This window comes from Cervus canadensis, chromosome 31, assembly GCF_019320065.1.
Source record: "Cervus canadensis isolate Bull #8, Minnesota chromosome 31, ASM1932006v1, whole genome shotgun sequence".
NCBI classification, from domain to species: domain Eukaryota; kingdom Metazoa; phylum Chordata; class Mammalia; order Artiodactyla; family Cervidae; genus Cervus; species Cervus canadensis.
The window spans coordinates 32,793,537-33,081,894 of NC_057416.1; the positions used below are offsets into that span (position 1 = coordinate 32,793,537).

Consider the following 288,358-nt stretch of genomic DNA (forward strand, 5'->3'; position numbering starts at 1 on the left):
AGATCTGACCAGTCCATCTTAAAGGAGACCAGTCCTGGATGTTCATTGGAAGGACTTATGTTGAAACAGAAACTCCAGTACTTTGGCCACCTGATGCAAAGAGCTGACTCGTTGGGAAAGACCCTGATGCTGGGAAAGATTGAGGGCAGGAGGAGAAGGGGACGACAGAGGATGAGATGGATGGATGGCATCACTGACTCAATGGACATGGGTTTGGTTGGACTCCAGGTGCTGGTGATGGACAAGGAGGCCTGGCGCGCTGCAGTTCATGGTGTCACAAAGAGTCGGCCACGACTGAGCGACTGAACTGAACTTCATGAAAACAAGCTAATGAAATAAGCATGAATTTTTTTGTTATTTATCAATCATACCTACTTATTAGCAGATTATAACAAAAGGATATATGCCATGAGATATATTGATGGTTGAATCCATATTAAAAAATTTGCTGTGGTAATCTGGAAGTTTTGGATTTTATTAGACATCAGTCTGTGTCATTACAGTGCCCACACTTGTATATGGTCATTCTGGTTCTTGTTTTCACTTATATACATAATATGCTATCAGAAAGAAAGGTAGACAATGGGGAAATGAACCCATTTAGTTTTTATATGTTTAAGCTTATAAAGTAGAAGGTTAAGTTTTTTAATTTCATAACTCTGGAAGTTGCTTTTATTAATGCTGTTATTAAAACAAAGTGTTTTTATTTTGGTTGAATTAGGTCATTTTTAGATTCTCATTTCCTGGTGTATTCATACAGCAAGTCAGGGATGTTGCTTTCAGATTCTTCATTTATACAGGTGAGTTTTGCTTTATGTTTTGTAGATTTTTATATTTATGTGGTAATGGTACCATTAATGGGAAGAAGAAGCCTGCTTTATACTCAGCCTAATTGTTGGGCAAATAAATTGATCCCAAACCTAAATATAATGTGGCAATTGCTATGAAAGCATATTGAATAGAATGAGTATTTTAAAATTTGGAACTCAGGAATCACTTTCCTGAAAAGGTCATTTAGATTCTCTGGAAGTAGCAGTAGTCTGTGAGGAGAGAAAAATGGGAAATGGAACTGAGAAGCTACTAAACACAAGGAGAAATTTTGATGGAGGTGTCATAGCACCTGAGCAGTGGAGGGAATAATGGAAAACCACTTCATAGAAGGAGCACAGAAAAGTGCATTTGCAAAAGCATGTTGGGTATAGAATCTGAATATGTTTACATGAAAGCCATAGGAAGTTGAATTCTAGTCTCAAATGCAGATACAATTCAAGAAATGTTTAAAATTATATAAGGAAGTTAGCATTAGTTTAAGATATGTACTTTGCCAGAATAGATGATGGGGAAGAAACAAATGCAAGTGATTGGTCAGATTCTGTTGCTGTGCTGCAATTCAGAGAGAATGAAATTTAAAATGGGATAACTGGTACATCATTTGTCTTTCTCACCATCTAGGAGTAGATAAAGCAGGACAGAAACCATGAGAAACTTTGTTTCAGACATTTGACAATTAAAAAAAAAAACAAAAAACTCAGGGATTCTTCCTCTGACACAAAGAAAGCACAGATGGTGAGCCTCAGATTGAACTTGGTCCTCTGACTGGGAATAATGTCTTAACTCTAGTACAAGAGTTGAATCAACTAAGACTCCTTACAAGTTTGGGTTTTAAGAGTTTGTAACGGTTAGGGTTGCTGAAGCAGCTGGAACTTGAAGAACACAGGGCCAGAGATAAAGAAGGGCTATGTATCTATGTGCATTTTTTTAGGAGAAGGGAGTTGTCCTTTTTTCCCTGAATATTAGACAGTATACCTGGTGGGCAAGACTCTATTGTAAAGAGTAGAGAGTAAATTGGAGACAATGCTACTGATAAAAGAGTGTTGGAAGATGTTGTATTTTCATCCAGGCAGTGCAGAGTGATATTGCTAAAACCCTAGGCGTTCAGCTGAGGCAGAAAGTCTAAGTCTTTGGAGGAAGGATCAAGCTCTAGACTAAGAGACACTATCACTTACACACTCCACACCTCATAGCCTAGAATCCAGAAGTAAGGTTCCATTACATTCATTGCCTTCAGATACAAACTGTGATACCCTATAGAGGATTGAAACATAATAGACTAAGGAAATAATGCAAGAAGTTCAGAAATCAATGATAGAGATAAGGGGAAAGTATGGAAAAATTACAGCTCTGAATTTAGTTATTGAAAATGAGTAATAAAATTACTAACCCTCAGTAAGACTTATCTAGATCAGAAACAAATTCCACAAATTAAGGGTGAAAGGAGATATTACTAGTCATGAAGAAAGTAAAATGATAGCTTGGAGTATTACCAGAGATTTATACCAATAAATTTGATTATTTAGATGAAATGGACAACTTCCTTGAAAAATACAACCTATCCAAATTGAAAGAAGTAATAGAAAAATCTGTCACGTGAAGTCTATTTAAAAAAAAATTGAATTCCTCAACAGTCTCATTCCTACAAAGAAACACCAGGTTTTGTGATTCTCACACACTTCAGCAGTTGAGAGGTATTTTGGTGCTTTCCCATCTTTAAGCGATTGAAAAGAATTCTGTGAATGTTGATGTAAAGTTTGTTGAGTGAGTGTGAATCTTTATTTCTCTGGAATACATATCCAGGAATAACATTGCCAGATTATATGTTGAGTATATATTTATTTTTGACAGAAATCACCAATCTTTTTTGAAGAATGGCTGTACCATTTTAACTCTCTTCTGGCAATGAATGAGAGAGAGGGGAGTGTCTGCCTTCTTGCAATTTTTTGCTATTTAAACTTAGCCATTGTGACAGGTGTATAATTTACCTCATATAATTTTGACTCATGTTTCTCTGATGAGTAATAATGTTGACTGTAGTTTCCTGTACCTGTCTATCACCTTTTGTGAAATATCTGTTAATGTCTGTTGCCCATTTTTTAGTTGGATGGGTTGCTTTTTCACTATTGACCTTTGAAGAGTTTATGTATTATAAATCCTTTGCCAGGTATGTGGTTTGCAGATATTTGTTCCCAGTCTGTAGTTCGTCCTTTCATCCTCATAGTAATTTCTGTGATTGATGACATATTTCCCTTTTAATAAGAATTAATTTATCAGTGTTTCCTTTCATGAATGGTAGCTTGGCTGTCAAACTTAAGAAATCTGTGTAGCCCTAGAGTTCCTGAAGATTCTATGTGTTGTTTTTTTCCCTAAAAATGTTATAGTTTCATTTACATTTAAAAGTGTATTCAGTTGAGATGATTTTGTATGAAGTGTGAGATTTACATCAGTGTTCACTCACTTGACTTGGGATGTAGAATTATTCTGACAACACTTCTGGAAAGCGCTGTTCTTCTGCACTGAGTTGCTCTTGCACCTTTGTAAAAAAAAAAAAAAAAGTCAGGAAAGGAAAGCTTATTTATGTGGAAATTTTCCTGGGATCTTTATTCTGTGCAGTTCCCTTCTACCGAATTACTTGAACAGTTTTAAGATTACATTATGATTCATTTATTGTGTTTTAGTATATTTTCCTTGTTATACTTTTCTTAGTGTCAGGTGAGTGTGTGATTTCCTCGGTTCTGTCTCACCACAGCAAAAATTTGAAACAGTGGACCGGTGTTACAGCTCAGTTTTATTTTGCAAGCAAAGGAAAACACATCCTCAAGTCTTGAGGGTGGGCCAACCCAAAAGAGAGGGGGGTTCAATTTTGGCTTCTCTTTTTATATGTTTTTTTCTCCTCCTCCTGAGCCTGCCCTGTGTAAATTGGACTAGCCATGAGGGCTGTTTGTTTCACCTGAGGTCCTCACTCAAGTCCTCAGACCTTCCTTTGTTCCATTTTTGCAGGCTTCTCCCTTCTTTGTCTTTTAGCCACCTCCATTTTGGACTCCTTTTTCCTATTGTAACTACCTAACATTCCGCCCTCAAGAGACAGGAGGCCCAATTCTTTGGGAGTAGGGGTGTCTAGGTCTCTCTGGCTACTTTCTGCTGAGTTGGGATGATGAGGGGCATTGGGCCTCCCCCTCTTGCCGGTATCAAGCCTCAGAGTCCTTATAGCAGTGTCCATCTAAGGGTGAGTGATTTTTTCTGTGGTCAGGTGTAGTTTTATATATCCTTGGTGAACTGGCACTGCATGTTGTAGCTTTTGACAGGTGTACTGAGTGTCCTCTTATATTTTCTTCCGTGGCTTGACTCATGAGTAGTGAATCCAGCACTTGTGTCCTGGTACCTCCACTGCTGTGGGGTAGAGAGTATTACAGGGTAGGGGCCGTTCCATGTGGGCTGGAGTTGAACCTTTGGGGAGCCACCTTTCCAGACTTAATTAGAACTTGAGTCCTTGGAGCATATAGTGGTGACTCTTTAGAATCTTTTGGGTCCTGGTTGACACCTCACAAGCGTATATCCTGTTGAAATTGCCCAATGGCCATGGTATAGGACCAGAGATTCTGAGTCTCTGGATCTAGGAAGAGATCATTGGCATAAACTAAAGGTCTCCCATAGAGGATCTCAGAAGGACTAAGACCAACCTGTTCCTTTAGGGGCAATACGGGTGCAGAGGAGAGCTATTGGTAAAGCCTCCTTCCATCCCAGGGAGGTCTCCTGGGTTATCATTTTTATTGCTGATTTTAAGAATTGGTTGGTTTTTTCTGCTTTTCCTGAAGACTGAGGCCTCCAGGCACAATGGAGATGATAAGTAATGCCCAATGCTTTAGAGACCCCTTGGGTGACCTTAGAAATAAATGATGTCCCATTGTCACTTTGTAATGACCTGGACAGACCAAATCTCAGAATGAGTTCATGAAGCATTTATTTATTTATTTATTTATTTTTACCACCTCCTCAGCCTTCTCAGTCTGGGTGGGAAAGCCTTCCATCCATCCTGTGAATGTATCTATCATTACTAGTAGGTATATATACCCTTGAGAAACTGGCATCTGGGTGAAGTCCATCTGCCAGTTCTCTCCTAGGTAGGTCCCATGTCACTGGACGGGCTGGGCCAGCTGGGGTCTTTGCACTCCTTGGGGGTTGTTTAATTGGCAAGTGGGCAAGAGGAGACCACTTACCTTACAGTCATTTAGAGTTATGTTTCTCTGGAGGACCTTTCAGAGGAGGGTCCTTCAAAGTAATCTTTGGAGGGCCTTCTCCCCTAAATGAGTGGTGGCGTGTAAGGAGTTAACCAACTTCCATTGGAGGTTCCCAGGTAGAAAAACGAGTCCCTCCTTTTGGAACCACCCCATGTGATCTTCTGGAAAGCCCTCACTGTTAGCTTTAAGAGTCTCACCTTCAATATATGAAGGAGTTTCAGGCAAGTTAATCTGTGGAACTAAGGTGGCAACCCCTATTAGGTTATTGTTCTGTAATGTTGCTCTCTTAGCTGCCTGATCAGCTGCTTGGTTCCCTTGTGCCACTTCTGTGCTCCCTTTTGGTGTCCTTTACAATGGGAGACTGAAACCTGAGTGGGAATGTTGACTGCCTCTAAGAGCCTAAGGATTTGATCACCATATTTGATTGGGGACCCTCGGGTGGTCAAGGGGCCTCTTTCTTTCCAATAGCAACATGTGCATGTAGCACCAGAAAGGCATACTTTGAGTCAGTGTAAATAGCTACTCTTTTTCCTTTTCCCAGCTCTAAAGCTTGAGTCAGGGCTATGAGCTCAGCTCATTGGGCTGAAGTACCTGGTAGCTAAGGTTTGGCCTCAAAATTGGAGACTACTGCATATCCGGCTCTTCTTTTTCCATCCAAGACAAAGCTGCTTCCATCAGTGTACCAGATTTCCTCAGGATTGGTCAGAGGATCTTCTGACAATCCCTCTCAGAGTTTTGTCCAATGGTCCAAAGTTTCTAGGCAAAGATGAAAGGTGAGAGAGCCCTCGGGCGTAGGAAGGAGGGTAGCTGGGTTAAGAACCTCACAAGGGGAAGTCAGGTCTGGATTTTCCATCAGCACTACTTGATTTCTGAGGATCCTTGGATCAGACATCCACAAATGTCCTCTCCCTTTCAGGAGTTGTTTCACTGGGTGGCTGGTAAAAATAGTTACTTTGTCTCCAAAAAAAGAGTTTTAAAGCATCTTCTACCAGGATTGCAGTAGCTGCAAGATTCCAAAGGCACAGAGGCCAGCCTTGGGCAGTTTTGTCGAGCCTCTTGGATAAGTAACCTACAGGCTGGGGCTCAGGTCCCAATCTTTGAGTTAACACTCAAAGGCTTCCTTCCTTTTCAGGGACATAAAGTTGGAGTGCTTTTTCTGGGTCTGGCAACCTCAAGGTGGGTGCTTGAATTAAGGTAAGCACCTTTTGGTATAGCCTCTGCCTTCTTTTAAGAAGTTCCCCACATTAATGGGATTGAAGCATCCCATGCCTTCAAGGTTTCATATGAGGGTTGGTCAAGTAGACCATACTTGGGTATCCAGATTCTACAATACCCAGTTAGCCCCAGGAAAGCTCGCAATTGTTTTCAAGTCATGGGAATGGGCAACTGGAGGAGTCCTTGTACTCAATCAGAAGACAGCCTTCTGGACCCGTGTGTAATCTGAACTCCCAGGTGAGTGACCTTTGTCTCGACCATCTGTGCCTTAGCATGGGAGACTTTATATCCCCTCTCTGCCAAAAAGTTTAGAACCTGAATTGCATGTTGTTGGGCATTTTTCTCATCTGGATAGCCCCTCAACCTTCAACATAAGGGATCTCTGTCCATTTCCCTTGTCTTTTGCAGAATAAGTCTAGATGCAGGATGGTATTGTAATTTAGACTCCCATCCTCAGGTCATTGTTCCTTATCCCCCAGAGGACACCATGGCCATGCAGTGGCATAAAAGAATTTTAAGCGACTTCTCCTTAGAATTAGAGGATCAAACAGCTTCTAGTTATCAAGGATGCATCTCAAGGGCGTCTGTCGAGAAGTGGATTGGTTATTTCCCATCTGAAAGACAGTGATGAAAATAAAAAAGAAAAATACTAATAGGCCTCCTTCTATTTTTACAGGTGGACTTCCTTAGGGGTGAATCTTATTCTACCCAGTACTGTTGGAACTGAGAGTTGGGCATCTCCAGGTCAGGGTGCAGATCCCCAGGCAGGCTGAGGCATGACAGCCTCCTGAAGATCGAATCCCCAGGCAGGTAGAGGCAGGTAGCCCTCCCAAGAATTGGGTCCCTGGGCAGGTCAAGTGATGTTGACCTCCTGGGATCCCTGGACTGGTGGATCCCTAAGCAGGTTGAGGAGTGACAACCTCCTGAGGACCAGATCCCTAGGCAAGTCGAAGCAGGTCAACATCCTGGGACCCCTGGCTAGAGTTGGGTTTCCCCAAGGTCTCCAGTGTGTCCGGTGCTGGGTAGGATTAAGGGTTTGTAATCTTAACTCTTTGCTGGTTTGTCCACCACAGATGGGAGTAGATACCATGATGTAAAGCAATCCAAGACCTGTACCCTGAGACTGGGAACCTGGTGAAACAGCCATAAGCCTTATTCTCTTATTACTCTGAGAGAATATAATTCATTGATTTCCTCCCCTAGTACTCCATAAGAACAGCTTAGGGTGTTTCCAGTGGTAAACATTTCATTGTCATAGACCCCCTTTAATAACAGAAATAATGACAAAGGAGTGGGTTATCTGCTTCTGTTGGGGGCATTAAGAGTATTTTAATAATAAGCTGGGTGGAGTGATGTTGCCTACAAGGGGGCAGGGTCCTGTTGTAACAGTTAGTAAGTGGCTTAAGAACACGTTGATAAGAGGTAACAGACTAGATGATCCATAAAAGTGGAGTGGAGATTTGATCCTGGGGTATGTTAGTAACTTTAGGAGAAGGGTGGTAAGGGTTTGGGCCCAAACGGCTTGTAAGGCTAACTCCCAAAGTGGCAAACATTATCCCTGGAAGCCCAACTGTCCTTGAAGGGATGCCACCAACGGATGATTTCTAGCAGGCATTGTGTGCCTATCACCCATCCTAGCAGGTTTGCTGAGTGATGCTGTTGTTGCACATGTTGTAGGAAACATGAAAGATGAAGGCCTGAATGTCTAGAGGGATTGGATCTTAAACAGTATTTCCCTCCCAAGGACCAGCTATTTTCTGGTTTTCCTTCCAGAAGATTGTAGAGGCAACATTGTGGGCCTGGAAGCGGCTCAGGAAAAGAGCATGAAACAGAAGGGTAGGGAGCAGGACACAACTTTTGAAAGAATGACGTAGCCCAGGAGCATAACATAAACTGATTAAAATTAAATGGGTCCAGGATGACAGACAAGTCAAATTCAACTAAACCTTGATCCTCAGTCTGCAGGCTAAATGACACACTCAGAGGCACCATGACAGTTCCAAGGTAATATCAAAAGGCTAAGGAGTGTGTGGTTCCCCAATTTTTGGAATGATCCTCCCACTCATTAGCATATGAAATCACGCAGCTCACAAAAGCTAACCGCACCAAGTTCCATGGCCACTGCATACACCCTCTGTGAGGGCACACACTCTGTGGACTGTGCTTCTCTCTGAATCTGAGCAAATCTACCTCTTACCTATTGCTGTGTCTCTCACTGAATTTTATGCAATGAGACATCAAGAACCTGAGTTTCAGTAGGTCCTAAAACCATGGACTGTGGGTTTTGGCCGGGCTCAAGTCCCAGTTGGATACAACTGGATGACTAAGCATAGCACAGAGTCCCTGCTACGTGGGTTTGAGTTCCAATCTTAGGCAAACAGTTTCAAACACAGCAGCAGTGGCATAGATGGAGAGAGGAGCTGAAGGACGGGAGGAAAAAGCAATGGGGAAAATATGCCGAGGAATCACCTTCATAATCTGCTGGAAAATCTGCTAAATACCTGACCTGTGTTTACAGTTTTCATTGGCCTGATCCTTGGTACAAAGAAGATTAAGGACAGAAGAACCCTTACCTGCTTGGGCAATAGCTACTAAGGTGCAGCAGATAGTAGAGCCTTAGGGACACACTGCAGAGTAGCCCCTGCCAGAGTCCCTCAGTTGCACCCGCTGCCATTCGCCTGTTCACAGGGGGTTCGAGGAAATAAGAAACAAGAGATTGTAAAGGAATTAATATTTTCTTAGCCATATGTCCTTCCAACCATAGGGGCGAGGACCTCCTACCTTAACTGGAGGTCTTCTGGAATCTGAGACTGAGCCACATGAGCTCTCTGCCGAGTTTGATTTTGCTGTATCAGTTTCCAGCACACTGGGCTTCTTGTCACTTCCACTGCACTGGATTTTCTTTGTGTTCAGCTTCCACTGTGTGAGCTTTTGCTGAGTTGGGCTTCTGCTGTGCTTGGCCTCTGCCTTGCAGGGGCCAGGCCAAGGTTGTTTCAGCCAAGTTAAATCCAAGAAATGGCACAGATATGTCAGAGGGAGTTTGCAATTTCCCCAGTTCTGTCTCGCCTCAGCAAAAATCTGAAATGGTGGACCAGTGTGACAACTCGGTTACAGCTCAGTTTTATTTGACAGACTAGAATTACAGCTTGGTTACAGCTCAATTTTATTTGGCAAGCAAAAGAAACTATATCCTCGAGACGTGAGGGTGGGCTGACCCAAAAGAAGAGAGGGGCTCAATTTTGACTCCTCTTTTTATGTTTTCCCCCCTCCCCCCGAGCCTGCCCTATGAAAAGTGGGCTAGCCATGAGGGCTGTTTGTTTCACCTGAGGCTCTCCCTCTAGTCTTCAGACCTTCCTTTGTTCCATTTTCACAGGCTTCTCCCCTCTTTGTCTTCTAGCCACTGCCATTTTGAACTCCTTTTTCCTCTTAACTACCTAATATTAGTGCTTGTTTGAGGCTATACAGTATTGTTACGGACATTAAATAGTCTTGTTTAGGCTTCAGAGACAAAGCAGAACAGGCTTCTGGCCTTGCTTCTAACCTGCCTGGACACTACCCTGGCTGTGACTAGCTGCTGCGAATGCAAGACTTAGGCACCATAGATAAAAGTGAAAAAGTGAAAGTTAGTCACTCAGTTGTGTTCAACTCTTTGTGGCCCCATGAGCTGTAGCCCACCAGGCTCCTCTGTCCATGGAATTCTCCAGGCAAGAATGCTGGAGTGGATTGCCATTTCCTTCTCCAGGGGATTTTCCCAACCCAGGGATCAAACCCAGGTATCCCGCATTACAGCCAGACTCTTTACCATCCGAGCCACAAGGGAAGCCATATGCCATAGATAAGATAGGAGACAAATCTTGAAATTGTTGATCCGTTGGAGGCCAACCAAGCCTGGCCAACCAAGCCCCAGGCTTAACAACATTTCAAGTTTCATAAGACAAAACAAACAGCATTAAAATGAAACCAGGTCTATTTGCCACAGATTGATGATACCAGTTTGTGTCCTGGGATTATAAAGGGGAACCCCTAACTGCAATCTTTGAAGCCTCACCCATAGAACAGATGAGCTGCATGGGATCTTTTCCCAGTTGGGACTCCAGATGTGCTGTTATATGGGACTTCCCAGTGCTGTCTGAGTCTGGATGTTGGTCAAAACATAATTTTGTGATGTATCCTCTGCTATTTCTATATCTCTTCTCTTTTATACTGATAGTAAACTAGATAGTTCTCTAATAAATATTGGTATTATTTATTTGTATATAATGAGTGGCTTATTCTGTTAACAAATCTTTTGAACCTTCTGAGAACTTTCGGCAAAACAAATATATATATAGAACGTAGTCTGCTAAGTTTACTTATTCAAGTGAAACACTGACACCCTACTCTGTTTAGGAACTTTAATTCTCTGTACTTTATAACTACTCAAATATTCCTCTCCATACATTAAGCATCACATGAAATTATGTGATTATTGTTTCAAGTACTAAATATGATTAAAGAAACTCATGAGGGAAAAGAAAGATATAATCCTTTATATTTACCCATATTTAAACCATTTTATTTGTCCTAATTCCTTAAGACTACCCAGGCCTTTTTGTGATTACCTATGTTTCTTGGAGTTTCATTTTGCCATTATTTTAGGATATGTGTGCTGTAGGCTAAGTCTGTTAGCTTCTCTCTGCTGAGAAAGCCTCTTTTTTTCACTTCATTCTTAAAGGATAAATTTACCAGATGTAGAATTCATGTTTTTCAATACTAGTCAACATTTGAAAATGTCTCTGTATTTCCTTTGAAACTTCATGACTTCTATGAGAAATCTACTGTCATTCAAACTACTGCTCTTCTATAGGTTATGTGATGTTACTGTCTGGGTTCTTTGAAGGTATTTTTATTGTTTTGAATTATGATGTTTTTGTTGTGGATGACTTTCAACCCATTCTATTTGCAGTTTGATCAGTTTCCAGAATCTAAACATTGATTTCATTCCTCAATTTTGTAAGGATTTAAGTCAATTTTTTTTTCTGAATTTATATACATATACTTACTTGCTTAGTTAACGTTATATAAATATTTAACATGAGTGCTACTCTATTAACACATTTTAAGTGTTTATTATACTATTGTTAACATGTGAGTGTGTTAGTCGCTCCAGCCATGTCTGACTCTTTGCAACAGCATGGGCTGTAGCCTTCCAGGCTACTCTGTCCATGAGATTCTCCAAGCAAGAATACTGGAGCAGGTGGCCTTTTCTTTCTCCAGGGGATCTTCCCCACCCAGGGATTGAATCCCAGTCTCCGACACTGCAGGCATATTCTTTACTGTTTGAGCCTCCAGGGAAACCCCATTGTTTACATAGATGTGTTTTATAGAAAATCCTGGATCTTACTCATTTTGCTTAACTGAAACTTTATACCTATTAAATAGTACTCACTCCCTGCTGCCCCAGCCACTAACAAACACCATTCCACCATTGAGTATTATACATTTGACTATCTTAGATACCTCATTTAAATGGAGTCTTGCTGTTTTTGTCTTTCTGGGATGGGTCTCTTTTACTTATCGTAATGTCCTTAATGTGAATTGTGCTGTCAAGTATTCTATAATTTAAGTCTTTTTTTAAGACTATATTGTATTCTACAGGATGTATATACCATATTTTTTAATACACTCTTCTGTAGATGGCCACTTAGCTCTTATTCACTTCTTGTCTATTCGGATGGTGCTGCAGTAAGCATAGCAGTGTCAATGTCTCCTTGATTTCAGCTCTTTGGCATAACCGCCCAGAAGTGGCATTGCTACATCACAGGGACATTCATTTTCAGTTTTTGCTGTATTCTCTAGCAGCTGTTCCATAGTCTACTCCCAGTGACAGTGTACGACTGTTCCAGTTTCTCCACATCCTCAACAGCACTCATTGTCATTTGTTTCTATGATCATAGCCATATACAACATAGCCATCCTAGCAGATGTGAGGTGATATCTCATTTTGGTGTTCATTTGCATATTTCTGATAGTGGCCATGTGTATATTTTCTTTGATTGTGTCTTTTCTGATTTCTTTCATCAATACTTTGTAGTTTTCAGAGTACAAGTTTATTACCTCTTTGGTTAAATATGTTTGTAGGTATTTTGTGTGTGTGTGATCTTTGTAAATGAAATTGTTGCCTTAATTTCTCTTTTCTTGAAAATAGTTTTCTGTACATAGAGCATTACATCTAATTTTTGAATGTTGATTGTATATTCTGCAATATTATGGAACTTGTTAGTCTTAAATATTTGAAGTTTTTTGAAGTCTATGAGTTTTGCTGTCTATGAGATCATGTCATCTGCAAAGACATGTTTATTTGTTTCATTCCAATTTGGATACCATTTTATTTTTTACCCCTCTCTTTATCTAATTGCTCTCAGTATAACTTCCTGTCCTAGATTTAAATAGAAATCTATTTAAAGGAGAGGGTGGACCTCCTTGCTTTTTTCCTGATCTTAGAGGAAAAAATGTTCATGTTTCACTGTTGAATATTATGTTAACTGTGAGCTCCTCCTATATGGCCTTTACTATGTTGTTCTTATTTCTTTCTATCTTTAGTGTGGTGTGAGTTTTTCTTACGATAGCTGCTGAACTTTGACCAATTCTTTCTCTGGATATATTGAGATGATTGTGTGATTTTGACTCTCTGTCCTGCTAATGTGCTTCTACACATTTACTTTTGAATATTGAACTATTCTTGCATTGCAAGAATAATTTAACTTGGTCATGGTGTATGACCATTTTAACGTGCTAGATTATATTGGATTTGGTTTACTAGTATTTTTTTTGAGAATTTTGCCATCTACTTTTATAAGGGATGTTAGCTCATATATTTCTTTTTATGTGGCTTTTGTAACAGAGTAATTCTGGCTTCCTAAAGTGAGTTTGAAAGTGTTCCCTACTCTTTTATTTTTTGGAAGAGTCTGAGAAGGCTTGCTATTAGTTCTTTTTTAAATATTCTATAAAATTCACCAGTGAAGAGATTTGGTTTTGGGCTTTTCCTTGTTAGGAGGTTTTTGATTACTTATCAAAAAGTTGCAGGTCTGTTCAGAGTTTCCTTTTTTCCATGAGTCTATGCTGTGAGATTTCCTGACAGTAAAAATGTAACCATTCTATATAGCATCCAGTTGTTGATATATAATGTTCATTTTATTTTCTTTGGATTCTTCTAATATTTGTGACATCAGCTTTAATTTGTCTGATTTCATTTCTGATTTTATTTTTGAAGCTTCCCTTTTTTCATAATCTCAGTAGAGGTTTGTCAATTTTATTTATCATTTAAAAAATCTTAGTTTTATAATATTTTCTCTTGTTTTTCTAATCATTGTCACTTTATTCCTGCTCTATCCTTGGTTGTGTTCTTTTTGTCACTTTTAGCTTAGTTTGTTCTTCTTTTAGCTCTTCAAGGTGTGAAGTTATTTTGTTAGTTTGAGATCTCTTTTTATTCTATTTGTTTGTGGTTATACATTTAACTCTTTACTTTCACTGAATTCCATATATTTTGGTATGTTGTGTTTTGTGTTTTATTTTTATCAAGATATTCAAGTTTCCTTTTGGATTTTAGTCTTTGATTCAACTGTTGATCAAATGTATTTTGTTAATTTCCACATATCTGTATTTTTACTTATCCTCCACTATTTCTTTCCAGTTTCATTCCAAAATGTGTTCAGAAAAGACACATGATGTATTTAAATATTCTTAAAGTTGTTAAGACTTGCTTTGTAACTAAACATGTAATATATTGTGTGGAAAGCTTGTGGACACTTGAGAAGAATGTATGTTCTGCTGCTGTTGAGGTGAATGTTCTGTATATAACTGCTAGGTAGATTTTGGCTATGATGTTTTTCAAGTCCTCCATTTTTCTTATTGATCGTCTGTCTGCTCCCTCTACCCATTATGAAAGTGTGGTACTGAAGTCTACTTCTTTTAGTATATTGCTGATTATATCTCTCTTCAAATTCTTTCACTGCTTGCTTTCAGTATATTTAGATGCTCTAATACTGAGGATGTATTTATTTATAATTGTTATATTTTCCTGGTAAATTAGCCCTTTAATCAGTTTAAAATCTCCTTCTTTGACTCCTGTGACTGTCTTGATTTTGTTTCTATTTTGTCTGGTGTAAGTATAGCTACACCTGGACCCGACACACAGTAAGACACACAATACCAAAACCTTGGAGTTTGGAGCAGAGAAAGGTTTATTGCAGGGCCATGTAAGGAGATGGGTGGCTCATGCCTTAAAGAGCCCAGATTTCCCAAAGACTGTAAGCAAATCCCTTTTACTTTTAAAAGTTATTTATTTATTTTATTTTTAGCTGTGGTGGGTCTCTGTTGTTGCACGTGGGCTTTCTCTAGTTGCAGTGAACAGGAGTTACTCTTCATTTTGGTGTGAGAACTTCTCATTGGGTACTCTTGTTGCAGAGCATGAGCTCTAGCCTACACAGATTTCAGTATTTGCGATTCATGGGCTCAGTACTTGTGGCTCAAAGGCTTAGCTGCCCTTCAGCATGTGGAATCTTCCTGGCACAGGAATCAAACCCATTTCCCCTGCATTGGCAGGTGAATTCTTAACCGCTGGACCACCAGAGAAGTCCACCAAGGCACTTTTAAAGGCAAGGTGAAGGAGGGGTGTAGTTATTTGTTGCTCACTTCTTGGTGTTGCATCCTTTGTTTTTGTAGCTGTCCATAAAGGTCAGGTCACGACCATGTCATAATGTAACCCTCCAACAAGACAAATGTTATTCTCTGTTTAGGTCAGGTCAGGATCAAGCTATCCTGAACATTTCAAGTTGTAGGCAACATACTTTTACAAAAGGTGCAGGATCAGCATAACTAAGCAGGCAATGGACCATAAAGGTTAAAGTAAAAGGAACAGATCCAATATGAAGTCACATGTTTTCTTCCAAATTATACACCTGCAGTCTTCTGGTTGCCATTTGTTTGGAATATATATTTTCCATCCCCTCACATTCAGCATCTATATGTCCTTCAATTTAAAGTGAGATTCTTGTATAGAGTTGAACTCCTCCCCACCTTTTCAGCCACTCAGTAATTTTTGTTTGCGGAGTCTAAACATTTAAATTTAAAGTTATTATTGATAGGGAAGTTAGTTACTATTGCCTTTTCTTCCTAGTTGTTTTGTCTGTCTTGTCCTCTGTTACTGTCTTTTGTTGTTGTTGTTGTTTGATGTGTTTTGATTTTTTTTTTGGCTTTTTCTGTTATGTAAGTTTTATTGATATATTCCTTTTGGTTTCCTTAAGGCTTACATGGGGCTTCCCTGGTAGCTCAGATGATAAACAATCTGCCTGCAATGCAGGAGACCCAGGTTCAGTCCCTGGGTCAGGAAGATCCCTTGGAGAAGGGAATGGCAACCCACTCCAGTATTCTGGCCTGTAGAATTCCATGGACAGAGGAGCCTGGCAGGCTACAGTCCATGGTGTCGAAAAGAATCAGACACAATTGAGCAACTAACATATACACACACAAGGCTTACATGAAATACAACACAACTATAACAGTGTACCTTTAGCTGATAAATATCTCAGTAACATACAAACTGCTACAATTTTACTACTTCCCCATATACATTTTATGTTATTGATGTCACAGATTACATTATTTCATGATTTGCATGTTTTAACATATTTTATTTATAGTTATTTTTATATAATATTGCCACTTCACTTTCATTTTAGAATTATAAGTGACTTTTTTACTGCCAATACAGTCATATAGTATTTGAAAAGTCTTATACATTTATCTTTACAAATGACTTTAATTCTTTCTTTTCCTGTCATGTTGCTGTTTATCACCCTTTCATTTCAACTTGAAGAATTCTCTTTTGTACAAAAACACTTCAGCTTTTGTCTCAGGAATTCTTTGTCTTTCCATTTCTCAAGATTTATTTTTGGAGCAGATTTAGATTCCCAGCAATATTAAGACAATGGTACAGAGTTTCCCAAATATCCTCTGGACACATATATGCATAGTTTAGTATCCTCCCAAAGCACAGAGGTAGATTTGCTATAACTGAGGAACTCAATGTGGGCACATATAATCACTCAAAGTGCATGGTGGACATTTTGGTTCACTTTTGGTCTTATACATTGTATGGGCCTGAACAAACATAATATCATGTATCCATCACTATAATGTCATATCATAGAGAGTATTTTAAGTGTGCTAAAAATCCTATGTGTCCAACCTTTTCATCATGGTTTGCCACTATAACTCTAGGCAACTTTTAATTTTCTCCATAGTTTTGCCTTTTCCAAAATATTATGTCATTCAGATCATACAATATATAGCTGTTCAGACTGGTTTCTTTTGCTTATTAATATGCATTCAAGGTTCCTCCATGTAGTGTCATGGCTTGATAGCTAATTTATCTCTACCACTGAAGAATAATTCAATGTTTGGATGCATCATGATTTATTAATCTCTTCACCTACTGAAGGATATTTTTGTTGTTTCCAGGTTTTGACAATATTTAATATGTCACTATAAAACATACATTTGCAGGGCTTTTGTTAGGATTAAAGCTTTCTAATATTTTATGTAGTTACCAGGGAGTGTGATTGCTGGATTGTATTATGAGTTTAGATTTGTGAAATGTCCCCGAATTGTCTTCAAAGTGTCTACTTCTACTATTTTGCATTTCTCCCAGCAGTGAGTATTTTGCTGCTTGATAAACTTGCCAACATCTGTTGTTAGTATCCTAGATTTTTACCATTCTAATAATCATACAGTTGCATCTCATTGATGCATTTTTTTTAATTTTAAAAATTTATTTAGTTTTCATATGTCTACAGTACAATATGATTAATTCTCGCACTTATTCTCTGTAAAATGATTGCTACAATCATGTTTATACATTAATGCATGTTTTGCCTCACAGGGTTACCTTTCTTTGTGGTAAGAACACTTAAGGTTTACTCTCTGAGCAAATATCAAGTGTATCACACAACACATAACTATACTGACTGTAGTCACCATGCTGTATGTTAGATTCACAGAGTTTATTCATCTTATGAATGAAGGCTTGTGCCCTTGACAGAATCTCATTATGTCCCCAAACTTCCAGTTCCTGCTAACTATCATTCTATTCTATTTCTAAGGACTTGCCTCTTTAAGATTCTATACATACATGGCATCATAAAGTTTCTAGTTCTCTGTCTGGGTAATTTCACTTTGAAAAAGCAAAAGAATTCCAGAAAAACATCTACTTTTGCTTCATTGACTATGCCAAAGCCTTTGACTGTGTGGCTCACAACAAACTGTGGAAAATTCTTCAAGAGATGGGAATACCAGACCACCTTACCTGCCTCCTGAGAGACCTGTATGCAGGTCAACACGCAACAGTTAGAACTGGAAATGGAACAATGGACTGGTTCCAAATTGGAAAAGGAGTACATCAAGGCTGTATATTGTCACCTTGCTTATTTAACTTATATGCAGAATACATCATGCAAAAATGCCAGTCTGGATGAAGCACAAGCTGGAATCAAGATTTCCGGGAGAAGTATCAATAACCTCAGATATGCAGATGACACCACCCTTATGGCAGAAAATGAAGAGGAACTAAAGAGCCTCTTGATGAAAGTGAAAAAGGAGAGTGAAAAAGTTGACTTAAAACTCAGCACTCAAGAAACAAATATTATGGCATCTGGTCCCGTCATTTCATGGCAAATAGAGAGGGAAACAAATGGTGACAGCCTTTATTTTCTTGGGCTCCAAAATCATTGCAGATGGTGACTGCATCCATGAAATTAAAAGATGCTTGTTTCTTGGAAGAAAAGCTATGACAAACCTAGACAGCATATTAGAAAGCAAAGACATTACTTTGCCAACAAAGGTCCATATAATTAAAGCTATGGTTTTTCCAGTAATCATGTATGGATGTGAGAGTTGGGCCATACAGAAAACTGAGCTCTAAAGAATTGATGCTTTTGAAATGTCATGCTGGAGAAGACTCTTGAGAGTCTCTTGGACAGCAGGGAAATCAAACCAGTCAATCCTAAAGGAAATCAGTCCTGAGTATTCATTGGAAGGTCTGATGCTGAAGCTGAAGCTCCAGTACTTTGGCCATCTAATGTGAAGAGCTGACTCCTTAGAAAAGACCCTGATGCTGGGAAAGATTGAAAGCAGGAGAATGAGATGGTTGAATGGCATCATTGACTCAATGGACATGAATTTGAGCAAGCTCGTTTAGATGGTAAAGGACAGGGAAACCTGGCATGCTGCAGTCCATGGGGTCACAAAGAGTTGGACAGACTGACCGACTTAACAACAACAACAAATGATGTTCTCTAGACTAATCCTTCTCAACATGGGTGAATAATATATATGAGTGACATATGATACATCATTGATTATCTCATATATAGGATATTATATATATATATATATATATATATATACATATATATATATATAGGTATACACACACACACACATATATATATATATATTGCATTTTCTTTATCCACTCATTCATTCTATATCTAGGGCATTGTAAATAAACCTGCAATGAACATGGGTGTGTAGGTGTCACTTGCAGAGTGATTTCTGTTCTTTTAGTTATATATACTATAGTGGGATTACAATATCATTTGGATATTCCATTTTTAAATGTTTCAGAAACTTTTGTATCATTTTCGATAATATACTGACTTACATTCCCACCAACAAAGTACATAAAAAACAACACAAGGGTTGCTTTTTCTCCACATTCTTCCCAAAGTTTGTTGTTGTTCCACGTTTTAATAAAACATATCCCAGTAGGTGTGAGGTGAGATTGCATTGCCATTTGATCTGTGTTTCTGCTGATTTTGATGTTGAGAACATTTTCATAGACTTGTTGGCAATTTGTTTATCTTCTTTTGGAAAGTCAACTTTCCAGGTCCTTTGCCCATTGTGTAATTTGATTATTTGTTTTTCTGCTGTTATACAAGTTCCTTATATAGTTTTGATCCTCCCTTTATCAGATACATATTGTTTATATATTTTCTCCCATTCCATAGGTTTCCTCTCCTTTGTGGTGCAGAAACATTTTATTTTGATTCAGATCCATCAAATTTTTTGCTTTTGTTACCTATGCAAATTGTTTTTGGATTTCATATCCAAAACAAAAATCATCAGTTCAGTTCAGTTCAGTTGCTCAGTCATGTCTGACTCTTTGCGACCCCATGGACTGCAGCACGCCAGACCTCACTGTCTGTCACCAACTCCCGGAGTTTATTCAAACTCATGTCCATCGAGTCGATGATGCCACCCAGCCATCTCATCTTCTGTCGTCCCCTTCTCCTCCCGCCTTCAATCTTTCCAAGCATCAGGGTCTTTTCAAATGAGTCAGCTCTTTGCTTCAGGTGGCCAAAGTGTTGAAGTTTCAGCTTCAACATCAGTCCTTCCAATGAACACCCAGGACTGATCTCCTTTAGGATGGACAGATTGGATTTCTTTGAAGTCCAAAGGATTCTCAAGAGTTTTCTTTTTTGAACCACAGTTCAAAAGCATCAATTTTTTAGTGCTTAGCTTTCTTTATAGTCCAACTCTACAATCCATACATGACTACCAGAAAAACCATAGGCTTGACTCGACAGACATTTGTTGGCAAAGTAATGTCTCTGCTTTTTAATATGCTGTGTAGGTTGGTCATAACTTTTCTTCCAAGGAGTAAGTGTCTTTTAATTTCATGGCTGCAGTCACCATCTGCAGTGATTTTGGAGCCCCCCAAAATAAAGTCTACCACTGTTTCCACTGTTTCCCATCTATTTGCATGCAGTGATGGGACCAGATGCCATGATCTTAGTTGCTGTATCTGGTTGTGATGGGTATTCTCTTTCTTGGAATCCTGTTTTGGTTTTTTTTTTTCCAACTTCTTGGTATTCTTGTAATTTTTTCTTGATACTTGGGAGATAATGTGTTGTGTGAAAGGAACTGCAGTAAATGTGCCTTTATAATAAATGTGATGGTGAGTGAGGTGTGAGGGGAGAGAAAGTATTTTATAGTCCTATGTTTAAGTCTCAGTTTTTTAGTAAGCCTAAATCTCAGGACTATGAAAAGCATCAATGTTTCTTGGCTTTTTTCTTCCTTCCTCAAGTGTAACAAAATGGCTAGAGTGGCCTGGAATAGGGTGTTTCCCTTCTTGAGGTCAGACTCTGGTAATACCCCAGCAAGTTAGTCTCTATCTTGGTAGTTTCCCCTGAAGGCAGATCCTGAAGAGAACTGAGCACACTGGTGCATTTCAGAATGGGTCCTTTCTTCCTTCCCTTGCTGGAGGCATGAGGACTTTTTCTCTGATACTAGTTGTGACACTGTGGTTAAACTCTGGGCAATTTGACAGTATTTGCAGGATCCATTTATGGGTTCCCTGGAGTTTTCATTTCTCAGAATTATCCCTACTGGTCTCCCATCATTTCATCAGTCATAATCAGACTTTCCTACCCTGACACTGGTTCCAGCAGCACTTTGTAGTACTAATTCTCTGCTCCAGTGAGCTGTGCCTGCCTGTGTTCCCTCTCTGCCTCTCCAATCTTGGAGTCTTCACTTTGTACTGTGTCCTTACTTCTCTCAGAAATGGAAGAAGAGTTGTTGATTTTTCAACCTGTTAGCTTTCCCTTGCTGTCAGGATGGAATGGAAGCTTTCAACCTTCTTACATGGAGAACCAGAAACCAGAAATCTGCTTTTCATTTGTGCAGTTTTGCAGTGCATAGTACATTTAGTTGACTTTTTCTCTCGGAGCACATAGAATATATTATCCTCTCTTCTGGCTTTAAAGCTTTCTGCTAAAAAATTCACTGAGTGTCTATAAGTGTGTTTCATTACACATAAATCACTTCTATTCTGTTGTTCTCAAAATTCCCTGTTTTTGAATTTTGACATTTTATTAATTATTGCAATATATCTCAGTGTAGTTTCTTTAGGGACATTTTACTTGATGTTTTTTAATTCTCACATGGATATCAGTTTCCTTCTATAAGTTTTGAAAATTTTTAAGCCATTATGTATTGAAAATCCTTTCTGTTTTTTAAACTGAAATACAATTGACATATGAGTGTATAAGTTGAAGGTGTAGAAGGTGTTGATTTGATCCATTTATATATTACAATGTCCAGTTCTAAAGTCCAGTTAGAACTGTATGTTGTCAAGGCTGTCTATTGTCACCATGCTTATTTAACTTATATGCAGAATACATCACATGCAAAATGCTGGGCTGGGTGGAGCACAAGTTGGAATCAAGATTGCCAGGAGAAATGTCAATAACCTCAGATACGCAGATGACACCACCCTTATGGCAGAAAATGAAGAAGAACTAAAGAGCCTCCTGATGAAAGTGAAAGAGGAGAATGAAAAAGTTGGCTTAAAACTCAGCACTCAAAAAACTATAGACTGCTTTGGGTAGAATAGCCATTTTGACAATATTGATTCTTCCAATCCATGAACACGGTATGTTTCTCCATCTGTTTGTGTCCTCTTTGATTTCTTTCATCAGTGTTTTATAGTTTTCTATGTATAGGTCTTTTGTTTCTTTAGGTAGATCTACTCCTAAGTATTTTATTCTTTTTGTTGCAATGGTGAATGGTATTGTTTCCTTAATTTCTCTTTCTGTTTTTTCATTGTTAGTATATAGGAATGCAAGGATTTCTGTGTGTTAATTTTATATCCTGCAACTTTAACTATATCATTGATTAGCTCTAGTAATTTTCTGAAGAGTCTTTAGGGTTTTCTATGTAGAGGATCATGTCATCTGCAAACAGTGAGAGTTTCACTTCTTCTTTTCCTATCTGGATTCCTTTTACTTTTTTTTCTGCTCTGATTGCTGTGGCCAAAACTTCCAACACTATGTTGAATAGTAGTGGTGAGAGTGGGCACCCTTGTCTTGTTCCTGATTTCAGGGGAAATGCTTTCAATTTTTCACCATTGAGGGTGATGCTTGCTGTGGGTTTGTCATATATAGCTTTTATTATGTTGAGGTATGTTCCTTCTATTCCTGCTTTTTGGAGAGTTTTAATCATAAATGAGTGTTGAATTTTGTCAAAGGCTTTCTCTGCATCTATTGAGATAATCATATGGTTTTTATCTTTCAATTTGTTAATGTGGTGTATTACATTGATTGATTTGCAGATATTAAAGAATCCTTGCATTCCTGGGATAAAGCCCACTTGGTCATGGTGTATGATTTTTTTTAATATGTTGTTGGATTCTGTTTGCTAGAATTTTGTTAAGGATTTTTGCATCTATGTTCATCAGTGATATTGGCCTGTAGTTTTCTTTTTTTGTGGCATCTTTGTCTGGTTTTGGAATTAGGGTGATGGTGGCCTCATAGAATGAGTTTGGAAGTTTACCTTCTGCAATTTTCTGGAAGAGTTTGAGTAAGATAGGTGTTAGCTCTTCTCTAAATTTTTGGTAGAATTCAGCTGTGAAGCCATCTGGTCCTGGGCTTTTGTTTGCTGGAAGATTTTGATGACAGTTTCGATTTCCTGCTTGTGATGGGTCTGTTAAGATCTTCTATTTCTTCCTGGTTCAGTTTTGGAAAGTTATACTTTTCTAAGAATTTGTCCATTTCATCCAAGTTGTCCATTTTATTGGCATAGAGCTGCTGGTAGTAGTCTCTTATGATCCTTTGTATTTCAGTGTTGTCTGTTGTGATCTCTCCATTTTCATTTCTAATTTTGTTAATTTGGTTCTTCTCTCTTTGTTTCTTAATGAGTCTTGCTAATGGTTTGTCGATTTTGTTTATTTTTTCAAAAAACCAGCTTTTAGCTTTGTTGATTTTTGCTATGGTCTCTTTAGTTTCTATTGCATTTATTTCTGCCCTGATTTTTAAGATTTCTTTCCTTCTGCTAACTCTGGGGTTCTTCATTTCTTCCTTCTCTAATTGCTTTAGGTGTAGAGTTAGGTTATTTATTTGGCTTTTTTCTTGTTTCTTGATGTAAGCCTGTAATGCTATGAACCTTCCCCTTAGCACTGCTTTTACAGTGTCTCATAGGTTTTGGGTTGTTGTGTTTTCATTTTCATTCATTTCTATACATATTTTGATTTCTTTTTTGATTTCTTCTATGATTTGTTGGTTATTCAGAAGCGTGTTATTTAGCCTCCATATGTTTGAATTTTTAACAATTTTTTTTCCTGTAATTGAGATCTAATCTTACTGCACTGTGGTCAGAAAAGATGACTGGAATGATTTCAATTTTTTTGAATTTTCCAAGACCAGATTTATGGCCCAGGATGTGATCTATTCTGGAGAAGGTTCCGTGTGCACTTGAGAAAAGGGTGAAGTTGATTGTTTTGGGGTGAAATGTCCTATAGATATCAATTAGGTCTAGCTGGTCCATTGTGTCATTTAAGGTTTGTGTTTCCTTGTTAATTTTCTGTTTAGTTGATCTATCCATAGTTGTGAGTGGGGTATTAAAGTCTCCCACTATTATTGTGTTACTATTAATTTCCTCTTTCATACTCGTTAGCGTTTGCCGCACATATTGCGGTGCTCCTATGTTGGGTGCATATATATTTATAATTGTTATATCTTCTTCTTTGATTGATCCTTTGATCATTATGTAGTGTCCTTCTTTGTCTCTTTTCACATCCTTTATTTGAAAGTCTATTTTATTTAATATCATGGCATCTGGTCCTATCACTTCATGGCAAATAGAAGGGCAAAAAAGTGAAAACAGTGACAGACTTTATTTTTGGGGGTTCCAAAATCACTGCAGATGGTGACTGAAGCCCTGTAATTAAAAGACGCTTGCTCCTTGGAAGAAACACTATGACCAACCTAGATAGCATATTAGAAAGCAGGGGCATTACTTTGCCAACAAAAGGCCCATCTAGGCAAAGCTATATGGTTTTTCCAGTAGTCATGTACGGATGTGAGAGTTGGAATATAAATAAATCTGAGCACTGAAGAATTGATGATTTTGAACTGTGGTGTTGGAGAAACCTTTGAGAGTCCCATGGACTTCAAGAAGATCAAATCAGTCAATCCCTAAAGGAAAAAGTTCCTGAATATTCTTTGGAAGGACTCATGCTGAAGCTTAAGCTACAATACTTTGGCCACCTGATGCGAAGAACTGACTCACTGGAAAAGACCCTGATGCCAGGAAAGATTGAAGGCAGGAGGAGAAGGGGATGACAGAGGATGAGATGGTTGGATGGCATCACTGACTCAGAGGACATGAATGTGAGTAAGCTCTGGGTGTTCATGATGGACAGGGAGGCCTGGCATGCTGCAGCTCAGGGGGTCACAAAGAGTCAGAAACAACTGAGTGACTGAATTGAACTGAGGTGATATATTACAATATGATTACTGTCATGGTGTTAGCTAACATCTCTACCACTTCTCATAATTATTCTTTTATTCTCTCTCTTTTCTGAGACTCCCATACTGTGTATATTGTTCCTTTTGTTAGTGTTCCATCAATCTTATAAGATTTTATATTTTTCATTGTTCTCCCTTTGTACTTTTGACGTCTCTTGAAGATAAGTGTTTCTTCTACTTGATGTAATCTGCTGTTGAATACTTACAGTGAATTCTTCCAATTTGGTTATTATTCTACAACTCCATGATTTCTGTTTGAACTTTTAATATTTTGTATCTTTTGTTTTTTAAATTATCACTTGCTTCATCCATTGTTCTCCTGACCTCAATGAGCATCTTTATGGGAGTTATTTTAAATTTATTACTAGGTACATTATTTAATTTCATTTCATTTGTGTCAGTTTTGGTTTACATCTTGTTTCTTTTGTTTGAAATATATTTTCCTTATTGTTTATTTTACTTGACACTCTATTTTGGTGTCTGCTCATTAGACAAAGCCTGTTTTTGTTGGCCAGGAGGAATGATCTTTGTTGTCTGTCATCCCAAGTTATGGCCTCTGTTCTCCCTCAGACTGCACCTGATGGATGCATCAGTGCTCCAAGATTGAAGAGACAATTGCTGGTTCTTGGGGCAATATAGGTGAAGTGGGAGCATTGCATTTGGTTGATCAACGTTTGCCTTCTCCACTGAAAGCAGACAGGTGGGATTTTTTATCCACTCACTCCGTGATGAGAGTTGGCAAGCAAGGGGAGAAAGACGTGGGTGCTTCTTTTGCCCAGCATGGAGCAAGGTGTGCTCTGCCACTGTCAGTGGGTTGGAGACAGAAGCTAAACATAGTATTGAGATGAATGAATGCTTACCGATGGATCAGTATGTCTCAGCACTGATGACATATAATCACATCCATTTGAGAGAATGTGATGATACTAATGTATTCATAGACCAGGATTATCAGAGGAACAGGACTGATTCTAGATATCACTGGACTTCTTAGGGAAGAGAAGAAAATACTCAGTGAAAGAAAGTATTAGCAAAGAACATGGGAAGGCTAATGTTTTGAAAGTGCATTGAGAGGAGAATTCCACTAAGCATGATCAACATGGTGAAGTATTGGAGAGAAAATAGTGGAGAAATGTCAGTTAAGGTATTTTGGACTTACTTAGGAAAAAACAATGAAATGTTCACAGTGGAAGTCAAATCAATGCTGGTAATTACCTTGAGGTAGCATTTATAAACTATACATTCAAGAAATGGGGCTGAGGAAGACAAAATGTAGATCAGAATGTTACTTATCAACAACTTGTAATTATAACAAAAACTCCTTTGAGGAATGATAAGAATTGTGATTATTTATAGACAGAAGAATTTCAAGTGGAAAATATTGCAGGTAGATGACAAGGAAGTGGAATATCTGTTAAATCATATAATGGAATACTTAAATCTGAATGTTTGATGATGTCTAAGGAAGTAAAGATAAAACCACTTTGTTTGCTAATCATTACCTGTGTATCTTTATATTACTCCTGTGTAGGACCATTGCTTTTATCAAGGACATGCTGCAGAGATTCCAAATTCAGTTGTGACACTTAGTACCTGCTCTGGACTCAGGTAATGGCATATTTCAGAGATATACATAATTGAAATCCTATGGACTCTTTTACTTTTAGAAACTTCTTAAAGGATAGATGGAAGACAAAGAAAATGGACACATATTGTCTTTCTTCTCATCTACTTTCTGCACCTGTTAGTCTTATCATTTTCTCTTTTCTCTTTGTGCCTCTCCAAGGCTTGTAGTTATAAAATTTATTCCAAAAAAGCTGTCACTAGTATGAGAAATACCCCAGTTACTAAGCCACATGAGAACTGTAAAGATTCCTAAATAGATAGAAGGTAGAAAATTGGATTTAAAGGTTAATTCAAGTGAAATAGGATGATTCTTAGATTTTAGACAACAAAGGTAATTAGCAATTTGTACATATTGTTTTCATTAATTTTGATTTATATTTATCATTGCAAAAATCTATATTTTAATTTTTATGTATTTAAATATTCAGGGGATTATTACAGTTGGAGAATGTCAGTTATGGAATTGAACCATTGGTATCTTCAGCTACATATGAGCACATTGTTTATCAGATAAAGGATAATAAAATTGACTTTTCCCCCATAGCAGAAAATTATTCTACAACCCAATTGACAGATAAGTCCTACAAAATTTTTGTGAAATCAGAAGTAAGTAGTAACTCCTTTTATGGGATATTCATTTATGCAACTGGTGGTAATCATATTCTCACTGAAATTTATTTAATTTGGAAAACTAATTTAAACTGACACTGATTATAATAAAATATTCTCTTGTAAGTTATTTACTTAAAATATATTTTTGTTTAGTCATTTTATTGTTTTCTTGTTTAGTCACTAATCATATCTGACTCTTTGCCATCCCATGGACTGTAACCCACCAGGCTTCTCTGTTCATGGGATTTCCTGGACAAGAATACTGGAGTAGGTTGCATTTCTTTCTCCAGGGGATCTCCCCAACACACATAAACTTATAATATTTATTTTATAAAATTATAGTGTATTTTGCATATTTATATTTTTACTTTAATCAAGTAATGGACTGTAAAAATGTACCAAATTTTTGAGTATTCACTTTTCTTATAGTTATATTTAAGAATAGGTCTATTTCCAAGTTTTTTAGATATATATATCCTAATCTCCTTAAGAGAATGTTCACAACTTTACATTTGCCATCCATGGTTAAGGAAATGAATCCCTGCTCATGTATTCTTATCAAAACTGGATATCCTGTTTAGAGGAGCGAAACAAAATCTTATCAGATGAAACATGAATTTAATTTTTGATGGTCTCCATCTCACTGTTGCTTTAATATGCTTTCATTTATTTTGCCAAAGATATTGGTATAAATGTGGATTAATAAAATTATCCTTTCAGAAAGTCATAAAAATAGTAACATATAATCATATATAGAAATGAAAATTTGTAAAAGAGAGCAGCTGACAGAGACAGAGGTAACACCACGTCAGCTATCTTAGCTTGAAGTTCCAGTTGATTAGGCTGTAGCCACAAGAATTTAACCAAGTAATATCATATTTCTGTTTAAATTTTCTCCTCTGTAAAAATCCAATAATAAAAATAATGCCTAATATTTTAAAAATTTTATTTTTAAGATTTTAAAATATTTTAAAGATTCAGTAAATTTATAATTGAAAATTACTTAGCACAGTATGTGTGAAATATGTGATCAATAAATATCAGTAAATATGGCTATTACTACTATTGATATTTGCTGTCTATAGTTTCTAATGTAGTGAAGCAAGATCAGTGGAACTAATTATGGAAAGTTTAGATACAAAACAAAATGCATTGATGAAACAAAAGACACTAAAATTTCAGAACCAGGAAGCCAGATGTGTCAATGCAGGAATGAAGGGAAATAAGTGGGTATTGATACATTTGTGAATTAAATAATTCCTTTCACCCTGAATTCAGCAGTCTTAAATCTAGGTCTGTGCAGTCAAAGCTATGGTTTTTCCAGTAGTCATGTATGGATGTGAGAGTTGGACTATACAGAAAGCTGAGCACCGAAGAATTGATGCTCTTGAACTGTGGTGTTGGAGAAGACTCTTGAGAGTCCCTTGGATTGCAAGGAGATCAAACTAGTCAATCCTAAAGGAAATCAGTCCTGAATATTCATTGGAAGGACTAGTGCTGAGGCTGAAGCTCCAGTATTTTGACCATCTGATACAAAGAACCAACTTATTTGAAAAGACCCTGATGCTGGGAAAGATTGAAGGCAGGAGGAGAAGGGGATGACAGAGGATGAGATGGTTGGATGGCATCACCGACTCAATGGACATGAGTTAGAGTAGGCTCAGAGGGTTGGTGATGGACAGGAAAACCTGGCATGCTGCTGTTCATGGGGATGCAAAGAGTCTGACACGACTGAGTGACTGAACTGAACTGAACTGAAATCTATAGCTGTAGTTAAGCATGTTTTCACAAGCACTAGAATTTTTGAAAGCACAAATATACAAGTGAATATCTTCAATAGAACAGATATTTTAAAGAAAGTGAGAATAGTAAAATAAAATGTTATATTTTAGGCATGTTTTTACATTTATGAAAGGAAGCACAAGTAAATTCATAATCAAGGCAAATGCCACATTATAACCATAGTGAAAAGTAGAACAAATAAAATACACAAACAGCTTACCTACTAAAAACATATTGGACACATACAGTTACTCTGCTGCTTCCTTAAACCCCACTAAAGTAAAAAGTAGTTTTTGACATGCATGACATTAACATACACACAAAAACAGAGAAATAACAATGGAAGTTCCTTAGCAGGTAGATAACTGATTAGCTACTAAAACCTGAATTCTTTCCTGACAATTGAAATAGGATATAAGACCCAGAGGAATCGGGTGGAGAGGGAGGTGGGAGGGGGGATCGGGATGGGGAATACATGTAAATCCATGGCTGATTCATGTCAATGTATGACAAAAACCACTACAATATTGTAAAGTAATTAGCCTCCAACTAATAAAAATAAATGGGGGGAAAAAAAAGAAATAGGATATAGGAAACTTGATATACACGATTACTCAAATGTTTTGGAATTGCATATCCAAATACATAAGGACATGATATTAAGGGTGGACCTAGGAAGAGAAGTGGTTGACAATAAGCTGTACAAATATACATAAAACCTGATTTCTTCTCCTAACCAATCATTTTTGTTGTAAACTCACAGATAGTTTAAGGCTTTTTTTTTTTTTTTTTGGTGGAATCTGTGAAGTGGGATCACTAGGCACAGATGTCTTTGTAAATCACAATAGGAGCTGGTTATGTAGAATTGATGTTTTTGAACTGTGGTGCTGGAGAAGACTCTTGAGAGTCCCTTGGACAGCAAGAAGAGAAAACCAGTCAATAAAGGAAATCAACCCTGGGGGCGGGGGGTGGGGAGGTGGGAAGACGGGACACATGAATACCTATGGCTGATTCATGTTGATGTATGGCAAAAACATCACAATATTGTAAAGTAATTATCCTTCAGTTAAAATTAATTAATTAACTTAAAAAATTCACAGGAAGACTGATGCTTAAGCTGAAGCTCCAATGCTTTGGCCATCTGACTTGAAGAGCTGACTCATTGGAAAAGACCCTGATACTGGGAAAGATTAAGGGCAGGAAGAGAAGGGGGCGACAGAGGATGAGATGGTTCGATGGCATCACCAATTCAATGGACATGAGTTTGAGCAAACTCTGGGAGACAATGAAGGACAGAGAAGCCTGGCGTGCTACAATCTATGGGGTCACAGAGTTGGACATGGCTGAGCGACTGAAGTGAACTGAGATGATGATACTGTAATTTGTGTGATTAAGTTAAACTTGGCACACTAGATACTGGGAAACAGGTTTACACACGTTAAAATGTTCATTAGAATCCAGGAGGGAATCTAACCCCACCACAGAAGAGTCAAAATTAAGCATGTTGACAGCAGGGTTTTCCCAGCAAACATGCCAGTTAATTTACCCTCTGTGAAGACAGCAGGCCGTAAGCTCCTTAGGTGGTCTTAGATGTTGGAATAAGCTGTCAATGCCTAACATGAAGAAGCACTAAACATATGATAAAACAATTCATTATGGCAGACAGAGACATGGAAAAAGTCAAAGTGTTTAAGCTTGAGGCACCAAAGAATAGAGAGTGAAGAAAGCAAAATAACAATATCCTCAGAGAGGTAGGAGAAAATATTTCATCCACAAAATAAGACTTGACTGCAGTTTAAAAAATAAGACTCAGCAGATAACAGTTAAAATTAAAAGCATGCTAGACATATGTAAAAACTGAAAGTTCATCAGGTAGAATTCCAGAAATCACACAAAAACTAAAATGTGAAAACATGGAAATTTGAGAGATAAGGTTCAGTTAAAATAACAATATGGACGATGCAATATAAGGCTAGTGCAAATAAGCATAGAAAATTGAGAATCAGAATGATTTAAGCAGAGGTTCCAGACCAACATTAAAAAAACCTGGTTACTTATATAAAAAAGCAGTGCAGAATAGCACCTACCTAGCAGTAATATTGGTTATTCAAAGGTAATACAAGAGTTATTTAAAGTGAGGCAAAATTTCAGCCTAATTTTATTCCCAGTCAGAACTACATATTTGAGATTTTTTGTTGAAACCATTTCTTTCCTCCCTATTGTGAATGTTCATGCTAACATGTAAAACAAACCACACACACACAAAAAAAAGAGAGAGAGAGAGAGACTCTAATCTCACTGGGAATGGAAAGAGTAGCAGCCACAACATACAACTGTCTTTGAGACAGTATTATTTAAATCACTACAGTAAAGCAGAAATTGAATCAGTTTAAGAGATTTAGCTAGAAAACCACAAGAGTTATAGCAGGGCTTTCAGAAACATCATTTGGGAATATTCACTCTGCCTTTGTAGCTTGAAATTAGCATTGACAAACTATAAACAATTAGGTGTGGCTCTGTTCCATAAAATGTTTTTTTGCAAGCAGGTGGGTATATCACGGGCCATAGCCAACTCCTGCTGTGGAGATTCATATTGTAGTATTGGTATAATTGTAGAACAGTGGAACACAATGAAGGAGAAGTAAACCCATGTGCTCTGGCCCAAATGAATACCCCAAAAAGATGCCAAGGCCTTTGAAAAGTAAAGAATGATCTATTGATCAGATGATGCAAGATTGGATTTTTGTGTAGAATAAAAAGAATCTTGACTCTTACTCCAAAATATTGAGTTAGCATACAGACTTTAAGTGTCGAGTGAAAGTGAAAGTTGCTCAGTTGTGTCAGACTCTTTGCGACCCCATGGACTGTAGCCTGCCAGGCTCCTCTGTCCATGGATTCCTCCAGGCAAGAGTACTGGAGTCGGTATCCGATCCCTTCTCCAGGGGATCTTCCCAACCCAGGAATCGAACTCAGGTCTCTCGCATCAGAGGCGGAGTCTTTACCATGTGAGCCACCAGGGAAGGCCATTAAGTGTCAAAGTTCAACTTTCTAGGAGGAGACTTAGAAGAAACCAAATCAATGGACCACCGAATTCAAATCAGTCATCAACATCAATCTTAATCAGCATCAATCATCCAGGAACTGCAAATCAAAACCTCAGTGTGATCTCAATACAGACTGACAAGAATGGATATGATGCAAAAGAAAGACAATACAAAACAGAGGCAAGTATGTGGAGCAATTGATGTTAGTTCTTGGAAAAAAATGCAAAATGATCAAATTGTTGGATTTGCAAAATCCTCATTTAGATTTTTACATATGATGTAGTAGAAAGACCTGAATGAACCTTTTGGCCAACCCAACACTTTATAAAGCAATCAAGCTTTGTACTGCTTTATACATATTGAAACATGCAAATCAGGTTTTCCAATTCTAAGCATTTATCCTTAAATCCAACCAGTCCATCCTAAAGGAGATCAGTCCTGGGTGGTCATTGGAAGGACTGATGCTGAAGCTGAAACTCCAATATTTTGGGCACCTGATGCAAAGAGCTGACTCATTTGAAAAGACCCTAATGCTGGGAAAGATTGAAGGCAGAAGGAGAAGGGGATGACAGAAGATGAGATGGTTGGATGGCATCACCGACTCAATGGACATGAGTTTGGGTAAACTCCAGGAGCTGGTGATGGGCAGGGAGGCCTGGCATGCTTGCAGTCCATAGGGTCGCAAAGAGTCAGACACTATGAGTGACTGAACCGAACTGAACTGAAGCATTTATCAAAAAAAAAAAAAAAAAAAATGAAAGACTATAACTTCCCAAAGACCTGTACATGGATATTCATAGCTGTTTCATTTACAATAGCTATGGTATTTAAATAATCCAAATGATCATCAATAATATAAACAAATTATTTTATATTTATAAAATATCACACTTTATAGCAATAAAAACAAATGAGTTACCAATAATCACAGCAACATGGTTGAGTGCTGAGTGAAAGAAACCAGATATACAAAAAGCATACTATATGATTCCAGTTATGCAAAATTCTAGGATAAATTGTAACCTATAGTAAGAACTTTCCCAATGATGAGGGTTTCCCTGATGGCTCAGTGGGTAAACAATCTACCTGCAATAAGGGAGATGCAGGAGATGCAGATTCAATCCCTGGGTTGGGAAGATCTCCTTGAGGAGGAAGTGCAACCCACTCCAGCTCCAGTACTTTTACTTGAAAAATCCTATGGACAGAATGGACAGAGGAGCCTGACAGGTTACATACAGTTCAAAGGGTTGCAAAGAGTCAGACATGGCTGAGCACAAGCCTAAGACAAGACAGTGGTGAGAGAAATCAGATTACTGGTTGCCTTGAGCCCTGTAAGGTATTAACCTGGAAGAGGGGGATGGAAATATTGTTTTACTGATGGTAATGTTTGCACGGGTGTATGCATTGCTACCAGTTTGTGTAACTGTGTTCTTGAAATAGATGCATGTTATTGAAGGTAAGCCACAGTAAATTTAGTACAAATAATTACAAGTACAAGAATGATGATAAAATAGAGGCGACATTTGGGGGAAAGTTAATGGGAATTTGATTAACTTGGAAGAATGGATGAGGGACCTAGAAGGTTTTGAGAGGAAGGAAACAAGAATTCTCCCTCAATTCAGTAACTTTTTTGAAGATTCTAATTATCAAGATTATAAGGCAAAAGTTTCTTATTTGTTACTAAAATTTTTATACAGAATCTCACCAGCTTATTTACTCTGTTGGGCATAGATCCTATTATTTTCCTATTTATATCTTGACATATTTGTGTCTGTAGCTATCATCTACCAATATATCTATTAATATATCTATCTATACCTCTGTATGTGTGTGTATATATGTAGTCATATAATGTACATAATTACAAACAATATAAAGAATTTTAAAATATTTTATGTAATCTATGTTCTCTGTTTTGCAGAAAAACTCAGATGTGCTGCTGAAAAGAGGTCTGAAAATACAAATTATTATGGATAAAGCCTTGGTATGCACTATTGATACATTTCCTTATATCATTTTTGTATTTAAATTGGAAGGAAATGTGAAAAGCATCTTTATTTGCAATGCAGATATATGGTACTCTTTTCAAAATGTGTATCTCAGTGTAACAGGACATAAAGACATGTTGTCAGTTGCCATTCCATTGGCAAAGGGGGGTCAATACCGGTATTTATTAGAAATCATGTAAAACTTCATATGTAAGGGAAGAGTCTACTTTCTGTAATTTATTGGATTATAACTAGCTGTGTATACTTCTGAAACCACCCAAAATTGTTGCGAAACTCTTGTTAAATCAATTTCCATTTTATTAAATATTGTCTGTTGTTAAATATTGTCTTTTATAAGATTATTTTGTGCATTGTAATTGCTTAAGTCCTCCAGGGAAACTTCATTTTTAAAAATAGAAGAATAATTCATAGGAACACATTTGATTATGGAAGTTTTTAATTTTTGCAATTTATTTTAGCAAACACAGGCAGCAAGTTAAAAAGAACCTACTTTAGTAAGTGTCATGATGTTCTAAATTTTTGCATAAAAGGAAATATTTAGATCTTTAAATAATTTTTTAAAAAGTAATAGCAGGAAATAATATGACACTAGCTTTGAGGTCCCTAACCCTGCAACTCGACTCAAGGACTCAACTCTGCCTACCAGTAGATAGTTAAAAATGAAAGGCTTACAGACAGGAATACTCTATTCAGCAAGTCTCTTCTTCAAATTTGATGTGGAGATAAAATAGAACTTAAAAGAATTCAGCAACATGAAAGCAGCATTGAAAACAGCATTACAAGAAATTACAAGAAATGGTAATTTCAATATTACAAATTGCAAAATTATAAGAAATGTTAAAGCAATTTTACTAAAGAAAAGTCCAAAACTGGAAATAAAAATTATGAAAGGAAAAGCTCATTAGTAAAAGCAAACATAGAGTAAAGGCAGGAACTCATCTCACACACAAAGCTAGAAGGCCGAAAGAATTTTGTTTTTTAAAAAAAATCACCTATATCCGCAATAAGGAGTTAGGAGATACATAAAGAAATTAGATGTAAAACAAGATATTAAAAGCAGTCATTGTTAGGGGAGGAGAGTACACATGCATATTGCTACAATGTATTTGAAATTAAGAGATCAGCAACTTAAAACAGTCATATAGGTAGGTAGGTAGATAGATAAAAACTTCATGGTAACTTCAAAAGAAAAACCTATAGGAGAATCTCACACAACAAAATGAAAATGTGAACACACATATCAATATTTTAAATGTAAATGAACTAAGTGCTCCAATAAAAAAGAAATGGAACAGTTGAGTGGATACATGAAAAAACTCATGCACTGCTGAGAAACAGTGTCCTCTCCAGAAAGGGAACATAACCTGAACATAATATAGCTTATATATGAGAAACCCACAACTAATATCATTCTTAATGGTGAAAAGCTAAAAGCACTTTCTCTGAGACCAGGAAAAATATAAGCATGTCCTTGTTCAAAACTTTTATTCAACATAGTGCTCAAAGTATTTGCCACAGCATTCAGTAAAGAAAAATAAAATCCAAATTGAAAAGGAAGAAGTAAAATAGTCACTATTTTCAGATGATATGATACTAAGAAAATCTAAAGACACCACCAAAAACTATTAGAGCTCATCCATGTATTTGGTAAAGTTGCTTGATGCAAAATTAATATACAGAAATCTGCTATATTTCTATAGATTAATAATGGAGTATCAGAAGAAGAAATTAAGAAAACTATCTTACTTACCATTGCATCAAAAAGAATAATACCTAGGAAAAAATTTAACTAAACAGTCAAAAAACCTGTATACATACATGTGGAAAGATATACTGTTTTCATAGATTGGAAGAATCACTAGTTTTAAAATGCCCATACTCTCTTAGGCAGTCTACAGATTCGGTCTAATTCCTATGAAAATACCAGTGGCATTTTTCACAAAACTAGATCAAATAATTCTAAAATTTGTATGGAAATGCAAAAAATCTCAAATAGCTAAAGCAGTCTTGAGGAAGAACAGAGGAAGGTGTCACACTCTCTGACTTCAGACTATACTACTTAGCTGCAGTAACCAAAATAGTATGCTACAGGAACAAAACAGACACATAGGTCAATGGAACAGAATGAGGAGTGCATAAATAAATGTATGCATTTATAGTCAGTCTACTACAAGGAGGCAAGAGTATACACTGAGAAAAAAAGCAGTCTTTTCAGTAAGTGATGATGGCAAGACAGGGCACCTACATGTATAAGACTGAAATTATAACATTATCTCATAGCGTACAGAAAAATAAACTCAAAATGGAGTAAAGACTTAATGTAAGACAAGAAACCATATTACTCCTAGAAGAAAATATAGGGAGAACACTCTTTGTCTTAAGTCATAGCAATGTTATTTTTTATGTCTCCTCTGGCAAATAAAATGAAAGAAAAATAAACAAATGGTACATAATTAAACTTAAAAGCTTTTTCACACCAAAAAAAAAAAAAACCAGAAACAGATGAAAAAACAACCTACAAAATGGGAGAAAATAGTTCCAAATTATATGACTGATAAAGGGTTAACACTGGAAATGTGCAAACAGTTCATGCAATTAAATATCTAAAAACAAGTAACCCAACTGAAAAATGAGCAAAATAATTGAATAGACTTTAGTCAAGGAAGAGCTACAAATGGCCATTAGGCACATGAAATGGTGCTCAACATCATTGAAATTCTAATCAAAACTACAAAAAGATATCACCTCACACCTATCAGAATGACTATCATGAAAATGCACACAAATAACAGATGTTGGCAAGGATGTGGAAAAAAGGAGAAATCTTTTCACACTGTTGGTGGGAATGTAAATTGAGGTAGCCACTATGGGAATCAAAAATTAAAAATAGAACTAACATGATGGGGGTTCAGTCACTAAGTCATGTCCAACTCTTGCGACCCCATGGCCTGTAGCCCGCCAGGCTCCTCTGTCCATGGGATTCTCCAGGCAAGAATACTGGAGTGGGTTGCCATTTCCTTCTCCAGGGGATCTTCCTGAACCGGGAATTGAACCCGAGTCTCCTGCATTGCAGGCAGATTCTTTAGACTGAGCTGTGAGGGAACTAACATATGATTCAACAATTATACTCCTGGATATATATTTGAAGAAAATAAAAACACTAATTAAAAATACACAGGCACCGCAATGTTATTTACAATAGATAAGAGCTACCTAAGCACCCATCAAGAGATGAGTGTATAGGGAAACAATAAACAAAAGAAGACAACCCATGGATTGAGAGAAAATATTGGAAAATGATGTGGCCAATAAAGGATTCGTCTCTAAAATTTACAAACAGGTCATGACACTTAACAGCATCAAAACAAACAACCCACTCAAAAAATGCGAAGACCTAAATAGGCACTTCTCTAAAGAAGACATACAGGTGGCTAATAAGCACATGAAAAGATGTTCAACATTGCTAATTATTAGAGAAATGTGAATCAGAAATACAATGAGATACTATCTCACACCAATCAGAATGGCTATCATCAAAAAAATCCATGAACAAGAAATATGAGAAAGGGTGCAGAGAGAAGGAAACCCTCCTACCCTGTTGGTGAGAATGGAAATTGGTGCAGCCCCTATGGAGAACAGTATGGAGGTTCCTTACAAGTAAAACTAGAGCTACCATATGATCCCGCAATCCCAATCCTAGGCATATCCAGAGAAAAACATGGTCCAAAAGGATACATACACCCCCGTGTTCATTGCAGCACTGTTTACAATTGCCAAGACTTGGAAGCAACCTAAATGTCCATTGACAGCAGAACGGATAAAGAAGGTATGTGTTTTATATATATATATATATATATATATACACACATACATACACAAACACACACACATGCACAATGGAATATTAGTCATTAAAAAGAATGAAATAATGCCATTTGCAGCAACATGAATGGACCTAGAGAGTGTCATTCTGAGTGAAGTCAGACAGAGGAGAAGTAGCATATGGCATGCCTTATATGAGGAATCTGAAAATAAATGATACAACGAACTTACAAAACAGAAAGATACTCACAGACTCAAAGAGAATGAACTTATAAACTAGTGAACATAACAAAATAGAAGAAATTTGTTAGAAGAAATGATATTGAAATACCTGTTCACAGGTATAGAGAACAAAGCAGTTTTTAACCAGTGGGAAAAAGGAAGGGGCAAGGGGCACAGTAGAGGTAGGGATTCAGAGGTACTATTATGTAATGTAATGTAATGGTACTATAATGTAAATGAGCTACAAAGATATATTGTACAAAACAGGGAATATTTAATAACAACTATAAATGAAGTATAACTTTTAAAAAATGTGAATCACTGTGATGTACAGCTGTACCTTATAAATTAATATTGTACATAAACTGCACTTCAATAAATTTTTAAAATATAAGCATGTTTTCCCAGTAAAATTTCACTTTACCCCTTTATGTTATTGTAATATATCCTATTTACCCATGTGATATAAACCACAAAATAAATTATTTTACTTTAAGTATACAATTATTATTTAAATAAATTGAGGAAAGGTTAAAAGTAGTTCATATAAACTTTTCAAATTCTATGTTTCTTCTGCTTCTTACAGTTTGATTTTTCTGATATTTCAGTTTATGTTAATTCATTTGAATTCACTTTTATTCATCTGAAATTATTTTGTCTCTTAAATTATTCTGTTTGGAAACATTTTCAGACTTCAAAAAAGATGTAATAGGAATAATACAATGAACTCCTATATTCTCTCTACTCAGATTCATTGATATTGTTTCCCTTTATCACTTGTGCCCTTTCTATGAGAAAGTAAGTTGTAGGTTGAGTTTGTAGCTTTTATTTCAGTGTGCATTTACATTGAATAAGATCTTATGTATCCAAAATAAGTGTATCCATCTAAGTAAAAATAATCTCAATCTAGATTACTTGATAGCCCTGTGGTTGGACAATGTGAGCTAAGTGATACTATGTTTTTATAGTCAAATGTTTTATGGTCTAATATGAGGCAATTTATATAAAACTTTAAAGTTTGCTTTAAAAATATGCCTCTCATTTTGTATATGTGCTTATATATATATGCATATTATATCCAAAACTTCCTAGAGTTTCTAAAATCTTTTATATTTTTGTTGTAAATTTCCTGCTTGCTGTCAATTTGTCTGTTTGATTTATTAATTATTATGAGCCCTATATAAAAGTCCCTCCCTAAGATCATCATTTTCTATGTCTAAGTTATATATGAGTGTCTCTCTCTCTCTCTCTGTGTCTATATATATATATGTATGTATATATATATATATAGTTGCTATACTATTAGTTGTAGATAAGTTTAGACCTGTGGGCACACACAATAGAAATACTTCAGAGAAAATGCTATGATCTTTTCTCCTTGAATGAAGACATGTTCTAGAAATTGTTCACTATGCAGTACTCAGAGCTCTGTGTTTAGAAAGTTCAGTTTTTCTCTGGGATATATTAATATTGTCATTTTGTCTTATTGGAAAGCAGGCCAAAGATGACAGCATACTTGTGCCGACAAAAAAGACTTAGGAGTTTAGTCAGAGATTTGAGTACTGGTTCTTACCCTTATTAATTATGGAATCTTGGAACCTTAACTTTTGATCCTAAATAACATCCTACATAACTGCATGTGTAAAGAGGAAGATAATCATCACCATCGCATTTTAATATTGGTTAATATATAATGTCCCTTGGTTTAAGTCTGAAACTTACTAAGTGCTTGATAAATTGTAATTGTACTTTTATACCTTTTGCGAGAGTGCTGCATTACTTTAACATTTTTATATCAATTGAAATGTGGGAGTTTAGTCATTTTCACTAGTGATTAAGAAATAAAATTTGTCTTTCAGTATGATTATATGGGTTCTGAAGTGACACTTGCATCTGAGAAAGTTGTATATATCTTATCAACACTGTGAGTATTTACATTTCATTTAAATAAGAAACATTCTTATAAACATGGTGAAAAAAGAAAGTGAAAGTCACTTAGTTGTCACTCTTTGTGACCCCACAGTGCATGGAATTCTCCAGGCCAGAATACTGGAGTGGGTAGCCGTTCCCTTCTCCAGGAGATCTTCCCAACCCAGGGATCAAACCCAGTTCTCCCACATTGCAGGTAAATTCTTTACCAGCTCAACCACAAATACGGTAGCATTGTTTGAATAAATAGAATGTGCAGTTTTTAAAAAAATATTTCTTTGGCTGCATTGGGTCTCGGTTGAGGCACACAGGATCTTTCACTGTGGCCCATGAGCTCAGTAGTTATGGAAGTGGGTTTAGTTACCCTGCAGCTTGAAACCTTATCTGATGGAACCCACATTCCCTGCAGGGCAGAGCAGATTCTTCCCTGACTGGCCAGGGAAGTGTCACATGTGCAATTTTATAAAACGTATACTAGTTTCTGCCATCAGTGAATTTCACCTCCAAAAAATACTAAATCAAATATATTAGCATTGTGTATAAATGTACAGTATCATATTTATGATTACCTATAACCATATATCATGAATCTTCTGCTTTCAGATGTATTCTCAGCTTAAAGTGTCTGTTATGTTAACTTCTCTGGAGATCTGGTCAGATCTAAATAAGATTTCAACTGATGGGGATGCACATGAAGTACTACAAAGATTTGTGTCCTGGAGAGAAAAATTTTTATTTCAAAAGTCTCATGATATGGCATACTTACTAATGTAAGTAATTTATTTTCATCGGTAGATATATTTTATCAAACTATTTGTAAGTTATCCCAATTACATATAAAATTTATTTTTATAATGACAAAAAATGACTAGTCAAAAAATGACTGCGTGAGTACTGTTTTGGCTGAAAGCAAGCTATAAAAATGTGACGATACACTGTAAGACACCAAAGTAGGGTAGGCCGTTATCCTCAGAGTGGTCTGTTTACCTATGTAAGTTTAAAGAACTGAAAACGTGGAAATCCTTGGGAAAACTAGGGCCTCTATAGTTTTAAAGATTTTCTCAGAGGTAAATCACTGAAACCAGCATTTTAACATTAAACAAAGCATAGCTTAGTTAACAGAATGCAATAATTGCATATAAAGCTGGTTACATTAGAAAATGTATGATAATGTGGAGACTTTATGTTACTTCTGCCTTCCTGACCCAAATGCATGAGTTCAATCCCTGGGCCAGGAAGATCCCTTGGAAAAGGATATGGCAACCACTCCAATATTCTTGCCTGGGAAATCCATGAACAGACGAGCATGGCGGGTTACAGTCCATGGGGTCGCAACAAGTTGGACATGACTTAGCAACTAAACAGCAAATAGAAGCATCCTGACCTAAAGTGTAGCTATTTAGCTGCTTGCACTGTAACTGTCAAGAGTCTGTCTGTATGCTATTTTGATTAATTTGGATGGAAAAAACAAAAGCACCATTCTGAAAGGTCTTAAGTAATATGGAATACATTTGTAAATCCCTGGTGTCTCTGTGGAATTTAAGGTCAGGTTTGGGGATTCAGGAACAACATTAACTAAGGACTGAAGTGTGTGTGGACACTTAATGCATCCCATCTCTGTTTTTCCTGATGACTGTGCTGCATACTGTCTTTCTCTTTCTGTCCTCCAATCCAACACTTTTTATGCCATCTGAGGTTTTGTTATATGCAAATCATGGCAGTAATCTATCCTGACTTTTATGTCTTAGAACTTTGTCCATCCAGCATTGACAGCAGTGGTGATTAATTTATGGAAGGATGAGGCACTGCTGAATTTTAAGCTGTGCATCATATAATGTTAAAGCTGACTTTTGGACTTAATTTTTTAGACACTGTAGGAGACTCCCAAATAGAAAATGATTGAGAGCATTAGACGTGATACACAATATTCATGTTCTAAAGAAAGCAGCAGCTTTATTGAGGAATCTAATTCTTAAAGGTCATTAAGTTATTAATAATTTAAAGTGCATTTATCCACAAGAAAAATTTTATTATTTAGTTACAGGGACAATCCTAATTATGTAGGAGCAACATATCATGGAATGGCATGTGATCCAAAGTTTGCTGCAGGACTTGCTTTGGTATGCATTTTCTTTCCTTCTCGTCAGGAATTATATCACATTTTGAAATTTAACATCCACTTTCAGAAACAAAAGTACATAAGATGTGTGCTGCTACTGCTGCTAAGTCGCTTCAGTCATGTCCAACTCTGAGACCCCATAGGCGGCAGCCCACCAGACTCCCCCGTCCCTGGAATTCTCTAGGCAAGAACACTGGAGTGGGTTGCCATTTCCTTCTCCAATGCATGACAGTGAAAAGGGAAAGTGAAGTTGCTCATAGTGTCTGACTCTTAGCGACCCCATGGACCACCACCTACCAGGCTCCTTCATTCATGGGGCCTTCCAGGCAAGAACACTGGAGTCGGTTGCCATTGCCTTCTCTGTAAAGTATGTCTACCATATTATTATTTTATTTCATATCATTATTTATATTTTATAGAGTATATTATTTGTATAATATTTGTATAACTTTCATATTTATGCAGCATATATATTATATACAGTATACTATATATTTATAATATATAAATAATTGCATTGTATTATATTATTATAATATAATATATAATATATATTATTGTATTATATGCAACATGTTAAATGTGTATATACTACATATATTACAATGTATATACAACATATACAATATAATATATACAATAATACAATATATAATAAATATGATATTTGTATAATATGAAATATTTGTATAATATTCTTATATGATATTTTATATTTTAAACCTCACATGTTATAATTTTTAAACTGCTTTTTATTATGATGAAATAAACAGTATGCAAAGTTAACCATCTTAATTATTATGAGTGCAGTAGTGTTAGGTCTGTCCACATTGTTGGAAACAGATATTTAGAACTTTTATCTTGCTTAAATGAAACTTTGTACACTTTGACCAAGGCCTCCAATTTTTCACACCTCTGCTCCCTGGCAGCCATGATTCTTCTCTATGCTTCTGTGAGTATATTTTTTAGATCCCACATATATGATAGACCATACAATATTTGTCTTCCATATCTGGCTTATTTCTTTTCAAATAATACATTCAGGTTCATTCAGATTTTTGAAAATCACAGGGTTTCGTTCTTTTTTATGGCTGAATAATATTTCATGTTTTCTATACACATGCATGTATATAAATAGGATTAGACAGTAAAGAATGTGTCTGAAATGCAGGAGACCTGGGTTCAATCCCTGGGTTGGGACAATCCCCTGGAGGAGGGCATTGCAACCCACTCTAGTATTCTTGCCTGGAGAATCCCCATGGACAAAGAGCCTAAAGAGCTATTGTCCATGGGGTTGCAAAAAGTCAGACATGACTAAGTAAGCACAGTGCATTGATATAAATTACATATATATATATATAAAAATCATGTCATGTTATACATTTATATATATATAGATATTTTCTTTATGTGTTCATATAGTAATGACCACTTAGTTTGGTTCCATATCTTGGTGATTGTGAATAATGCTACAACTAACATGGGAGATGGGAATGCAGATATCTCTTTGAGATAGTGATTTCAGTCATTTTGGAGATACACCTAGAAGTGGGTTTGCTGGATCATAGGGCATTTCTGGGCTTCCCAGGTGGCTAAGTGGTAAAGAATTCACCTGCCAGTGAAAGATGCCGGGGACATGGGTTTGATCCCTGGGTTGGAAAGCTCCTCTGGAGGAGGAAATGGCAACCCACTCCAGTATTCCTGCTTGGAGAATCCCATGAACAGAATAATCTGGCAGGCTGCAGTCCATGGAGTCTCAAAGAGTTGGACGTGACTGTGCAACTGAGCACATGCCCACAGGCAGACTGCCTTTACATTCTGTTGATTGTGTCTTTTGAAGCACAAAGAGATTTAAGTTTGATGTAGTCCTATTTGTCTATTTCTCCTCTTTTTGCTTGTGATTTTTGCATAATATTCGTGAAATCTTTGTCAAATCCAACATTGGGAAGTCTTCCCAATATTTTCCTTGAGGAGTTTTACAGTTTGCAGTTCTTACATTTAGATCTTTATACAATTTTTAGTTAATTTTTATATATGGTATAAGGGTCCTTATCTTCTTTTTTGGTTGTGGACATTTAATTTTCCCATCACTATTTCCTGAAGAGAGAATCTTTTCTCCACTGAATATTCTTGTTGAAGAAACTGTCCTTTTCCCATTTTGTTTTCTTGGTACCCTGTCATTTGACCATATGCGATGTTTTATTTATAGGCTCTTTTTTGTATTCAATTTATATAATGTTATTTAAAAGGAGAGACATTACTTTGTCAACAAAGGTCCATCTAGTCAAGGCTATGGTTTTTCCAGTGCTCATGTATGGATGTGAGAGTTGGACTATAAAGAAAGCTGAATGCTGAAGAATTGATGTTTTTAAACTGTGGTGTTGGAGAAGACTCTTGAGAGTCCCTTGGACTGCAAGGAGATCCAACCAGTCCATCCTAAAGGAGATCAGTCCTGGGTATTCATTGGAAGGACTGATGTTGAAGCTGAAACTCCAGTACTTTGGCCACCTGATGCGAAGAGCTGACTCATTTGAAAAGACCCTGATCCTGGGAAAGATTGAGGGCAGGAGGAGAAGGGGACGACAGAGGATGAGATGGCTGGATGGCATCACCAACTCAATGGACATGGGTTTGGGTGAACTCCGGGAGCTGGTGATGGACGGGGAGGCCTGGTGTGCTGCGGTTCATGGGGTCGCAAAGAGTTTGACACGACTGAGTGACTGAACTGAACTGAACTATTTTCGTAGTTTTGTGGACCGACTTTCTTGGATAATTCCACATTTATCCACACTTTCTAGTCTCACCCTTTCAGCTCTTTCTGTTTTTCTTTCATCCTCTGAGGCTGCATCTCCTCTGGAGCATTGTGTCTGGGTGCATGCTAAGTAACTTCAATCATGTCCAACTCTGCATCTCCACAGACTGTCGCACTCCAGGCTCCTTTGTCCATGGGATTTTCCAGGCAGGAATACTGGAGTGGGTTACTGTTTCTTCCTCTGGGGGATGTTCTCAACGCAGGGACCAAACCCACGTACCTATGTCTCCTGCATTGCTGGTGGATTTTTTACCACAGGTGCCCCCTGGGAAGCTGATCAAGTAGGCTCTCTCCTTTGCCACTGTGTTCCTGTGGTTGCTTTCTCACTTCATTTCATCAAACAATGACTTTCATTTTCTTTCAAAATCCCAGGAAGTCTTTTAATCTCTTATCTTCTACTTGTTTTCTTTCTGACTTTACTCTTATTTATTGGAAAAATGGGGGCTCTTTTGGGTGCATGTCTATGAGTTTGAGTTGGAATCACACTATGTTTATTTTAAAAATTCATCAAGGATATACTTTTTTTTTCATTTGTTATTCTACAGTGTTCACTTGTTTACAGAGAGGTTAAAAAATAAAGGCTTCTTTACCACATGCTCATCAAATGTGGGTCCTTTGTAAAAATCAGTCAATCAATAGATAAGAAAAAAGCAAGAAAAAGATTTTATTTCTTATCTATCAACATGAAGAAGCGCATGTCTTCCTTGTCAATTGTAATAAAAACTAAATTTTATACTTCTAAATTTAACACAGTATATATATTAATACTATATATCCTATATTGCTCACTATGTACTAAGTGAACAATATATTACATGAATATAGGCATTATTCCAGCAATGTAAGTTGCTCAGTATTGGTTGTGATAGAAGGCATCCTTGAATTCTCTATTTATAAGGCAGAACAGGAGTTTATCAAACTGACTGTAGTTCCTGTAAGTAGGTGAGAGGTGTTCAGAACATCTTATTCATTTTAACTGAAAAATAAAAAATGTCTGAGGTGTGTAATAGTCCAAAAATAGACAAATTAAGCAATGACTAAATAAATAAAATTAGCTGCCTTTTCCTTATCCATTCTTAAACATGGAACTGTATGAAAATACGTTTACATAATCCAAGGTTTTCTTCTCAGGGAATTTTTTTTTTTTAGTTATATCAAGGATTTTTTTTTTTTTTAACATGATACGATTTCTTCTGGGACACTATTAGTGTCTCTTTCTTTAAAGAGAGAAATCTTATGTGTTTGTTAATATTCAAAACACCATCCCAACCACTGACCAAAGCTAAGTGTTTTCATAGTGTCCTTTGCTTTTCCTGTCCTTGCAAAAGAGCCAGCTACAAATTGATCTGTTTATTTGAAAGAAATTATATCAGGAACATGATTCTTAACATTTCCTGACTTGTTTTTTTCCTACAAACAACCTAGGGACGTAGGACTGATTTATTATTTCCTCAGTACTAGAATGAAAATTGTTTTGTGGGCAGGTAATGCTGGTTTATCCAACATTTTGTTATCCTTGCTGGCTTCTTCAGAGCACTTTCAGTTTATGAACAAGCTACTATTTGTTCTTTCTGGTGATAGAAAATATTGATATTTCTATAGTACTCATCAAATAGTATTCTATCAGATACTCAAGAAAATCTATCAGATAGTTTTAGTTGATTCTCCCAAAGATGTTCAAATTAAATTGAAATTTGGATAAACATATATTAGCATAGAGTCTACAGAAAAATCAGGGTAAATCCATAAATAATTAAAATAATATATTTAGTGAGCACTTAGTATGTACCAGACACCACTTTTGTTCCTTTATGAGTAACAAGCAATTTCATCTTCATAACCTATGTATTCATTTGCTCAGTCATATCCAACTCTTTGCAGCCCTATGAACAGTAGCCCACCAGGTTCCTCCTTCCATGGAATTTTCCAGGCAAGAATACTGGAGCGGGATCCTATTTCCTACTCTAAGGGATCTTTCTGACCCAGGGATCAAATCCAAGCCTCTTGCATCTCCTATATTGTCAGGCAGAGCCTTTACCACTAGCACAATTGCAAATTCAAAGATGGATAAACTGAGGTATGGAGGGATTAAATAACTTTCTCAAGGTTACCTTTGCTAATGAAAAAGAGAAGAGATATAGACATTAAAACTGGGAAAAAATGGAAAAGTGACAAGAACACTGGTTTTGAGCATTTATCATTGGGCTCTTTGAGTCAAGTAGTTCTTACACTGAATATTGGCTCTGTCAGTCAGTGGAGGCATGACCTTAAAAGTGTATGTTTAATTCTCATCAGTTATAATATGAGGATTAAAATATCTCCTTCACATGTATATATGTATATATATCATAAAAATGCATCAGTTTAGTTCAGTCACTCAGTCATGTCCAACTCTTTGTGACCCCATGGACTGCAGGGCTTCCCTGTGACCCCATGGACTGCCAGGCTTCCCTGTCCTTCACCAACTCCTGTAGCTTACTCAAACACATGTCCATCGAGTCAGTGATGCCATCCAACCATCTCATCCTCTGTCGTCCCCTTCTCCTCCAACCTTTAATCTTTCTCAGCATCAGGGTCTTTTCAAATGAGTCAGTTCTTCACTTCAGGTGGCCAGTTATATGTATATACATACACACACACACACATCTTGTGAATTTAATTTTCATACTAAGTATAATTGTTCAACTCTTGACAGCATTTAAAATTCTTGTTGCTAATGGTTCTTTTAATGTTTTAGTATTGCAATTCTGGAAATTGCACAGATGTCCCTGGAGTAAGATGAGGCTCAACTTGTGACTCCCGGGTGATGTGCAATGGACATGGGGTATGTATAATTATTTTTAGGTATTGGTATTTTGATCTGTGTGGATAACATTTTAAAGGCTAATAATGCATAAAATTATTTGAGGTGTAGAAATTTATTTGGAAAACAAATTGACTATGGAAACCAGACTCCATTATTTGTACATATGTATGTGATTTATGGCATACATAAATATGAGGGCTTCCCTCATAGCTCAGTCTATAAAGAATCTGCCTGCAATGCAGGAAACCTGGGTTCGATTCCTGGGTCGGGAAGATCCCCTGGAGAAGGAAATGGCAATCCACTCCAGTATTCTTGCTGGAAAATCCCATGGACAGAGGAGACTGGCAGGCTACAGTCCATGGGGTCGCAAGAGTCAGACATGACTTAGCGGCTATACCACCACCACCATGTGATTTATGTGTTCAACTAGGTCATTTAAGACTCCCGAGCAAATAATTTGCTTTGAACTTTGTATGAATTCAGTATGAAACAATCTATTATTATAACAGTAGATTAAGGTTATGAAATTTTAAATTAAGAGTTCTTGTTGTTGTTTATTTGATAAGTCCTGTCTGAACTTTGAGACCCCAATGTACTGTAGTATACCAGCCTCCTCTGTTCTCCACTATCTCAGAAGTTTGTTCAAATTCATGTCCATTGAATCAGTGATGCTATCTAGCCATCTTATACTCTGTCTTTGCCTTCTCATTTGCATTCAGTCATTCCCAACATCAGGGTCTTTTCCAATGAGTTGCCTCTTCTCATCAAGTGGCCCAAGTATTAGAGCTTGAGCTTCAGCATCAGTCCTTCCAATGAATGTTCAGGGCTGATTTCCTTTAGGATGGACTGGTCTGATCTCTGTGCAGTCCAAGTGACTCTCATGAGTGTTCTCCAACATCACAGTTCAAAAGCATCAAATTTTCAGCATTCAGCCTTCTTTATGTACCAACTCTCACATCTTTACATGACTATTGGGAAAACCACAGCTTTGACTTTGCAGACCTTTGTCAGCAAAGTGATGTCTCGGCTTTCTAATATGCTATCCAGGTTTGTCATGGATTTCCTTCTGAGGAGCAAGTGCCTTTGAATTTCATGGCTGAAGTCACCATCCACAGTGATTTTGGGGCTCAAGAAAATAAAGTCTGTCACTGCTTCCACTTTTCCCCCTTCTTTATGCCATGGAGTGATGGGAGCAGATGCCATGATCTTAGTTTTTTGAATTTAGGGTTTCAAGCCAGCTTTTTTACTCTCCTCTTTCACCCTCATCAAGAGATTTTTTTTTGTTCCTCTTACTTTCTGCCATTAGAGTGGCATCATTGGCATATCTGAGGTTGTTGATATTTCTGCCCACGATCTTGATTCCAGCTTGTGATTCATCCCATCTGGCACATACCCAAGAAAAAGAAATGCAACAAGGCAAAATGAATGTTTGAAGAGGCCTTACAAATAACTGAGAAAAGAAGAGAAGTCAAAGGCAAAGGAGAAAAGGAAACATATACTGATCTATATACAGAGTTCCAAAGAATATCAAGGAGAGATTTTAAAAAGCCTTCTTAAGTGAACAATGCAAAGAAATAGAAGAAAACAATAGAATGGGAAAGACTAGAGATTTCTTCAAAGGGAACATTTCATGCAAAGATGGACACAAAAAGGACAGAAACAGTAAGGACCTAGCAGAAGAGATTAAGAAGAGGTGGCAAGAATACACAGAAGAACTATACAAAGAAATCTGAATGACCTGAATAAGTACAATGGTGTGGTCACTCAACTAAATCCAGACATCCTGGAGTGTGAGGTCAAGTAGGCCTTGAGAAGTGAAACTATGAACAAAGCTAGTGGAGGTGATGGAATTCCAGCTGAGCTATTTCAAATCCTGAAAGATGATGCTGTTAAATTGCTGCATTCAATATGCGAGCAAATTTGGAAAACTCAGCAGTGGCCACAGGACTGGAAAAGGTCAGTTTTCATTCCAATCTCAAAGAAGGGCAATACTAAAGAATGTTCAAACTACCTTACATTGTGATCATTTCACATGCTAGCAAGGTGCTCAAAATCCTTCAACTAGGCTACAGAGGTATGTGAACCAAGAATTTCCAGATATTCAGGCTGGATTTAGAAAAGGCAGAGGAACCAGAGATCAAATTGCCAACTTCCTCTGGATTATAGAAAAAGCAAGGGAATTCCAGAAAAACATCTACTTCTGCTTTATTCACTATGCTAAAGTCTTTGATGATCACAAACTGGAAATTTCTTCAAGAGATGGGAACAACAGACCACCTTACCTGACTCCTTGAGAAACCTGTATGTAGGTCAAGCAAAAGTTAGTACTGGACATTGAACAATAGACTGATTCAAAATTAGGAAAGAAGTACTTCAGGGCTGTATATTGTCACCCTGCTTATTCAATTTCTATGCAGAGTACCTCATGCAAAGTGCTGGACTGGATGAAGCACAAGGTGGAATCAAGTTTTCCAAGAGAAATATCAATAATCTAAGACATGCAGATGACACTTCCCTGATGGCAGAAAGCAAAAAGGAACTAAAGAGCCTCTTGATGAAGGTGAAAGAGGAGAGTGAAAAAACTGGCTTAAAATTCAACATTAAAAATAATAATAATAATAAGATCATGGCATCTGGTCCCATCCCTTCCTAGAAAATAGATGGGGAAAATAAATAGGGACAAAATAGGGACAGACTTTTTTCCCCCCCTTGGGCTCTAAAATTACTGTGGACAGGGACTGCAGCCATGAAATTAAAGTATCCTTCCCCTTGGAAGAAAAGCTATGACAAACCTAGACAGCATATTAAAAACCAGAGACATTACTTTGCCAACAAAGGTCTGTCTAGTCAAAGCTTTGGTTTTTCCAATAGTCATGTATGGATGTGAGAGTTGGACCATAAAGAAAGCTGAGCACAGAAGAATTGATGCTTTTGAATTGTACTGTAGAAGACTCTTGAGAGTCCCTTGGACAGCAAGGAGAGCAAACCAGTCAACCTTAAACGAAATCAACCCTGAATATACATTGGAAGGGCTGATGCTGAAGCTGAAGCTCTAATACTTTGGCCACTTGGTGTGAAGAGCTGTCTCATTAGAAAAGCCCCTGATGCTGGCAAAGACTGAGGGTAGGAGAAGGGGGAGACAGAGGGTGAGATGGTTGGATGGCATCACCAACTGAATGGACATGAGTTTGAGCAAACTCCAGGAGTTGGTGATGGATAGGGAAGTTTGGCATGCTGCAGTCCTTAGGGTTGCAAGTCAGAGACATTTGAGCAACTGTAGAACAATAATTCTGCATGTAAGTCAGCTAAACAGGGTGACAATATACAGCTATGTCTTACTCCTTTCCCAATTGGGAACCATTCAGTTGTTGCACGTCCTCTTCTAACTGTTACTTCTTGCCTGCATACAGGTTTCTCAGGGGACAGGTAAGGTGGTCTGGTACTCTGATCTCCTTTAGAATTTTTCACAGTTTGTTGTGGTCCGCTCAAAGGCTTTATCATAGTTAATGAAGCAGAAATAGATGCTTTTCTGGAACTCCCATGTTTTCTCCATGACCCAATGAATGGTTGCAATTTTATCTCTGGTTCCTCTGCCTCTTCAAAACCCAGCTTGTACATCTGTAATTTCTCTGTTCATGTGCTGCTTAAGCCTAGTTTGAAGGATTTTGAGCATAACCTTAATAGCTTGTGGGCTTCCCAAGTGGCACAGTTGGTTATTAATCTGCTTGCAATGCTGGAGATGTAAGAGTTGAGGGTTCAATTCCTGGGTCAGGAAGATTTCCTGGAGAAGGAAATGGCAACCCACTCTAGTATTCTTGCCTGGAAACTTTCTTGGACAGGGGAGCCTGGCAGGCTTCAGTCCACGTGGTCACAAAGAGTCGGACATGGTTGAGTACACATGCATGCACCTTATTAGCATTTGAAATGAGCACAATTGTTTGATTGTCTGAACATTCTTTGGCATTGCCATTCTTTGGGATTGGAAAGAAAAGTGACATTTTTCCACCCTGTGGCCACTGCTGAGTTTTCTAATTTTGCTGATTTTGAGTGCAACACTTTAGCAGCAGCATCTTTTAGGATTTGAAATAGTTCCCAGGTAGAATTCTATCACCTCCACTAGCTTTGTTCATAGTAATGATTCCTAAGGCCCATTTGACTTCACACTCTAGATTGTTCAACTCTGGGTGAGTGACCACACCGTGGTGGTTCACTGGGTCATTAAGACCTCTCTTTCATAGTCTTTTTGTGTATTCTTGTAACTTCTTAATCTCTTCTGCTTCTGTTATGTCCTTACCATGTCTGTCCTTTATCATGCCCATCCTTCAGTGAAATGTTCCTTGATATCACCACTTTTCTTGAAGAGATCTCTAGTCCTTCTTATTCTAAGGCCTTCTTATCTCATGTGCTATTCTCTGCATTGAGTTGAGTATATCTTTGTCGTTTCCCTTGCCCTTCACTTCTCTTCTTTCCTCAGCTATTTGGAAAGCCTCCATAGACAACCACTTTGCCTCCTGTGATGAAAAGGAGTTTGTTTTTTGTGTTTTTTTTTGTTTGTTTTTTGTATTAATTCTAGAAGGTCTTCATGGAACTGGTCTACTTCAGCTTTTTTGGCATCAGTGGTTGAGGTGCAGACTTGGATTACTGTGATGTTGAATGGTTTGCTTTGTAAGTGAACCAAGATCATTCTGTTATTTCTGAGACTGCACCCAAGTACTGCATTTTGGTCTCTTTTGTTGGCTATGAGGGCCACTCCATTTCTTCTAAGGGATTCTTGCCCACAGTGATAAATACCATGGCCGTCTGAATTGAATTTGCCCATTCTTGTCCATTTTAGTTCACTGATTCGTAAGATGTTGATTTTTCACTCTTGCCAGCTCATGCTTGATTCATGTCCATGTCATGAAACTAACATTCCAGATTCTATGCAGTATTATTCCTTACAGCACTGGGCTTTACTTTCATCACGAGACGCATTCACTACTGTCATTTCTGCTTTGGCCCAGCCACTTCATTCTTTCTGGAGCTATTAGTAATTGCCTTCCACTCTTCTGCAGTAGCATATTGACACCTTCCGACCTGGGGGGCTCACTTTCCAGTGTCGTATCTTTTCACCTTTTTGTACTGTCCATGACATCCTCTGGCAAGAATACTAGAGTGGGTTGCCATTTCCTCCTCCAGTGGAGCACAATTTGTCAGAACTCTTCACTGTGACCCACCCATCTTGGGTGGCCCTACACAGCACGGCTCATAGCTTCATTGAGTTATGGAAACACTTTCACCACAACAAGGCTGTGATCCATGAAGGGATATTTAGGGATTACACATATATATTTATACATACTATAAATGTTGCTTATAATTGAGTGTATGTGTACGGATAAATATTTGGGCACTCACATAACATATTTATATTACACATATTACTTTTAATCTAATAGTTTATGGGAGCAGAGCTTCCTGTTCATTCTGATCTGCATCTGTGAACAGTTTCAAAGTGTTTCCCTGCTTGTCTCTTCCATAGTGTATTTGAAAAGTTTTCTGTTGATACACTTTTGGATAATGTTAAATTTTTACTTACATGAACCAAGAAACTTCCAGATATTCAAGCTGGCTTTAGAAAATGCAGAGAAACCAGATAATAAATTGCCAACATCCACTGGATCAGAGAATAAGCAAGGAATTCCAGAAAAGCATCTACTTCTGCTTCATTGACAATGCTAAAGCCTTTGACAGTGTTCTTAAAGAGATGGAAATACCAGACCACCTTACCTGCCTCCTGAGAAACTTGTATGCAGGTCAATAAGCAACAGTGAGAACCGGACATGGAACAACGGACTGGTACAAAATTGGGAAAGGAGTGCATCAAGACTGTATATTGTCACCCTGCTTATTTAACTTACATGCAGAGTCAGACATGACTGAGTTACTGAACAACAAAACTGTAAATAGTGGTACAGTGGAGGCTGTTCACTTATCTTTGCACATTTATCTGATTTTTTAAAATTGCTAGCAGTTAAGGCTGATGAGACAAATATATGTAAAATTTAAATTTTCATTAGTATTATATTGCCTTCAAGAAATAGTATATCAATTTTTGCTCCCACCTATCATGTATAAAAATATATATTTCCTCATATTCTGACCAGACTACTTTCTCTGTCTTTTTAATCTCTCCAAATATGCGAAATACATTGTTAACTTGCTTTTATTTAATAATTAATTATACAGTTTTTAAGCATGTATGGTCATATTTTCTACTTGCTTTTCTATTTGTCCATCCATTGTGAAAGTATACCAGATTATAGGAATATTTTAAACTTTGTAAGTTTTTCCAACCATGCATTTGGTTCTACCTTTGTGGCTAGTATCTCCTGCTGTAGTGATGCTACATATTTTACATAGTAATACAGGAAATAAGTGACTTCTCTGGTGTCTTTTTCCCCCAAATCACTTACATGTCCTAATATTTACAGTTTCTTTTCTCTTTCTTTCCTCTTCTATTTAGTTTTAATCAATTTCTTGATTTTCACGAACCTGTTGCTAGATTCTCTGTTCTGTTTCTGGCTCTTCTTTCAATTCACCCACCAGATCACATTTATAGATATTTTCTAGCCTTCCCATTTCTAACCAAATTTTGCTATCTACATCTCATTAAGAAAACTTGTTTCTTTAGAGTTTCCCCATTTTGGGGGGGGGGGGCTGTTGAAATTTGGGTCTTATGACAGCTAATTTTTTAAATTAGCACAATTCATAGTGTATTTAATATTATACTCTTTTGTAATTTCTAGCTTCATAATTCATATGCCTATCTAGAATAAGACATTTCAGTTGTATCAGAATATTAATTGTATGCATGCATATATACTAAGTCACTTCAGTTTTGTCCGACTCTTTGTGACCCTTTGGACTATAGCTCTCCAGGCTCCCCTGTCCATGGACTTCTCCAGGCAAGAATACTAGAGTGGGTTGGCATGCACTCTTCCAGGGGATCTTTCTGATCCAGAAATGGAACCCACATCTCTTATGGCTCCTGCATTGGCAGGTGGTTTCTTTACAACTAGTGTCACCTGAGAAGCCCTCGGAATATATACTTTTTTTTTTTTTTTAAAAGGAGATAAATAAGAGAAAATCTCTATGACATTTGAAAAGATATTGTGTGAAAATTATTATATTAATTTTTATTTTTAAAATTGCTCCCACATTAATATAATATACTAAATTACAGTGCTTTAATAATTTGTGTTGATTAAATATAATAAATAATGTGTTTAATTTCTATCTTGTACATAAAATGCACTTTTTAAATTTGGTTCTGGTTTTAGGTTTGCAATACTCTCGAACACTGCCATTGTGATGTTGGATATGCTCCTCCACATTGTGAGACATCAGATTCATCACCAGGAGGAAGTATCGATAATGGATTTTGGCTTTTAGAAGGTTCGTACCTAAATCACCATACTCCAACAAAGCCTTCTGCACTTAGAGAAATACATCTCCATGGTCTGTGTGGTACATACATGTGGATAGTGAGCACCTGACATGTGGATAGTGCAACTAAGGAACTAAAGTTTCCATTTTATTTCATTTAAATTTAAATAGCCACATGTGGCAGGTCACTACTGTACTTGACAGCACAGCTCTAGATCATATTGTCAATCGAAATTTTGCAAGTGCTTTTAATTCAAATGTTGGCATGAACATTTTAATAAGTCTCCCTAAATTTTAACCACAGTTCCCCAAACATTTCTATTGATACATCAGTGTTCTAGGTAGGTATAGTTAAATGATAGTGTAGGTGATTGTTTTATTAAACAGCCTTCCATTCCAAGGATCTTAACAACAGAGTTACCTCTTTCAAGTTAACTATTGAAAAGTGAAAGTGATATTCACTCAGTCTTATCAGACTCTTTGCAACCCAATGGACTGTAACCTGCCAACCTCCTTTGTCGATGGAATTCTCCAGGCAAGAATACTGGAGTGGGTAGCCATTCCCTTCTCCAAGGGATCTTCCTTATCCAGGAATTAAACCTGGATCTCTTGCAATGAAGGCAGATTCTTTACCATCTGTGCCACTGGAGAAGACCAATGCTAAGATCATGGCATCCAGTTCCATCCCTTCATGGCAAAAAGAAGGGGGGACAGTGGAAGCAGTGACAGACTTTATTTTCTTGAGCTCCAGAATCACTGTTGATAGTGACTTTAGCCATGAAATTCAAAGACACTTGCTCCTTGAAAGGAAAACCATGAAAAACCTGGATAGCATATTAGAAAGCAGAGACATCACTTTGCTGGTAAAGATCTGCATAGTCAAAGCTGCAGTTTTTCCAATTGTCATGTAAGGATGTGAGAGTTGGTGCATAAAGAAGGCTGAGTGCTGAAAAATTGATGCTTTTGAACTGTGATGCTGGAGAAGACTTTTGAGAGTCCCTTGGACTGCAAGCTCAAATCAGTCAATCCTATAGTATCAGTCCTGAGTATTCATTGGAAGGACTAATGCTGAAGCTGAAACTCCAAAACTTGGGTCAGGTATAAGAGGAGCCGACTCATTGGAAAACACCCTGATGCTGGGAAAGATTGAAGACAAGTGAAAAGGGAATGACAGAGTATGAGATGGTTGATAGCATCACTGATTCAATGGACATGAATTTGAGTGAACTTCAAGAGATGTTGTAAGACAGAGGAGCCTGGCGTGCAAGAGGTCTGGCATCCATGGGGAGCCTGGCATCCATGGGGTCAAAAAGTTCAGATAGGACTTAGCAAATGAACAATAGGTATGAATTAATATCTAGTTGGAGTTTTTCCCTGCAATAACCTAATAATTAGTGATGTTGCACAACTTTCATGTGTTTCTTGGCCATCCATGTATCTTTTTTCAAGAAATGCCTTTTTAAATCTGCCCATTTTTTAACTGAGTTATATGTTTCTTTGTAGTTGAGTTGTAGGAGTATTTTATATATTCTACATATTAATTCTTCATCAGATACATGATTTGTCAACATTTTCCTATTTTGTGGTTAACTTTTTGCTTTATTTTTGTCCTTTGATGCACAATAATTTTTAATTATGATAAATTCTAATTTACCTAGTTTTTCTTTTGTTGCCTGTGCTGTCAGTGTCATATTCAAGAAACTATTCCAAAATCCAGTGTTGTGAATGCTGCCCCCTTGTTTTCTTCTAAGAATGCTATGGTTTTAACTCTTGGTGTGCAAATCCTTGATTCATTTGGAGGTAATTTTTATATTGTGTAAGTAAGGGTCCATCTTTGTTCTTTTGCCTGTTGATATCCAGTTATCCCAATATAATTTGTTGGAAAGTCTGTCTTTCCTTTCCTTGAGTGGTCACAGCATCCTAACTGCAGTCTAATCATTAGACTGCCTATGTGAGAGTTTATTTCTGAACTCTTTGTTTTTTCCATTGGCAAATTTCAGTTTTCTAATTTTTTGCCCAAGTAATATATCAACTTTCAGGGAAGTTTAAACTTTGTGACAGCGAAGTTGAAATTGATCATACAAATGAAATCTCATATTGCAAACCATCAGACAATGGTATCATAATTTTTCTCCAAATGAAGAATCAGTGAATGAAAAAAATATTTCTAATAACAAAAAGGAAATATGATATTCTCACCCAGTTAGTCTTACTTCAGCATGCAATACTTTGTCACAAATTTCTAGAATATTCTGTATTTTAAAGAAGATATAAGACAGTATCTTTTCACCTTTTACTATATTTGGACATGAACATTTATTTGATATGATTCAAAAGTGGACAAATGTGCATGCAAAGTTGACTGAAAGGAGCTAGATGATGTAGGAGTGATAAATGGAAAGGCATAAACACAACAGTTTCACTCTAGCCCATCCTTCTCTCAAAATTAAACATTTATTTTTATGCAGAATCTTCCAAACAAATCTTCATTGCACAGCTATTCAGAATCACTAAAAACTGGCACACATACATTGTCATTCAATGGGTAAACAAAATATGACAGACATACAAAAGAATACTAGTCATTAATACAAAGGAATGCAGTGTTCATAGATGCCATGACTTGTATGAACTATATGGGAATTATATGAGCAAAAAAGATAATCTTGAGACATAAACTACATGACTCTATTTATGTAACATTCACGAAATGACATAACTAGAAAGATGGCAAGCTAAAGTTTAGTGGTTGCCAAGAGTTTAGGAAGCAGGTAAGAGGGAATCAGTATAGTTATATAAAGGAGTAACAGTATTAGGGGCCATGCTACAGTTCTCTGTCTTGATTGTGATGGTGGTTATACAAATGTGACATGTCATAAAATTGCATAAAACTAGATATACATACATGTAAATGCATATACACATGTATACCCAAATAAGTACATGTATACTGGTGAAACGTGAATAAGGTCTATGTATTTCATCAATGTTCATTTCCTTGTTTTGATATTTTCCTGTAGTACTGAAATGCATTAACAGTGTTTGAAAGTTTAGTAAAGCAAACACAAGATTCCCTCTATAAATATTTTTGCAACTCTTTATGAGTCTATGGCTTCACCAGTGGCTCAGGGGTAAAGAACCTACCTGCCAATGCAGGAGACTCAGATTCAATCCCTGAGTCAGGAAGATCCCCTGGAGAAGAAAATGGCAACCCACTCCAGTATTCTTGCCTGGTGAATCCCATGGACAGAGGAGCCTGGTGGGCTACAGCCCTTGGGGTTTCAAAGAGTCAGATAGGACTGAAGTTACTGAGCATGCATGAGTCTATGATTCAACATCAGTTCAGTTGCTCAGTCATGTCCGATTCTCTGTGACTCCAGGGACTACAGCAAGCCAGGTCTCCCTGTCCATCACCAGCTCTCAGAGCTTACTCAAACTCATGTCCATCAAGTTGGTGATGCTATCCAACCATCTCATCCTCTGTTGTTCCCTTCTCCTGCCTTCAATCTTTCCCAACATCAGGGTCTTTTCCAATAAGTCAGTTCTTCGTATCAGGTAGCCAAAGTATTGAAACTTCAACTTCAGCATGAGTTTTCAGCAGCAGTATTCCAGTGAATACTTAGGACTTATTTCCTTTAGGACTGACTGGTTTGAGCTCCTTGCAGTCCAAGGGCCTCTCAAGAGTCTTCTCCAATGCTACAGTTCAAAAGCATCAATTTTTCAGTGCTCAGCTTTCTTTGTGGTCCAAGTCTCACACCCACACATGACTACTGGAAAAATCATAGCTTTGACTAGATGGACCTTTGTTGGCAAAGTAATATCATAGCTTTTCTTCTGAGAAGAAAGCATCTTTTAATTTTGTGGCTGCAGTCACCTTCTGTAGTGATTTTGGAACCCAAGAAAATAAAGTTATATAATTTAACATAAGCTAACTAAAAATAACAATGGCATATCATTACACACCTAAAGTTAACAAAATGAAATCAAGCAAAAACACCAAAAATGACAATACCAAGTGCTTGTGAAGTATGGATCATCGGTGCAGAGTAACTCAGAGATGAGTGGAGAGAAGCAAATGGTAAAACCACTTCGGAAAATAATTTAGTTGTTTTTTGAAAAGTTAAAAATACACTCATTTAAAAATATGCTTAGCAAATGATTCAGCAATCTAGCTTATAGGTATTATAATGAGAACTTACATGTAGACAAAAACTTATGTATATAAAGTAGCAGTTTTATTCATAATTGCCAAAATCTAGAAAAACCCAAATTATCCTTCAATGGGTGAATGGATAAGAAAACTATAGCACACATTTCAATAGAGTCTACTTAGCAGTAAAGAAGAATGAACTACTAAAATATGTGACAACAGGTATAAATCTCAAATGCATATATACTGTACGGGACCTTCTGGAAACGGCAGTCCGTAGCGACAGAGAACAGCTCACCAGATGCAAGGAATTGGCAGTGGGCGATAAACACAAAGGGCAGCCACAGCGGGGTGTTGAGATGATGGATGTGTTGTGTATCATGACTATGGTGATGGGAACAGAAAATGTGCGTTTTTCAATATGCATAGAACTGTATAGCACAGAGCAGCATTACCATGTGTAAATTGTTTTAAGTCAAATCTATTTAATAAAAATAAGTGTTTAAAAAGAGATAATTACTAGTAAGTTTTTTCTAAAATTTCCAAAAATACAACTTATCAATTCAAGATCTCAGCCCACCAAAGAGAATAAACTGAAAGCGCACCTTGGCAAACCGCAGTGAAACTATGGAAAATCAGTCACATAAAGAAAGCCCGACACTCAGACAAGGAGGGGAAGGAGCGTTATATTGTTGGGATGAATAATAAGAATGACGACCGAACGTTCATCACAAAATGGAAGCCAGGATACAATGGGATGACATTTTTGAACTGCTGAAAGAAAATTCTACATCTAAGTGAGAATACCATTCACATATTAAGACATTATAAAAACATTTTAAAGACAAAAACTGAGACAACTGGTCACTACAAAGTGCACGCCAAAAGAAATACGAAAGAAAGCTCTACAGGTTAAAAGGAAATGACCCGCATGGAAATTTGAATGTGCTGGAGCAACTGAGAAGCCTAGAAAACAGAAAATAGGTGGAAGTAAATGTAAATTTGCATTAAAACTCTTTAGCATTCAATTGATTATTTAAATGCAATGATGTATTGTCTAGATTTACAATACATAGATAATTAAAATGTATAAACTTAGAAGCAAAAATGATGAAAAGACATGAATGAAATTGTACTCTTCTTAGAGTTGTACATTATGCTACAACTGTTCCTTAATGTTCCCCAAATAAATTTAAAAAAATGTTTTGTGCCATCTACTATGCGTACACATTGGATGTGGAAGACTATCATTTTTACCTTTTAGCTTGTACATCTGGAAATTATCAGTTCACATATTGCTGAAGCCTAGCCTGAGGGATTTTGAGCATAACCTTGCTAGCATGTGAAATGAGCACAATTGTACAGTAGTCTGAACATTCTTTAGCATTGTCCTTTTTTAGGATTGGAATTATTGAAAAAAATCAGAAAATATCAAGTGCTAATGAGAATGTGAATAAATTGGAATACTATGCATGGCTTGGAAATGTAAAAGTGCTGCAGCCCATTTGGATAACTATATGGTGGTTCCTCAAAAAAAAAAAATAGAATACCCCATATTATCCAGAAATTCTACATATAGATATATACTCCAAGGGATTGGAAGCACAGACTCAGATATTTGTACACCCATGTTCTTAGAATTGTTCACAAATAGCCAAAACCTGGAAACACTGGAATGTCCATCAATAGGATACAAATACAATTATATATATATATACATACACACACCATATACCATGGAAAATTATGTAGCTTTTAAAAGAAATGAATTTCTGACACATGGTACAATATGGATAAAACTTGAAAACCTTATGTTAACTAGAATGAGCTAGTCATAAAGGACAAGTATTGGATGTTTCTGCTTTTATGAGGTACCTATAGACTTCAATTCATAGGCACATAGTAGAAACATTGTCAGGGTCTGGAGGGACAGGGAATGGTCAGTTAATGTTTAAAGGATAATTTCAGTTTGGGAGTGTATTACTGATCTTGTTCACACTGTCCGCACTGTTTGCTGAACCCCGGGGTAAGCATAGTGAAAGTGAAAATCGCTTAGTCATGTCCAACTGTGTGACCCCATGGACTATACAGTCCATGGAATTCTCCAGGCCAGAATACTGGAGTGGGTAGCCTTTCCCTTCTCAGGGGATCTTCCCAGACCAGGGATTGAATCCAGGTCTCCTGCATTGCAGGCGGATTCTTTACCAGCTGAGCCACAAGGGAAACCCAGGGGTAAGCAAGGCTTTAGCTAAGAGGCTGGGAGAAGACGCGAGGAGCCGTAGGAACTGCAGACACATTTATGCTCTCCTGGTGGGCATGGTGGCCGTAACACAGCCTCTCTCCTGGCTGATGCAGCAACCATAGGGCAGTCACAACATAACCGTAATGTAGCCATAACATAACCTCACACAACATAAGTATGATGCTGCCCCAGTGTAGCCCCGATCCAGCAGTAAAGCCTTTCCAGATGGTGCCCATAGAGGCATACTGCACAAAGTAGCCCGTGGTCAAGTGAGTACCTAGAGACATACATGTGCAGTGCTACAAGTAATTTAGCTGTTACATAACCATGCAACGTCATTGTTTGCAGAACATGGGGAGAGAGGACAAGAGACCATGGGGCAAGAGAGCCTGACTGGCTCCATCTTCTTAATTTTCCCACAGAGAGTATGAAAAACTTCTAGAGTTTGATGATGATGATAAATGCACAAAGATGCAAATGTACTTAATACCACTGTTCACTCAAAAATGTTTAACAAATTTTATGTGTTGATTTTTTTTACTACAATAAAGCACAATTGTCAGGCAAAAATTCCATTTTATGACATCACCAAAAATAAAACAATGTGTAAACATAATTTTACATAAAGGAGTGTAAGATATACACTGAGTGCTAAAACTGTATTATTGAGAGACTGATATGCATAAATGTAAAGGCATCTCTTGTTAATGTATTGGAAGATTCAATGTTGTTAATCAGGAATAGTCTCTAAATTGATCTGCAAACTCAACACAATCTTTAACAAATCTAAGCTGTCTTTTTTGCAGAAATGGACAAGCTGATCTTAAAAGTCTTACAGAAATTCAAGCAACACAGAATAGTAAAAACAATCTTGAAAACATAGTTTTCAAGAAAACTTGAAACTGAAAACATAATTCCAAAATGATTTACAATGCTAAAATAATCAAGGCAGTTTAGTACTGTCCCAGAAATAAGAATAGACATTTAGTTCAATGGAATAGAAGAAAGAGTGATAAACAAATCTTCATGCTTATAGTCATTGGTTTTTGACAAAGATACCAAATAATCCAAAGGAGAAAGGATGATCTTTTGAAACAATTGTGTTGGGGCAAGTAGATCTCTACATGGAAATGAAATTAGATGACTGTATCGCAACATTCACAAAAATTAACTGAAATTGGGTCATAGATCTAAATGTAGAACTAAAGTGATAAAACATTTAGCATACTTATTAGTTAAATATTTGTGACCTTGGCGTAGGCTGTGCTATCAAAGACAACAAAGCACAAGTAAAGAAAGAAATAGCACACTGAATTTCATCAAAATTAAAAGCTTTTGTGCTGTAAATGATACAACCAAGAAAGTGAAAGACAAACTACAGAGCAGAAAAAAGTATTTGCAAATATTATATCAAATATGTTACTTGTATCCAGAATAAAGTACACTTAAAAGTCCATCATAAAAAGACAAATAACCCAATTAAAAGTGGGAAGGGGATTTAAATAAACTCATTTCCATAGAAGATATATCAATGGCCAAGAAGCCCATGAAACGATGTTCAATTATCTTAGGAAAATGCAAATCAAAACCCCAATAAGAGAGGACTTCACATTCACTAGGATGACCACTGTAATAAAGACACAGGCAACAAGTACTAGTGAGTGCTATGCGTGCTAGGTCACTTCAGTCATGTCCGACTCTTTGCGACTATGGACTGTAGCCCGCCAGGCTCCTCTGTCCATGGGATTCTCCAGGCAAGAATCCTGGAGTAGCCATGCCCTCCTCCAGGGGATCTTCCCAGCCCAGGGATCGGACCTACATGTCCCGCATCTCCTCCATTGCAGGCCGATTCTCTACCACATTTATGGGGATTTGTGGAGAAATTGGGATCTTCCTGGTGCTCTTTATACCAACACTGCTCAAACTCTAGTATTTCTTTTCCATTCTCCCTCCAGTTGGAGCTGCTGGAATTTTGGAAAACATTTTCAAACTTAAGTCTATTTGTTGCATGATTGTGTTATTTGAATCCCAAATTCTTATGATTCAAGTTACTAAAATGCTTTGAATATCATATTTGAAAGAGTTAAAAGGTACTGTTATGTTTTCAGGACAGATTGCACACTCCTTGATAAAACAACATGGTGCTTCTCGAAAAAACGGCCTCAGGATCAGTTTCTATGTTTTCCTACCTTTCCTCGTTTTGCTTGCCATTATCGCTTTTAAGCAGAATAAATTGACGATATTTCAGAATAAAGAGGATACAGTAAGTGAAGAGTAAGTAAACTCATTCTTTTTATATTTAATATTAAAGGTGATCTATGGGAAAGTTCAAATATTATTCAGAATATTATGAGTGGGGACTCTTGGATGGATTGGGTTAATGTTTAGATATCTACCAAATGTTTGTAAATGTACCAGATTTTTTCCAGATTTCAGACAGGTGAATGTCCCTCATGTCCATATAGGCCAAAGAACAACTGAGGTTACTTAGTAAAAGCTCAGTGCTTTCCAAATAGAAAGCTATGTTGGTTGTAATTGCTTTAGAAGGTTGTCTACTTCCCAAGCAACCCTATCGTCTTGCTTTGACATTCACTTGTGCCAAGATTAATAGAGACAAGGAAGCACAGGATAAAGAGCAGATGATGATGAACAGAGATGGAGCAGCATAGAATATGGAGCAGATGGGAAAATATAAGATGGTTACACATGTAGGACTCGGTCCCTGCCACAGAGAATAGTATCACTCATGTGTCTCTAAAATTAGAATTAAAGCATTTACTCAGCACTTCCTTTTTTTCCAGTAGATTAGAGTTTATTTAGATCTTTTTTTTAAAAAAATAAGGTATGGTTGCAACTCCTGAGCCACAAGCCACAACTACTGATGCCAGTGAGCCCTAAAGCCCAGGCTCCACAACAAGAGACGCCACCTCAATGAGAGGCTAAGCACCACAGCTAGAGAGCAGCCCCTACTCACCATGAGAAAGCCCGAGCAGCAACGAAGACCCAGCACAGCCATAATAAATAAATATTGAAAAAAAAAAAAAATAAGGTATAATTTACGTAAGACATTTTGTTAGAATCTTGTGCACAGAATAATACTTTCACATTTGTATATATTGCAAAATGCTCGCCATAGTAAGTCTAGTTAAACTTTGATACATAGCTACTAAAATTAGATTTTCTCCTGATGAGGACTTTTTTTTCCCATTTATTTTTATTAGTAGGAGGCTAATTACTTTACAATATTGTAGTGGTTTTTGCCATACATTGACATGAATCAGCCATGAGGACTTTTAAGATCTACTGTTTCAGCAAGTTTCAAATATAAAATTTATTATTATTGACTGTAATCAGCAGCTGTACATTACATCCCCATGACATAATTATTTTTTAACTGGAAGTTTGTACCTTTTGGCCCTCTTTACCTATTTTGCTCACCAACCCCCCTACTTATTAATCTGACAACCACCAGTCTGGTCTCTGTATCTATGAGGGTGTTTTTTTTACTGTTATTTTTACATTCCACGTGTAAGTGGGATCATACTTGTCTCTGTGACTTATTTCACTTTCACACAGCTTTTTTCTTCACTGTAACACCAATAAAAGCCACAATTTGCTTAGTGACTATTTAGGAAAATGAGAATGCAGAGGTAAGGGTAAAGTGGGTCTTGTTTCTTCACTGTAAAGGAAATTATTTTTGTTTCTCATTTGTTTATCAGAGGTAAAATAATGTTATAAAGTTGCTATCAGCATCTCTACTTTCCAAGTTACTTAATTTTACTTATGGACCAATAAATTCAGGGTAGTATTTAGCATGATTCACATGGACATTTACATAATCATTCAATTGAATGATACCTGGCATATGTCTTCCTGGGATCTTACTTAAGAAACCTTGGAAAAATCTGAATAGTTGCAAGAACTCAACCAGACTTTTGAAAGAGATGGTATTGTAAGGTATCATTGATCATAAATAACAAAATCTGCTCATGACAGCCTGAATTTTAGAGCATCAGTCTATGGTTTCAGGGCTGGAAGGGCAAGAAATGATGTAGAGGTGAAACACAAAAGGGTGGTGAATAACTGGATGGCTGTGAACTCGGTCATTCTCTCCATCACCCAAAGGCTTTTATGATTGACATCATCTCTTCTTGTCTATGTCCATTCTCTCCAAAATAAGTGCTTGGCTTACACATGGCCCAGAGTACCTCTCTCAACTCTTTCTAGTTTCATTTTCAAGTAAAAAAATCCCAACAATCTCTCAAAACCAGTATCTGTTAGTTCGTTTCATTAAGAGACAGAAGGAAATAGCTGTGCAAGTGTATCTAATTTAATCAAGTGCTCTGTCAGGATTTATAATCCCAAATTAGATCTTCAAACCTGATTTTATCATCTGTAGCCAAAGAATTACAGTCCTTAGAAGGAAACTACACCATGACATTCTTCTTCAATAGAAGCTGAGTGTATATAGGAGCCAAAAGAAAAAAGGAAGCTGTGTGACTACCACAAAGTATAAACAGACATAACTAAAAGAGAGACCTCATTAAGGGCCTCATTAACAAAAGTGAGATAATAGCTGTTCACATAGTCATTTGATAGAAATAATATAATTGAAGATATGATAATATAAGAATTCACAGGTAAATTATCTGTTTAACTTTGGAGAAGCATTATCATAAGTATATTAATATTTCATCCTGTATTCCATGTAGGCAAAATAGAGAAAAGTAATAGACAAATTTTAAGTTTGAAATTTTATAAAAGCTTAACACATTTAAAAGTTAGGCTAACGTTAGGGAAAAAAAAACAAACACTAGTGTATATGATCCCTGAGTGGGATGTAGGAAGCAAAGTGGTACATATTGGTACTTAATAATTGAGTAATCAGTACAAATCCAGCTCTTTGACTTTTCTTGACTTAAACATTAGAGTGTTTCCTACCCCTTAAAAGGGGCTTCCCTGGTAGCTCAGCTGGTAAAAAAAAAAATCTGCCTGCAATACAGGAGACCCTGGTTTGATTCCTGGGTAGGGACGATCCCCTAGAGAAAGGGATAGGCTACCCACTCCAGTATTCTACCCACCAGTATCCTGGTGGTTCAGCTGGTAAAGAATCTGCCTGCATTGTGGGATACCTGGTTTCCATCCCTGGGTTGGAACAATCCCCTGGAGGAGGGAATGCTACCAACTCCAGTATTCTGGCCTGGGAACTTCATGAGCATATAGTCCATGGACTTACAAAGAGTCGGACACAACTGAGCTACTTTCACTTTCTTACTTAACCCTTAAAAATAATTCTGTTTCTTTCATACAGATCTCTATCAGAAGACAGCAGTAGTAAGAGCAATCAGTCTTACAGTTAAAGGTAAAGTAAAAGAATCAAATTTTTGACAAAATGATATAATTCATTAAATATTTTAAAAAATATTTTTAACACAGTACCTCAGTATAAGAAAGATATTATTTCCATATTTCATCATTTATATTTGTTATTGTCATACATTAAAACAAAGACCAAAACAAAACATTTGATGTTAATTTTATTTTGTACTTATCTGGAAACATTTAATGTTAGCTCACACTGCATGCGTGTATGCTAAGTCATTTCAATCATGTATGACTCTTTGCGACCCCAAGGACTGTAGCCTGCCAGGCTCCTCTCTCCATGGGGATTCCCCAGGCAAAAATACTGATGTGGGTTTTCATGCCCTCCTCCAGGGAATCTTTCTGACCCAGGGATTGAACCTGAATCTCTTAACATCTCCTGCACTGGCAGGCAGGTTCCTTACCACTAGTGCCCCTGGGAAGCCCGTTAACTCACACTAGCCACAGATTTATAAACCAACAATTTTTGTGAAAAGAAATGACTTAAAAGAGATTTCACATGTGTTCTTAAAATATTTATGGGTATTCATGCATTTGATTGGTAGATTTAAGAGGTTTACACGAATTGAATGAGAGGTTTACACAGCTTGTCTCCCAACACATGCATTTCTTCCTCATTAACTACCTGGCTGTTGTTCTCTGTATTTTGTGTGTGTGCTTAGTCGTGTCTGACTCTTTGCAACCCCATCAACTGTAGCCCACCAGGCTCCTCTGTCCATTGGATTCTCCAGAGAAGAATGCTGGAGTGAGTTGCCATTTCCTTCTCCAGAGGATCTTCCTGATGCAGGGATCAAAATAGCATCTCTTGTGTCTCCTGCATTGGCAGGTGGATTCTTTACTACTGGTGCCATCTGGGAAGCCCCTTGTTTTAGAAATAAGGAAACAGACATAAAGAATGTAAATTATCCCCCACATCTTTAGAATGTTAGAAAGTTTTTGAGTCCCAAATTTAAGATAATCAGACTCCAGGGTTCAAACTCTTAAGAACTCCACAGTTTTCCCACATATTTTCTGATTTAAGACTGGGGATTAGGAATGAAATTTACATTTATTGAGGACCTAGTAGATACCAGGCAAATGCTTAACTGTACTCACCCTCCAAGGCAGGAAAACAAGTCTTTACTACAGGGTAGGATAATGAAGGCTTCTGTATTTATTGTTCAAATTTCTAACTCAAATGTGTAAAGAAATCATATTTTTCACGTATTAGACTTATCACCGGGAGTAACGGAAAAAATCAGAAACTCATCCAAGAATGAGATCAAGAGTCTTCTATTTACTTACCTGCCATGTCTGACTGTGATGGAGAATAAAGTCAGTGGATTCTGTTTCCTTTTCTGCTACCAAATTAGACATTTATAATTTGCATCCTCAATATAAAGTAGTATTATTTATACTTAGACCACTCTTCCTCTGCCTCTTCTCTGATCACTTTTATTAAAAGTCCGCATCTTAAGGTGAACATTTTGGCCCTTGTCTGACAATCGTAGTCTCATCATCATGCTGAGTGCCTTCACCTGCACACCTCACCTCCACACAACTTCAGTCATTTTCTCCTAGAGTGATACACTGAGCTCTCCATCTCCCTGTTTTTTCCCCCCAGCTCTGAAGTCATAATTTCAATCTCATGCTTTCATTTACATTTTTTTTTTCTATTTCTCACAGCCTTCTACTGCCAGCAGTACTTTATAGTTATATTAAGGACTTACCTCCAGAATTTGACACATTCATTCCATAAGCATATTTTATAAGTTGGTTGGAAAGTGTATTGAACTTTCCGATCTGGAGCTCGCTCAATATGTATTGAATGAGTTACGATACAATGGCAACTCATTATATGGAAAAGATGAGAGAAGGAGGAACTGGGGAGCAATTTTAAATATGGAGGACTGAGTAGGCCTCTTTGAGCAAGTGATACATCAGCGAAGACTTGGAGGAGGTACAATTACCCAGTTTAGACATCCGAAAGAGTCACCTGACATCACAGAGCCAACTCACAGAAGGCTTTTGTTTAAATGCAAAGGATGCAGGGCAGCAAGAGAGGAATGCGGGCGTGCACTGGGGGCCAGAGAGACGCCTCAGGCACGAGGTCAGAGGTTCTTTATTTTAAATTGTAAACAGCCCGTCATAAATCCCACTGCCCTTCTCTCAGCAAAAAGAGAAACCGGGTATTCAGGCTTTCCCACAGGTAAAGAGAGAGCTTCCCACAAGTAAAGACTCACAGCTCCACTGCAGCTGGAAACCACCTCTCTCTCACCCAGGCATCGGGCTGGCAGGGCTATCCATGCGTGCACCCGGGTAGGAGATTTACAAGCATGTGAACGATTTAATGAAAAAAAACCTCAGGACTGATCCAGGAGAGAAAGGATGCTACCTCAGACCAGGGAGAGTAAAGATGGTCTTAGGAATACATATTGAATGTGAACCAACAGAGTGAGTTGACAGTTTGGATGTAGAGCATAAGAAACAGTGCTTAAGTGATGTTCATTGCTTTTAGAGCAGGAAGACAGCGAGGCTACAAAGTTAACCCAGAGCTCTCTGTTAATGTGTGCTCTTAATATATTAAGCAATTTATTTTACAATTTATGGATTATGAAAGAGAAGATCTTGGCATGAGCCAAGACAGGTGTCTGATATGCCATGATAGAAAGGTTAATTTTTCTCATATATGAATACAAACATTATTGAAGTATTTTTGAAGTGGTAAGGTAGAGATTTAACATGACACAGTCCACTTTTTTATCAATTTCCCAGGGATAAAGTAAGAGAAAATGCAGTCATTTCAGGCAGAACTGGAAACGAATGAAATGGAATGCACAGTAAAAGTGCAATGAGGACAGGATTGGATGATAAGGAAAGAGTAAAAAGTTTTAGAGACCTAACAGAGATAGCCTTGGTTGAAGTGCTGACTGGATGGTTGTATTTGGGTTAAAATAAAAGAGAACTGCAAAGACTTAAAATTTTTTTAAAAATGCCTGTTCCTTGGAAGGAAAGCTATGAGAAACCTACCCAATGTGCTAAAAAGCAAAAACATCTCTTTGCCGACAAAGGTCCATATAGTCAACGTTATGGTTTCTTTGGTAGTTTCACGTGCAGATGTGAGAGTTGGACCGTAAAAAAGGCGAGTGCCATTTCAGGAGACCGTGAAGGACTGGGAAGCCTTGCATACTGCAGTCCATGAGGCGGCAATGTGTCGGACACGACTTAGTGTCTGAACAGCAACAACAAAAGACATAAGCATTCTGACACAATGGATAATGATACATTTTACTATTGACATACTATACAGCAGTTGACAACCAGTTTGATTTTGGAGTGCTGAAGTGGAAGGGGGTGAAGAAGGAGTTTGTTTTGAACATGTATATGTAGAACCCTATCAGAAATGCACAGAGGACTGTTGGAATTTCTCTTTCTCTGTAGATAAAAATAGAGAAAGTAGTAATTATTTCCTTCGTCACAAAAATCATTGCTCTTTTCCTCTGTTTCCTTGTACATGACTTTCTTTGACCCATGTAAAACACATGTAAATGAGACACATATGTATACCCTTTTACAGCGTTGCCTTTTAATGTGGCTATCACCAATGATTCAGGAAAAAGTTAAATCAAACAAACAACAAAAAAAAAACTTGGGTTTAGAAACTGTGGAGCACAGGCATAGATTGTGACAATATAAGCTGTCTTATTATACTAACTTATTAAAATACCTGTAGCAGTGTAGTAAAATTACACAGCTTTTATTAACAATTAAAATGTAGCATTTCAATTTTCCTGTGTTTCTTTTAGAATTGTGGCTATGCAAAATTGTCAAAAGCCATTCCGTGGAGAAAAGATAATACCAAGAAACTCACCATTAACTGACCTGATTCAAGAAAGAAAAAATCTGCTTTTCTCCCCTTTTGTGATGGCTTAAAACTTCAGTCTCACAAAGCAAAAATAAGTCCTGTGAGTGCAAGTATGTAGGCTTGTGTCTATTGATTCTGTTTTCAAACCCAATTTCATATGCCCAATGCACAGTGAGGCCAAGCAAACCAAAACATCAGAGGAGTTTCGATCAGAGAAAGGTTTATTGCAGGGTTATGCAAGGAGAAGGGTGGCTCCTGACCCAAAAAACTCTGAACTACTCAAAAGGTGTCAGCAAAGCACTTTTAAAGGCAAGGTGAGAGAGGCTGATGAAAACTTTTTGGCATTGGAACCTTTTATTCTTGCAGCTACCCACCTAAGTCAGGTGAGGATGTTCCTGTAAATCTTCACCAAGACGCTGGCAGGTCCCTGGCCCCAAGATGGCGGCGCCCAGCGCAGTGGCTGCTGCTGCCTCCAGCGAGAGAGATGGAGGGGGCAGCGGCTTTGAATCGTGGCTAGATGGACGGTTGGAGGCGCTGGGAGTGGACCGAGCCGTTTATGGCGCCTACATCTTGGGTGTCCTGCAGGAGGAGGAGGAAGAAGAGAAGCTGGATGCTCTGCAGGGTATTCTCTCTGCTTTCCTGGAAGAAGATTCCCTCCTTAATATCTGCAAGGAGATTGTGGAACGATGGTCAGAAACTCAGAATGTTGTCACCAAAGTGAAAAAAGAAGATGAGGTCCAGGCCATTGCCACCCTCATTGAGAAGCAGGCACAAATCGTGGTGAAGCCCAGAATGGTGTCAGAAGAGGAGAAGCAGAGGAAAGCTGCCCTTCTGGCCCAGTATGCTGATGTGACAGATGAAGAGGACGAAGCGGATGAGAAGGATGACTCGGGCGCCACCACGATGAGCATTGGTTCTGACAAATCTCTGTTCCGAAACACCAATGTGGAAGATGTCCTCAATGCCCGAAAACTGGAGCGAGACACGCTTCGGGATGAGTCCCAGAGGAAGAAGGAACAGGACAAGCTGCAGAGGGAGAGAGACAAACTAGCCAAGCAGGAACGCAAGGAAAAGGAAAAGAAAAGGACACAAAGAGGGGAGCGAAAGCGATAACCTTGGTCCACTCTATTTCTCCTAATGAACTTGGTCAAAGGGAGACCTGGTTGTGCATTTGTGTATTTAAGAGAAATGAGAGAACATTGCCAGGTAGTTTCCCAAGGCATTTCCCCTTTTGTTTACATGGTCACAAGGAAAATCACAATTCTAGCTAATTACGAAATGTGCCATGTCTCTGTGTGGTGTGGGTAATCATGTTATTGTAGCTGATGTCTGAACCAAAGATCTGGGATGGGGACAGCCTCTGTATTTTAATACTGAAGTCCTGTACTCCTTTTGACCACTTTAAAAAGTCTTCCCTTACCTTGGATAAACAGCAGGAATATTCAGAAAGCTGAGTTTTTGTCCTGAAAGAGCTGAATCATGACCACTCCTTCCCTGAGATGAATTGTAGGAGTGTCAATTGCTTCAGAAGTATTATTCACATCTAAATAAATGGTTTTATGGCTGAAATAGGAAGCTAATGAAGAGCCCTGCCCGGATCGACTTTTATGTTACGTGGCAACAAAATAGGAAAATAAGAAAAGGTTATTTGGTGGATGTTCTGCATATGAGATTTTTTTTTTAAGTTTCAGCCTATGATAGGAAACAAAGTTTCTTTTAGTAAGAGATAGTTACATATTTTTCCTCATCTAGGCTGTGATTTTAAGAAGGATGTGTCAGTATTGAGTGCAGGGAATCATCATTAGCTAGATTCATTTTTTTATAATCATGAATCCTCTTGAGTGCTAGTAGAGATTTTAACCCTGATCTGCCCTAATACAAGGACCTGATAATTACAGGTTTAGAGAAACCCTTTGAAGGAAAAACACTGAAAATCTCTGCTAACACAAAGATATTTAAGAGTGTACATAGTAGGTGCTCAACAAAATGTATTGAATGACTGAGTGAATGGAAAAACTGCTTGGGAGAGTTGAAAGTGAGTAGGAACTCTCCTCCATTTCTACTTTTGTCACAAACCACATTTGGTTGTAAGTAGCCCTTTCTCTACTTCAGGAAGCAGACTGTCAAGAAGCCTGAAGAGAGCAATTTCTCTGTCAAGACAGAAAGTCGATACATTATACCAGGGGTGGGCAAACTACTGCCAAATTTGGTCGTTTGTTTTTGTATGGTTTGAGCACATTGGATCGCACATTTTTAAAGGGTTGTAAAAGAAACAACATGCGACAGAGACCTTATGTGACCTATAAAGTATAAAATACTTACTACCTGGCCCTTCAGAGAAAATGTCTGCTGACCTCTGTTTTATACCATTAACTATGAGATTAACAAAAATTTTTAATGTTCCACAGAAGGTAAAAAACATGGTTAAGGAAATGACGTGTCACCTCTATACACTCCTATAACCGTGTCATTGTAAAATTTTTAAAAAAAATAACCAGCTTTTTAAAAAATAAACTATTTAAATCAGTAAAAAAAAAAAAAAAAAAATCTCCACCAAGACAAATGTTGTTGTTTGTTCTGCAAATTTTTATCCATATATGAATGGACTCTTAAAGGTCGGAGACTTGAGAATAAACTATTATGTATATTTCAGGCTATAGGCTACAGAACATGAAGTTTAAAGTAAAAGCAACAGGTCTAACCCGCAGTCAGATGTATTCCTCCCTATTAAAATTTTACATACAAATTCTTAGAATTAATTAGAAAATTTAAAAGATAACTGGGCCCTGAAAAATGGGTTAGTATGTGTAATAATCGAAAAGCTGAAATGTGTTGAGCAAGGTGATGCTCCCAAGTCTCCATTACTTACTAGCCCTGTACCAAAATAAATCTAAGTTCTTTAGTTTCCTTAACTATAAAATGAGCAAAATAGAACTATATCTAGTTTATAAGTATATTATGAGACTTTGAGGTAATTTAAAGAGCATTTAGCCATAATGCAAAGAACATATTTTTCACATTTTATTTTTACCAGTACCAATAAGGTACAGGTATATTTTGTAGTTGAAAAAGATTTCTGCCTCAAATAATGGCATATGGTGGTACCATCACATGATGTGCAGGATGTGGAAGGCAAAGTATACACTTTAAAAAAATATTATTTATTTTAATTGGAGGATAATTACAATATTGTGATGGTTTTTGTCATACATCAACATGAATCAGCCATAGGTACACATGTGCCCCCCACCTCATCCTGCACCTTCCTCCCCACCCTATCCCTCTGGGATGTCCCAGAGCACCGGCTTTGGGCACCCTGATTCATGCATCGAACTTGCACTGGTCTTCTATTTTACACATGATAATGTACATGTTTCAGTGCTGTTCTCTCAAGCCATCCCACCCTCGCCTTCTCCCACTGGGTACAAAAGTCTGTTCTGTATGTCTGTGTCTCTTTTGTTGCCCTGCATGTAGGATCATTGGTACCATCTTTCTAAATTCCACATATGTGCGTTAATGTATAGTATTTGTCTTTCTCTTTCTTACTTCACTCTGTATAATAGACGCCAGATTCATCCATCCACCTCGTTAGAAACTGTCCGTTTTCGTTTGCAAACAATAGGATAAATGAAGGGATGGGTACTAAAAGAAATACATTATTGGTTTGTTTCCTGTAGAGTTTGTAGCAAATATAAAGGCCCTCATGGAGTTTAACACACAAAAGCAACCAATATGGTACAACACATTAATGGAATGAAGGAAAAGAATCACGTGATCATCTCAACAATGCAAAAAAGACATTTGACAAAATGTGACATACTTTCATGACACAATTATACTGCCTTATTTCCAAAAATGCAATTTTCCTGGTTAAAAGGATAAATTGTTGTTGTCATACTATCATGTAGCTACTAATAAAAAGAAATAGATGCTTGAAAATATGTACCAATCACTAAGTCACACCAATAAACTGAGGTCCATCTGTTATTTTCATTTCCAGCTCAGAGGAGTGTTTTGACTATGTGCAGATATGAGGCAACTTGTACACTCAACTGTTGGTTATTTTTTATTAAGGTGAAATTCACAGAGAATAAGATTAATCATTTCTAAGTAACAAATTCTGTGGCCCCTAGGACATTCACAGTGTTGTACAACTGCTACTTCTATGAAGTTCCAAAACATTTCCATCATTCCAAAACAAGATCCCAAACCTGTTAAACAATCTCACCCCATTTTGTCCTCCTACTATTAATCGCACCTGGCAAACACTAATCTGCATTCTGTTTCTATGAATAAACTTATTATAGATACATAATAAAAATAGAATTAAAAATATCTTTTGTGTCTGGTTTCTTTCACTTAGCATAATGTTTTAGAGGTTCGCCCACTTCAGAGCATGTATCAGAATTTTCATTTATTTTTATGACTGATTAATGCTCCCCTTATACCACATATATATGCCATAATTAGTTTATGGATTTGTACTCTGATAGGCGTTTGAATGGCTTCCATCTTCTAGCTGTTGTGAGCGGTGCTGCTGTGAATGTGGGTTTATGTGTATATGTTTGAGCGCGTCCTAGTTTGCCGTGCTCGGTAGCTCAGGCGTGTCTAACTCTCTGTGACCCCATGGACTGTAGCCTACCAGGATTCTCTGTCCATGGGATTTTCCAAGCAAGAACACTGGAGTGAGTTGCCGTTTCCTCCTCCAGGAGATCTTCCTGACCCAGGGATCAAACCCACATCTCCTGCATTGGCAGGTGGATTCTTTACCACTGAGGCACCTAGGAAGCCATATGTCTGAGTACCTGTTTTTGATTCTTTTGAGGTTATACTTGGAATTGTTGGGTTGCATGGTAATTCCATATTTAACTTTTTGAGAAACACCCATATACTTTTCCACTTTTCCACTGTGACTGAACCATTTTACATCCCCAACGGCACTGTATGAGGGTCTCAAGCTAGCCAACACATGCTCCTTTTTATTTTTTTTTCTTTTGTTATAGCTATTCTGGTGGATGTAGATTGGCACCTCATATGGTTCTGATTGGGCTCCCCTGCAAGAATCCATCTGCAACGCAAGAGACCCCAGTTCGAGTCCTGGGCTGGGAAGATCCCCTGGAGAAGGGATAGGCTACCCATTCCAAGATTCTTGGGCTTCCCTGGTGCTTTAGATGGTAAAGAATCTGACTGCAATGCAGGAGACTTGAGTTTGATCCCTTGGGAAGATCCCCTGGAGGAGGACAAGGCTACCCACTCCAGTATTCTTGCTGGGAGAATCCCCATGGACAGAGGTGCCTGGCCAGCTACAGTCCATGGGATTGCAAAGAGCCGGACTTGACTGAGCAACTAAGCACAGAACATGGTTCTGATTAGCATTTCCCTAATGAGTAAATGCTGAGCACCTATTCATGTGCATAGTTAGGCATTTTTCTATCTTCTCTGTAAAATTATTCATTCCTTTAAGCATTTTTAGTAGGATTGTTTCATTGTTACAGGCTTTTTAAATATTCTGTATATTAAAAAATATTGTATACATATTTTTTCTACCATTCTATGGATATCTTTTCATATTCTTGATGATAAAGATATTTATATAAAAGCAAAAACCTCACGGACAAAAAAAAATGAAGACAAAAGGACCAAAATTTGAAAGCTGGAAAATTGATAAATGATTTAGTAAATATAAAAATTTGGATCAGGAGTCTGTAGAAGCAGTCAAAAAACTCGGAGAACCATGAAATGTTCAAGGATTTGCCACTTTATTACATTGGTAACAGTAGTAAATGTGGATCTAATAGACATCTGTTTAAAAACCTGTTTCTTCCCCTCTTACTTCTCAAACTGAGAATGCCCCTTCTTTGCTCTAAATGAACACTTGGAGAACCATTCTCTGGGAAGGGAAAATGAGAATTCTCAGGACTCAGCACTCAGGGACCCATGAAGTATCGTATCTGAAACACAGAAATTAAGTTTTAAAATGTCTTATTCCCCAATACTACATCCAATTCTACTTTTCAAGCCAGGTACAAGAATGCTCTTCTGAAAACCTTACAACCCAAGAGAAAATATGTTAAGATATTGACATCTGAGGTCATCCAATGAAAGAATGCAGAAAAATGACTCCACAGTGAAGCATCAAATTAGGAAGCTTCAACCACGTGCATTTAAAATGAATGTTTGTAATGCCTCATTTTAAGTGATTGAAATAATTTTATTTCTATACAGTAGCAATGAATGACCTGAAAATGAAGTTAAGAAAACAATTCCAATCTAAAAATGAAATTAAGGAAACATTTCCAATTATAAAATACTTTAGGAGGAGTTTAACAAAACATATACACTGAATAATCTGAAATATACAAAATACATACATTGAAAACTAGACAATATTTGTTTTTAACATAAAAATGTATACATTCTATTGAGGAAAACACAACTAAAGGTTACCAAAGAAATGACAAATTGGGAGAACTAACAGCTCTTACAAACTCAAGAATGGGCAAGAAGAGTAATGGTGATTGATCAAAGCAATAATACAAATGGTGTAATAACTCATTTTTAGTCACAAGCAGATAATTAGGAATTATAAGACATCTGAGGAAAGCACTGACTTTGACAAAAAGAGATGAAGATAAAAAAGAAACTTAAGTGAAAGACAAATCTGCAGAGCTGAAGAAAGAAAGGAGGGAACAAAATTACCCACCGGTCTTCAAAGAAACAAAGTATTGCACCTGGTGATATGATCGGGCTCCCCTTTTTTTAAGTTCTGTAAATACACTCTAGATTTTTGCTCTGTGGTTACCTTGAGGCTTACACAAAACACCTCATAGACAAGACAGTCCATTTTACCCTGATAGCAACATATCTTTGTTCACTCATAAAGACTCCACCATTTTACTCCTTTCCTTTTATATTTTCAATGTCACTATTCTTTTTATGCTACAAGTTTATAAACTATAGTAGCTATAGCTACTTTAAATACTTTTTTCTTTAACCCTTATACTACAGTTAAGGGACTGACAAACCATTTAATAAAGAATAACAATTTCTAATTCTTTTTTCTTTTTACCTTTACCAGAGTGGTATCTATTTGGCATATTTTTGTTGTTGCTGTTTTTCCTGAGTAGCATCTTTTTGTTTAAGCTTGAAGAACTTCTTTTAGCATTTCTTATAAGATCAGTCTAATGGTGATGAACTTTGTTAGGTTTTATTTGTCTGGAAAAACCTTTATTTATTCATATCTGAGGAATAAATCTGCTGAATACATTGGCTGGCAAATTTCATATTTCATCCCTTTGAGTAAGTCATTCCACTCTCTCCTGCTCTATAGTTTCCACTGGGACATCTGCTTATAGCCTGATTAGGGTTTCATTGTAAGTTACTTAATTTTTTTCTGCATTTCAGATTATTTATTTTTGAAGGTTTCATACAATGAGTCTTTGTGCATTGATCGGCCCTGTTGTCTGTGCTTTCTATTGCGTTCTTCATCTTATTTCTTGAATTCTTCAGCTTGATTATTTTTGTTTGGTCCTTTTTAATAATTTTAATTTTTGGTAAATAACTCTTTCTGTTCAATAATTTTATTCCTGAATTCAATGAACCATCTTTCTGGATTTTCTTGTGACTCATTGAATTTCTTCATGACAACTATTTTTGATTCTTTAAGAGTTAGGTCAGCAATCCCCAACCTTTTGAGCATCAAGGACCAGTTTTCTGGAAGAAAACCACTCACCTCCTGCCATGCGGCTGAGTTCCTAACAGGCCAGGAACAGTACTGGTCCATCCATGGCCAGGGATTTGGTCCCCCTGAGTTAGGTCACAATATTCCATGTCTTTGAGTTCAGTTTCTGGTGAATTATTATTTTGTTTTAGTGATACCGTATTTGTTTGATTTTTCATAATGTTTGATGATTTGAGATTCTGTTTTCTCACTTGATATAGCCTAACACCCTGCTTAATTAAGAATTTATGTTCACTTTTGCTATCAGGTGGCTCAGTGGGAAAGAAATGGCAGGAGACACAGGTTCTATCCCTGGATCAGGAAGATCCCCTGGAGAAGAAAATAGCAACCCCATTCCAGTATTCTTTCCGGGATGATCCCATGGACAGAGGAGCCTGGTGGGCTATAGTCCATGCGGTCGCAAAGAGTTGGATACAAGTGAACACCTTATTTCTGATGGTTCAACAACGGCATTTAGAACTTTTTTCTTATTCCAGGAGGTGGCACCAAAGTTCAAGTTTGTAGCTTCTCCTGCAGGAGATGGCTCTTGGGGAAGTGTTGGAGTGTGCATGAGGAGCTGGCATCAGAGTGGGAGGTTTGGGCTAGAACCTCAGACTCTGGAGATGCTCATGGCTTGGTAGAAAGAAGTTCACCTGGAGGTAGTTTGTGGATGTGCTCCCTGCTGAAATCCCATAGCAGATGGCAGGAAAGCTGTTTCTTCAATGCCCATCAATATTCCTGTCTGCCTTCTCCTCTTCCTTCTCTCTCCCACCAGTCACAGAGGTCCCTAATCAGAAATCCGGATGCTGCTAGAGAGAAATAGTTCCCTCCAACTGCAGTTCACATTACTGAGAAGCAGAGTGGTCCCTCACTATTTTCATCTTACACCTCTTCTGCCAAAAGAGGCACCGCTGATGCTCCCCAAAACCCACACTTTGGGCATCAGTCTGGAGCAGAGACACGCTAGAAGAGCTCCTCCACCTTATTGGCCTTAATACTCATTTCTAGCCCACTCTGATGGAGTTCCATACCCCACTGTCCAGTCAACGTAGACATAAAAACAGAAATCGACTGTATATTCCATTGTATTGATCTACAAGTCTGTCTTTATGTTAGGATCATACTGTTTTAATTATTATATCTTTGTAATATGGGGTCACAAAGAGTCGGACATGACTGAGTGACTGAACTGAACTGAACTGAATATGTTTTAAAATCAGGAACTCTGAGGCTTCCAGCATTGTTTTTCTTTCTCAAGACCATTTTTGAATATTCCTTTGTGGTTCCATAAAATTGTTAGCATTGTTTTATTTTCTCTAAAATCTGCTATTGAAAATCTTATAGTAATTGCTATGGATCTGTAGATTGATTTGGGTATTATAGACATTTTAGCAGCAGTAAGTCTTCTAATCCATGAAAACAAGTCAGCATTCCATTTGTGTCTTTTAAAAATCTTTTCAGTAATATTTATAGTTTTTAATGTATAAGACTTTCACTTCTGTAGTTAAGTTCATTTCTATGTATTTTATTCTTAAATTTCATATTTAGATTGTTCTCTATGAATATATAGAAGTTAAACTGACCTTTGTACACTGATTTTGTATTCTGAAACTTTGGTCAATTCATTTATTGTGACAGATTTTTGTGAAACCTGTAGGGTTTTCTATGCATAAGATCATGTCACCAGTGAACAAAAATAATTTTGTTTTCTTATGTTCTATTTGGATGCCTTTTAAAAAATTAATTTATTTATTTTAACTGGGGGCTAATTACTTTACAATATTGTAGTGGTTTTTGCCATTCATTGACATGAATCAACCGTGGGTGTACATGTGTTCCCCATCCTGAACCCCCCTCCTGCCTCCCTCCACATCCCATCCCTCAGGGTCATCCCAGTGCACTGGCCCCAAGCGCCCTGTCTCATGCATCGAACCTGGACTGGAGATCTACTTCACATTTGGTAATATACATATTTCAACGTACTTTCTCAAATCACCCCACTTTCACCTTCTCCCAGAGTCCAAAAGTCTGCTCTTTATCTCTGTGTCTCTTTTGCTGTCTCACATATAGGGTCATCATTACCATCTTTCTAAATTCCATATATATGCATTAATACACTGTATTGGTGTTTTTCTTTCTGACTTACTTCACTCTGTATAATCAGCATCAGTTTCATCCACCTCATTAGAACTGATTCAAATGCATTCTTTTTTATGGCTGAATAATATCCCATTGTGTATATGTACCACAGCTTTCTTATCCATTTGTCTGCTGATGGACTTCTAGGTTGCTTCCATGTCCTGGCTATTATAAATAGTGCTGTGATGAACACTGGGGTACACGTCTCTTTCAATTCTGGTTTCTTCAGTGTGTATGCCCAGCAGTGGGATTGATGGGTCGTTAGGCAGTTCTATTTCCAGTTTTTTAAGGAACCTCCACACTTTTCTCCATTGTGGCTGTACTAGTTTGCATTCCCATCAACAGTGTAAGAGGGTTCCCTTTTCTCTGCACCCTTTCCAGCATTTATTGTTTGTAGACTTTTTGGTGGCAACCATTCTGACGGGCGTGAGACGGTACCTCATTGTGGCTTTGATTTGCATTTCTCTGATAATGACTGATGTTGAGCATACTTTCATGTGTTTGTTAGCCATCTGTATGTCTTCTTTGGAGAAATGTCTGTTTAGTTCTTTGGCCCATTTTTTGATTGGGCTGTTTATTTTTCTTGTATTCAGCTGCAGTAGCTGCTTGTATATTTTTGACATTAATTCTTTGTCAGTTGCTTTGTTTGCTATTATTTTCTCCCATTCTGAAGGCTGTCTTTTCACCTTGCTTATAGTTTCCTTCATTGTGCAAAAGCTTTTAAGTTTAATTAGGTCCTATTTGTTTATTTTTTCTTTTATTTCCATTACTCTGGGAGGTGGGTCATAGAGAATCCTGCTGTGATTTATGTCAGAGTGTTTTGCCTATGTTTTCCTCTAGGAGTTTTATAGTTTCTGGTCTTATATTTAGATCTCTAATCCATTTTGAGTTTATTTTTGTGTATGGTGTTAGAAAGTGTTCTAGTTTCATTGTTTTACAAGGAGTTCACCAGTTTCCCCGGCACCACATGTTAAAAGATTGTCTTTTCTCCATTGTATATTCTTGCCTCCTTTGTTGAAGATAAGGAGTCCATAGGTGCATGGATTTATCTCTGGGCTTTCTATTGGTGATGGCATCCAACCATCTCATGCTCTGTCGTCCCCCTCTCCCCCTGCCCTCAATCTTTCCCAGTATCAGGGTCTTTTCAAATGAGTCAGCTCTTCACATCAGGTGGCCAAAGTATTGGAGTTTCAACTTCAACATCAGTCCTTCCAATGAACACCCAGGACTGATCTCCTTTAGGATGGACTGGTTGGATTTCTTTGCTGTCCAAGGGACTCTCAACAGTCTTCTCAAACACCACAGTTCAAAAGCATCAATTCTTCGGTGCTCAGCTTTCTTTATAGTCCAACTCTCACACCCATACATGACCACTGAAAAAACCATAGCCTTGACTAGATGGACCTTTGTTGACAAATTAATTATCTCAGCTTTTTAATATGCTCTCTAGGTTGGTCATAACTTTCCTTCCAAGGAGTATGCATCTTTTAATTTCATGGCTGCAATCACCATCTGCAGTGATTTTGGAGCCCCCCAAAATAAAGGCAGCCACTGTTTCCATTGTTTCCCCATCTATTTGTCATGAAGTGATGGGACCAGATGCCGTGATCTTAGTTTTCTGAATTTGAGTCTTAAGCCAATTTTTTCACTCTCCTCTTTCACTTTCATCAAGAGGCTCTTTAGTAGTTCTTCACTTTCTGCCATAAGGGTGCTGTCATCTGCATATCTGAGGTTATTGATATTTCTCCCGGCAATCTTGATTCCAGCTTATGTTTCCTCCAGCCCAGCGTTTCTCATGATGTACTCTGCATATAAGTTAAATAAGCAGGGTGACAATATACTGCCTTGACGTACTCCTTTTCCTATTTGGAACCAGTCTGTTGTCCCATGTCCAGTTCTAACTGTTGCTTCCTGATCAGGTTACTCAAGAGGCAGGTCAGTTGGTCTGGTATTCCCACCTCTTTCAGAATTGTCCACAATTTATTGTGATCCACATAGTCAAAGGCTTTGGCATAGTCAATAAAGCAGAAATAGATGTTTTTCTTGAACCCTCTTGCTTTATCGATGATCCAACGGATGTTGGCAATTTGACCTCTGTTTCCTCTGCCTTTTCTAAAACCAGCTTGAACATCTGGAAGTTCATGGTTCACGTATTGCTGAAGTCCAGCTTGGAGAATTTTAAGCATTACTTTGCTAGTGTGTGAGATGAGTGCAATTGTGTGGTAGCTTAAGCATTATTTGTCATTGCTTTTCTTTGGGATTGGAATGATAACTGACCTTTTCCAGTCCTGTGGCCACTGCTGAGTTTTCCAAATTTGCTGACATATTGAGTGCAGCACTTTCACAGTATCATCTTTCAGGATTTCAGTAGCTCAACTGGAATTCCATCACCTCCACTAGCTTTGTTTGTAGTGGTGTTTCCTAAGGCCCTCTTGACTTCACATTCCAGGATGTCTAGAATCACAGACACAGAGTCACACCATCATGATTATCTGGGTTGTGAAAATCTATTTTGTACATTTCTTCTGTGTATTCTTGCCACCTCTTCTTAATACCTTCTGCTTCTGTTAGGTCCATACCATTTCCGTCCTTTATTGAGCCCATCTTTGCATGAAATGTTCCCTTGGTATCTCTAATTTTCTTGACGAGATCTCTAGTCTTTCCCACTCTATTGTTTTCCTCTATTTCTTTGCATTGATCGCTGAGGAAGACTTTCTTATCTTTCCTTGCTACATCACTTCATGGCAAATAGATGGGGAAACAGTGGAAACAGTGTCAGACTTTATTTTTCTGGGCTCCAAAATCACTGCAGATGGTGACTGCAGCCACGGAATGAAAAGATGCATACTCCTTGGAAGGAAAGTTACGACCAACGTAGACAGCATATTAAAAAATAGAGAGATTACTATGCCAACAAAGGTCTGTCTAGTCAAGGCTATGGTTTTTCCAGTGGTCATGTATCAATGTGAGAGTTGGACTGTAAAGAAAGCTGAGCACCGAAGAATTGATTCTTTTGAACTGTGGTGTTGGAAAAGACTCTTGAGAGTCCCTTGGACTGCAAGGAGATCCAGTCCATCCTAAAGGATATCAGTCCTGAGTGTTCATTACAAGGACTGATGTTGAAGTTGAAACTCCAATACTTTGGCCATCTGATGTGAAGAGCTGACTCATTGGAAAAGACCTTGATGCTGGGAAAGGTTGAAGGCTTGAGGAAAAGGGGATGACAGAGGATGAGATGGTTGGATGGCATCACCGACTTGATGAACATGAGTTTGGGTAAACTCCAGGAGTTGTTGATGGACAGGGAAGCCTGGCATGCTGTGGTCCATGGGGTCACAGCAAGTCAGACACGACTGAGTGAGTGAACTGAACTGAACTGAACTGAACTGAATTTTCTGTTGGAGTCTTTAGGGTTTTCTATGTAGAAGATCATGTCATCTGCAAACAGTGAGAGTTTTACTTCTTTTCCAATCTGGATTCCTTTTATTTCTTTTTCTTCTCTGATTGCTGTGGCTAAAACTTCCAAAACTCTGTTGAATATTAGTGGTGAGAGTAGGCAACCATGCCTTGTTCCTGACATTAGGGGAAATGCTTTCAATTTTTCACCATTGAAGATTATGTTTACTGTGGGTTTATCATATATGGCTTTTGTTATGTTGAGGTATGTTCCTTCTATACCTGCTTTCTGGAGTGTTTTTTTTTTTTTTATATATCATAAATGGATTTTGAATTTTGCCAAAGGGTTTCTCTGCAACTATTGAAATAATCATATGGTTTTTATCTTTCAATTTGTTAATGTGGTATATCACTTTGATTTGCAAATATTGAAGAATCCTTGCATCCCTGGGATAAAGCCCACTTGGTCATGATGTCAGATCTTTTTAATATGTTGTTGGACTATGTTTGCTAGAACATAGTTGTTGAGGATGTAAAAACCTATGTTCATCAGTGATATTGGCCTGTAGTTTTCTTTTTTTGAGGCATCTGGTCCTGGCATTAGGGTGATGGTGTCCTCATAGAATGAGTTTGGCAGTTTTGCAATTTTCTGGAAGAATTTTAATACTATAGGTGTTAGCTCTTCTCTAAATTTTTGGTAGAATTCAACTATGAAACCATCTGGCCCTAGGCTTTTGTTTGTTGGAAGATTTTTGATTACAGTTTTTATTTCTGTGCTTGCGATGGGTCTGTTAAAATTTTCTATTTCTTCCTGGTTCAGTTTTGGAAGGTTATACTTTTCTAAGAACTCATCCATTTCTTCCAAGTTGTCCATTTTATTGTCATATAGTTGCTGCTAGTAGTCTCTTATGATCCTTTGCATTTCTGTGTTGTCTGTTGTGATTTCTCCATTTTCATTTCCAATTTTGTTGATTTGATTCTTCTCCCTTTTTTCTTGATGAGTCTGGCTAATGGTTTGTCTATTTTATTTATCTTCTCAAAGAACCAGCTTTTAGTTTTGTTGATTTTTGCTATAGTCTCTTTTGTTTCTTTTTCATTTATTTCAGCCCTAATTTTTATGATTTCTTTCCTTCTACTAACCCTACGGTTCTTCATTTCTTCTTTTTCTAGTTGCTTTAGGTATAAAGTTAGGTTACTTATTTTATTTTTCTCTTGTTTCTTGAGGTAAGCTTGTATTGCTATGAACCTTCCTCTTAACACTGCTTTTACTGAATCCCATAGGTTTGGGGTTGTTGTGTTTTCATTTTAATTTTTTCTATGCATATTTTGATTTCTTTTTTTATTTCTTTTGTGATTTGTTGGTTATTCAGGAGTGTGTTGTTTAGCTTCCATATGTTTGTACTTTTTTTCTGTAGTTGACGTCTAATCTTACCACAAAGTAATCAGAAAAGATGCTTGAAATGGTTTAAATTATTTTGAATTTGCCAAGACTAGTTTTATGGCCCAGGATGTGATCTACCCTGGAGAGTGTTCCATGTGCACTTGAGAAAAAGCTGAAGTTCACTGTGTTGGGGTCAAATGTCCCATGGATATCAATTATTCAGATGCCTTTTATCTTTTTCTTATTTGGTTGCTGTGACTCAGACTTCCCACATTATGTTGAGTAGACGTGGCAGTTGTAGGCAACTTTGCCTTGTTCTTGATCTTAAAGGGAATACTTTCAGTTTTATAGCATTGACTATGTTGTCATCAGTGAGTTTTTCACCAGTGCCTTTTTTTATTAAGATGATTTCCTGCTATTCCTAATTTGTCATGTCATTTTATAATAAAATGCATGTTGAAATTTTTCAAATTATTTTTCTGCATCAGTTGAGACAATCATTTGATTTTTATTTTTCATTCTTTTAATGTGGTATATCATGTTGGCTTACTTCATGTATTAAATCATCCTTGTATTCCTGGGATAAATCTTACTTGGTCATAGTTTATGATATTTTTAATGTGCTGGTGAATTTGATTTACCTCTATTTTGCTGAGGATTTCTGCACCCATACTCAATCAATAATTGAATTCAACCAATTCAATCTTTCCCTGTTTTGTTTTTATTGCACGTTGTTCTGCACCTTTCCTTTTACTGCTTAATATGTTGAGATTTCTAAGTACAGTTATGTTGGGTTCTCTGACTAAAAATCTATTTTCTGAATTTGAAAGTTCGCTGTAGAGTGTGGACTATTTGAGCTATTAGCAAATAATGACATACTAGCATAACATTCACAGAACTGCCACAATGTGTAACTAGTTTGTAGAAATACTCTTCTGGAAACTCATGTTCCTTGTTAAAACCAAGAACAAAAGAATTTTTTTAAAAAAAGCAATGCTTTTTTATCTCTTCTCTTTAGAAAGGTTGCATGTCATAATGGTCTTAAGATCATGGGTTCTTTTTTATTGTATTTTATTTTATTTGCTTTATTTTTTAACTAAAACTTTAACTAGAGGATAATAGCTTTACAATATTGTGTTGGTTTCTTCCATACAACAACACAAATTGGTCATAATTATGCATGTACCCCTTTCCTGTTCAGCTTTCCTCCCCACTCCCATCACATCTTCCTGCATCATCAGAGATTAATCTATTTGCAAGATCATGATTCTTGAGTCAGACTGCTTAGACTAAAATCCTGTCTTTCTACTTACTAGCTTTGAGACTGGACAATTACTTAAATTCTACATGTGTTATATTTATCATCAAGAAAATAAGGATAACATAGGTACCCTTTAAGATATGTGCAAGAATGGAATGGGTAAATATTTGTAAATTGTTTAGAAAAATGCTATCTAAGTGTTTGATAATTAAAATGTTCGTAATTATTTGATTTTCATAGCATTCTTTCAAAGACAGATTAGGGAAATGTAGTCATTAAGAGAAATACTTACTCTATCTTGCATTTCTTTTTGGTTAACGCTTACAACAACAAAAGTGTGACTCAGACTCTCACCAGAATATTAATCTATTGCAATTACTGTAGCATTGTAGTGATGTTCCCTTTTTAGTTCTTGACATTAGGTACTGTGCCTCTGTTTCTTCTCTATTAGTCTTATCAGGTGCTTACAATTTTTTTTCAAATATAAGTATATACTTTTCTATTCCATTAATGCCTTCACTTATTTACTTCTTTTTTCATTATTTTTTTCCCTTTTACATTCTTTGAGCTTAATGTGGTGCTTATTTTCCAAAGTCATGAGATAGAAGCATAGCCTTTGTTTTAAACCATCTATGCTGTTTAGATAATATAAAGTTTCCTTGAAGTGTGCCATGAGGTGTTTCCTAGACATTTTGTTATTTTAAACCATTATTCAAGTCAAAATTAGTTTCTAGGCTCTGTTACGTTAGGAATTTTTGACCTGTAAGTTATATAAAAATATGTTTCTTCATTTCAAACATATGGGGATTTTCAGTTAATCTTTGCTATTTATCGCCATCATATTTGTCTTGGTTAAAAATATATCCTGTATGATTCAATCTTATGAAATTTTTGAGATTTATTTATGAACCTGCATATATAGGGTCAATTTTTTTTAAATGTTCCAGCGTACTTGAATATAACATGTATCTTGAAATTGTTGAGTTTGATATTATCTGTATTTTAAGTAAACCAATTTCATCAATTCTGTTTCCAAAACTGCACACATATTCAGTGATTTATGGCTAGCTTGTTTCACCTGCATCGAGTTTACTTTACATATTTTGAGATTATGTTATTGAATGTACAGAAATTTTTAATTTGCATACCCTGGTAAATTGAATGATTTATGTTATAAAATACTCTCCTTTGATCACTGTGATGATTAGTTTTATGTAAAGTTGCCTAGGCTATAGTGCCCATTGCTTAAATTAAACATAAACACTAATCTAGGTTGCTGTGAAGGTGTTTTGTAGGTGTGACTAAATGTATGTGTGTGCGTGTGTGTGTGTGCACGTGCATACCCATGGACTGTAGCCCACCAGACTCCTCTGTCCATAGAATTTTCCAGGCCAGAATACTGGAAAGGGTTGCCATTTCCTACTCCAGGGGATCTACCTGACTCAGGGATTGATCATGGGTTTCTTGAGTCTCCTACATTGGCAAGTGGATTATTGACCACTGTGCCACCTGAGAAGCTCCACATCTATCAGTTCAGTTCAGTTCAGTCACTCAGTCGTGTCTGACTCTTTGCAACCCCATGAATCGCAGCACACCAGGCCTCCCTGTCCATCACCAACTCCTGGAGTTTACTCAAACTCATGTCCATCGAGTCGGTGATGCCATCCAGCCATCTCATCCTCTGTCCTCCTGCCCTCAATCCCTCCCAGCATCAGGGTCTTTTCCAGTGAGTCAACTCTTCACATGAGGTGGCCAAAGGATTGGAGTTTCAGCTTCAGCATCAGTCCTTCCAATGAACACACATGACTGATCTCCTTTAGGATGGACTGGTTGGATCTCCTTGCAGTCCAAGGGACCCTCAACAGTCTTCTCCAACAATACAGTTCAAAAATATCAATTCTTCGGTGCTCAGCTTTCTTTATAGTCCAACTCTCACATCTATACATGACTACTGGAAAAACCATAGCCTTGACTAGACAGACCTTTGTTGGCAAAGTAATGTCTCTGTTTTTTAATATGCTGTCTAGTTTGGTCATAACTTCCCTTCCAAGGAGTAAGTGTCTTTTAATTTCATGGCAGCAATCACCATCTGCAGTGATTTTGGAGCCCAAAAAAATAGTCTGACACTGTTTCCACTGCTTCCCCATCTATTTCCCATGAAGTGATGTGACCAGATGCCACATCTATAGTTAGCTTTAAATAAAGGAGATTAGGCCTAGTAATTTGAATGGGGCTTATCCAATCAGTTGAAAGGTCTTGAGAACAAAAACATAGGAGAAATTCTGCATATGGACTGCAGCATTAGATTCTATCAGAGATTTTCCACTATCCTGTCTCTCCCTCTGGATTTCAGGCTTCCTAGTGCCCACAGTCATATCATACATCAATACCTTGATTATGTATCTATCTATAATCTGGTTATATCTATCTAAAATATTTCCTGCTTACTGGTTCTGTTTCTCTGGAGAATCCTGACTGATACGACTGTTAATGATACTTTTAGCCTTTAATGCTTAATTGCTCAGTCATGTTGATTCTTTCTGACCCTATGGACTGTAGCCCTCCAGGCTCCTCTGTCCATGGGGATTCTCCAGGCAAAAATACTGGAGTGAGCTGCCATGCTCTCCTCCAGGGAAACTTCCCAAGCCAAGAATCGAACCAGGATCTCCCACACTGCAGGCGGATTCTTTGCCATCTGAGCTACCAGGGAAGCCCTTTTGCCTTTAAGTCTTCACTAAATATTCACATAACTGTGCTAGTCATTTTCATTAGTTTTCTATGACTGTCTGTATCACAACAAGCTGTGGAAAATTCTTCAAGAGATGGGAATACCAGACCACCTTACCTGTCTCCTGAGAAACCTGTATGCAGGTCAAGAAGTAACAGTTAGAACCTTACATGGAAAAACTGCCTGGTTCAAAATTGGGAAAGGAGTACATCAAAGCTCTATATTATTCCCCTACTTACTTAGCTTATATGCAGAGTGAAATGTGAAATGTCAGGTTGGATGACTCACAAGCTGAAATTAAGATTCCTGGGAGAAATATCAACAATCTTAGATATGCAAATAATACCACTCTAATGGCAGAAAGTGAAGAGGAACTAAAGAGCCTCCTGATGAGGATGGAAGAAGAGAATGAAAAAGCTGGCCTAAAACTCAACATTCAAAAAACTAAGATCATGGTGTCTGATCCCATCACTCCATGGCAAATAGATGGGGAAACAATGGAAACAGTGACAGACCTTGTTTTCTTGGGCTCCAAATTCACTGTGGGTGGTGACTGCAGCCATGAAATTAAAAGACAGTTACTCTTTGGAAGGAAAGCTATGACAAACCTAGAGAGCATATTCAAAAGCAAAGACATCGTTTTGCCAACAAAAGTCCACATAATCAAAACTATGGTTTTTCCAGTAGTCATGTACGGATATAAGAGTTGGGCCATAAAGAAGGCTGAGAGCCAAAGAATTGAAAAAGAGTCAACTTGTGGTGCTGGAGAAGACTTTTGAGAGTCCCCTGGACCGCAAGGAGATCCAACCAGTCAATCCTAAAAGAAATCGACCCTGAATATTCATTGGAAGAACTGGTGCTGAAGCTTAAGCTCCAATACTTTGGCGACTTTGTGAAAAGCTGACTCATTGGAAAAGACCCTAATGCTGGGAAAGATTGAACACAAAAGGAGAAGCGGGCAGCAGAGGATGAGATGGTTAGATAGCATCACTGACTCAGTGCACGTGAATCTGAGCAAACTCCAGGAGAGAGTGAAGGACAGGAAAGCCTCACATGCTGCAGTCCATGCAGACCACAAAGAGTCAGACACAGCATAGTGACTGACCAACAGCAAATGACATATATTTTTATCATTTTATTTTTCAACCTTTCTGCAGCCTTATATTTTGGATTTTAAATAAATACAAATGTGATTTTTTTTAAAAGCCTTGCCTGATAACCTTTGTAGTTTTAAATTGCAATGCTTAGTCAATTTACACATATTTATTGATATATATGATTACAGATTTACCATGGAACTATTAGTATTCTTTGTGAAAGTTGTGTTGGCATCTTTTTTTCCCCTTTTTATGTCTTCTCTTATATTGATTAAGATTTAATCAATTTTTTTATTAACCAGTTTTTTCCATCTATTGACTTATTCCTCATGACTGTAATAGCATTTATCTACTGCTTACCCTAATGAGTAGAACAAACATCAGTAACTTTTCAAAACCCTTATTTATAAACAGTTGTCATTTATTGTTCCAGAAAAATGCAAGAATTTTAACAATATTTATATCCATTCTCATATTCATGCTATCATTGTGATATATTCTATCATGTATCTATATAAATAAATAAATAAAAATTTGCTGGTATTTTTGGCCTTTATATGAATATGATAGGTGAACTTCCCTGGCAGCTCAGTCATTAAAGAATCTGCCTGCAGTGCAGGAGACCTAGGTTCGATCCCAGGGTTGGGAAGATCCCTTGGAGAAGGAAATGGCAACCCACTTGAGCATTCTTACTTAGGAAATCCTTTGGCTAGAGGAGTCTGGTGGTCTACAGTCTATGGGGCCACAAGACTAGGACACAGCTTAGCCACTAAACCACCACCATGAATATGATAGGCTAGTATCATATTTTTTTGTTTGTAATTGTTTTCTTCCCTTGGATCTGATTTCGGCAGTCTTAGTCTCATGAACCGTTCATTTTTATTTTTATTTTCTATTGAAGTATAGTTGGCTTACAATGTTGTGTTAATTTCTGTTGTACAGAATTAGCAGCATTCTTCTTTAGAAAATATTGTTATGGTTTACCAAAGTAAATTGACTGTAATTTCCTGTGCTATACAGTAGAACGTTGTTGCTTAGCCATTATCTCTGCAAAAGCTTACATGTGCTAACCCTAATCTCCACTCCATCCCTCCCCCAACCACCTCGCCCCTCTACTTTGGCAATCAAAAGTCGGTTCTCTATGTCTGTGAGTCTGTTTCTGTCTCATAGACAGGTTCATTTGTGTCATATTTTAGATCACACATATAAGTGATATCATATGATATTTGTCTTTCTCTTTCTAAATTCACTTCGTGTGATAACCCCAAGATGCATGCATGTTGCTGCAAATGGCATTATTTTGCTCTTTATTTTGTCTGAGTAGTATTCCATTGTACCATGTCATCTTTATCCATTCATCTGTCAATGAACATTTAGGTTGTTGTTTCCATGTCTTGGCTATTGTGAATAGCACTGCCACGAACATAAGGGTACATGTATCTTTTTTGAATTAGAGTTTTGTCTGGAAATAGGCCCAGAAGTGGGATTGTTGGATTATATGGCAACTCTATTTTTAGTTTACTGAGGAACCTGCGTACTGTTTTGCACATTAACTGTCCCAATTTACATTCCTACCAGCAGTGTAGGAGGACGAATTTTAAAGAAGCATAGCCATTTGTGGTCTCTTGGCTGTGTAATTTTAGTTTCAATTTCCTTTACCTTTACAATAAAGGAAACCTATTCTCGCAAAACTACATCTTTATCAAAAGTCATTATGTAATTAGGAAGAATAATGTTTATCAAAAGCCATCACGTGATTAGGAAGAATACTGTGAGAACCATTCTAGAATGAAGTCAATCCAATGCAATGTATTGTTAAAATCTATTGTAAGTACTGAAACCTGGATGACAACATTGCATTGTCTGTTAATGTACGGAGCACTCACTTCTTTTTTCTCCTTTTGACCATCATAATGAACAGGATGGCTTCTTCTCTTGCTTCAGCTTTGTGTATAAGATCGTTTGATCTTATACACAAGTGACCACAGACCTCCAGACACCCTGAAAACCTTTACTAAATGCAACCTTAATTCGCATTTTGAAAGAACTGTTTTCAAGATAGATTTTTATAATTTATTTCAACTTTAAGCATATTCTAAAGTCTCCAAATGTGGACTATTGCCTTATAGTCCCTTAGAGATCATATACAGTAGAGATGCAAGAAAATTTTCCACAGTTGGGGAGGGAGAGGGTGGAAAAAATTGAGACAGTAGCATTGAAATTTTAACATATACACTACCGGGGTAAAATAAATAGCTAGTGGGAAGCAGATGTATAGCACAGGGAGCTCAAGCCAGTGTTCTGTGATGACCGAGAGGGATGAGATGGAGGTGGGTTGGGAAGGAGGCTGAAGAGGGAGGAGATATATGTATACACGTAGCTGATGCACATTGTTGTACGGCAGAAACCAACACGACATTGTAAAGCAACTATCCTCCAGTCAAAAATTTAAAAAAAAAATCACTCATTAGGAATAGAAAGAACAGATTGAGAACTCTTATGGAATCTGGGTAAGAAAAACGGGACTAGCGGGGTGAAGAGACGCTATGCTTCTAAATTCATGTGCTTGCATTTTTATTTTTTTATTTATTTACTTTCCTATTTCAGAGGCACTAATTCTGGCTACCAAAAAATGTTTTTCATGGTTGCTGAAACAAGACACTAATATGTTCAAAGAACCCTGAGAGTTTAAAAGAAAACCAGTGACTACAATAATTAAAAGTTGGTTTAAACCATTCAGTCAGTCAGTTCAGTCGCTCAGTCAGGTCTGACTCAGCAACCCCATGAATCGCAGCACGCCAGGCCTCCCTGTCCATCACCAACTCCTGGAGTTTACTCAAACTCATGTCCATCGAGTCGGTGATGCCATCCAGCCATCTCATCCTCTGTCCTCCTGCCCTCAATCCCTCCCAGCATCAGGGTCTTTTCCAATGAGTCAACTCTTCACATGAGGTGGCCAAAGGATTGGAGTTTCAGCTTCAGCATCAGTCCTTCCAATGAACACGCATGACTGGTCTCCTTTAGGATGGACTGGTTGGATCTCCTTGCAGTCCAAGGGACTCTCAAGAGTCTTCTCCAACACCACAGTTCAAAAGCATCGATTCTTCGGTGCTCAGCTTTCTTTATAGTCCAACTCTCACATCTATACATGACTACTGGAAAAACCATAGCCTTGACTAGACAGACCTTTGTTGGCAAAGTAATGTCTCTGTTTTTTAATATGCTGTCTAGTTTGGTCATAACTTCCCTTCCAAGGAGTAAGTGTCTTTTAATTTCATGGCAGCAATCACCATCTGCAGTGATTTTGGAGCCCAAAAAAATAGTCTGACCCTGTTTCCACTGCTTCCCCATCTATTTCCCATGAAGTGATGTGACCAGATGCCACATCTGGTTAGCTTTAAATAAAGGAGATTAGGCCTAGTAATTTGAATGGGGCTTATCCAATCAGTTGAAAGGTCTTGAGAACAAAAACATAGGAGAAATTCTGCATATGGACTGCAGCATTAGATTCTATCAGAGATTTTCCACTATCCTGTCTTTCCCTCTGGATTTCAGGCTTCCTAGTGCCCACAGTCATATCATACATCAATACCTTGATTATGTATCTATCTATAATCTAGTTATATCTATCTAAAATATTTCCTGCTTACTGGTTCTGTTTCTCTGGAGAATCCTGACTGATATGATTGTTAATGATACTTTTAGCCTTTAATGCTTAATTGCTCAGTCATGTTGATTCTTTCTGATCCTATGGACTGTAGCCCTCCAGGCTCCTCTGTCCATGGGGATTCTCCAGGCAAAAATACTGGAGTGGGCTGCCATGCCCTCCTCCAGGGAAACTCCCCAAGCCAAGAATCGAACCAGGATCTCCCACACTGCAGGCGGATTCTTTGCCATCTGAGCTACCAGGGAAGCCCTTTTGCCTTTAAGTCTTCACTAAATATTCACATAACTGTGCTAGTCATTTTCATTAGTTTTCTATGACTGTCTGTATCACAACAAGCTGTGGAAAATTCTTCAAGAGATGGGAATACCAGACCACCTTACCTGTCTCCTGAGAAACCTGTATGCAGGTCAAGAAGTAACAGTTAGAACCTTACATGGAAAAACTGCCTGGTTCAAAATTGGGAAAGGAGTACATCAAAGCTCTATATTATTCCCCTACTTATTTAGCTTATATGCAGAGTGAAATGTGAAATGTCAGGTTGGATGACTCACAAGCTGAAATTAAGATTCCTGGGAGAAATATCAACAATCTTAGATATGCAAATAATACCACTCTAATGGCAGAAAGTGAAGAGGAACTAAAGAGCCTCCTGATGAGGATGGAAGAAGAGAATGAAAAAGCTGGCCTAAAACTCAACATTCAAAAAACTAAGATCATGGTGTCTGATCCCATCACTCCATGGCAAATAGATGGGGAAACAATGGAAACAGTGACAGACCTTGTTTTCTTGGGCTCCAAAATCACTGTGGGTGGTGACTGCAGCCATGAAATTAAAAGACAGTTGCTCTTTGGAAGGAAAGCTATGACAAACCTAGAGAGCATATTCAAAAGCAGAGACATCGTTTTGCCAACAAAAGTCCACATAATCAAAACTATGGTTTTTCCAGTAGTCATGTACGGATATAAGAGTTGGGCCATAAAGAAGGCTGAGAGCCAAAGAATTGAAAAAGAGTCAACTTGTGGTGCTGGAGAAGACTTTTGAGAGTCCCCTGGACCGCAAGGAGATCCAACCAGTCAATCCTAAAAGAAATCGACCCTGAATATTCATTGGAAGAACTGGTGCTGAAGCTTAAGCTCCAATACTTTGGCGACTTTGTGAAAAGCTGACTCATTGGAAAAGACCCTAATGCTGGGAAAGATTGAACACAAAAGGAGAAGCGGGCAGCAGAGGATGAGATGGTTAGATAGCATCACTGACTCAGTGCACGTGAATCTGAGCAAACTCCAGGAGAGAGTGAAGGACAGGAAAGCCTCACATGCTGCAGTCCATGCAGACCACAAAGAGTCAGACACAGCATAGTGACTGACCAACAGCAAATGACATATATTTTTATCATTTTATTTTTCAACCTTTCTGCAGCCTTATATTTTGGATTTTAAATAAATACAAATGTGATTTTTTTAAAAAGCCTTGCCTGATAACCTTTGTAGTTTTAAATTGCAATGCTTAGTCAATTTACACATATTTATTGATATATATGATTACAGATTTACCATGGAACTATTAGTATTCTTTGTGAAAGTTGTGTTGGCATCTTTTTTTCCCCTTTTTATGTCTTCTCTTATATTGATTAAGATTTAATCAATTTTTTTATTAACCAGTTTTTTCCATCTATTGACTTATTCCTCATGATTGTAATAGCATTTATCTACTGCTTACCCTAATGAGTAGAACAAACATCAGTAACTTTTCAAAACCCTTATTTATAAACAGTTGTCATTTATTGTTCCAGAAAAATGCAAGAATTTTAACAATATTTATATCCATTCTCATATTCATGCTATCATTGTGATATATTCTATCATGTATCTATATAAATAAATAAATTAAAATTTGCTGGTATTTTTGGCCTTTATATGAATATGATAGGTGAACTTCCCTGGCAGCTCAGTCATTAAAGAATCTGCCTGCAGTGCAGGAGACCTAGGTTCGATCCCAGGGTTGGGAAGATCCCTTGGAGAAGGAAATGGCAACCCACTTGAGCATTCTTACTTAGGAAATCCTTTGGCTAGAGGAGTCTGGTGGTCTACAGTCTATGGGGCCACAAGACTAGGACACAGCTTAGCCACTAAACCACCACCATGAATATGATAGGCTAGTATCATATTTTTTTGTTTGTAATTGTTTTCTTCCCTTGGATCTGATTTCGGCAGTCTTAGTCTCATGAACCGTTCATTTTTATTTTTATTTTCTATTGAAGTATAGTTGGCTTACAATGTTGTGTTAATTTCTGTTGTACAGAATTAGCAGCATTCTTCTTTAGAAAATATTGTTATGGTTTACCAAAGTAAATTGACTGTAATTTCCTGTGCTATACAGTAGAACGTTGTTGCTTAGCCATTATCTCTGCAAAAGCTTACATGTGCTAACCCTAATCTCCACTCCATCCCTCCCCCAACCACCTCGCCCCTCTACTTTGGCAATCAAAAGTCGGTTCTCTATGTCTGTGAGTCTGTTTCTGTCTCATAGACAGGTTCATTTGTGTCATATTTTAGATCACACATATAAGTGATATCATATGATATTTGTCTTTCTCTTTCTAAATTCACTTCGTGTGATAACCCCAAGATGCATGCATGTTGCTGCAAATGGCATTATTTTGCTCTTTATTTTGTCTGAGTAGTATTCCATTGTACCATGTCATCTTTATCCATTCATCTGTCAATGAACATTTAGGTTGTTGTTTCCATGTCTTGGCTATTGTGAATAGCACTGCCACGAACATAAGGGTACATGTATCTTTTTTGAATTAGAGTTTTGTCTGGAAATAGGCCCAGAAGTGGGATTGTTGGATTATATGGCAACTCTATTTTTAGTTTACTGAGGAACCTGCGTACTGTTTTGCACATTAACTGTCCCAATTTACATTCCTACCAGCAGTGTAGGAGGACGAATTTTAAAGAAGCATAGCCATTTGTGGTCTCTTGGCTGTGTAATTTAGGTTTCAATTTCCTTTACCTTTACAATAAAGGAAACCTATTCTCGCAAAACTACATCTTTATCAAAAGTCATTATGTAATTAAGAAGAATAATGTTTATCAAAAGCCATCACGTGATTAGGAAGAATACTGTGAGAACCATTCTAGAATGAAGTCAATCCAATGCAATGTATTGTTAAAATCTATTGTAAGTACTGAAACCTGGATGACAACATTGCATTGTCTGTTAATGTACGGAGCACTCACTTCTTTTTTCTCCTTTTGACCATCATAATGAACAGGATGGCTTCTTCTCTTGCTTCAGCTTTGTGTATAAGATCGTTTGATCTTATACACAAGTGACCACAGACCTCCAGACACCCTGAAAACCTTTACTAAATGCAACCTTAATTCGCATTTTGAAAGAACTGTTTTCAAGATAGATTTTTATAATTTATTTCAACTTTAAGCATATTCTAAAGTCTCCAAATGTGGACTATTGCCTTATAGTCCCTTAGAGATCATATACAGTAGAGATGCAAGAAAATTTTCCACAGTTGGGGAGGGAGAGGGTGGAAAAAATTGAGACAGTAGCATTGAAATTTTAACATATACACTACCGGGGTAAAATAAATAGCTAGTGGGAAGCAGATGTATAGCACAGGGAGCTCAAGCCAGTGTTCTGTGATGACCGAGAGGGATGAGATGGAGGTGGGTATACAAGTAGCTGATGCACATTGTTGTACGGCAGAAACCAACACGACATTGTAAAGCAACTATCCTCCAGTCAAAAATTTAAAAGAAAATCACTCATTAGGAATAGAAAGAACAGATTGAGAACTCTTATGGAATCTGGGTAAGAAAAACGGGACTAGCGGGGTGAAGAGACGCTATGCTTCTAAATTCATGTGCTTGCATTTTTATTTTTTTATTTATTTACTTTCCTATTTCAGAGGCACTAATTCTGGCTACCAAAAAATGTTTTTCATGGTTGCTGAAACAAGACACTAATATGTTCAAAGAACCCTGAGAGTTTAAAAGAAAACCAGTGACTACAATAATTAAAAGTTGGTTTAAACCATTCAGTCAGCCAGTCAGTTCAGTCGCTCCGTCAGGTCTGACTCAGCGACCCCATGAATTGCAGCACGCCAGGCCTCCCTATCCGTCACCAACTTCCGGAATTTACTCAAACTCATGTCCATCGAGTCACTGATGCCATCCAGCCATCTCATCCTCTGTCGTCCCCTTCTCCTCCTGCCCCCAATCCCTCCCAGCAAACCATTAGGCTTGGTTAATTTAAAGTTTTAATAGTTCCCATAAAATAAAAATGTTCTTTCTGGCCACCTATTTTTATGTTTTTTGCTATTTCAATCAGGCCTTTTCCAACTTCCCTTAGGCAGTAAGCAAATGATGTTCCCAGAAATGTTCGATATGGAATATACACTTTCAGTTTCTTCATGTGATAAACAGTCATGCTTTTGTAGTTTTATTTTTCATGAAACTACAAATACAAAAAGTGGAAAATGAAACTATTCCAAAAGTGAAAGTCATTTCTTACTGCCTACGTGGTGAGTTGTGGTTGTTGGCTATGATAACCTCTGTAATAAATAGATGCTCTGAAAGCATCTAGCCTGAGAAGGACCAGAGTAGGCTGCAAGAACGACAGTTGACATGTCATCTCCTATGGAGCACTCTTGGACCATCTTTGAGGAATACCACATAGATGAAGATGTGGGCTTTGCTCTGCCACTTCCACTGGTAAGAGGGGACACTGGAATATGGGCAAAATTATTTTCTTATCTTGACTTACCTGGGCAAGTTAACTTCTACTGAATAAATGTGGTTCAGTAATTTCTACTGAACAAATAACTTTCTTAAAATTTTCTTCCTAGAAACTTAGCCTTAGAGGCACTTCTTACTCATCTTATACAGGTACAGGGAGTGATGAGATAAGGTAACTATAGAGGTATTTTATTTTAAGACAATCACATTTCAGGGGGTATTTTGAAAAATTTTTTAAAAAAGTAATTAATGACCCGTGAGTCAAAGGAACCTCCTTTTCCAGCTGATAAACCTTAGATTGCACAAAGCATGTGTTCCTGCTTTGATAATGTTTTTGAGGTGGGGCATCAAGCAACTTCATGTTGTATTAATATTATTTGGCATTTACTAAGCCTAAGTTTCAGGCTTAGAGAGAGTTAGACCTGCTAGATCTGTATGCTTTTTCCACAGGTCTTGCTACAAGGGGCAAGGCATTAGAATAAATGTGTGTCTTAAGACTATAGTTTCCTACATTATCTTCCCAAGAATGCCATGAAAAGCATCTTCTCTTTAATATCTTAATCATCACACACTTTTATCTCATTTTTAGCAATTTACAAATATTAACTTACTCCATCTTTACTACCATCCTGAAAGGTATGTATGTTATTAATTTCATTTTCCTGATGAGAAGGTAAGCCATGCAGAAGTTAAGTAATTATCCAAACTCACACAGCTAGTAATAACAGGGATAGGAAGTGAGTCTAATCAGTCTGGTTCCAGAATCCATGGTCTGAAAACCATTATCTATTACGCTACACTGCCTAACTCAAGAGAAGGAGAGGACACAGGACATTATTTTGGTGTTTGGTTATCGTTTGTTTTCCTACTCTTGGTTTTAATGAAGTTCGTGAGATTCCAGGAGAGGATTTCTAGGAGCCAGTAACATGTTGTGGCAGTGCTGTATATACCAGGATGTATCTGTTTGCTTGTGACCGGAGCAGAATCCAGACTCTAGAGGCAACCTTTAAGTGTGATAAATACATATTTTAGTCAGAATCTAACTATACTTAGAAATCACATCTAGTAAATACCTTGGTTAATATAGGTAAATCTAAAGCAAATTCTTTGTCCCAATCTAATTTTCCTCTTCACATGATTAATTGAAGAAAATGAAGCAGATGTTTTAATTTTATTGCTAAAAGCAACTGGCTTACTTTATATGTTCAAATCAATAATATTCAGACTTACTCTCTCTTCACTAAAGTGCACAGGTGCCAAGATTGGATGCTTTGAGGAAATATTTATCAATGGTACCAAAAAAAAAAAAAAAAAACTTTTTCAGAAACTGCAAAGTCTCATATCAAATTTATTCTTTATTTCCCTATAAGGTTGGTTCTCATATAAAAGAAAACAATCAAAATAATTATGTGAATAAGTAAGTGAAAATCTTTCAGTTGTGTCCGACTCTTTTCTACTCCATGGACTATAGCCCGCCATACTCCTCTGTCCATGGAATTCTACAGGCAAGAATACTGGAGTGGGTTGCCATTCCCTTCTCCAGGGAATCTTCCCTACCCAGGGATTGAACCTGAGTCTCCTACATTGCAGGCAGATTCTTTACCGCTTAGCCACCAAGGAAGACACAAGTAATTATGTAGACCTCTAAAACAGATTCCAAGGGGTAAACTCCAAAACTAAAGCAAAATAAAACTCTTCCTGAGCTATTTAAAAAATAATGCTGCTACTTGAGATACCTATGAAATTAGACTTAGTATCCTGAAACAGGATGAAAACAAAATTAGAAGTTACTTTTATTTCCTCACTGAAGATCTTTCCTGGAAATTAGAGATTCAAAAATGTCCATTTCATCTCTTATAATCTATCACCTTCCAGTTGTAAAGCAAAATAATTTGTCTTCTGATTTCATGTAGATGCAAAATGCATTCTCTCATCTAGCAGGAGTTAAATGGCTCTCTGTTACCCTTTACTAATTTATAATATATCATTTAAGCATCTTTTGAACCAGAAGATATTAGTGGTTGAATTTTACATTTGTTGAAAGTTCTGTCCAATAAGACACTAATCTGGACGCATAATAAAGTTATGCGTCTGTTATTTGGGGAAAGTAGCCCCAATAAAAATTTCAGATGTGCTACACGTGAAACACAGAATAAAGAAAATATGTATGTATTACTAAAATCATCAGAGCAGAGTAGTTTTGTGGTTAGGGAGAAAAAATTCAGAGCAAACACAAGAAAGGTGATTATCTAATGAATACACTGCTTGGATCTTTCATTCCTAAAAATTTGCCCTGACTAAGTCTAGCCAATTCTCTGCAGCCTCTGAACAGGTTTGAAGTTTTTATTACATTTGTCTTCATATTTTATAGCTTCCTTATAATATTAACTTGGTTTTGAAGCTTAAAACCTCACTCACCTTGGTTTCAATTCAGGATCGGTGCCCCCAAGAAGCTTAATGAAGGAGTTTTCAGGACTCTGAATCTCATTTCAGGCTGTGACCTAGTTCTTTGGTTTTTATATTTTCCTTTGAGACATGATTAGAAATAATACCCAGGGAGGCACTTATTAAAAACAAAACCCAATTGAGTAAAATTTAAAACGTCATTGGCTTCCTTCAGAGACTCATGAAATGGGTATCATCCCAACTCTCAGGAAGAAAAGTACTCTCAGGAGCTGTACAAAAATGAAAGACTTTTATAAGCAGAAGAGAGCAGAAAGAAGGCAGTCATCCCTGCAGAGAGTGGATTAGCTGTATTGAGGTCACATTTCTTTAGAGAAAAGCAGGGCTATATGAGCAGATCAGTTCACTACTGCTGGCCAGGGGATTCTGGATTGACTGGTTTAGGACTCCACTCTGGGAGAGGCAGAAACTGTATGTAATTAAGCATTATCTCCATTTAGTGACATGGGACTTAAGTTATTCCATGCTGGGTTTTGGGGTCTTTTTTTTTAAACTTTTTATTTTGTATTGGAGTATAGCCAATTAACATTGTTGTAACAGTTTCAGTCGGTCAGTTCCGTCACTCAGTCGTGTCTGATTCTTTGTGATCCCATGGATGGCAGCACACCAGGCTTCCCTATCCATCACCAACTCCCGGAGCTTGCTCAAACTCATGTCCATCATGTCCGTGATACCATCTAACCGTCTCATCCTCTGTCGTCCCCTTCTCCTGCATTCAGTCTTTCCCAGCATCAGAGTCATTCTTCAGAATCAGATGGGCAAAGTATTGGAGTTTCAGCTTCAGCATCAGTGAATATTCAGGACTGATTTCCTTTAGTTTAAAGCAGACAGCAAAGGGATTTAGCCATACATACACATTTATCCATTCTCCCCCAAACTCCCCTCTCATCCAGGCTGCCACATAACACAGAGCAGTCTTATTTATAACACACTTTTATTTGGATTTCAGCTTTACATACTTGACCAAAAATTTGCCTGTTGTATGAAAGGAAGCAATCAACAAGAATACATATATATACATATATACAAACATATATATACACATATATACATGCATATATATATATGCACATACATATACATATATATACAACATATATACAGCATCTCCTGCATGTCTAGTACTGTGCTAAGAAATACAGAATTAAAAATATGATAAAATCCTTGCCTTCAGATAGTGAGATATAAAAAAAGAAAATATCTTTTAGAAGTTGGAAATCCTTATGTTTGAATCACAATGAACTATGTGCACAAAACAAGCCATAAATCTGCCTGAGTCTTGCTTATTTATGACATGGAGAAAACTTTGGGGGCCATTATAATAATTAAACAATAAATAAATGAAAAATTGAAGCAAAACTGTCTCATTACTGACATTTAATAAATCTCATTTTCTATCTATTCAAAAAAAACTTAACATCTAGCTGAGAAGGTAAAAATATAGCAGACGGCAGTAAATTACTTAGGGCTTCCCTGGTGGCTCAGCGATAAAGAATCTGCCCGCCAATGCAGAAGACTTGGGTTCGATCCCTGCGTTGGGAAGACCCCCTGGAGATGGAAATGGTAACCCACTGCAGTATTCTTGCCTGGGAAATCCCATGGACAGGGAAACCTGGCAGGCTAAGTCCATGGGGTCTTAAAGAGTTGGACACAACTAAGTGACTAAACAACAACAATAACAAATCACTTAACGTGAAAGGGTATAGTTCATAGGATTCCTCACTGGAGGCATACCTATAGAATGGAATAGTCAGGAAGAGTTCAATGAAATGTTTCAAGGGATCTTTGCAAAGGAGGCAGTTGAGAAGAAGAGGAGGAGCACAGAGAAGGTCCTGAGCGCTGAGTGTGCAGGTGACAAGGCATGGCCTGGTGGCCTTAGACGGGTTAAGTGTGTTTCAGCATTCCACGGCATCGATACAGAGGCCACATGGACCATCAGTGGAGGCACCACTATTGGACAATACCTTCCACTGGTCAATCAAAGCCCTGTTTCTTCTTTTCAAGGAGGAGCTACCTCATCCTTATGATGCCTGGATCTCTATTGCTAGAAATCTGCCTGAACTGATCAAGAACAACCAACTACGTATGGAAGTTGAGAAGGTTTGGAAAAAATATCACACATCTTCTATTTCAGCTTCTTAAAAGCATTGACTTGGTTTTGTGGCAGTCACATCACGCATTTTGAGTTGAGTCCATCTCTCTATTTGTTCTCAGTTAGCAATGCTCAGCATCGATGGCCTCCGAGGCCACAGGGCACAGCGCCTGGGACACTTGGTTCTGGGATACATCACCATGGCGTACGTGTGGGGTCAAGGCGGTGGAGACATCCGAAAGGTTTGGAGATTTTCTTATATTCTTTTATGCTAACACAACAGACTGACATCCTGTTGACATTTAATGCAAATGAACTCTAAGAGTATTGTTACGGCATTTGTGAAGCTTGAGGGTCTTATGCAGAGGAGTTGCCTAACAAATATTTGGGGAATGGATGGATGCTTGAGCGAATGGTTGCAAATGATTCATAGGCCATTAGAAAGTCAAGAATACAGCCTGGATTTCCCCTGGCTCTCTAGTTAGCCTTTGTTCTCTCTATGCCCAGATTATGTCCACACCATCACAAATCTCAAATGTAAGGGCTTTTACATTTACAAGTACAAGGGCATTTACAAGTACTGGGCTTAAGTTACAAAATGAGGAAGAGGCAATGACACATTGGTTTGGTTTCACAGGGCCATTATGTAGAACAGTTAATCTTTTGACACCCAGAAGCAAAGGTGAGACATTTCAAAGGTTAATACTAAAAGTCGTGTTTTCATTAGGTCTTGCCAAGCAATATCGCTGTTCCTTACTGCAAGCTATCTGAGAAGCTGGGACTGCCTCCTATTCTGCTTTATGCAGATTGTGTCTTGGCAAACTGGAAGAAAAAGGACCCCAGTGGGTACGTAAACAGTGATTATAACAGGAATTAAAGGTGTGCACAGTATTTTAATCAAAAGGGAATTGGTCATTTGTTTAATCTTTGGCAGCATGGCTTTCTTCTCTGTTGTTAAGATGTAAAAGATACATGCATGTGAGAGAGAGAGGCGTCTTGTCAACATACAATGAAATGTACATATCTTAAGTGTTCAGTTTGATCAGTTTGACTGGCTTCTTTTGATACTGGCTTCTTTTGAGATTCTACAAGTTTCAATTTTAACTATTGAGTGGAATTAACACATCTTTGGTAGTAAATGTGGCAACCTCTGGACTTTCAAAAGAGTCTGCTTAGAATCCCGGCCCTTCCTAAGCACTGAGTAATGGATCTGCTACGATGAAGTGTCAGAGGCTCTGGGTGGGTATTCACCACACATGTATTCACGCTCAGAGGCATGTTCTAGATGTGGGAGTACCGCAAAATGAAATAATTTGATCTTGAAAGTTTCTTATTAGTAACAAGGTTTCCGATTGGTTTTGACAATCCACATGTGTTCCTTGCATATTTAATTGTTTCTTTCACTTGTAAAGTCCTAAATTAAATGTTTGTGACACCTACTTGACAAATATTGAAAAAAACACACCTTTACATTTTTATGTATTTTTTTACCTTTGCTAGATCAGTAGTATTAAATGAAATAACTCAAAACCATTTAATTTTTACATTGGTTTCCTTTCCATCTTCCAACTGATCCATGGCTTCGTGGCTGCTCTCCTAAGGCCCATGACTTATGAGTAAGTACTCCATCTGTTTTATTTGAAGAATTACTGTTATTCAAAGTAAATAAGGATGTATCACTACCCTCCAAGTGAATTCTTTTAAAAGACTAATTGATTTTAGGCAAAAAATACAAAAATCTTACTTGTATATGCAGATGATACCTGACTTAAGGGTGGCTCAACTTATGATTTTTTGACCTTAGGATGGTGCAAAAGTGATATACATTCACTATAAACTCAGTTTGAATTTTGAATTTTGATCTTTCCCTAATTAGATGTGCAGTACATACTCTCCTGTGATCCTTGGGCAGGGCAGTGCAGCTTCCAGGCAGCTTCACTGTCAAGAGGGTAAACAACTAATACACTTACAACCATCATGCACCCAGACAATCATTCTGTCTTTCGCTTTTAGTATTCAATAAATCATGAGATATTCCACACTTTAGTATAAAATAGACTTTGTGTTAGATGATTTTGCCCAACTCTAGGCTAATGCAAATATTCTAAGCACATTTACGGTAGGCTAGGCTAAACTCTGGGGCACCCAGCTGGGTCAGTGGTAAAGAATCCGCCTGCCAATGCAGGGGACACAGGAGACGTGGGTTGAGCCCTGGGACAGGAAGATCCTCTGGAGGAGGAAATGGCAATCCACTACAGTATTCTTGCCTGGAAAACCCCATGGACAGAGGAGCCTAGCGGGCTAGAGTCCTTGGGATCACAATGACTGTGACCCCAAGGTCATAGTGAGACAGACACAACTTGAGTCAGGCACAACTTAGCAGGACCACAAGGCTAATATAGGCTAATATCTGATATTTGGTAGGTTAGGTATATTGAATAAATTTGCAACTTATCTTCAACTGAAGATGGCTTTATTGAGATATAACACCATTGTAAGTTTAGGAAGATCTGCCAATAAATATAATTAACATGCATACATACAAGATGCACATACATCTGTGTATCCATGACCCCATGACCTCAGTGGCTAGAAGTAATGAAACTATTCTTTTTGACCCAATTCTTACTATTTTTGGCCTAGGTACTTAACAGAAGCTAAGAGCTAGGGAAGCTAAAGTAAATATAGGAATAAGCTTACCCTCATGAAACTGGATTAATTTGGAGGAAAGAAGATACATGAAAATTATGTAAATTGCTACAAGATCAAGAGAAGAATTAAGGAATTAAAGGACTATGAGTTCAAGTCAAACAAAAGGCACAAGGAAAGAATCCTACAGCAAGGAATTTAAGTTGGGTTTGGAAGAGTGACTAGGCATAGATTAGAAGAAGGAAAAGCTGGGACTTCTCTGGTGGTCCAGTGGTTAAGATTCTGTACTTCCATTGCACAGCGTGTTCCCTATCCCTGGTTGGGAACTAAGATCCCATGTGTCATGTGGCCAGAAAAAAGTAAAGGAAGAAGAAAGAAAAGCTGAGCATGTTCACAGTGGAGGAAACAGCAAGAATGAGGACTTTGAAATGACAAAAATCTTGGTGCATTTTCAGAATTGAAGGAAGGCTAGTGTCACTGATACATCATAAATAAGGAAGGTAACAGTATAGGAAGGGGATGAAGAAATAAACTATAGAATTATTACATAGGACTTTGGGCTCTGATAAGGGGTTAAAACAGTATCTTACAGGGGAAGCAATGGAAGATTTTTAAATGGGAGAATGATGTCACCAGCCCCATTTGAGGCTGAAACCAATGAAATATCTTATTCAATGAGCCCCAGGAAGTTAGGTGTAGAAATGGTTTGAGACCATACATTTAACTGCCATGAAACTCAGAGGTGTACTGATACTGAGACCATATTTGCACCAACACAAAACTTCAGTGCAAAAGAAAATAAGGTGTAATAAATTATTTGAATTTCCCAATCAATTCCTTTGTAAGGCAGGATATCTCACTGAGAAATTGAGTCAGGCTCACAGATAAAAATATGGATATGAATATGTTTATTTAAGTCAAAAATCTACTTTTGTAAACCATACCTCACAGATACCTCTATAAACCTTGAGTTTACAAATTTGTGAAAAATTGATGGGCTAATAGAAAAAGAAATGCTCTTGAAGATTCTAGTTTCAAGTTCTAGAATGGAATTTTAAGTTCCAGCTTAAAGTACTGTTAATTTTATGACTTTAGACAATAGACCTAACATTAGTATTCCTAACTACATAGTGGATATAGTAAACCTGCCATACTTATCTCACAAGATTATTTTGAAAATGGAGGGTAAATGAAAGTCTTGAAAATGAATAAGGATCCAACAAATAGATCAATATTGTTATCAAATTATTTTTTCTTCTTTTTAGCTTTCTTTCTTTTATTTTTACTAAATTTTTGACTTCCTGGATTAATTTTCTCAGGAACATGGACATTCTATTCTCATTTCCTGGTGGGGACTGCGGCAAAGGCTTCTTTCTGGTTTCTCTGTTGGTGGAAATAGCAGCTGCCTCTGCAATCAAAGTATGTCAGTCCAGAAAAATGTGCATTTTGATTCACTTAAGCAGAACAATTACTTAGCAACAGAACGTTATTATGCATAAAGTAACTTGATCCTGACTGAATAGAGGATTTGCTGATTGAATTGGAGATAAGGGATCGCCTGGTACAAATAAATACTTTATTTTATTTTTTTTTTTGTCTCTTCTAAAATATAAAATGTAAGAGCCATATAATTAGAATCAAATTTGAAGCCCTAATAAGAGAGAAGTATTTTCAATGCAACTTGCCATGGGAACTCTGTTTCACAGTGACAAAAAGCTAATGATTTTTTGCCTTAGAGATAGAAATACATAAAACTATATAAACTTATCTCTAAGTGATAAATTAATAAAGACAAACCCAAGTTTAATTAAACATATGAAAATTAGTCAAACAATCCAACGGTATTCAATCCAAGAAAGAAATGGAAATACCAAATTTAACTTGAGCATTAAGATTTAGAAGAACTTAATTCTATGCAAATATTTAGTGTTATGAAATCTCAAGTGTTTGTTTTCTTTTTTTTTTAAAGGTGATCCCCATTATATTTGATGCAGTAAAACGTGAAGACTCAGATACTTTGCAGAGGGCACTGCTTGACGTATCTTCCAGCCTGCACAAAGCCCTGGACGTGTTTTCCCAAATTCATAGCAAGTATTGTGTGTCTTGCAAATGCTAGACCATGCTCAGATGTTTCTGGTTATCTAGATGTAGACTTGCAGAGAAAACGGACGCAAAACCAGCTCTCACATAGTAGTTGTGTTTGCGGTTTCCTTTATCTCACTGAATCATTATATGTACTTTCCATGTGGTGGGTTTTATTATGTTCATCTTACAGAGAAAAGAATCTAAATTTTGAGAGAGAAGATAAATGACCCAAGATGATGTAAGTAATAAATAGGGAAGCCAGAATTCCACTAAAAATTATGGAAAAACTTGCCAAAGGTGCAGGATATGTTAAGTTCTGAAAAACTTAGCTTCTGCTTGATAAGAACTCTCTATGAATTCTGCTTTTACGTAAATTAACTAGAAAGCCATCTAAAACAGCCACAGGGCTCGAAAGTTATCATAAAATTAACAGCTAAAAACAGTAACAAAAAGAGTACATAAACAAGGATTTGCAAAAGGAAATGTCCCCTACTGGATGCGCCTAACAAATATGTGATTGTGTATCAGTGGGCTTTGGCAAGAAGATTGGCCTTCAAACCAAAGACATTAGCAGGCTTTGGGGAGGGACACCCAGAGATGTGGTCCCTAGGGCTCCTGGAGGTTTTGTTTTATTTTTGTTTTTTGTGTTTAGATTTGGAGTTTCTTTATGTAAGTAATTTATCAGTTATGCCAGTAAAAACGTTGCTGTTGTTTAGTCTCTAAGTTGTGTCCAACTCTTACGACCCCATGGACTATAGCCCACCAGGCTTCTCTGTCCATGGGATTCTCCAGGCAAGAATACCAGGGTAGGTTGCCATTCCCTTCTCCAGGGAATTTTCTTGACCCAGGGATCCAACTCCCATCTCCATCACTGGCAGGCGGATTCTTTACCGCTGAGCCACAAGGGAAGCCCAGTAAACATATGAAGCATCCTTAAGTAAATGTTGGCAGTTTAATTGGTCTCCTGAGGATGAGTGGTGAATGGGCCAGGGCTCTTTGTCACAAGATGTGTGCTTAACCTCAGGGATGTTTCTGCACAGACTGACCTAGCACCTTTCTTGTTTCCTATACTGAAATCCAGGATCAGTTGTTTATAACACCTTGATTTTTCCCAATGATGCTACTTAATTAGGTGTATCTCATCTTTTTTGTTTGTTTGTTTTTAGAATACGTGGACCCAAACCTGTTTTTCAATGTTCTTCGAATATACTTGTCTGGGTATGTAGCCTTATGCTTGGTTCTGTTTTCACTTAGACAACAAAAAGAAGACAACAAATTTTCCTGATGGTCCCCACTATCAATCCAGTTTAAGAAACAATTTATATCCTAAAATACATGTTGCAAGAAACAGTAGGCTATTCTCTCGGTTACTACTTGGGCAGGCAAACACTGGAGTAGGGACAAGAAAGCTACTCATTTTAGAGAGTGAAATAACCTTTGGTGGTGCAAGGTAAGATTTGACTTATAGAATCCTTATGCTTGTTGGGGTCCTTTAATGGACTGGAATCTGGTGGTACGGAGTCGACGATAAGAAAGTAAAACAGAGAAAGATAGAGAGAGACAAAAAAAGACCCGGGGACCGAAGCTCTGATGGAGCAAAGGTGCTTTAATGATTTTTCTATGAGTATATATAGGCTGTGGTACAAGAAACTTCTTTTGGGAATGATAGAGATCAGAAAACCAAACATATAGCAACCGTTACCAAGGGAACAAGGGGTAATGTTAGTCACAAGGTCAGGAGACAATCCATATCTCAAGAAAGGGGAAAGAGACTAAGCAGTTTTGTCCTAAAGAGAATGTTTACTAAAGGAGACTCATGCTTGCCTCACACAATGACCTCAGTCCCTGGGAGCAGCGTGCTGTTCCGCTTGAAGAGGGACAAAGGACTCATGAGAGATAGCATGTAGGAATCCTCCCGTCAGATATTCCCTGACAATTCCCCCTTATTTATTTATAATATTTGTAAGAAGAGTTCTGACCATCAGAGTTTATTTAGTTTTGACAATCTTTGCATGAAGGCAACAGTAGACAACAAATATAATTGTTAAGACAATCACCAAAATTATAGTTCTAGACCCAATGCTATGAGTAAGGCTTTGAAACCATCCATGTGGGTCTAGCCCAGATAATTGATCAGCTGATTGTTTGGCTAAAGTTCCCATACTAGTGGAAGAGGGCAGATTATTAGAAAAGGTTTCACATATTTTTTTTTTGTAATAACTGTACATTCAGAAAGGCATTAACATATATGTTTTAAAAATGAAACTTGATTTGTTTCCAGTTGTAGCCACTATTATAGAAATGAACAGGAGTAACATGAAATTGAGTAGAATTTCAATCACATTTTAACATCATCTGTTTTCGTACATCTGTTCATTGATCTCCAACCCATTTGATGGCTGTTCTCAGTTCCTGTATTTCTTTTGGAATATCCTCATCTATTTGAGCCTGAGTGGCCCACATAGTATGAGCATCTTTAGTCCAATTTTGGATAAAATTATTTGTTTGAATTGAGGTTTGTAAAGTAACGCTAGTGATGGCAGCAATGGTGCAAATAGTTATTAATCCTATAATGCCAAAAATCAGTCATCCAATGAATCATTTAGATCACTAGAACAATTATTAAAATAACTGAGAAAAATTATGAGCCTATTTGGACAAAGCAATGGACCCCAACAATGCTGAATTTGCTCAGAACCATGTTAATTATTATTCTTATGCTTGAACATGAGTAGAAGGGGGAGTATGGAAGAAGTATAATGAAGCCTAGCTCATTTCACCTTCCACTCATTCTCTGTTGCAAGATTTGACGTACGAAAAATTAGCAATTGATAAAATACCGATTATTCTTTCCTTCCTGATTTAGTTGGAAAGGCAACCCCTTGCTGTCAGAAGGCCTGCTATATGAAGGCGTCTGGGACACCCCAAAGAAGTTTGCCGGAGGCAGTGCAGCCCAAAGCAGCATCTTTCAGTGTTTTGATGTTCTCCTGGGCATTCAGCACACTGTTTGTGGAGGTGAGCAGCAAATGACAAAGGACCAGCATCGCTTAGGCTAATAGGATAGTGTCTAAAAATGTCCCTTCCCATCAGCATCTTATCTGAGCTTATCAGATACTTTTAGAACAATCAGTGGAGACTTTACTGCAATCATCTCATTACACCATGAAGAAGCAGAAACTGAAAGAGGCTCATAAACAGTCTCCCTGTTAACCAACTAAAAAGCAGGGAAGCCAGAACTCAGACCAAGTTCAACACCATCTTGATCTTGATATTTGAACATGTCTATGAGGTCTGATTGAGTGGTGAAGCCAATATTACATGTCCTGAACATGTAAGGTCAGATTTAGAAAGAAAAAGCCTATGACTGAGATAAGACCACAAGCAGAAGCTAGAGAGTGGGGAGGCTTGGCACGGTTCTAGTTCCCCAACCTACTGCCCAGGGAGCCCAGGGCCAACACGTGCACCAAAGTTTAAAGATGAGCCACGTTCATTACATTCTTCATAGGCAATTAAGGGAGCAGAGGAAGAAGCTCCAGGAAGAACTTCTTTCTGCTTTTCTTTCTTTCTTAAACTGCTAAAGAACAGTCAAAGGGGAAAGCTTTGGGGTGCATGACAGTAAGGTTTTTGTTTGTTTGTTTTTTTCCCGAGCTCATTCTCTTATTTTAAAATGGTCCCTTTAACTCTCTTGGACTCAGCATCACAGTCTATCAAGTATAGGACATCTACCCTGTCCTTAGAAGGATCAAATACAGTAGGAACATGAGAAAGGAAGCAAAACAACAATATAATGAATGAGTTTAGCTCATGTGGTTTTCAGAATTAAGTGCATTTTGCAGTAATTACCATTACTAGTAGCAAGATTAGCAGGATGCTAACTTGATGGTTATAAATTCATGGCCACCCACTCTGACCCCGCTCAGCCCTCCCTCCCTGGATTGGAGACTGCTTCAGACTCCTTATTAACTCATCTCTGTCTTCAGTTCCTTCAGACCCTGCTGCTGAATTTCTCCAGGAGATGAGAACCTACATGCCACCAGCTCACCAGAGCTTTCTCCTCTCATTAAAGTCAAGGCCCTCGGTCCGTGACTTTGTTCTTTCAAAAGGCAATGCTACGCTGCAGGAAACTTACGATAAGTGTGTGCAAGCTATGGTCTCCTTGAGAGACTACCATTTGCAAATAGTAGCTAAATACATCATAATTCCTGCAAGCCAGCAATCGCAATCCAAGGCGGAAAGCTCGGAAGAAGATTTAAAGGCAGAAAGTAAAGGAACTGGAGGCACCAATCTCATGGACTTTCTGAAGTCTGTAAGAGGTAAAACTGTGAAAAGCCTGTTGAAGGAACATTAATTGTAATCCAAGAAAGTATATTTTTTGGCATATGTTGTATATTTTGACATGTGTTAATCATCTGCCCATTATATCAGAAATAGCATTCACATTCTTCATTTGAGAGGAAAATGAAACTTATATTCATACAAAAACCTGCACAGGGATGTTTATTGCAGCTTTATCATAATCACCCAAACTTGGAAACATCCAAGATGCCCTTCAGTGGCTCAATGGATGAACAAATCGAAGTACATCCTGACAATAGAATATTACTCAGGGCTGAAAAGAAATGAGTGCTGTGTGACAACCTGGAGGGGTGGGAGGAAGACTCGAGAGGCAGGGACATATATATACCTATGCCTGATTCATGATGATTTATTACAGAAACTTACACAATATTGTAAACCAATCATCCTCCAATTAAAAATAAAATTTTAAATTTTTAGAGAAAAGAAATGAGTGTGGTGTATTTCTTCCTGGTTCAGTAAAAAATGTTGAAAATGAATTTATTTACAAAACACAAACAGACTCATAGACTTTGAAAGCAAATTCTGGTTACCCAAGTGGAAAGGTGGTGTGTGGTGGGCGGAGGTGTTGGTGGTGGTAAATTAAGAGCTTGGGATTAACATATACACACTGCTGCTGCTGTCGCTGCTAAGTCGCTTCAGTCATGTCTGACTCTGCGACCCCATAGACGGCAGCCCACCAAGCTCCCCCGTCCCTGGGATCCTCCAGGCAAGAACGCTGGAATGGGTTGCCATTTCCTTCTCTAATGCATAATGTGAAAAGTGAAAGTGAAGTCGCTCAGTTGTGTCCAACTCTTAGCAACCCCGTGGACTGCAGCCTACCAGGCTCCTCCATCCACGGGATTTTCCAGGCAAGAGTACTACAGTGGGTTGCCATTGCCTTCTCCCAACATATACACGCTATGATATATAAAATAGAAAATCAACATCAAACTATTGTAGAGCACAGGGAAATCTACTCAATATTCTGTAATAACCTATTTGGGAAAAGAATATGAAAAAGAATAAGTATTATGTATAAGTGAATCATTTTTCTATACACCTGAAACTAACACAACATTGTAAATCAACCGTACCCCAATATAAAATTAAAAATATTTTTTAAAAGGTTAAAAAAAGAAAAAGAAATGGGTGATCAAGTGATGAAAAGACATGGAGAAATGTAACAATGCACCTGACTAAGTAAAAGAGGTCACTCTGAAAAGGTTACGGAGTGTGAGATTCCCGCTATATGACATTCTGGAAAAAGGTAAAACCATGGAAGCAGGAAAAGGATCAGGAACTGCCAGGGGGTTGGGACAGAGGGAGTGATGAACAGGAGGAACACAGAGGATGTTTAGTTCAGTGAAACTACTCTGTGTGATAGAATAACAGTAGATACACGCCATGCTTTTCCCAAACCCCATAGGACGTATAACGCCAGGAGTGAACCCTAATGTAAGCTGTGGACTTTGGATAATCATAATCTATCAGTGTAGGTTTATCAGCTGTAACAAGTGCACCATTCTGATGTGCAAAACTCAGCATACCTGGGGAAGAAGATATATGGGGACTCTGTACTTTCTGCTTAATTTTGCTTTGGGCCTAAATCAACTCTAAAAAATTAAAGTCTATTAAAAAGAAAACCATTCTATGGCCTTCAATAATTCACTTAACCTCTCTGGTCTGTTTTTGCACACCTAAAATAATCAGAGATAAATAGATTAAGGTGCTTTCCAATTCTATGATTCACTCCTCTATGTGATCTGAAAGTTCATCCAGATGTTATGTTAAGCTATGGAAGCTATGGAAATTTTTAACAACACATGTTCAAAAGTAGAATAGCATCTCTATTTCTTTCAGATCATAAAGACAATGATTTTGATGTAAGAATTATTTTATATATTTATAATTTTTAAAAGCTTACAACAGGCTTTCCCTCAGTATCTTTGTTTCCTGACAATATCAGTTAGTCAGAATAGGAATTATTTTTCTATTTTGTGGTGGTGGTTTTTTAAAGTGTTGGAGGCAGAGTGAATGAGAATGATTGTACTTAAAACAGTCAAGGTGACTCATCAATCAGATCACTGATAACTAATTTCAAGATGATTGTCAGAGTAAACTGTGCTTTCTGCATGTAGCCCACTCTGTCTGTCTACAAATGCTCTAACCTGCTGATTCTTGATGGGGGTGTTGGGGGACGGGGGTGGAGTCAGTCTGGACAGGAGTCTGTCCTCCTCTCCCCACACCCAGTTGCTGGCATCCAAAATAAAGCAAACTTTGCTTTCCACCAAAAAAAAAAAAAAAAAAGTTTGTGGTAAGAATAGATTTTCCTAGATAAGGCAATTCATGAGATGAGTTTTAAAAGGTGATTAGTATACTATATGCAAATAAAAGGCTAGAAAAATGCAGGAAGAGAAAGAAGAGTGTTTAAGAATAGCAGCATAGCAAAGTCTACTTAGGAAGCCCACACAGCTCAATATGACTGAAGCATAAAAGAAGAAAAATGGTGATGGGTTGATTAAGCTAAATCATGATTGGCTTCCAGGGCCATTCAATAAAGGAATTTCAATTTATTGTGGAAACAAAAAGAATGCTTTTAAGCAGAGAAATGACTTTATTATATTTGTATATTTGAATTCTATTTAAGTAAAGCATTGCCCACTGTAAAGGAAAGTGAAACTCACTCAGTCGTGTCTGACTTATTGCAACCTCATGGACTATATAGGCCATGGAATTCTCCAGGCCCGAATACTGGAGTGGATAGCCTTTCCCTTCCCCAGGATATCTTCCCAACTCAGGGATCAAACCCAGGTCTCCTGAATTGCAGGCAGATTCTTTACCACCTGAGCCACAAGGGAAGCCCATTGTAATGAAATAAGTATTTAAATGACTTTGGTAGTAATTGAGGAAAAAATTGTAGGGGTGGGATACAATGGGGTGTGATCATAAAGGCAGGGTGATGAGGTTGGAGCTTGTAAAAGTCATCCAAGGCTGCAATGATGGTAAAGTATTATGGGCTTAGATTTGGGGAAAATATCAGTTTAAGGATTAGAATATATAATATTTCAGTAGTAAATGGCTATTGAAAATGATGGCAGTGGGATTGGAGATAAGGGAAACATAAGAAATATTACGGCAGTAGGAGGGGCAAGACCAGAGTTCTGTTGGATGAGATGGAGAGACCACTTTCAGGTCTCCAACTGGTCAGCTAGAGCCAGCCTCATGGACCTTCAGCCCATGTTGTCAGATAGGGTCTTGTCTGCAGAAGGGTTCACTCTTGACCATGCTCAACTGTTACTCTTTTGAAATTCTGAATAATTTTGAACAAGGGTCCTTATGCTTTTGTTCTTCTCTGGGACCCACAAATTATACCACCAGTTCTGAAAGATACCATTCACCCAGACATGCAATATAGGAAGGAAAGATGAGCCTGGTTCTTATCATCAGAGTATAAGTAATAAGTAAGCCTTGAATTTATCTCTTGGCAGTAGACTCTCTGCTCAAGACCTTGTACCTTGATGCAGGTTTTCTAAGTATTTGCTCAGGTCTTCATGAAAAGTATACAGCAAATGTTGGATGTGTTAAGGTGTTTCTTAGGAAGCTTCTATAGCAGTCCAGTAAAGATGTCTAGTAGATGACAGGAGAGATCCAACTAGAAATGAAATGTTGGGAGTGTTCAGCTGGAGATGATGGTTGAAGTCTGAAGACAGATGACCACCCAAGGAGAGGGAAATCAGGACCTGAGCTAGGGAAATCACCAGTAGTAAACTGTAACTAGAACAACAGAGAGAAAAACCCAAAAAGGGAAGCCATACCTTCATGGTTAACAGCAACGATTTTGGCTCCAGATGGCTCCAGCCCTGACACTAACACTTACAAAGAAGTATGACCTCAGGCTCTTACTTAACTTTCCTGTGCTGTGGTTTCCTCAACTGAATGATGGGAATAATATTGGCTCACTTACAGGGCTGTTTAGGAGGGTTAAATCAGAAACTCTAGGGAAGATGCTTACCTAAGGACTTGGAACAGACAAAAACAATCTGTGAGTGTTAACTGTCAGGTTTTTCCTTTTTAGTTTTAAATACAGTCCAACCAGAAGGAATACGTTTCATTCAGTTCAGTTCAGTTGCACAGTCGTGTCTGACTCTTTGCAACCCTGTGGAGTCCAGCATGCCAGGCTACCCTGTCCATCACCAGCTCCCGGAGCCTACTCAAACTCATGTCCATCGCGTCGGTGATGCCATCCAACCATCTCATCCTCTGTCGTCCCCTTCTCCTCCTGCCTTCAAACTTTCCCAGCATCAGGGTCTTTTCCAATGAATCAGTTCTTCGCATCAGGTGGCCAAAGTATTGGAGTTTCAGCTTCACCATCAGTCCTTCCAATGGATATTCAGGACTGATTTCCTTTAGGATAGACTGGTTTGATCTCCCTGCAGTTCAAGGGACTCTCAAGAGTCTTCTCCAACACCACAGTTCAAAAGCATCAATTCTTCAGTGCTCAACTTTCTTTATAGTCCAACTCTCACATCCATATATGACTACTGGAAAAACCATAACTTTGACTAGATGGAACTTTGTTGGTAAAGTAATGCCTCTGCTTTTTAATATGCTGTCTAGGTTGGTTGTAGCTTTTTTCCCAAGGAGCAAGCATTTCATAGGAAAGGTCAAAAGGAAAAGAAAGTTTTAAAAAATTAGTAAAGCAAAATGCCATTTGTTTGAACTATTAATCAGAAAGGACTAGGAAGTTCCATTGAACTTATGAACAAAGGAGTAATTAATGACCTGTACAGAATAACCTTGGTGTACTGCTGTTTGGGCTGATTGAGTTTGATAACTCAGGTTTTGGACTTAATCAACTTGAAACTAAAACTAAGTATAACTGAAATTTTACCAGAAAACATGTAAATGATATCCTAAACACTTCCATTGTGAATGCTTTTCTTCTTTTCCTGAATATTTCTTGGTGCATTTCCAAAGGACCCTAATACCCAGTTTAAGAAAAGGTGAAACTTTGTTGTATACTGAAATTATAATAATTCACCCAAAAGCTGATTAAAGAACCCAGGACTCTGAAATGACAAGCCTTACTATTAGGAGAGGAAGTTCTTGAACATAGTTTCCTCTTGGTAAATAAGTAATATATCAAACAAATCTTCATAAGGTCACTGTGTTCCCTACTTCAGAGTACACCTCTGGTCTGGGGCTACAGTGGAGTTACAGAATGTCAGGAAACATTTAACAAGAGGCTTCCTGTGTGCTGTTTTGGATCGGTCAGGAACCCTCTGGCCCTTGTTAATTCCTGAATATTCAGGAATTAAGAGGTGAGGCATGCCTTTCCTGGGGCTAAGGAATCCAGGCATTTCTCATTACGGTGGCAAGAACCCTCTTCCTTTTTATGAACCACACGGTAAAAGGTGATTGTTTGCAACTCTCTATTTGATAGGGATCGTCTTATGTTTTGTAAGTCTGAAATTTTAATCTTTATCTTTGCTGAGAGTAACTACCTTGTAAGACAGTATATACGCCCACACTATGTTGATTAAAACACCTTTGCTCCATCAGAGCTTGGGTCCCCGTGTCTGTCTGCCTGTCTGTCTGTCTATCTGTCTGTCTTTCCTTCTCTCTCTCTTTCAGGCTAATTCCTTGGAGCACAGAGGCCCGTTGAGCTCACTTTCTTGCCCGGGCTTCTAAGACCCTCTCGAGAAGGCACACTGTGCCTTCACCCACTCGAGAGGGTGCCCGGTGCCTACATGCAGCAGTGTAAGCTCTAAGAACAGGACTTTATTGGCTTTCTGCGTAAACCAGGGGGTATCAGCCTCTTTCTCTCTCTTACTTCCTTATTGTTGACTCCAGACCATGAGGTTCCAGTCCATTAAAGGACCAACAACAGAACAGCACAAACTTCTACTTGGCATCAAGACACCAAATCTAAAAATGAGATGCCAGGATAGATCATTCATTTCATAAACATTTATTGAACTCTAGACACTGGGCTTGCTGCTAAAGGAAAATACAAAGTTGAGTTAAATATGGCTTAGTCAAGGAACTTACAGTCTAATAGAAAAGATTAGATAAATACAATGTTTGGATGTTAGTAGCTGTCAAACCAGGTTTGACATGATGCTTGAAACATAGTGTAAAAGAGGTTCAAGGTGATAGTAGAATTTTGAACAGCTAGAGGGTGTTTAGAAGTCAGGTGAAGGACATCCTTGAATGTCAGGCCAAGGACATTTGAACTTTAACTTAAAATGAGGAGTTCTTAATGATTTTTGCTGCAGAACCTGAGATGCTCAGTGACCCACAGGTTCCATGGGCTTACACCTTGGAAGTAAGAAAGGTCAAGATTGAACATGCAGACTGTAGTACATGCACATAGAACTGATGGTTAAGATCAGGTGGAAATACATAAGAACACTGAGGTGGGGAAGTGGTTATAGTAATACTGCAAATATCTATACACTTTGGTCTGAAGTGGGAAAAGAAGTCAGAGACGGAAAAAGAAAAGATCCAGTCAGGAAGAGAGGGAAGAAAGCCAGAAAAAAAATATCATATTAAAAATGTATTTCTAGAAAAGGGGGAGAACATAAGGAAAATAGCATTTACTGTTACCTATCTGATAAGTACTTCACTTAATGTTCCTCATTTATCCACTGAGGTAAACATTACTATTTCCTGCAGATGTAGAAACAGAAGCTTGGAATTTTAAGTCACTTGTTAAAATAGCCACATAAGCTAATAGGAGATGAGATAGAAATTCCCACTCAGGGAGGCCTGGCGATTGGGCAGAGTGGAAAATTCTGGGCTGAGAGGCAACAAGTCCAAATTCTAAACCAATTCTGATGGCAACCCTATCAGAATGACATTTGCTAAGTCACTTCCCTCCCACCAACCTCAGGAATTTCTTATGTTTCCTGAGAGTTTGAATTAGATTATGTATTCTATAATGTTCTTTTCACTTTGGGTATTTTGATGCCAAGCTTTAATAATGTTACAATAAATTCTTATGAGAATGCAGAGAGAATGGATGAAAAATAGCTAGACCAGCATAAAAAACAAACAAACAAACAAACAAAAACCTGCCCCTTCTTTTTAATCTGAGATTGAATGAAAGAACAAAAAAGATCATTCAACATATATAATTTGGCAAATTGCATTTAGGAGGCATAAGAAACTGATCTTCAAAACTGGTTGGACATTGGTCTAAGAGGAAGTGGATAGTTTTAAAAAATTACTTAATTTATTTATTCATCTAATTTTTTTTTTTTTTTTTTTTTTTTACTGTGCTGTGTCTTCATTGCTGCTTGCGGGCTTTCTCTACTTGCTGCCAGCAGGAGCTACTCTTTGCTGTGGTGTGCAGGCTTCTCATTGCAAATGCTTCTCTCATTTCAGGGCACAGGCTGTCGGGCATGTGGGCTTCAGTAATTGCAGCATTCAGGCTCAGTAGTTGTGGCTCACGGGCTTAACTGCTCTGAGGCACGTGGAATCTTCCCGGACCAGGGATCGAACCCATGTCCCCAGCATTGGCAGGCAGACGCTTAATCCACTGCACCACCAGGGAAGTCCCAGACGTGGATAGTTGAGAATGACTCTTAGGGTCTAATGAACCATAAATCAATTCGGCTACTTTTGCACACTACCTTCAAAATTTGAACCCTCTGTGGGAATTGGTATGTGAATTATCAGAGCACTTCCTACTCTCAGCTTTTGGATTTATCTTAGAGAAACAGAGGGAGGAAAAGATGTGTAAGGACAAGTCAGCCTCCAAATAAGTTTGTTGACAACCTGGCGACCTAAGTTCAGGGTCCAACTGGACCAAAAAGTTAGAATCTTTGAAATTTTCACAGTGCATCTGGCACTTATCACTGGGCTCCAGGGTTCAGTGAATTCAAACCATCATGACACCTTCAACAGACAGCCTTGCAGCCTGATCAAGTGAACTTCAAGAGAAATAGCTTGGAGATAAAGATACCTCAGCTTTAGTTCATAATTAGTGGAGAGGCAATGGACAGGGTTATTTACATGTGTGTACTTCAGTTTACTAATCTGTAAAGTAGATTTGGTAGTACGTGGTTCATAAGTAAAGTTACCCATTTTAGAGGTCAATTTTCAAAATATGTTTAATAAACATGAAGGGTTAAACAAATGATACATTAGGTTTTTCTTGAATTTGTTAATATCTGCTACCTTGTTTGTCAAACTTCACGAAATATATATTCTCTGAGTGTCACTGAAGTTTTAAAAAAATTAAACAGTATTTCTTAATGTCACTCAAAGTAATTATAATCTTGGAATATGCTGTTCAAACTACACACAGAACCCTTCAGAGGTTCTGATATGCCTACAGAGTCCTTTCCCCCACTCTACTCATGGCAATCACTGACACATCTGTCTGAAAGTAACTAACTTCTAGTTTTAATAGTTTATGCCCAAGACCCAGTTGTCAAAGTTCCTCAGGGACCAGGTTCCGTCAGAGTGTTTGGGATCAACAAAAACTCTTGTTTATTTCCCTTTTTCTAAAGAAGAGCCAATTTGTCTCTGGGTTTAAAATCAACCTTCTTGTATTCACATGTATGAAAAGAAATTTGTTTGTGTGTGTGTGTGTGTGTGTGTGTGTGTGTGTGTGTGAGACATGGTTTTGTGTGTGTGACATGGTTTTGTTTGCCTGTTTGTTTTAACCAGCAGTCTTTAACTGTTTACTCAGCTTTGTGTCAGAGAAAGTCCATGGTAGTGTGGAATTCAACCTCAGAGCAAGGTACTCCCCTATTCCTGAGACAACCAGACAGCAAACTGTGAGGAAGAGATGTTATTCTGAAGCTCCCTGTGTCTTTGACATATTTGGAGCAGTTGTCTCTTTGGTAGCAGTCTCGGCACAGATACTTCAAACAACATTATGGAGCCTCAAAGTCAGAATTTGAAGACAGCACCATTCTTGACTTTAGGAAGATTTCACATTTCTGAAGATTATGGCTTTCTTCTCCCAAATCCTCTGGTAAGGCTAGGGTCTTAGAGCAGGTCAGTATAGTTTTCTTGAGATGCTGGTTTGTGTGTGTGTTTGTTTAATGATGTAGTCATTAAGAGAGATGCAACATAAATGCCAAGTCTGTGATGTGGGATGGATAATACAAATAAGTGCAAGTTGCTCTTTGTGACCCCAAGGACTATACAGTCCATGGAATTCTGTAGGCCAGAATACTGGAGTGGATAGCCTATCCCTTTTCTGGGGGGTCTTCCCAACCCAGGGATCAAACCCAGGTCTCCCGCATTGCAGGTGGATTCTTTACCAGCTGAGCCACCACGGAAGCCCAAGAATAGTGGAGTGGGTAGCCTATCCCTTCTCCAGTGGGTCTTCCTGGCTCAGGGATTGAACCAGGGTCTCCTACATCGCAGGCGGACTCTTTACCAACAATACAAATGAGGCACAGGGTGATTACCAGCAAAGGCAAGTGACAGCTACCGCAGGGAGAAAGCAAGTGAAATGTTTTAATGTCAGGTTTTTTGTTTGTTTGTTTTTTAAATGGATTGCCGATCATTCCACTGAATTTGTGAGCAAATGTGCAGTTATCAAAAAGAGAAAGGGAGAATTAGATAAAGATCAATTATATGATCCCTGGGTCTGGAAGATCCCCTAGAGAAGGGAATGGCTATCCCTCCAGTATCCTTGCCTGGAGAGTCCAGTGGACAGAGGAGCCTGGTGGGCTACCCCAGTTCATGGGGTCACACAGAGTCAGACACGACCAAGCGACTAAGCACTAAAGCAAGAAATTCAGTTTATCTTGCCTGGCTAGAGGTAGAGAAAAGAGAACACAGTGGACCTCAGGTGTGCTTGAGGATAGTAGGAGGGATTAGATGTTCACAGATATTGCCGTGAAGAGGAAAGAATCTTTGAGAACAACTGCAACTATTTCTTGATTGTTCTTAATGCAGTTCCTTTTCAACACTGTTTAATCTTTGAATGTGGTTGAGATCGAAAATGTTAAAACTGGAAGAGTTCTTAGAAACTGAAGACCAGAAGTGGCTTGCCCAAAGTCATATTACTAGAAAACGCAGAAGTAGTACTCAGGACTCTTGATTTTTTTTCCCCACTATGTTATAAATAAGGGCCAAGACTACTCAGCTAAAAATCTAGAGATCCAATGTTACAATCACTGCAATCTTTTATTAGATTCAATTTTCCCTTCTATGGACCTAATTGGTGATTTAATCGTGATTAATGATTGACCTAGAATTTAATGAACTTTTATGGAATTCCTACTTCTGAGTGTGATAGAGGAATACAGATGAAGATAGGATCTATTTGCTGATCCCCAATGCTACTCTGTAGAGCTTTTAGTTTTGAAATCAAGTCACAGATCTGCAAGAAACTTGAGCATTAACAGTAATGACTCTAGGGTGTTATAACAGACGACCATTGTGGCCCAGAACACTGGACTGTATTCTCTGACCCTGCCAGTAGGGTGAACAAGAATGTCCATTTGCTAGAGGCCAAAGGGGATTCCAAGATGCAGGATTTTCTATGCTAAGTCAGGAAAGTCCTAAACACACCAGAATACTTGAGTCATCCAAAGTTTTACTTACTAACTCTTGTGACCTAGAATGAATCATCAGCATTGCCTCACCCTCAGTTTTCACAGGCACTGAAAGAGGTTTAGCCCCACCCTTACTGGACTGCTATGGAGCACGGAAGCACTTTCATAAATCCAGTGGAAGACTAGAAGCCAATTTGCCTGACCCTCGGTCCAGAGCCTATTCAAAATTTCATTCTGTGTATATAACTTGATTCAGGCATATTCAGATCATCTCTAATTCACAAGAAAGAGTCAATCTACAGGCCAACACTCTCTTATTGGGATTCAATATATACACTGAACTGAGAAAAATAGTATTAAAATTATTGGGTTGGCCGAAAAGATTTTTCGGGTTTTTCGATAACATTTTGTGTGTGAACACTGAGTGGGGCCACCATGATTGTGTTCCCTTCTTTGTTGTTTCCTTTCTTATAAATAAGAAAACCAGATGAGAAACAATAACAACATCAAGTGGTTGTGACTTTCTGAGACAACACAAGACCCCATCTGCCCTGTGGTCTGGCTCATGCATACTCCTTAGAGGAAATTTCCATTCTGGAGCTCAATTCCTGGCAAACTGGATCTGTTCTTACAGTCATTTGCCAGAGTTCTAAAGATTGCAAGTCTTTGTTTCACTTTTAGTGTTCCCTCCTAAACACCTCCCTTTCTGGGAAGAGGTAGGGGAAGACGGTTGACACCAGAATCTGTCTCAGGTTACTCAGCTGATCAGAAGATCACCCATCACCCCTGGTGTGATCTTCACCCATCCTCAAATAGCAGTGGTGTCGCAACAGATCACAAATTGAGAAACATCAGCCTGGTTTTGCTAAGGGCTTTGTTTGCTTTTAGGGAAGTGATGGGGTGGCTATTCCGTTATGTCAGTCAGACCAAAGATGCTCTTCCAGCAAGCTTGGTTGTTTACCACAAATACTTACAGCATGTGAGTATAATCATGTACCACAGGTAGTAAATATCACATTATGCTCCAATGATTTTATGGATATTGGACCCATCTATGTGGGATTTCTAATAGCGTTTTTATGTTAAGCTAATAAATACAAGAAATGGTTCTGATTTTTATCAATAACAAAGAAGAGAAGAAAGCACAGTTAAACTAACGAACAAGCAACCATTCTGGCTCTGCAGGAAAGGGCTGACTTGGTTTAACATATGCTACCCTACTGTTTCTATAAACTCTCAAACATCTGTAGGGTCTAACATTTCAGTGAGGAAAATGTGTCTCTTTTAGTCCCACAGGGAAGCCCCCCAAATCACTTGCCAATCATGTAATCTGTGCGTGCCTGTGTTTGGGTGGATGGGTGGGGAGAAATTTTTCTTTAAAGAATATAAGCAAATCAGCTGGGCAGGAAAAGGAGGGACCAAGATAGATGATAGCAGATTAGATTGGGGTGGGACCAAGGGAACTCAAATGTCAGGCTCAGGAATTTGGATTTCACACATCTGGTAAACGACTTATGCATTGACATGTGACTGTATTCCTAGCAGAAAGTTAAGCGCAGGCAAGGTTCTGACAGGGGTTCCTGGATTGTGTACCAAAATTAGCTGGGGAGCCTAAATACTGATGCCAGAAACCCAGCCAGGAGTGAAATAGGAACCTCTAGGCTAATTAGGTCCGTACCTGACAGAATCTATAAAAGACAGTGGAGGTTCACATGAGCAATGAGGGTTTTTGAAGGTTGTTTTTGGAAAGAAATGTGTTCCTAACTATGAGAAACAGTGAGACGGGCTTGTGTGCATACTAAGTTACTTCAGTCGTGTCTGACTCTTTCAGGCCCCATGGACTGCAACCCACCAGGCTCCTCTGTCCATGGCAATTCTCCAGGCAAGAATACTGGAGTGGGTTGCCCTGCCCTTCTCTAGGGGCTCTTCCCGACCCACGGACCAAACCTGGGTCTCTTAGGAAAAATAAATATACATATACTCTCCTGTGAAAATTTAAAGCACTTGCGAGAAGCACTGGACTCCAGCTGTTCTGAAGGAAGAGTAGAAAAATAATTAACACGAGACTATAGTTTTCGAATGGAAAGTAGAGGTAGGAAGAAATCTAATATTTCCTTGAGAAAAAGCTACCATATCTGCTGGTATCTGAGCTATATGCCTGACCATGTCAAATGAGATTTGAGGCAATGATGGTTATATTTAGTTTAGTTCAGTTGCTCAGTCATGTCAGACTCTTTGTGACCCTATGGACTGCAGCATGCCAGGCTTTCCTGTCCATCACCAATTCCCGAAGCTTGCTCAAACACATGTCCATGCTTTATTTTATTTATTACATATTATATTACATACATATACATGGTTTATTACATACTATATGGCCATATAAATGGTTATATTACCAATAGATATATTACTATTAATACATCTGCTATATTGCAGAGATACACCCAAAGAGATCAGATTTCAGAACACTGAGCGTAGATTAATAAAGAAAGGTGAGTTTGGAGCTGGGGAGGGCTGGACAGGATATGGATTTCCATGCCAAAGTTAAGAAACCAAGAAAAAGGTGAGGCAAGCTGATGGGGAAGTGGTTGGACAATGAGGATAAAAATGGGTAAAAAGCAGCCAAGATGGTCCTAGAAACTGGAATCCGAAACAATGAAACCGCTCAGAGTTTTTCACCCTCAGGGTACCCAAGCTGTAGAAAAGCTTAAGACAACATGGGGAGAGCTGAGCTGAGTGATCTAAGAAAGGATGACAAATCATGCATCAGGGAAATTACATATCTGCTACTCTCAGTCAAAATGAGGCTCTGGAAGTGAATTAATTTCCTAGGACTGGTGTCAAAATTACCAAAAATATGTTGATGGCTTAAAGCAAGAGAAATGTACCTTCTTAGACTTCTGGAGGGAAGAAGTCTGGAATCAGGGTGTTGGCAGCACACTCCTCCCCCCGCAAAGTCTCTCGGGGAGAATCCTTCTTGGCTTCTTCCACCTTCCTGTGGCTCCTGGCATCCTTGCTCTCAGCAGAAGGACTCCACTCTCTGCTCCATCTTCACATGGCCTTCATATCTGCCCTGCAATCTTCCTCCCTCTCTCTCTGTCTTCTCTTATAAGGGCACATGTCATCACATCCAGGCTTCCCAGGTGGCGTTAGTGGTAGAGAACCTGCCTGCCAATGCAGGAGACATAAGAGATGTGGGTTTGATCCCCTGGGTCTGGAAGATCCCTTGGAGGAGGGCATGGCAGTCTGCACACTCCAGTGTTCTCACCTGAAGAATCTCATGGACAGAGGAGCCTGGCGGGCTACCATCCACAGCATCGCAAAAGAGTCAGACACAACTGAAGTGACTTAGCACACATCATCACAACCATGCTAATCCATGGTGTTCTTATCTTGTGGTGACTAACTAAATGGTATCAGCAGAGACCCATTTCCAATTAAGGTCACATTCACAGTTTCCAAGCGGACATGTCTTTTGGGGAGAAAAGGGTTGGCACAAGCCATTCGGCTCACTATAGGAAGTGAGGCAGAAAGATGAACAGCTAGAGAAAGGGAAATCCTGGGCAATGGAAACCAAAGCCTTGTTAATTTTTTTTTTTTTTTAATAATTATTGATTGATTTTTTTTTTTTTTTTTTTGGCTGCGGTGAGTCTTCACTGCTGTCAGAGCTTTTCTTTAGCTGTGGCAAGTGGGTTTCTCCTTGTGGCGGCCGCTCTTGTTGTGGAACACAGGCTCTAGGGCACTCAGGCTTCAGTAGTTGCAGCCCACAGCATCTAGAACCCAGGCTCAACAGTTGTGGAGCACAGGCTTAGCTGTGTCACGGCATGTGGGATCTTCCCAGACCAAGGATTGAACCCACGTCTCCCGCATTGGCAGGTTGGATTCTTTACCACTGAGCCAACAGGGAAGCCCCAAAGCTTTGTTTTGCCCTGAGATCCCCAGAGCTGACCAGACAGGAGGGTAAAGGGCAACAAAATGTGAGGGCGCAAAACACGAAATGACCAAGGAACAAGGAAGGGACTGTTAAATATTGATCGGTTTTGTCAGCATATTATTAACTCGTGTTGGATCAACACTCTATGATCTCAAAGTGCTGAGAAAGACTGAAGAATATTCACAGGCTCTGCTGAAAATTGTAGCTTTAAGCTCAGAGAAAAGCTGGAATATGAGAAAACACCTTATGAGCAAAGGGTAGACGGCTGAGCTAGCCCACATGAGCTCAAAGTCCAGTCTTGTTTTTCAACTGTGAGCACAGTATTTACCTGACCAGTTATATGGGAAAGCAGTCTCCATGCCAGCAAATTTGGAAAACTCAGCAGCGGCCACAGGACTGGAAAAGGTCAGTTTTCATTCCAATCCCAAAGAAAGGCAATGCCAAAGGATGCTCAGACTACCGCACAGTTGCACTCATCTCACACGCTAGTAAAGTGATGCCTAAACTTCTCCAAGCCAGGCCTCAGCAAGATGTGAACCATGAACTTCCAGATGTTCAAACTGGTTTTATAAAAGGCAGAGGAAACAGAGATCAAATTGCTAACATCTGTTGGATCATTGAAAAAGCAAGAGAGTTCTAGAAAAACATCTATTTCTGCTTCATTGACTATGCCAAAGCCTTTGACTGTGTGGATCACAAGAAAATGTGGAAAATTCTGAAGGAGATGGGAATACCAGACCACCTGACCTGCCTCTTGAGAAACCTGTATGCAGGTCAGGAAGCAACAGTTAGAACTGGACATGGAACAACAGACTGGTTCCAAATAGGGAAAGGAGTACGTCAAGGCTGTATATTGTCACCCTGCTTATTTAACTTATATGCAGAGTACATCATGAGAAACGCTGGGCTGGAGGAAGCACAGGCTGGAATCAAGATTGCCAGGAGAAATATCAATAACCTCAGATATGCAGATGACACTAGTCTTATGGAAGAAAGTGAAGAAGAACTAAAAAGCCTCTTGATGAAAGTGAAGGAGGAGAGTGAAAAAGCTGGCTTAAAGCTCAACATTCAGAAAACTAAGATCATGGCATCTGGTCCCATCACTTCATGAGAAATAGATGGGGAAACAGGGGAAACAGTGACAGACTTTATATTTTGGGGCTCCAAAATCACTGCAGATGGTGACTGTAGCCATGGAATTAAAAGACACTTACTCCTTGGAAGGAAAGTTATGACGAACCTGGATAGCATATTTAAAAGCAGAGACAGTACTTTGCCAACAAAGGTCCTTCTAGTTAAGGCTATGGTTTTTCGAGTAGTCATGTATGGATATGAGAGTTGGACAGTGAAGAAAGCTGAGTGCCAAAGAATGGATGCTTTTGAACTGTGGTGTTGGAGAAGACTCTTGAGAGTCCCTTGGACTGCAAGGAGATCCAACCAGTCCATCCTAAAGGAGCTCAGTCCTGGTGTTCATTGTAAGAACTGATGTTAAAACTGAAACTACAATATTTTGGCCACCTGATGCGAAGAGCTGACTCATTTGAAAAGACCCTGATGTTGGGAAAGATTGAAGGCAGGAGGAGAAGGGGATGACAGAGGATGAGATGGTTAGATAGCATCACTGACTCAATAGACATGAGTTTGGGTAAACTCCCGGAGTTGGTGATGGACAGGGAGGCCTGGGGTGCTGCAGTCCATGAGGTCGCATGGGGATATGACTGAGCGACTGAACTGAACTGTCCTGTATAAATATTGTATTGGAATATAATTGCATTGCAATGTTGTGTTAGTTTCTGCAGTACAATAATTAGCCATATATATGCACATATATATGTATGTATTTATATATATATATGTATATGTATGTATATACATATATATCCCATTCCTTTAGAGCTTCCCTCGCATGCCCCCATCTCACCCCTCTAGGTCATCACAGAACACTGGGTTAGGAACCCTGTGCTATAGAGCAGTTTCCACTAGCTCTCTGTTTTACGCATAGTAATATATATATGTCAGTCATACTTTCTCAATTTTTCCCATCCTCTCTTTCCTCTGCTGTGTCCATAAGTCCATTCTCTGCATCTGTATCTCTATTCCTTCCCTGCAAATAAGTTCATCAGTACCATTTTTCTAGATTCCATATATACATGTTAATATACTATATTTGTTTTCCTGACTTACTTCACTCTGTATAATAGATTCTGTATTCTTGCATGTCAGTTCTACTGACTCATATTTGTTCCTTTTTATAGCTGATGATATTCCATTGTATATATGTACCAAAGCTTCTCTATCCATTCATCTGTCAATGGACATCTAGGCTGGTTCCATGTCCTGGCTATTGTAAACAGTGCTGCAATGAACATTGGGGTATGCCGGGAGCCGTTATGGGGGGTCCCGCCAGTGACGAGGTCATGAAGAAAATACAGGGCAGGCAAGGCCGTCCGGGACCCCATCCATGACGAGGTCATGAGGAAAAAAACTGACAGGCAAGGCCGTCTAGGATAAGGGACCCTCCAGGTTGGCCTTGGCCTCTGCCCCACCCTGTATCCTCCCCCCTTTTCTGCTGTTGTTCTTGTTTGCCCTGCTGCGGATTCTTGTGTTGCCTGCCGAGAGCTCTCCTGCTTCTCTTTCACTGAATAAAGACCAACTTAAAACCCTAATTAATAAATCTCCTGGACGCTTGTACCCTATGAAGGGGCCAGGGATGAAGGAAATGCTTCAGTTCAAACCCTTTTCTGGCATTCTGGCTTGTTTGATAAATGTGTGCTCTCATTGCACAAAATGCTCTTGATTGTTCTAAACATCCTAAGCACAGTACGCTAACAAAAGAAACTATTAAGCATAGGCCTCTTTGCGGGGTGAGAAAAGCTCCACAAATACGATAGCCACAAATGTGCCTAATAGAAAATATTTTAGATAGAGATTAGCTGGCGACTTCTTGCAGTTAGTTAACTTTTAGACTAAGAGCCTGTTTTGTGCCATATCTGCTGTTTTTGCAGTCCTTCGCATTTCTGTTCTGTAAAAAATGGAATCCTATCTAGTTTCCATAGAGATGACACTTATTAGAAAGAAAATAGATTAATTATAAGAAAAACAGGGTTGGCTGCTGAAGTTGCTTAAGTCACACCAGGTGCAAGGCATAAAATGTTAGCAAGCCTGAAGGCCAAATGATAAGAAAGACTCTTGTGAATGAAAAGTATGTGGGCGACATCCTGTTTCTGTTGCAGGTCAAGTTGCTGTAATGTTTTGAGATGCCCTGTGTGTAAGCAATATGCACTTCCCCCAAAGATGTTGTTAAGGGTATAAAGGGGCCGTGCAAAAATAAACTCCAAACTCAGCCCCGAGCTTTGTCTCACTCACTCTCTCATTTGCCGACACTGTTCATCCTGAGGGTTCCCCTGGATCCTGCTGGGGCTGGACCCCGGCAGGGGTACATATGTCTTTTTGAATTATGATATTCTCCGGGTATATGTTGAGTAATGGGATTGCTGGATCATACAGTTGTTTTATTCCTAGTTTTTTAAGGAACCTCCATACTGTTCTGCATTATTGACAGTATCAGTTTACATTCCCACCAACAGGGCAAGAGGGCTCCCTCTTCTCCACATGCTCTCCGGAACTTATTGTTTGCAGATTTTTTGATGATGGTCATTCTGACCAGTGTGAGGTGATACGTCATTGTAGTTGTTCTCATTTCTCATAATGAGCAGTGCACATCTTTTCATGTTTTTGTTGGCCAACTGTATGTCTTCTTTGGAGAAATGTCTGTTTAGGTCTTCCACTCATTTTTTAGTTGGGTTTTTTTGTTTTTCCGATATTGACCTGTATAAATCTAAAAGGATAATCTAGAATCATGTTTCTGAAACTGTGGGTTGTGGAGTAGGGAGATAGAAGAGGAGTAAATATATGCTTCTAAGGATGCATAAGTGCTAAGATGTTTAGTGTTGTGTTTTTAATCTCTGACTAGATATAGAAAGAAATGTTTTATATCACAGAGATAATTTGCAGTGAAAAAACATTTTCCATAAAAAAGATTTTAGTTTCTTTCTTTTTTCCGACTCAGGTCTTTGAATCTTTGGGAAATTATTCTCTGGGATTCATGAAAATTATTCCTCAAAGGCAATTTTTTACATTCCTCTAGTTGAGAAACAGTAGATGATTAACATTACAAATTCTGGTTAACAGCACCGACAACACTATAATAGTCATATTGATTTGAATTTGAAGTCTAGATAAATCTGTTACTAGTTTTAAAATTAGCAAGTCATATTTGCTCTCTTTTTACCTGCTTTACTTGTGTGAGGATAACATGTCATGGGCATATGAGAAGGATCAAATTAAGAAAACCCCTCATAATTCTGATACTCTGTGATTTCAGTCTGAAAATAAAGACTAAGCCAGGCCCAGCTCCAGGTCCTGTTGACAACAGGATAAGTTATTTCTATATAATATAGATTTTCTAAATCATGACCAATTTGAGAAGGAATATCTTATCACATTTCATACCATCATTATGTCAATATTTATTGAATTATGTTCTAATTCGATTTTGAATCATATAATTACCATAATTATCTCTTAACTGCTTTTAATCACAACTTAAGACCCCACTATTGATTAAAAAATTCTTTCAATTATATATAATATCAGGTTAATGTGTACTATAAATTGACCATCCTCTGCTTGAAATCTTACCACAAACTCCTTTTATTGAATATTTATTTTATTATTAATCTTTAGAAATTAGGAGACTACTAAAATTCAGTGGCACATCTTTAGTGACAAGATTTTTTATGAAAAAAAATCTAAATGTTACTATTTTGTTACCAACTTAATAAATTCACATCAAGTTCACATTGGAAGATTCTTAAAAGTAGGAAATTGATTATTCACAACTCTACCATAAAATCAATATGCCTTAGGTATCTGGGGATAATTTATCTAAGGGTGTGTATGTTTAGCTATATATTTGTCTCCATCTGCCCCCAATCCTCCCCAGCATCAGGGTCTTTTTCAATGAGTCAACTCTTCGCATGAGGTGGCCAAAGAATTGAAGTTTCAGCTTCAACATCAGTCCTTCCAATGAACACCCAGGACTGAGCTCCTTTAGGATGGACTGGTTGGATCTCCTTGCAGTCCAAGGGACTCTCAAGAGTCTTCTCCAACACCACAGTTCAAAAGCATCCATTCTTTGGCACTCAGCTTTCTTCACTGTCCAACTCTCATATCCATACATGACTACTCGAAAAACCATAGCCTTAACTAGAAGGACCTTTGTTGGCAAAGTACTGTCTCTGCTTTTAAATATGCTATCCAGGTTCGTCATAACTTTCCTTCCAAGGCTTAAGTGTCTTTTAATTCCATGGCTGCAATCACCATCTGCAGTGATTTTGGAGCCCCAAAATATAAAGTCTGTCACTGTTTCCCATGTTTCCCCATCTATTTCTCATGAAGTGATGGGACCAGATGCCATGATCTTAGTTTTCTGAATGTTGAGCTTTAAGCCAGCTTTTTCACTCTCCTCCTTCACTTTCATCAAGAGGCTTTTTAGTTCTTCTTCACTTTCTTCCATAAGACTAGTGTCATCTGCATATCTGAGGTTATTGATATTTCTCCTGGCAATCTTGATTCCAGCCTGTGCTTCCTCCAGCCCAGCGTTTCTCATGATGTACTCTGCATATAAGTTAAATAAGCAGGGTGACAATATACAGCCTTGACGTACTCCTTTTCCTATTTGGAACCAGTCTGTTGTTCCATGTCCAGTTCTAACTGTTGCTTCCTGACCTGCATACAGGTTTCTCAAAAGACAGGTCACTCTCTCTAGTGTCAGAATAATGTACCTCCCCGATTCACTATTTCTTCAATTTTTTTTGGTGGAATTTTTTTTATCATTTCAGTCCACTGCATAATTTTGCACTGCTTTTAATGTTTCAGAACACTTAGTTTACAGATGTGAATTAATGTGAACTCTCTGCTCCCAGCCTAGAAAATAATTTTGATAGAGGATGAGACCAGAACAAAAGATGTAGTTCCCCTAGGTGGATGAATCAATTTGTCATCAATGAAAGTTTTTAACGTTTGTCCAATCTTCATCATAGAAACGCCTGAGCTCTTATTCCAAATGGAGACAGGTGGGTAGAGATGGTGAACCCTTCTCTGTAGCACCTGCTGTCCAAAGCTACAGAACCTCAGTCCCAAATCTGTTTACATCCTCCAGGAAAAAAGACAAGCAAAACGAAACAGTTAGAAAGAAAAAAAGAAAATTTATCATTGCCAAGTTCCACCTTGGAGGGCATTTTAACATCCATTTATTGTTACTTTGGGGCTTCCCTGGTAACACAGATGGTAAAGAATCCACCTGCAGTGTGTGAGACCTAGATTTGATCCCTGGGTTGGGAAGATTCCCTGGAGAAGGGAATGGCAACCCACTCCAATATTCTTGCCTGGGGAATCCCCATGGCCAGAAGAGCCTGGTGGGCTGCAGTCCATGGGGTTGCAAAGAGTCGGACGTGACTGAGCAACTCAGCACAGCTCATTGTTACTTTGGCATGCCCTCAAACAACTTATCAAAATATTCTTTCTAAACCTTTTCTGTACTCTTTCTTGGCCTTTCTGATTTTATGTTTCATAACAACTTTCCAAGGGCCTCCCTGGCAGCTCAATGGTAAAGAATCCACCTGCGATGCAGGAGACGCAGTTTCAGTCCCTGGGTGGGGAGGATCCCGTGGAAGAGGAAATGATGCTCCACTCTAGTCTTCTTGCCTGGGAAATACCACAGACAAAGGAACTTGGCAGGCTCCAGTTCATGGGGTCGCAAAAGAGTTGGATACGTCTTAGCAACTAAAAGACAACCAAACAACAACATTTCAATGTCAAAATATACTCACAGTAATGCCAAACATGGGTTGGTCTTTTATACCAATGAATTCAGTTTGATAATATTTTATTTAAGAATTACCTTTTTGTATTCATACACCACAGTAGTGTTACTGTTTCAGGGGTTAGTCCTGAGGGTCTGTTATCTTCACAAATTGCATTAATTGCTTTCTCATCTTCATCTATGCTCTGGAAGAGATAATATATCATAATTCTTAAGAAAGGACAGATTTTAGGTGAAAAGTTTTTAATTATATTTTTCATTTCCTCTTTGCTTTTTGTCTATTTAGATTTAATACTTCTAGGCAAAAAAACAAAAGTTTTTTTTTTGTTGTTGTTGTTTGTTTTTTTTTCAATTGGGGTTCCAATTCAGTTTTTCAATCGGGGTTTCAATTCAGATTTTCAAAGTATTAGCAAAATTTATTGATATCATTCTTCTATATTTCATTAAGAATGGAATATTTTTTTAGTTCCTACAATAACCCCTTTATAATATATAGTTATTTTATAGTAGTTGAGTGACTGAACTGAACTATTGTTTAGTCAGTGTTCACTTTGTTCTAGACCTGTGTTACCCTTAACTACATATTTTGTAATTGAGTCTTGCAGTAATCTTTATTATTCTAATGACTCCTGTGATAATGAATGAATTCATCCCTGTCTCTGAAATCTATCTCTTAGCTGCCCACCTTTCTCTTTTTCACCCTAGTGCAATCCACCACCATTTCTTCCTGGACTGTTGCTTTGTAAACTGTCTTTATTTCCCCTCTTGCCCAACTATAATACACTCCTGCATGGCAATCAGAGTAACTCTTAAGTTAAAAAAATCAAACCACGTAACTCCTCTCTTTAGAAAAAAATCCTATACTTTGGTGTTGCCTCAGAGCCCACTCATGCTGCCTACCCATCTCTTCAAAGTCATCTAATATTTCTGCCTCCTCTTTACTTGGCAGCTATGTCACACCAGCCTCTTTCCATTTTTCCAGTCTTTTATTTCCCTAAAAATCATCTCTTTCAAATTCTACTCAGTCCAATAGATCACATTCTAATTTTTATGATACTAATGTTATCACCCAGCTTTTCCTTATTGACATTTGACTGGTATAATTTCACTTAAACCTTAAAAATTTTTTTTTTTTTAGCTTTCTGTACTATTTTCTTAACCAGAAGTTGATTTTGTGAACCAGTATAATACAGTTTGGTATTTCTATAAAATACATGATTTCTATAAAATCTGTTCTTTCTTAGATTATAAATGTATTGAGAAGAACTATCCAAAGCAGAGCAAAAGGAGGGCTGAGTTTTAGTCACTATCACCTGGAGCCCTGTCTAATTAGCAGTCTCACTTTAGGATTACTTAATTACCTTCCTTAAGAACGATGCTCCTTTTTTGACATGCTGCTTACTATTGAGTCAGACTGAATCTCTGAAACTACATGTTAACTTGCAAAATTTTGTTCAAAAGAGCTGCAAGTGATTTCTGTTGAGTAGAAAATATAACCCTAAAGTTTGTGACGGTTGTGCCACATAGGACATTAACCCATTACCATGTTTTTAACTTAGCAATTAATTTTTTAGCATTTATTTTTTAAAAACTCTATAAACACTTCAGTCTATCAAGTGCTTTTGAACTAACTTGGCCATCCTGTTGAGTTCCTCATTAATAAACTAAATTTATTTTGGACATGCATTCCATATTTGCATGAGTCATTTTTCAACTTTTGAAAACTATACTTTGACAGATATAAAAGTCCAGAAAAACAATAATATCAAATAGGAAACTGAAAAAAAAAATAGAAAAGAAGGCCACAGATTTTATTATTTCTGTCCATCCAATGGTCTTCTGATCATTGGAATAAGGGGAAGAAAAACATGTCAGGCTTCTCTGGACTTCTTATCCCCTTGCACTAAACATCCCCCCACTTGCCATTCTGTGTGTTTACTCTCAGGTGGTGCTGGAAAGTACACTGAACTTTGAGTCAGAAGTGGTTTGACCTGACCGCCAATGATATGGGTAACCTTGGGAAAGTTACTTAATTTCTCTGGCTTGAACTTCCTCTATTTTGAAAGGGCACTAATGAGATAATCTATCCTAACTCACGACACAAGTGTAGATAGATTAAAGAAGTAATCATCAACAGATAAACTAGAAATATTCTAAAAAGAAGTAATATTGGGACAAGAAGAACTTTCTAAGTATAACCAAAAACCCAATGCATAAATGAAAATACTGGCTCATTTGACTACCCTGATGTGAATGGCAGTTTCACACCTGCACCCAAAATGCAATACAACAAAAACATAAGACAAGATATTCAAACTCATCAGTAATCACAGAAATGTAAACAATACAATGATAACATACAAAATTTCTGGAAAACCACAGAAATGTCCAAGGGTCATTACTGCTAGAAGAGAGGATGAGAACAAGAGTAATTTTACTTTCCACCTTCTAAATTCTGTGCTTTTTGACTGTCTTGCCATCAACATTGACTACATTATTTTAATCATCATTTTTGAGAAAGGAATATTTTTGGATGTTTATCTTATTATTGAATATTAAAATAACTATAGAATTTTAGTGCAAAGAATCCAATGTATGTACCTTTAAAAATAACAACAAAAAAGTTTGGTAATGCTCAACCTTGTTAGACTCATAAATAAACTGGCACTCCCATTATATATTACATATTATATAAATGCAACTATCAATTCATGTAACTTTTCTGTAAGAAAATCAAGAAGAGGCTCTCAACCATTCTAGGTGCAAAAATATTTCATTCAGTAAAATCCATATTTATAAATTTGTCCTGCTAATGAGACAACACCTAAATATGCATGTAGAAGAATGACTGTTTCAGATTTGTTAATGATAGCCAAAAATTATAAGCAATTACCAATATTCATTCACAGCACATTAGGATTGTCTGCAGGTTTTGAAACAGATGAGACAGAGAAGTATTAACTAACACCAAAAGGGATGTTGTGTAGAGAAATACTCATCGGCTGGTCCTGCCCCCCACACTGTAACTTAAAAAAGAATCTGGCAGTCAGAAAGTAATGAACATGATTCATTATTTTATTCAGTTGCTAGAGGAAAAGCCCACAGGAAGGGTGGGTGTTTTTTTTTTTTTTAAAAAGAGTGATTTGTTTATTTAAGTTTTATTTTTGGTTGCTCTGGGTCTTCATTGCTGTGTGTGGGCTTTCTCTAGTTACAGGGAGTGGGGAACTATCCTTCCCTGAAGGGTGCTGGCTTTCTACTGCGGTGGCTTCTATGGTTGCGGAGCACAGATTCTAGGCACCCCGGGCTTCAGCAGTCACAGGGCACCAGCTCAGATGCGGTGGAATATCAGCATGTGGAATATTCCCGGATCAGGAATCAAACCCGTGCCCCCTGCACTGACAGGTGGATTCTCCACCAGGAGACCACCAAGGAAACCTTGGTGGATACATTTCAAATGGATTGTGAACTAGCTTTAAAATCCTTTCTCCCTTCACTTTTGAGGTCCCCACACCAGTGGTTTTCAAACTTTTGGTTACATTAGCTTCAGCTATAGGGCTTGCTAAAGCACAGAAGCTGGGCCCCAGCCCTGAGTTTTGGGTTCAATATGTCTGGGGAAGAGCCCCCCAAATTTGCATATCTAACAAGTTTTCACATCATTCCAATGCTGCCAGATGGGGACTGCACTTGGAGAACCCAGAGGTTCTCAAAGCTCACTGTTTTCTTATATTTGCGGGGTGATACCGGAGTCCACACACTTGAGCTGTTCAAAGAAGGGAGAGGATGAGAAAGAGGAAGAAGGGTAAGAAGCATCGAGGCGTCTAAGGGGAAAGGAGGTATTAAAGAATAGAGGGTGGCTCAGGTTGAGGAACAATGGAGTATTTAAAGATTTCCATGCAAGCCCAGAAACAAAAATCCAGGATGCTGTATATTTATATGTATGCTGTATATATATATATATATTTGGTTGTGCCACGTGGTTTGTGGGATTGTATTTCCCATACCAGGCATTAAACTCAGGCCACCAGTGTGAAAGTACCAAGTCCTAACTACAGAGAATTCCCCAGGGTGCTTTTGTTCTCAGAATACGATCCCTTTTCTAGGTATCAGTGAAAGAAAGCCAGAGGTGATGACTTACTTACAGCTTTTTCTCAAACCCATTTTAAAAAAAAACTGGAAATAGAACTGCCGTATGACCCAGCAATACCACTTCTAGGCATACACACTGAGGAAACCAGATCTGAAAGAGACACATGCACCCCAATGTTCATCACAGCACTGTTTATAATAGCCAGGACATGGAAGCAACCTAGATGCCCATCAGCAGATGAATGGATAAGGAAGCTGTGGTACATATACACCATGGAATATTACTCAGCCATTAAAAAGAATTCATTTGAATCAGTTCTAATGAGATGGATGAAACTGGAGCCCATTATACAGAGTGAAGTAAGCCAGAAAGATAAAGACCATTACAGCATACTAACACATATATATGGAATTTAGAAAGATGGTAACGATAACCCTATATGCAAAACAGAAAAAGAGACACAGAAGTACAGAACAGACTTTTGAACTCTGTGGGAGAAGGTGAGGGTGGGATATTTCGAAAGAACAGCATGTATATTATCTACGGTGAAACAGATCACCAGCCCAGGTGGGATGCATGAGACAAGTGCTCGGGCCTGGTGCACTGGGAAGACCCAGAGGAATCGGGTGGAGAGGGAGGTGGGAGGGGGATCGGGATGGGGAATACGTGTAACTCCATGGCTGATTCATGTCAATGTATGACAAAACCCACTGAAATATTGTGAAGTAATTAGCCTCCAACTAATAAAAAAAAGGAAAAGATCAGTTAAAAAAAAAAAAAAAAAAAAAGACCTCCTGAATACTGAGTCTCCTTCTGTGATTTTCTTTGAAAATACTATATTCCCTTGTCTCTGTTACTGCATTCAATTGCTGTTTGTAAAACAGGAGAAAAACAGATTGCTGGTTCAGAGTCAGTTAACCGTAAATCTCTGTGCCTCTGTGAGTGCGAGCATTCTTAACTCTGCCACCACTCTGTAAACCCCCAAACTTGGGTCAGTTACCAGCTTTCTTCAACTCTACTTCACTGCTAGGGAAAATGACCATTATGCTTATAAATGTTTTTTACCCTGGGAGAATAGAGGAGTGTAGTGGACTCTACCTTTGAGAAATTGAGGGACTGGGTGAAGAATATATGAGCAGAAAATGGTATGGTTTCTTCTTTGTGAATACCCATATTGTTGGGGCCCTGGGCAAGTTAACCCTGAATATGCCTCAATCATATTGATTATTTTGTCTTCTGTTCTTTACATTCTTTCTTCTTTTTTTAAATTTTTTTTGATGTGTACTACTTTTAAAGTCTTTCCTTAACTTTGTTACCGTATTGCTTCTGTTTTCTGTTTTGTCTCTTTGACTACAAGGCATGTAGGATCTTCGTTTCCCAACAAGGGATTGAACCCATACCACCTGCATTGGAAGGCAAAATCCCAACCACTGGACCAGCAGGGAAGTCCTTCATATTGATTATATTGAACTAAAGTTACTAAAGAAACAGTCAGGGTGGGAAGCAGGAAGGAGGTTCAAGAGGGATGGGACATATATATATATACATATATATCTATGGCTGATTCATGTTGACATATGGCAGAAACCAACGAAATATTGTAAAGCAATTATCCTCCAATTAAAAATAAATAAATTTTTTAAAAATAAAAAGACCATTTAAAACCAGAAAGAAATAGTAAATTCAAAAGGAACTTTGACCCTCTTTTCTGTCTTCCTAGAAGCAGGGAAATAAATCTCTCCTATGAAAGATGTCCTCCTTGCACATGGAGATAGGAAGACACCCTTATCACCATAGGTAGGGAATTTGAGCCGAGAAGCCTGAATAAATAAAACCCTGTTAGTTCTTTAATTGATGACCCCAGGACAAGACTGTATAGATTCTTCACTAAATACATGAAGCCCAAGTTTCATCATCTTGTCCTTTCATCACAGATTTATTGTTTCCTTGTCTAAAAAGAATAAAAGTTGCCCGCTATGGTCACTTCTCAGGTCCCATTTCTGAGGTCACATTTCTAATAGTCTGTATGCACAAGCTATTAATAACATTCCTTTCTTTTTCTCCTCTTAATCTCTTTTGTGTCAATTTATTATAAGTCCAGACTCAAGAACTTAGGAAAGGTAGAGGGGAAATCCCCCCTGGCAATATCTATATTAAAAAATTTAAATTATGAAATTATAATAATCTGATAAATTTAAGAAAGCTACCAAAGGGTGCCCTAGTTTGTCCTGAATTGATAGAAGATAGAAAGCAGAGGATTAAATGAAGTCTATAATTTTCGCAGGTTGTGCATTGGATGTTAGATTCTTCCAGTTTTATTTTACGTTCTAAGAAATAAGTGACTTATTGGTAACTTATAGACCTACAGCTCTCCAAACTAATTGCTTTCAAATTTCCCTGGGTTTTCTAACTCATGATAATGTGTTATAATATACCTACTATGCATTGTGATATATTTGCATTTTGTGTTTCATTTCCTGTTCCTTCTCCTATAATGAAGATAACACTCACCTCTCTCCTCAAATCATACTACCTGACTCTTCACTACCATTTGCTGAGAAATTAAGTTCATAAGAAATGAATTCCTTCATACTCCAGACTTTCTTATTCTCTTTATTAAAAAAGAAAAAAAAAATATATATATGTCTATTTTTATTTTTGGCTGTCCTGGGTCTTCAGTGCTGCACAGGATTTTCCTAGTTGCTGCAAGCAGGGCCTACTATTCCTTGTGCTGCACAGGCTTCTCATTGCGGTGGTTTCTCTGGTTGGGGAGTGCGGGCTCTAGGATGTGTGGCTCAGTAGTTGTGGCTTCCTGGCTCTGGAGCACAGACTCAACACATGGACTTAGTTGCTGTGAGGCATATGGGATCTTCCCAGACCAGGGTTGGAACTGTCTCCTGCATTGACAGGCAGATTCTTTACCACTAACCCACGGGGGCAGCCTTCCTATTTCTTTAAATGTGTTCCATCGGGGCTCTTTCTCTCCTCCTCCCCTTCCTCACGATTCTTTTCTTTTTTATTTCCTCTCTCCTTTTTCTGCAGTCTCTGCCTCTTGAGTAGCAGACTGTAAACCACTCAAATCTTTTATTCTTCAGTGGAAACAGCTCTCAAATACAAACTTTCCCCTTGTTAATGCCTTATCTTGTTGTTTCACCGCTAAGTCATGTCTGACTCTTTTGCAACCCCATGGACTGTAGCCCACCTGACTCCTCTATCCATGGGCTATTCCAGGCAAGAATACTGGAGTGGGTTGCCATTTCCTTCTCGAGGGGATCTTCCTGACCCAGGGATCGAACCTGCGTCTCCTGCACTGGCAGGCGGATTCTTTACCACTGAGCCACCTGGGAAGCCTTAATGCCTTATGGTGCTCCCAAAATAGTAATTCATATATTCAATCTCTACACTCTTACCTCTTCAGCACACTATATTTCAAACCCTGTTTCCATGACCCCAATCTGCATTGCTATATATGTGTTAGTGATGTTTCAGTTTTTATTTTAAAGAGGTAAACTTACTTAAAATGATGCATTTGGCCATTTGATAAATAAATCCCTGTTGCTCACTCACCCAGTCATGTCTGACTCTTTGGACTGCACGCAAGCCAGGCTTCCCTGTCCTTAACCATCTCCCAGAGTTTGCTCAAACTCATGTCCATTGAGTCAATGATACTATCCAACCACCTCATCCTCTGTTGCCTCCTTTACCTCCTGCCTTCAGTCTTTCCCAGCAGGGTCTTTTCCCATGAGTCAGCTGTTCGCACCAGGTGCCCAAAGTATTGGAGCTTCAGCTTCAGCATGAGGCCTTCCAATGACTATTTTCAGGTTGGTTTACTTTAGGATTAACTGGTTTGATCTCCTTGCAATCCCAGGGACTCTCAAGAGTCTTCTCTAGCAACCAGTTCAAAAGCATCAATTCTTTGGTTCTCAGCCTTCTTTATGGTCCAACTCGCACACCCAGAAAAGCCTGACTACTGGAAAAGTCATAGCTTTGACTATACAGACCTTTGTTGGCAAACCAATGCCTCTGCCTTTAATATGCTGTCTAGGTTGATCATAGCTTTTCTTCCAAGGAGCAAGTGTCTTTTAATTTCATGCTTGCAGTCACCATCTGCAGTGATTTTGGAGCCCCGAAAAATAAAGTCTGTCATTGTTTCCATTGTTTCCCCATCTATTTGCCATGAAGTGGTGGACCGGATGCCATGATCTTAGTTTTTGAACGTTGAGTTTTAAGCCAGCTTTTTCACTCTCTTTCACTTTCATCAAGAGGCTCTTTAGCTCCTCTTTGCTTTCTGTCAAAAGGTGGTGTCACCTGCATATCTGAGGTTATTGACGTTTCTCCCAGCAATCTTGATTCCAGCTTCATCGAGCCCAGCATTTCTCATGATGTACCCTGCATATAAGTTAAATAAGCAGGATGACAATATTCAGCCTTGACATACTTCTTTCCCAATTTGGAACTGGGTGCTCCATGTCCGGTTCTAATTGTTGCTTCTTGACCTGCATGCAAATTTCTCAGAAAGCTGGTAAGGTGGTCTGATAGTCCCATCTCTTTAAGAATTTTCCAGAGTTTGTTGTCATCCACAGAGTCAAAGGCTTTCACATAATCAATGAAGCAAAAGTAGGTGCTTTTTTTTAAATTCCCTTGCTTCTTCAGTGAGGAAACAGATATTGACAATTTGACCTCTGGTTCCTCTGCCTTTTCTGAATCTAGCTTGTACCTCTGAAAGTTCTCAGTTTGTGTACTGTTGAAGCCTAGCTTGAAGGATATTGAGCATTACCTTGCTAGCATGTGAAATTAGCACAATTGTAAGGTAGTTTGAATATTCTTTGGGATTGGAATGAGAATTGACCTTTTCCAGTCTATGGCCACTGCTGAGGTTTCCAAATTTGCTGGCATGCTGAGTGCAGCATTTGAACAGCGTCATCTTTTAGGATTTCAAATAGCTCAGCTGGAATTCGATCATCTCCACTAGCTTTGTTCATAGTGATGCTTCCTAAGGCCTGCACACTTGACTTCACACTACAGGATGTCTAGTTCTAGGTGAGCGCTCATGCCACTGTGTCTGTCTGGATCATAAAGATCTTTTTTGTATAGTTCTTCTGCATATTCTTGCCACCTCTTCTTAATATCCTCTGCTTCTGTTACGTCCATACAGTTTCTGTCCTTTATCGTGCCCACCTTTGCATGAAATATTCCCTTGGTATCCCTAATTTTATTGAAGAGATCTCTAGTCTTTCCCATTCTATTGTTTTCCTCTCTGTCTTTGCATTGTTCACTTAAGAAGTCTTAAAAGATGTCTGGCTCTCCAAGAAAACCCTCTAATGTCTTGACTTCCATAGGGTGGTTCTTTTATGGCTCATTGAGCATCTGTGCATGTCTTCATAATCTGAATTGCTGGATTTGTTTCCTCTGCCCGCCTTGTAAGATCCCCGAGTGCACTGATCTAAGCCTTCTCTTTTCACTTTGCAACGTCTCCTGAACTACCTTTGTATACTCTTCGTTTTAACCACAAAGTAGAATTTGCTCTACAGTGATACTCCCAGTTGCACATTTGTAATGTAAATTTTCTCCTGAATTCCCAATTGTATACCCAGCTGCCCAGTATACAGCCATATCTTGACATTCCATGGATATTTTAGGTGACATTCCATGGAATTTTTAGACAGATCTAACAATAAATTCAGTACTGTGTGCCCTGTCTGTGACTTCACCTGTATTTCTGCTTCAGTTCATGGTGTTCTCACCAATTCATCCAGTCACTTGATTCATAAACATGGAAATCATCCTCACTGCCTCTACCTTTTTTCCCCCAATTTCTTTTAAATCGGAGGATAAATGCTTCACAATATTGAGTTGGTTTCAGCTGTAGAGCAGTGTGAATCAGCCATAAGCATACATATATCCCCTCTCTCCTGAACCTCCCTCCCGCCTCCCCCCAATCCCACCCCCTAGGTCATCACAGCATGCCGGGCCGGGCTCCCTGTGTTATACAGAATCTTCCCACTAGCTTTCTATTTTATGCAGAGTAATGTATAAATATCAGTGCTACTCTCTCAGTTCATCCCACCGTCTCCTTCCCCCGCTGTGTCTACAAGTCCATTCTCTGTATCTCGATTCCTGCCCTGCAAATGGGTTCATCAGTACCACCTTTTTAGATTTCTTATATATGCGTTAATATATGGTATCTCTTTTTCTCTTTCTGACTTACCTCATTCTGTATAATAGACTCTAGGTTCATCCACCTCACTAATGAGTGAGTGACTCACATTTGTTATGAGTCATTTGTCGTTAATCTGTCATTTCTCTTAAACTTTAGATTTGAGTAACACTGAATGATCTGTAATCCCAAGAACAGATGATTTATCCATCATCTGCTCTGTTTCACTGCCTTCTCATCTTCAAATTGCCAACCTGAAAAGTCACTTTCAGACCCTAATGGTGGCCCCAAATGTCATGTTTCTATGACCATTTCTCTTTGATCCCCTAGAATAACCGACAGAATTAACCACTCCCTCCTCTGCTAGTTTTTAATGGTGCTGTGCCATGCTAAGTCACTTTAGTAGTGTCCGACTCTTCATGACCCCATGGACTATAACCTCCAGGCTCCCCTGTCTGTGGAAATTCTCCAGACAAGAATACTGGAGTGGGTTGTGACTCCTTTCTCCAAAGGATCTTCCCGACCCAGGGATCACACCCATGTCTCCTGCAGCTCCCGCGTTGTAGGCGGATTCTTTACCGCTAAGCCCCCTGGGGAAGCCCTTTCTTAAGCTTACACACATCTATAATCGAATATATTATACTGCATGGGTTATGTCCGATGACACTATACTTATCCCTTAGTAGTCACACGCTCCTAATCACAAGTACTGTATTTTAGTCACCTGTGTATCTGGAGTGCCTCACATAGGATTCAGCGAATTCTCAATATTTGTTGAATAGAATTGACCTGAATTCTGCCTTAAGGTTGAAATCTGAAAGTAGCATTGAGGCTGCTTCCCAGAGAGGTCTAACATACTGAGACATTTGTATTTTTTGGATGCAGAGAGAACTCCCCGGTCACTATCGTCCTTGGATGGAAATTGCCAACAGACTTCCCCAGTTAATTGAGAACCATCAGCTTCGAGCTCAAGTAGATGAGGTATAACATCTTGTGTTCTCCCTGACCCTTTCTCACGACCCTGTTTTCATCCTCTCACCACTTTTCTTTCTCCACATTGTAGACATGGGTCAGCTGACCACTCACTGAAGGTGGTGACTTTATCCACAGAACTGAAACAATCTCACTCTTGGTGATGAGTGGAATAACACTTGCTTCTTGTATGATGTGTGTTTCCCTAAAATTTCCAGAGCATACACAGAACAATTCCTGGACTATATTATATTAAGCACTCAACAAATATTTGTTTTGTTTTTAAAGAAGGCAATCTGGTTAAGAATTGTCAGGAAATTGATAGATAAGTTGTATCTGGGTCAGGATAGGCATGGAATTCTCACATCAAGCCCCATGGTCAGGGTTCCCTGAGTTGGGAAGAGCCTCTGAAGAAGGGAATAGCTACCCACTCCCAGTTTTCTTGCCTAGAGAATTATATGGACAGAGAAGCCTGTCAGGGTACAGTCCAAGGGGTCTCAAAGAGTCAGATACAACTGAGTGACTAACACTTTCACTTTCACTCATAGACAATTAACAATGTTATCATAGTTTCCGGTTAACAGCAAAGAGACTTAACCATACACATACATGTGTTCATTCCCAAACTCCCCTTCCATCCAGGTGGCAGATTCAAATAAAGAATTACTATACAACCCAGCAATCACATTACTAAATATTTACCCAAGTAAACTGAAATTTTGTGTTCATGGAAAAGCAGATGTGTAAGTGATTATCTAAACCAGAAACCACCAAGATGTCCCTCAACAGGGGAATTTTATTTGTTTATTTTTTAACAGGGGAATTTTAAACTGAGTACAAAGGCCTGAACATTTGTGTGGTTCCCAAATTCATGCATTGAAATCCTCATCCCCAATGTGATAGTGTTAGGAGGCGGAGCCTTTGGAGGTGATTAGTCAGAGATCTGCTGAGAAACAGACTTTTTTTTATCTATCTATATAGGAAGGGACTTATTAGGAGGGATTGGCACACATGATTACTGAGGCTGAGAGGTCCCACAGTCTGCCACCTGCAAGTTGGAGGAGGCCCAGGAAAGCTGAGAACCCAGGGAGCCAATGGTGCAAGTTCCAGTCTGAATCTGAAGATCTAAGAACTAGGAGTGCTAATGCTACGGGTCAGGGGAAGTGGCTGTCCCAGCTTAAACAGAGCAATGCCTCCCTTTCTCCATTTTGTTCTTTTCAGGCCCTACGCAGGGCAGTGATTCCACCTGAGCTGGTGAGGTGAGTTCCTTACTCAGTCCCCACATCTCTTCCAGAACCTCTTCCAGAATCTCTCAGAGACACACCCCAAAATGTTTACCAGCCATCTGGGCTTCTCTTAGCCTAGTCAAACTGACACCTCAAATCAACCAACACCCAAGGTAATTGAGTCATGAGAGAAGAAGGGGATAGTTATAAATGGGATGAGTGCCCTTATCAAAGTGACCCCAGGGCTCTATGACACTCTGTTGTTGTCATGGGAAGATACAGCAAGAAGACAGCAAGACAGTTCTCAATAGAACCCCATCGTGCCGGCACTCTGGTCTTGGACTGCCAGCTTCCAAAACCAAAATAATTAAATTTCCATTGTTCATAAGCCCTCTAGCCTGTGGTACTTTGTTACAACAGTCTGGAAGACACTGAGTTGTCTTCATATGAAGGAATGCTATTCAGTGGCAAAAATGAATAAGCTATTGGTTTATTCAACAATATGGATAAACTCTATGTACATTTTGCTAAATGAAACTTGTCAGAATCGAAAGGCTACATATCCCGATTCCATTCATGTGACATTGCAGAGAAGGTGAACCCTATAAGGACAGAACACAGGTCAATGGTGATGAGAGACTGAAGAGAAAGGATTACTAAAGGGGGATTTTAGGATAACATAACTGGAGTCTATGGTATTCTGGTGGTGGATACGTGATTCTATGCATTTGTGAAACCCATAGAATTGTACATCACATAGTGAAGGGTCCGCAAATTTTAAAATATTAACCAGAATGTTGGGAGATGCTGGAATGGAATGCAGACAATCACACCTAGGTGAATCTAGCTGTCCTACAGATGCATGACATCACTTTAGGAAAGAGGGTAGGGAAAGGGAGATGACCTAGGTTACTCAGAAAAGTGATGCTGTGACTGGTGCTGGGTTAAAAAAGAACCATTTGTAATCACTGCGCTCAAGCTGGTGAATTTGTTTTGCAAAGCAGTACAGTTGAACAATTCTGAAACCATTGTGTGTGTGTGTGTACACACACTAGGCTGAGCAAATAAATAAATGAATTGTGGTGATATTTCACTGTCAGAGAGGCAAGTTATAACAAGGCAGGAAAATAAGATCAACCTGTGACACCAGGTTAGAGCTGGAGACATCTGATATGTTTAGCATTTTAGCATCATTTATGTGGGTTCTTTGGAGAAGGAAATGGCAACACACTCTCATATTGTTGTCTGGAGAATCCCACGGACAGAGGAACCTGGCAGGCTACAGTCCATGGGGTCACACGAGTCGGACATGACTTAGTGACTAAACCATCACCACCATGTGGGTTCTTTTCCACTAGCGCTACCTGGGATGCCCTTATATACACGTACATGCACACTGATACATAGATGGACAAATAAATTTATGTGGATAAACAGTGTATATAATAGGTGTATGGGCTTGCCAGGTAGCTCAGTGGTAAAGAATCTGCCTGCCAAGCAGGAGATGTGAGTTCTATGCCTAGGTAAGGAAATACCCTGGAGAAGGAAATGGCAGCCTACTTCAGTATTCTTGCCTGGGAAATCCCATTGACAAAGGAGCTTGGCGGGCTGTAGTCCATGGGGTTGCAAGAGGGCTGGACATGGCTTAGGGACTAAACAGCAGTGGCAGCATAACAGGCGTACACACACACATCCTGCTCCTTACTCATCCAGCCGTGTCAGATTCTCTGTGACCACGTGGACTGTAGCCCGCAAGACTCCTCTGTCCAATGGATTCTCTAGGTAAGAATATTGGAGTGGATTCCCATGCCCTCCTCCAGGGGATCTTCCCGACCCAGGGATCGAACTCAGGTCTCTTGCATTGCAGGCGGATTCTTTACCCCTGACCCACCAGGGCATACCCCCACCCCCCATACACATGCACTATTTCCTAACTTGGCCCACTGTGAGGATCTAGAAACAGTGGCATTCCGCTAGCAAAGAGCAAACCCAGTGCCCATTTATTTGAACTCTTTTCCAATCAACGGAAGTAGGGCTCCTTGGAGAAAGAGTTGATTATAAATCCTGAGCTAGGAAAAAATAGAAGGTGACCCCAGAACATCTTGGAACTTTATTCCCTTACCTTGAGGCTGCAGGGTAGGTAGCCAGTAGCCACTCATGGCCACTGAGCCCTTGAAATATGACTGGGGACAAATTAACATGTCAGATATCCACTGGATTTTAAAGACTTACTATAAAAGGAGAGTGTAAAATATCTCGATATTTTTAATGTTGATCGTGTGTTAACATTTTGCATATATTAATCTCGATAAAATGTTATTAAAACCAATTCCACTTCAGTGTTTTCTTTTTATCTTTCCTATTTTTAAAATGTGGTTGATAGAATGTAAAATGACACATATGGCTTTCAGATTTTCATCTGGCAGAGAGGACTTTATAGTGCAGGGCAGTGGCCAGCAGAACTGAACTATAACCCTGGCTCAGTACCTCCTGGCTCTGTGACCTTGGGCAAATATCTTACCCTTGCTGATCCTCAGTTATGGCCTGTGAGTCTTGGGAGAAGATGGGATACCAACCTGAGTGAGACGCTTTTAGCATCAAGGCTTGGACATTTTAGTAACTTCCTTAGAATAAATACTGAATAAATAACTCTGGTTGTAATTTTCAGGCTGGTTCTTGTTAAAATGCAATATCTCAGTGGTCCTCCCAACCCCGCCTTTCCCCTCTTCCCTCCCTTCCTCGCCCACACCCCCCTAACGCACAGAACTTTCAAGATTGTATCTCAGTCAATTTTTAGGACAAAATGTGGAATCTGGTACAAAGCAGAAGACAGGGAAAGGCTGTCCATAGAGGACCGCATAGGAAGGAGTCCCATCCCGGAGGCAGAAGCTTCTACGAGGGCGATAGGACCCCTGGTCCCATCCCACTCCTCTCTCAAAGAAATACATGCCATTATCACGGCCGCCCTTCTGGCACTTGGGACCCCAGAGAGGTGCGCCTGGAAGGACCTAGATCAGACTGTGTCTAGAACTGGGGGCAGGATGGCGGAGATGGGGGTTGGGGGGAGGAAACCCAGCCGGGATATGCAGGGAAATTAGAGCTCAGAGGTGTCATCTGAAGCAGGCAGGGCTATCCTGAACTAAACTGAGAAACTGGTACTATTTGCAGAAGCAGGGCTGTCAGGAATAAAATATTTGTGCACAGGGTGTTGCTTTCAATAGCAACTGTGGCCTCCACACTTCCCTATGACTCATCTTGAGGAGGAAGCCGGTGGAGAAGTGAAAAGACCCACCCAGGGTCACCGGGAGAGTTCGGACAAGGACTGAACAGCCTTTGGGCTCCCCACAACCACCCCCTCGTAGGGAATTTGTTGGGTCGATTCCTAATTCCGTTGGACTTCGTTTACCTTTTCACCTAGGAATTATACTGAGAGAGTCACGCCCGCAGCAGGTGGGCTGATACTGAAGTTCAGTGGTACCCATTAAGCAGAAGGTGTTTGATAAGGCAGGATTGTAAAAGTCGCCCTGGGAGACTCCCTGTTTGATACATGATATCAGTCTTGGGACTACCTTATTCTGTTAATATAACACTCCAATCAAGTTGCCACTTCAATAATGGTGACCAGTGTCCAGACACTACCATGGGGACAATTTGGGGGCTTGCATGGGATGTAGGTATTGGCATTTCATGAACAATATCATGTGAAAGACCTCTCTTACTGCAGTGTCCTGAGATTAGGGCAGAAATGAGTGTGTGAGGATTGCCTTAACTGAAACATAACCCACCAGTTACACCCAAAGGACCCTTCAAGCCACAAAACTCCCATGGCCATTACACCCCCGCAACTGGTAACCTCCGGACATTTCTCCTGAACAGATGCCGCTCTTGAACTGCCAGTTCCTCACAGGTTACCGAGAGTGGCGCCTGGCACGCCTCGTCCTGAGCTTTATCACCATGGGGTATGTCTGGCAGGATGGGGAGACGCAGCCCAAAGAGGTAGGGACAAAGGAACTCCTGTCTTCTCATCTGGCAGGTTCTCTGTCCCTGAAGGACACTGTCTACACTGTTTTCCTGGAAAATGGCTCCTTTCACGGTCTTCTTTTGGGTTTGAGATGAAGGAAGCACAAAGGCTTCCCGGGTGGGTCAGTGGTAAAGAATCTGCCTGCAATACAGGAGAGATGAGTTCAATCCCTGGGTCGGGAGGATCTCCTGGAGAAGGAAATGGCAACCCACTCCAGTATTTTTGCCTGAGAAAGCCCATGAACAGAGGAGGCTGGGGGCCTATAGTCCGTGGGGGTCTCAAAGAGTCAGACATGACTTAACTATTACCCAGCAGCAGCAGTAAAATGAAGTGCAAAAGGCCCATTTAAATGAAAGACCATTTCTCCCCACCTGGCCAGGAAGTTAATTTTCTTTAGCACTGGGAGCCCTTTCATTTGTTTTTGAATTGTTTTTCTTTTCTTCTTTCTGACCCGCACTTTCTTCTAGGAATGTTAAACTGGTGCATTTGAAGGCAAGTCATAAGATATCATGAAACCCTGAATGACCCGTTTTACAGCATTTTGTGCTCTTCCTCACATCAGTAACCACAGCATTCACAGTCTCATACGCTTATAGCAATGCTGTACCCATTTTACAGACAGTCAAGGACTACAGAAGTTAAATTTCTGGCCCAAGGCTAGGTAGCAAGTTTGTGGAAAATCCAGGGTCACAACCCAGACCTTCTGATTTCACTAATGCAGCCTTCATTCCCCAGAGACACACATTACCGTTTATAACACTGTGCTTATTTTATTTTTTTTTTTGATGTTGCTTGTTATCTACCAAATGCTGGTCTGTCTCTTAACATTTCATGCAAATCTCTTCTGACTCCTTGCATAACTTTTTACGGTTTCGACCTGAACCTCAGAACATGAAGTCTTTGAGCTTCACTTACCACAGTATAAATTACTATTCGTTTCACTTTTTTATAAATGGACCTTTTACAGAAATCAGGATGTTATCCTTGTTTTGCTTCTGCAAGCTTGAGTGAGCAACCTGTTCTTACTTTGTTTGCCTGGGTTTATTCTACAATTTGTCTATCAAGTAAATAGAGGAGACTCCCAGTGATGAAAGCAAGGCTAAGTGAGATAAGAGATGGGAAGGAAGCAGAGAGCTACTGTGGACTGTTTAAATGTCAGGGCATCTAACTTTAAAGAGTCATGTGTCTGATGTGGAAAAGTTTGAAGTCTAGGCACACATGATGGAACATCCCAATGGATTTTTCCTCCTCTTTCTGTTCTCCAGACCAGCATCCTCGCTTGGGGAAGGGATGAAGTAGGTGACAAGGGAGGGAGACACCAGCTTCCGGTGTGTCTGTGACCTTCCAGATCACCACTGAGCTCCCTACACCCATTCCCACACACCACCTCAAACCATCTCTACTTTCCCTGTATTTCCTCCTTTAACTTTTCTACTGTGGAGACACCTCATTCCTGCACTGCCCTCCTCATCCCCTGCCTCCCAAGGGAAGCTGGCCTTAGGCTTAAATTTGAAAACTATTATTGTTGAGTCGCTGCCACATCTGACTCTCTGTGACCCCATGGACTGCAGCACCCCAGGCTTCTCTGTCCTTCACCATCTCCAGGAGTTTGCTCAAGCTCATGTCCATTGTGTTGGTGATGCCATCCAACCGTCTGGTCTTCTGTCCCTCCCCTCTCATCCTGCCCTCCACCTTTCCCAGAATCAGGGTCTTTTCCAGTGAGTCAGCTCTTCACATCAGGTGGCCAAAGGACTGGAACTTCGGCTTTAGCATCAGTCCTTCCAATGAATATTCAGGACTGATTTCCTTTAGGATGGACTGGTTGGATCTCCTTGCAGTCCAAGGGACTCTAAAGAGTCTTCTCCAGCACCACAGTTTGAAAGCAGCTTCAGTGCTCAGCCTTCTTTCTGGTCCAACTTTCATACCCATATATGACTACTGAAAAACCATAACTTTGACTATATGGACCTTTGTTTCAGATTTTTAATACGCTGTCTAGCCTTGTCATAGCTTTCCTTCCAAGGAGCAAATGTCTTTTTAATTTTGTGGCTGAAGCCACTGCAGTGATTTTGGAGCCCAAGAAAAGAAAATCTGTCACTGCTTCCACTTTTTCCCCATCTATTTGCCATGAAGTGATGGAACCAGATGTCATGATCTTAGTTTTATGAATGCTAAGTTTTAAGCCAGCTCTCTTTCATCCTCATCAAGAGGCTCTTTAGCTCCTCTGCACTTTCTGTGAATAGATATTTTTACATTAAGGGGGAAGGAAGTTGGAAGTGGGAGAAAGGAGGCATAAGAATATTCTTTTCAATCTATTTAGCCTTGTTGATGGTTAGAGTCCCCCACTCCCATCCCCATGGGTCCTGGTAATTTTTCTGGATATTTGGACAAAGAGGGTTCTTTAGAGAGGTCCTCAGATTACTCAGGGATTGAATGGGGACTGTCCTAAGGTGACTTACTTGAAGTTGTTATTGGGTGTGATGAAATATTCTAGTCTTCCCATCTGTCTCCCCGAGAAAAGGACAAACACACACATATATACACAAACACATACACATATTTGTTCCTAAAACTAAGACTATGCAGAAAACACTTGTATGCAGGTATCTACATTATCTGTCTGGATATATATAGGATATATATATATATATATATATATACATATATACACACACACACACAGAGGGATATTCTCTCACAGCTCATCAACTCAGTCCCCACTTATGCCTCAACATTTGTTCATACTCTTAATTGTACAATTTTTAGAGATTATTTTATACTATATATGTACATGCATGGTCCAATTTTGTACTTTTCACATATATTTCAGACCATACTCATAAATAATATATCCACTAGGTTGTTAAAGAATAAATATGAGAGTGAGGTGTGTATTATATTTATATTAATTATATGGATATGTGTTAATTAATTATATATATTAATTACATGGATTAATTATATGATTACTCATATGAGTGAGTGAGTGAAGTCACTCAGTCGTGTCCGACTCTCTGCGACCCCATGGACTGTAGCCCACCAGGCTCCTCCATCCATGGAATTTTCTAGGCAAGAGTACTGGAGTGGGTTGCCATTTCCTTCTCCAGGGGATCTTCCCGACCCAGGGATTGGACCCGGGTCTCCCACATCGCGGGCAGGCGCTTTACAATCTGAGCCACCAGGGAACCCCACTCATATAATTCCATTTTTATTCTCAGGTTATTTCTTTACCACATGATTTTTAGGAATAAAAAACCAATTGACATAGTTGCTCAGTCATGTCCAACTCTTTGAGACCGCATGAGCTGGGGCTCTGTCAGGCTCCTCTGTCCAGGGGATGCTCCGGGCAAGGATACTGGAGTGAGTTGTCATGCCCTCCTCCAGGGGATCTTCCTGACCCAGGGATCGAACCCACATCTCTTATGCCTCCTGCATTGGCAGGCAGGCTCTTTACCCCTAGCACCACCTGGGAAGCTCACACACTACTGATACTATGTATAAAACAGATAACAAATGAGAACCTACTCTATAGCACAGGGAATTCTACTCAGTGCTCTATGGTGACCTAAATGGGGAGGAAATCCAACAAAGAGGGGATATACATATACGTGTATCTGGTTCAATTTTCCACACTAACTACACAGGAACTAATTACACAGAAGCTAACACAGCATTGAAAAACAAATATATGCCAATAATAAAAAAAAGACAAGATTGCTTCCTCCATTGCATTCTTTCTATAATGTGCTAACTGTCTGCATTTATATCCGCAAGATTCTGCCAAGAAACCTTGCCCTGCCCTTTGTCGAGGTCTCCAGGAACCTGGGGCTCCCTCCTATCCTCGTTCACTCGGACTTGGTGCTGGCCAACTGGGCTACTAGGAACCCAGGAGGGTAAGACCAGGAGAGGGTGCTTGGGATCTGAACAAATGAAAACTGGGTAAGGGAGAGGTTTGTGATTTCTCTTGTTACAGGAAAAGTCCAAACTTTGTCAGCTCTTTTGGTTGAGAGATGCTCATATTTATTACCTGGGGCCTTCCCTGGTGGCTCAGATAGTAAAGAATCTGCCTGCAATGTGGGAGACCCAGGTTCGATCCCTGAGTCCGGAAGATCCCCTGGAGAAGGAAATGGCACTCCACTTCAGTATTCTAACCTAGGAAATTTTATAAACAGAGGGGCCTGGCAGGCTACCATCCATGTGGTTGCAAAGAGCCGGACACGACTGAGCAACTAACACACTTGTGGTGTCAAAGAAAGGGTGAACTTAAACCCAAGTTCAAAATTCACAGTTCACAGGAGTTTCCTCTCAACCCACTCTGAACATGCTGGGACAGGTTGTTACAAAGATATGAAAGGAACAAGATAAATTGTCTGGATGGCCACAGGCTCAGTGTTTTGGGTCTGATATGTACGTTGAGACTTGGCTCACTCTTTGTTACACCAAGACCTGTAGGGAAGAAAACATTGCCCTTCTTCACATCTAGGCTCCTTGGCTAGTCTAATCATCAAACTGACTTAAGGCAGATGAACAGAGGGGGCTTCCCAGATAGTGCTGGTGGTAAGGAACCTGCCTGCCCGTGCAGGAGATGTAAGGGATGGGAATTCAGTCCCCTGGGTCGGGAAGATCCCCTGGAGGAGGGCATGGCAACCCACTCCAGTATTCTTGCCTGGAGAATCCCGTGGACAGAGGAGCCTGGTCGGCTATGGTCCATAGGGTTACAAAGAGAGAGACACGCCTGAAGCAACTTAGCACTCATGCACGCACAGATGAACAGAAGAAAAACAAATTTAATTTTGTATATGTTGGAACTCCATAAAAATATGAAGCTGAAGATGTGACTGAAGCAGGCAGCTTTTATAACTTCTAGACAAGGAAACAGTACATTTGTAAAAACTTGACAAGACACTGGGGTTTGGGCTTGGGGTAGCTAATTAGGGGAGAGGTAGCAAGGTTTGTTTGTACAAGCTCCTCAGCCCCACATTCCTGTCTCTGGCGATAAGACTCTTTCTCTACCGCCTGGCACAGAGAGGACGTCCTTCACATGGAAGATTTATTTCCTACTTTCAGGGGCACAAAGAGGTCAGGGTGTCCTTTTGGCAACTGCTGTTTCTCAAGTACCTTTAATTCAAAATAATCCATCAAAGTGATATATTTGGGATGATGTATTCTGCTGCCCTCAGGCCCATAGCCTAGTAACAGCCCCTGACATCTAAACTGTGTGTGTGTCTGAAGGTTCATTTGCTCACAGATGCACATGCCTTGTGTACACATGACCCTGGATGGCATATCAAGTTTGCAAACTGATTTGTTCCTTTCTTTTCTTTTTCTTCTGTCAATCACTGAAATTGGACTAGACCCCTGGAAATCAGGTAAGCTATCAGAAATCCTTCACTCACTTTAGTTCAGTTCAGCCGCTCAGTTGTATCTGACCCTTTGTGACCCCATACTCACTTTAGGATTCTCGCTAACTGTAAAAATTTACAATAAAATAAACATACAAAAAAGAAAGCATCCCATATTGCATGTATAATATATAATTTATAGAAATGCATGAAAAAAAAAAAGACTAGAAGAACATATGTTTCAAATCAACAGCCCCAAAGTTAACAGTAGTTGTCTCTGCTATGTGTAAATTAAGGAATTAATTTTCTTTGCTATATTTTCCAATTTGTACATTAAAAAAAAAGTAAAAGCCAATGCAATAAGAGCAAACAAATAAACCACTCCTCACCAAAGCTTCACCAGTTCTCTAATTCTCTGTGATTTTTTTTCAAGTCTAATGCTCTAGTGGTAAAGAACCCGCCTCCAATGCAGTAATTCAGGAGAAGTAAGAGACGTGGGTTTGATCCCTGGGCCAGGAAGATCCCCTGGAGGAGCGCATGTCAACCCACTCCAGTACTCTTGCCTGGAGAAACCCACAGACAGAGGAGACTGGTGGGCTACAGTCCATGGGGTTGCACAGAGTTGAACACAACTGAACTGACAGCACACACACGCACGCAAAATCTGAAAAAGATCTCTGGTCTCACCATAACTTCTATGAAAGGACACAGGGCAGGCTGTGGCTGCTACAGCTACAGAATCCCTTTGAAATATTACAGAGACTGGAGCTTGCGGGGCAAATCTGGTTGAGATGTTTTTAGACTCCTCTTTCACTAGAGAGCACAGTTAACCTCTAAGTTGGCATTGCCTCTCTAATCAACAAACCTCAGCTCAATAAGGGGTTCAGCATAAAAGCTTTGGCTCGGAAGATGGAGAGATGAAGGGTGAAGACCCCATTTTGCACAGAAATGTGACTCTGCTGAAATTATGGGAGTCCCTGACTTACTTTTCTTTTGTGTTTTTCATTTCTTCTTGTTTTTAAAATGTTAGAGGCAGAGGTGATTTATGGAATGAAGTTTGCATGCTTCATAGACTGGATTCAGCTCTGGGGTATTTGAATCCATGTGATAACAGGTCATTTAAGAATGATCCTCTATTACAGTCTTCAGCTTTCATTACTATAATACAGAATTTGGTAGGGGATGGGGGGAGAAACTGATTAGAGAGAGTCCCAGCCTGAGTTATGAAACGGCTCCAGTGACTAAGCAACTGGATGAACTTGGGGAAGTGACTTTGCTTCTTTGGGCTATATTTTTCTGTCTGTAGAAAAGGGGCGTGGAGTTAGCCATGGCCTGGGCCTTCCAGGTGGCTCAGATGGTAAAGAATCTGCCTGCAGTGTGGGAGACTCAGGTTCAGTTCAGTCCCTGGGTTGGGAAGATCCCCTGGAGAAGGGCACGGCTACCTAATCCAGTATTCTTGCCTGGGAAATCCCATGGACAGTGGAGCCCAGCAGGCCACAGTTCATAGAGTCCTGAAGATTCAGACATGACAGAGCAACTATCATCTTATGCTCCCTGTAGCTCTATGACTCTGTGTTCCTAACAGGAAGGGTGTGTGAAGAATCAACCCTACTTGTCCACCCGTGCTGTAGTGGTTTCCTGAGGTTGGAGTGGTGGTCTGGGACCATCAAGGCTGTGCCAGACTTTGGGAGTTCAGCTTAGGCGCACTTGGGCTGGAGCAGATGTGTCCCTTTCCTTCCTGTATGCTGCTGAAGAGATGTTTGTCCTAGGCTGCCCTGCGGAGATGAGTAGCTTGGCCGCTGGTTCCACCTTGGACTAGCAGTTACCTGACTGGAGGCCACCCCTGGGCCCTGCATACTCACCGTGCCCAAACCTCTCTAACCACGTGGTCATCTCTCCCTCCCAAGGAACTTGGATACCATTGTCTCATTCCCTGGGGGAGAAAGCCTGCGTGGTTTTATACTGGTGACTGTTTTGGTGGAGAAAGCAGCCGTGCCTGGGATTAAGGTATCTTTCCACCCAAAGCACTTTTTTTTTTTTTTTCTCCTAAATGAGAAATCTGTGAGCTTTCTTTCCCACCCACACCCTTTCTCTACAGTGACAGAATCAGTATAGACTCCTGTTTTGGTTAGTTAAGCAAAGAGATTGAAGTTCTAGCTCCCATTCCTCAACTACCATAAAGCTTAGAATTGACCATTTGCCCACGGTCAAAACAGAGAAGTATTGTTCTAGGCAATGGGAGATCTGGGGGAATAAGAAAGACATTGCTCTGGCTTCCAAGTGAGGCTCAGGATCCAGTGGGGGAAGGTGGGTTGATATCGGGTGTAACGAGGAAAAGAGTGCTGAGTTTCATGGAAAGACATCTAAAATCTAATTCAGACTCAACAGGTTGGGCAAAACTTCCCATGGGAAATGACAGGTCTGAAAGCTAATCCCTGAGTAATGTAGACAGAGAGACAGAGATAGAGAGACAGAGTCTGATCTCTGGCAGGAGGAGATGCCATACAAAGGCTCTGAGTTCAAATGAACCCTCCTTGAGAACCAACGAAGACCCCCTGTGTAGCACAGGGAACTCTACTCAGTCTTATGTGGCTGCCTGGATGGGAGGGGAGTTTGAGGGGTTAATAGATACACGTGTATGTATGGTTGAATCCCTTTGCTGTCCACCTGAAACCATCACAACATTGTTAATTAGCTATACCTTCAACAGAAAATGAAAAGTTAAAAAAAAAACTAGCTAAACTAAAAATGTATCATCCTTGAAGTCACCTAGCCCTTGGGGGTTGTAAACTTGTATCCCTTTAAGGCTCAGGCAGGTCCCAGGAAGGTCAGGTGTCCACAGAGCATCCATGTCTTGCCTAGAGATATTGGAGTTAGATTTCTGTCCTTCCTCACCACCTTCCCTGATAAGCATATTTTGGGTGGCTTCCGTATCTAGAGTGGGGTTATTGGGCTACCAGATTGGGCTACTGCTCCTTCCTTCACTCTGAAACTATGTGGTCACTTTACTCCTCATCCGTGTGTTTATTATGGAAACAGGATCAGATACTGGTAAGGGGTTCAGATAAAGTGGAGGCTGCTAATGACAGGACTCTGGAACTGAGCGGTCCACAGATTCTGATTTTCCATCAGACAAGAGTTGAGGAGTGAAGGTGTCCTGATTCAAGACATAGAAGTAGGAAGGATGCTCATGTGTGATAACTCCAGAAGAAGGAAGGAGGGAAATGAGGGAGGGAGGCCCCTGAGAGGGACAAGAAGGAGCAGCCAGGGGAAAGATCCAGAAAGACCTAACCAGGTCCATCCAGCAGTTGACCAGAGAGACTGTCCTCTCAGGAGGACCTCACGGCCAATCTGGTTGAGGACCACTCCCCGGGGGAGCCTCGCCACGCGGTCTAGCAGGCAGAGGGCTGCCCTTCCTGGACTCCCCACCTCAGTTGACCGTAAGTGAATGCTCGTGCACTGAGGGACTGAATCTCGTCTCCAGGCCCTGGTTCAGGCCGTGAACGCCATCTTGCAGCCCAGCCCACACTCCTTGCTTCAAGCCTTGCAGCAACTGAGGGTCTCCATCCAGGACATCACCGGAGCCTTGGGACAAATGCACGGTACATGCGCCTGATGCCTGAGGGCTCTCCTGGTGGGGAAAAGGGCCTGAAGGCTGGGAAGCATCCAGGGGATGGTGCTGCTGTGTTAGCCTGGATTTAAGGTAACTGCCTTTCAGACTGTTGGAAAATGACCTCTCAGTTGGCAGGGATATTTCTGTGCTTTTGGACTCCTTTCCATTTGCTTGCAATTAGGCTGATTTCCTATCTTGGGCGGTCACGTTTCTGTGCATTGAGGTCTCACGTGAAGCTTGGGAAAAGGGGAGGGGCACATATATGGCTTATACCTGCTTTAACCAGCAATGACCCTGGTCCCAGAGAACATGACTGACCTTGGCTTCTTCAGTTCTCCTTTTCTGTGGCCAGCGAAGGGATAGGTTATCCCAGGAGTGGTCACTTAAAGGTCACACCCTTCGCCAACTGGTTAAACATTATTCTGGTGATCACATCACTCGGCAATTTCTTGGCAGCTATTTAACTTCCTCTCTCAGGAGAAACTCCAAAATTAAAATGGAAGAGGGTGTGATCTTTTTAATAAAGGAAAAACAACTGAGTATCCATTCCTTCTGCAAAACAAAATCGATTCTAGTAAAAGAGAGTGTTTATAGGAAATGGAGCAGGAGGGAGGGAGATGGAAACCAGATGTAGCTCAGTTTTAGCTTTTCATTAAAAGGATAGATTGTCCTCACAGACTCTGCGAAATTCATCTGATTACATACTCTTTTCATTCAAAGGTCTCTTTTTACATGTCAGAATCACATCTCCCCATTTCTCCGAATTTTAATTTTAAAGGCCTCCCGATCACATCAGTAGGTCTCTTGCCAAACCAGCTCTCCCAGCTTAGTGAGATGGATTTCAGTTTTGCCAGGGTGCCCTCAGTGTATTACTCAGGATGTCGGGACAACTAGCGAGGCATCGCAGGTGCCCAGATCATATGAATGAACTGGAGTGAGTGGTTCGGAAGGTCATGGGAGGCCCTCCAGCCTGTCACGGGTATGTCCCGGCAAGGTGGCCTTAGCCCTGTCTGGCTCTCTCACGTTTCCCTAGTTCTCATTCTCAAAGTCACTTCTACAGCCTGGGCCAACTTTTAGCTTTCTTCATCACCCTCTGCAGGAGGTCTGATGGCCTGGGAAGGTGATGGGATGATTTCTCTTGGGTCACCCCAAGGCAAATTTGCCTACACAGACATCCTATGCAGGTGTCTACTATAAAAAGTGACTACTAGTCACTGCAGTGAGAGACATGATGGTCTCAGCCTGCAACTTCCAAAAGCAACCCCAACAGCATCTTCCACCCTCTACACTCCTTAAACATGTGGCCTGGATTCTCCTCTCCTCAAGGGGTGAAGCCTGTGTGATGTATGTGGGCTTGTGACATGCCTGTGACCAGTAGAACTCAGCAGAAGTGACACGGCATGACTTCCCAGGCGTGGTTAGAAAACATGATGCATCTGTCACGGTGTGCACTGAGTCATGATGAAAAAAAAGTCCACTGGAGTCACCGGGGCATTGAAGAGGATGTCAGACCACACAGAGAGGCCAAGTGTACCCCATTGGGCACTTGGCACAGGGGTGAATAAGCCCCTGGGAGAGTCTTAAGTTCCCACTGCCCAGGCACCTTCAGCTCCATCTCCTCGGCTGAGGACCCAAGCACTGTGAAGCAGATAGCCATCTCTGCTGGGTCTGGCCCTGATTCCTGCCCTGCAGGGCCGTGCACACAGTACAATGGTTATTCTATGCCACTGAGTCTGAGTGATTTGTTACTTAACCATGGTAACCAGAAAAGTGATATCATAAAAATGATCGATAATAGAAAGTGCAAGGTGTAAGGAATCACATGAATGTTTTAGTCATTGGTTGAATTTCTTTTGTAGTTGAATTTCGTCTGCCTGATAAGTAGAGCTCAGCTTCACTGCTTTCCTCCCCCAAAGGGAGCTTTCCAAGATTCCTTTTTTTTCTGAGCTCAGCTTTAGCACAAGTTGCTTCTTCCTTTTCTCCACAAAGTCCTCTTTTCCAGGAATTTTCTGGCCTGGAGTCACGCCTGAAGCAGTGCCCAAGGCAGGGGAGGAGGCAGGGCCGAGGCAGAGCCTCTTTGCTCTAGAGCTGCAGTTGGCATATGAGAACCGTCCGCGGTGACTTTTATCAGCAGTCTCCTTCCAACGCACACAGGGTTTTCCCTTCACAGTTTTACCCAGTTCTCACTGCTGACTGGAAATCAAACCCAGACAGTCCTATTTCCATATCCTGACTCTCCCCAAGACAGAAGTCCATCACCACGTCACACACATGGACCTTCACACTGCACACTCGCAGGACCCAGGTTCAGCTCTCCTGTTATGGTGGTGAACAAGCAAATCAACCAGGTCAGAGCTTTGGGCTCCGTTGGAAGGCTAAACTATGCTCTGATTTCCAGGCTTCCAAAATATGAGTAAGTCTGGATTTCAAGCCCGTGTGGTTATTAACGGCCCTTGTTCTCCGAGTTTAACTCTCAGAAAAGCTGAGGGATAATTATTCTCTCTGAAAAGCCGTGGAAACTGTTGCCTTGTATTTTCTTCTGACACAACACCACTTCCAGCTTACCCTTTGTCAACTGCAAATTGGCACTTACCAAGAGCATTGCCAGCAAGTAAACAATAAAGGCATTTGCCATCTGCCTCCACGGAGATTGAACCCCATGCTGCTATAGCTGTTGACCTTCAACAACCCCCGAGGGAGTTCAGCGTGGAGTGAGGCGCTCTGTGCTCCTGGGAATCCGGTGGGACAGATCTTTAGATAGTTGGATGTTTTTAGGAACAGATTTTATGATCTAAATCCTTGTGTCTCCTCATATCTAGAGAAACTCTAAATCCCTTCGTGATGACATCAGATCCTCATGACTAACAAAAACCTTTCGTAAAATGGGTGCTTCATGGCCTTGAATTCCCCCTTCACCAAAACCTTATATATTGACTTTCCCCCACTGCCACTTTAGAGCAGCCTCTCAGGTATCTGAAGTGCTGCTTCCCCAGCTGCATTCCTCACTTTGCCCCAAATAAAACTTAACTCACAACTCTCTAGTTGTACATTTTTTTTTAGTCCACACCTTAGTAGATGTAGGGATTGTTCTTTGATTAGTGATGAGGGGGTCAAAATGTTTGCCTCTGACAGTTTGGTACGTGTGAATGCCCTTCACATTACTGATTACTTCTGATTACTTCATTTAGTTCTGTCTAAGATATTTTCCTTCTTAACTTCTGAATTTATTTTTTAAGTTTTTATACTTTAAAATTTTTCTTAATTTTTAAATTAGAGGATAATTGCTTTAGAGTGTGTTATGTTGGTCTCTGCTGTACAACACCACCAATCATTCATAATTATTTATATATAGATATGGGCTTCCCCGCTGGCTTAGCTGTAGAGAATCCATCTGCAATGCAGGAGATGTGGGTTCAAACCCTGGGTCAGAAAGATTCCCTGGAGGAGGAAATGGTAGCCCACTCCAGTATTCTTGCCTGGCTAATCCCACAGCTACAGTCCATGGGGTTGCAGAAGAGTCAGGCACGACTTAACAGCTAACAACAACAGTGTGTGTGCATGCTAAGTCGCTTCAGTCGTGTCTGACTCTGTGCAACCCTATGGACTGTAGCCCACCAGGTTCCACTGTCCATAGGATTCTCCAGGCAAAATACTGGAGTGGGTTGCCATGCCCTCCTCCAGGGGATCTTCCCAACCCAGGGATTGAACCAGTGTCTCTTATGTCTCTTGCATTAGCAGGTGGGTTCTTTACCACTTGGGCTTCCCTGATAGCTCAGTTGGTAAAGAATCCATCTGCAATGCAGGAGACCTGGGTTCAATCCCTGGGTTGGGAAGATCCCCTAGAGAAGGGAATGGCTACCCACTCCAGTACTCTGGCCTGGAGAATTCCATGGACTGTATAGTGCATGGGCTGGCAAAGAGTCAGACCCTGAGCGATTTTCACTATCACTGATATCACATGTTCTTTTACTTTTTCTTTACCACTAGTGCCACCTGGGAAAGCCGCAACAACAGCCATGTATATATATCCTCTGTCTCTTGAGCCTCCCTCTCCCCGCCCATCCTAGTCCTCTAGGTCGTCAACTTGTGAACTTACTTTGTCTAAATCCAGGTGGAAGAGAATTAACACTGGAAATCTTCTCTTCAAAGAGCATACAATTATATGACCAAGGGACCAAGTTCATGTCTCTAAAGTTGTTTTCGCTCATGGACTAGTGACACACAGTAATCTGAGTAAACCCAAATTATCTGAGCCATCATCTCTTCCCTTAAATATAATTTCATCCTGTGAGTGCAGCACATCTTAAGGCAAGCACACACATATATACACAGGATACTGAAGAGTTTTACAAATCTTCACAGAAGATTTCTTAAGGCTGTAAGCAGAAATATGCATTGCACATCATACATTGAAGATATCTAAAAATCTACAGTGATCATTACTGTTTTATATAGTGAAAGGTCACTCAGATTTGCTTATATATACATTTTAAATTAAAAGAAAAAAAATTTTTTTGGCTGCAATGCATGTGGAATCTCAGTTCCCCGACCAGGGACTCAATCCGAGGCCTCTGCATTGGAAGTGCAGAGCCTTAAACACTGGACTGTATATTTATAACCCTTGCTCTTCACTCCTTTGTATACATTTATTTTTTTGCCTATAAGATTTGCTCTAGTGAGAGTCTCTGTTGCTGGCAAGTTCATCTAAAAATTGCCTTATTTTTCCATTTATTTATGTTTTATTATTTTTATGCTTATTTATATCTTGCATTTTTGCTAAAGGAAATGGCAACCCACCCCAGTGTTCTTGCCTGGAAAATCCCATGGACAGAAGAGCCTGGTAGGCTGCAGTCCATGGGGTCGCAAACAGTTGGACACGACTGAGCGACTTAATTTCATTTTTTTTTTCATTTAAATATTCTTCGGTGTTGAGTACATCAGTAGTAGTTCCCTTTGTTGCCTCTGAGAAGTCTGTCTCCTGTCTTCTTCCCTGTCTTGTCGTTTAGTCACTCAGTCACATCCAACTCTTTTTTGCGATCCCGCAGACTGCAGTCCGCCAGGCTCCTCTGTCCATGGAATTCTCCTTGCAAGAGTACTGGAGTGGGTTGCCATTTCCTCCTCAGGGGATCTTCCTGACCCAGGGATTTAACCCCTTGTCTTCTGCTTGGCAGGCAGATTCTTTTCCACTGAGCCACCAGGGAAGAAGCCCTTCTCCCTGTCTACTTGTCTTCTTTAGTCTGCCTATTTTCTGTGTTGTTCAGTTTATTACCCCTTCACAATATTATGCTTCTGTACTTGATAGAATTCATTACCCTAGAAAATCCTCAGCCATGAAACCCTCACAAACTCCCACCTCACTCCCTTTCTGCCTCCTACTGGAACTTTTCTTTTTCTTTTTTTTTTTTTTAATATATCTAAACAATTTTTAAATGTTGTGTTGTTTCTGCCCTACAACAATGCAAATCACCTACAATTATATTAATACATACATCCCCTCCCTCCCTCCCTAACGTCCCCCACCACCCATCTCATCTCTTCAGGTCCTCACAGAGCACCAGACTGGGCTTCCTGTGTTACACAGTAACTTCCTGTCAGCCATCTTACACCTGATAGAGTATCTCTGTTGATGTTACTTCCTCCATTGTTCCATTCCATCCCTGTGTCCACAAGTCTATTCTCTACATCTACTTCCTGCTGGAACTTTAATTCCAGGTGTTAGACCATTCCTCTTTGTCTTCCATTTTCCTAAAAATCTTGCTGCTGTTTTCCATTTCTTTCTTTCTCTGGGCTGCATTTTGGACTACTTCTTCCCATCTAATTAGATTCTTTACTTTTCAAACTGCTTCTGACCTACTACTAAACACACACCCTGAATAGGTTGTTTGATTTTTCATTTCCAGAAGCTGTTATTCTTTTCAACTCTCTTTTCTTTTTGTAATTTTCTGTTTCCTATAAATGCTTTCAAGCTTGCTTAAATGTGGGTGAGTGTGGTTCTTTATAATCGATAGGTGTGGTAAGTATGATAAGTTTAATGTTTGGCACTTGTTTCTGTTTCCTTTCTTTGTTCTCACAGTGGTTGTCATGTCTTTTTTTTTTCTATGCGTGACCTGTTTTGTTTTTCTACTTTGTAATGTTGTTCTTGAAATATCATTTGTAGGCAGGCTTTTGGGACTAGGATAGAGAAATATTTGTATTTGGTTCTTTCTGGCTCTTGGGAAAACTAAAATTCTGGATCATCATCTTAGATCAATTTGAGCAAGTAAAGACCCATGTGTCAATCTGTCAGCTGAACCTGGGCTAAAAATATGCAAAAACTATGGTCCCAGCTTCTCAGGAACAGAGTTTTCTTTTTTTTAAGTCCTGTTTTGCTTGGTGCAAAAGTTAGCTCTAATGCTTTCTCCTGTGGCAAGCAGGAGTGAATTGAGGGCCTGACTCATACAGAATTTGAGGGTACAGCATCTGGGTCTCCCTGGATAAGATGAGGAGAGTGTGGAGTAAAATTTCTCACCAAGGCTGGACCCAGGGCTCCTACCATAGCCGCTAAAGCAGAGCCCGGGTGAACCTGAATTGACAGATGCTTTGAGGGAAAAGTGTCTCTCCAGTTCGGTTTTCTGCATCCCTGAGTTTCTCCTTTCTTTGCATTTTTGCTTAGTGACTCCTTGCTGGTTTTTTGGCTCTTTAATTGTCTTTAGGATGCTTTCACATTTATCCAGCTTTTCCTGTTTGTTTGTTTTCAGTGGAAGGATAGGTCCAAGTAAAACACCATTCTGTTATCACAAAGGGAAGTCTCTTTTGGGAGTACTGTTTGTGTCTCTTCCTTCCCTTGTGTTTCTCCATCACTTCCTCTGCACCTGGCTGTCATCATCTCTTGCCAGGACTCCTACAGTAGCCTTCTGCATCCTCTCTCTCAACTGCTTTTTTCCAGTCTAATCCACACTCTATACACAGCCTGAATTGATGTTTAGGAGTGCAAATCAGGTTGTGTCACTTTAGTTCTGAAAACTCTTCAGTTTCTCTCCAAGCACAGTCCAATATGGCAGCCTCTAGCCACCCATGGCCGCTGAACACTTGCTACATGGCCGGTGCAACTGAGGAGTTAAAGTTTTAGCTGCATTTAATTTTAATTCATTGCAATTGAAATTTAAAAAAAAAAAAAAACTGAATCAGTATAATTACTTTTCTGTTAGACACAACTTTAATGTTAGAAAGATTCACTTTCACTTAATTGTTGAAAATTCAGCATCCAAATTAAAATACACTCTAAGTATAAAATAAAATTTAAGTCTATAAGAATGTACACAGAATTTCAAATAATTATTTTTAGAACCCTCATTAATAATTTTGTGTTGGACACATTTGAAATGATAATATTTTGGATATTTGGAGTTAACTAAAACATGGTATGTTATTAATTTTTCCTTTTTTTTTTTTACCTTTTGAAATATCTCTAGTAGAAAATTTAAAACTGAATGTATCCATCAGGCTTCCCAGGTGGTTCAATGATAAAGATTCCACCTGCCAATGCAGGAGATGTGAGTTCGATCCCTGTGGGAATTACACACACACGAAAAAGATACAGTTCGGATGGATAGTTCAGTTATACATCTATAGGGCTTTGTTTTGGATGTTGGTAACAGGTGCTTTCTTTTCTAAGTTGTTTCAGTCATGTCTGACTCTCTGCAACCCTCTGGACTGTAGCCTGCCAGGCTCCTCTGTCCATGGGATTCTCCAGGCTAAAATACTGGAGTGAATTACCATGTCCTCCTCCAGGGGATCTTCCTGACCCTGGGATTGAACCCACGACTCTTGGGTCTGTCTCTTATGCCTATGTGTCCTGCATTGGCAGGCGAGTTCCTTACCACTAGTGCCACCTGGGAAGCCCCTTACTGACCTGCATGGGACCAGCATGAGCATTAATAATGTCATGTGAAAATGCTGCTGTGATTCTGGGTCTGTGGCTTTTAGTACTGACCCAAAGCAAGGATTTGCTGAATTTTGTTTTGTTTAAAGGCCACTTCTCAGTATAAAACTCAAATATTCTACCTCTGAAACATAGAAATAGCAAGTTTCCTTTGGTTTTCCAAGAAAAACAAAAATAGGATAAAATTTTCATGAAATGAGCGTGAACTAATCAAGGACAGACATTGCATTTCTCTTCAGATTCACTTAAATGCAAAAGAACAAGATACTCAACCAAAATGGTTTGTGTTTTTCAGAACAACAAGGAAAGCTTTGAAAGACATGACCCCCATTCACTAAACATACCTGAGCTTGGCCATCAAGCAGAAGCTGCCGTCCAAGGGTCATTCTCTGCTCTCCTAGGAAGACAGAGGGAAGGACACGGGGGAGGCTTAACTCAGCTGTGTCCTTGGAGCTTCTGTGCTCCCTGTAGGATAATGTCACTGGCTTTCAGGAACTGCCCTTCCTAGTGCAAATGTACACACATATGATCCAGAAGTAAGACTACTTACATGGCTTTCATCCCTCACCAGTCCCGTGTTAATAGATGCTCTCTATCTGGTTTAGAGAGAAATACCATCCATCAGCCTTGGTAGGGATTCTAAGGCTTTTCCACACTGGCTATGGATACACCTGCTCCAGTCTTCTTGCTCCCTCTTGTGGCAGAATTCCTTTAAGCATTGTGCCTGCCTTCTTTTGATCTCCCAAAGACAGGTCTGGAGCTGATATTCTTCTCTAGGTTCCCTCTATGCGTGTGTTCCCTCAGTGGCTCAGTTGTGTCTGACACTCTGCAGCCCCATGGACTGTAGCCTGCCAGGCTCTTCTGTCCATGGGATTCTCCAGGTAAGGATGCTGGAGTGGGTTGCCATTTCCTTCTCCAGGGAATCTTTCTCACCCAGGGATCCAATCTGGGTCTCCTGCATTGCAGTGGGATCCTTTACCCACCGAGCCACCTGGGAAGCCCATCTTATCCATGGGTGACTGTCTAAATCAATGTTCTTTGTGGGGAAGAGAAGAAAACTCTTATTCAGCCATGAGGATGGCATCACTCTTGCATTTCCCTGATTTGTAATGAGTTAACTCTCTGTGTATCTGGGACGGAGGAGTGGAGAAGCCCATGTTCTTGTGTTTACTGAGCATGTCCCTGTTTTGTGAAATGCATGGCTTTCCTTAATTTTGGAAGTGTCTTTTATCTTTAACTCATTGCTTTTAGTCAGCTTTTTGGTACACCCTGGAGGGTGATTGTTGTTAGTTATGTGTTGCAAATGCCTTGGATTGTCTTATTCTGCCTTTTGAAAGCCAACATTCTTCATTTAAATATAGCCAGAGTATTTGCCCTTTCTTTACAGCAGTCTATTTTTAGGAAGTCTTATGTAAGATATAAATTCATAATCAGAGGTCATAAATATATTTTTCTATGTTTTCTTCTGAAATTGTTTATCTTTCACCCTTCAGCCCTTAATACACATTTAATGATTATCTCTATAGAGCATGACATAGGAAATACATTCAATTTCCCTTCTGTGAATCATCACTAATCTGCAATATTAGCATCGTCTTACACCAGATTTTCTTAAACAAGTGGATCTCTTTCCAGGCTCCCTATTCTATTTCATTGTTTCTTTGTCTTTCCCCATATCAAAACCATCTGTCATAAGAGAACTGTAGCTTCACAGTATTTCTCATTATCAGGTAAAGAACTGCCCCCCACACACACCTTTGCTCTTCTTCTCCAGGGATGCTTGTCTTACCTTTGACACTTTGCCTTTCATATAATTGTAGAATCAGCTTGTCAGATTCCAATTTTAAAAAAAAATCTGTTAAGAACTTTGCTCAAATTGCATTAAATCTATATTCTATAATTTGGAGAAAAATGACATGGTTTTGATGTTCTCTCTGGTCCTTCTGATCAGGGCAAGTGGAGAGATGGAGACTGAAGACATGATGTCAGCAGTCCCAACCATTTTGGTATTAAGGAACTGGTTCATGGAAGACAATTTTTACACAGGCCGGGGAGATGCTAGCAATGAGGAATGGCCATAAATACAGGTGAAGCTTCACTGGATCACCTGCCACTTACCTCCTACTATGGAGCCCGGTTCCCAACAGTGTACCGATCTGCACCTGTGGCTCAGCGGTTGGGGACCCCTGCATTAACATGCTCCCCAAATCATATCTTTACATTGCTGGGTATTCCTCTATTGTCACAGGGCCTAAAATTTACCCAGAGAACTCTTCTTCAGATACATTTCTTCTTCTAGATTTTTCTTTAGAAAAATTTTCTTTAAAAACTTCTAGAGTTTTATTTCCCATCAACAAAGACATTTCTTAAACTTCTTTGATTTCTTTCACAATATAAGAGATTTAGATATCTTCTACCTTATGGTTACTCTATGTTTTTGTTTCTAGTGAATATTATCTTTGAATTAGGTATAATATAGTCCATTATATCTACTACTGTGGGCAGGAGTCCCTTAGAAGAAATGGAGTAGCCATCATAGTCAACAAAAGAGTCCGAAATGCAGTACTTGGATGCAGTCTCAAAAAAGACAGAATGATCTCTATTCATTTCCAAGGCAAACCATTCAATATCATGGTAATCCAAGTCTATGTCCCAACCAGTAACAGGGAAGAAACTGAAGTTCAGTGGTTCTATGAAGACCTATAAGACCTTCTAGAACTAACACCCAAAAAAGATGTCCTTTTCATTGTAGGGGACTGGAATGCAAAAGTAGGAAGTCAAGAAACACGTGGAGTAACAGGCAAATTTGGCCTTGGAGTATGGAATGAAGCAGGACAAAGGATAATAGAGTTCTGCCTAGAGAATGCACTGGTCATAGTAAACACCCTCTTCCAACAACACAAGAGAAGATGCTACACATGGACATCACCAGATGGCCAACACCAAAATCAGATTGATTATATTTTTTGCAGCCAAAGATGGAGAAGCTCTATACACTCAGCAAAGACAAGGAGCTGACTGTGGCTCAGATCATGAGCTCCTTATTGTCAAATTAAGACTTAAATTGAAGAAAGTGGGGAAAACCACTAGACCATTCAGGTATGACCTAGATCAAATCCTTTATGACTATACAGTGGAAGTGAGAAATAGATTTAAGTGACTAAATGTAATAGACAGAGTGCCTGATCAACTATGGATGGAGGTTCATGACACTGTACAGGAAACAGGAATCAAGACCATCCCCAAGAAAAAGACATGCAAAAAAACAAAATGGCTGTCTGAGGAGACCTTATAAATAGCTGTGAAAAGAAGAGAAGCAAAAAGCAAAGGAGAAAAGGAAAGATATACCCATTTGAATGCAGAGTTCCAAACAATAGCAAGGAGAGAGAAGAAAACCCTCCTCAGGGATCAATGCAAAGAAATAGAGGAAAACAATAGAATGGGAAAGACTAGAGTTCTCTTCAAGAAAATTAGAGATACCAAGGAAACATTTCATGGAAAGATGGGCTCAATAAAGGACAGAAATGGTAGGGACTAACACAGCAGAAGATATTAAGAAGAGGTGGCAAAAATACACAGAAGAACTGTACTAGAAAGATCTTCACGACCCAGATAATCACAATGGTGTTATCACTCACACTCACCTAGAGCCAGACATCCTGGAATGTGAAGTCAAGTGGGCCTTCGGAATCATCACTTCATCACTACGAGCAAAGCTAGTGGAGGTGATGGAATTCCAGTTGAGCTATTTCAAATCCTAGATGATGCTGTGAAAGTGCGGCACTCAATATGCCAGCAAATTTGGAAAACTCAGCAGTGGCCACAAGACTGGAAAAGGTCAGTTTTCATCCCAATCCCAAAGAAAGGCAATGCCAAAAAATGCTCAAACTACCACACAATTGCACTCATCTCATACACTAGTAAAGTAAAGCTCAAAATTCTCCAAGCCAGGCTTCAGCAATACATGAACTGGGAACTTTCAGATGTTTAAGCTGGATTTAGAAAAGGCAGAGGAACCAGAGATCATTGCCAATATCTGCTGGATCATCAGAAAAGCAAGAGTTCCAGAAAAACATCTATTTCTGCTTCATTGACTATGCCAAAGCCTTTGACTGTGTAGATCACAATGAACTGTGGAAAATTCTGAAGGAGATGGGAATACCAGACCAACCTGACCTGCCTCTTGAGAAACCTGTATGCAGGTCAGGAAGCAACAGTTAGAACTGGACATGGAACAACAGACTGGTTCCAATTAGGAAAAGGAGTACATCAAGGCTGTATATTGTCACCCTGCTTATTTAACTTATATGCAGAGTACATCATGAGAAATGCTGGGCTGGAAGAAGGACAAGCTGGAATCAAGATTGCCAGGAGAAATATGGATAACCTCACATATGCAGATGACACCACCTTTATGGCAGAAAGTGAATAAGAACTAAAGAACCTCTTGATGAAAGTGAAAGAGGAGAGTGAAAAAGTGGGCTTAAAGCTCAACTTTCAGGAAAGTAAGATCATGGCATCCGGTCCCATCACTTCATGGGAAATAGATGGGGAAACAGTGGAAACAGTGACAGACTTTATTTTTCTGGGCTCCAAAATCACTGCAGATGGTGATTGCAGCCATGGAATTAAAAGACACTTACTCCTTGGAAGGAAAGTTATGACCAACCTAGACAGCATATTAAAAAGCAGAGACATTTCTTTGTATACAAATGTCCATCTAGTCAAGGCTATGGTTTTTCCAGTGGTCATGTATGTATGTGAGAGTTGGACTATAAAGAAAGCTGAGCACAGAAGAATTGATGCTTATGAACTGTGGTGTTGGAGAAGACTCTTGAGAGTCCCTTGGACTGCAAGGAGATCCAACCAGTCCATCCTAAAGGAGATCAGTCCTGGGTGTTCATTGGAAGGACTGATGTTGAAGCTGAAACTCCAGTACTTTGGCCATCTGATGCGAAGAGCTGACTCATTTGAAAAGACCCTGATGCTGGGAAAGATTGAGGGCAGGAGGAGAAGGGGATGACAGAGGATGAGATGTTTGGATGGCATCACCAACTCAATGGACATGGGCTTGGGTGAACTCTGGGAGTTGGTGATGAACAGTGAGGCCTGGCATGCTGTGGTTCATGGGGTTGCAAAGAGTCAGACATGGCTGAGCAACTTAACTAAACTGAACTGATAGTATCGTTGGATCTCTCTTTGTTCCTGGCTTCAGATGAAATTGATATTTAATATAAAGCTTGAACCTAGCACTTTGATAACCACTCATTAATTCCAATAATGATTTGTTGACTATCTGGGTTTTCTATGTAGAAATCACATTATTTGAGAATAACATTGTTTTGTTATTTCATTTACCATCCTCATAACCTTTCTTTATTTTAATTTTTGTTCTTATTCTCCAGGCGAGGTGTTGCCTAACATAGTGTTGAATGGAAGTACCGTACTTGGTTTTGTCTCCCATTTTAAAAGACATTTTTAATATCTCACTATTAAGTATAGTATGTCCTGAAGGCTTTCTGTGGATTCCTTTCATCAGTTTAAGGAGGACTTTCCACCTATTCCAAATTAGCTATTTTTTTGTTTGTTTGTTTTAATCATGAAGGGACTATTTATATCTATTGAAAATTTTAATATTAAAATTATCTCACATTTGGATTTACCTAATGATCCAGTGGCTAGGACTCTGTGTTTTCACAGCAGAGGACATACGTTCCATCCCTGGTCTGGGAACTAAGATTTTACAAGCTGCGGGGCATAGTCAGAAACAGAAAAACAAATCATCTCAGGTTATTGAAATACTCATTTGACTTTCCCTCCTTAAATATGATAAGATGGGTAACACATTAAACTACCTCCAGTCATTATTGCTTCAGCAAATAATTGTGCATAGTACTCAGAGGATCTGTGGGAACAGAGCACCAAATGGAGAAGACCCAGAAATAGGGCCCAGAGAAGAGTCCAGCATGTGGAACCTTGCTGCAGATGAGCAGGGGGGCTGTGGCAGCCCTCCGAGGCCCTGGGAAGCCCCGAGGCTGATGCAAGACATGAGTTACCTGGGCCCAAGGGGCTTCAGAGAAAATGGAGATAGAGGACCAGAGACCAGGTGTGACAATGGAAAAGGTAAATTGATGATATACAGATGTCATTGATATACAGATGACCCAAACTGATGTCATTATTTGGGTTTCATAAAAAAAAAAGTTTCTGGTTTTTTTTTTTTTTTTCTTTTTGCTCAGAAACAAAGAAACATAGACAGGAATCTGGATAACAGAAACAGAGAAAGAAACAAGTCAGATCCCAGAGGGTCACAAGCATGAAGAAGAGAAAGTAAGGGTCGAAAGAGGATGGACAAAGCGGACTTCCCTGGCGGTCTAGTGGTTAAGACTTTGCTTTCCAGTGCAGCGGGTGCAGGTGCCCTGGTTAGGGAGCTAAGATCTCATACATCTCTCTCGGCCAAACAAAAAACAAAAAAAACCAACGCATAAACCAGAAGCAATATTGCAGCAATCCGCACAGACTTTAAAAATGGTCCACATAAAAATAAAGTGGATAAAAAAGAAACCCGAAGGAGCTCAGTACCAATGTGAGGATGTGCTTCCTTGCATACCAGTTAATGAACTAGTTAAATCAGTGAGCCCCACTCCCTGACTTAGGTTCAGAGCAAACTGCACAGACTAGGGAATATAGGTCGGCGAGCCTGTGTCTGGCCAGGTGCGGCAGAGCCTGGGTGGAACACCCTCCACGCTCTGTCCGGACACGGAGGGGTCAGAGGGCAGATCCTCTCTGCTTTTCTCCTTTCTGCTTCCCATGTTCTCTCAAATATCATGTCTCTTTAAAAATATGACACTAAATTTTTTAAAGATGGGCTTGACCTCCCTTTTTGGTTGTTGTTCAGAACACGGAAGAACCACAGATGGAAAAGGCCAGTTGTGCAGCTGTTTAACACTCCCGGAAGCACCAGCGAGGGGGCGACAGAAGGGGACATTCCTCCCGCTCCTGCTGCGGGGCTTCTTCCAGATTTCTCTGCAGATCAGATAGGGGAGGGGCCCGGGAGGGCTTCGGAGCCCAAGCACATGGAACATATTGCTTTCGTTGCCTGTAGTAAAGTTCACATTTTGATTGCTTCTCTAGATTACGTAGATCCAGACATATTTTATGCAGTCATCCGGATCTTCCTCTCTGGGTAAGTACAGTTCAGCTCCTCTCTGGCTTGAGACATCTGTAGCCTTTCCCAGACTTATGAGGGGGAGAAACAGGCAGAAACTTGCCAGAGAAAGAGACACCAAGTAACAAAAGAATCACCCGGGGATCCACTCTTGGGTCAAAGCAATGGGGTGCCATCTGCGGGACAAATGACACTGAAAGGTGACTATTTAGAGTGATTGTCTTGAGGCCATCCCTTTAGATTCGATTTGTATTCACCTTTCTTAGAAAACCACCTGGAGGAAGGAGGGAGAAAAAGCTCAATGTGCCACCCACAAAGCTCGACTATTTATATCCCTTTTCCCACCGCCCCCCCCCCCCCCCCCCCCCCCCATTATCCAAGCTGGTGAAGGCAAAGGCCTTAGCTGAAAAGCTTTCTTCTAACATTCCTGGAATAGCTACCCCATGACAGGTTTTTCATATTCCTGGTATTCTTCAAGATGAGATACATTTCTTACTTATATCAGCCATAATTTGACATATTTTAATGAGATGGCTTCCTATTCACATCAACTGAGAGGAATGAAGATTTTGTTTCAAGGATGAAGAGTGAAAGGGGGGAACAGTGGACGAAAGAGGTGAACGTGAAATAGTCATCACCTAGCAACCAGTCCATCCTAAAGGAGATCAGTCCTAGGTATTCATTGGAAGGACTGATGCTGAATCTGAAACTCCAATACTTTGGCCACCTCAGGCAAAGAGGTGACTCATTGGAAAAGACCCTGATGCTGGGGGGGATTGGGGGTAGGAGGAGAAGGGGATGATAGAGGATGAGTTGGCTGGATGGCATCACTGACTCGATGGGCATGAGTTTGAGTAAACTCCAGGAGTTGGTGATGGACAGGGAGACCTGGTGTGCTGCGATTCATGGGGTCCCAAAGAGTCAGACATGACTGAGCAACTGAACTGAACTAAACTGAGAGACCATCTTGATAACTAGAAGGTGCTTGAAGCACTGTTGGTAGAAAGTATGTTAAGCTGTGTCTGGATGTAGCAAGAGTCATACCTAATACCAACATCAGTAGATGTACTGATTCATCAATAGCTTTAGTGCATGGAGTCACCATGTGCATTAAGTATTTTCTCTAGATCACGTGAGTGTGTGGTGTGAGACAGTTTCAGGGAAGGCCAGCCTGGGTGTGGACCCCTCACTGTAGGGACAGAGAGTGGGAGCAGCTTTTCCAGAGAATAACTTGAGAGTAATGGATACCTGGATTATGGGGGAAAGAGAAGGACAGGGGAAGAGCAAAGGAATGGAATTGAGAGTGTATCTCAGAATTTAGACATTTCCTGTGTACCCTTCACTCCTGAAACCCCCACAAAGGGATTATCCATCCTGTGAAAGTGTTAGCTGCTCAGTCGTGTCTAACTCTTTGTGACCCCATGGATTGTAGCCAGGCTCCACTGTCCATGGGATTCTCCAGGCCAGAATACTGGAGCAGGTTGCCATTTCCTTCTCCAGGGGATCATCCCAACCCAGGGATCAAACCCAGGTCTCCCATATTGCAGTGAGATTCTTTACCATCTGAGCCACTGCAAACCCTTAAACTATGAAAGGTTGTTGCTGAATGATAAGACGCCAGGATTCTTGGCCTCTGGAGGAGACAAATTCAATCCAGGGCCAGAGACAAGGCTGGATCACTCAGAGCTTTTGTGTAATAAAGTTGCATTAAAGTATAAAGGAGATAGAGAAAGCTTCTGACATAGACATCAGAAGGGGGCCGAAAGAGTACCCCTCTACTAGTCTTGAGCTGTATGTTATATAGTCACTAGCAGTCTGTTAATGAAAAGAAAGCAATGTCTTAAAACTCAGAATGGCACCAGGCCCCTCATCCATAAGATGCATTTTGGGCTAATCTTGGCACCAGACGATTCATCCCAGGCCATAAAATGATTGACTTGAATCTTGTAGAAAGGCAGATAACCATACAAATAGTTTTGTTTACATAGATTAGGGGAACAATATCTGAGTATAATGTACTGGTTTGTCAAGTAGGTTCTGAGTCATTAGGCAGAACCGACTTGAAGACAGAGTCTGGGGTAAATGCATAGCACAGTAACATAGCTTAAGACAAACAGTTCCATAAGAAAAATGTATTGGTTAACTCAAGGTTTGAGAGTAGTTAGCTTCAGGTGAAACCAGGTGTCATTATGGCAACACAGTATTTTAAGAGAAACCTCCTTTTAAATTTGTATAGAGAAGGAAAAAAATATTGCTAGTTTGTTTCCTCCTGCTGCTTAAAAGAGATAAAAATGTCTGACACTTGCAGCCTATTTCTTCCATTTGGAGACCCCTGGCCTTCCTGCCTGTTACCCTCTCAACTACGTCTTAAAGAGGTCACAGGGGCAGTCGGCCCTGGGTGGGCTCAAACCACCAATCTCTTGGTTAACAGCTGAAGACTCTTCTTGCTCTCCATCTTTAGCATGTAGCATTATCAGGGAGGCTTCCTGGGTGGCACTTGTGGTTAAGAAGTCTCCTGCCAATGTAGGAAGAGACTCAGGTTTGATCTCTGGATCAGGAAGATCTCCTGGAGTAGGAAATGGCAACCCACTCCAGTATTCTTGCCTGGAAAATCCTATAAGCAGAGAAGCCTGGTAGGTTAATTCTATGAAGTTGCAAAGAGTTGGACATGACTGAGTGACCAAGTACACACACACAAAGGTTAAGACAAAGATCTGATTGTAGAATAGATTCTAGCAACAAATATTAATCAAAACATGTAGAGGAGTGTTGGTAGGATTAGAAGGGAGAAGAAAGGGCCATAAAAAAAATTTTTTTTTGAAATAGCCTGGGATTTAGGAAGATCTAATTCTGGAAAATCTCTTTGTGCTTCACTTTTCCCTTTGAGTTTTTGTTAGTCTCCACCATTCCCTAACAAATTATCACAACTGAGCAAGGCTCTCTTATGATCTCACCTTCCAATGGGTCACAAGGCCAGGTAGGCTTGGCTTGCTTCTCTGCTTGGGACCTCAAAAATCAGAGGGTCTGCTGGGCTTGAGCCCTGATCCTAAGAACCTGGGGAAGATTCCCTTCCAAACTCATTCAAGTGTTCAGCAGAATCAGCTCATGGTGGTTTGGGAACTAAGGTCTCTTTCTCTCCTGGCAGACTCTGCTCTCAGCTTCTAGAAGCCTCCAGAGTCCCTTTCACACACGTGTGTTTTTGTGCCTACTGAGTCACTCAGTTGTGTCCGACTCTTTGCAACCCCATGGACTGTATCCCACTGGGCTCTTCTGTCCACTGAATTTTCCAGGCAAGAACACTGGAGTGGATTGCCATTTCCTTCTTCAGGGGAATCTTCCCAACCCAGGGATTGAACCCTCATCTCCTACATCTCCTGTATTGACAGGCGGATTCTTTACCACTGTGCCTCCTGGGAAGTGGCAAAGTTCAGTTCAGTTCAGCCACTCAGACGTGTCCAACTCTTTGCAATCCCATGAATCGCAGTACGCCAGGCCTCCCTGTCCATCGCCAACTCCCGGAGCTTACTCAAACTCATGTCCATCGAGTTGGTGATGCCATCCAGCCATCTCATCCTCTGTCCTCCTGCCCCTAATCCCTCCCAGCATCAGGGTCTTTTCCAGTGAGTCAACTCTTCGCATGAGGTGGCCAAAGGATTGAAGTTTCAGCTTCAGCATCAGTCCTTCCAATGAACACTCAGGACTGATCTCCTTTAGGATGGATTGGTTGGATCTCTTTGCAGTCCAAGGGACTCTCAAGAGTCTTCTCCAACACCACACTTCAAAAGCATCAATTCTTCGGTGCTCAGCTTTCTTCACAGTCCAACCCTCACATCCATACATGACTACTGGAAAAACCATAGCCTTGACTAGACGGACCTTTGTTGGCAAAGTATGTCTCTGTTTTTTAATATGCTGTCTAGGTTGATCATAACTTTCCTTCCAAGGAGTAAGCGTCTTTTAATTTCATGGCTGCAATCACCATCTGCAGTGATTTTGGAGCCCAGAAAAATAAAGTCTGACACTCTTTCCACTGTTTCCCCATCCATTTCCCATGAAGTGATGGGACCAGATGTCATGATCTTAGTTTTCTGAATGTTGAGCTTTAAGTCAACTTTTTCACTCTCCTCTTTCACTTTCATCAAGAGACTTTTTACTTCCTCTTCACTTTCTGCCATAAGGGTGGTGTCATCTGCATATCTGAGGTTATTGATATTTCTCCTGGCAATCTTGATTCCAGCCTGTGCTTCCTCCAGCCCAGCATTTCTCATGATGTACTCTGCATATAAGTTAAATAAGCAGGGTGACAATATACAGCCTTGACGTACTCGTTTTTCTATTTGGAACCAGTCTATTGGTCCATGTCCAGTTCTAACTGTTGCTTCTTGACCTGCATACAGGTTTCTCAAGAGGTGGGTCAGGTGGTCTGGTATGCCCATCTCTTTCAGAAGTGGCAAAAGGCCCCTGCTATTCAGCAATGGCACTCCTGACTCTTCTTATAATTCAGACCTCTTAGAGGTCTCCTTCTGCCACCAGCCAGAGAAAACTCCCTGCTTTTAAGGTCTTGTGTGATTAATTTTCTCTAGGTAATACAGGATAACAGCCTATATTAAGGTTATTAATTAGTGACCTTAATTACACCTTCAAGATTCCTTTCGCTTGCCATGTATCATATCCACAGGCATGCTGTCTTATAATATTAACAGTTCTTGGAGTTAGAATGGGAATCTTGGGGCAATGTTTTTAGAATTCCATCTCCAGTAAGTCCCTTACATATGAATGAGTCCATTCTGAGAGTCCATTTTTTTCCTAAGTCCAACAAAGTTTACCTAGGTACCCAATTAACACCATCCAATATATGGTACTGTACTGACTAGGTTTATAATACTTTTCACACAGATAATACATAACAAACACATACACACACAAATTTAAAAAAAAAAAAAACACTTTTAATCTTACAGTACACTACCTTGAAAAATACAGTAGTACAGTTGGCATCCAGGGGCTGGCATCCAGTGAACAGGTAAGAAGAGTTACTGACTGGGGGAAAGAGAGGAAGTAGGGGATGGTAGAGCTGAAGGGTCATCAGCAAATAGGAAACAGAGGGCAAGCTGTAGCATCTTTGAAAGTTTGTAACTGGAAGGTTCCTATGTTGGGGACTTCCTGTGTCATGATTAAATGGACACCAGAGGGTAACTTCATTTTCATTAAAATAAGTTTCTGGGCCGCTGATATACTTTATCTCTGATCTACATAAATACCTGCTTTCTGTTTGTGAACCTCAAAATTATTTCCCACATAGCTAAATAAACCAAGTGGCCAGTAGCCATACCTAAACATGTTGGTGGCCAAAAACATCTGGATTGTTGAACGTTCCCAGTAGACTTGTCTTGAAAAATCTAAATCTGTCCCTGTGTTCTTGATTTGTCCTATGCATGGTTTATTATTTCTGTTGACTTAAAAATTTTTTTTACTTACGAGTTTTGAGAGATTCCATCTGTAAATGAAACAGTTCCCTTTATTTCTCATTCACTTTAAATTTCTCAGGGACGTTATCAGTCCCCTTGGGAAAAAAAATGGCATCGCATTTCTTTTTTCCTTTTTCTGTTTAAACATCCCCCTTTCTGAGGTTTACTAGAAATATGCTACAAAAAAGGCTAAAAACAAACTTGCCTATAGAGACTTGAAAGGAAAATAATTCCTTTACTTCACAAAGAACAATTTGGGCCTAAGAATGCATGGGAGCAATTCTTGGGCTATTGAGAGGAACCCAATTTTTCTTCCTCAGATTAATCTCATCATAGATGGGGAATATGGGGTTTTGAAAATAGATGCCTTCTTTTTATTTTTAACTTTCACACTGTTTTTCTTTTCTCTATTATTTTCTGTTAAGCTGGCCAGATCCTTTCAAGAAGTACACTTGGATTTACATATTCTGGGGCTTCCCTGGTGGTTCATAAGATAAAGAATCTGCCTGCAGTGCAGGAGACCCAGGTTCAATCCCTGTGTCAGGAAGATCCCCTGGAGAAGGGAATGGCAACCCACTCCAGTATTCTTGCCTGGAGAATCCCATGGACAGAGGAACCTGGTGGGCTGGGCTGTATAGTCCATGGGATCACAAAGAGTCAAACACGACTGAGTGAATAACATTTTACATATTCTAGATATTTAATGCTTAATTATATAAAGTTATCTTTTCATCCCTTCATTGATCAAATACTTAGTGAGGGCTAAGTCAATGCGAGGCACAGTTCTATTAATAGGTGCTGGGAATGAAGCAGTAAAACAAACAACCAGTTCATTCCTGTGGAGCTTACATGTTAATCATAGCACATATTTATTAATATATGAATAATTAATTAACAAATTATAATTTATTATAATTATAAATAAATTTATATTTAATGAATAAAATAAACATTTTATTAATATAAATTAATGAATAAATAAATATAAGGAAGGCAAGTATCATACTCTATGTGTTACAACAATAAAAGCTATAGAAAAATTTAAAGTAGGATAAGAGCATTACGGAATGTTATGAGTGGTGGCCGAAGTTCTTATTTATTTATTGTGGTCTGTGAATGCCATGTTCCTAAAGCGTGTTTAAGAAGATACGCGAAGGAAGTGAGGAGTAAGCTACTCAGATACCTGCTCCATGCAAAAGGAGCAACATCACAGTGACCCAGGCATGGGAAGACTTTTGAAGGAAAAGCTGCCCTGAGCCCAGAAGTGCTCTCAAGGAGGAAAGGAGGGGAGAATAAGGAATACAAGTGATGTGGGGGTGGGGGGCAGACCGTGTAGAGGTTCCTTGATTTCCTTTCTGAGTGTGATGAACAGCACGGACAAGTTCTGAGAAGAGTGGCATAAGCTGTCTTAAGTTTTGGGTCATCACTCTTATCTTCTGAGTGGGGGACTAGAATGGACCCAGGAAAGCACTTAGGAAGCTCTGACTGCAAGATAGGGTGGTGGCCTGGGCTTGGATGGGAGCAGTAGAGACACTGAGAAATGGTCAGTTCTGAATAGATATGGATTGAAGGTAAGGTTGACAGGACCTGCTCTTGGATTGCACATAGAATGGAAGAGAAAGAGGTCCATCAGCGAGGACTCTAGGTTTGTGGCTGGACCCATGGAAAGAATGGAGCTGCCATTGGCTTTTCTCCGAGGGTAGAGACATGGGAGGAGCCAACCTGGCAAAAGGAAGGGGGAATGGAAAGGTCAGTTTGGGGTGAAGCCCTTCCTATGGAGATGTCTAGTAGGCAGTTGAATACACGTATCTGGAATATAAGGAAGAGACTGAGGTCCAGGTGCACATTTGTCAATAGTCCCAGTAGAGCTGGCTTTGAAATCCACGAGGTGAGATGAGATGATGAGGGAGTGAGAGTAGTGAGAGATGCAAGGACTAAGTCCTGAGAGTGTCCAGCACTTAGAAGTGGTCATTAAGGGAGGGAGCTAGGGAAGGAGCCCAGAATGACCAAACGAGACCATCAGCAGGATTACAGAGAACAATCCAAACCCATACTGCCAATGTTTGGTCCACTTATCACACAATAGCAGTCTGGTCTTCAACATTTCTGCCCCATAAAATGTTGTTTAGAAGTTTTATTGGACCAGTGTCCTGAACTCTGATGAGTCATCAGACCTTTCTGGAATGCACTTGATGCTTTCAGCAGCTCTAGGTACTAGGTACAAGTCAGGAGGAACTTCACAGGTGGCTTAGTGGTAAAGAATCCACCTGCCAAGGCAGGAGACGCAGGAGATGTGGGTTCCATCCCTGTATCAGGAAGATCCTCTGGAGGAGGAAATGGCAACCCACTCCAGTATTCTTGCCTGGAAAATCCCATGGACTGAGGAGCTGGGTAGGCTACAATCCATAGGGTCGCAAAGAGTCCAGCACTGAGTGACTGAGCTTGTATGCACAGGTCAGGAGAACTGAGACTAAGAAGGGCTTGTATAAAGTCACCAAAAAATGAAAGGGGGGAGCTGAGCTTACAATTCAGTGTGAATAGTATGATAAAATGCCTAATATTTATTGAACACGATATTTTTCAGACACCGAGCAGGTATTATTTTAATTAGTTCTCCCAACAACCCCCATAAGATTGATGCTAATATTATTCCGATGAAGAAACTGAGGCTTTGGAAAGTGAATTAACTCAGCCAAGGCTCAGAGTTACTAAATATCAAAGCTGAGATTCAATTCCACATCTGCCTAAGACAGAGTCCTCTCTCCTAAGAGCCACAGCAGGTTTTGATCTTAGACTCAGAGCCTCCCTGGGCTCCTCCCGTTCACACCCGGCTCTTCTGTCTGTGTGTCATCTCCTTGTGTGGTGAGATTTCTCCAACTGCAAAGGCCACTGTGATATTCATCCAGCAAAACCGCAGAACAGCCAATGCAAAACGGCCCCCAAAGAAAATAAGAGCATTTCCTACTCAAGGAGGTATTTGAAAAAGGTCATGGATGCCAGCTGAGGCCATCTGTCTGAGGTTTCTGTATGTGCATGATGTGTGTGTTTCCCTTCTCTTGAGCAAAATGATCTTTAGAATTACCGGAAGGACGGGAGACATCAACGTAAGTCTGCTATCTGCTATTTAAAGCATCAACAACAGGGTTCCCAGCAATAAGAGGAGAATATTTTGTTGTCAGCAAAAGAAATTAACATGTGGGTGGGTGGGGTCTTGGGAAGTGAAACTAGAGAATTACAAATCTAGGGGTCAAGTTCTAGTTGCTTCACTAAGAATGGTAGTCCTGGAGACAGCCTCTTGAGACTGTTTCTCTATTAAATGGGTTTTAAAATGCCTGCCTGGATCTACTCCAGGAAGAATAAATCAGAAAATGTAGGTGAATGTGATATACAAACTATATTCTCCCCTGGAGAATTCCATGGAAAAAGGAGCCCGGCAGGCTACAGACCATGGAGTTGCAGAGTTGGACATGCCTGAGTGACTAACCACACACACACACACACACACACACACACACACACACACGGTGTATTCTTGGGGTTGCTGATTCTGTCTCATTGTGGAATTACCCACATACACCCCGAGAGCGTTCAAGACCCTCTAAAATATCAGAGAGTGAAATGAGTAAAATGGCTGGGGGACTCAGAATGAGGGAGACTCAGACAAAAAGATGAGGACATGGAATCAGGGGTGACAGAAGAGGAGAGAAAAGATAGGAGAGGAACGTGTGTTTTCTTTCATGCTTGATCTATATCCTGATCAGAAAAGACACCCTTAAATCCTAGTATGCACTTCCGTCTGACTTTGTTCTTACCTAGATGGAAGGATAACCCAGCACTGCCTGTGGGCTTGGTATACGAAGGTGTCTCCAAAGAGCCCCTGAGTTACTCTGGTGGAAGCGCTGCTCAGAGCACGATACTGCATGCCTTTGATGAGTTCTTGGGCGTCCGTCACAGCAAGCAGAGTGGTAAATCAGACATTTTTCTTTTTTCTTGTTTTTTTTTTCCTTATCAGAGAGGAAGAGCGGAGCTGTTTTTACCAACTGATAAGTCCAACTATAAGTCAGAAAGTCTATACTCCTCCTGATTAACCAGGAGACTGTGTGCCTACCATCTGTGATTTTATCAAGCCAGTTGGTATCAGAGCTCAGCGGAATGTTGGGTTTTACTTCCAAACTTTAAAACATTGCTGAATTTCCCATAGTCTCCTGTCACTTTATTTGGATCCTTAGGCAGTAGATTGCTTTTTCTAGAGTGGGGGAGTGTTCTGGAGACTGAGGATCAGACACTAGCTGCCAAGTCAGGATGTAGCTGCTGACAGAAATGGGTTCCTCCACTGAAGCCTCTTCCCATAAAAACAGTGCAGCCTCAACCCACATCCCTTTAGACCAGGACAGGGTTCTGCCATCTTGCAAGCTTGAAAAGGTGCCTTTCCTTACCTGCCATCATCAAGCCAAATGCTCAACAGCTGCAAAAAGACATTTCCTAGCATGAAGTTTCTAAACTGGATTAAGAAACAGGAAAAAGATAAAACCAACTAGAATTTGGTCATAGAATCTAGTCTCACCCACAAAAGGCAATTCTCTAGAACTATGATCAATTTTCATGGGTTTCTTTTTTTTTGCGGGGGGGAGTACAATTGCTTTACGATGTCATGTTAGTTTCAGCTGTACAATGAAGTAATTCAGGCATATACACACATATATCCACTTCCTCTTGGACTTCCCCATCCCCTGCCCCATCCCACCTCTAGGTCATCACAGAGCACCGAGTTGAGCCCCCTGTGCTAAAGCAGGTTCCCATTAGCTATCTATTTTGTACCCAGTAATCTACATATGTCAGTCCTACCCTCCCAATGTGTCCACATGTCTGTGTCTCCCCTCCTGCCCTGAAAACAGGCTTGTCTGTACCATTTTTCTAGATTCCATATATATGTGTTAATATATATTGTTTTTCTCATTCTGACTTATTTCACTCTGTGTGACAGACTCAGAGCCCATCCACATCTCTGCAAATGATCTAATATTGTTTCTTTTTCATGACTGAGTAATATTCCATGGGCTTCTGATTTGGTGATGTTAATCATGTACCATGATTAATATTAATACCATAATGAATTTCCTATAAATGATCTCTCTTCTATCTATATTTCCCATAAATATCTATTGACCCGATTTTTCAGCAGTTTGACTTTGAGGCTATTACTAAAACAATTATTCATTCTTTATCTTCTTGCCCTCAGAAACTTTTATCACTGTCCTCTTCCTTAGCACTCCCTCTAAAATAAAGCACTTGAGAAACAAAATTTAGCGGAATAAATAGCTCCTCCGTTTAAGGGTCTGTGCCTTACCTTTGTGGATACACCTCATGTGACTAGTGAGATATTTTGCCCACATTTCAGAGATGATAACTATTTATACATTGGCTGGTAGAGCTGGTTCCAGGTTAGTTATCTGAAATGGGGCTTGCTTCTTTTCCCTTCCTCATTTCCAATCAACATTTGGAGGCTTTGGGAATTCCCTGGTGGTCCAGTGATTAAGACCCTGTGCTTCCTATAGGGCGGGTGGAGCTTCAGTCTCTGGTCAGGGAACTAAGTTCTCACATGCTGAGTGAGGGAGCCAAAATATTTTTTTAAAAAAATAAAAAAGAGAAAAAGCTTTGGAGGATGTGATGTCTGTAAGCAAAAGAGCCGGCCAAATGGACTGGATACTGTTAGGATGAGTAGTGAGGATCAGGGCGCCATAATGTCTTAACAGACAGACAGGTTTGCTCGTCTTTCCACGGGGAGTTACAGCCTTGTCCCGCCATCTTTCTTTCAGCTGAGTTTCTGCACAGGATGAGGGATTACATGCCTCCTTCGCACAGGGCCTTCGTAGAAGAAATTCGCGTGGCTCCTTCCGTGAGGGCCCACGTCCTCTCCTCTGGGAACGGCCAGCTTCTGACGGCCTATAACCAGTGTGTGGAGAGCCTGGCAGCGCTGCGCACCCACCACCTGGCCCTGGTGACCAAGTACCTCATCACGGCCGCATCCAAAGCAAAGGCCCGGAGGACGAGCCACCTCCCGAGGCCCCCTCGGGCCCTCGAGGCGAGGGGCACCGGGGGGACGGCCGTCGTGAGCTTCCTGAAGAGCGTCAGGGATAAGACGCTGGAGGCACGGCTCCACCCGAGCGGCTAAGCGAGCGCCCTCTCCCCGGAAACGCCAACCCAGCAATGGCGGGAGGTCTCCCCTTGGCCTCCTCTGGCGGCACAGCGGGCGGGCCTGGAGAATGGGGCCAAGGCTCTGTCTGGAATAGTCTGAAAGGAACCTCAGTGCCGTTGTTCATGTCCTTGCTCCCCAGAACACTGCCTTCTCCTTTACTGAGACCTGTTCTCAGAAGAGAGTTTTCATGGCCTGAAACTTATCTTTCCCTCTCTAGTTACTGTTTTATAGCAAACAGCTCTGGATTACCCCTTTAGAACCAACCACCACCCCTCGCCCTAACCGGGAGCAAGTATACTCCTATTCTGTTTGTCCAACTATAGAAACCCAATCTACATTTCACTAATCAAATAAAATTGCTTATGCATGGATCACCTTGCTGATTTCTCAAAAAACAAAATCAAAACTTGCCTGCCTCCATTCATGTACTCACCAGCTTATTAAGTTCCTACCGAGTCCTGGCTTAGGGGCTGTGCTGCGCTGCGCTTAGTCGCTCAGTCGTGTCCGACTCTTTGCAAGGCCACAGACTGCAGCCCACCAGGCTCCTCTGGCCATGGGATTCTCCAGGCAAGAATACTGGAGTAGGCTGCCATGCCCTCCTGCAGGGGATCTTCCCAACCCAGGGATCGAACCCAGGTCTCTCACATTATGAGCAGATTCTTTACCATCTGAGCCACCAGGAAAGCCCATTAATACTGCAGTGGGTAGCCATTCCCTTCTCCAGGGGATCTTCCCAACCCAGGAATCAAGCCAGGGTCTCCTGCATTGCAGGCAGATTCTTTACCAGCTGAGCTACCAGGGAAGTCTGGCTTTGGTGGTTGCAGAAAGGCTTTTCCAGGCCCCAGGCTACCACTCTCCCCCTGCATGTGTGGAACTTGGGGGCAGAAAGTTGGAAACACTCCAGGGGAGGTGAAGAGGGAAGAGGAAGTGGAGGACAAGACTCTGAAATCACCAGCGTGGAAACGGGTACTTAATGTTACGGGAACAGATAAGGCATAGCCACACAGTTCAGAAGTTCGTAATTTCTATTTCAGTTTCCTTCTTTATTTTTAGAAGAATGATTCTTTCTTCTTATGCTGAAAGTCTGTATTTGTAAAATGGATGAATTGATCTTTCTGGACTCTCCTCAATGCCCAAGACCCTTGATAAGAAACCAGTACAATTTTTGGGGTGCCAGGAAGGCCCTACATCCTCTGAGGACTTGGTCTTGCCAAAAATAAAAAATAAAAAGGGAAGGTGTGGATGATGCAGCCAAGAGCACGTGGTCTGAGTGGACCAAGAAAAACTCTGATGGTGTCCTCTCTGTCTACAGTTTAGGTCAGAGTCTAAGCTCAGAAGGCAGAGGCTCTCATCACTCATAAAGCCTTTTCTATCCATGTACCATCCTTGTGTTTGACAAGTCAATTGTAAAACTTAAGAAATGTGCTTGGATATATTTATTTCTCTTTGATTTGCTCTCCTAACTGCTCTAACTTGGTATCAATAAACCCAGACCGCTTGTACACCAGGTCCAAGGAGGCGGATCAAGTAGAAACACCATAGCTGGTGATTCAAAACATCGCCCATCATTGCTGTCATTCTTGTTCAAAAAGAACATAACATTTAAGATACGTTTGAATTCTGACTTTGAATTCTGACTTCTCCATTTTGAAAATTTATTTTGCTTAATTAATGTAGAGTTGATTTGCAATATTGTGTTAGTTTCAGGTGTACAACAATGTGATTTTGTTATACATATAGCTATGGATGAATATAGATACATTGACCAAATTCAGAATATCCTTTATTCTCAGCTTCCTGTTTTTTTTTTTAATGCACTTTCTTTCCTTAAAAAAAAATTTATTTATTTTAATTGGAGGATACTTGCTTTCCAAAATTATGATGGCTTTTTGCCATACCCATACATCAGCATGAATCAGCCATAGGCATGCATGTGTTCCCCTCATCCTGAAGTCCCCTCCAACCCTCTCCCCACCCCATCCCTCTAGGTTGTCACAGAGCACTGGCTTTGGGTTCCGTGCATCATACATCAAACTCCCACTGGCGATCTATTTTACATATGGTAATTATATGTTTCAATGCTTTTCTCTCAAATCATCCCACCCTCTCCTTCTCCCATGGAGTCCAAAAGTCTGTCCTTTAAGTCTGTCTCCTTTGCTGCCCTGCGTATAGGACCATTGGTACCATCTTTCTAGGTTTCATATATAAGCATTAGTGTACGGTATTTGTCTTTCTCACTTACTTCATTCTGTATAATAGGCTCTAGGTTCATCCACCTCATTAGAACTGACTCAAATGTGTTCCTTTTTACAGCTGAGTAATATAGTCCATTGTGTATAAGCACCACAACTTCCTTATCCACTCATCTGCTGATGGACATCTAAGTTGCTTCCATATCCTAGCTGTTGTAAATAGTCTCAATTTCTGTTTCTTATAGTCAAGATGACCTTTCATAATCAAGATTGGTCTCAGGGTGGTTATAAGTCACAAACGTTATAGTTCTTGTCATGGAGGAAACATTAATGAAAGTTTGGTTGTGGGGTGAGGTTGAGAGCATCGTACAGACACCAGTACAAGAGAGAACACTGTATTCCTCCAGCTTCTTGGATTCATGGAGCCTGCTTGGCAATAAAAAATGACTATTTATCATTTATCATTTGGGGATCCTAGGAAGTAGAAAGTGACCAAAGTGTGGATTTAAAGAGAGGAAAAAACCTGGGTCCATATTCCAGTTTTGTCACATTTCATGACAGGCGAATTATTCAATCTTTCAGAGCCATAGTTCACTCACTTGAGGGGAGCTAAACTAGAGAGTGAGTGAAAAACTGGTGGTTATGGTATTTTATTATGTGACCTTGAACTAGGGGGAGCAGTGTCTATGGCTTCCTGAGAACTAGAAGGAAAGTTGGACCTGTCTCTATCCTGCACTTGGTAAAGAAAACAGGTACATGGCCTCAAAACAGGCAAGCAAAGTGAGACAGAACCTGGAATTTTCTTGAAATAAGTAGGCCTGAGTTGGGAGTTATGAAGGGCTTTGAGAACTTAAAAAAGAATGCCAGTTCAGTCTAGGTTTTAAATTTAGGCTTATATCAATGAAAAAATGTTTTTCCACTGAGAGCGACCAGATTCACAAAGAATCGTCTTCCCTGGAATCCTTTCAACAGATCCAAGCCCACACAAAGAGACCACAAGGATTGACTCTGAGCAGGTTTTCAGTAAATGTTGAATAACTAGAAAACCAGGTAGACTGAAGAAAGCTGGAAGGGAAGTGAGCAAAGTGTGGCCTCTCGAAGCTTTCAGAATGTTTTGTTTGTTTTCATTATAAAAGGATGAAATCAGTGCAAACCAGAGTTTCTTTGCCAAGGAACCAACTCCTAATTCATGTCCAAGCTTTGATTTCTAGGGCCAAGTGAGTTCCATTTTCAGCTTTATGGCAGAGTAGGGAAAACAAAGCTTCCATAATAATAATAATTAAAAAAAAACACATTTCCCCCCAAGAATTCTAGAGATAAAGGGTGTACACATCAGTGGGGGAAAATGACTTACTGTATGGTTGAAATGATGTGGTGATGATGATGGTATGAGGAAGTTAGCACAAGCTTGAATAAAAAGTAGAAGTATAGGCTTGACATGTAGGCTCAGAAACTCTGTATCTGTATGTATCTATACTTATGTCTATACCTACATCTACATCCATACCTATCCCAAGAGGAAGACCCAGGGAGAACCAATGCTGTGGTTCAAGTCTGAAAGCAGTCTGCTGGAGAATTCTTTCCTTCTCAGGGGAGGATGAACCAAAAGGTCTATTAAGACCTTCACCTGATTAGATGAGACCCACCCACCTAGGTGGGGCTTCCTAGGTGGCACTAGTGGCAAAGAACCCGCCTGCCAATGCAGGAGATGTAAAAGACACAGGTTCAGTCCCTGGGTTGGGAAGATCCCCTGGAGGAGGGCATGGCAACTCACTCCAGTATTCTTGCCTGGAGAATCCCATGGACAGAGGAACCTAGTGGGTTACAGTGCATGGGGTCACAAAGAGGCAACTTAGCACATGCCCACCCTCATCTAGGGTGGGGCAATCTGTTTTACTCAAAGTCCACAGACTTAAATGTTAATTTCATCCCCAACGCCCTCACAGCAACATCCATAAAATAGTGTTTGACCAAATATCTGGGCATCTGGCCAAGGGGATCAATTAAATTAGTCATCCCAGACTTCCTTGAGAAATTGTGAAGTCTAACACACACTCTCCCCATGCTCTGTAATAGCAGAAGAATTTTCCTTTGTAATGATGGAGAGGAGGCAAAAAAATGGCACAAGGTTGAGCCATCGTCTAAGAGAGGCAGGGAAAGCATGCAGTAGTGGAGTGAGCAGACAGCACCAGGAAAATCAAGGAGCCCCACCCAGAAAAAGCTGACCTCGTTCACATCTGAAAGCTCATTATGCTGGGGATCCATGTGCAAAGGAACCACTGTCTCTCTTAATGGCAATCAAACCCTCTCGGCTCTGAGGCCGAGAATGTAGGACAAGTCTTCCTTCCTACACTGGTTTCTTTACCAAGGAAGAAGTTCCTCTTCCTTCTGAGAAGGTGGAACAAGGTGTTAAGGTCCGAAACCCTGTAGATTCACCTTCTCCTTGGGGGCCCCCCAACCACCCACCCCTGTTGGTGACAGCATGGAGTCCTTCCTATTCTCTGCTCTTATCCAGCTAGGATGAGTTTAGTAATTTTTCCAAGAATTTTAAAGATTCAGGCTTTCAGACTACAGGAAGTTTTATCTCCCAGAAAAAAAATTTTTTAAAGTTGGTTATTTATTTATTTTTGTCTTGACAGTTTTATTTTTATTTTTGAAAAATGAGTGTCTTTATTTAGACAAGGCCTTAGGGCTTCCCTGCTGGCCCAGATGGTTAAGAAACCACCTGCTATGCGGGAGGCCTGGGTTTGATCCCTGGGTTGGGAAGATCCCCTGGAGAAAGGAAAGGCTACCCACTCTGGTATTCTTGCCTAGAGAATCCCCATGGACAGAGGAGCCTGGTTGGCTATATGGTCCACGGGGTCATGAAGAGTTGGCCAGGACTGAGCGACTAAGCACAATTGGAGCTTGATGGATTAGTCACTGTTTTACTCAAAATGATGCATTTATCCGGGGCAAGACTTAGTTTTCTTCACCTTCTACAGAAGAAAGAGCTGCAACAGTGCCTTAAAAGTTGGGGAGGACTTAAAAACTTGGATGATTTTAAAAGAAGACAAACAAAAAGTGCAAAGGAAAAACCTGGAGATTGCAGAACTAACGTGTCATGCTCTCCCTGTAGGCTTGCAAGCCTCACACCATCCTGATCCCCAAGCCTCCTTCAGGTCAAACCTGGACACAAAGACCTCTCAGTTTACACGACATCAACCACACAGGAGCTCAGAGACGGAGTTCCCCTTTCCTCACTATTAGTCGTATTTCACTTTCTGTAGTTTACAAACCAGGGTTAAAGTCAAAATGAAACTAAACCACCACAACAAAAGCATGCTTAAAACCTATGAGATCTTATCCAATTTAAGATTTGGGACAGAAAACTTTCTGTACCTACAAACCAATTATTCCTTCCATGACACTGGATTGCACCCACCAAATTGTGTGTTTCATTTCCTTGCGCACAGATGTTCTCTTTGCTTTGCTAATGGAAGAAATGTTATTCTCTTTCTTTGTTCACTTAACAGTAAACTTAATAAAGAAGTTGGATATCATCGCTTTCTGAAATGCCTTTGCTAGTTAATTTTTGCAGTTTAGCATCTGTTTGCCAGCAACATTAAAAAACTGAGTTCTTGAATACGAGCATCGTCAAAAATAAATGATTTTGTTTTGTTGCAAGGTCATTTCCTTTGTAAACTCACAAATCTGTTGGTTCACATGGTTCTATAGCTGTGTATAGATTCCAAACCAAACTCAATTATGTATTTTCCTTTCATTGTCTATAACTAATTTTTTTTTTTTTTCTTCCTAAAGGTATCAGTCAGAGATTGGGCTGCCGTCTTTTGGGGAAGCATTTTCAGTATAACATGAGACTTCACTTTGACCCTTCACAGGCCACCTCCCGCCTCACAAGAAATGAGAACTGGAATAATCATGTTTGGCCTTCAGGGTAACCAAATATCTAGAGAATCAAATGGGCAACCCATTTGGGTCATCCTAGTTGCACCCCAAGAACCCACCACCATATACCCGACAGCCACCTTCTAGATCGTGCTCTGGGTAGTTGGAGCCCAGAATTCTTGCATAAATGGTCCCCAGATGGCCTCTGAAACCTGCACAGCCCTCTCTCCATGTACTAGAGAGAGGAGGGTACATTTTTCTGCCTGGCTCTCTATTATTTTTGTTTCCCATGGGGCCAAATTCAAACTAACTTCCAGCCCATTGGCAGTCATTCAGAAAGCTAGATTCCATTCCTTGCCATGATTTATGGTGTTTGATTTATGGTGTTTCATCAGACAAGATAACAACAGTGATAAAAACTAATAATGAAAATAAATAATAATTATCCACATAGTGTTATTAATTTATCACTGAAATATTAAAACATAAATCTCTACTTGAAATTATAGTTTTATATTTGGCTTTACTTTTCTGTTACACAAATGCTATTATTTCAATAAAACAATTGACTAGTTAACCCTGGCATTAGTAGTGGTTAAGAACAGGACTAAGTAAACCAATACTGTGTACTTGTCTTCAATCTAATTATCTGAACTTTTCAAAAGGGGTCGGTTAACATGATTGCAATAGTCACAAGGTGAAAAATCGAACTCTCACCATCTCCATACAAAGAAAGCACCATAGTCAACCCACAGGTAAAGTTGGAGAGATTGTGAACTTGGGAGTAAAAGGCAGTCCTTGGGGTGAGCATCAGTGGGGGACCCGTTCCTGTGAACCACAAACCACAGTTGCCAACATCGGCGACTAGTGGCCATGACTATAGAAGAGAGGTAATCTACATTAGATCTATTTTTTTAAAAAAGGGTGTCCACACCTCCAAGGTGTATGTAATCTTAGTACCGCATTCAGGGATCCCACCCACACCTCTTGCTTTGAAAGGCAGAGTCTTAACAAGTGGACCACTCGGGAAATCCTGTTTCACATCCATTTGACATTGAAAACGCTGTTACTTTCAGCTCCTGTTTGGGGGTCTGTCACGAGGGTTTTGCACTTTTCTAGTCATCTATGAACACAAGATTGAAAAGTGAGATCTTTTATGTCCTAATGAAGGGTTTCCCAGGACATGGAACTTGTCCTTTGCTGAGAGCAGGACAGAATGCAGCAACCCAGTGGGGTCACCCTAACTAACCCCCCAAGAGCCCACACCACCTTCACCACCACCACCTTCTAGATCTTTCTCTGGGTACTCGGAGCCTGGAATCCTTGCATAAATGGTCCCAAGATGGCTTCTGAAACCTACACAGCCCTCTCTCCTGGAGTCGCTCCTGGAGCCAGCGCTGTTTATTCCCTGGGCCCACAGCAAGTATGCGGGGAGCAGGGGCTTGTTGTTGCAGAGCCGGAACGCTGCCGGTGCTCTGCCAGGAGACTGGGGTGTTGTGAGCAGGAGGGCATGGTCCCCGGAGGTGTGCAACAGAGCAGACCTGGAAACTGAGAGCTATGCCTGAGTCCCTCTGTTTCCAGGCCTCCACTTTCATACAAGATTCTCAGGGGTCTGGGAATTTTAACCTGAAGATGGGCTTCCAGGTTATTACAAAAGTTTTTTTTTTTTTTTTTTCCTATGTGGGATGATGGAACACCTTTATATTTAATAATTTGTTATCTTGATTTATCACTTTTAAATATGTGTAGACATGGCAATTGGATGTCCATTTACAAGGAAAGGTCCTGGCAGAATCAGGGGGTAGGGATTGCTTCAGACCTGAAGTTGTTTTGTTTTTGTTTTTGTTTTTGCTGTTTTTGCTGTTTTGTTTTCTTTACCTCTTCACCTGTAATCTTTTTGTTTTTTTCACTCTCCCAGTCAAGAATATCATGAGGCTATAACTTAGAGTTCATGATTGAGTGACCGGGTCTCAGTGAATCTCCTAAAATTATTTGCAGAACTTGCATAAGAAGACATACCTTTTTTCTGGAGAGGAGGGGTCATAATTTGAGCAGATTCATGAGTTTTCATTATACACAAAACATTAAATAGCACATCATAAAAAGAAAAGTTGTATTGCAGAACACTTCTTTTTCATGTTTTACCTTAGCTTGCAAGTCTGCTCTGTCACCACTAGAGGGCAACAGTGACCTGCAAGATAGCTCCCGCCTAAGCAAAATCACTGCAGATGGTGACCGCAGCCATGAGGTTAAAAGACGCTTTACTCCTTGGAAGGAAAGTTATGACCAACCTAGACAGCATATTAAAAAGCAGAGACATTACTTTGCCTACAAAGGTCTGTCTGGTCAAGGCTATGGTTTTTCCAGTGGTCATGTATGGATGTGAGAGTTGGACTGTGAAGAAAGCTGAGGGCCGAAGAATTGATGCTTTTGAACTGTGATGTTGGAGAAGACTCTTTAGAGTCCTTTGGACTGCAAGGAGATCCAACCAGTCCATCCTGAAGGAGATAAGTCCTGGGTGTTCATTGGAAGGACTGATGCTGAAGCTGAAACTCCAATCCTTTGGCTACCTCATGCGAAGAGTTGACTCATTGGAAAAGACCCTCATGCTGGGAGGGTTTGGGGGCAGGAGGAGAAGGGGACGACAGAGGATGAAATGGCTGGATGGCATCACTGACTCGATGGACATGTGTTTGAGTAAACTCCGGGAGTTTGTGATGGACAGGGAGGCCTGGTGTGCTGCGATTCATGGGGTCGCAAAGAGTCGGACACCACTGAGCGACTGAACTGAACTGAACTGAACTGAAGCAAGATGTAGCTTCCCAATCATCTCCCAGGTCAAATGATTTTTCTGTTTTCCAGAATTGTCTCTCTAGTGGTGTGATTCCTGCTCATTTTTTTAAATTTAATTTAATTTTATTTGGTTGCACCACTTGGCTTACAGGATCTTAGTTCTTTTACCAAGGATTGAACATGGGGGCCTCATCAGTGAAAGTACAGAGCCCTAACCACTGGACTGCTGGGGAATTACTGATTGCTTCCTTGGGAGAAATGTCGAATTTTTCTACATAAATGACACAGTATTAATAAAAGTATTTTGGTGAGTAAAAGAAATAGAATTGTCTCTTTCTTTGTGGTAGGACTGAGGAATGTTGGGAGGTTATCACCCAGGAAGAGGTTATCACTCTTCCTCCAGACAGAATCACAGTAATCCATCCTGATAGATCTGTCCGTGTGCAAAAGCAAATTCTGTTTTATTTGTAAATGTTAATAAGGATATTTTGGGTGGTAGAGCTGTGGATAACTTGTATTCCTCTTCTTCAGAGCTTTCATTATTAAAAAGAAAAACACTGATCCCTGTTGTTTTAAAAAGTTGAAGAGGAATTCTTCCTCCTGCCTCAATGACCAGTGTTATCTGGGAATCTTTACTGTCAGGGATGCTTAAATGCTGGCCAAATGTGAAAGGAAGATTGGTAACAGAACTTGAGATCGAAAAGAAAGAGCATGTAAATACTACAAACAGGAAAGGACAAACACTGCCTTGGGCTTAGAAAGACATTAGCTGGGGCTTCACCTGGAAGAAAAGACAGATGTCATCACTGATAAATAGTTCTGTCCTCATGGCCCCCTGCACCTCCACTCAGAGCTACTGCATCCTGACCGGTGAGTGACTCCTATGGAATTCCTACCATGGGAAGAGGTTAGTGGTGGAGTCCATACTTACAAATAGATGGTCCGCATAAAGATGTCCTACCAGGGCAACTGCTCAAGTCATATTCAAAATTGGAAGGGGAGCGTTCTGGTGAACGGGGGCATGAGAAAGAACAGGCAATGTGACCATCTGCTCAACATCACCACTTTCAACCTTCTTCTAAAATACAAAACAAGCCCGAAAAGAAAACAAACATAAAGCACCCTTATTTATCATCTCCCTAGTCTGTTAATTTCCAATACAGAAATTAAAACAGAGAATAAAAAACCCCTGATATGAAACGAATGAAAACAATAAATGTAGACTCTACATTGCAAAAATGCCCTGTAGCCACGTATTACACACATTCGGGATTAGTGCTCTCAACACAGAGCAAGAAGCCCGCAGAAATCTACTCATAGCACCCTCCCTTCTATGTCACTGGTCTGGGTACAAATCCCAGTTCTTCTAGTCAATACACTTGTGACATTTCTGTGGGTCATTTTCAGTGTGATAATGATACTCACCTTACAGGGTATGATGATTACATGAGCTAATGTAAAAACATATACATCATTTAGACCAGTAACTACAAAGATCAAACACTATGCAACTATTTACTGCTGTGATTGTTGCTATCGGTCATTTCCAGAGACTGGTAGAAACACAATTGAACAGTGTGGAAGGAAATTTTTTTTTTTTTATTTTTATTTTTTATTGAAGTATAGTTGCTTTACAATGTTGTGTTAGGTTCTGCTATACAGCAAAGTGAATATGTGTGTGTGTGTGTATCTACCTATCTATCTATCTTTGCCCTCTCTTTGGGGTTTCCTCCCCATATAGGTCACCACAGAAGAAGACATATCTTCTACAGCAGAGTCCCCTGTGCTGTAGATTAGATTTTCATTAGTTATCTTTTTTACACATAGTAGTGTATGAAATTTCAGTCACGCATTCCTAAACCTAAGGCATAGAGTCAAGAAGAGTTCGGCTCATTTCTGTCCTCTCAGGCTTCACCTAGAAGGGAATTTATGCTCTAAGAACCCCAGAGGAAGGCCATGGGGAAAACTGAGAAATTTCTATGGTATTACATGGTCATCTTCTTAGAGAAATATTTTTCTGACTTTGCTTGATTACTACCTTGTTCACAAAAAAAAAAAAAAAAAGAAAGAAAGAAAAGAAAAACTTCTCCAATTCTAGATTCTAAACACTATAAAGTGACAAGTTTTAAAATATATAACTAAAATCATATCATTGTTGCTGTGAAACTTTATAATACTCTTTGAAAGAAATGGAGATACTATAGATTTCAGACAAAAACTGGAACTAAAGACTCACTAAAGACTCATAAGTGCATTGGGAAGCAGGGTAACTCTCTGGAAGAAAGCTGTATTATCCTGCTGCTTGACAGGATTGGTTAAGCTGTAAAGTGGGGAAGGTTTAGCTCCCACACTTCTGATCTCCGCTTTCTGTGCTTTCCACCCCATCTTGGTGCCATCTCTTCTATCAGGAGAATGTTGCACTTTATATAATAAAAAAAAGAAAATGCCAAAGAAAGATGCTTGTTTCTCTCTCATATTTTAAAATGTCTGGGAATAGAAAGGTGGTTCCCATCAGTCATCAATGACTCAAGTTGTTCTCTCTCTCAGCCCTGACATCTCAGTAAGTTTCTTCTACCTCATGACTTAATATGGCTGCTGGAGCTCCAGCCTTTATATCTGCCTTCCAGGTGATGGGAAGATAAGGGGAAATACAGACAATCTTGTTTTTATTTTAGAAGGTTTACAAACAGTTTTCTTCATATCTTCTAATTTCTACTTACTATATCTTAATTACATAGCCTTCCTAGCTACAATGGAGGCAGAATTGCCATGTAAGTGAAAGTGAAAGTGAAGTCGCTCAGTCGTGTCTGACTCTTTGTGACCCCGTGGACTGTAGCCTACCAGGCTTCTCCATCCATGAGATTTTCCCAGCAAGGGTACTGGACTGGCTTGCCATTTCCTTCTCCAGGGGATCTTCCCAACCCAGGAATTGAACCCAGGTCTCCCACATTGCAGGCAGATGCTTTACCCTCTGAGCCACCAGGGAAACCCCTAGCAAAAAGTAGGGTTCTGTTAAAAAAAAAAAAAAGAAGAAGACCATGTATGCATTTTGAGGTAGGCAACAAAACAAATTTTTATTGTACCTTCCTTAAATAGTCTAATTTTCTCAGTGCCTTTCATGGTTCTCAAAACTTTTCCTCCAAAAGGAACTCAAAACTCAGTCCATTGTATAAGAGATTGATAAAGGATGGAAGTATTAACCTGCCTAAGGCATTTGAAGTATAATAGGATTAAATCCTTAAGTATAGTTATTAAGCATTATTAGTGAAATTTCAAGCAGGGGAGAGGCAAATGCAGGGAGCAGAGGCTGATGGGAGCGGAGTATGAGATCACATCACACAGGCAACTTACTCCTCACCTTGTGCAGGGCAGCCTGCCCTAAATGCTATGTTATCTTCAACTTGCAGCCACAGTGATATGGAAACAGTCCTGCCTCGGTAAAAACAGCTGCTCTCAGACTGGAAGAAATTCGACCTGTTCTCATAGTCAGTAGTAAATTCTTAAATGGGTTGCATTCCTTAAGTTTCCAGCAATCTATATCTCAAACTTTACGCTTATATCAGAATTATCTGGATTTTAATAAAACACAGGTTGGAGGACTCCCAGAATTTCCGATTTGTAGAATTCAGGGTTGACCTGAACATTTGCTTTTCCAGCAAGTTCCCAGGTGATGGCATTACAAGCTAAAGGTTGAGATCCACTGGTTCATGGCATTTTCTTCTTTCTCTTATTAACAAGGATACCATGAGATATTACCTATAATTCACCTTGCATTCAATGAAAAAGAGCTTTGCTTTCTGGAGGGGAAAACTTAAGCTCTTTATTGTCATCTGAATATGAAGCAAAAAAAGTCTAAGGCTGTTTTGAAGGCCTGCCTACCCATCCCTCTCCAAACACTTGCGTAAAATTGTTTGTCTTTATTACAAAGGGAAATACTTCTTTTTGATCATTCTCTTGCATCAGTAAGTTTCAACTGAAATAGAACACAAATTCAGGTTTTAGGAGAAAAAACAACATTACTGTTAAACAAAGGACATACTAAAAAATTTAGGATAGTTTGGGCCAAAAGACACAGGAAAGGAGACAGATGGCAAAATTCCAAACAGGCTGCTGACTAACCAGGATTTTATCTGAGGGGAGACTGTTTCTGGGACTTGAAACTAGTTTGGTGTGGTTTTTTTTTGTTTTTCTTTTTAATTTTTATTGAAATATAGTTGATTTACTATGTTGCATGGTTTTGCGTATTTCTAAGTGATGCTAACATTAACGGGTAAAATATTCCTTCAAAAGTTCAAAGACAAAGAGCATGTGATTTCACTCATATGTGGCATCTAAAAAATTATACAAATGAACTTATTTACAAAACTGAAAAAGACTCACAGACACAGAAAAAAAAACTCATGCTTGCCAAAGAGGAAAGGTAGGGAGGGATAAATTAGGAGATTGGAGTTAACATATATACACACTGCTATATATAAAATAATCTTCAAGGACACACTATAGATCACAGGGAACTCTACTCAATACTCTGTGATAACCGATATGGGAAAAGAATCTGAAAAAAAAAATGTATATGTCTAATTGGGATTTCCCTAGTGGCTCAGTCTGTAAAGAATCCACCTGCAATGCGGGAGATCTGTCAAAAAGAGTCAGACATAACTGAGCGACTTTGACTTTCACATGTCTAACTGAATCACTTGGCTGTACACTTGGAAAAAAGTGAAAGTCACGTTCGACTCTTTGTGGCCCCAAGAACTACACCGTCCATGGAATTCTCCAGGCCAGAGTACAGGAGTGGGTAGCCAGTTCCCTTCTCCAGGGGATCTTTTCAACCCAGGGATCAAACCCAGGTCTCCTGCATTGCAGGTGGATTTTTTAGCAGCTGAGACACCAGGGAGAACACTTGAAACAAAGGCAGCATTGTAAATTAACTATACTCCAACATCAAATAATTTTTTTAAAAGTTCGTGAGAAAAGAGAGCACTGGAAAAAAGTTTCATACAAATCTGGATTCTTCTGCAAACAAATATAAACGCAATGGTGGGATGGTTGCATTCCTTTCCTCTGCCTGCCCATCGCAGACAGTTCACACCTCCTCACTGAAACTCAGAATCTTCAGTCTTGAAGACAGTGAGCTGGGCTGGAGGCTCTTCGAGATTTCTTTCTTTTCTAATTTTCAGTGATCCGCTGATGAGTGTGCAGTTGATGAGTCAGTGCTGAGTACACGTGGAATTAACTCTCTTTCTGCGATCAGTCGGCACCTATTCAAAGCTGTTGCTATTTGGGCTGGCCTCTGCCTGTTTGCAATAAACACAGGCGATATCTATCACAAATAGCCTGTGAAATAATAGACCAATTAATCCTATCTGAACAGCAAAAGGTGCCCGAGAAACCCATTTTTTTTTTTCTTACCCGAAATTGCCCACCTGCACGACCACCAGCTCCATGGAATAAGCCCTCCCTGGACCATGGCTGTCCACCTTTTCCAAACAATATCAGAACACGTAGGTGTGGTTATTGCTATTTTAAATCACATTATCCGAACTCCTCATAATTTAGGATGGTTAACAAAGTCATTCTGCTCCACATAGTGGGAGAGACTGGCACTCCCTGGATACCTCCCCTCCTGTCTCTTCCTGATAAGGTCCTACAAACCCTGAGACTTAATCAGCTACCAGCTCTTATTCCCCTGCCTCCTCTGCTCCACCAGCCTATGTGTTGTTTAACCCCTTGGGTTTGCCTCCATGCTGGATTTGCTTGTAATTTTCTGTGCTACAGCTGCTTCTGAGGCAGGAGGTCGATTCTGACCCCTTCCCCCTGCCCCCCATGGTAAAGTGATTGGAGATTTGTCCCCTGTGACGGAAACTCCAAGAAGAGAATAGCAGGACAATTGGGGGAGGAGGCTGGGCCCTGCCTAGATCACATGTTTCACATTCTTGAAGTCAGACACATGCGCAGAAAAGTTACACAGAGGTCAAAGGTGGGTGATGTTAACTAATGCCGGGCTACCCATAGCCCTTTGTGGTAGAATCCGTCTTGGCTAAGAGAGGCATAGGCACCCACACATGGAGTGCCCTGAGAGATGCTAAACACAGACTGTGAACCAGGCAAATCAAAATGATTGGCCAAAGGAAACCTGGAAAACTTATCCCCAGGGAAGCGATTTAAACTACCACTGGGGCGTGACCCAGGGACTCTCCCTCTGGGTCTGCCCATGTGCCTATCCACAGGTACTGCATCTTTCTCCTCTGAATAAATGCTTTACTCGCTTCACTACCTTCCGTCTTCATGGAAATTCTTTTCTGCAAAGCCCAAGGGCTGGCGCTCGTCACTGACCACTGGTCTAGTGGCCAGGATTTGGTGTTCTCACCAAATTGATTGGATTCTCAATCTCTGGCTGAGAACCCAAGCCCTGCTACAAGCCAAGGCCACCTGAGATCATATCCTCCTCTCCACTATGAGCTCCATGAATTCACCTCTGTGTCCCCCAAGCCCCTACTCTTGAAATGAATGAAGGAAGGAATGAAGAAGCTCAGAGAGGGTGTAGAGAGAGCCCACACGAGGCAGCCAGCAATGCAAACACAGTCTGAACATCTGGTCTAAAAGCGAAAATGCCCTTCCCAGAAACAGGAGTCTACTTATCATTCTAGAATCTGTATCTTGGGGCAAATTACTTTGTGAGTCTTTCTCTCCATACACGTTCAAATCCATCAAATCTGACTTGAATTTGTACCAAGCAAAGCTTTGAACAAGGTGAGGGCTTAGGTTAGAAGTCTTCGGGGTATACAGCAATGATGATAACGTGGGTGTGATTCCTGAGATGCCTTCACAAACATTCTTTCACTGAGTTTTGACCACAGACTGGTAAGGTGGATGCTACTGTTTTCCCAGTTTGAGTAGTAAAGAAAAGGCCGCTCAAAGGAGTTAATCAAGCTACCTTGGTGGCTCAGAGTAAAGAACCCGCTTGCAATGCAGGAGACCTAGGCAGTCCCTGGGTTGGGAAGATCCGCTGGAGAAGGGAATGTCAGTCTACTCCGGTATTCTTACCTGGAGAATCTCATGGACAGAGGAGCCTGGCAGGCTACAATTGATGGGGTCGCAAAGAGCTGGACACGACTGAGCGACTCACATTTTCACTTTTCAAGCTCTGATTGAACCGGAAGCTCAACCCAGGTTTTCTGGCTCCAAATGCAATGGTCTCTGTATGGTTCTTTCATGAAGTAGTTCTTTCATGAAAGAGAAGCGATTTCAAAAACTGGATGTATGTTGTCTGGGGGTTGGGGAAGGTTGAGGGGAGAGTGAGCTGTGAACCAGTCTGACTCCTTCCTTCTAAATGGTCACCAGACTCAGTCCTTTAGCCTCAGCTTTCTGTAGCTTTCTCCTATCCCAGTGTCCTTCCCTGAGAGTCTGCTGCTTTGGCTGCAGAAGCACAAAGACACAGGTCCCAACATGATGGCCCCAATTGATGACTCCGCACTAAGCGCTTTGGGGAGTGAGTCCCCTGCAGTGAGTCACCTGTCAATCATCAGTGAGTCAGGCCACTCAACTCCATCTCTAATTCATGCTCCATAAACAGCACCAGTCACTTCGGAAGTCTTTCATTAAAAAGCCAGCAACAATGGCAGGAGCAAAGCCAGGAGCGATGGCAACACCAATTGCCAGAAGTCCCCTCGCAGAGAGAAAAGAGAACAGGAAATGGATGCAGAGGTCCCTTTTTGTTCTCACTGAAGATCACCGTTAATATAGCATCTTCTCCATCATGCGCATCCTCACGGTCACCTCCAGGACTCCTCGATGGTGAGAGAGGGAGTAACGCAAAATGCATTTGCAATCTGTCCTCCTAGCTCTGGATGTACCCAGGGGCAGGGATCGTCATCAATCACCATTTATTGAAGCAGGGACAGAGGAATTCCACAGATGTGGCTTTGAAATATCTTCCCCAGCTTTCAGCAGAGCTGCCCTGGGTAGAGAAAGCAGAAGAGGATTTGGTTTGGGGCTTCTTTATGATGCCAAAAACTCAGCCTCTGCACACCGGTGCCAAATTGAATCTTGGAGACAGAGTTTTGGGTGAAGCAGAAAAGAAGAGTTTTAAGGCTTTGCCAGGCAAAGGGGGACACAGTGGGCTGGTGCTTCTCAAAACCGTGTGCCTCCAAACCCAGGAGGATTTGGTGAGATTTATAGCAATGGTGACTCAGATGGTAAAGAGTCTGCCAGCAATGCGGGAGATTTGACTTCGATCCCTGAGTCAGGAAGATCCCCTGGAGATTGAAACGACAGCTCACTCCAGTATACTTGCCTGGAAAATCCCATGGACAGAGGAGCCTGGCGGGCTACATTCCTGGTGTCGCAGAAGAGTAGGACCTGACTAAATGATTTCACTGATACATAAAATAATAGCAATGGTTCAAGGACAGGTTGCTGATAGGGATCTGGGTGTGCACAAGGCTGACAGCCTTTTGATCTGGCCTCAGGTGGCCTCCTGAAGCATCCCTTGAGGTTAACAAACTATGACCTTGTCTCTAAAACATCTTCCATTCGTTTTCAGTAATGTCCAACTCTTTGTGATCCCACGGATTGTGGCTGCCAGGCTTCTCCATCCAAGGGATTCCTCAGGCAAGAATACTACAGTGGGTTTCCATGCTCTCCTCCAGGGGATTTTCCCAACTCAGGGATCAAACCCAGATCTCCTTCTTGGCAGGAAGATTCTTAACCATTTGAGCCACCAGGGACACCCTTTAAGATCAGTTCAGTTGCTCAGTCATGTCCAACTCTGTGACCCCATGGACTGCAGCACGCCATGCCTCCCTGTCCGTCACCAACTCCCAGAGCTTGCTCAAACTCATGTCCATTGAGTCGGTGATTCCATCCAACCATCTCATCCTCTGTCGTCCCCTTCTCCTCCTGCCTTCAATCTTTCCCAGCATCAGGGTCTTTTCCAATGAGTCAGTTCTTCAAATCAGGTGGCCAAAGTATTGGAGCTTCAGCTTCAGTATCCGTCCTTTCAATGAATATTCAGGATTGATTTCTTTGAGGATTGACTGGTTTGATAGTTCTGTAAAAAAAAACAAAAAAACTCAAAGATACCATTATGCGTGTCCCTTGGGTGGAACGAGGATCCTGCCCCCAAGGCCGCACTGTTGTTCCTTGGCTGCCTCTCCTCTGTCTCTGCATCCCCGCCCTCCCTTCCCTGATTAGCAACAGCTTGAAAGTCTTGCGTGCCCAGAAGCCCAACAGGGTCATGCTTGGTTTCATTTAGTGCTCATTTCTGAAACCCTAATGTATTAGTTAATATTTTGAAATACTTTGCAAAAGTGTTTTTGAAAAGCTATATACCTTGATTTTTTTGTCCAAAGAGGAAAGAACGTCTCGATTTCCTGTCCTGAGCACAGAAGGATAGATCCTGGACTGAATTCTCAGCAACACAGTCAAAGAGCTGTCTGATGGGGGCGCTGCTTACAGCTAAGGGGCTGAATCAGAGTCAGCATATAATCTTTCATAGCCAGTAAAATCATTTAGTGACTTCAGAACGGGATAAGAGCAATAGACACTAGATTTTATGCTTCCAAACCAAGGACACACTTCAGATTCCTGCCTTTAAAAGAGTATTCACTTCTAAACCATCTTATGATAATTTTTAGAGCAAATTTCATATGTCAGGCACTAGATTATGTACATTCTATACTCTATACATACACAATGGTCTCAAGACATGTCTGCAAAGCATTGTGATCCTACCAGAAAGTCAGATGAAGACTGTGGATCAACTACAAGTGTTATGGGGCACCTTTCAAAACAAGAACTAACTCTGTCCTTCGCCAAGTATCTAGAGACCATGAGTTTCAGGCATAAAATGACATTTTAGCCTATGGCGCTGCTACCAGATGAAAAGCTTTAAAACATCCATCAATCTATAATACTTAAGTATTTTAATAGGACTTGCTTTATGAGCTATATCCCTGGCCTGTTGCTATGCTATTTCTCCTCATGTTTTAAGCACAGCTTAAAGCTACTGGGGCTTCCCTCATAGCTCAGCTGGTAAATCATCTGCCTGCAGTGCAGGAGACTCAGGTTTGAGTTGGTGATGGACAGGGAGGTCTGGCGTGCTGCAGTCCATGGGGTCGCAAAGAGTCAGACACGACTGAGCAACTGAACTGAGCTGAATTGGGGCTTCCCTCATAGCTCAGTTGGTAAATCATCTGCCTGCAGTGCAGGAGACCCGGGTTCGATTCCTGGGTCGGGAAGGTCCCCTAGAGAAGGAAATGGCAATCCACTCCAGTATTCTTGCCTAGAGAATTCCATGGACAGAGGAGCCTGGCAGGCTACAGTCCATGGGCTCACAAGAATTGGACATGACTTAGCGACTAAACCACCAACACCAAAAGCTATCCCAGGGCCCAGATTTTCCACTTTTTTCACTCAAGTGCTGAGGAGGATTCCAGGCTGGCTTAGCATATCCATTTTCCATTTCTTCCTGAGTTACATGACTTTTGCTCCACTTAAGCACTCCCTAGGGACAACTGTTAAGTGCAGAGACAGCCTGGTGTAGATACAGGGAAATTCAGGAGCTCCCATGTTTCCCCTTTTGACGTTCTGTGTCACTATGCCAACGTAGCATCTGTATGTTAAAATTGTTCCATGTGTGGTCTCCTCCCAGGCACATCTTTTCTGACAAAACTCTGAAGTAAATGCTTCTTGTCTGCACCAACCTCCTGCATCTATGTTTACTTTTATGCCATCCTTCAAGCATGCAAATGCTTTTATGCCCAAGTCCTAATTCCTTACATGCGTAGCTCATCTTACCTGTAAGAGTACCTTCCAGTCATCTGAGTCCTTTAGGGTCAAGGTGAGAATGGCTTTTTTTCCATTTCAGATATTGCAGTGGGTCCAGTTCCAATTCTTCTGCTCACAAGGTGGGTAGGTGACATCATCACATTTAAACAGAGGGCTTTGTTACCCTAGCCACGGGGATAAATAAGGGACCACAGGGTCAATGGACTCTTGTTTCAGATATCTGGGTGCTGAGAGAAATCCATAGGAAAGTCTGTTTAGGGATGACTGTGGAAAAAGTCTAATCTGAAGACAAAACCAACGGAAACAGGGAGAGGAGTTGAGAGTGGGAGGGGCAGGTCGTGGAAGAGTGGGGAGGGCAAGAGAACCAGCTCAGAAAACACCCTCCAAGATAGAGCCACTGAGGCGAGCTCTGCTATTGGGCTTTCCTGTTACCTAAGCCAATAAATTGCATTAAATTAAAAGGAAAAAAAAAAAAGAGCCTAGACACAATGAACTGTTGTCTATGACCATTTGCCCTCATCTTGTTACCTGTTCTGGAATGTGAACCTGGCTAGATGTGACCTCAAATCTTTCAACAGAATTTCACACTCACAGATTTCCAAATAAGGTTTTATACCTTCCCTGGTGGAAGGCAAAGAGGAACTAAAGAGTCCCTTGATGAAGGTGAAAGAGGAGAGTGATAAAGCTGACTTAAAACTCAACATTCAGAAAACTAAGATTATGGCATCCGGTCTCATCTCTTCATGGCAGATAGATGCGGAAACAATGGAAACAGTGAGAGACTCTATTTTTATTGGGCTCCAAAATCACTGCAGATGGTGACTGCAGCCATGAAATTAAAAGACACTTGCTCCTTGGAAGAAAAGCTATGACCAACCTAGACAACATATTAAAAAGCAGAGACATTGCTTTGCCAACAAAGGTCCATTTAGTCAAAGCTATGGTTTTTCCAGTAGTCAGGTGTAGATGTGAGAGTTGGACCATAAAGAAAGCTGAGCACCGAGGAATTGATGGTTTTGAATTGTGGTGTTGGAGAAGGCTCTTGAGAGTCCCTTAGACTGCAAGGAGATCCAACCAGTCAATCCTAAAGGAAATCAGTCCTGAATATTCACTGAAACAGCTGATGTTGAAGGTCTATTACTTTGGCCACCTGATGCAAAGAGCTGACTCATTTGAAAAGACCCTGATGCTGGGAAAGATTGAAGGCAGGAGGAGAAGGAAACGACAGAGGATGAGATGGCTGAGTGGCATCACCGACTCCATGGACGTGAGTTTGAGCAAGCTCCTGAAGTTGGTGATGTACACGAAAGCCTAGCGTGCTGTAGTCCATGGGGCCGCAAAGAACTGCACACGACTGAGTGACTGAACTGAACTGAACTGAACATGTGGTAAGCAGGATTCTCCTGCTGACCATGCCCCTGGCTTTGATTTTGCTTCATAAGTAAATTTTACAGTCTCACTCATCCCCGTGACCTCAGCCCATTTAAGCCCACCAGTGTATCCACATTCTGTCTCATCCTAATTTTCTTTGCCTTTCCTACTTGTCCTGAAAACACACAGATCATATCTGTACAGACAGATGGGATTGAACCCCCATGCAGTGTATCAGGTAACCCTCGAAAAGAAAATACCCTAATGGAAGGGGTATGTCTATATTAGTACTTTAGCCAGACGTCTGCATTCTGAAACCCAAGATGTGTTACACTGGAAAGGAATGGAGATGAGATATCAAACAGTGAGACGGGTCAGCAGATTTGGAAGCTTTCCCAGGCTCTGCCAGGCAAAGCCACGTTCACGATATCAGTCATTTCCTGCTCGGTTCACATTCCCTTCTAAGGAAATCTGCTCCACCTACCACCTACTGTCCCCCCTACGAATGGGCCATGTTTTACACTGTGTTACTCTGTCCTCTTGGGATCCAGAGTCCAACAGGTGACGGCAAAAAAACCAGAGAGAAACACCTGCATTTTCAACAGTTGACTCAGGCTGAAGGAGGAACACTGGACTATTTCAAAGAAAGTCCATGATAAACCACTTGGAGTCAAAACATGCAGTTTGTAGATCCTGATTTTGAATAATTATGGAAAGCCCTTTTCCCAAACCACTCTACACGAAAGAAATTAATATTCCCCACTAAATTCCTGGTGCTTACCTGGCTTGGTGACTTTCTACCCCTGGCAAACATGTATTCATATGTTCAGTAAGTGCAATAAAATTAGTGGGGAAAAAAAGCGTAGGGTCTCCTTACCAAATGTAATGATGACTCTGATTTTCAGAACAGATGAAGAAGGGTGGCACTTGATGGGATTTGGTGGTGAGGGCGTGTGTGTAAAATGTATCATTGTATTTAGCAGAAAGAACACAAGTCAAACTTAACACAACCTGGCTTAGAAGACATTAAAGAAAGAGGATTTCTGATCCCTTTGTCCAATGCATATCTTCTTAGAAACCTTTTTCTTACCTCTCTTCCAAGGGTAAGATGGATTATTTACATAAATTTGCACATCAGGATAATTTGGATGAAAGCAAGGCATGCTATATTAAGCAGAAGAGGGATTTATTAAAAGGATATTATGAACTTGTGAAACTAAGGAAGGGTAGATAACCAGCATTGTCAAAACTTTATTTATATACTTGCAGATTTGCATAAAGTTGCAAAGGTGGTACAGAAAGGGTCTATGTAACCTACAACCAGTTTCCTTCAATGGTTATATCTTATGTAATTAATAGCACAATATAGTGAAACAGAAAGTTGAAATTGGCATATTAGTGTGTATACTATGTAAATTAAAGTAACCATCTCTTCAATTAAAATACAGAACTATTCACTCACCATCAAGGCATCCCTTTTATTTTTTTTTTCATGATCCCATTCATTTCCCCCTCCCCAAAGCCCTAGTCCCCTGAAGTCACTTACCTATCTTCCATCTCTGTAATTTTGTCTTTCAGAACTTGATATATAAATGGAATCACACAGCGTGTGACTTTGTAAGAATGGCCTTTTTCACTCAGAATAATGCTCTTGAGATCCATCAAAAGTTGCTGTTTGTCAAAAACTTATTTATTTGGATTTCTGATTAGTGTTCCATTATATAAGGACTTCCCTTTAGCTCAAACAGTAAAGAATCTGCCTTCAATGCAGGAGACCAGGGCTCGATCCCTGGGTAGGGAAGATCCTCTAGAGAAGGGTATGGCAATCCACTCCAGCATTCTTGCCTGGAGAATCCCATGGGCAGAGGAGCCTGGCAGAATCACAAAGAATCGGACACGACTGAGCGACTAACATGCACATTTCATTATATTGATGGAGCACAGTTTGTTTAATCATCCACTCATCGTGGGACATGTTAACTGTTCCCAGTTCTCGGTTATTACAAATAAAGTTGCTAGGAACCATCCTTGTACAGTTTCTATAGTTTGAGGGATTTGATTTTGTTTTTTGTTTTTTGTTTTTTTTTGATATAGGCTTTGTCTAGTTTTGGTATTGGTTAATATTAGCTTTATAAATTAATTGAGTAGTGTTCCCTCTTATTTGATTTTCTGGAGCAGAGTAGGTAGGAATTAAACCTTTAAATATCTGACAGAATTATCTGGTAAAAACTTCAGGGCCTTAATGTTTCTATTTAAGTGGTTTGGTTTTGTCTTTGGTAGCAATTAGATTTCTTCAATAGTCATATTCAGTCATCCCTGAAACAAACTTTATGTTGGATAAGTTGTGGTGGTTTATGTTTTTCAAGTAACTAGAGTTTGTTCAAGAGTGTATTGAGCAAACTGGGGTGACCAGCAAAGTAACTTTAGTACCAAGCATGTTTGTCCACCTGATTATTAAGATTCCCTTTTGGACTGCTGGTGATAATGTATATGAAATAGAAGGCTGAGTTTATTTAGGCTATCAAATCATCTACCTAAAAAAATAAAGCTCTGCTTCCTAGCTGGCATTGTGTCTAAGTGTAGCCATGTAGCTAAACTCTGGCCAAAGAGATGTAAGTGGAAGTACCATATGGAATGTTCAGGAAGATTGCAGACTTAGCTGAGAGGTGCTCCCCTTTTTGCTTCTGTCTTCCTGTCTTCCTGACATGATAGGTGGAGTTCCAGCAGATATCTTGGACCAGGAAGTAACCAGGATAGCCATGGAGTGGTTCTATCAGTCCTTGATACACAGCTACAACTTCTTTTACGTGTGAACAGAAAACAAAGCAAACCAAAAAATGACTTTGCACCTTGTTTGGTTACTGTTCTGTAGGATTTTCTGTTGTAGTCAGCTGAAACTAGTCCTAAATATGTATATATGAGGATCCATTCATCAGGATTCATCCACACACTTCTCTAAACATCCTTGTCATCAATTCCTTCATCAGGACTCTTCTAAGAGCCTCATCCTCGAAGCGGACTATCTGCCGCTGCCCAGGATGAAGGGAAAGTCTTGTCTCTGACCGTCTTTCCTAAGCAAAGGTGGTAAAATGCGCTCTTTAGAATTCGACTCATGAAAGAAGTTTCTTTCTTCATTATGCTTCAGAACTATGCCTGAGTGAGGTTAGAGTGATGTGGGAATTACAAGAATAATCTCATAGCAGGGGAACCTCATGGAAGAGACTGAGATTAACAGATTCCAATCATATCTCCTCCACCTGCCTCAGATCGTCAGCATTCAAGTGACAAGCTAGAGAAGCGAGATGGGGTGGGGGGCGGTGGGAAGGAGGCCCAGGAGGGAGGGGATGCATGAATACTTATGGTGGATTCATGTTATGTATGGAAAAAACCAACACAATATTGTAAAGCCATTATCCTCCAATTAAAAAAAAAAAGGATTCAAGTTCCTGAAAAAAATAAATGTACTCTAATTGTCAAGTTAGATGGTTGGTCCGCATTTTGTCAACATGAGTCAACTGAAGGTAAAATCTGATCCCTGTAGTTTCTTTAGTAAAAGGTAGAAACATGGGGTTCACTATCCCAATTCCAGACACAAGAGAAGAGGCAATCCCTCCCAATCCCTCCCCCCAAATAATGCCAAATCAAGATGTTGATAAGAAGGGGGAACCAGATGCTATGCAAACAAAGTAATGGTAGACTTATATCAGCCACTTTGGCAGTTTCCACCTTATTAGATGCAATAGAGTGTTAGCGTGTTGTGCAGCTAGCTGCAAGCTCAGACAGAGAGGGTGTTGGTCAGAGTTCTACCACCTAGTTTCTGATTGTCTATAGCAAATCACATGACCTTTAGGAGCTCCGATTTTCTCATCTGTATAAAGGGGCTAGCATACCTAACTTATTAGGTACACAGCCTAAATTTTACATGAGACAACTTATATTTCAACACATTATCTTAATATAGCTGCTATTAGTCCAAGTCTCAGTTTTTAAAATGATGGTCCTAATTTCAGCCTTCTGTAGAGTATTCCTTCATGCATGCTAGTAAAGTAATTAAGAGCAAAGCATGTGAATCAAACAGACTTCTATTTACCATCTATAAGATACTGATCAAATTACTTATCTCTCTAAATTCCATTTTTTGGACATAAACTGAAAATAATAAATGCTTCAAAAACTTAATTCAAGGAATAAATAAGATTATGCATATAAAGCATTTAGTACAGAGTCTAACACTTATAAGGCTTCCTAGGTAGTAAAGTGGTGAAGAATCTGCCTACCAATGCAGGAGACACGGGTTTGATCCCTGGGCCAGGAAGATCTCCTGGAGTAGGAAATGGCAACCCACTCCAATATTCTTGCCTGGGAAATCCCATAGACAGAGAAGCCTGGTGGGCTATATATAGACTACTGGATGGCAAAGAGTCTGACATGACGGAGCATGGTTACATATATGTACACTAACAGATAGAAAATGCTCGAAGATGGCAGCTATTCTCACTATTATTATATTATTATTATTATTACATAAGAGATGTTGACTCAAGCTATAGAACTTCCTGGATATAGTGTTATATGAGAGTAGGAAAATTTGTCTCAGTTCTATAATATAATTCTAAAGTGAAAAAGTAAGCTTTATTTGATGCAGCACTTTGAAACAACTCTAAATGGATAAAGATAACAATGACTGATTGTCCCTATTACTCTATTATGGTCTTATAAAATGTATTGCGTGCCCACAGTGTACTATAGATAACAGAGCTGATACTTGCCCATGGGGACTAATTGCCTACACTTAAGATCACAGACAAACTCTTACTCAATTATGGAATTTGTCTGGAACCTAATTATAACCCTGATCTTCTCCCCCAGTATCTAATTCTCCCTAGATGCCTCAAAAGACTAATATAAAACAGAATATGGGAAAAGGGCATATGCCAAAAGCAAAAGCCCAATTGAAATGATGCCTTACCAGCCTCAAGAGTGCAAACTGCCACAAAAATCACTTCTAGGAGACTACACTCTCTTAGGGATTACGGCATAAAATCTACCAACAGCAAGGTGGGGGGCAGATCCTCTGGCTTCCATAGAGATTTATTCTTCTCTAGGCACATTATTGATCCATTAATTCACATTTATAGAGCATCCAGTACACACAAAGCTAATTATTCAGGAAAGATATGCATCGCATTAGCCTCAATCCTTCAAACTGAAAGAATTAGGCGTACATTCATTAATCCATTCCTTGTGCATCCACAGACTCAATGAGAATTTAATGAGCATCTCCTAAGTGCCAGACCGTCTACTTAGAAAAGGGATATGAAGATAAATAAGAGAAAGTTACTCAGATGCCCAAAGTCTGATCCAGTGTAACCGACTGCCTGTGAAACACGTTTGCTTCTTGGCATGTGTGAGTTCTTCCTGTTGGGGTGGTGGGAGAGGATTCCGGGGGGCTAAGGTCGTAGAGAACGGGGAAAAGACTTAAGTCATGCCCAACCACCCTTCTCCCGGGGGAGAGCTGAGAGGACTCGAATCAGAAGCACACATTTCAGGGCAGAGGTGGCACTGACATGCATCAGTGGAACTGACCTTTGGAATTTAGAGACATGCCCCTTGAACAAACATTTCAGCAACTCAGGGAGAACGGGTTTCAGAAACCCGTTGTGCAAGAGCTGACCCGGGGCGGTTGGCGTGCCGGTCCTGGGCGTTTCGCTGTGTGGGACCGTTTTTTCTCCCGCAGTCTCCACTCTTGTTCACAGACTGTCTGCAATTACACGTGCACGTCTGGAAGTTAACGCTGTCTTGTGCTGCTGGCTCTGTCTGCCCCAGTGACGGCCGAGGTTGTTTGCAATGTCTATCCTCCCTTCGGGGCTTCTAGGCGGTAATTCCAGCCAGTTCTGATAAACAAAGGACACAGCGAACTGCACAGAGGTTGGAAACCGCATGCTCTGTCCCAGTTACCAGGCTACCGCAGGTCAGTCCCCTGAGCGGCTGTAAGAACCCGGCATTGGGAAGGACAGTTTTCTCCAAGCTTGGCATTTGGTGGACGAAGTGGGGAGTGCCCGGGGTAGCATGGGTGACTCCTTGGAGAGGAAAGGGACCCTGAGGGGTCATTGGGTGAGGAGGCAGGTGGGGAACAGGGCAGGAGAGTGGCTTCCTTTCCCTGGCTTTTCCTACTTGTTATGGGTTTGTCAATACCTTCTCCGAAAGAAGCGCCCAAGACAAAAACTCAGGTGGGAGCAATTTACCTGTGAGGTCGTCTCTCCATGCACAAAGGAGAGTGATGACGGTGGATCAGGCAGGGAGGAAATCCATCCCAAGGGATGCTCCTGAGCAGCCCAGCTCTGCAGGAAGCTGGGGCTCCACCCCAGCGATGGAGACCCTGCGAGGAGCTGTGAGGAGGGACCCTACCCCCTACCTGTGCTGCCAGAGAGCGTGGTGTGACTCCTCCAGCAGCCTCCGTCCCCATTAACCGGGGACTGCTTCCCAGGTCATCGAAACCCCCTCCGCACACTGCTGGGTTGCCCTGGCGTGCAGGGGAGCAGGTACAGGTCGCGGAGAAAACCCAGAGCAGAGGGGAAGAGGTATGGCGGGGCTTTTCTCTTCTTACATTAGTTTTTATTGCAGTATAGTTGCTCTACAATGTGTTAGCTTCTGCAGCACAGCAACGTGAATCAGCAGGAAGTATATATATTTATGCCGAGCTGCACTAAGTCACCTCAGTCGTGTCCGACTCTTTGCGACCCCACAGACTGTAGCCCGCCAGGCTCCTCTGTCCATGGGGATTCTCCAGGCAAGAATGCTGGAGCGGGTTGCCGTGCCCCCCTCCAGGGATTCTTCCCAACCCAGGGGTCGAACCCGCATCTCCCATGTCTTCTGCATTGGCAGGCAGGTTCTTTACCACTAGAGCCACTTGGGAAGCGTATACATATATTTATATCCCCTCCTTTTGGGATTTCCTTCCCTTGTATGTCCCTGCAGAGAATTGAGTCGAGTTTCGTGTTCCGTGCAGTAGGTTCTCATTAGTTGTATGTTTTATACATAGCAGTATACACATGTCAATCCCGATCTCCCGATTCATCCCACCCTCCTGGAGGGGCTTGAGGTGGAAAGTTCCCCACGTGCTGGAAGCTGTCTATTGGCACCACAGGCAGACTCAGGGGTGGACCATGCGGACAAGGGATAGGGCATCAGCCATGTCAGGGACAGTCAGCGGACACAATGTTTGCATTTGGAAAGAAATCAATGAAGAGATACCTAGAGAGAAGGAATCTCCTTCATATGAAAGAGGAAGCCAAGATGTGAGGGCTTGCGACATCACCAAAGGCTCCAACAAGAGGTCACCCCATCACTTTCTTTCTTTATGGCCCTCCATGGTTGCCTGAATTTTTAGAGATCTCAATCTGATTTCTGTGAAACAAAATCTGTAAGATCGGTCTATGTAAGTTTTAAAGAGAACAAAATGAGAAAGTGCTTATGCAGATATTTACATAGAACCAAATGTTGGCTCATGGTAAAGAATCTGACTGCAATGCTGGAGGATTTCTGGGTCAGGAAGATCCCCTGGAAGAGGGCATGGCAGTCCACTCCAGTATTCTTGCCTGGAAAATCCCGTGGACAGAGAAGCCTGACGGGGTAGCAAAGGGTCGGACACAACTGAGAAACTAACACGAAAAGAGTATTATACGCTGAATTTCTTTATTCCACCAGCATTATCAGATGCCTGCATACTGGAGATCAAGACCTATGCTAAGCATTAAAGATAGCACAGTGAATAAGACCAATAATGTTCCTGTTCTCACAGAGCTAGTAGTCTATTGAGGGATATAAGAAAAAAAAAAGAAGTTTAATGAAGTGTAGTGATAGTGGGAGTGTAGCCACCATAAAGGACAAGGTGCTATAGGAATGCAAATAGGAGCATAAAGGAGGCTTCAGAAATCAGTCCTGAATGTCCATTGGAAGGACTGATGTTGAAACTGAAACTCCAATAATTTGGCCACCTGATACGAAGAGCCGACTCATTTGAAAAGACCCTGATGCTGGGAAAGATTGAGGGCAGGAGGAGAAGGGGATGACAGAGGATGAGATAGTTGGATGGCATCACCGACTCAATGGACATGGGTTTTAGTAAGCTCTGGAAGTTGGTGATGGACAGGGATACCTGGCATGCTGCGGTCCGTGGGGTTGCAAAGAGTCGGACGTGACTGAGCAACTGAACTGAACTGAACTGACTAAAGGGAGCTCAAGAAAAGCTTCCTGGAGGATGTGATGTCTAGGCAGAGTCCTGGAGGAAGATAAAGGGTTAGCCTGGTGCTGGGACTTCCCAGGTGGTCTAGTGGTTAAGACTCTGCACTCCCAGTGCAGGGGACCTGGGTTTCATCCTTGGTCAGGAACTACATTCCCACATGCTACAATGAAGAGTTCGAATTCCACAACTGAAAGAACCCACATGCTGCAATGAAGATAGAGACCCTGCTGACGCCACTCAGACCCACTGCAGACAACCTGGTGAATGGGGAGAGGAGTGTTTCAATAAGGGCTGATACATAGCCATGGGGAGAAAGGGGTGTGAAGGAGGTAGGGGCCCAACAGAGGTCTAAATGAATGAGGAATGACAGAGGATCTGAACACAGTCCAGGAGGGCTGGAGTGAGAAGTTAGGGAGTGAGGGGTGGCAAAGGCAGGAATTAGAGGTCCCTGGGGTTCCAACGACAGATCTTGGAGCTCTGTTAGGGGCTGTGACTTCATCTGGAGGGAATAGGGACTCAAGGTTATGTTTTAGAGAGAGGAGGTGTGATCATGTCTGGCAGTGCAGAAAGATCAGCCTGGCTGCTGGCAAAGGAAAGGCTGATTCTGGATGTGACTGTCCTGGTCCTAGAGCTTTGTACCAAAGCCCCTACTGGAACCGGAGAAGCACAGACCACAACCATCTCCTGCCAAGGGTCTCCTCCAACATTGGGCCCCTGCCCCCTCCAGCCTCTACAGCCCTCTCACCAACCCAGATCTTTGCCTTTCCTGTATGAGCTCAATTTTTTTTTTTTAATTATGGTACAATACACACATCATGTTTACCATCTTAACCATTTTTAACTGTATATTGTATAACGATCACCACCATCAATCCATAGATCTCTTTTCATCCCGCAAAACCGAAATTCTCTGCAGAAAGTCCCCTACATCCAACTGAGTTCTATACCAAGAGAATCTTGGTACAGAAGTCCAACTTGTTGGTAAGTCCAACAACTTAGCCTAGGTACCCAACTAATACAATCAGCTATATAGCACTATACTGTGATAAGTTTATAATACTTTTCACACAAATAATACACGAAAGCAAAAAATGAAATAATTTTAATCTTACTGTACAGTTCCCTCACCAGGACGGTAGTACAGGACAGCAGCTGGCATACAGACCTGGCATCAAATGAATAGGCGAGAAGAGTTATGGACTTGAGGAGGGGAAAGGAGATGGGAGATGGTACAGCTGAGGGATGGTCAGCAATAGGAGGGCAAGCTGGAATCTCACTCATGCCCGATGTTGACGGAACGCACGTTCGCACCTTCAAAAGTTCAGAACTTGAAGGTTTGTATGTGGGGGACTTACTGTACCTATGAAACAACAGCTCCCCGTTCCCCCCGCCCCCAGGTCCTTCCTGTCTTTATGACTGTAATTACTCACATGGGTGAAATCATCCAGTATTTGTTCTTTCATGACTGATTTATTGCACTTAGCATGGCAAGGTTTGCCCGTGCTGTGGCGCTTGTCAAACTTCCCCTCCTTAGAGAGGCTGAGTACGATCCCATCGTGTGCACAGACCATGTTTTGATTATCCATTTGTCTACTCGTCAGTTCAGAGACAGCTTTTGCTCTCACCTTTGGTGGCTGGGAAAGGTGCCACTGCGAACATGGGTGTACAAATATCTCTTTGAGTCCCTGCTTCCAATTCTGAAGCTTTGATCTCTTGCCATTGGTCATTTTTGACCAGCTTCCACATGCGATTGCACATATTTTCTTCTTTACTGGAGAGTATGGAGAATCTCGCAGTAGACAGATTTCTCTTCCTGTTGGGAGTAATCATCAAACCCCCTGTCCATCCTGTTTTCCCAGCAGGCATGTAGAATAAGGAGAGTGTAGATGACTCCTGCTTCCAGTTCTAATGCTTCCACTTATTAACTGTGTAGAGAACTAAGCAAATCATCTTACTGTTCAAGTCTCAGGTTCTTAGTCACTCTGTCCTGTCCGACGCTGTGTGACCACATGGACTGAAGCCTGCCCGGCTCCTCTGTCCATGAACTTCTCCAGGCAGCAATGCTGGAGTGGGTTGCCATTCCTTTCTCCAGGGGATCTTCCAGACCCAGGGATTGAACCAGGATCTCCTGCATTGCAGGCAGATTTTTTACCATCTGAGCCACCAGGGAAGTCTCAGCTTATCGTTCTTTACAATCAGGAGGAGGTAACTAACCTCGGGGTTTCCCAGGTGGTGCTAGTGATCAAGAACCCTCCTGCCAACACAGGAGACATAAGAGACATGGGTTCCATCCCTGGGTCAGGAAGATCCCCTGGAGGAGGGCATGGCAACCCACTCCAGTATTCTGGTCTGGAGAATCCCGTGGACAGCAGAGCCTGATGGGCTCCAGTCCATAGCACCACACAGAGTCGGACATGACTGAGTGGCTTAGCAGGCAACACCGATACACAACAGAAATTACACAATGTGTTTATAACCAACATAGCTTAGGAACTCAACACCTAAACAGTGATGCTAAAAAAAACAGTGACTATAGGCGTTTAGTGAGATATTTTGAACTCACAGGTGTAGGAGTCAGCAAGGAAATGAGTAAGGTGGCTGGAACATCAGGACTGAGCCAACTGGGGGCATTCTGACCCCCCTGACCCGAGGCAGAGAAAACACGGCTGGGAAAGGGGCCCCACCCACCTTGCTACAGGCACAACCGAGGTCCGGATGACTCAGGACTCACGTGGCACCTTCTCACACAGCCTCCCAAAGTCATCTCATTAGTTTGGGACACATATTTGGGGTGGGGAGGAAGAGACACAGAAGGTGACCCTTCCCATAGTCCTGCCTTATGGGAGAGGGGTTTTCAGAGATCCTGCCTCATTTCTGTACAGATTTTTTAGCCAAGACACATTCCCCTCCCCCATAACCCACAAGACTGTCTTCTAACTCTCCCCACAAGCTCAATCTTATATTCCTATCAAAACTTTCCCTTGCAATTTGGCAAATGGCTTGAATCTTTCATGGAATGAGGCACAGTACAGACACCAGCATTTAACCATAGTACCTGGTTGTCAGAATATAAAATACATGATTTTAATTGGAGATGGGCATCCTGCAAACTCGATGCCGTAATAGTTTAAAAATACTTTCAGGCTCTAGAAAACATTTGTCTACTTTCTGTCAATGTTTGATGGAACCAGAAAACACCATCACACAAGCAATATGTGTGGGTTATGAACTTTCTCAAAAGGTTAGCAAATCTTAGTCTCTAAGGTAAGAAACAAATCAAGGGGAGCTTTGTTCAACTCTTGGGAAATAACTTTGCAAGGCGGAAACATGTGGTCACTTTGTCACTCCAACTTCAACATTAAAAAAAATAAAAAAGACATCAAACCCACAGCCCTGGAATCTAGAAGTCAGTGTACCAGAAACTGTAACAGGTCGTTAGAGTGTTTAGTCCAAGGCGTATTTTCTTCAAAGTTTCGAGAGCAAGCAATCTCCAAAACAAACATCAAAGGTTTCTGCAAATGAAGGCACTTGTCTGCAGCCACTTACTTCCTTTTAGAAAGTGCAAATAGCAGGTGACTCAGCCTGGTGATTCTGCCACCAGAGTGCCTTTCACTTCAGGAAGGGCCAGCTAACTGTGATATTCGTTCAGGGAAGCATAGGGCTTTCCATTCCCAGACCTCAGTAGAGGCACTTAGAAAGGGAAAAGGAATGTCAGATATCTTCCTGAAGTCTTAAAAAGGAAAATGCCGCGTTCCCTCAAAATTTCCTCTTCTGAGCACAGAATTGTAATATATTGCGGCAATATACGACATGCAATGAAGCATGCCAATAGTTCCAGGCTCTGAAAAACAGCCAAGTAAGGAAGAACAAAGGGTGGTGAGACTTGGAAACGATTCTCTCCTCCCACAATTCCAGATGAGGCTTCTTTTAGCAACAGATGTGACAAGTCATTTGTTAGAGAGTTTTATGATATCTCCTAGGTTGTAGCCCGTGGATGAAAGATGAATCAGCTGATCTAAGAAAGAAATGAGAAATTTTACTTGAGCCAAATTTGAGGATTATAACCCAGGGAGAGCATCTCCGAAGGCTCTGAGAACTGTTCTGCCCATTATATAAGTGTTTTGAGACAGAGGACTGTGCATAAAACAATGTATTATTGACAGTTCACATAACATAGACCTAAGCATCAAGGTGGTGGGTCATGTGACCCCCTCCTTACAAGCTCAAGAAGGAGTGTTATCTTTAAGGAGTTGTCTTGGTGATGGCGGGAGAATGTTGTTCTTTATGAGTGAGCAAATATTTCTGCCAAAGGGTGAGGTTTGGTGATGCCTAATACGGATACATTATGTACAGTAGGGTGAAAGGCGGCCACAGGGCAGAGATCTTTTTATATGTTTGAATTATACTTGTTTTGCCATAAGATATGAATTTTATTTTACAAGCCTTTTTTAGATGCTTGTCCTACGTGTATATACTGTGTGAATGCGTAGGCAGCTAGGACAGGGCCTGGATTAGAATACTGGGCAGCGTCCTAAAGTCAAGGGTCATGAACCTTTGAGTCAGATCCCTCTCTGTTCAAATCCCACCATGCAATCAGCTGCTCTGAGGCTCAGCTGTCTCATCTGGTATTGTTTTCCTCATTTTTCAGATGTTAACACTGAAAACAAAAACATCCAGCACCCTATTTAACTCACAGTTAGCTGGAGTAAGTGGAGGAAATAAAAGGAGTGCATGAAATTCTACATAAAATGACTGATACATGGGCAATACTCAAGACGTGAAAATGTTGTTGTTGGTATTAGTAGTAGCAGCACAGTCTCTCTGGGCTTGCTGATCTAATGTATAATTCATTGTGATCTTTTAAGCTTTTTTGGTTTTCAGCAGTTTATTTTTTGAATTGATTTGGCTGTTTCAGGTCTTGTAGCAGCATGCGGGATCTTCCATTGCAGCACGTTGAGTCTCTAGTTGTGGCCCTCAAGCTCAGTAGTTAGGGTACACGAGCTTAGTTGCCCCATGGCACATGGGACCCTAGTTCCGTGACCAAGGATCCGATCTGCATCCCCTGCTTTGCAAGGCAGAGTCTTAACCACTGGACCACCAGGGACATTCCATCTCTTCAGTTTTATAATGTGATTCACCCTCGGTCAGCAGTAGAGTCGCGGAATCAGGAAGTTATCCCCCAGGCTCCTCTGAGAGCTCTCTCTAGGACAATATGTATCAGAATAACGCAAGATTAGGGATTCTGGTGTGCACATCCCAGACCATCATTAAAGGTCAAGGTGACAGGTTCAAAAGTAACGGTGAGAAAGCAAGATTTCTAGAAATGAAAAGCTAGATAATCAGCAGTTTAATGGTTCAACTTGACTTTTGAAGTCAGCTATCTTATGTATTAAATTATTTTGCCATTCATCTGGTCATATTATTTATTAACTACCTAATACGATGTTGGGCTCTGTGTAAATAATGATGCATGAAGTAGACATTTCCCCTAATAAATGGGACTGACATTTTAAAAAGAAAGGAGACACAGAGTTGCCTATTGTGTGATACACAATGAAGATACAGATTTTAGAGTTCGTTCATCAGATCGGAGAGGGCATCTCTGAGGAAGGTGTGGTGAAGCGGATGTTGGAGAACTAAGTGGGAGTTAGTGTGCAAAGGAAAGCGGGAAAAGCATTCCAGACCCAGGAACCCACGTCCTGAGGACCTCGAGGAAGGAAAAAGCATGAGAACCTAAAAGATGACTGGAGTGGCATGCGAAGAGCAGCCTTACTGTAAATCTGGGGAGAGGAGGAGAAGTTGGAGTGGAGGGGGGGGGCGGTCAGCAAAGGCAAAGCCCATGAGTGATGCTCTGGTGGCCGGGAGGGAACTGAATCCAGAGATGAGTTAATCTTGGCGCTGGGACAATGGTACCTGACTAGCCAAGGGGTTCCTGACTTCAGGCATGTTTGAAAAAGCCGTATGTCTTTCAGACTCCTGCATAAAGTCCAGAACAGGGGAGGACTGACTGACTGCTCACTGACTGAAAGGAAAACTAAAACATATCCATCCTTAAAGGAACAAAGATCCTGACTACTTTCTGGAAATATAATACTGGGAAAAAATACTCTGGGAAATGGAAGCCCTAATCTATGCTCTAGAAAAAAATGGGAGAAAAAGCTAGCATAAATATTGGTCCCATAAAGATATATTAAGATCTTGATTTAAGCAGATAATTAAAGTGAAAGTGAAGTCCCTCAGTCATGTCCGACTCTTTGCAACCCCATGGATTATAGCCCACCAGGCTCCTCAGTCCATGGGATTCTCCGGGCAAGAGCACTGGAGTGGGTTGCCATTTCCTTCTCCAGGGGATCTTCCCAACTCCGGGATCGAACCAAGGTCTCCCGCATTGTAGGAAGACGCTTTACCATCTGAGCTACATTTGGCCCCAAAAGGTAGCTAAAGCAGATAACTAAACCAATTGTTATTTGGGAGGATTTTTCTCCCAGCCTGAATATTCGAACACACACACACATACATACATACATCTCAGCTAAATGAATAGGAAACACACAAAAATTACAAACCACTCAGGAAAATAATCTATCCTGAAGGGGAATCTGCTTAAAAAGTAATACTAGGAATAAATTTTCAAGAGTTACAAGAAATAGAAAAACCATAAAGTATGCTTAAAATTGTTAAAGATTTAAAGATATAATAAAATTATAATAAAGGGCAACATTTCAAAAATAATGTTTTCTGAAAGAAAAACAAAACTAATTTTAAGAAACAAAAATACAATCAGCAAAATCAGATGTCCAAAGTTTTGGTTAAACATCATGTTGAACACAATTAAATAAAGAATCTTGAACACAAATGATTAAAGAATCAGTGAACTGAAAAAATAGTCTGCAGCAATTACTACAGGAAATAATAACTCAGTGGGATATGTAAAACGTAAAGATGGAACGTCATGGCAGGTAAAATAAAAGTAATTGTATCTAATTAGAACTCCAGAAGAAAAAAAATAAGGAAAAAACTGAGTAAAAACATTCGTGCTCAGTTATGTATGACTCTTTGTGACCCTATGGACTGTAACCTGCCAAGCTCCTCGTCCTTAGAATTTTCTAGGCAAGAATACTGGAGTGGGTTGCCATGCCCTCCTCCAGGGGATCCTCCCCACCCAGGAATTGAACATGCATCTCCTATGTCTTCTGCATTAACAGGCAGATTTCTTTTTTACCACTGAGCCACCTGGGATGGCCCAAATCAACTATACTCTATCATAAAATAAAAATAAAAGTAAAGTTGAAAAAAAAGAATAAGTTGGAGATGAGGAAGTAAAGTCAGCAAAAAAAAAAAAATGCTTGAGAAATGTTTGTGTGTTTTTTTAATGAGGCTGCAGGAGGTTGAGAACTAGAAAAGTTCCTTTACAACTTACGTTCACATTTTTCTTCTTCTGAATAAAGACTAATGTGCCAGGTAATGTGATAAAATTACCCACCACAACATATTCTTAAACATGCACATCAAACTTGGGTTCTTACCGCAGGCACCTACTGATTGTGTGTTGTGGGCCCTTTTCGGTAAATACTTTTTATTGAGCCATTTACAATCTGGTGTTAAAGCATTATCAACCAGATCAAACTGTATTAATTCAGAAAATGCCTAAGAGGTGTTCCTTTAGTTACAAAATTGATTTCCTGGGTGTTGCATTAGGAAAAGAAAGCTAGTGGCCTTCATTTCATTCTGCATGTGTGTGTGCTGAGTCATCCCAGTTACATCTGACTCTTTGTGACCCTAGAGGTGTGTAGCCCGCCAGGCTCCTCTGTCCATGGGAATCTCCAGGCAAGAATACTGGATGGGTTTCCATGCCCTCCTTCAAGGGATCTTCCCGACCCAGGGATCAAACCAGCGTCTCATGTCTCCTGCATTGGCAGACAGGTTCTTCACCACTAGTACCACCTGGGAAGCCCTCTTTTCACTCTACCTGGTAGCAAAATGGATGAGAAAGTTTGCACAAATTGAGCTTTAAAAAAGCTTCCTTTGAAAAGTCTGGGATGTTTGCTGATTCTAGGCATTTCTCTCTCGACTCACACGCTGAGCTAATATTTCTCTCCAACCAGCTCTGCCTGACCTTGGATGCCCTTCCCCCTGCTGAGAATTCCACAAAGCAAAATTTCCTTTTCAAGCGTAATCCAGGGCTTCTGAAATGGTCACTACCACTTACACTAGCTGTCTGGTCCTCAGAGTGATTCCATTTGCTTTCTTCAGGGTATTCCAGGGTCCCTGAAGCTAGTCTGCACAAAACAAAGACATCTTCCTGCTTCTCTTTTTCACTTGTAGATTCATGATTATGTGAAAATGAACTGGGTTGAAAACACTTGGATTGGAGATGCTTCCTGTTTTTAACTGTTTCTATCACATTTGGTTAATTTCCTGGAACCAGATTGTGTGGATGCACCAGATGATTCTGGCCTTATTGTTGGTTTGTCTCTCAACTTAAAAAAAGTGCACAATGTGAGAGCTGCTGGTTAAGTCTTCCCTGGGGCAAAATGAGGACTGCAGCCTGAGAGAGGACACCGCAGAGAGCTCTGAGAAACTGCTCCAAAGAGACAGGGGGGAAGGATAGTATATATGTGATTTTGGTGAAGGGCAAGCACATGCAATCAAGCAGAAAGTTTCTGCTCTTCTCATGAGGCTCCCTGTTAGTCACAAGGAACAGTCGTCACTGTGAAGGATTTTAATGCTTTTCTAGATATGAGGAGATACAAGGATTGGGCTCATAAAATCAGCTCCTGAAAATACCTGACTATCTAAAGGCCTGTTCTGCCAGTTTTTCCCAGAGCACAGAATGCCTCATTTCTGCTCTCCACCCTGAATTGCTTTCAGGGAGTGTTGAAGGTCAGCAGCTTCAGAGGCACCTGATTGAATTTTTGTAGAGGCAGAAGGCATGAATTTTTGTAGAGGCAGAAGGCAAACGCCTACAGCAAGTGCCAACATTCTAGTTGGAGTCTTTCAGCAAATTGTACAGAGAATATCTCTGCCCTAGCTTATGTCAGGTGAGCTTTCATACATACTCTCACTGCTAGGATGTCTTTAAATTAATCAATATGCTATTTAGTCTTTCTTCTTGATGTTTGACCTGTACGCGAATCAAAAAGCAACAGTTAGAATCGGACATGAAACAGTGGACTGGTTCAAAACTGGGAAAGGAGTTCATCAAGGCTGTATGTTGTCACCCTGCTTATTTAACTTACAAGCAGAGTACACCATACAAAATGACAAGCTGGATCAATCCTAAGCTGGAATCAAGATTGTTGGGAGAAATATCAAAAAGCTCAGATATGCAGATGACACCACCCTTATGGCAGAAAGCCAAGAGAACTAAAGAACCTCTTGATGAGGCTGAAAGAGGAGAGTGAAAAGGCTGGCTTAAAAGTCAGCATTCAAAAAGCTAAGATCATGGCATCCAGTACCATCATTTCATAGCAAACAGAAGGGGGAAAAGTGGAAACAGTGACAGATTTTGTTTTCTTAGTTCCAAAAATCACTGTGGATGGTTACTGCAGCCATAAAATTCAAAGACTCTCTCCTTGGAAGGAAAGCTCTGACAAACTTAGACAGCATATTAAAAAGCAGAGATATCACTTTGCCAACAGAGGTCCGTATAATCAAAGCTATGATTTTTCCAGTAATCATATATGGATGTGAGAGTTGGATCACAAAGAAGGCTGAGCACTGAAGAATTGATGCTTTTGAACTGTGATGTTGGAGAAGACTCTTGAGAGTCCTTTGGACAAGAAGGAGATCCAACATGTCAATCCTTAAGGAAATCAACCCTGAATATTCATTGGAAGAACTGATGCTGAATTTTTGGCCACCTGATGCAAAGAGCCAACTCATTGGAAAAGGCCCTGATGCTGTGAAAGATTGAAGGCAGGAGGAGATGAGGAGGCAGAGGATGAGATGATTGGATGGCCTCACTGACTCAATGAACATGAATTTGAGCAAGCTGCAGGACATAGTGAAGGACAGTGAAGCCTGGTGCATTGCAGTCCATGGGATTGAAAAGAGTTGGATGTGAGTTAGCAAATAAACAACAGCAATTCGATGACTGAAAGACTTCCAGTTGTGAAAATACTCCTTGGGAAACCAGGGTTCGATCCCTGGGTTGGGAAGTTCCTCTGGAGAAGGGAATGGCAATCCACTCCAGTATTCTTGCCTGGAGAATTCTATGGACAGAGAAGCCTGGCAGGCTACAGTCTATGGGATCACAAAGAGTTGGACATGACTGATTAACTAACACACACACACACAGACATTCCTGAGGTATCTTATGTCATCCTTAAATTACTTGATTTGCTCTCTTGACTAATGGTTTATCCAAAGAAACTTTGCTCAGAATCAATATGTTACTATTATTTCCCTCTGCAAGTCATTAGTACCATTAGTTCTGAATCTTAAGTTTAAGTTCTCCTATTTGGCTTGCTTCACTGGAAATCTCTTCTGTTTCAGTTCAGCTCAGGCCAGTTGCTCAGTCGTGTCTGACTCTTTGCAACCCCATAGACTGCAGCACACCAGGCCTCCCTGTCCATCACCAACTCCCGGAGCTTGCTCAAACTCATGTCCATCGAGTCGGTGATGCCATCCAACCATCTCGTCCTCTGTCATCCCCTTCTCCTCCTGCCTTCAATCTTTCCAGCTTCAGGATCTTTTCCATGGAGTCAGTTCTTCGCATCAGGTGGCCAAAGTATTGGAGCTTCAACTTCAGCATCAGTCCTTCCAATGAATATTCAGGACTGATTTCCTTTAAGATTGACTAGTTGGATCTCCCTGCAGTCCAAGGGACTCTCAAGAGTCTTTTCCAACACCACAGTTCAAAAGCATCAATTCTTTGGTGTTCAGCTTTCTTTATGGTCCAATTTTCACATCCATACATAACTACTGGAATGACTACATGACTCTTCTGCTTATACCTGTTTTGAATCTACTTATGATTTTGACTACCAAAACTCCATTAAAGTGGCAACCATTGAAGGCTATAATATCTGCAAAGATGTATTTATAAAAAGAGTCCAGAGACTGGACCTTGTGGGATCCAGTGCTAAGACTCCATGCTCCCAATGTAGGGGGCCCAGGTTCAAACCCTGGTCAGGGGACTATAAATAGATTCCACATGCAGCAACTAATGATCCCGCATGCCACAACCAAAGGTCCCGCATGCTCTACCTATGACCCACTGCACAAAAATAAATAAAAATAAATATTTTTAAAAAGAGTCCAAGTCAAAGAATGCCCAAGTGTGTCAACTCTGTAACTTCCTATATTGTCATTTCTCGTGTCTACATTACATCTTCTTCCTTTGAGAATGCAGAGTGTCTCTATAAAACATTATCTTCATACCCAAAGAGAGTTAGAGTGCTTGTACAATTTTTTTGAAATTGTGCATATTTCTTTTTCTGTGTGTGTGTTGCAAACAGACTTCTGCCCTCACACTTTCCCCACTTTTCTTTTCCCAAGCACTTGTTATGTTCTCTTGCCCAACCACTGTACTCAATGGTGATGTCCAAAAAGAAAGGTCAAAGTTTGATATAATGTACTACCTACTTTCAGGAACTCATAATCTACTTAGAGAGAGAGAGAGATGTGTAACAAATAGCTATAATGTACTATATTCTATAAGAGAATTTTGGTCAATATGTATGGTTAACTTTGCCTCTAGGTGCCAAGAAAGGCAGTATAGAGATAAGAGTTAGCATCTGAGCTTGGTCTGAGGTAGTATCACATAGCGGTTAAAGGGCTTAAGAGTCAACAGAGGGTCTATGTGACGTCTCAAGTATTAATAGCTGTGTGATGCTAGGTGAGTTTTTTCCTTATTTCTGATGCTGGGAGGGATTGGGGGCAGGAGGAGAAGGGGACGACAGAGGATGAGATGGCTGGATGGCATAACCAACTCGATGGGCATGAGTTTGAGTAAACTCCAGGAGTTTGTGATGGACAGGGAGGCCCTGCGTGCTGTGATTCATGGGGTCACAAAGAGTCGGACATGACTGAGTGACTGAAGTGAACTGAAGCATCAGTTTCTTCACTGTCCAATTCCCTTAATGACAGTTGACTCAGAAGGTTGTGGGAATTAAAAAATAGGATATATATGTATATATGTATGTATGTATGTATAGCACATTGCCTGGGACATAGTAGACACTTAATAAATAGCTGTAGTAGGCTGATGTTCTGTTTTGTCCTAGGTAGGGTACCTTCCAGGCGTCCTAGGTGGGCTAGTGGTAAAGAATCCATCCGCCAACGCAGGAGACATGAGACTAGGCTTTGATGCCTGGATCCAGAAGATCCTCTGGAGGAGGGCATGGCAACCCACTCCAATGTTCTTGCCTGGAGAAGCCCCATGGACAGAGGAGCCCGGGGGGCTACAGTCTGTAGGGCCTCAAAGGGTCAGACAGGACTGTAGCAACTTAACACAACACACACAGGACACCTTTAGGATAGGTCTTTGCTAAAGGAATAGTATTTCCAGTGACAGAATTCACACACATTTATCACATGCTGAAGAAAAAGCAGTAAGTGATACAGTAAATTTAGTGCATGGCCTAAATGAGTTAAAATGAATTAAAATTTCACTGAACAATGTAAGTGGACGCAGATAAAGTTTCCTTTAGCCTGCTGAGGAGTCTAGGTTGATTGATTTATCTGAAACAAAATGTTTTTTTAGTAGGAAAGCAGCTTAGTCTGCTTTGCCTGCATTGGGCTGTAACAGAAAGATTGCAAGGTAGAAGAGGAGATTTGGAGTCCAGTTAGCCAGCGATGGACATTGTATAAGCAAAAGATACTGAGTTTCCGAATTAAGCCCCCAGAATTGGACAATAAGTGAGTGTGAGGTGTGAAAGTGATGGAATCAGTAGCCTTTGAAAAGAACTAAATGCCTATGCATATGTGTGTACATGATATCCTCCACTTGGCTACTAAGAAATGAGTTTAGTTACACATACTCCAGAATGGTATGTCTTTAGTCCAAACTATTGATACAGATTTCATTCAATTATCAGTCCTTTCACATTTGTTTTTCCACTTAATAACAATTTATTGACATTACTGGTAGAGGAATGTAAAAATAAGATTTTGTTTACTCCTGTCTCCCAGAATTTTTTGCTGATAGTGAGAAAAGAGAGAAAATCCATTTTTCTAATGTTAAACCACAAAGACTTGTTAAGTCAAAAAACATCCAAGAACTTAACCCTTGTTATTTTGAGATTTGACTAGTGTTTTGCTTTCCCCATCTTCCCAGCTCAGTGGGTTATAGGAAGTCCCTGTCCACATGACCCGCTGAACAGAAGGTTAAATTAGTTATTTTTGGATAACTATGAAAATGTCACAGAGCAGCTTGAGCTAAATCCCATATTGCCAGTTCCTTCCCTAGACAAGCTCCCACAGATAGCCATCACCTGCATTTTCTCCTTCTAATTCACTTCTCCTAGACATCGCTCTGTGTGTGCCCCTGCTAAGTCACTTCAGTCACATCCCACTGTGTGCGACCCTATGGACTGTAGCCCGCCGGGTTCCTCTGTCCATGGAATTCTCCAGGCGAGAATAATGGGGTGGGTTGCCATGTCCTCCTCCAGGGGATCTTTCCAACTCTGGGATTGGACTCTCATCTCTTATGCCTCCTGCATTGGCAGGTGGATTCTTAACCACTAGCACCACCAGGGAAGCCCAAGACATCTCTCTGAATCTTCTCTTAAAAAAAGAAAAAGTAACTATAGGGACGTCCCTGGTAATCCAGTGGTTAAGAATCTGATTTCCAATGCAGGGGACACCTGTTTGATCCCTGGTCAGAGAACTAAGATCCCACATGCCCCAGTGCACTCCAGCATGTCACAGCTAGAGTCTGAATACAACTAGAGATAAGCCCGCATGCAGCAACTACAGCCTGACACAGGCAAAGGCAAATATTTAATAAATTAATTAATCAAAGGAATAACCATATAGGTAATATTCAATTATGTAAGCCCTTTGTGATGGCAAGATTATGATCCATGAAAGGGAAAAAGAGGAAAGCAATAGAATGGGAAAGAAGAGATCACTTTATGGAAATTGGAGATATCAAAGGAATATGTCATGCAAGGATGGGCATGATAAAGAACAGGAACAATAAGGATCTAACAGAAGCAGAAGAGATTAAGAAAAGGTGGCAAGAATACACAGAAGAGCTATGCAAAAAAGTCTTAATGCCCCAGCTAACCACAATGGTATGGTCACCCAGCTAGAGTTGGGCATCCTGGAGTGTGAAGTCAAGTGGGCCTTAGGAAGTATTATACAGACAAAGCTAGTGGAGGTGATGGAATTTGAGCTGAGCTATTTCAAATCCTAAAAGACTATACTGTTAAATGCTGCAGTCAATACGTCAGCAAATTTGGAAAACTCAGCAGTGGCCACAGAACTGGGAAAAGCCAGTTTTCATTCCAATCCCAAAGAAGGGCAATGCCAAAGAATGTTCAAACCACAGTATAATTGCACTAATTTCATATGCTAGTAAGATTATACTCAAAACCCTTCAAGCTAGGCTTTAGCAGTATGTGAACCAAGAACTTCTAGCTGTACAAGCTGGGTTTAGAAAAGGCAGAGGAACCAGAGATCAAATTGTCAACACTAGCTGGATCATAGGGAAAGCAAGGAAATTCCAGAAAAACATCTACTTCTGCTTCATTGGCTATGCTAAAGCCTTTGACTGTGTGGATACAACCAAATGTGGAAAATTCTTAAAGACAAGGGAATACCACACCATCTTACCTGTCTCCTGAGAAACCTGTATGCAGGTCAAGAAGCAGCAGTTAGAACTGGACATGGAACAATTGACTGGTTCAGAATTGGGGAAGGAGTAAGTCAAGGCGGTATATTTAATTTAATTTCTCATTTACTTTCTGTGCAGAGATTATCATGTGAAATGCCAGGTTGGATGAATCACAAGCTGGAATCAAGATTGCCAGGAGAAATATCAACAACCTGAGACATGAAGATGATACCACTCTAATGGCAGAAGGTGAAGAGGAACTACAGAGCCTCTTGGTGACAGTGAAAGAGGAGAGAAAAAGCTGGCTTGAAACTCAACACTCATAAAACTAAGATCATGGCATCCAGTCCCATCACTTCATGGCAAATAGATGAGGAGAAAATGGAAGTAAGTGACAAATTTTATTTTCTTGGGTTCCAAAATCACTGCAGGTGGTGACTGCAGCCATGAAATTCAAAGATTCTTTCTCCTTGGGAGAAAAGCTATGACAAACCTAGAAAGTGTATTAAAAAGCAGAGACATCACTTTGCCAACAGAGGTCCTTATAGTCAAAGCTATGGTTTTCCCAGTAGTCATGTATAGTCATGTACAGATGAGAGAGCTGGACCATAAAGAAGGCTGAATGCCAAGACATTGATGCTCTCTAATTATGGTGCTGTAGAAGATTTTTGGATATTTTCTGAAAGGGCTGATGTTGAAGCTGAAGCTCCAATATTTTGGCCACCTGATTCGAAGAACTGATTTATTGGGAAAGACCCTGATGCTGAGAAAGATTGAAAGCAGGAGCAGAAGGGGACGACAGAGGATAAGATGGTTGGATGGCATCACCTACTTGATGGACATGAGTTTGAGCAACTCCAGGAGTTGGTGATGAACAGGGAAGCTTGGCCTGCTGCAGTCCATGGGGTTGCAAAGACTCAGACACGACTGAGGGACTGAACTGAATTGAGAAGATTCTTGAGAGTCCCTTGGACAGCAAAGAGATCAAGCCACTAAATCCTCTGGTCCAAATTGGGGATTTCTTGATGCAGAGATTTAGGAGGCAGAAAGCAAACCTGTCTGACCTTTCTCAACACATGCAGCCAATATGCAGGAGAAGAAGAGGAGCAGGAAAGCAGACTAAGTTCTGCTTTTCTGAGAGAGGAAAAATGGGAAACACATAGTTGGCAGAGGTCTGCAGAAATTCCTAAATGCCAAGGGGAGAATATATTTAGAGGTCCCCTATCTGGGGAGTGTGGAATGTTTGGAATGTTCCTTGATTAGGTTCCAAGGAGTAGCTTGGGCTCCCTTCACCTTTGTCCTCTGTGGTCCTCTAAAAGTTTTGTTTTCATTATTCTCCCTGACTGATAATGAAAAAAGCTTAGGGAATTCAACCCTATTTAGGGACTGAGAAGATTTTTGGTTTTGGTTCCACTTCTTGCCCAGAAACTGCTGGATCATATAAGGGTTAATTTAAAACAAACAGACAGTTGAGGATTAACATATACACATTATTATATATTAAACCCTGGTCTTCCCTGGTAACTCAGGATACAGAATCCACCTGCAATGCAGGAGACCACCTGCAGCACAGGACACTCAAGTTTGATCTCTGTTTCGGGAAGATCCCCTGAAGAAGGAAATGGCAACCCCCTCCAGTATTCTTGCCTGGAAAGTCCCACGGACAGAGGAACCTGGCAGGTTGCAGTCCGTGGGGTTACAAAAGAGTCAGACATGACTGAGTGATTGAAAAAACAAATATAACAATATATAAATACAACAGGTAATCAACAGGGACCTACTCTATAGCACAGGGAACTCCACTCAATATTCTGTAAAAATCTATATGGAAAAATAATTTGAAAAAGAATGGACAGATGTATGTGTATAACTGAATGACTTTGCAATACACCTGAAACTAACAGAACATTGTAAATCAACTATGAAAATGAAAGTGTTAGTCACTCAGTCGTTTCAGACACTGCAAACCCATGAACTGTAGCCCACCAGGTTCCTCTGTCCTTGGAATTCTCCAGGCAAGGATACTGGAGTGGGTAGCCTTTCCCTTTTCCAATATAAAATTTAAAATAAACAAAAAAAAAGAATAGACACAGTCTCCTTTAGTCCAAGCAGATGAGTCTCTTGACCACCGAATTCAAACAAAAGTCATTTTAGAGCTTTGTCAATTGACTTTTGAGCTTTCAGAACCGTCCTAAGCTCCATTAAATATGGAGTGTCTGGTTGCAGTTATGTGTACCTGTCATCAATAGATAAATATTAAAGAAACTGCAGAGTTTTTTCCCCTTGAACAAATCTCAGGATGCTTTTATCTATATTAAATTTCATATTCTTATATGTCTTTCTGAATGAATATTATACTGGGACCATCTTTTTTTTTTCAAATGGCTATGAAAATTTCTCTTCATGTATATATTTTACTTTATTTACTCTGACTGCCCTTGCTTTCAAATTGTATATCTGGTTTCATTTATTATCTCTTCCCTTTTCAAAAGGTATGTTGGGATTGGCTTCAAATATATAATTTCACTCCTTGTTGTTCTACCAATAACCCCTAACGGGCCTTATCTGGCCCTCAACAACCCATCAGCAACAAGAGGCAGTGACAGCCCCTAAAACACATGTAAAAGGACCTTCTTTTCCATGACACAGATTTATCATTGATTTCTTGAGAGAAGTGGCATTTCCAAGTGATCTTGGGAAGCCAGATGATCTGAAAAAAATGGTACAAATAAATTCTGTCATCCCTCAGAGATACAGAGTCACTCATAATATGGACTATCACTATAATAATAATGATTTATCAAGTTTATCTCTTTTGAAATTCCTCAATGGGAGACAAACTTTTATGAGTGCACCTGTCTCTCTTCCAGGCTTTGGGAAAAAATTGGTAAAAATAAAAATGTCTCTGTCTTCATTGTGGAGCCTAAACTCTGATGGGAGAAGGCAAGCTGTCAGCATCTAGATAAGGAAAATAAATCATATGCAAGCATATATTGTTTGCTGTTGGCTTTACTTTTTAAAAATTTTATGGATTTCAAAATAATTCTTGGATAGTTGATGGTGGTGGAGGGGAATCTTGTGTGGGACTCATAAATACAAGAGAGCTTGTAAAACTAATACATTTAAACTGAGGTATGGAGGTGACTGAGTTTCTTACTGGTGATGCCATCCCTCATTTCTTCTTGAATACAGACCTTCACTAAAATCTGCTACATGGTAAATGAAACTTTACGATACCTTAATATATGGGGCTTCCCTCGTGGCTCAGATGATAGAGAATCCACCTGCAATGCAAGAGACCTGCGTTCAATCCCAGGGTTGGGAAAATGATCTGAAGAGGGAATGGCAACCCACTCCAGTATTCTTGCCTAGAGATTCCCATGGACAGAGGAGCCTAGCGGGCTTCAGTCCACGGGGTCGCAAACACAAGTCAGACACAACTGAGCGACTAAGCACACACATGCACACCTTAATCCATTCCCAGGTTTTACAACTGTGTGAGATGTATTCTTAAAAAAATTTCTGTATATTGACATGTATCTGTTTGATCCATAAAATTTGTATTGGTTGAATTATTCTTGAAGTAGATTATTATATATTTCACTCTGAAATTTGCTTTTTTTTTTTTTTTCACTAAACAATATACCTTAAAGATACATGTTAACTGTATATAGTGTTTGATAGCAATTCTCATATTGATGAACACTGGATTTTTCTGATATTTCCTTACAACAATAAATCTGCATTTGATATCGCAGTATATCAATACAAATAACAAATATTGATATTTGTTATCGGAACATTGCAAATAATTCTCTTGAAAGTGAAATTGCTGAGACTTAAGATATACATTTTTTTCTTTTAGTACTGTTAAATTTTCAATAAAAAGGCCATGCCAGTGTCCCACCTATGGCAACCAGTTTCCAAGGATCTACCAATGTGATCTGCTGGTTTGGTCAAAAAGTTTGTTTCAGTTTTTCATAACATCTTATGGGAAAACCCAAAGAAAACTTTTAGCCAACCCAATATTATCAAACTTCATATGTTGCCATACTGTTGGGTGGAAAATGTTCATTTCTATTTTCATTTGCATTTTTTCTTGATTACTAGAGAGGCTAAACTTTTTTTTTTTTTTTAGTTTTTATGTGTTTAATGACCATTTATGTTTTTTTCCTTTTGAATTTCTTCTTAATATAGATTGTTAGTTTTCCTATGAATTGCACATTGTTTAATTTTTGTATTTGTAAGAAAATAATTTTTATTACAGTACTGCAACCAATATTTCCTATAGTCTATGACTAACAGTTCTTTTATTTTTGCCTTGTGTTTTATCTTACAAAACTTGAAGTTTTACTGAACTCAACAGTTTTCAGGTGGGAGGGGTGTTCAGAATGGGGAACACATGTAAATCCATGGCTGATTCATGTCAATGTATGGCAAAAACCACTACAATATTGTAAAGTAATTAGATTCCAACTAATGAAAATAATTGGGAAAAAATAAAATAAAATAGTTTTCATTATAGCAATTGCTTTATGTACCCAATTTAAGGACAACCATGCCCTATGTTGGTAAATATATTATTTCACATTTTTTCTTGTATTTGCATACTTTCTTACATGAAGGTCTAAAATCCATATAAAATATATTTCTGTGAATGTTGAAAACAACTGATTAATATTTTCTCAGATGTGTAACTAGTTTTTACAATACAATCTAATATGTTAGAATTTCTCTTCAATATAAAGACAGCATTTATCATGTAAGAAAATCCCTTGTATACATAATTGCTGCTTCTGGGCTCTCTGATATTTTTTTCTATTGGCCCACTTGTGTTTATTTGTTCAACTGACACACTGCTTTGATATTTAAAAGCGTATACTTCAGTTCAGTTCAGTCGCTCAGTCCTGTCCGACTCTTTGCAACCCCATGACCCACAGCACGCCAGGCCTCCCTGTCCAGTACCAACTCCTAGAGTTTACCTAACCCATGTCCATTGAGTCGGTGATGCCATCCAACCATCTCATCCTCTGTCGTCCCCTTCTCCTCCCACCTTCAATCTTTCCCAGCATCAGGGTCTTTTCAAATGAGTCAGCTCTTCACATCAGGTGGCCAAGGTATTGGAGTTTCAGCTTCAACATCAGGCCCTCCAATGACACTCAGGACTGACCTCCTTTAGAATGGACTGGTTGGATCTCCTTGCAGTCCAAGGGACTCTCAAGAGTCCTCTCCAACACCACAGTTCAAAAACATCAATTCTTCGGCGCTCAGCTTTCTTTATAGTCCAACTCTCACATCCATGCATGACTACTGGAAAAACCACAGCCTTGACTAGATGGACCTTTGTTGGCAAAGTAATGTCTCTGCTTTTTAATATGCTGTCTAGGTTGGTCATAGGTTTCCTTCCAAGGAGCAAGCGTCTTTTAATCTCATGACTGCAATCACCATCCACAGTGATTTTGGAGCCCAGAAAAATAAAGTCAGCCACTGTTTCCACTGTTTCCCCATCTAAAAGCTTATAATACATCATGATATTTGTTAGGACAAGAAATCCTCTCTTGCTCTCTCTCTCTTTTTTTTTTTTTTCAAAGTTGTCTTAATTATCCTTACACATTTCTCTTTCACTTGAATTTGAGAAATAGTGTCCCAAGTTCCATGAAAATTCCCCTTTTATTCATGATTTTTTTCTCTCTTTTGATCACAGTTGCCAAAGATTTGTTCATATTATTAACCTTGAAAGTACATATCTTTTCTGGGTATGGAACTTCAAGCCCAAATAACTTCTTTTTAAAATCTAATTATATTCTTATTTTTCCTGGTATTGTATCAAATTTCATTTTGAGTTTCTAATTCATGTGCTGAAACATTCTAATTGATATGAATTGAACTGAACATTTTAAAAAATGAACATTTCATTTATCTTGCTTGGGATTCTTTGGGACTTGGATTTAGAGAACTCATATTTTGGATTGAAAATGAGGTTATTGGTTAGAACTCAGTTTTTGAAGTATAATACATAGATTTTTAAATAAATATAGATGAAAATTTGTGTATACACACACATACATCTTTCTTAACCCTGTCCACTGAGAGTTTCTTAGAACAGTTACATTGCCAATTAGCACATTTAGCTCCAGATCTTGGATTTTAAGTACTGCTTACTAATAAAAATATTAAGTCCCCTTATGTTGTATTGTGCGTGCAGCCACTCAGTCATGTTCGACTCTTTGCAGCCTCATGGATTGCAGGCCCTCAGGTTGCTTCTGTCCATGGAATTTTCCAGGCAAGAATATTGGAGTGAGTTGCCATTCCCTTCTCCAGGGGGTCTTCCTGACCCAGAGATCAAAGCTGTGTCTCTTGCATCTCCTGCATTGATAGGTGGATTCTTTACCACTGGGCCACCTGAGAAGCCCCTGAGGTCCCTTGGAACCTGTTCAAGAGGCTCCTGTGTCCTTCTAGTACATCTATTATTCTTCGAGCACTTCCTTACTTTTTGGTAAAAAAATATATTCCAAACTTATCTTTAATAAGTTTGGTATTTTATACTGTGAAATGGAATCTCCTGCCATATCAGAGAGTGAGGATGTAATGGGCATCAGAGATTTTGGGTGTCCAGAAATGAATGGAGCTTCCTCAAAGGGAAAATGGTACCTGGGATCTGGCAGATGGCACTGCCCCCCTCAGTCCACACCACCTGTCTCCAGGGTGATTGCTGAGGAGCTTGGGGTGGGGGAGTATGTGAGAAACCAAAAAACCGGATGCTGGCCCCAGATAGCTGAGATACATATCAAAAGAATGACTTCAATAATCCCAGACTCTTGTATTTTCCCATACATAGAAGAATACTAAATTCCTTAAGTTGATATCTGGCTTTCCTTACTTAAAATAATTTTTGATGTCCCTGGTGGCTCAGATGGTAGTGAATCTACCTGCAATGTGAGAAAACTCAGTTTCGATACCTGGGCTGGGAGGATCCTCTACCCAAATGGCAACCCACTCCAGTATTCTGGGCTGGAGAATCCCATGGACAGAAGAGCCTGGCAGACTACAATCCATGAGGTTGAAAGAGAGTCACACACGACTGGGTGTCTAACATTTGATGTTCAGACTGCCTGCCCGCTTTGTTACAAACTTGTATATAGCCTGGGCTTCCCTAGTGGCTCAGATGGTAAAGAATCTGCCTGCAATGCAGGAGAAATGGGTTCGATCCCTGGCTTGGGAAGGTCCCCTGGAGGAGGGCATGGCAACCCACTCCAGTATTCTTGCCTGGAGAATCCACATGGACAGAGGAGCCTGGTGGGCCACAGTCCATGGGGTCACAAAGAATCAGAATTGACTAAGCACACACATATAATCTGACTCCCTCTCCCACCTCCTCAGAGCAGTCTCTCAGGGCTACCTAAGTCCTAAGATTTTCCAATAAAGCACTCTCTACTTTGAGGGTGTGACTAATTTTTAAGTCGACAATATCAAAAAGTAGGAAGTGCTCAAAGAATAATGGGATTATCAGAAGGACACAGGAGCCTGCTTGAACAGGTTCCAACCAAATCTGACATGATTTGGGTGTCAAATAATAATTTGGTTTTGACACGAAAAATGGGAAGTCACAAATCCATATTAAATATGAATGTTAATACGTACACTGGTAATACACAAACAAGAGGGGAAAACCATCTGTTAACTGTTTATTTTTTATCGGAGCATAGCTGATTAACAATGCTTTGATAGTTCCAGGTTGACGGGAAAGTCCTTCTTAAAAGTAGAAAGGCAAATAACAAATATAGATGGCATGATAAAGTCAGAAAACCCCTATTTGACACCATGGTAATAATTGTTTGAGTCAAGACTCATCAGTGGATACTAAACCAGTAGGTGAAAATTTGATGAAAAACCTTAACAAGGTGAATGAAATTAGCATCACCATTAATGAGACAAGTAGATACCTGCTGATGGGTGTTCTGCCAGTCTAAACATAGAGAGGCTTCAGAAAATTCCCAGTAAATAAATAAATAGCCACTACTCTTCAAAACTATTAGAGTCATGAAAGACCATGAAAGGCTAGGAAATATTTTGAATTATAGAGCATAAAGACACAAGTAAACCAAAAGGGGTTCCTAAATCCAGTTTGAAAACTCTTAAAGAGATGGGAATACCAGACCACCTTACCTGCCTCCTGAGAAATCTATATGCAGGTTAAGAAGCAACAGTTAGAACCGGACATGGAACAACCAACTGGTTCCAAATTGGGAAAGTAGTATATCAAGGCTGTATATTGTCACCCTGCTTAGTTAACTGATATGCAGAGTACACCATGCGAAATGCCCGGCTGGATGAATTAAAGATGAATCAAGATTGCCAAGAGAAATATCAGTAACTTCAGATATGCAGATGACACCATCCTTACAGAAGAAAGTGAAGAAGAATTGAAGAGCCCCTTGATGAAAGTGAAAGATGAGTGAAAAAGCTGGCTTAAAACTCAACATTCAGAAAACTAAACTCATGGTATCTGGTTCGATCACTTCATGGCAAATAGATGGGGAGACAATGGAAGCAGTAACAGACTTTATTTTTCTCGGCTCCAAAGTCACTGCACATGGTGACTGCAGCCATGAAATTAAAAGGCAATTGTTCCTTGGAAGAAAAGTTATGACCAACCTAGACATCATATTAAAAAACAGAGACATTACTTTACCAACAAAGGTGTGTCTAGTCAAAGTTATGGTTTTTCCAGTAGTCGTGTATGGATGTGAGAGTTGGACCGTAAAGAAAGCTGAGCGCTGAATAGTGGTGCTGGAGAAGACTCTTGAGAGTCCCCTGGACTGCAAGAAGATCAAACCAGTCAATCATAAAGGAAATCAGTCCTGAATATTCTTTGGAAGGACTGATGGTGAAGCTAAAACTCCAATACTTTGGCCACCTGATGTGAAGAACTGACTCACTGGAAAAGACCCTGATGCTGGGAAAGATTGAAAGTGGGAAGAGAAGGGGATAGCAGAGAATGAGATGGTTGGATGACATCACAGACTTGATGGACATGAGTTTGAGCAAGCTCCTGGAGTTGGTGCTGGACAGGAAATCCTGGCATGCTGCAGTCCATGGGGTCACAAAGAGTCAGACACAACTGAGCAACTGAACTGAACTGAAACCAAAAACAACATTAATCGTACCTTGACTCCTGGACCAGGAAAAAAGTATAAACTCCTTGTGCTATAAAGTAGTAAGACAAATGATAAAACTTGCCGAAGGCCTGAAGATTATATAACAGAGATGCACTGATGTAAATTTCCTGATTTCAAAAACTGTACATACTCTAGATTTGTAAGAGAATGCTCTTGTTTTTAGGAATACAGCCTGAGGGAAAAGGACATTGTTTTTGCAACTTACTCTCAAATGGCTGAAAAAAGAATTTACATACACACATTAGGAGGGAGAGAATGATAAAACATGGAGCAAGTATAAAGTTATTTCCAAACAAAAGAGATAAGACGAATTCCTTCAAAAATGCATTGTTGGTAAAGAATCATGTAATCTCTCTGGGCACAGAAAGCAGAAGGATGCATGTTATAAATGTTCTGTCTTGGGCAAATTACTAGAATTACATACTGTCCCCATCCTCTGAAGGATGGAGTCAGTGGGAACAACAGCCAGCTTTAGATGATACTATCTCTACAGTGCGTTGGCAGAACAAGAATATAGTTTGAACAAATGCATAGTTTTGGCATTTGCCAGCTGAAAGCAGGCAATGAACAAATGCCATGTAAATAGTTATTAATCTTGGTTCAGTTTACAGCAAAGAAGGTCACTAACAGGGCACCCAGGCAGAAAGACTTGCTTCAGAAAACTGAACCTGTCCAGGGACTTCCCTGGCATTGCAGTGGTTAAGATTCCCCTTCCAATGCAGGTGGGTGAAGTCAGGAAACTAAGATCCTGAATGCCACGGGGTGTGACGAAAAAGTAAAACAAACAGACTGTACCTGCCCAAGTCCAGGGATCACTCACACAGACGCCAGGCGGAAATTTACAGTATGTTTTCCAAAACCCTTAGACACGGAACAAGATGAAATATCAGGCAAGTGCAATCTTTCCCCTTGTGAAACTGCAGGACACAAAGAAACCATGAGATTTGCCTCATCTGATCTTCGGGTGACCAGTGGTGACATTAACGAATTATACTTTGAAAGAATAGGGCATTGGTGAGTGGGTGATACCTTTAATGAGAGGGTCAACAAGATGAATGTTTTTCCCTGCTTCCAGTGACAAAAAATTTTTACACAAACAGGAAATGGAGTCGTTTGAGCTCCTCATTCCTAGGAATGTAGACTTAATTAAAGAAAGATGTTCAAGAGTTATTTTTCTCTTGGGCTCTGGGAAAAGAAACTTATTTTAGATTCACCTCCGGTGACTTTTTTATTGTCCATAAAGGGCTGTTAATGTGAGGATCCATGTTTATGGAATCATTCATATTTCCTTTGAAGTCCCCTCACTTGCTTGGCCATGACGAGTTCGAAACAACTGAGTTTTTCAAGTATATTTAAATTTTTTTTTTATTCTATTTATTTATGGCACTGCTGGGTCTTCTTTGCTGCACCTGGGCTTTCTCTGACTGTGGTGCGCGGGGTCTCCCCTCCGTTGTGCTGCTTCATTGGGTTCTCACTGCCGTGGTTTCTGCTGTTGCAGGGCACAGGCTCTAGAATCAGGGGCTCAGTAGTTATGACCTTAGTTGCTCTGCAGCACATGGGACCTCCCCGGACCAGGGATCACATCGCTGTCCCCTGCACTGGCAGGGGGACTCTTAACTACTGGTCACCAGGGAACCACCCCCCACCCCCCAAAAAAAACCCTGAGTTTTGATCTCTAAAGAAAGCTGAGCACTCTGTGGGAAGGAGCATGCTGGGCCAGGCAAAAGCTCCTGCTCAGATTCTTTGCTGTGCATCCTCATGCTTCTTGCCTTTATGTGCAACTGTTAGCTCAGGGCACCCTTTCATGTGTTCGTTAATTCATTAACCTATATGTTCACCCAGCAGGGATTCACAGAGCAGGTGTGCACGGGGTCCAGCACAGCTGTAAACGTTGAAACATAAAGGGCTTGCAAGACATTGCACTTTCAGTTCAGTTCAGTCGCTCAGTCGTGTCTGACTCTTTGTGACCCCATGAACCACAGCACACCAGGCCTCCCTGTCCATCACCAACTCCCAGAGTCCACCCAAACCCATGTCCATTGAGTCAGTGATGCCATCCAACCATCTCATCCTCTGTCGTCCCCTTCTCCTCCTGCCCTCAATCTTTCCCAGCATCAGGGTCCTTTCAAGTAAGTCAGCTCTTCGCATCAGGTAGCCAAAGTATTGGAGCTTCAGCTTCAGCATCAGTCCTTCTAATGACCACCCAGGACTGAGCGACTGGTTGGATCTCCTTGCAGTCCAAGGGACTCTCAAGAGTCTTCTCCAACACCACAGTTCAAAAGCATCAATACTTCGGTGCTCTGCTTTCTTTATAGTCCAACTCTCACATCCATACATGTCCACTGGGAAAACCATAGTACTTCCGTGAACATCTATATAACACACACAGAAAAGATCATGTCCCGTCTATTTGTTGCTCCTCAGTTTCCAAGTAAGTTATGCAGACTGTGCATGCTCAGTCGCTTCAGTCACGTCTAACTCTTTGCAACCTCATAGACTGTAGCATGCGAGGCTCCTCTGTCCATGGAATTTTCCAGGCATAAATACTGGAGTGGGTTGCCATTTCCTCTCCAGGGGAACTTCCCGACCCAGAGATGGAACCTGTGCCTCCTGCATCTCTGCATCGCAGGTGAATCCTTGACTACTGAGCCACTGGGGAAGCCCCTGTGCAGACTAAAAGGGGTCAAAATTCAGACAAGTTTATTTCCTAAACCCACTTTTTGGAAGGGCTAGAGAAGACGATACTAGAGTGGGTGGGAAATATTTGGAAAGGGACCATTCAACTGGGCCCTGAAAATAGGTGGAATTCAGAAAGTTAGACTGAAAAGGCAATGGCAGGAGATCAGATGAAGGACAGTGTTTAGGGAACAGTGATGAGGTTATTCCTGGAGAAGACTAGTGTGGAAAAAAGTGGGAAAACGTCTTGTCACGGCCACAACCCTGGGCCCCCCCGGCCATATCAAGAGTGTAACACACGTCCTTCCATCCCCTCTTTTTGCTTCCGCCTCTCCTCCTTCCGGCATTTTCTCCTTTCCAACAGAATCCTGTTGGTAGAATAAGATAAGCCTTCATATTACTATTCTAAAAACGTGGGAATTCAGCCTATAAAATGTATGGATGGTGATGCATAAATTCCTAACATACCCTTCACTGTCTTTATCAGTTCCTGGATGATTTTATAACTGAAGAATCACCTTATTCTTTTTTAAAAATTTTTTACTGGAGTATAGTTGATTTACAATGCTGTGTTATTTTCAGGGCTATAGCACAGTGAATCAGTTGTACATATACATGTCCACTCTTATTTTAGATTCTTTTCCCATATAGGCCGTTATTGAGGAGTAGAGTTCCCTGTGCTATACAGTAGGTCCTTATTAGTTTTCTTCATAATTTGAAAAGATACGTGCACCCCAGTGTTCATTGCAGCGTTATTCACAGTAGCCAGGACATGGAAGCAATGTAAATGTCCACCAACAGAGGAATGGGTAAAGAATACGTACATAAATACCATGGAATAATACTCAGCCATAAAAGGAACAAAAGAATGCCATTTATAGTAACATGGATGGGTCTAGAGATTATAATAATGAGCTAAGTAACTCAGATAGAAAAAGACAAATATCATGCTATCGCTTATATGTGAAATCTAAAAGAGTACAAATGAACTTCTTTACAAAACAGAAGTAGAGTCACAGATACAGAAAACACGCTTGTGGTTACCAGGGGGTAAAAAGGGAGGAGGGATAAATTGGGAGGTTGAGATTGACATATACACCTGACTATAAACAAAATAGATAACTAATTAGTCCCATTATTCTTTTAAAGAGGTTTCTGGGGTCAGAGGGGGTTCATTTCCACCAACAAAAGCAGGCACAAATTACATGTCAGGTGGTATTACTTAGAAGTTGAGAAAATGTCCTCTCTCTCCTCTTCTTCCCTTAAATCGACAGAAATGTTGAAACTCACCAACTCTGGGCTCTTACCCAAGGCATACGGTAAGCTGGGAAGAAAAGTCAGAAATAGGATTATGCGCATGGCTGTTTGAACATTTATTTCCCAATGAATTCTTAATGTCTTCTTGGTAAAGCCCAGAGAGTCCTGTTTTGTTTCATGGTGAGATTGCATGATGTTGTCAAAAGAGAACTCAGTGGTCAATTTGCAAAAAGTCATTTTGCCAATAGATCAGGGTTGTTTTTTTTTTTTAAATCCTATTTGCCAGTTATTGAGAGTATTTCAAAGTTTTGATATTGTTCCAGCCCTTATCTGGGCTTCCCAGGTGGAGCAGTGGTAAAGAATCCCCCTGCCAATGCAGGAGACCCAAGAGATATGGGTTCAATCCCTGAGTCGAGACAATCCCTTGAGGTAGGACATGGTAACCTGCTTCAGTGTGCTTGCCTGGAAAATTCCGTGGACAGAAGAGCCTGGCAAGTAACAGTCTGTGGGTTGCAAAGAGTCAGATATGACTGAGTGCCTTACCATACACGCACGTGCACACACACACACACACACATGCACACTCACATACAGCCCCTATCCAGCACTTGCCTCAACATCGTCTCTTGTTCCTGTTCTTGTCGTTTTATTTGTCAATGGAGAGCCTTTCCTCTTGTGCTTATCAGTCTGCTTATTTTTGTAGATTTGCGTCCTGCCACTGCCTTCGATTCTGTACTTACCTTAGCCCGAGAGGTTTTTAGAAACTTTACACTTGTATAGGATCTGGTACTATGCCATAACTTTTTCTGTGCCAGTGATTAAAGGAAAATCCCTCTACCTTCATAAAAAATTAATAGGCTGGAGTAGAAGCAGATGCAGGTGAGCATTGCTGGAAAGGATTGCGGAAGTCAGGGGCAAGGGTTCAAGTTAAAGGAAAACTTTGAAAAATACTTTATTGAATAGTTAACTACTAAATTAACTATTAAATATTTATTTAACTGTTAAATAATTAATTAAATTATTTGTTAAATTGAATAATTTGTTAAATAAGTTGATCATTCACTTGGATTCATTCTCAGGACCCGACTTTTAAGAAAATTGACCTGAATAAGTGTAAAGCCATAAAGCTCCATGATGAAAATGTCGCCCTGAATGCTGACTTTCACCCCTCCTCTTTTATGAGTCTTCATTTATTTTTCCAGGCCTCTAATATAGACATATGACTCAAGTGATACAAAAATGGTCTTCAAGGTCACTTCTGGAAAGGGGCATATACTTTTCCTGTTAGTACTTACTATGCTTTCTTTTTGGAGTTTATTTTAAATATTGTCATAGAAAAATTATTTGAATTCTTGCAACTGCATGAATACAATTAAGATAGGTTTCTGCTTTAACCTTTTTTTTTTTTTTTTTAATTGCTGTTTGTTTCACAAAGCTTAATGCAAGCAAGAAAATCTAGTACCTTCCAACTTGCTTTTTGGACTGGACTAAGTGGGAGGAGGTGGGGACAGAGTTAGGTGTATTTATTCTGTCCTGGGCCTTCTCAACAATGCAATGCCCTTATTCTCTTTCAACAATTCTATCTCCCCATTGTTTCTGAGCATCGTGGGCTGCAGCCCCCTGCCATCCCTTTTCTGTGGAACAATTCGCTGTTGTTTTCAAAATTTCACTCTACTGAAATCCATGGTCCATAAATTAAACTTAATAAAGAAAAGAGTGGGCAGATAACTAAGTTCCTTTTTCTAAATACTTGGAACAGGCTGGCTATCGCAGCCTCCAGACTATTCATCACCAAACCTGGCAGGATTTTAATGTTACCCTTTTTAAGCAGACACGTATAGATTCCTAACTCGTCAACCTAGTCATCGAGAAGACAGTCAACAGGACAGTTGTGCACATGGTGAAGATACTCTTTTGAGTTTTGTCAACACTTTTTTTTTATGTTTTCAAAACTTTTGTCAACATTTTTTTATTTGAACCCTTTTCAAAATAAACTTTTTATTTCAGAACAGTTTTAAAGTTACAAAATTATTATGATGGTAGTACAGACAGGTCCCATAGACTCCAACCTGTTTTCCATTATGGTTATGATATCTTATTGGTATGGTGCCTCTGTCACAATTAATGAGCTGATGTTGATACATTGTTATTAATTATGGAAAATGCTTAATTCAGACGTCCTCAGTTCTTCCCTCATGTCCTTTTACTATTGCAGGATCTCACGCAGGATATTCATTGTATTGAATAGTCCAATCTCCAACAGACTGGGCTAATTCCTAGAAAGATCATGGAGATAAAGTGCCCTTCTCATCACGTCAAGTGAATATGATGTTGATGTTAAATTAATCTTGATCAACTGGGCTTCCCTAGTAGCTCAGATGGTAAAGCATGCACCTGCAATGCAGGAACCCAGATTCAACCCCTGGGTCAGGAAGATCTCACGGAGAAGGAAATGGAAACCTATTCTAGTATCATTGCCTGGAAAAGTCCACGGACAGAGGACCCTGGCAGGCTATAGTCCATGGGGTCGCAAAGAGTTGGACACGACTGAGTGACTAACACGCACACAAGTCGTGGCTGCCAGTTTCTTTGTTCTAAAGTTTTTCTTTTTCTCTTCCAGTTTTATTGAGAAATAATTGACATATATCCCTGCATAAAGTTCCAGTGTACAGAATGATGGCTTGATTTGCATATATTATTAAATGTTATCTCAGTAGGCTTAGTTAGCATCCATTGTCTCATGTAAATACAATAAAAAGGAAAGAGAAGAAGACTTTTTTCTCTGTGTTATAGGAACTTTAGGATCTATTCTCTTAACAGCTTTTCTACATATCATTCAGGAGTGTTAACTGTAGTTATCATGTGGTATATTACACCCTTAGTACTTACCTTATAGCTGGAAATTTGTAGTTTTTGACCACCTTCTCCAACCCTCCCTTTCTTCACTCCTCCCACACCTCTGGTAATCACAAATCTGATATCTTTTTCTATGTTTTTGTTTAAGACTCACATAAAAGTCCAAACATACCAATATTCATCTCTGTCCATTTGACTTATTTCATTTAGCATAATGTTCTCAAGGTTCATTTGCATTGCCACAAACAGTAGGATTTTCTCATTTTTTTATGACTGAAAAATACTACATTACATATTCTTTATCCAGTCATTCATTGATGGACACTTAGATTATTTCTGTGTCTTAGCTATTGTGGCAAATATGAGGGTGCACATATCTTTTCCAGTCAGTGTTTGTCTTTCCTTTGGATGTATTCCCAGAAGTAGAATTGCTGGATCATATGCTAGCTCTATTTTTAATTTTTTAAGGAACACCCATGCTGTCTTACACAGTGGCTTCAACAACTTACATTCCCACCAACAGTGTACAAGGACTTTCTTTTATCCATACCCATGTCAGCATTTATCATCTCTTGTCTTTTAGATAATGGCCATTCTAACAATTGGGAGGTGATATCTTATTGTGGTTTTAATTTGCAGTTCCCTAATAATTAGTGATGTTGAGCATCATTCTTTCATGTACCTATTGGTCATTTGTATATCTTCTATGTAAAAATGTCTATTCAGGTCCTTTGCTCAGTCTTTAATTAGGAGGTTTTTTGTTGTTGTTGTTGTTATCTGCTATTAAGTTGTGTGAACTCTTTATATATTTTGGACATTAACCACTTATCAGATATATGATTTATAAATATGGTTTACAAATCAGATATATGGTTTACAAATACACCTTTCCATTCTGTAAATTGTCTTTTCACAATTGATATAAGGCAGGTTTTAAGGTTCATTCTTTTACATGTGAATATCCAATTTTCCCAGTACCATTTATTGAAGGACTGTCATTTCCCACTGAATATTCTTGGCTCTCTCATAAAATATTAGTTGATTGTATATACTTGGGTTTACTTCTAGGCATTCAATTCTGTTCTATTGGTCTATTTGTCAGGTTTTATGTCAGTACCACACTGTTTTAATTAATATAACTTTGTAGTATAGCTTGAAATCAGGAAACGTGATGCCTCCTCCTTTGTTCTTCTTTCTCAGGATTTCTTTAGCTGCTCAGGGTATACATTTTAGGAGTGCTTTTATTTATTTATTTTTCATTTCTGTTGAAAATGCCACTGGAAGCCTGATAGTGATCATATTGAAATTATAGATGGCTTTTGGTAGTGTTGACATTTTAACAATATTAATTCTTCCAATCCATGAACATAGGATCTCTTTCTATTTACTAATTTTTTTTTTATTTCTTTCATCATTGTCAAGTTACTCTTTTTTTTTTCCTATCTCTTTCTATACTATCCTCCTTGGAAATAAATTGCTCTTGAAAACCACACTTAAGGAGCGAAGAGGTATAGTACATTGTTTGTTGGTGGGGTATTTCTCTTAGTGTTTGGAATTTCTCTGCATAGGAAACATCTATTCTCTCCATTTATTTATTTATTCACCCACTTATTTAAATAAGTATGAACTCATGGACATTTATTTTATACTTTTTTGACTATAATCCAATACAACTTTATTTGGGCTTTCCCCGATGGCTCATGGTAAATAATCCATCTGTAACACAAGAGACAAAGGAGATGTGGGTTCAGTCCCCAGAGTCAGGAAGATCCCCAGAGGAGGAAATGGCAACCCGCTCCAGTATTCGCTTGGAGAATTTCATGGACAGAGGAGCCTGACGGTCTATCGCCCATGGGGTTGCACACAGTAGGACATGACTGAATGACTACGCACACACAAACTACATTATTTATTCTGCTGCTCAAACTGTTCTAGCTTTGACGGTTGAGAGTTCTTTGCTTTGGCACTCATCTTCCTTCCACATACCTCCATCACTTTGGACTTCTTAACTTCTGAGCAGTTTTTTACTTTCTGAAACTGTAAGATGACCCAGACTCATCTTGTACATTTCCCTCCTTAATCCAATAATCAGCCTTCTCTCCAGGGATCTTTTGTTTCTTTGGCTGGAGAAAGATATTATAAAACAGGATCTGGGTGCTAGGTGTGACCCTTGCTATTGTTATTCATGTGAACATTTAAAATCTGAGTTACATCTGGAACATTGCCACTAATCAACTAAAAATGAAAACTTGTTTAATAATCATCCTTCAGAAGACTACTAATTCTAGGACGATGAGATAGCATAAGCACTTCATTAACACCAATTTCTAGAAATTCTTCAAATAGCATGAAAATCAAGCCTAGTCTTGGGAATGGAGGAAAATAAAAGGAAATTTGAGGTGATAGTATAAGAAAGTATAAGAAATGTGGGAATTATTTAAGAAGTATGCATATTCAATTATAAGATAAGACAAATGCCTTGCTCTTCATTAAAAAGAAAAGGGGGAAATAAAACCTACTTACTTTGTATAGTGGAATTTGCTTTCTGAACTGTTTCCTGGATTGATTGTTCATTCTAGGGCAAAAGTAAGGCAAACTCCAGAAATAAGTGGAGAATACCATTGGTGTACTGCCCCCAGATTCTGCCATCTAGTTTCTCAGCTTTTATTCTTTTATTCAATAAAATATTACTTGAGCACCTTCTGTGGAGGACAAATTTTGAAAGTCTGGTGTGCTGGGGGACTTACCTCACGGTCCAGTGGTTAAGACTCCATACTTCTACAGGCGCTGTGTGTTTGATCCCTGGTTGGGAAACCACATGCCACATGCCATGCACGATGTGGCCAAAAAGAGAAAAAAGGCAAGAAAGAAGTAAAAGAAGGGAAGAAAGAAAAGAGTCTGGTGTTCTGGTTACTATTGCTGCACAAGAAGTTGTCCCCAAACAAAACAGGATAGCAGCCATTTAATTGTGCTAGTCTGTGAATTGACTATTGAGGAAGAACCCAGCAGAGGCAGGTAGTAGCCGTGCTAAGAGCATCAGTAGGCTGAAAACAACCATCGTTGCTGCTTAAACAAAGCTAACGGGCACTGGAAACAGGAAGAATTGCCTTCTTCCTTCCCTCTTCCATTCTGTCTCCCAGTGCTTCCCACTGTCAGATCCTCATCAGAAGCAAAATGGCAAGGGAAACCCTGGCTCCAACATCATAGACCGGAGGGCAGAGGATGCGCTTGGAAATGACAGCAAATAAATAGCACAGACAAACTTATGACCTATTGAAGACTTCTTTAAACACCAAGCTTTGAATTGTATCCATCTTAAATAAAATTTTTAAATTGCACTCTTTTTCACAGAAGATTCTAAGTTTAATTTTTCTTGGTATCTTACGATGGGCATTTCAGTTCAGTTCAGTCGCTCAGTTGTGTCTGACTCTTTGCGACTCCATGAACTGCACTATGCCAGACCTCCCTAATGATGGGCAGGGTTTTATGCTATTTATAACACATTGTTTCCTCAGCATCTATATTTCTGGATAAGATCCCTGTCTGTCCCCCAATATCACATGTTCTGTGTTATTTGAGATACTACAGATTTGTGTAGTTTTTCTCTTTGTCTGTCAAATAGGTTCAAATGAGTTATGTCATTGTGGAAACTGGGGCATGACTTTATCCTAAGGTCTGTATTTTAAGCTGATATTGGCTCAGCTTTCAAATATGAAAATGTATTTAACATGGTATAAAATAACAATAAGTAGGCTTGAATAAATGCCCAAAAGTTTTGTGTAAATTGTGTACAAGTCAAGTGGTTAAATCTCAGTGGAGGCACCATCCTTTACAGTTACATAGGAGCTTTGCTTCCAAGTTCTCAGCATGTAACTATGTTGGACAACTGATTTCTGACTTGGGATAGTGTTAAGTATAACTTGTTTTCAGTATTTCTTTCTCTCTTTTCCTTCTTTTTTTTCTATTCAGAAAAAAAGTTAGGTTTTAACCTTGAAGACAGCTGCTTGTCTAGTATATGTCTAGCCTAAGTCTAGTCTGATGCCTTTAGGTGGGTGGGTGTTTAGAAGAGCCACAGTGAAAATTTTACCTTCTTATTTACCTGGTCTCCAGGTGTCTCCATGCAGCTGATCTTAGAGATGACAGGGGGAAATTGTTGAGCCAGGTACCCTGGGGGCTTCCCTGATAGCTCAGCTTGGTAAAGAATCCACCTGCTATGCAGGAGACCCCTGTTCGATTCCTGGGTCAGGAAGTTCATCTGGAGAAGGGATGGGCTACCCATTCCAGTATTCTTGGGCTTCGGTGGTGCTCTGATGGTAAAAAAAAATCCACCTGCAATGCGGGAGAACTGGGTTGGGAAGATCATCTGCAGGAGGGCATGGCAACCCACTCCAGTATTCTTGTCTGAGGAATCCCCATGGTCAGAGGAGCCTGGCAGGCTACAGTCCATAGAGTTGCAAAGAGTTGGACATGCCTGAGCGACTAAGCACAGCACAGCACAAAGTACCTTGGATGCCAAGTCTCCATGCCTGAGGTGTCCAACTGTGCCCCCCACAGCAGTGGCCTGCTTATTTTTTGTCTTTCTTGCTCTCTAGGGCTACAGAATAACTTAAAAACATATTTACTTATAACTTGCAGCTCACTGCAAAGCTTGCAATGTGAAGCTCAAAGTGTAACTAACACATTTTTTATCAAAGAAAATGCTTTGACTTAGCAGAAGTTATTCAAACAAAATAAAAATCATTTCTCTTTGATGAATGGCATATTTGATTTTTGCTGGATCATTATCAACCAATTCTTTATCCTTCCCATCACGAAAAGCTATTCCATTTCAGAGAGTTTTAGTAAGTTTGGGTATGTCTTCTGTAACACAGAAATATGTCCAGATGACATTTCTTATATTGGAGTTATTTTTAGAATATATCCCTCCTCCCTATGGATTTGAGTGCCCTGAAAAGTTGTCTAACTATGCAATTGAAGACTATTTACACTGAAGAAGTCCTATGGATGGTCTAGAAGAGATCTGTGATCTCTGAGATAATTCAGTGAAACATCAGATGTTTGTTTTTGTAATAGATGTTTTATATTGAACACACAGGAATTGTCCTGGTTACAAAGTAAGTGAGCCTGAACTAGTACTGTGCAAAATGCATTTTCCATAGCAATTAGGAATAAACTACAAGTAATTCACTGAAAGATTACCTAAAGCTTCAAACTATACAGAATTACAAGTGATGGGCAAATATCTATACAGCATTGTTCTGGGGTTAACTGCAATATTTTCTATTGTGTTCTCATGAAGGTATCAATGAGGCAGCTGAAAATTTCACATTAGGGATGTTAAAACTACAAGGGAAAATGAGATCTCTGTATAAAGGGTGCCCAGTGTGAAGACAACACAGAATGGAATTCTGGGGACAAAAGAAAGAAAACTGAGGATGTCTTAGATATTTAGGAGGAGAATATAAGACAGTGGGGGATAGTTTCAAGTAAAAGTGAATGCTCAATCAAAAGGTCAGGGCCTTCCCTTGTGGTCCAGTGGTTAAGCTGTCACCTTCCAATGCAGACGATGTGGGTTCGATCCCTGGTTGGGGGATTAAGATGTCCCAAGTCTCGTGGTCAAAAAAACCAGAAACATAAAACAGAAGCAGTACTGTAATAAATTCAATAAAGACTTAAAAAAACAAAACAGAATGCTTTTAAAAAGTATGTATATGGCTCTTTAAAAATAAACTGTATTTTTTAAAAAACAAAAAGGTCAAAGAGAATGAGAACTGATTACCAACTACTGGTATCTCTCTCATCTGAATCTAGACAAATAAAATATAGTTTTTCAATATAAACTTGTGTGTCTAGTTCCATAACCTGTGGTCTTTCCGCCATTCCATGCTACTTTCTATTAAAATACACAAACCTGAGATGCTAAAAAGACAAGTCAAATACCTACAGGCATAGAAATACTTGCACTAATTATGTGTTTATTCCATGGTCATTAGATTCTGCAATGATCTAGACACTGGGCAGAGACTGGTCAGGAGTGTAGATATGTCTATCCTTTGTGGAGCTTCTGATCTTGTGAAGTTGCTAAGTATTAAACAAACAGTCATATTTAACAAGCGCTAATGCAGGTCAGGAAGCAACAGTTAGAACTGGACATGGAACAACAGACTGGTTCCAAATAGGAAAAGGAGTATGTCAAGGCTGTATGTTGTCACCCTGCTTATTTAACTTATATGCAGAGTATATCATGAGAAAATCTGGGCTGGAAGAAGCACAAGCTGGAATCAAGATTGCTGGGAGAAATATCAATAACCTCAGATACGCAGATGACACCACCCTTATGGCAGAAAGTGAAGAGGAACTAAAAAGCCTCTTGATGAAAGTGAAAGAGGAGAGTGAAAAAGTTGACTTAAAGCTTAACATTCAGAAAACTAAGATCATGGCATCTGGTCCCATCACCTCATGGGAAATAGATGGGGAGACAGTGGAAACAGTGTCAGACTTTATTTTTCTGGGTTCCAAAATCACTGGAGATGGTGACTGCAGCCATGAAATTAAAAAACACTTACTCCTTGGAAGGAAAGCTATGATCAACCTAGATAGCATATTAAAAAGCAGAGACATTACTTTGCCAACAAAGATCTGTCTGGTCAAGGCTATGGTTTTTCCAGTGGTCATGTATGGATGTGAGAGTTGGATTGTGAAGAAAGCTGAGCACTGAAAAATTGATGCTTTTGAACTGTGGTGTTGGAGAAGACTCTGAGAGTCCCTTGGACTGCAAGGAGATCCAACCAGTCCATCCTAAAGGAGATCAGTCTTGGGTGTTCATTGGAAGGACTGATGCTGAAGCTGAAACTCCAATCCTTTGGCTACCTCATGCGAAGAGTTGACTCATTGGAAAAGACCCTGATGCTGGGATGGATTGAGGGCAGGAGGAGAAGGGGACGACAGAGGATGAAATGGCTGGATGGCATCACCAACTCAATGGGCATGAGTTTGAGTAAACTCCGGGAGTTTGTGATGGACATGGAGGCCTGGCGTGCTGTGGTTCATGGGGTCACAAAGAATCACTGAGTGACTGAACTGAACTGAACTGAAGAAAGAAAATTAACATTGGGTTCTAAAAGGATATAAGCAGAAGGACCTTACTTGGTATAACTTTCAATTGTGGCATCATCAATTCAGTTCAGTCGCTCAGTTGTATCTGACACTGTGCAACCCCATGGACTGCAGCACGCCAGGCCTCCCTGTCCGTCACCAACTCCTGGAGCTTGCTCAAACTCATGTGCATTGAGTCAGTGATGCCATCCAACCATCTCATCCTCTGCTGTCCCCTTCTCCTCCTGCCTTCAATCTTTCCCAGAATCAGGGTCTTTCCCAAGGACTCAGTTCATAGTATATGTGACATCATATTGGAGCTGAAATCTCCAGAATGATAGAAATTGGTGAGATGGGATGGGCTGGGGTGGGGGACAGGTGATGACGGGAGCATCTCTATTCAGGGCTGAGAGACCAGGGGTGTCCAGGAGAGGTCAGCAAGGGCCAGATTATGCAACAAAAAAAGCAAAAGCCATGTTTGTAGGTCTTTGTTTAAGGTCTCTTGTGTAAGGAGAAGACTTTACAGAGTGTTTATTTTACATTTAATTCCTACACCCTCCTGAGACCATAAGCAAGGAATAGCACTGCTTCAAACAGGAAAATCAACATTATTACTTCTCCTGGTAGCAGCATGCCATTATTGTTTTTCTTTTTTTCCCCTTTCTTCCTCATCACTAAGCCAATCTAGAAATCACTGAACTTAACTTTATAACACTCACATCATAATAATAGCCATGACTGACACAAATCTGAGAGCTAGTTGCTGGGAGAACACTGCTGGTACAATTCTACCAGATTGCATTCTACAAATGCCATATTAGAACAGAGAGGAGAGTGGAAGATATCAGAATGGAAGCGACTACAAGCTTCCTTTGATTTTGTGTGTATGTGTGTGCTCAGTCACTCAGTCTGACTCTTTGTGACTGTGTGGACCATAACCTGCCAGGCTCCTCTGTCCATGGAATTTTCCAGGTGAGAATAGTGGAGTGGGTTGCCATTTTCTACTCCAGGGCACCTTCTAGACCCAGAGATTGAACCTGCATCTCCTATGTCTTCTGTATTGGCAGATGGATTCTTTACCACTCTCACAACCCGGGAAGCCTTTGATTTCAAGATGCAACAACCCCACACATTTGTCTTAGGAGAAAGCAGTGCCAGTCTTGTTCCAGTAAGATTTCAGGTGACAGTCACATACCTAACATCTCTCTTGTAGTCCAGGAACTCACCACATCCGTTTGCTTTATGAGTCTTTTCCTGGGAACATGGTGTAGCTTGACTGAGTAATGGTCCTGAAGCCCACACAGTAGGGCAGAGACTGGAAACTCCTCTGATAGATGCTGTTTAAATTGCAAGTTTAGTAATGACTTAGCTCATTCTCTGAGTTATTTCCTGGACCCACCTAGATTCACTGGATCCCAAATCTTATCTGAGAAACTCCTATGTTTATTTATACACAGACACACACACACATATATTTTCTATTACAAGCTGGTTGGTATGTAAGACTATACGTCTCATGGTGTCATCCACCCTTTTTTTATATAGTTAGAAAGTTAAACATGACTTTATCAGTAACTGATTAATCTGCAAAAGAAAACGTTCAGTGAGCATATGGAAAATTTGAATAGTATGACTAGCAAACCTGATGAAGATGTCATGGTTACAATCCTACAAGCCAAAGCTATAGAGTGTATAGAACATTTGCAAAAGAAGATCATGTTATCTTTAAGAAAAATCTCAACAAATTTCAAAGAATATCGTGTGGAAAATTTTTTCTGATTTTAATAAAATGCAACTAGAGATGGATTTGAAGATGGTTTTGGGACTTCCTTGGGTTTCCCTGGTAGCTCAGCTGGTAAAGAATCCGCCTGCAATGCAGGAGACCCCGGTTCAATTCCTGGGTCTGGAAGATACGCTGGAGAAGGGGTAGGCTACCCACTCCAGTATTCTTGGGCTTGCTTTGTGGCTTAGCTGGTAAAGAATCCACCTGCAATGTGGGATACCTGGGTTCAATCCTGGGTTGGGAAGATCCCCTGGAGAAGGGAAAGGCTATCCACTCCAGTATCCTGGCCTGGAGAATACCAAGGACTGTATAGTTCATGGTTTCGCAAAGAGTCGGACACTACTGAGTGACTTTCACTTGGATATCCAATGGTTAGGGCTCCATGCTTCCACTGCAGTGAAAGTAGTTTCACTCCCTGGTCAGGGAACTAAGATCCTTCACTCTGCACAGCATAGCAGGAAAAAAGATGCTTTTAAAGTCCATAAATCATAGACAGTTTTGTAAAATGTAAAATAAGCTTTATTATTACATTTTATTTATATTATAAAACCCTTTCTATCATGTAACAAAATCATTTGTATCATTTATTTTTTAGATTCCATATGTAAGTGATGTCATATTATATTTTTCTTTGACCGACATCACTTGGTATAAATAATCTCTGGGTCCTTCCATGTTGTTGCAAATGGCATTATTTCATTGTATTTTATGGCTGAGTAGTGTTCCATTGTATATATTAACCCACTCTTATGTTCTTCAAATCACTCTTCAGCTTGGTCCTTTTCCCCATGTTATAATCTTAAATTTCCAGATTCTTGTGGAATATGTGTTGGAATAGCCATCTCCCATAGGCAGAATTGTGCCTCCCTCTAAATTCATAGGTTAAAGTCTTAACCTCCAATACATTCAGATTATGACTGCATTTAGAGACAGGGCATTTAAAGTGATAATTAAGGTAAAATGAAGTCCTAAGGGTGGTGTCCTTATACATATGGATGTTTTTCTAGTACCATATGACTGATATTCTTATAAAAAGAGGAAATTAGAACACAGACCAACACAGAGGGAAGACCTTGCAAAGACACGGAAAAGACGACCCTTTGAACCCAATTACAGAGGCTTCTGAAGAAACCAAACCTGTCAACGCCTGGCTCTTGGAGTTCTGCCTTCGAGAACTGTAAGAAAATTGATGTCTGTCCTTTTAGCTGCTTAGTCTGTGGTACTTTAGCCTGAAATATACTGAAGCCTGAAATACACCCTTCTTGCCTCAAAATCGTTTCACAAAACTGAGCACATCACCTTCCCCTAAAAGTGATTCCTCTTTCTCAAGAAAGAAAACTTCAAGTTCATTCTTTCGTTCTTATACTCGGTATTTACTGGGAAGTCACTAAGTGATGGGAACTGGGATACAAAGATCACTTGGTCACAGTTCCAAACCTCAGAGCTCCCACAGTCCATGCACCCCCACGCTAGCTTATTCCTGTCACTGACACTCCATCCCTGTCTGCCAACTTTGGGTCATTTTCCACTTCTCCTTTTTTCAACTTTCACTTCTGGTCAGTCCTAGATTTCCGATGAATCTTTCATGGCCGTATTTTTTCCCATCTATTCTGAGTGCCAGGTCTTCCCTGGATTCCTGGGAGTGTCTTCTGCTGGGCTGTTCCTTTTCTAGTTCTTGGCCTCACTCACATCCTATCCATCTCACAGGTCAGAAAACATCAACTTTCATTAGGTTTCCCGCTATTCCTTCCTGGAGAATCTCTTTCTTGCAGGAAATGTAAATGCACGGTACGTGAATCTGGGTCATTTAAGGAGTACAGTTTATATCTGATGTTCGGTACAGGTGGAATTTCACTCATGAGCAATCATCTGAGGTTTCTTTTATTGATGAATAGTCTATCTTTCCATAAGGTTCTTATACTGTCTACTTAGGTGAGCCAGGGATATTCAAATTTTGACTTGGGTAAATGCTTCAACTGTGAATTGCTTTGACTGATGAATTTCTTCTCCAAAAGTTCTCCAAAGTTGTGTATATATATGACCAGTTCTCTAGAGCACAGAAATAATTTAAATCAGTAATAAACGTTTGCCTTTACCACTTTAAGCTTCACTGACTACAAATTTTCTTACATCTTAAACTTCTAAATTGATTATATTTATTCATGTTATTTATGTCTTCATGATAAAGAAAGAACCTCAGATTTACCATGAACAGTATCAAGGATGGAAGCATAGGTCCAGACTTCCTGGGCTCAAATACAGGTGGTGACAGCTATTCCGCTGGCTTACTTCGGTGAGTCCTAACCTTTCTGGGCCCCAGTTTGTCTCTCGGAGGATTGTTATGAGGATTCAATGAGCTGAAGAATACAGGGTGCATATACCAATATGCATGTATACCAATGCTATTATTATATATACCAGTATAACACACCAATGCTAATTATTCTTCTAAAGAGAATGAGGAAGGAATTCTTTCCCCTCGTTTCACCTGCCCCCTCTCTCAAGCTGCGCACCAGTAACCACAGGTCTCATTTCCAGTCTCCAACATCTGCACTTCTCTCAACGCTCACCCTCTGCCGACCTCTCAAATGACATCACCCTAACTAAAGAGGCTTGGCACACCTGAACAAACAGTTAGTGGTGATGTAAGGCTCTTGGAAAATGAGTGTGGAGAAAGTTTCAAAGGATGGGTGTGAGGTTTATGGTATTGCATTGGAACAGGTAGAACTCCAGACAGATATAAATCCATGCTAAAAATGAAAGGCCAAACTAGTGCTTGGGAGAGATGAGTGAAGAATGCAGTGCTTCCTGCTTTCAGGAAATACCAGAACTTCTTTCAGAGCTACAGGAAAGGTCCCCAGAGGCCAGAATGAAGCAGTCTTTCTATTAGACAAAATTCCATATTTCTGACTTAACCTATATATCACAGGCTGTAGTGAAACCTCGCTCTCTTTCTCTCAGTTGCTATAGGACTTCGTGTAAAAGTAATCTCTACCAGAAGTAAAGGAGAGACATTCAGTGAAAATCACTCTTCTATCTTATCCTCCAGATCTTCTCATCTGTTTCTACCTTTGGTCTCTATTTTCTAATCTATAAAAGGAGAAGCTCAGTTTAATGATTCCTAAAATGTTATCCACGTATTGTCATCAAAGTTCCAAAGTGCTTGATGGTGTGTCAGGAGTCAGGAAGAATATTAAAAGTCCTCCCCTCTGGGGACATTCAGGCTAAACTGGGAAGATAGTAAATAGGATGAAAATGAGAAGCTGTGTGTATTTTACCTAGGTAACGTATTTTGCCACTAATGGCAAACGATGTGGAGAAAAAAAATATATAGACGCGGGGTAGAAGAGAGGATAACCAAGGGATTGCGAGCTGTTGTTTAGTCACTGAGAGGGTAACAGGCAGGAAGGCCAGGGGTCTCCAAACGGAAGAAATAGGCTGCAAGTGCCAGACATGCTTATCTCTCTTAAGCAGCAGGAAGAAACAAACTAGAGATATTTGTTTTCCTTCTCTATACAAATTTAAAAGGAGGTTTCTCTTAAAATGCTGTGTCACTTTCTAACACCATACACAAAAATAAACTCAAAATGGATTAAAGATCTAAATGTAAGACCAGAAACTATAAAACTCCTAGAGGAGAACATAGGCAAAACACTCTCCGACATAAATCACAGCAAGATCCTCTATGACCCACCTCCCAGAATATTGGAAATAAAAGCAAAACTAAACAAATGGGATCTAATGAAACTTACAAGCTTTTGCACTACAAAGGAAACTATAAGTAAGGTGAAAAGACAGCCCTCAGATTGGGAGAAAATAATAGCAAATGAAGAAACAGACAAAGGATTAATCTCAAAAATATACAAGCAACTCCTGCAGCTCAATTCCAGAAAAATAAATGACCCAATCAAAAAATGGGCCAGAGAACTAAACAGACATTTCTCCAAAGAAGACATACAGATGGCTAACAAACACATGAAAAGGTGCTCAACATCACTCATTATTAGAGAAATGCAAATCAAAACCACAATGAGGTACCATTACACACCAGTCAGGATGGCTGCTATCCAAAAGTCTACAAGCAATAAATGCTGGAGAGGGTGTGGAGAAAAGGGAACCCTCTTACACTGTTGGTGGGAATGCAAACTAGTACAGCCGCTATGGAGAACAGTGTGGAGATTTCTTAAAAAACTGGAAATAGAACTGCCATATGACCCAGCAATCCCACTTCTGGGCATACACACTGAGGAAACCAGATCTGAAAGAGACACGTGCACCCCAATGTTCATCGCAGCACTGTTTATAATAGCCAGGACATGGAAGCAACCTAGATGCCCATCAGCAGATGAATGGATAAGGAAGCTGTGGTACATATACACCATGGAATATTACTCAGCCATTAAAAAGAATTCATTTGAACCAGTCCTAATGAGATGGATGAAACTGGAGCCCATTATACAGAGTGAAGTAAGCCAGAAAGATAAAGAACATTACAGCATACTAACACATATATATGGAATTTAGAAAGATGGTAACGATAACCCTATATGCAAAACAGAAAAAGAGACACAGAAATACAGAACAGACTTTTGAACTCTGTGGGAGAAGGTGAGGGTGGGATGTTTCAAAAGAACAGCATGTATACTATCTATGGTGAAACAGATCACCAGCCCAGGTGGGATGCATGAGACAAGTGCTCGGGCCTGGTACACTGGGAAGACCCAGAGGAATCGGGTGGAGAGGGAGGTGGGAGGGGGGATCGGGATGGGGAATAAGTGTAAATCTATGGCTGATTCATATCAATGTATGACAAAACCCACTGAAATGTTGTGAAGTAATTAGCCTCCAACTAATAAAAAAATTAAAAAAAAAAAAAAAATGCTGTGTTGCCGTGACACCTGGTTTCACCTGAAGCTAACTATTCTCAAACCTTGAGTTAACCAAGACATTTTTCTTATGGAAATGTTTATCTTAAAGCTATGTTAATGTGCTATGCATTTACCCCAGACTCTAAGTTCCTCCAAATGGCTCAAACTACTTGACAAACCAGTATGTTATACTCAGATATTGTTCCCCTAATCTATGTAAATGAAACTATTTGTGTGGTAATCTGCCCTTCTACAAGATTCTAGTCAATCATTTTATGGCCTGGGATGAATTATCTGGTGCCAAAATTATCACAAAATGCAATTTATGGATGAGGGGCCTGGTGCCATTCTGAGTTTTAAGACATTCCTTTCTTTTCATTAACAGACTTCTAGTGACTATATAACATCCATCTGAAGACTAGCAGAGGGGTACTCTTTCGGCCCCCTTCTGATGTCTATGTCAGAAGCTTTCTCTATCTCCTTTATACTTTAATAGAACTTTATTACACAAAAGCTCTGAGCGATCCAGCCTCGTCTCTGGCCCTGGATTGAATTTGTCTCCTCCGGAGGCCAAGAATCCTGGCGTCTTATAGTTCAGCAACAACCTTTCATCACTACCTATCTGACTGTTTGTGGCTCCATGGACTGTAGCCCCGCCAGGCTCCTCTGTCCATGGGATTTCCCAGGCAAGAATACCAGAGTGGGCTGCCATTTTTATTCTTCAGGGTTATCTTACCAATCCAGGGATCGAACCCGTGTCTCCTGCATCGGCAGGCAGATTCTTTACCGCTGAGCCACCAGGGAATGGGGCTGAATTGGGAGAACCTGAAGTGAAGAAGAAGAAAGAGAGTCCTGGGAGGAACGCTGGTTGAGGCGTGTGTAGAGCATGACGTGATATCCAGTGAGCGGGTGGATGGCCGGCTGGTGATCAGATTTCACTCAGAAGGGTAGCAGAGAAAGTTCCAAGAGGAATATTGAGACCGCCTTATTCACAGTTTTCAGTACCAGGCTGGGAGTCTGTCCTCTACTCTTAGGCTAATGCCTCTCAAAATTTTCCACAGAAGGATCCCCAAAGCCGATGAGAATATGAGGAATGCTTCTGTCAACTGGTAAAAAAAAAAAAAAAAAATCACAACCTAAAAGTAGGTTGAGAATTATGGTTTTATTAGGCAGACTTTCTGAGGACTTAAGCCCAAGCCACTTACATAGCTCTGAGGGACTACTCCAAAGAGGTAGGGGAGGAGCCAGGATATATAGGAGTTTTTGCAACAAAAACCAGGCAGTGGGAACATCAAAAGATGACTGTTTATTAAAGAAAGCCAGACATCTCATCCCCGTTGGCTCAGGCAGTAAAGAATCTGCCTGCAATGTAGAAGACTCTGGAAACATGGGTTCGATCCCTGGTTCAGGAAAATCTCCTGGAGGAGGAAACGGTTCCCTACTCCAGTATTCTTGCCTGGAAAATTCCATGGGCAGAGGAGCATGGATGGCTACAGTTCACGGGGTCACAAAAGGCTGGACACGACTGAGCACGCATGCATGCTTGTTACTTTTATAAAATCAAAAGTCCCAAGGAGGTCAGTCTTCCATAAAAACAGGTTGTCATTTCCCCCCATGTAGACATCTCTAGCTAAGCAATTTGGAACTTTTCTATATGAGGGAAGATGCAAGACTCTGGGCTCATGGAATTTATTCCTTTGATCTGTAAATCAGCTATCTGGAACCTATATCCTGTTCTTTCCCATCCTGAGTCCCTGCAGGGGGCATTGCTGGGCATGACTGCAGAGACTGAGGGCTTGGCATTGGGCAGCCTGTTTTGTCTCCATCCTGAGTCCCCTCAAGGCTCACCACTGGCAGTCGCAGGGACTGAGGGCTGGATGACCTCCCATCCTTTGTTTGTTGATAGGGCAGGCAATATTTTTCATTCACACTTCTGTTCTCCTTTGGTTATAAAGGGAAACATTTTGAAGTTTTATGACACCAATTTCTATGGATAATTTTCAAAACGTCTACCTCTATAATATCTGGTTTCATTTTGTGATAATAATTATGACATTCTTTTATTAAGCCTTCCAGCAAATCCAACCTGTCGGCAAATATTTTATTTTAGAACTTTGTTAGTGTCTCAGTCATGTTCAAGTCTGTGTAATCCCATAGGCTGTAGGCTGCCAGGCTCCTCATCCATGGAATTTACCAGGGAAGAATACTGGAGTGGGTTGCTAGTCCCTTCTCCAGGCATCTTCCAGACACAGGGATCAAACTGGAGTCTCCTGCATTGCAGGCAGATTCTCTACCATCTGAGTCAAAGGGGATGCCCTAGAACTTTAAATACCAAACTTTAGGTAAGACCATTCCAACTAAAAAGCTTAAGCTTTATCCTACAGAAAACCATCGCAAATGTTTTGAAAAGAGAATCACACGCTATTTCAGAGCATTGCATATATTAAAAAGAAACAAACGCTGCAGGCAAATGCAAACTCCTTCTGTTCTAGGAGACCCTTGATTTTTCTGAACTCTTCCTCACAGCCTGAGGACTTTGCAGAAAAGAAGACTATCACTATCTTTCCTAAAGCTCAGGCAGTCTTGATCTCTTCAAAGCACTTGCACATACATTATTTCATTTTTATCTCAGCATATTCTTCCAAGAATGGCTTAGAGGCCAATAACAGACTACAAAGAGCTAGAGAGCTAGCCACTAGGAAAATATATGGATTTTGCCCCTCATTTGAGCACACTCTTTTCTTAAAAATTAAAAAGTCAAAACTTTATTTAAGAAAGTTTCTACTTTAGGAAATACTAAATTTCTGATGTGGTTTCCCATAGTTTATTTGTATGTACAAGGACTGATCTCCTTTAGGATGGACTGGTTGGATCTCCTTGCAGTCCAAGGGACTCTCTAGAATCTTCTCCAACACCACAGTGCAACACCATATTGTCACTGAGATTCTGTGCATGCTGGGGAGTCTTGGTTCTTCGGAGCTGGGCAGAGATTCTTTCTTGGAGGGATATCTGTTCTTGCAACTATTGAGAGGAATTCACTATCAAAACTGGGTGCTTCCCTCCCACCCCCTGTTGTGGTGATTCACAAACTTCATTTGCTTGTGTCTTGATGTCTGGCTATCCTATCTTTCCATGATTTACAATTGTGGATGTAATAGGTTACTGGAGTGAGCATGTTTCTTCTTATGAATGAAAAGTTTAGTTCAGTTCAGTTGCTCAGTTTTGTCCAACTGTTTGTGGCCCCATGGACTGCAGCACAGCAGGCCTCCCTGTCCATCGCCAACTCCTGGAGCTTGCTCAAATTCATGTCCAGTGAGTTGGTGATGCCATCCAACCATCTCATCCTCTGTCATCCCCTTCTCCTGTCCTCAATCTTTCCCAGCATCAGGGTCTTTTCCAATGAGTCAGCTCTTCGCATCAGGTGGCCAAAGTATTGGAATTTCAGCTTTAACATCAGTCCTTCCAATGAACACCCAAGACTGATCTCCTTTAGGATGGACTGGTTGGATCTCCTTGCAGTCCAAGGGACTCTCTAGAGTCTTCTCCAACACCACAGTTCAAAAGCATCAATTCTTTGGTGCTCAGCTTTCCTTATAGTCAAACTCTCACATTCATACGTGACTACTGGAAAAACCATAGCTTTGACTAGATGGACCTTTCATTATGGAATGAAAAATATTGCCTGCCATATCAGTAAACAAAGGATGTTACAGCCATTGAGCCATCACATTACAGCCCGTTCTCTGGTGAGCCCTGAGGGACCTCAGGACGGAGACAAAGAATGCCCACCATCTATCAGTCAGCTGCTACAGCCACCCCCAAGGGTGCACCCTGAGGAGACCCAGGATGAGAAAGCACAGGATGCTGGCCCCAGATAGCTTAGATGCCTGTCAAAGGAATGGATTCAGACAGCCTAGACTTTGTGTGTCTTCCCATGTATAGAAAAGTAGTGCTAGCTTCATTAATTTGAGATGCCTGGTTTTCTTTAATTAACAGCAATATTCTGATATTTTGATTACCTGTTCATAGTTGCAATAACTCCTATAATCCCCTGACTCCTCCCCACCTCTTGCCTCTTCAGAACAGTCTCTCAGCGTTATCTGAGATGCTGTGTCCTAGGCTTGAAGTCCTCAGAATGTCTGCCGAATAAAACATAATTCTCAAATTTTATGCTGTGCAATTTTTTTTTTCAGTCAACATTCTTACTGCTATTGCCTTCTTCATCCACCCAGTGACCTTCAGAACATTTTATAGGCTGATACTCTGTGTATATGTGTAGGGGAGAAGTTAATCCTATTTGAAACGCACGAATTCTGAGTTGGAAATGTATAAATAAATCATAGGAAAAAATGTGATATAAATAGGCAGTCTGAATTGCATCAGTTCAGTCGCTCAGTCATGCCCAACTCTTTGTGACCCCATGGACTACAGCACGCCAGGCTTCCCTGTCCAGCACCAACTCCCAGATCTTGCTCAAACTTATGTCCATTGAGTCACTGATGCCATCCAACCATCTCATCCTCTGTTTTCTCCTTCTCCTCCTGCCTTCAATCTTTCCCAGTAACAGGGTCTTTTCAAATGAGTCAGTTCTTCGCATCAAGTGGACAAAGTATTGGAGTTTCAGCTTCCAATGAATATTCAGGACTTATCTCCTTTAGGATGAACTGGTTGGATCTCCTTGCAGTCCAATGGACTCTCAAGAGTCTTCTCCAACATCACAGTTCAAAAGCATCAATTCTTTGGTGCTCAGCTTACTTTATAGTCCAACTCTCACATCCATACATGACTACTGGAAAAACCATAGCTTTGACTGGATGGACCTTTGTTGGCAAAGTAATGTCTCTGCTTTTTAATATGTTGTCTAAGTTGGTCATAGCTTTTCTTTAAAGGAGCAAGTGTCTTTTAATTTCATAGCTGTAGTCACCATCTGCAGTGATTTTAGAGCCCAGGTAAATAAAGTCTGTCACTGCTTCAATTGTTTCCCCATCTATTTGCCATGAAGTGGTGGGACCAGTTGCCATGACTTTAGGTTTTTGACTATTGAGTTTCAAGCCAGCTTTTTCACTCTCCTCTTTCACTTTCTTCAAGACACTCTTTAGTTCCTCTTCACTTTCTGCCATAAGGGTGGTGTCATATGCATATCTAAGGTTATTGATATTTCTCCCAGCAATCTTAATTTCAGCTTGTGCTTCATCCAGCCCAGCATTTTGCATGAGGTACTCCACATATAAGTTAAATAAGCAGGGTGACAATATACTTTGGCCACCAGGTGTGAAGAACAATGCTGGGAAAGATTGAAGGCAGGAGGAGAAGGGGATAACAGAGGATGATTGTATGGCTGAGAAGGAGAAGGGGACAACAGAGATGGTTGGGTTGCATCACCAACTTGATGGACATGAGTTTGAGCAAGCTCCAGGAGTTGGTGATGGACATGGAAGCCTGGGGTGCTGCAGTCCATGGGGTCCCAAAGAGTTGGACACAGCTGAATGACTGAACTGAACTGAACTGACAATATACAGCCTTGATGTACTCCTTTCCCAATCTGGAACCAGTCCATCATTCCATGTCCAATTCTAACTGTTGCTTCTTGAACTGCATACAGATTTCTGAGGAGGCAGGTAAGGTGGTCTGGTATTCCCATCTCTTGAAGACTTTTCCATGTTTTGTTGTGATCCTCACAGTCAAAGGCTTTGGCATAATCAATAAAGCATGTGTACTTTACTCCAAATATCTCCCTCTGTCTACCTGCCAAGATTCTGCCAATATTAAGGTGTTCAAAAATCCATTGCTGAAACATGAATACATTTTGGGGAGGAAAGATTTAAGGAGGTGGTGGTGAAGTTAAAGCCCAATTCACTATTTGCTCCAGTTTAGAATCTTAGAAACTTCTAGGAGAATGATACATAAGAGGTTAGCCTCTTCAAACTTTCGCCTAAGAACAACATGTCTTACATTTGCTGAAATTATTCATCCAGCTTCAATCCAAACAAAGCAAAGACCTTGTAATTCACCATGGAAAGAAGTAATTCCTTCCATAATTACATCATAATAATGGTGTTTATCTTAGTAAGTATTGGGCTATACAGTTTTCAGCACTCTTTTATGCCTGTATTTTCTCATTCATTTAATGTAGTCATATCAAGACAGCTTCTGAGTGTTGAACTATAATCTACCTGCATATAGCTTCCATCCTGTGATCTCATCTGCCCAGAACAGTACATAAAATATGGTTTTCATGAATACTCTTCATATTAAAGATCATTCTGAAGACTTTGTAAGACAATCTGGAGAAAGAAGAGAAAACACCAAGGGAAAAGAATTGTTGACCCACCAACATCAGTAAGAGCTTAGAGAAAAACATGAAAAATTATATATGTATAAGGTTGCTTCTTGAAATTCAAATAGAAAAGAAATCACCAGTTACTAACCCTGGGAGATTAGTTAAGAAAATCACAGTGTGTATATCATGTGCTATGATGTAGTTATTGACAATGATTATCTCATGATACATTTTGACTAGGAAAGCTATTCATGGCATATTGAGTGAAAAAAAGCTGCTTATAGAAAATATATATGATCCCATTTCACAAAATTATAAACATATGTACTTTTAAATACGCATGATGAGACAGCAAATGAATGGTTAATAGTGGTTGTATTTGGATGGTGATATCTGTAAGATTTTTTAAGATTTTTGTTCTTTAGATTTTTCAACAGGGACCCTTTATCATTTTCCCCACAAATCAATATTTCAATACAAAATAAGAATAAATGGCTGACTGGTAAATAAATTGGTATTCAATATGTTTCTTTTTTTGCTTTGTGCCATGCAGTTTATTTTATTTATTGTGGTAAAAGTCACATAATACAAAACTACTTTAACCATATTTAAATGTACAGTAAGTGGAACTAAGTATAGTCACATGGTTGTGCAATTCTTACCATCATCCATTTCTTGAATTGTTACCTTTCCAGATTGAAGCTCTACACCCACTAAACACTAACCCCGCTTCCCTCCTCCACATTCCCCACCCCTGACATCTACTACTGTACTTTCTGACTCTATGAGCTTGACTTTTCTGGGTACTTCATATAAGCAGAATAAATATTTGTCTGCTTCCATGCATGCTCAGTTGCTTTAATCCTGTCTGACTCTTTGCAACGCTATAGACTGTAGCCTGCCAGGCTCCTCTGTCCATGGGATCCAGGCAAGAACACTGGAGTGGGTTGCCATGCCCTCCTCCAGGGGAACTTTCCAACCCAGGGACTGAACCCACACCTCCTACATCTGCTGCGTTGTAGGTGAATTCTTTGCCCACTAAGCCACCTGGGAAGCCCCATATTTGTCTGTACTTAATATATATTGGAATGAACTTTTAAAGTTAACTTAATATGTAGTACATTTTTTTGAGTTGAAACTTGAAGGTATAAATGAAACATTGCCTAAGTCTTTTAAAATCAAAGGGAGAGAAAGAGCAAAAGAGAGAAGCATGTGTGTGCATGTGTAGATGAAGACAGAAAATACAGAAAAATATGTTCTGGGTGGTCTAAAAGAAGCAATAAATTAAATATAAAAATAAAAAAAACAAATTAAGGAAAAAAAATGTCAAAGCTGAATTTAAAGAAGTAGAATTCCCAATGAGAGACACATTGGATGGAGAACCAGAACCACAAGGGAAGTGGCAGGAGTCATTATTTGAGTCATGTTAGAAAAACACACACACACAGAACCCAAACCCACTCTTTCGTCTTTTCCGGTTTCTAAACATGTTGACCTTTCAGGGACCCATCCCCATCTCTTCTTTTCATTATGAGGAAGTTGAAAAGGGCTATAATTTCATGTTGGATTTCTCCTAGGTGACTGAAGCTTTAAGGTGAAACATCTCAGTGTTAAAGAGGGACCACTTATTACTCAGCAGTTCTCACACAGTGTGACTAGTTCTTTGTAAATTTCTAGCCTAGAGCCTCTGCAGCTGGCTGAGCCCCCACCCTGTGGGGGTACATCATGGAAAAAGAGGGCCTGCATTAGTGACACGTGGGCTGTATTTAAACAGTATGTTATGGCCTCCTGCCTGTGTGTAGGTTTTGAGAAGGTTACAACACATCTGGTTTTAGTCTGTCCCTACAGTTTGAGCAGGAAGTAAGTAGGCTCTGAAGATGCTGGCTTCCAGCCAGTTCAAAGGGGGATGTGAGGCTGCCTTTCACAATGAAACTGAGTCCAAAGAGTAGCTGAGCCTCTCTTCCTTCTCCCTCTTGTTAATGTGAAACACATCCTTAAAACTCATCATTTCAAGCCACAAGCATAAAATCAAAAATCAGCTTACAGCAGTAGACCCATTACAAGGTCCATCACGGCACCTTAGACTACTGTATTTCAAAATAGGTAGCCTCTCAACTCCAGGTTCAAAAGCTTTCCTGAAAAAAAAAAAAAACAAAACAAAAAGCTTTCCTGAGCCCTAAGAATTCTGAGTCCTAAAATAAACACTTTCAGACTCCCCGTAGTGGCAGTCTCCTTCATACCCTGCAGTTTCTCCCTTTTTCCTTGTCTCCTCCCAGTCCACTTTCAACTGCTGTGTTGTTTTTTTTTTTAAACTGCTATATTCTGACTTCCACTCTAACCATTCCACTAACTGCTCTATCCAAGGTGACCAATTCTTAAATTTCATGTCCTTGACATTGGTAAAACGTTTGACTCTGGTATCCATCTCTTCCTACCTGTCTTGTTTCCATTGAGTCACACCATTCTGTTTCTTTCCTACCTCTCTTCTTTTGCCTTCACTCTGCTTTCATGGCACATTTTTTTTTTTCTTCTTAATTCAGGGCCTTTCTTTTTCCCTCTGGTCTTCTCTCTCATTCTAATTTCCCTGGAGAATTAACCACTATTGATATTTTTATCTAGTTGACTAGCATACTCCTCACATAGTCAACTGAATACAACCAGCTGGATGTCCTACAGTCATCGCAAACTCCACACTCCCAAATCAAATCAGTTTTCCTCACCTAAATCTAAATGCAAATTACAAGCATTTCCAAAGAGCTTACTCTGTCCACCATCTAAGTTTTGAAGGCAGGAAGCTTTGCAGTTATGTTCTTCTGTCTCTGCATATGCCTGTATTTCCACCAAAGTTTTCCTCTTTCTTTTAAAGCTTGAATTACTGTTCAAGTTTCTCTCCCTGTCTATTCCTCCTCTTATTGCTGTACTTCTTGTTGCTGTTGTTGTTTAGCCTCTAAGTCATGTCCAACTCTTTGTGACCCCATGGAGTTTAGCCTATGAGGCTCCTCTGTCCATGAGATTTCTCAGGCGATAATACTGGAGTAGGCTGCCATGTGCTTCTCCAGAGGATCTCCCCAGCCCAGGGATGGAATCCCAGTCTCCTGCATTGGCAAGCAGATTCTTTACCACTGAGCCACTACATAAGCCTACTGCATTTCTGCTTAATCCCAATTTTGTCCTCTTTGTACACAATTCAACTTGCATACCCTTATCAGGCTAATTATCTCAAAATGCTACATGTATTGGGTTATTTCCTTTACTATTGATGGTTTCATTTACTAAGGGATGATTTACTATTGATAAATGAAAAGCAGTAACTTTTCAGTCTAGTTTTCAAGGCTCTCCAAAATCCAAGCCTGTTCCCACCTTTTAACCCATCACCCCACCACAAAAATCAAGTAAGACCAGTTACTGGGTTTCTTGTCTAGTCTTTCTAGCCAATGTCTTATATACTCTCTTGCCTTAGAGACTCAAACCTTCTGCCTAAGCATCTATGGTGGTCAGATGGGACTGAGTCCAAGTAGAGGGCACCCCTTCCATGATTTTTTCAAAACTCTAAAGTGATTTTAAACTCAAAAACCACAGTGAGAAGGAATTTTACTTATGAACTGTGGAAAAGAATTCCAAATGGGGAATGAAGTACTTTCATCTTACTTATTGCCCGAAGCACCCAAGTATAAATCACTGCTTAGATTTCATATGAATAAAGTATTTTCTTCCTCACATCTGAATTCACATTGACTTTAAACTGGAACTAACAGTTATAAATGTGAGTTTTTGGAGAAAAGAGCCCAATTCAAAGAGATTTAATAATAAGGTCCCTACTCATCTATATTCTCAGTAAGAAATGAGTATAAAACGAGTCTAATAAAAACATTCCTGTTTTTATCCTTGAAACTATTCCCCATTGCAGGTCAATCTCAAGGGGTCTTTTTTCACATAAGTCAGGGGAACTTTCTGTTTAGAAAATAAATAGAATGCCAAACTTCATCCACCTTGGGTTTTTATAAGCATTCTACATTGTTTCTAGAACAAAGATTAATTTCAAATGTTCTTTGCTTTTGAAAGCAAGGGAGATGAAAATATGGTAAGTATTCTCAAGCTAGATATCTTAAGGTTATTTTACAAGTTGGCAATAGTTTTGAATTTGCATTCATTGAACTATAAAATTTCCTGTTAGTGATTAAGGACTCTTTTAAGAAGATAATAATTACTTATTAAAAACACTCTTGGCTCACAAATTGATTTGAGATAGCAAATAAGGATGTTTTGCAAAATGAAAAACCACAATCTGGGCAATCTTCCCCAATATTTTTTTTTCTGGTTACATTATTTCCTAGAATATTGCTAGCTAATTTACACCACTTTCCCACACTCCTGACAAGATCTGAAATAAAGGATGAATCTTTCTATCTCACAATCCTAGTCTGAAGATTACATAGCAGAGAGTTCATGGTAAAATAATGAGTTAGTAAAAAATTCTGCAGAAACAAGTCTTTCCAAAAAGGGGGCTATTAGGGACACTCTATTTATACTACAAAGACAACCAATTGCATTCCTTATGGTTGAATGTTACCTTATCTTCCCCTCTACCCAGAAACGGGAACATTTTGGTGCTTTTGTCCTCTTTGAATCTGTCTCTGTCCTTAGACCCAACTTCTTTCTACAGTCTTTCCTTCAAGAAAAAAAAAAAGAAAGAAAATAATTTCTTCTGGAGTTCCATAGTAACCAAACAGTCCCTTGGATGGTTTATGGTTCTGACACATTGCATTAACAAAGAATTTCCAACAGCACAGAAGGACCAGTTCCTCTTAAAACTTGAAGATAGTCATCAAAATAAATCATGCTAATCAGATACCAGCAACTTAACAAGTCAAGTGTCTACTTAAATGTAATGTAAAATTGGAAAGTTGAAATGTCTAGAACAATCATTTTCTTTTGGAGAAATCATGGCTTCCTAATAGATAGTCTCTTAACAGTCTCTATCACTTACACTTTCATGTCGAGTGGATGGATTGTTGAGAAATGTTTTAAACCCATGGACTTTGGGGCTCAGATTTTAATTTTTTTATTGTGGTATAGTTGATTTATGATGTTGCATTAGTTTCAAGTGTACGGCAAAGTGATATAGATACATATGTATATGTCTCTGGGTTTCCCAGATGACTCAATGGTAAAGAATCTGCCTGCCAAGCAGGAGACCCAAAAGATGCAGGTTTTATCCCTGGGTTGATCCCCTGGAGAAGGAAATGGCAACCCACTCCAGTATTCTTGCCTGGGAAACCCCATGGACAGAGGAGACCAATGGGTCTCCTCTACAGTTCATGGGTCAAAAAAGGTCAGACACAACTTAGCAACCAAACAGTAGCAACAGCAAGTTGTATGTGTTTCTGATTATTTTAATTGTAGATGTTTACAAGATAATGAGTATAGATTTCTGTGCTATACAGTAAGACCTAATTAAATTATTTTTGTAATATTCTAATTTAAACAAGATCTACCATAGGGTTGTGATCAAATACCTAGCTTTTGGCCTCAGTTGTCTCAAATGTAAAACGTTACTGAATGATCTGACTGTCTCAAGGAAGGAGTCAGGACAAGAGATTCCCTTCAGATCACTTCTCAAAACCCTGTGAAAGTGACCCTCTGGTCTGCCTTCTTCTGTTGAAGAAGCAAATCTCGTTTCTAGTATGGCTCATTTGCTGAGTCAGAGTCCAGCTGGGGTAAGTGAACCAGGAGACTCTTTACATCTTATAACTGTAGCAGAACACTTTTAAAATATCTTTTTTTCTCTTTAATAGCATACAAAGCCGTGATCCAGCCCACTGTTACAAAGGTATAAAAATGCTAATGTAATCTTTATAAGCCTGTTATTGCTTCTTTGGGAGTAATACAAGGTAAATCAAACCTATAGTGATACAGCGAAATCCAAGGCATTTTGACAGAAGTTCATTTTCCTTGGTTGCCACCAACAATAATGGTTGTAAACAGCATATGGCAAACAGCTGCATCTTATGTTTGGAGGGTCTGGCCTACTTTTCGTCTCTATTTTTGATTCCAAAAATGAGTTTATCAGCTTTCCCAGAGAAGTTACCTTTTAATTGTTGTTAAACATAAGTAGCACAGAATTCAACTACCCGTTTTTTTTAATTTGACTTAATTTATAGAAAGATGAGACATTTTTACACTTTTACTTCCAAGTCTGAGATTGAAAATGTGTGAAATGCCTAGCTTTCTTTACTTTTTAAAAAGAGTTTGGTTCCCAAAGGGGCTTAGAAATTTCATCTTGAATTGAATACACCCTCCCATCTGTACTGTTTTCTCATCTTTGAATATCAGAGTATGGAAAACTCTCCCTAGCTTACAAAGTTATTATGAAACTCAGTGGAATAATAAAGTTAACCAAAAGTAGCTAAATTTATTGAACCTTGTTGTTTAATTAAAAGTAGCTAAATTTATTGAAACTTGTTGGATAATAAAGAATTTGACTGGTATTTGTCCCCGGTTATACTTTGGCAACCTGATGCGAAGGGCTGACTCATTTGAAAAGACCCTGATGCTGGGAAAGATTGAGGGTAGGAGGAGAAGGGGATGACAGAGGATAAGATGGTTGGATGGCATCACCAACTTGATGGACATGGGTTTGGGTGGACTCCAGGAGTTAGTGATGGACAGGGAGGCCTGGCGTGCTGTGGTTCATGGGGTCGCAAAGAGTCGGACCCAACTGAGCAACTGAACTGTCCCCGATTAAGTGATAAGAATGTGTTTGTTATTTGTGGTAGAGCCCCTGGGATCAGACATAAGTGACTCACGAGGACCCTCTAGTTAGTTTCATAGTCTATCCATCATGGGGCTGGACATGAGGGAAAGATCAACCTTGAGATTATGAGCCAGGTGAGGCCAGGCCAACCTCCCGACCTCAAGAGTAAAGGGGAGCAGAGATTCAGTTGAACCATATGGCCAGTGATTCAATCAATTGTGTCTGTATAATTGTTACAGAGCAAGGGCCTGTGTGTCAGAAGTCAGAAAGTCAAACTCTGACAACAGGGGTTTGTAGCAAAGTCAGGGTACCAAGCAAATAGAAGGGTCAACTTATGCTCAAAAGACCTGAACCCCCTAATGGTTTTCAGGCAAAGGTTTTTAAAGACAGTGTTAGGGGGAGGATTGTAGGGTGGATGATCAGTTTATGGGCCTTCTACTCATTGGTTGGTGGTGAGGTAACAAGGTGATGTTTCAGGAACCTCAAACTTCTGGTCCTAAACAGTCTGGGGTCTCTTTGCTTGTGGTCCTCATGTCAGCACCATCCTCCACCTGGGTCGGTGAGGTGGGGGGGTAATTAGTTTTTACTGAACAACTGAATAACTATATGCGATAGATTGTTATTTATATCTATTAGGAGGAACTAGGCGTCTTGTCTGCTCCCCTGGTGGCTCAGATGGATAAAGAATCTACCTGCAATGCAGGAGACCTGGGTTTGATTCCTGGGTCAGGAAGATCCCCTGGAGAAGGGAATTGCAACCCACTTGAGTATTCTTGCCTGAAAAATCCCATGGACAGAGGAACCTGGTGGGCTACAGTCCATGGGGTGGAAAAGAGTCTGACACGACTGAGCGACTAACACTTTCACTTTCAGGAGTTCTGTGGTTCCATTGTCCTCATCTCTAACTGCTTGAGTCTGCTCTTTGGAACTTGGGGAAGGCCCAGGAGACTAAAGCCTTTTATTCTGGGGACAAGAAATGGGGAACACAGAGGGGCTTTTGTACCCGGGGAGGCCCCTCAGGGTCCTGCCTGGTTTCCAGATAAAACCCAATAAAATTTTGGACACTGAAACTCCCGGATTTTCCTGATGGGTGAATAAATCAGAACACATAGTGAACTACAGCAGAGAGATTGCTCTTCTAATTCAAAAGGATAAAAAGGCATATTGAAAAGTTGGAAAGAAGCTGTATTTTTTTTTTTTCCTAGCAGTGAAGAGGTCATTCTTCTCTGTGTTTCCCAGACCATTTTTTACTGAGCTGAAACCCACTCAGTCTTAGCATTGGCAATTCAAACCATGTCAGTCAGACAGCTTTAATGACAGCAAAACTTTTTCATTTTAAAACTGACTTTGATGTGAGAACAAGACTCTGCGATATATAAACTACATGCAAATTACAAAGAGAACACGCAAGTTGAAAAATTTCAAAACTAAAAGTTCACACACAGCTGAAACGTTCTCTAAATTAAGAATGAAATCACCATTTCTTTTCCCATTTGAGAAAATTAATATCTGAAGATTTGACCAGGTTATTCCTCAGATAAGCGGGTCTTACATTTTAAGTCCTTGAGGAAAGGTATTTTGTACAGTAATAAAGAATATAATTGAAAATTATTGTATTTGAGCCTGTTGGCCTTTGCACGCCGGGAATTCTGACAGCCGTGAGTGGCAATCAAAGGACCCAACAGACAGATATTGGAAGATTTTATAAAATTTTTCTCAAAATGACAGAGAGACAGATTTCACACAGGGGTAGCATCACGGGAAATAACCAAGATACCAAAGAAGAAAGATCAACTCCTCAGATTTCATAGGATTTAAAGGATAAATCATTGAACCTGAAGAAATAAGCAATAGTACTGTAAACAAAAATGAACTGGGGAGACACAACAAGGTCCTTCTTTAGAGTACAGAGAACTATATTCAATACCCTGTGATAAAAAGCCATAACAGAAAAAAAACACAAGAAAGAACACATATGTATAATTGAATCACTTTTCTGTACAACAGAAACTAACTCAACATTTATATGTCAATACAAAATAATAAAAGAATTAGGTGAAAGGAATAACAATATAAAAAATAAACTGGGCAGAGACAGAAACAACTCAGAATGTATTCAAAGTTATCAAATAACCAAACTGGGGACAAAAATCACTGCCAAGTGCAAATTGTTTGGAGCAGCTGAATTGGGAAATAAATAATGCAATGGACATAGCAACAAGCTCAGTTTATTTTATGCGGACCTTTTAATGACGTCCCTGTATGTACATCTTTGTCAACCAGCAGCAATCTAGGGCATGAACCAGAGTTTGTTTATACTGACTCACTAATTTAGAACTAGTGGAAAGTACCTTTGTTGTTGTTGTTGTTTAATTGCTGAGTTGTGTCAGTCTCTTTGCGACCCCATTGACTATAGCCTGTGGCGCTATTCTGTCCATGGGATTTCCCAGGCAAGAATACTGGAGTGGATTTCCAGATGATCTTCCCAAACTGGGGATAGAACCCTTGTCTCCTGCACTGGCAGGCAGATTCTTTACCACTGAGCAACGAGGAGAGCCTAGAGGAAAGTACCTAGTTTAAGTTTAAATGACACAATGACTTTTTATACAGAGTGAATGACCCATCATACAGAGTGAAGTAAGCCAGAAAGATAAAGGCCAATACAGTATACTAACGCATATATATGGAATTTAGAAAGATGGTAAAGATAACCCTATATGCAAAACAGAAAAAGAGACACAGATGTACAGAACAGAATTTTGGACTCTGTGGGAGAAGGCGAGGGTAGGATGTTTCAAGAGAACAGCATCGAAACATGTATATTATCTAGGGTGAAACAGATCACCAGCCCAGGCTGGATGCATGAGACAAGTGCTCGGGCCTGGTGCACTGGGGAGACCCAGAAGAATCGGGTGGAGAGGGAGGTGGGAGGGGGGATCCGGATGGGGAATACATGTAAATCCATGGCTGATTCATGTCAATGTATGACAAAAACCACTACAATATAAAAAACAAAAAAATAAATTAAATTGTTTGACCTGTATCAGGCTGTTTTTGCCATCATGCTCTTTTTTTTTTTTTTTTAAGATGAGAAGGAGCAAACTGCAGTGAATAGCTGAGAAGAAATTCTTCATCCGAAATATTAGAGGATAACAATCAATAATTTATCTTTTTGTTCTACCAGTTTCATCATTCTGTAATGTAGGCAGAGCATCTTATTTGTCTGAAAATAGATTCTTTAATGTAAGTAAATCACTTATCCTTTTAAGTAATTTTAAACACTCCCACTTTAAATTTTAATTCGATGATTCATTTGCTTTGTAAGCATGACATTAATAATGAATGAACATTTGCTAAGTTTCTCTTCTTAAACATTGTTCCACCTTGTCCCTGAGCATCTCTAAGAGTTTGTCTGTTTCCTAGTGTGTGGAGCCCAACACTTTCCATAATGTAGCCTCACGCAAAGGATTTAAAACACTGTTAGTTCTCTTTTATTGCAAGACTTTTATTTACTGTTCTCTGCCAACATGCATTCAATTTTGATTCCAAGCTTTTGCATATCCTATTTCTTGCTGGAATTGATTTTGTTTTCCCTCCTACTTTAAAGCTACCTAAACTTTAACCCCTCAAGTCCCTCAATACCTTCTTGGTGAATTTCTCCCTGGCCATAATCCACATAGATGGAGAAATTAGGTAAGCTCCCGGATGGCTCAGATGGTTAAGAATCTGCGGTATGGGAGACCTGGGTTCGATCCCTGAGTCAGGCAGATCGCCTGGAGAAGGGAACGCAACCCACTCCAGTATTCTTGCCTGGAGAATCCCATGGACAGAGGAGCCTGGCGGGCTGTAGTCCATGAGATCACAAAGAGTTGGACACAACTGAGAGACTAACACACAGACACACACACACACACACACACACACACACACACACAAGCCAGATTATCCTCTAGTTGGTTATCTTCTGTTTTCCATCCATCTAAGGCAGACCTCATGTCAGAAACTTTTCTGGTTTCTTTCCTGTGCGTTACTGAATACAGCACTGGAAGCCTGATATTGCAAAAGATTGACAATTAATAGAGTGCTTCATTTATATGAGGAAATATATAATGTAATCGATGCAGAGTTTTCCTAATATGATGGAAAGACTGGAACCAACTCTACTGGAGAATCACAGGTGAACAGGGCAGGAGGTTCCCAGGAAGACCTGGCTGAAGTGTCCCAGGTCAGTAGAGAGATGTACACGTGCCTGAACACACAATTCTACCCAGTATCCAAACAATAGAAGAATAAAAATTTATGTCCCCAAGTTCCAATGGCATGATTTATAGAGGCCACCTGGAACTTGGCACACGCCTGTCTGGAAGAGTGACACCAAGGCTCCAGCAGAACAATAAAGCGCCTGCCTCGCTTAAGCAAGATTAAATCGAAAGCCCCAGAGAGAGAAATACAGGATTTCCCCTGGCCGTCAGGAGGGTGAGTCAGCGTCGCCTGCCCTAAACAATGGATGGAGACACAGCCACTTGGAGACCTTTCATCTTTATCCTTTTTTAGCAAAGCTTGTGCCCTATTTTCATAGGTAGGACGCCTGACGCCTTGCCCACTGCCCCTCTCCACTATCTTTTATTAAACAGGAAATCAGGAAGCATTCTTTTCAGGAATGGGGAGGGGTCTGCTGTCAAACAAAATGAAGGCAAAGAGACAAAACATTTTAACTCAGTTTGAGTGACATCCTGAATCACTGAGACTTCTGATAGGCTATTTTAGACAAGATTACCAAAAAGCAAAGGTATGACTCTAAAACCTAGAAACCCACCTCCTGATAAGAAATATGTGGGCCCAATTTTCAGCCAAAATTGTTTTATTTTAAACCTAGTACATGAAAGAAAAGAACGTTGTTTCTTAAACTCATACTTTTATTGATTCAAGGTCATTACCCATTAGGACCCAATAATCACATAAACCCACACCTCAGAGCAGAGTAAAACCCCACATTCCTCACTGTAACTCGTCACTTTCATTTCTAAGGAAAGGTCAAAAGTCTTGAGCATATTTCACTCTAGGACACACTAGACAGTCCTAGTACCCAAGAGGACCTTCCATGGGTCTGTCAGTTAGGGATTGCATTTGGCTGCTAGCAAGAAAAATTCCAAACTCACTGGCTTAAACAATGTAGGGGTTACTTATTTTTTCCATTGAAAGTAGACAGCCCAGAGTTGGTATGGGGGCTTCTCAATTCCAGCCAGGAGTCAGTCTCCTCTGACCTTTATGCTTCTCCATCCTTAGGGTGTGACCTTGTCCTCAGATTCTCAAAACCTCCTCAAGAGCCATCGTGTAGGGCAAGAGGGAAGGAAAACAGTATGCCAACTCTGCTAATCCCCTTTAAAGAGTTTCCTGGGGAGTCCCACTCAGTTCAGAGCTCAATCACTTTGGCCACGTTTTACTGTTGGCAAAGCTTGGAGTGTGTATTTTATCCAGGCTCTGTTAGAAAGGAAAAGATGAAGAAGGGATATTGTACAGGTAATAGCCTCCACTACAGCAGAGAAGCCATGGCCGTGGCTATTCCTGGTCAGAAGCCAGCCAAGCAAACAGCCTCAAGAGATTCTCTGTCTTCCCATTAATTCATGCTTAGCTCACAAGCAGAGTGAAAATATGAGTAACTGCCATGAATTAGACACGACACGCATGACTTTGTATGTCCTAATCTTAACTTTCGTGATACTTCTTCTTTTCAACAACGCCTCTAACCACCCTCAAAACAACAAAACTCTTTGAGTATCAAATGGAGATAAAAACACAGGCATCACAGAGTGTTTCTCTGCTGTCTTATGTTCATTGCTTGTGGCTGTGTCGCTTGATATTAGCAGTGCTTGTTTACAGACAGCTTGGCCTAGCTCCGAGGAGCTCTTTCAAATAAAGTTCTGCACTGAGACTTATTAGGACTCTTTAGGAACTCAACCTAGGGGCAGTTCTATTTCTCTGGAGTTTTGGGTTGTTTTTTTCTTTTTCTTTTGTTTGGCCTTATCCAAAAGCAAGATCCAGATTTCTTGTGGCTTTGCCCAATTAGAGGATCATTACCTCACCTTCAGAAACAGTATCCAGTATTTCACAGTGGCCAAGGGACACCTCCAACATCACGGAAGTAGCAGTTCCCTAGAGGAACTTCGTTGCCCTGTTCACCTGTGAAATCGGCATTTCATATTCCCCATTTATGCCACTGGGTGTAAACGTTCTAGGCAATTTTAGAAAGCATTCTCATTGCTATGTGAAACAGGCCTTAGGAACCATCTCTTTCTGCTTCCTCCTGATACAGAATAGTCGTGATTGTAAGCATGGAACCGAGAATTAGATTCAATCTGAGGCATCTCAATTTGCCCACTAATGTGTATACAGTTAACCCTCCTTATTCATGGATTCTGTATTGTCAGTTCATGGACTCACTAAAATTGATCTGTAACCCCGAATCAATATGCAAGGCACTTTCACAGTTATTTGCAGACTGCAAGTGGCAAAAAAAAAAAAAAAAATGCATCTGAGATTGAATAAGGAGATCCTCTGCCTTTTTGCTGCAATGCTCCGACTGTAAACAAGCGTCTTTTTTTGGGCTCTCCTTGGTGGCACATGTTTGTGCTTTTTATCGGTGATTTTGTATTTTAAAATAGTTCCCATATTTGGTGCTAAGCGCTGTCCAGTGTGATCTCCATTAGAGAGAAAACACACACTAAATAATCTTCCTTTGCACATGAGTTAGAATATCGTTGACGGTGAGTTCAATGTTAATCAATCTATAATGCATGTTAAAAGCTGTTGAGCAGATATGTACCATAAAATCAGGTATATGTTGATTGACTGATTGGTAAAAATGTGACCAGAGGCTCTCAGGAACCTAACAGGATATTTCCTCTAGAAGCAGTGATTCAGTATTCTCTCACTGGGTGTCCACGGGGACTTCATAGACCTTAACGGCAGAGAATAATGAGAATCAATTGTATTCTGTTCCAATTAACCCCTAGAGTGAATCTTTCTTCACACAATCGAACCAGAGTATTTAGGGGTTTACTACCCTTGATTTTCTGTCTCTGTGGTTTAACTGCCTATATTGTTGAACCTGAAAAGTTATTCTTTGCTTTATAGAGATAAGGGGGGGAAATGTTTTCAAATCTATTTTTAATAAATCATCAGGAAAAAAATGAGACAATGTAATTTTGTGCTCTACAATTCAGTCTTGGAATCTGTATTTAATTGCTTTGGTTTTCCAGTTATTATCTAAGTGTAGCTGATTTTCAGAGACAAACCAACTCATTTCCTAAAAGCAGGTGTAGATGCACTCCAGCAGTCAAGGACATCCAGTGGTTCTAGCTGATGATATCTCTTGGAGCAGTAAAGTGTTATGAAAGTGTTAGTAGCTCAGTCATGTCCTACTCTTTGCGATCCAATGGACTGTAGCCCACCAGGCTCCACAATCCGTGGAATTCTCCAGGCAAGAATACTGAAGTGGATAGCAATTCCCTTCTCCAGGGATCTTCCTGACCTAGGGATCAAACCCAGATCTCCTGCACTGAAAGCACGTTCTTTACCATCTGAGCCACAAGGGAAGACCATTCATTTGTCTCCCACCATGATACATTTCATAGTGTCTGCTTCGATAAATTTTCCTCTCTCTCTCCTTCCCCCTGCCCCCACACACCACTCACAGAAACACACAAGGTTTTGGATGATTAAGACAATTTTGATTCAATATCATTCATTCCTTTAATTACTGTGTATTTAGCATCTGTGTTGGACTATGGAAATCGTTGTGGAAGATGAATGAATGGCTGAGATCCCAATGAGGTTCTCAGGGAATTCCAAATATAGTGGAGCAGTAACTAAGAGAGATTGGGGAATACTAAAAAAAAATAAATAAATAAGGAGGAAAGGCAGTGGTCTGTGCTTATTCCCGATCCCCTTGGCATTACTGAGACTTGGCTAAATGAAGCTAGATGCCTGGAAGCAGAAATGTGTGCAAAGTGACAGTTGAGAGGCTGTGTGTGTTTGCATATGTGTCTGTGTGTGTGTGTGTGTGCATGTGTGTGTGTCCTCAACCTCCCATTTCTGTGGCTGCTACAATATTATCCCTTGGACTGCAAGGAGATCCACCGAGTTCATCCTAAAGGAAATCAGTCCTGAATATTCATTGGAAGAACTGATGCTGAAGCTGAAACTCCAATACTTTGGCCACCTGATGGAAAGAACTGACTCATTTGAAAAGCCCCTGATTCTGGGAAAGATTGAGGGCAGGAGGGGAAGGGGACGACAGAGGATGAGATGGTTGGATGGCATCACTGACTCAATGGACATGAGTTTGAGTAAATTCCATGAGTTGGCGATGAACAGGGAGACCTGGCATGCTATAGTCCATGGGGTCACAAAGAGTCGGACATGACTGAATGACTGAACTGAACTGAACAATATTATTCTACACAAGGAGATCTTTTAAAAAAAAAATATGAAGCAAGACCCATGTGTAGGTTCACAGCTGCCCCTTTCTTCCTCTTTACTTGGGAGTTCTTTCATGTGGCCTCATGAACACTTTTTAAATGTCACAACTTTCAGCTTTGTTTTTCAAGATGAGCATAACTCTGTCATTTACTTAAAGTCACTAGCAATGTATCTTGTCCTGTTCTGCAGTGTCAGGAAATCCAGAGATGACTCAGAATTTATGGGAAGTACCAGAATTTTAAGTCTCAATGAGGATCTAACATTTACCATATTCCTTCTTCCTGGCTTTGCATAATGTGATTAACTTATGATTGTATAAGATAAAGAAAAACTAAAGACTGGTTGACATATCCAAAACCTTTGCCTTGTGATGTTGCTGGAAAAGCCATGCTTTTTCTGGTATCTTTTAGTATTTTCCTCATTGTATGTAAAACTCTGTTGTATGAAAATGAGACCTTAGACCTTGTCCCCTTGGAAAATCATATAAGAACACCTGAATTTAACCCAAGTTCTCCTTCTCCATTCTAAGAAGTAAGGTGTGCACACAAGAAAGAAGAAAGAGAGGGAGACAGAGAGAAATGGAGAAAGAGAGCCTCCCAAAGAGAGATAGAAAAAAGAAACAAGAGCTTTGCAGCCAATGTACAATGATCACAATAATACCTTCTATTTACACTCAACCTACTTGCAGGAGTTATTTGAGATGGCCTACAAAATTAAATACTAAATAATTAAAATAATGAGCAAATTTTTTAAAAGAAGAAGCAATAATGAAGGGGAAGTAGTTATGAAGTCAGAGGACATTGAGAAAAGGTAATTATAAAAACTGAACATCACAGTTTAACTCTGAGCTTCCTGCAACTAAGCAAAAGTTGAAAATCCATAAAAACAAATCCTTCACTATCCTATTAATGGAGAAAAAAACATTGCACTAGGAGATTCTACTTCCTCTTGAAGTTTGGTGTCCTAATAAAAAGTGCATTGTGTGAAAGAACACATACAAGACAGCAACAGACATAGAATGTCTATAGACATAGACACAGACACACAGACTCACGGACTCACAGACTCACAGACTCACAGACCTAGAGAACAGATTTGGGGTTGCTAAGGGGGAGGAGGGAAAGGAGAGGGAAGGATTGGGAGTTTGGGTTTAGCAGATGCAAGCTATTATGTAGAGAATGGAAAAACACCAAGGTTCTAATGTATAGCACAGAGAACTATATCCAGTCTCCTGGGATAAACAATAATGGGAAAAAATGTGTTAAAAACAAACATATATAAGTATATAACTGAGTCACCTCACTGTACTGCAGAGACTGGCACAACATTATAAATCAGCTACGCTGCTGCTGCCACTCTTTAAAGTTGTGTCCGACTCTTTGTGACCCCATGGACTGTAACCCACGGGCTCCTGTGTCCATATGATTCTCCAGGCAAGAACACAGGAGTAGATTGCCATTTCCTTCTCCAGGGAATCTTCCTGCCCCGGGGATTGAACTCACGTCTCCTGTATTGCAAGCGGATTCTTTACCATCTGAGCCACCAGGGAAGCAAATCAACCATACTTCAATTCTAAGAGTTTTTTTCAAAAAAAGTGAATCGTGCGAATCATTACTGGAACCAGATTTAAATCCACGTGTGTCCCCCTACTACCTTGGGCTATATGAACAAGGCACAGTCACCCTCCATTCAAGCATATTTTATTAGAAGGGGGAAGGACCACAGTGGCTCTGACTCTCCAAAGGTGTGGGGTGCCACGTGAGATGGCATCTCACACACCCCACTTCAGTCTGAGGACTTACCTCATGAGCTGGGGAAACAGCTGTGTCTGCAGCTCCACCAGCCCCTTCAGCTTCCACTGGACCTTGTTTTTCAGCTTTGAGTCCTAATTGGAGTGTGTGTGTGTGTGTGTGTGTGTAGTTCCATGGAAAAGGTCAGTGATTTCAATCCCAGACCACTGGTATCATCAAAGTCAGCAGAGGTGGGTTGGAGTTTGTAGTCTGGATCTGTCCCCAGAGGTTCTAATCTGTCCTCACTCTTCCCTGGTTCACTTCTGGTTTTATTTCCTGTCTACGGGTCTTAGTGACCCTATGGGATCATTTTATTCCCACTGGTAGAATCATAGACTTCTTCACATGCTTTTATAAATAAATAAAGTCTAATTCCCATATTAAATCCCTTAGGCTGTTCCATTCTTAGTTCTGTTTTGCTTGATCAAACTTTACCTGATACATGTCTAGTGCCTGAAATTGGGGTACTGCCAAAATGGAAGCCTAAAACATGTGGCATTCTCTTCTATACTATATGGTGAGCAAAATCTAGGATGTTCTTGATGACTAATAAGCTTTAAAGACTGAGAAAATTGCTATTGGCTATGAAAGAAAAAGAAATTTGTGTTACATAATGGCAGAAATTTTGACAGCCCTATGGTCTTTAATGAGCTTCCTTGGTAGCCCAGCCGTAAACATCCACCCACCAATGCAGGAGACACAGGAGATGCGGGTTTGATCCTTGGATAAGGAAGATCCCCTGGAGAAGGAAATGGCAATTCACTCCAGCATGCTTGCCTGGAGAATCCCATGGACAAAGGAGCCTGGCAGGTTATACTCCATGGTGTTACAAAAGAGTCAGACACAGCTTATCGACTATACAACAATGTTCTTTAATAATGTGGAAAATAGAAAAGATACCTAATGAAGTAGAGTGGTTGGCTAAGGAAATTTCTAGGAAGAACTTTGAAAATGCCAATTAATATCTTTTGATCACATATGATAAGATATCCATAGATACATAAGCTAAAATGAAGTAGTAGATATGTTTGCAAGCAGAATTTTGAAGCAATAAAAGAGTCAGGTCTTGCTGGATCTGAAAATAAAACTAGCTCTTATTTCCAGCTTCTCTAGATGGCAAAATATTCTCAAAGTGAAAAATAGCTTCAGCACAAAGAACAAATCCAGGACTGTGGCTGTAAGACCCTTTGTTAAAACTTCAAAATGATTTAAGGGTATGTCTCGTAAACTCTCAACTAGACCCAAAGGATTTCAACCAACAGAAGGGTGTTATCTCACAGAATCGGACTCTCTGTCCAAGCTGGAGAATTGTGGGCATAGACTTTGTATAATGGAATAAATGCTAGTAAGATTCATAGCAAATCTATAAAATGTTTTAATATAATTACACTAGCAGAAGCTTTGTATACTTGGATTAAAGCAACAGAGACAGGGTTTCAGGAAGCAGGATGAGAAAGCTACTAAACTGGAAAAAGTGAGTCATGTCTTATGGCAAAGAAAGTACGTTCCAGAGGGAAGAGCTTACAGTTCCGAGAGCAGAGCTGAGATGGGCAAAAAAATCATACCCAGGGAGACTCTAATTAAGAAACTGTTGTACGTGCCCAGGTAGATTTCAGTGTTTCTGTGGACCAATGTGTCCTGTACTCCTCCCCTTCCTGTTCTTATTAAAGGAGAATGTCTATTTCAGTCCTTCTTGTATTCATTTACTAGCAAGTCATAACAAAGTACCACACAATGGGTGGCTTAAGCCACAGAAATGTATTGCCTCATGGTGCTGGAAGTCCAAGATAAAGATAACAGCAGGATGGGTCTTCCCTGAAAACTGGGGGAGGGATTTGTTGCAGGGAAATCTGCTGGGCTTGTAGCTGGCTGTTCTTCTCTCCGTTTTCTTTGTATTACCTTCCCTCTCTGCATGCTTGTGTGTCTCTTTAGTCGTGTCCAACTACTTGCTACCCAGCCCAGGGTCTCTTATATCTCCTGCACTGGCAGGTGGGTTCTTTACCACTAGCAGCCCCTGGGAAGTCTTCCTCTCTGTATGCCTCCCTCCCTGCATGACTCTGTCCAAATCCCACCCTTCCTTTTTAATAAAGTCTTGTAAGAAGAGTTAACTCTTGACTTTATTAGTTATTTTTAAATTTTTGGCAACTTTGCCTGACATGTGGGATCTTAACTCCCTGACCAGGGATCAAACCTGTGCCCCCTGCAATGGAAGCGTGATGTCTGAACCACTGGGCAGCCAGGGAAGTCCCTTCCCCTTTTTTCATAACTTATATTGAATGAAAGACTCACTCTCCCTCTTGTATGACCTCAGCTTAATCAATCTTATATGAAATGGCCTAGTTTCTAAGCAAGGTCCCATCCTGAGGTACTGGGGGTTAGGACACCACCATGAGAATTTGCAGGAGACAGGCTTCCGTCCATCCCTGTATCACCATTGTAAAATAATGTAAAGCATTCTTTATTCAAAAAATGAAAATCATGTTATCTGGTCCCATCACTTCATGGCAAATAGATAGGGGAAACAATGGGGACAGTGACAGACTTTATTTTCTTGGGCTCTAAGTCACTGCAGACTGTGATTATAGCTGTGAAATTAAAAGGTGCTTGTTCCTTTTAAGAAAAGCTATGACAAACCTAGACAGCATATTAAAAAGCAGAGACATTACTTTGCCAACAAAGGTCTGCCTAGCCTAAGCCATGGTTTTCTCCAATAGTCATGTATGGGTGTGAGTGTTGGACCATAAAGAAGGCGGAACACCAAAGAATTGATGTTTTTGAACTGTGGTGTTGGAGAAGACTCTTGTGAGAGTCCCTTGGACTGCAAAGAGATCCAACCAGTCAATCCTAAAGGAAATCAATCCTGAATATTCATTAGAAGGACTGATGCTGAAGCTGAAGCTCCAGTACTTTGGCTACCTGATGCGAAGAACTGACTCATTGGAGAAGACCCCAATGTGTGAAAGTTTGCGGGCAGGAGAAGAAGGGGATGACAGAGGATGAGATAGTTGGATAACATCACTGACTCAATGGACATGAGTTTGAGCAAGCTCCAGGAGACGGTGAAGGACAGAGAAGCCTGGTGTGGCTCAGCCTTTGCGGTCACAAAGAGTTGGACACAACTGAGTGACTGAACAAAAATAGCAATCACCATTGTACATCAAGTGTGTACATTGGCAATGGGGAAGCTCACTAACATATTTATAGGTTTACAAACTGAGAGGGAATGTTCTTGAGTTACTGAACCCAAGTAACCTCCTCTGCACCTGTATGTGATTTGGATGGAGAGAGACCAGACTTCATGATGATACTGAAAGTGCATCAGATTTTAGGGATCGTGAAGGAAGTGTGAGTGTAACTTGTATATGACTGACTGTGACCTAGAATAGTCACGACAGTGTCTCTCAACCCACACAGTCTTCTGGAACCTGACCTGGCCATTCCTCCATCAAAAGATGGAACAAAGCTGGGGATAAGAAGCAATTTTATTTTCAAATCCAGCAGAAGCTGACTTCTTTATGTCTTTCCAAAATCCTGTTTAAAAACAGACATTCAACTTTATTTCAGCTTCTCACTTTCTTGAATTCTCCTTCCCCTGAATCTGTGCTGATTTTAGTGACTCAGCTGGGAGAATGTGGGAGAAATGAAACTTGAACTCACAAGCAGCCTTGTCATTTTCGTCTGGATCTCTTAGAGCATCAGGAGAACTCTCTCTTGGAAAACAGTTGCTATGGTGGGAAAAACTCATGGAATGACCATGTTCCAAAGCGATAGCCCCAAAGATTTACAGACAACAATCTTTACGGAAACATCATTTATAAATTAGCAATAGGTAACACTTTCAACAATAGACTGCTGATTTACATAGTACTCATGTCATTAAATATTGGGCAAACTTTTAATGTCATATTCACACATTAAAAAAATTCGCATAGACTGTGAATAAAAGAAATCAATATTTATATAACCACCAATGAAAGTAAAATACAAAAGCTATATACTGTATACCATATGTTCTTAATTTTATGAGAAACACATCCATATTTCCATGCTCATATTTGATTTTAAATATGTAGACACAAAACCAATTGGAAGAAAATAAACTAACATGTTAATAGCTGTTATTTGAAACTGGTAAGACTGGAACTGATTTATATTTTTGGTGTTCTATTTTTTGCATTTTCTATATTGTTGTTTTAAACCTCTATTACTTTGATGATGACTTTTAAAAGAAAACAAATGCCATGAAAAACAATATGTCATGCTCAGAAAATTAAGGTTATTTTCCTGTGATTATGTGGTACATTGTGATTGAAATCAGAGGGTTTTGAGTCTTGAAGCCTAAACTTTGCCAAAGGGAACAAACTTGATTTTTCTACATTAGGACTCATCTATTGATATGATACTCAATACATCTGCAAGGTTTTATACTTAGGAAACAAAAGTGACGTCAGAAGAAATTTAATTAAGCACATATGAGGAATCAGAGCATGAACTGCCATATTCATTTTAGCCAAACTCAAACTCAGATTAAAAAATGAACTTATTTTTGCCATGTCACAGGAAAACTCATATCCACTTGGGCCTGTCCTGTTTGAATTCTTAAAACTGGAGACAGTTAAAAGTAAATTAATCATATTTTCTCACTTGATACATGTAACTCAATTTGGTTTTTCAATTTTTTATGAATTATTTTTATTGGTTCAAATTCAGAACTTTGTTGTAAGATTCACATTGAAACATATTATATATCCCTTAATGAATACAAAATCTTATCTTTATAACACTCTGCACCTCTCTGGGAGCTTAAGTAAATGGAACAAAATTAGGATTATTAAATGAAGCATTGGAACAGTACTGAGTTCCATGTTCACAGAATTAGGTTTATCAAATGAAACATTGGAACGATATTTTGCATTGAGATAGCCTAGCTTTCAGTGAGGAAAGAGCTTTACAATAAAGGCTTTTGTTGAGAGATTATCTGAGCATAGTTCTATAACTATACTCACAGTTTACCCAGTCATTCAACAGATGTTGATATAATGTTATTGAACACAGAAAATCTTCTAAGTGTTCAGTGAACCAGATAGATGCATTTTGTGCTTTGAAATATCCACATAATAAACATACAAACAGGTACAAACACCATAAGCATTAGTAGTATATAGGTATAAACATTGTTAATGTATTAATTGCATAGATAATGAAATAATGGTAATTTCACAGCGTGATTAACGCTATGGAAAAACATAAGATTGGGCTATGGGCCAGGGAATTAGTTGGGGTGACCTTTTGATTGAATTCTGTATTCATTTCCAGGATTGCTATACCAATTATCACAAAATGAGTCAGGTAAAACAATACAAATTTATTCTCCCATGAGTCTGGAAGCTAGAAGTCTGAAATCAAGGTGTTAGAGGATTCACGCTGTCTCTACAGACTTCAGGGTGGGAATCTTTCCTCACCTCCTATAGCTTTTGAAAGGTTCTAGCAATGCCTGGCATTCTTGTCTCCTGTGGT

General features: G+C 40.0%; 3 protein-coding genes and 2 long non-coding RNA genes across 9 annotated transcripts; 3 read left to right on the forward strand and 2 right to left on the reverse strand.

The window, feature by feature from the left end:
- The first annotated feature begins 70,859 nt into the window (after positions 1-70,859).
- On the forward strand, positions 70,860-72,987 carry LOC122432551 (coiled-coil domain-containing protein 43). The gene has a single exon (XM_043454560.1). It carries the CDS (start codon positions 70,899-70,901, stop codon positions 71,571-71,573), a length of 675 nt encoding a protein of 224 aa, XP_043310495.1. The 5' UTR covers positions 70,860-70,898; the 3' UTR covers positions 71,574-72,987.
- Positions 72,988-98,418: 25,431 nt separating this feature from the next.
- IDO1 (indoleamine 2,3-dioxygenase 1) lies at positions 98,419-112,674 on the forward strand. The gene is made up of 10 exons (XM_043454588.1): positions 98,419-98,586; positions 103,078-103,173; positions 103,288-103,407; positions 103,893-104,011; positions 104,767-104,781; positions 107,134-107,233; positions 107,784-107,901; positions 109,066-109,117; positions 110,766-110,914; positions 111,880-112,674. The coding sequence occupies exons 1-10, from the start codon at positions 98,500-98,502 to the stop codon at positions 112,245-112,247; spliced, it is 1,224 nt and encodes a 407-aa protein (XP_043310523.1). The 5' UTR covers positions 98,419-98,499; the 3' UTR covers positions 112,248-112,674.
- Positions 112,675-120,984: 8,310 nt separating this feature from the next.
- IDO2 (indoleamine 2,3-dioxygenase 2) lies at positions 120,985-186,129 on the forward strand. 5 transcript variants are annotated; one of them, XM_043454582.1, is made up of 10 exons: positions 120,986-121,226; positions 144,716-144,811; positions 149,905-150,024; positions 153,824-153,942; positions 155,404-155,418; positions 157,299-157,398; positions 158,876-158,993; positions 174,060-174,111; positions 183,378-183,526; positions 185,378-186,129. In XM_043454582.1, the coding sequence occupies exons 1-10, from the start codon at positions 121,128-121,130 to the stop codon at positions 185,731-185,733; spliced, it is 1,224 nt and encodes a 407-aa protein (XP_043310517.1). In that variant the 5' UTR covers positions 120,986-121,127; the 3' UTR covers positions 185,734-186,129. The 5 variants fall into 5 exon arrangements, with proteins under 5 accessions (XP_043310519.1, XP_043310521.1, XP_043310520.1 ...); XM_043454584.1 differs by lacking the exon at positions 155,404-155,418 and having other exon boundaries at positions 120,985-121,226; XM_043454586.1 differs by lacking the exon at positions 149,905-150,024 and having other exon boundaries at positions 120,985-121,226.
- On the reverse strand, positions 133,488-167,729 carry LOC122432569. The gene is made up of 3 exons (XR_006266879.1): positions 167,270-167,729; positions 133,665-133,771; positions 133,488-133,546 (listed from the first exon to the last, which is right to left on the reverse strand). It is a non-coding gene; the product is annotated as an uncharacterized LOC122432569 (long non-coding RNA).
- A 77,458-nt stretch (positions 186,130-263,587) lies between the features above and the next one.
- LOC122432437 lies at positions 263,588-282,961 on the reverse strand. The gene is made up of 3 exons (XR_006266823.1): positions 282,854-282,961; positions 265,710-265,820; positions 263,588-263,675 (listed from the first exon to the last, which is right to left on the reverse strand). It is a non-coding gene; the product is annotated as an uncharacterized LOC122432437 (long non-coding RNA).
- Between the last annotated feature and the right edge of the window lie 5,397 nt (positions 282,962-288,358).

Coding starts and splice junctions, on each gene's coding strand:
- IDO1 (XM_043454588.1), top strand. CDS start 98,500: ATGTCATCTCCTATGGAGCACTCTTGGACCATCTTTGAGGAATACCAC. Junction 109,118..110,765: donor CTTCGAATATACTTGTCTGG/GTATGTAGCCTT, acceptor TTCCTGATTTAG/TTGGAAAGGCAACCCCTTGC. Junction 110,915..111,879: donor TCAGCACACTGTTTGTGGAG/GTGAGCAGCAAA, acceptor CTCTGTCTTCAG/TTCCTTCAGACCCTGCTGCT.
- LOC122432551 (XM_043454560.1), top strand. CDS start 70,899: ATGGCGGCGCCCAGCGCAGTGGCTGCTGCTGCCTCCAGCGAGAGAGAT.
- IDO2 (XM_043454582.1), top strand. CDS start 121,128: ATGGAGCCTCAAAGTCAGAATTTGAAGACAGCACCATTCTTGACTTTA. Junction 158,994..174,059: donor AGCCTTGGGACAAATGCACG/GTACATGCGCCT, acceptor TTGCTTCTCTAG/ATTACGTAGATCCAGACATA. Junction 183,527..185,377: donor CCGTCACAGCAAGCAGAGTG/GTAAATCAGACA, acceptor TCTTTCTTTCAG/CTGAGTTTCTGCACAGGATG.